The sequence below is a fragment of the Buteo buteo genome, chromosome 18, assembly GCF_964188355.1.
Source record: "Buteo buteo chromosome 18, bButBut1.hap1.1, whole genome shotgun sequence".
Lineage (NCBI taxonomy): Eukaryota > Metazoa > Chordata > Aves > Accipitriformes > Accipitridae > Buteo > Buteo buteo.
Window position 1 is genome coordinate 8,691,944 of NC_134188.1, and position 288,358 is coordinate 8,980,301.

At 38.1% G+C, this 288,358-nt stretch overlaps 5 protein-coding genes across 15 annotated transcripts; 2 read left to right on the forward strand and 3 right to left on the reverse strand.

Moving 5' to 3' along the window:
• The first annotated feature begins 15,411 nt into the window (after positions 1 to 15,411).
• PSPC1 (paraspeckle component 1) lies at positions 15,412 to 81,409 on the forward strand. 9 transcript variants are annotated; one of them, XM_075049961.1, is made up of 9 exons: positions 15,412 to 15,907; positions 17,856 to 18,157; positions 20,823 to 20,918; positions 21,945 to 22,141; positions 27,410 to 27,494; positions 28,482 to 28,590; positions 47,678 to 47,735; positions 51,966 to 52,135; positions 55,476 to 71,690. In XM_075049961.1, the coding sequence occupies exons 1-9, from the start codon at positions 15,533 to 15,535 to the stop codon at positions 55,659 to 55,661; spliced, it is 1,578 nt and encodes a 525-aa protein (XP_074906062.1). In that variant the 5' UTR covers positions 15,412 to 15,532; the 3' UTR covers positions 55,662 to 71,690. The 9 variants fall into 9 exon arrangements, 4 of the variants coding, with proteins under 4 accessions (XP_074906062.1, XP_074906063.1, XP_074906065.1 ...); XR_012653413.1 differs by lacking the exons at positions 47,678 to 47,735; positions 51,966 to 52,135; positions 55,476 to 71,690 and adding exons at positions 75,069 to 75,172; positions 79,438 to 79,578; positions 79,863 to 81,409 and having other exon boundaries at positions 15,420 to 15,907; XR_012653415.1 differs by lacking the exons at positions 47,678 to 47,735; positions 51,966 to 52,135; positions 55,476 to 71,690 and adding exons at positions 75,069 to 75,172; positions 79,863 to 80,026; positions 80,854 to 81,409 and having other exon boundaries at positions 15,420 to 15,907.
• A 1,885-nt stretch (positions 81,410 to 83,294) lies between these two features.
• Positions 83,295 to 111,400, reverse strand: MPHOSPH8 (M-phase phosphoprotein 8). 3 transcript variants are annotated; one of them, XM_075049958.1, is made up of 14 exons: positions 110,405 to 111,303; positions 105,686 to 105,841; positions 103,927 to 104,781; positions 99,815 to 99,911; positions 98,406 to 98,654; positions 97,828 to 97,953; positions 97,653 to 97,741; positions 96,297 to 96,437; positions 95,424 to 95,510; positions 93,366 to 93,520; positions 88,707 to 88,861; positions 87,235 to 87,362; positions 86,461 to 86,544; positions 83,295 to 85,569 (listed from the first exon to the last, which is right to left on the reverse strand). In XM_075049958.1, exons 1-14 carry the CDS (start codon positions 111,032 to 111,034, stop codon positions 85,528 to 85,530), a joined length of 2,994 nt encoding a protein of 997 aa, XP_074906059.1. In that variant the 5' UTR covers positions 111,035 to 111,303; the 3' UTR covers positions 83,295 to 85,527. The 3 variants fall into 3 exon arrangements, with proteins under 3 accessions (XP_074906059.1, XP_074906060.1, XP_074906061.1); XM_075049959.1 differs by lacking the exons at positions 83,295 to 85,569; positions 86,461 to 86,544; positions 87,235 to 87,362; positions 88,707 to 88,861 and adding an exon at positions 88,876 to 89,086 and having other exon boundaries at positions 110,405 to 111,400; XM_075049960.1 differs by lacking the exons at positions 83,295 to 85,569; positions 86,461 to 86,544; positions 87,235 to 87,362; positions 88,707 to 88,861; positions 93,366 to 93,520 and adding an exon at positions 93,539 to 95,228 and having other exon boundaries at positions 110,405 to 111,400.
• Positions 111,401 to 112,785: 1,385 nt separating this feature from the next.
• On the reverse strand, positions 112,786 to 144,365 carry PARP4 (poly(ADP-ribose) polymerase family member 4). Its single transcript, XM_075050584.1, is given in 24 exon segments — positions 112,786 to 113,427; positions 115,537 to 115,669; positions 116,550 to 116,608; positions 116,610 to 116,632; positions 116,634 to 116,652; positions 118,661 to 118,750; positions 121,979 to 122,048; positions 122,287 to 122,481; positions 122,662 to 122,758; positions 124,229 to 124,263; positions 124,806 to 124,968; positions 125,648 to 125,761; positions 125,763 to 125,832; positions 126,832 to 127,020; positions 129,037 to 129,188; positions 130,531 to 130,576; positions 130,578 to 130,675; positions 131,440 to 131,553; positions 132,103 to 132,157; positions 133,290 to 133,439; positions 135,754 to 135,959; positions 138,508 to 138,587; positions 138,590 to 138,639; positions 144,325 to 144,365. Coding segments are annotated over 23 exon segments (2,349 nt in total). The 5' UTR covers positions 138,633 to 138,639; positions 144,325 to 144,365; the 3' UTR covers positions 112,786 to 113,279.
• A 358-nt stretch (positions 144,366 to 144,723) lies between these two features.
• Positions 144,724 to 163,457, forward strand: CPAP (centrosome assembly and centriole elongation protein). The gene is made up of 16 exons (XM_075050418.1): positions 144,724 to 144,758; positions 146,338 to 146,845; positions 148,886 to 149,009; positions 151,254 to 151,398; positions 152,975 to 153,080; positions 153,378 to 155,001; positions 156,491 to 156,623; positions 157,476 to 157,641; positions 158,631 to 158,870; positions 159,490 to 159,589; positions 160,542 to 160,639; positions 161,316 to 161,414; positions 161,524 to 161,664; positions 161,777 to 161,861; positions 161,957 to 162,077; positions 162,689 to 163,457. The coding sequence occupies exons 2-16, from the start codon at positions 146,423 to 146,425 to the stop codon at positions 162,879 to 162,881; spliced, it is 3,798 nt and encodes a 1,265-aa protein (XP_074906519.1). The 5' UTR covers positions 144,724 to 144,758; positions 146,338 to 146,422; the 3' UTR covers positions 162,882 to 163,457.
• Positions 163,458 to 165,497: 2,040 nt separating this feature from the next.
• On the reverse strand, positions 165,498 to 217,207 carry RNF17 (ring finger protein 17). Its single transcript, XM_075050419.1, has 36 exons — positions 216,750 to 217,207; positions 216,001 to 216,083; positions 215,236 to 215,294; positions 214,140 to 214,195; positions 212,625 to 212,724; positions 210,348 to 210,428; positions 208,823 to 208,923; positions 207,846 to 208,017; positions 206,380 to 206,456; positions 203,988 to 204,062; positions 202,530 to 202,803; positions 201,253 to 201,340; positions 198,489 to 198,650; positions 197,398 to 197,587; positions 196,773 to 196,938; positions 195,227 to 195,417; positions 193,973 to 194,108; positions 193,344 to 193,497; positions 192,524 to 192,639; positions 190,305 to 190,425; positions 189,465 to 189,582; positions 185,917 to 186,138; positions 184,806 to 184,956; positions 183,597 to 183,715; positions 182,758 to 182,848; positions 181,804 to 181,919; positions 181,170 to 181,477; positions 179,770 to 179,933; positions 178,837 to 178,956; positions 177,728 to 177,808; positions 176,916 to 177,041; positions 172,079 to 172,189; positions 168,550 to 168,700; positions 167,453 to 167,588; positions 165,950 to 166,139; positions 165,498 to 165,596 (listed from the first exon to the last, which is right to left on the reverse strand). Exons 1-36 carry the CDS (start codon positions 216,824 to 216,826, stop codon positions 165,498 to 165,500), a joined length of 4,782 nt encoding a protein of 1,593 aa, XP_074906520.1. The 5' UTR covers positions 216,827 to 217,207.
• Positions 217,208 to 288,358: the final 71,151 nt, after the last annotated feature.

The following is a 288,358-nucleotide window of genomic DNA, read 5'->3' on the forward strand; positions in this document are numbered from 1 at the left end:
CTAAGGTATTTACATCTTAAGTATGTTCAGTTTAACTTTACACAGTCTTCATGTACTAATTAATATTGGGCTTAAAATGAGTTCCATAAGATCAATCAATATCTGCTGTAAAAATATATTGCAATTATAGTTTTAAATTAAATTATAGAAATTATATAAAAGAAAGTGTGCATATTCACATAATATCTGACTCAGACTTCAGAAAGAAGCAATTAGTTGAGGATTTATATATATATCTACCCAAAACGTTCCACTTAGCTTCCCCACCATACACATGGCTTTTCTCCTCCACTCTCAGAATTAGCTTGTGGCAATCTTAAAAAAAAAGAATAGCATAAAGTTCCCATTAGCTATTTGGATGACTATTTCTAAGGAACATTTAATATATTTCTTTTTTAGACTTTTTAAAAATCAGTTTGTGCTATAATACATTTTTTGAAGATAGCTAATATTTTTTTTATCTATCCCTTACTTCAAAACATCACTCCAAATAGTTTCATTAGCTAAAACCTAATTAAATAGTAAATGTCTAGCACATTGGAATTTCTATTGTCTTTGAAACTTTAGAAATTTGAATAGCTTGTATTATCTTCTACTTTTAACATCACTGTACAAATCATGCAAGTATTTTGACAAGTAAAACTATGAAAACAAGCCCTTCTGTTGGGTCAGATCAGTCAGTGGAACCTAAAAACTGTAGCAGTTGAAAGTCCAGATTGCAAGTACCTTTATTTCTTAAAGCTTGATAATACAGTTTCCTTTAAAAGTTGTTCCGATGAGTTGCACTTTAGAAAACCAGTGTAATTCCAAGAGGAACTATTAAATGACTAATAACAAATTACTTGTATCATCCTTCTACATCTGACTTGCAAGTTGCATTGAATATACCTACAACTGCATCGTGAAAGCTAGTCCAAAACTGCTGTCAAAATCCCATTCCCTGGTGGGGATGGTGCTACATCTGAAGCTGTGCCTGAAGCATTTTCGCCATCCGCCCCAGACCCACCGGGCGTACCCAAGCTGGCCGCCCTGGGCAGCGCTGTTGGCAGGACACCGGCTCACCGGGCACCTGGCCTTACTGCCACATCCACCACCTCGTTTTCAGAGCAACGTACCCCCAGCCACCGAGAGACCAGGTATGACAAGGCAACGATGGACGGGCAAGGATGACTGCAACACCTCTGTTGAGGATACGGTGAATGTTCCCTGTAAGAAAGGTTAAATGGAAAAAGAAACAGTAAAATGACATTATTGTCTTTCCAATGTATTGTCCATTGGAGAAGTGTCTTGTAAGAGTAAAGACACATGGGGGCATCCTGGCCAAGCCACCATTAAGGTAAGTGATGCTCTGATCCATGGGCCTCAGAGAGGATCGATCCCGTCTTGGGAGACAGCACTCGGCCCTGACGTTTCCAGGCACGACCAGACCTATCAGTGTAGAGTCAACTTCTTTACTGTATCTAAAAAGTAGAGAACATACTTCTGAAGATTTCAGTGGTCTCTTCTTGAGTACAAAGTCAGTTATAGGATTGTGTAAATCAACTACTTAGCCTAAAATTTGGAACGGATTGTATCTAAAGCTTCCTATACCATGTATAGCGTTACTCTCCTCACTTCTGTCCCAATATGGAAACAAGGCGGATCTTTCAGATTCCTAGGCCGTTGAAAACCACTGGCACCTCAAGCACCCCACGCCGTCAGTGTTACACCCGGGTCTGTTCTCAGGAGATGACCACTTCCCCGTCCTCCCAAACGCAAAGGTTCACCCGCCGCTGAGGCCGAAGCCGCCGGGCACGCCGTAACCAGCGCCCTCTTCCAAAATGGCGGCCAGTTCACATAGTTCTCAACGGGAGTGAAGCCGCCGTCGCCCTCGGGCCTCCATTTTGGGAGTGGCGGCGGCTCTGTGGCCGGCGGGTGGGCCGGGCCTCCCGGGGCGGCCGGGGCCGGGGCCGGGGCCGTCGGGCGGTGAGCTCGGCACGTCGGGAACAATGGCGCGGGGCTGAGAAACGGCAGGGAAAAGGACATCGGCCGGCCATCTCGGTCCCGTTGGGAAAAATGGGAGGCGCTGGCACGGTGGAAGGGATCAATTATTCATGAGGCTCCTCACGGGCGACTTCATGCGCCAGCCTCTGCTGACAGATAAGCCTCCAGTTACGGGGGGGGGGGGGGGAGTAATAATAAAAAAAGGAATTAGACCATCAGTGCTAAGTAAGTATTTTAAAAGACAACCAATGGTAGCACGTTTACGAAAAAGATGGTAAGAGATTAGCATGAGAAATGTGCGATGCTCTGGAAGGCTATATGGACGTGAAGGAGAGAATTACCACATATATTACAAAAAATGTGTGTGTTTTGTAGCATACACAGACTAACTGCGTGAAAGTAATTCACACTTCGAAAACCAAACTGGCCGCTTACTGCAAGTGCAGCTAGTCTACTGCTGTTTGCGCAGCCCAGCTCCTTCTCCAAGCTCACTCTGCTGCCTACTCTAATACCTCCAATTTTTGTGCTGATTGCAGCATATTTTCATTTCAACACTGTTAATCCTTTTGTCTTTTATGGGAGCATTCACTGCTTTCTGGTGTCGAGAGTACTAGTGTACAGCCCACGCCAGAGGTGATAACTTCAGCCCTCAATGTATTTTGGTATTGTGACCAACTGTCTCCTCATCTTCCAAGCACTCTGTCTTGGGCATCTCCGACTAACAGCAGAAACACAAAGAAGTGAGGGTGATGTTGCCATACTGTTTGATGAAGGCTTTCATCCTTTCAGTGCACTTGCTCTGCAGGTTGGCATGTACTGGTTCCCTGCATTGGTCATGCACCTTCTTTCTTCTTTCTTTCCACACCAGGGCAGATTAGGTTGCATTTGGTTCTCTGTCATTCATGTTCTAGACTTGGCCTTATCTATCTTGGTAAGTGGGCTGAATGTGATGCCGCTGTTCTCCACTTACTTTCCATTTTGTCCCTATTATTGACCTGTATCTACAGCTTCCTCCTACGATTCATATGACAATGCAGCTTGGAAAGATGCCTTTTGCAGCTCATCAATGTAACAAAGTGATGGCTGGACTCACCAAATGCTTAACTGTCTGTAATAATATCAGGTCTTTGTCTCTGATTATAGCAGAGAGTCTCCTTTGCCTTATCTTCAAACATACTCCTCATAGTTCTTTTGCTGTTCTTATTGAAATTAGAGCATCTGTTCTGTAGTCAGTCCACTGATTACCAAATCAAAGCTAATGTTTAGTCCCTGAAAGGATGCATCTTGATGGTTCAAAATTGGCTAACAGCACTCCAGTTCTCTACTTAGCTTGCAGCTGTCCTTATGGCCAATTTTGCCTGTGCTCAAATCCTATTCAGTGCAAAACCATTTCAATTCTGCTGCAATGCGTGGTAGTACCTTACCTGAGTGTGGCCACCAGCCAGGTTTAGGTGACCGAGTCCAGGACCAGATCACATAAATATTCCACCTAGTCATGTGAGACAGCAAAAGTTAAAATAAACACAGGGAGATTATTATTTCTTAATTTCTTTTGAGCCATGACAAATACTGAGAAAGAAAACGTTTTTGCCATAGACAGCTTAGGCAAAAGTCATCAAGTTATTGGTAGCCAAACAAAGCAACCTTCTCTCACCACACCTATACACAAGCTCAGAAATAGCAGTATCCCTTCACACCTGGACCCCAGCCAGCCTATTGTCCCTCCCCACCAAGCTGGCCTCTCCATTTTAGGGCTTCACTGAAGTCTGACATGTCTTAGAAAGTGTGTACACATGTCTGAGGAGGCTGTCCTCACTGCGTTCTGCATCCCATCACACTCAGCATAGTGTGTCAGGATCAGGCTAGTTTGGGAAAAAGTGTGTCTCCAGTGTTCTGGTCACAGTTCTCCCTTGAGTATCCACCAAATAAGTTGATCTGCAAAAAGCTGAATTAGTGACTTTTTGTGACCATGTAGTTCCAGTTTGGTTTGACTGTCTCCAAAGGAATTGGATGCAGGACTTTGGACATTCCAGGAGCCTGGAATGTCACTAGGCTCCAGGTGCTTCTGCATCATCACATTTTTTTCAAACTTCACACTATTTTCCATATACACTAACTGAGGCATTCATCCCTAGCCAGTAGGCACACATCCTTCGCCAGGCTCAGGCACATGCGTATCCCACTGTGCAAACACTGTGGGTTGTTGGTTTTGTGTGTGGGCTGCTTTGTACACTGTACATGGCAAAGTAGGTTGTTGCATGGAGGATACCTCTTTGTGAGACATCAGGTGACCACATGAGCTGATTTGCAGAGTTGTAGTATGGGTATTTGGATTTTTTTTATTTTTTTATTATTCTTTCTAGTCCTGTTCCTACAAGCAGTACATTCAGTCCTTTGCCTGATAAAAAAAATGACCACAATGTCCCAATTTTTCTCAGAATTGGAACACCTAATGAACATCACTTGCTTTGGGGATTTGTCCTGCTCACATTTCTGCCATAGGATAACTGGGATTCTGTGTGTGATAATATGGTATTAATCTTGGGAATTTATACTTGAAGAGTTCCTTTCATTTGAGGATTCAGAGTGCTTAAAAGTTAATTCATATTACATTATATTACCCTTGTGAGGCAAGTAAACATTTCCCCCAGTGCAGAACCTGAGATATTAAGAAGATCAAGACTTTGTAGATTGTATGTCCCATAGAAACCTATATACAGATGGCCTTATTTTTGAAGGTAGTAAGTACTTATGGTTTCCACTGATTTTAGCCTCTAGCTTTTGTCACCTGCTTTTGAAAATACTGACTTAAATAAATTGCCCTGGGTCACAGGGTGTTGCGTTAAATGTGTTCACAGGAAGTATCTGCCTTTGCTTGGTCTGACATTCAAACAGAAACCCTGCTTAAGTTCCCTTTACAGTCTTTAATATTAGGACAAAACAGACCAGAAAAAAAAACCAAAACCAAACCCAAAAACCCAGAAAGGAGCTCATATATGTAGTCTTATCTAGAAGCTGGCAAGATGCGATGTTATGTCTTAAATTTCTATATGAGACAGTACAATTCCTAACAGAGTCTTCATTGCTGGGCAACGAAGCAATCTTGCTATGCTACAGATTTAACCAGTGACTTGCAGTAACTGTCATACAGTGTAAGTAGCACGGTGAGGACCTGTGGGAGCAGCTTATTCTGCCCTGTAACTAATCAGTTCACTGGTGCGGGAAGCACTCAGGGCAACAATTCCCTGCTACTAGGCTTAAATGGGATCCCAACAGAAGTAGGAGCTGGCTGGCTACAGGAGGGTTGTCTTTAAGTGCAAGAGGTTTTCTTTGAGACCAGGCTATCTCTGCAAGGCTTCCTGACCTGCAGGCATGTAGAGCAGTTTATTGTATTTGTTTGTTGAATGAGCTAAACTGCCCTTTCATTTATTTTGGGATTAAAGCTTGCTTGAGAGATTAACTGGGGAGCCTGTGGCCTTCTTTATTCTGGTCTGAAAAGAGATAAGATGGACTATAGGGGACTATTACATGGACTATGACTTTGGGAAAAAAAGTGGGTCTACATTTAATGTTTTCACTAGGCTAAAAGTTTATGGTTAATTTTACTATCGCGATTCCATGTGTTATATTTCTCAGCTTCCTGCCTGCTAGCTGAGCTACCTCCTTGCCAAGATAACTTTACCTTAACCCCAAGAAAAGCTGGGAGCAAGAAATATGTGCTCATGTCTCATTTACTCCAGTTCAGCCTACTATTTTAGCTCAAGTCTACTTTGATGAGCAGTGTACCAGAAAGCTGGCAAGACTCAGAAGAGAGATGGCTGACACAGGGATAGAAAAATTTTAAACTGCAGCAGGATCTGCTAGGCTTCCTCCTCAAATTCCTCAGGTGCTGTTGTTACAGGGACAGACTCTTTGTCATGCTCACATAGATGGATACCTCCAAATTCTGGATATCGAAGGAGATAGTACTTTAAGGAGTGTTTCTTCCCTCCCCTCAGGGAAGATGACGCCTCTAACAGATGCTGTTTGAGACTAGGATGGAATGTGATACCACACTTATTAGCTATCAGTGCTTGCTTAAACAACCCTTCACTTACTCCTCTTCTCCCTCTGCCTTTATTCTTTTAGCTGGATTAGTTCCCCCATCCCGTTCACATGTGGCTGTATAAGCAGCTGAGTAACATATTAAAAAAATAAATGCATTAAGAAATAAGACAGGGACAGTAAGAATTATCAGGGGAAAGAATGGAGCAGAGGCTCTGCAGACCAGTGTAAGTGGTGCTGCTGGGCATAATCACAGTCACAAGACTTAGATTTTGAGAGTTTTGCAAAAATAATAAAAATATACAACATTTTTAAAATCTGATCTATGTGTAGTATAATTTTAGACATACATCTGAATTAACAAATAATGAATAGCAGCTATAGCAGGTTGAAAACAGCTTAATGCCACATTACATAACATGAAATGAAACTTAATTTTCTGATAACAATTTTAATTTAGCAAGTTTGAGATTACACATCTTGCATTATTTTTGCTGATTTTTTTTTTTTCCCACAGTAAAACTGTGCATCTACTACCTACATCTACTTCTTAGACAGGTCAGCACTTTTCTCTTAAATATTTGGCATCAATTACCTGTCAAAGACAGTATGATGAACTAGATGGGCTTTGAGGTTTTTCTATTATGGCAGTTCCTGAATTCCTGTGTGCTACACTACAGACAAACCACATCCTACCTTGAAAATAATTAAATAAAATTGAAAATAAATGTTAAAAACCATGTCAAAACAATGTTTCAATTCACCTAATTTGCTCGTTATGTCATAATTTTGATTAGGTAAAATTTTTAAGTTATTGAATTTTCAGGATGGTAAAATATTTTGACCTGTAGAAAATGCTCAAAGATTATAAATACTATTTCTTGTCTAGCTGTAAGAGTGATTGCTGGATATGAGTGAAATCAAAGAGGTTTAGGTAAAAGTATTAAATAAACTACTGAAAATTGAGTTCACACATTCCTAACTCAGTTTAAACTCCTTCCCTTGCCAAACACAAAATCCAATCCTAGACCTGGAAAGCAAAAATAAGACCACAGAGAAATGGCTCATACTTTTCCATATCATAGCCACTGTCTATTGGAAGAGTTCTTAAATTGTTCAGATTACAGAACATTTTCAGCCCCAGTAGCATTGTGGAAGAGTAAGTCAATTCACAGAGAAATATTCTTATGCCACAATTTGAAAGGAAAATCAAAAGAAGATATTACTGTACAAAGATCAATCATGTAAGAAAAATTTCAGAAGACATTAGCTTAATCACAGAACATACAAATAATCAAATGCAAGAAATATATTTTCCTACAGATTGGAAAAGAGATGGAGTAAAAGACAACCAACCATTGGGCATCTACCACCTCCTACTGGACATCAAGTGAATCGTCCCTCGAAGCCTTTAATAGCCAGACAGTTCTCTCTCTAGTGTTACTGGCTCTTTAGAGTTTCAAATTATCCCATTAAAAGCCTTTCATGGAATAGGTAAATTCTTTCATCTCTTCACAATGGCTGAATATTGAGAAGTTATTTTATAAGTATCTGTACATTTCACTACAGGTATGAGTTAAAACCAGTATTTCACTGCATTTGTTTTAGCAAGATGCTTAGCAGTTAATATCTGATTTGTATAACACTAACTCTTTCACTTATGTATTTCACAGTCAAAATACCTGCTTTAGAGACAGGGTTAAATATGTGCTCTTCTGAATTTTGTCATACTAATAGGTTTGCATGAAAAACATATGGCTACCAAAACTTTATAGGTCACCTTACTTCTAATGGGTGCATGTTTAGGCATTCAACAAAGGGCAGTTTAGCTCATTCAAAAACCAAACTCTTAACAAGTGCTTAGTTATGCAACCCTGTAGGAGATAATGATATATGTAATAAATATTCAAAGCCATGTGCAATTACTTATACAGAACTATTTTTCAAGGATTCTCTGTCTAGATTCTCTTACAAGATTCAAGATTTCAGTATCATAATCTAGAACATTCCAGATACTGGAGCTTTTGGGGGACTGTGTGAACGGCATCTCCTATCAACAGACTTTCAGAGGTCAAGGCTCCATCAGGGAGAGGTAAACTAAAGAAGTTTAGTCTGGGGTTACATCTGAACTAGAATTCGTTACCTTTTACACAGCTTTGGCACCCAGCAACTGTTTCAGATAACACTAATATTGATTATAAAATACAGCATTGTTGTCAAATAATTTTAATACCAAAAAAAATATTTTCTTCATTATCCTCAAATTAAAAAAGCATCACTATGGAGAAGTCAAGTCATAAACAAAGAAACTCCTAGCTATGCTTGAAAGGGAACTTTTCCAGGGTTGTTTCTTCACCTGATGACACTGCCCTGGTTTCCAGGTGACAGCAAGTCATGCTTGTCCACTGCTCTGGCAGGATGTGGTCCTTCTTCAGTGCCCAAGCCATTCAGGTTTCAGCCTCCACTGCTCATTCTGAACCAAAAATGACAGAAGGTAAAGTTCTGTAATGGTTGAAACTGAAGCATATCAACTTTTGTCATTTCACCTTCCCCCTGCTGTTGGCCACTTACATACTGCTTACCTTTGTGTTGAGTCAGGTGCTTGTCAGACCCCTCTTCCAGCTGATTCAATTCACTAACACAGCAGAAAATTGATTCAGTAAAAGAGTGTCAAGTTTTCTGTTGGTTAGTGAGCTAACTGGATCATGGAAGGATCAGCTGAGCATGCAAGCCAGCACAAGGAGGGGGACGCTCTGTGGGCAAGGGTGAGAGGAAAGTAAGGAAGAGAGAAGCAGTAGAGGAAGGGAGTGTTTACTTCCCCATTTTGGTGACAATAAACTATTAGATCAGCTCAGTTGCTAGGGAGCTCATTCAAACTCCAGCTTCCTTCTTGCCTGCTAATGCAGTGAAATCTCTTGCTCAAAATCATTGGGGCAATAGACATGCACTGAAAAGAATTGCTCACTATCCCCCAAAAAAGTCTCCACAAAAAGGAATTGAGATAGCCAATACTTGGAAACCCATTACCTCTGTATCAATGATCTAATTGCCAGGCATGTCTCCTGCTTATCTAACATTTGAGAATTAGATGTTAACAGCATCTTCAGCCTGTCCTATGTTTGCAGCTATTATAAGTTTCACACATTTACTGTGATACTCTCATAATTGTCTTTGGACCAACAGCTGTTTATCACATCTTCTCAGTGCAATGTCACAGCCCTCTCCTACTCTGTGAACCCATGCTCTAGATGTGGCGGGTCAACACTTCCCTACTACCTGTACAGAAATTCACCACGGAGCAGAGGAGAGGTGTTAGCTCTGCATCAGGGTCTGTGCTACTTAACAGGGTTCATCCTCTGCAGTTGGTAGCCTACTCTGCTTCAACTTAGTGCTCTTCCTTTACTCATGTGATCTCAAGAACAAACTCTTCCCACATCATACTGAGGAAGTAAATACCTGATGGGTGTGAGGTTTAGTATTTTTAAGTACCTAGTACTGTATCAATGGCATGGCTCAATTTTGAGTGATTGCCCTGCAAAGGTTGTTTCCATGACCTTAGTGTGTGGTTATTTGGACGGTTGCTGCTGTGTAGAGGCCATAACCACAGACAGACTGGTGGTGGATCCTATTTATGGTGTGCAAAGCACAGGACGAAGAATAGCAGGCGGTTCTGTGGTTTAGTAATGCAGTTTTCATCAGCTCACATCAGGGTTAAAGCGTCAGAGACTGGTTGAAGTTTGTCTGCAGGCCATGTGTCACAGTAGGACTTCAGAGGAAGAGAAAGGCTTCCTGGGGCCAGAGAAAGACAAATACGCCCAGTGGGAAGTGCAAACAGGAAGGCCTCTGGGGCCTGTGGACTATTCTGGTTGGGCTAATTGCCCAGCTTGGTGGCAAATTGCAGCTGCCTGAGTTTGTGTTAAACTGCTCGGAAGAAAATGGCCTGAATAAAACACATCTGTGGCACTGCTTTCTTTCAGGGCTAGCACATCAGCCCTTCTGGGTCTCCCTTAGTCAGTTTAACTGTTCCACACAAACTGCTGCTTCTTCCTAACCTAAGCCCAGGGACTGTCTGTCAGGAAGCTCTACTGCCTGATGTGCTGACAGCACACCGGATGATTGTTTAGAGAGAAATTAAGGGCTGAATGTATTTGGGGAATGCTTCCTTAAGGCTTTAACTTCCTGCTTGCCTTTGTAGTTAACTGTCACCCTTCTACAGAATAGGCAAAGACAGTATGCTGAAAGAAAAATATTCAAAATGAAGTGCATTGTATGCGTTGGTTATATTAGTGGGGAAAGTAGCTGTGGAAAAGTTAGGTAACTTTTGTCAAGCCTAAACGTCCATCTGACAAGTACACTTACAGACAAATATATTTTCATATATTTTTGGTCCTTGTTTCCTTGAGACCAGTGTTGTTTTAAAGAATAACACTGACTTCTCATACTCGGATAATTCTGAAATATGAGTTTTCATTCACATTAAAAAAATCTATTAATATGGCATGCATATAGGTGACTACTAACCATATTAGGTTAGGTTTTACAGCTTATTTTATAAATGTGATTCATATACATGTCTCTCCATGTAAAAACAATGAATGTATCTTGTTGAATTACATTAATATTGAGAACAGAGAAAGAAGCCTTGCCCACCAGGTTTAAAAATAGAAAATCCAAGTCATTCTGTCCATCTGGGACCAGAGAGATAATTTTATTGTAGGTTTTCCATCTTTATTTTCACTTGATTTATTCTATTACAGTTCTAGTGATAATTCCAGTATTTGTCACCAGATGGCACTGCAATGACATGCTCTTGTAAGCACTCTTCATGCTGGAGTAGTAGCATAATGAGGTCATCCTCAGATAATTACAAAGTATGCATCACTTCTTCAGATTGCATTAAGCACTTCCTTCTCCACACCATTATGTTTATACCATCAGGCCTGCTGGCACAGCTATGACAGCTAGTGTTTTTAATATTCTTAGCCAATTTAACTTTGTAAGAAAAGCTCATTAGTGGAGACCAAAACCTACCCTAAGCTTAATTTGTCCAGACGTTGCCATGAGCAATACTGCAGGCAAACGCTGTCTTGAATGGCAAGAGATGAAGAGCAGCAGCAGCTCCCACCTGTGTCAGGTCATGCACAGAGGTGTGCCTCAGTTCCCTGGCCTTGCACTTCTGCATAGGATCCCAACTTCAGGCCATCAACCACTGCCTATTCCATTCCCTCCTTTTTCAGTGCAGAATTTCATGCCGTCCCTTGTTTCTCCTCCTCTCAAAGGGACCATCCCCCTCCATGCGCTAATCTACCTCTCAGTTCTAGTGCTCCCTGATATATTCTGTCATGATCTACTGTAGCTTGAGCTACAAGTACTGATCGTAACTGTGACTCATTGCAGATTCTAGGAAGTAAAAAGAAAGAAACCTGGGTGTCGAGTCGTGTTGAGCAGTAAGCTACAGTTGGCTCTGTTGAGAAGCTGACTTTAGCACTCAGAGCTGTCACCACTGTCGTGCTGTTATTTGAGCAATCACTTTGAAATTGTTCAAGGGTAAATACAAATAGTTTGGGATTTTTATTTGCAGATCAAGATGTGTAGCATTTACAAGTTTGCAGCATAAAAAGCTCTCATGACTTTCTTTTAAAGGTCTGACGCCTCCCTGATTTTAAGCAGGATCCTCATATTTGGTAGGGAAGTCATGCTGCGATACAGAAAATTAAAAGCTAGAACTGTTGATTCTGACTGTGTCTATGGCACATGCCTGGGTGGTGCATGTTTTGGAAATACACCCAAATCTCTTGATAGTGTTAACACTTTGCATATACCAAACGGCACCTTCCTCTGTAGCAGACAAAATGAGAAATACTGGTGATTTTCACAATTCTGCTCCTGTTTTCTGCCACTAAAATGTTCTTTTCCTTAGGGGAATAGTGATTGTACTACAGACAGTGATGCATATGCAGAATATTGTATTTATGCTAATAAATTTAAATATACAACCATTTGCAGGATCATAATCCAAGGCTATACATGAGTCAGAAAAGGGAGTCTGGTAGTACATGTAAAGGCAGTATATTACTAATACAAGAAGTCGTGACCTTTTTAAGGTCTTAAAATAAATTCCAGGCCAAAACAAACTTTTAGTACAAAATTAGGGTTGTCTGTTGTGGCCTTTTGAATGACAAGTTGAATAAATTCAGGCTTCCAAAAAAACCTTCAAGAATTACAGAGTGAAAACAAATTACTATGTGGTCATAACTATTATTCCCCCACTCTTCTGAAATTACTTTCATGTAGTTAAACTGCATTCAAAGTATTAAATATAATAATACCAAACTTATGGAGAGCGGCTGGAATTGTTTAGCAGAACTCCTCCTGTGATACAAGTTGCAATTAGTAAGTCATAAAAATTTAAGTGGATGTTTATAACAAAAGGAAAGCATTGGAGCAAGAACATCAAGGGACCCATTTTTTCTCCTTCCAAAACATTTTTATTGTTAACTGGTGTCAGTTGCAAGGTGTAGCAATCGTCGAGCCACAAAGACTCTGGGCAGTTAGGTAGGAGATGAACTGTCTGGGGTTGTTCTGATGAATGAGTAAAATGTGAAATGATATATTATAAATGAAGGTGAGGAAGTAAGTGAGCATAGCAGGTATAAGGTTCTTTTTGTACGTCACCCTAAAATGTTTGACTATAGGGCATGTGCAAATAGCTCCTGCAGGAGCATAATCATGGACTCAACGACAGATCAATATGATCATAGTTGAAGACCCTTTACTAGAGCATCAGACATCATTTTATACATTGGTTACATCTGTACATGCGCTTAGCTATTTTACTATTGGTTACACACATTATTCACGCGCTGTCCATGCACCTAGTTACACTTAATGATTGGTTATATCAACACTGTACACACGCATAAACATAGGACATAATTGGTTATACTAAAACATGTGAAACTTGTCTCAGTCTAATTGGTCAAGATAAACTGCCGAACTGAGGTTCTTTGTGCCAAGTTCCCTTTATCGTGGAATGCGCACCTGTGTTCTTCTAATTGGCATCTTTCTTTTTTTGTCTTCTTGTTTATTCTGTTCAAGGCCTTCTAAAGGCGTCTGGAATGCTCTTGTGACCATTAGCTAAATATGTGTCCACAAGCTCCTGCTCAACAAAATTTAAAAACAGTGCAAGTATATGCATTATGGTTGTACCATGAGTCTGACCAATGAAGGTAAGCTATGGACGCATGAGCATATTAAATATATATTTCTCTTTTTTAGCAGATATATTAATCATTTTCTTGTTTCTGGAAGTTGGACTGTTATTGATCTATGTTACTGGACTATCAATTACTATTGAAACATTGCTATGGCTAAGGAAAGGTAAGAATAGTATGGAATTTGTAAACACTCCTTGCTTTTCCTGTTGACTTTTTCATAGTACACAGGAAATCATGGTTGTATATTTAAATGTTTGTAGCTTTTATTACTAACTTGATTTGGAAAGCTGTGTCTGAAAACCATGGCAATTTTATTACACAGCATTGGCAATAACTTAACAGGCAGACTACTATTCATCTCCTTTTTCCCCATCTACTGAACTTTCGTATAGTCACATCATTTCTAACATATATTCTACTCCCTTTACATGCTTATCAGTTCTAAAAAGCTATTGGCTTGCTCCAAGTCGGTTCCTTTTTTGTCTTAACACTTGTTATTGAATCCTAAATATATCACAAACCATAGCTCTTTGGACAGTCAAGGTGAATAAGCTTTAGGGATCCCATACTGCTTCTCTAATACCTCCATCACCATCCTACACTGCTTGACTTCCTGCCTTTGCTGTGAGCAGATACCCTTCCTCTACCGTCTGTATTTTCTGATTTTCAGCGGTTTAAGTCTGGGTTCACTTCGATGCCCTGCACCCACAAGTCTGCTTCAGAAACAGGTGGTCTGTTGAAGTAATTCATGCTGTCTGGGAACTCATGTTTTCTCCAGATCCTGGTATGAGCACACATAGGAGGAAAGGGACTGAGATCTTTCTTGTGCTTCAAATGGAAAAACAAGACAGAGGAACTTAAAGTACTCCCCAATAGGCATGGAAATCCCTGAGCAATGGATTCAGGCCTGTTGTAGAATTGACTTTTTCTTGTATCATGCTTTATGTCACTTTTTCAAAAGAACAGTACCTGCCATGCGCTAGCTGAAGTAACTATTAACCACATGAGATTGTCTGGACTTTTTCAGTGCTACAGTTGTATTAATAAAACAAGTAATAGTTATTTTCTCCTTAAGTCTTGCTCTGTTGTCCAGGAGTTCCCCTGCATGATGCAAAGTTACAGGGGCACCTGAAACACTCAGGCTACTATGGTAGTAAGAGCCAAGAACTGATTATCAGGCTTTCTATGAGGCCGCAGGCAGACGGATGAGCTCTTTGTCTGAGAAACCACGCACCAGTTGAATTCCTGGTTGAAGCACACAGATCAAACCAAGCAACTGGGCATCTAGCAGGCAAGGAGGAGAGAAAACCATAGTCTCGTGCTGCGGATGAGAGACACGTAGTCCTAGCTACAGGAAGGGGTGCCCAAGGAAGGAAACGTTTGACTTCACACCTCGCAGAAGAAGTCATCGCCTTTCTAACGAAAGCTGTTGCCCTGTAGGAAATTGCTCCATGAGCAGCACACGTAACAAGGCGCCTCTCCACTCGCGATCTGCCTCCCACATCTGCAACTCGGCGAACGCCCTTCCTGCGCTGCCTGCGGGTCGGCCCTCCCTTCTCGACTCCCGTGCCGCGCCCGGCCATCCCTTCCCCCGGGCTGTTCCCCTGCAGCCGCAGCCTCTCTGGCGTTATGCCTGCCCCGCTCCCCCGCGGCGGCCAGACGCCCCACCAGGGCACCCCGCCTGCCTGCCCTTCCCTCAGGGCAGACCCCAGCAGAGGGTTCTTCCGCCCGGGGACGGGCCGTCGCAGAGCCCGCAGGACCTGAACGCTTCTGAGACCGCTACCCTAACCCAGTATGGTTGCGCTTGGGGCTGCTCTCCGTGCGGGCGGGTCAGCCTTCGAGGGAGCCGAGCCAGCAGGGAGCTTCTGAGCGGCTGATCCTCTCAGGCAGCGCAGCCCGCTGGTACGCATCTGTCTCTGCAGACGCAAAGACCGATCTCTCGCGGTCTGATGCAGGTTCGCTTGTGATGCCGGAGCTGGAAGGGAACAACACCGCCTGACGGAAGCGACCCGCCATGGACGGACTCGGCCGCGCCACGGCCGCGCACGACGACGCATGCGCAGCCCCCCGTCTCTCTCCTCCCACCCCCCCGCGCCCAACACCGAGCAGGAGCAGTGGCGGGGAAGGCGGCGCGGGCGACGGTGGGCGGGGCTTTCCTCAGGGACGTTACAACTCGCCGAGGTTGGCGGCGGCGCCATTTTGAATTGGCTGTGGGTCGGAGGCGGTGGTTGCTGAACCGGGCTCCGCGTCCCCCGAGAAGACCAGCGAGAAAGGAGCGAGTTCTGAATATGGCAGCGAATAGGAACTTGAAGCAAGTACGGATCGAGAATAGCTCCCCGGCGGCGCCGCTGGGCATGGTGGGGGGCGGTGGCGGCAACCTGAAGGGATTGCGGGGCCTAGAGTCGGAGAGTGAGGCAGCGGCGGCCATGGCGCTAGTGCCGAGCAAAGAAGGTGGAGATGAAGAGCAGGAGGTTGGGTTCACCATCGATATAAAAAGCTTTCTCAAACCTGGCGAGAAGAGCTACACGCAGCGCTGCCGGCTGTTCGTGGGGAATCTGCCTACTGATATCACCGAGGAAGATTTCAAGCGCCTCTTCGAGCGCTACGGGGAGCCTAGCGAAGTCTTCATCAATCGGGACCGTGGCTTTGGCTTCATTCGCCTGGTGAGGATTCGCGCGAGTCTCTGTGGCTGCCCCGTAACCCGGGGGCTGCCTTTGCAAGCGGGAGACTACTGTCCCTTGCTGTCCCGTCCCCCCCCCCCCCGCCTTTCCTTGTCCGGCCGGTGTAAAAAAAGACGGCATCTGTTCCTCAATGCTTTCTCCTTGCTGCTAGCGCTGTTCCCTCCGCTTCCTCTTCCTTCTCCCCCCTCCCCCGCCATTTACCTTCACACATCCAAGCCAGAGGCCTGCTTTGTGAGCAGCCTTCGCAGCCCCTCGCGTCTAGGTTCCCGCCTCTCTACGCGGTACTCCGCTGGTTTCAGGGCCCCTCCATCAGTTACCGTTTCTGTGCTGCTACCACGGGTATTCCTGCAGCCTGTTATTTTCAGTGAATGGAAGATGTGGGTGCGCGATCCGCTTTGTTCGTGTCATACCTGTATAAAGACTTTACTTATTTAACTGGGAGAATTTATCGTGCTTTAGGACTAGAAAAAAATCCTTTTTTTATGCAGAAGCGAATTTCAGCCTGTACAGTTCATTATAAGTTTCGTCTATGAAAACACAGTTAATTTTAAAGATTGGACGGGATTGTTTCGAAATACCACTGCTCACACATTGTGAAAAAGAACATGTAATCTCCACATTGCAAAGAAATGGGACCCTGGGTAGTTTAAATTGCTTGCGTCCAGATAAGACTAGATTTTTAGGGATAACACAATATTCGATCAAATATGCTGGAGTTGAGCATGTAAAAAAGGAATCATCTGAAAAGGTTATGATACTGTATTTAAATGTCAATTTAATGTGCAGGATTAGTTTTCGTGACAGCCATATTTAGAATGCACTGATTTATATCATTCTGGGAATAGCTTTAGAGTACTTTGGGTGTCTCTAGTTATGATTTTTCCATATATTTTACTGGTTAGGGTTTTTTTTTTTCTTTTTGGTTGTCATCTTAAAGATAAGTGCTTGTGGCATTCTGCCATACATATTGTACCCTGAGAATCCCCCAGCCTGAAATAGAAATTTTCTGGAGGAAGTGCAATATATTTACATGTCATTACTCAGTTTAGTATGTAATATAGATTAGATATAGCTTTTATCTGACCTTCCCTCTTCCATTATGTTTAGGGGGTATGTTATTTTTTAACAATTTACCTAGTCAGTTGAACCGTGGAAAAAATGGCTATGATCTAAAGAATAATTTCTTTGAATGTAAGGGATTGCAGGTATCAAACTTGGTGAAAATCTCTGAAATGAGGAAAAAGGGTAGTTATTGGTGCAGACTGTTTCATGGATGTGGGTGCAGAAAGCCCATAAATGTGAGAAGAACAAATACATGAGCAAAGAAGGTAATTTCATCATTTGTTGATGAAATTCTAATTGGACATCCATTAAGAGTTCAACAGTGGTAATAAGCAAGTGTGATATTTTCACTTAAAACGAAAACAAAAACCCAAACCAAAATCCAAAACACCTTAGATCCTGTAGTGTAATCTTTGAAAATACTGTTTACTACTGTATGGAGCTAGGGATGCAGAATATAAACATTTGAGTAGGTAAATATAAAGAAGCATCAAGTTTTCAACTCTACTGAAAGCCTTTACAGAGCAGCACAAATGTATCCATCATAATGAGAATTTGTTAAGTCCTCTGATGTGCAACAAAAATTTGCACCTGTGTTGTTTTTTAGAATAAATCATAAGGGATGACAAATGTGTATTTTTTTTCAGTCAGCAGACAGGAACTTTGGTGGTCTTTTTTGGGGTGGGAGGGTGGGGAGGGAAGTTGAATGACCCTGATGCTAATGTGCTCAAGTTGAATGACCCTGATGCTAATGTGCTCAAGTTAAGGAAAAAAACTTTGCTACTTTTTGGTGGAGGGGTGAAGGGGGGGGAGGAACACAAAAGTGATACCTGTTTTTGAAAATAAAATATTTTATATCTTGACAAAGGAATCTAGGACACTGGCTGAAATAGCAAAGGCAGAACTTGATGGTACTATTTTGAAGAGCAGACCACTTCGAATTCGATTTGCTACACATGGAGCTGCCCTAACTGTCAAGAATCTTTCACCTGTGGTTTCTAATGAGCTGCTGGAACAAGCATTCTCTCAGTTTGGGCCAGTGGAAAGAGCTGTTGTTGTAGTAGATGATCGTGGCAGAGCTACAGGAAAAGGTTTCGTAGAGTTTGCAGCAAAACCTCCAGCACGGAAAGCTCTAGAAAGATGCAGTGATGGGGCATTCTTGCTAACAACGTAAGTTCACAGGCTTTTGTTTGAATTTGTGCGAGTATATGTTTCTGATGTGAAAGAAAACTGCATTCATGGGTATTCCCTTGTTCTTATTTTATTTTCAAATTTGAAAGCCATGAGGCAGGAAGTTAAGCTGTTTTACATGAATACCCCAAATACTCCTGATTATTATTTTTTTTTTTTTTGGTGAGGAAACCCATCTTCTTCTGCATACTGTTTATAAGACTTGTAATTACCATATGAGAGTCTGATACCAACATTTTGCTTCTCCTTGTCAATATGTAATATTACTTTTCCTTCTCTATATAGTAGGGCTTTTTCTAGTGAGACTTTATTTTTATTGATTGCACTCTTTCTGATCCTGGTAACAATGTGACAAAATAATATACCTCTGTTTCTTAGCAAAACAGTGCACTACATTGCTGATACTTCTGTAAACTCAGGGAAGTGTTCCTATGTTTATTTCTCTCTCAGAAGTTTTATTTGTGGCTTGAAAGGCCAGAAGTACTTTTTTTTTTAAATGAAGACAGATTCTGCAGGAGTTTGTGGCAACAATCTCTGGAAAACTTTCTATTTCAAGGGCAAGCAAGCTTGCAAATTACAGCACTTTTCTCTTGCATCTTATATTTCTGTTCTTGTTGAAGGAAGTTGTTAACTGCTGTGCTTGAATGCATTCACTAGTGACATTTTCAAATGCTTTCTTAAGGACTGTGTAAAATGATAGATATTCAGGATTTTTTTTTTTTTTTTTTTTGATTCTCATTTGGAAAGATAAGGCTGTGGTTCCACAGCATGAAAGCTTGCTGTCATCATATTGGGGAACTTGCAGGTTTTTTTCTCTTTATGCCCTGGCTGTGCTGTTGATCTTTTATCAGCTTAAGAACTTTTCGATACTTCCATAAGCCACTTCTGATCGTTGAAACAACAGAAAAATATTAATCTGTTTTTGTTGGGTTCATTTTTGGCTGTTTAAGCATGTGAAGGTGCTTGCTGATGTGGGTGTTATGAACATCAGGTCCAGCAGAGGGATAAAGCAGGAGAAAATGTTGCAAGGAGGAGATTGGGGAAAGGGTCTGGAACTCCATTTTCTTGTGATAATCTCATAAACTTTGTGTGCCACTGAACTGACCTGGTAGCTATGTAGTAAATTCAATGTGAATATGCCTTTACTGTTATCGGTGCCAGCAATTTGTTCTTGCTCCCTGGGTTTTCTTGGCATTAGTATTTGAATGTAAGCATGGTCAACCAAACAAGGGAACTAATCTAGTTCAGTGTTACATGAATGCTATTCTTGGCATGGGAGATGTGGCAGGGAAAAAAGCTGGGATATGAGGGAGGGTATTCTGGATAGATTAGCTGGATTGAAATGACCAGCTAACCATGACCTGAGTGAATACAAAGCACTTGATCTTTGTCTTGCTTAGGTGGCTGACGTGTTCCCTAACGCACAGTTGCAAAGATAATTAGCATGAATCTGCTGCCATGATACTTTGACGTTTTGCTTCAGAATCTAAAATTTTATGTTTTTAGCTGAAAACTCTTTGCCTCATCAGAAGACAAATCTTTAAATTCATGGGCTAAATATATCAAAACCAGGCATTTTAAATACTAATTTAGAGATTTAAAATTGTTGTTTTAAATAATAACTTGTTAACACCACAGTTCAGTTGCATTTAAATAACAGAGCTGCCAGCAATTGCCATGCGGAGAACATCAGGAGAAACAGTTGCTGAGTTAGCTGCGCGCTCTGTGACTCCAGCCTTCATCTTTTTCATCTACACTCGATGCCCAAAGTTTTCTTTTTCAGCTGTTGATGTTGTTAAAATATATTGATTTTTTTCTGTGAAAAGATCTGTGAAGTGACATAAAGGTATGGAACACAGTAAATAAGCGCTGGCATTTTGCAAGTAGTGTCTCTAGCTCTTTTCTTACCACTTTAAGGTGTGTATTATAGGCTATGCTCCCAAGACTGATGCAGAGAGCTTTTTACGCAATTCAGGATCCTTATACTGCTATCCTTGGCAGTACTGGCTAATAGTCATCTCTGGTTACTACAGATAATGAGAATTCAAGGAAGGTATTTTCAAAGATGAATTAGGATTCTGATTTGTGAGAGTATGGTTGTTCAAAGAAAGGGTTTTAAATAACTTAAGCAGAAATGTTTTTCTAATTATCACTGGAATATTAATGCCAAATTGTCAAGCTGTTTTCAATTGCAGAGTAACTTTCAAAAGTAACTTTTAATATTCTGTGGAAATATAAATAGGCTGTGTTGTTCTCTTTTGGGTTTGATGCTTTCCCAATATAATCATGGCCCCCGTGTTACCTCACTGATGAAAACAAAAAGGTAGTTCTTTCCTATTTTGTAATTGTTTGTAGATAGGTTTGAGATTTTTTTTTTAATCTTTAAATACTTCATAGGAAACAGAACTACATGAAGTATGTTGTGGTTTCTAGGCAGAATAGTTGGTTTTGTGTATAGAAACAATTATTTTCAAAGGTAATTCTTCAAATTGGGATTCATTGGAATTCTATGATTTAAGAAGAATTTGCAAGACAGGCATTATAGATAACATATGTTAGCTTTCTGGAGTGTTTCCTCAAAATACTAAAAGAACTTTAACTACTTCATTTATGATTTAATTGTTAAATTGAAACTGTCTTCCAGAACACCTCGACCTGTTGTTGTAGAACCAATGGAGCAATTTGATGATGAAGACGGGCTCCCAGAGAAGCTAATGCAAAAAACACAACAGTATCACAAGTAAGTCATGTTCAGCTTTATTTTGTAAAACATGATTTATGTCCTTAGTTAGCTTGGTAAATATATGCTAATTTTTTTTTTGAGTTTGTATAACAGTAAGTAGTGTTTTGTATGTTGTGCTGTTTTGTGTCAAAGGATTGAGTAGGACCTTGCCAAGATTTCCTGATCATAGTAAAATTCAGACTTGACTTGTTGGTTTAACATTCTGTGCATTTACTAAAGTAGGTATATTTCCTGGCCTGCACTGAAATCAGTTAAAACTTGTTGCCAGCCAAGCTATAGTCTTTTTATGGATTAGGGGTGTGGTCTAATCCTGCAGAGATTTGTATACCCACAGATTTTTTGTTCTCTGAATAGACACTTAATTGATTGTAAAGTCAGTGGAGTGTAAGTCTTTGCAGCTTCCATGGTTCAAATAAAACTTTGCACATAACGTGAGAAAGTGAGTCTTGATCATGAGGTGGAAGAGAAGTACCTAATCCGATAATATTAATTATTAATATTGAAATTCGATTGCCATTTAGAAATCACACTGAAGCTAAAATGCTCATTCTGGTAAGGCTGTAGAATACCTCTTTTTAAAAATGTGTCACTGTTATTTACAATATTAGTGTCAGAATGTGAAATACAATGTTGGCACCTTTTAATGTTTAGAGATTGTGGCTAATATTCTGAGCTGTCTAGTAAGCTTTGATATGTATTTAAATAAGTGGTTTTATGAATTGACTGCTTGCTTTAGAAGGCTGAACACAGTTAATCTAGTGTTGTGGCTTAGTATTTTGTACCAATGTAAACATGAATTTTTATCTTAAAATTATATGAATTGAACAGATCCTTATTTGCACAATTTTTCTGATCACTCTTAACAGCTGAATTAAGCTTTGACTGGTTTAGAATGTAGTCATCTGACAGGTTGATTTAAAGTCTGATCTACCCTTGAAGTGATTATTTATAAATTCTTTGGCAGTTACAGCTGTTGATCTAAATGTCTTTTTCTGTACATTTTAACTGTAAAATTTTTATTAGGGAAAGAGAACAGCCACCACGCTTTGCTCAACCTGGAACGTTTGAGTTTGAGTACGCTTCACGGTGGAAGGCTCTTGATGAGATGGAAAAGCAACAGCGTGAACAGGTTGACAGGAACATTAGAGAAGCCAAAGAGAAACTAGAGGCAGAAATGGAAGCAGCTAGACATGAGCATCAGCTAATGCTGATGAGGCAAGGTAAAATCAGATAATCTACTAGTATTAAATTTTTGTCACAGACTTTTTTTGTGTAGCATATTGAGCTGTATGCTAAACATAGAGATTTTGCAGATGCTATTTAATTAAATGCATTGAACTGAGAAAAAGGAAGTAATGTTACTCCTTACACATATTCCTTGATTTGCAGAGATCAATTAAGAAACTGAGAAAGCAGTCATTGTCTAGGTCTGTTTTCTTCACTTCTTAAATTTGTCTAGTGTAAGCAGGTTATGTAAAGAAATTGAATGGTAGCTTCACAGTCATCAGTAAAACTATTTTCCATTTTTGGTGTTGCTTATGGTACTAGATAGGACTAAGTACTGTTTGTGGGCCATGTGCAGGAAAAAATAAAAAATGATAGATAGCTTGTACTTCTTTTGGCTGTTCTGTGCACCTCTGGTATGATTTTAAATGTTCCAGTAGCTAATGTTACTTTTTTTTCCCCTTTGAAACCCAGCTGAGAAGTCTGATGTGTGCATAGTATTGTATGTATGTAACAACTCAAAATAACTCACAGTTGCCATGAATTTCAGTCATTCTTGAAATTTTAAGATCATGTATCCCTCTTTTGTAATTGTTTGGACATCTTGTCTTCTGCTAGTGTTGGGGGGATGGGGAAGTCCTCTTGCAATTGTTTTCAAGCCCTATCTTTAAGAATAGAGCTGGAGTGTTTCTTGAGCAGAGAGGACAGTAGCAGGGCAAATATCTGGTACTTTCTGCTTGTTAGTCTTCTCCCCAAAACATGGTTTTCCCACAATGCTGTGGGCATGCAATCACTGCTTTCTAGTTCAGAACTATTGAACTATTACTTGATTTTAGTTCCCTCTGTATGACTGCTAAATTGCAAGACTTGAGTGGATAAAGTTTAAATATATTGCAGATCTGATGGAAAGGATCTCAAGGTTTGTTGCATGAATGAAACACCAAAGTTTTTTTTTTTTTTTCCAATCTTAATTTAGGGGAGATCATGGCTAGCTAAAAAAATTCTTATCCCTAAGAGTGTTAGATCATAAGACAGTGCAATAACTAGCTTGATAGGCTAAATAAGAGTTCTTTGTCATTTTAAAGGGATTTGAACTTTTTGAGATTCCAAGTAGTGGATGCATTTCAAAACTTAAACCTAGGTAACTCATACAAGCTGTCTGCTGCAATTATTTGGCTTTATTTAATGCTTACTCTTAAAAAAAGGACATTTTTGTTGGTAGTACAACTTCCCTGTGTGAGACTGGTTTATCTTAATTTTTTCTGCTGACTTGAATGACATGTTGAAAATATTTATATTAGCTGGATTAGAGTATTCACTAGGTTGGTGGAATTAAAACACCTAAACGCTTGGGTATCGTAGTCCTTTAAAATTTGTTTTAAAACATTTTCATAACTGGAAAAGAGATCAAAAGGAGCATATTTCATTTTTTACATAGTATTTTTAAATTTACTGCAACTGAAAGTTGTCATTAGGAAAAAGTTTATTTAGCCTGTTTTTTCTAAATAGGCATGCTTGCTTTTAGTGTGAAACTATACTGTTTATATAAGGTCTTGTACTGAAATACACAACATAATAAAATAAAAAACTGTTTTGAAATGCCAGATAGTTATTGCAGCACCTGAAATGACAACTGTCAAGTTGGTTCTTGGTTTATTTTCCAAGCAAAAAATGTTAAAGCATTTGGTTTGCATGTAAGCATAGGTATATCTTACATGTGAGGAATGTGAATGTTAATATGATTAACAACAATGTCTGTAATACACAGTACAACCCCTCTTTTTCAATTAGACACACATTTTAAATTTTGTGTATATGTGTGACTGATATTGGTAAAGATGGTTCAGTGCTGAAAATACAGGTTGACTAAATTTACCATTCACTTAAGTAATTGTTAATATTTGACAGTCCTAATGATCCAGTTCTAGATCTTCTACTCTTTACTTTTTTTAGAATTTATCCATCTGTTGCCTGTACTTGAAGGCAAGGCTAGGGATTACTTTTTCTTTAAATTAGCATGCCTTAATCATGTTTGAAACTGCAACAAGATGACAGTAGCCTGTTTATTAAGATAACAAAGGTCTTGATGGTACAATGTGGGAGAACAGTTTAGGTATGTTTTATGGATATTAGAGTTTCTTTTAAGGACATCGTGAAGGAAAAATATTCCTTTTTTTTTTTGAGTGTCTATTAAGCTCTGCTTTTATATGGAAAAGGAAGGGAATTACTCCTTCCATTAAAGAGCTACTAGAATATGAATGCTTTTGGTGCTAATATTCCAGTGAGGAAACATGCTTTTTGTTAGAGTGGGAGGAGGGTTTTTTTCTTTCCCTATCTGGTTAACAGAGTACTTCTCTTTGGTACCAAATAACTTGGAATTTTGTTCAGCTAATTAGATTTCTGCTTATTCACCTGCAGATGTTTCATTTGTCAAGCTCTAGGGGTTAGTAAACATTCCTTCTGTTTTAATCTTGTCAACTCTGCAGCTTCAATGTGTATGAAAATAAGGTGTTTTTTTCTCTTGTATTTCTTTTCAGACATTAGCTGCTTCTAAATCTTGCTGGTCTGAATAGTGTCTCTGGGTATAAGTTCAGACCATGCCAAGAATATTAATTATGTTAATGAGAGTGCATCACAGGGTTTTTAAGAAAGATGCAGTGAAACTTGACGCATCAGAATGTATTTTTGTACACCTGATGCACAAAACACAGATTTAAAGGTGTATTGAAGTAATTTTTCTGAAATATGAAATACAATATATTAATTTTCAGGAGCTAAAAAGAAGATGGGAAGGCTGAGCTCACTAGAGTCCATATACTCCTGCAGGCGAAGGTTTTATAGAAATTGCTTTATGAGAGCTAGTATGACTTGAACTAAAACATGTTGGCTTAAGTACTCAGGTTTTTGTGGTGTGGTATTAATACTGAAGGTAGACTTCATTCTTTTGACATGTGTAATTTTTCACTTTTAAGTGTCATGTTTTGACAGATTGAGTCAGAAGTAATTTGTAAAGCAGAATATGGGTTTCCATGTGTAAGTAAATTGCCGCGATGTTTCTGATCTATGTATTTGGTGGTATGCTTCAGATTTTTGTAAATATTCTCTCATAATGGTGGTTAAATAGTTTATGAAAATCCTGGAAAACGTGACTGAATTTAACTGAAAGCTTCGTTCTTTATCAGTTACGTGGAAGCTGGGCATTTGTTTTCCATATTTAGAACCTGAAAAATCAGCAGCTAAAACAACTTAAAAATCTTTCAGACTTGATATTCCTGCTTGTAGGATTAACTTCTGAGGTGAGAGTATACTTTCACCTTCTGCCCTCTGCTTTTCAAAAGGTTGAGGCTAAAATGAAGGCCTTGCCCTTTTTTAAGCACAAGAAAGTGCAGAAGCTAATAATAATGCTTTTTTTTTTCACAGCTGCTTTAGTGCAGCTTTTTTCTGTTCAGAGAAAGGGCCTGTGTCCAACATGTGTCAGTCCGGAATTACTATCGCTGCAGATCTTTTAATATGAATGGCTCTGTGCACAGCCTGAACTTGTAGATCTATATTTTCATCTGGCTAGTAAGGCTTTGTGCCAAGGTTCTGCCATTGTCAAATGGTACTGGATCATAAATTGGTATGTTGAACTTTAAAATACTAACAATTTCAGGAAAGGCAATAATCAGAACTGTGCTGTGGAAAAAAAATTAAGAGGACACTGGGAAAAGTAAGACTCTACACCTTAAGAATAAAGGGGAGTAAATGATAAATTTGTAGCAATTAGAGAGAAAGTAGGAAATGCTGTGCCAGTGTATTAACAGAAGAAAAAGGGAATCCTATATAAATTTGGAAGAACAAAGAACTGAAAAGGAAGTCTTTTTCCACAGTGGACAATATTGAGCATAGAATGGGTCAGTTCTTGATCTCGGTAATACCCTGAAACAACCTAAAGGTTAATTAAAAAAAAAAAAGTGCACTTGTACTCTGAAATAATCTAAAAGCTATTTAAAAAAAAAAAAGTATGCTTGTGGTGCTCCCTGAGTATCAGGATAACAGTGGCCAGGTCTTCTATGCTAAGCACAGGTGGAAAGAAGCAGCCCTCAGACTTTGTGATTTGATTGAATCTTCAATGTAATCATATTCTATTGAAGTGTGAAATGTGTTAATTTCGCAGAAGAGATTGGAAAAGCAAGCCTGCAAAATGTGCTTGAGAAAGGAGTTCTAATGTCAATAAGGATGCTGTGAGAATAAGAAAATGATAATCTGCTTTGTTAGAAAAGAAAACAAATACATGATATTTTGCTGGAATGTACTGGTCATTGTAGTTGGGTTTGGACATTAAAAGGTTAAGTTGTAATACATGCTGATGCAAGTTTGAGGAAAGTGATTTGCATAGCTAAAAAGATGCTTTAATTAGTATAGTGCAGAAATGCATAGAGAAATGTGTGGAGTAGTTGAACTAAAGCCTAAAAGGCATATAATAGGTGGTATAGTGGAATGTTCCTCATGGTGTCTATAATGTCATGTGGCCAATATCCTGCAAAGATAGAAAAGGCAAACAACTGCTTTCTAACAAAAGATAGAATTAATATTCATTGAAGAAAACATAAATTTCCAGGCAGCATTCAGTAATGTGACTAGTCAGAAACCAGTACAGCAAAAGTAATTATTAATAGTTGCGCCCTGCATTTTAAGAGCATTTTAAATGCTTTTTAAGAGGATCCATCTGTTCCTTTCTGGTAGTGTTAAAAGATAAGTCATTTGTAAATTGCTATAAGCTGGGTCATGATAAATCTCTGTGGCGGCTTGGATTACATGCACCTGAAGTTCTTATCACTTTTTTCTGATGTATGCCATGCAGTGGTCTGCAATGAGTAGTGCATAGTATAACCCCATATATATTGTACCAGTTTTCTTGCTAGTGTGACTTTAGCAGTAGAAAATTGATAACTTGCCCTAGATGTAAAACCAGGATGCGATTTAAGAGATTTAGAGTTTTTTCTCCTTTTCTTTGTTTGAGGAATTCAGATTTCTGTTTCCATAACCTGCTTCAGAGGCTTTGCCGGTCCTGTACCTTTCCATGTTTCTGTGAGCCATGGATCCAGTGTGGTTTTTTCATGTATTAGACTTAGCTTTATGGGAAGAAACTAGTTCAATGCGTTGAGAAATTTCTTTAAAAATTGAATGTTAGAACTGTAATCTGACAGTAATAGCAATTTTTTTTCTGTTGCCACATTGTTGATTGGTGACTTTTATCTTTATTACATTTTTAATCCTGTTAGATCTCATGCGCCGTCAAGAAGAATTGAGGCGTTTGGAAGAACTTAGAAATCAAGAACTTCAAAAACGCAAGCAGATACAATTGAGGTATTTTGTCTTCTACTGTGCAAAGGTGTGGCATGCAGCTGCTGTAGGCCTGCATGAATTTAGATACTCTAGCTTGTAGAGCTTGCTTTTGATACCAAATAAAAATGTTTCTGCTGCTAAAAAGTTGATTTTTCAAAAGCATAATGTGTGATGTTTCTGTTAATGTTCTTGAACAGAAAAGCAATGGCTTATGCTTATATAAGAGAATGGTTTCAGGTATTTCTTGATTTTTTTCATTTATTTCAGCTTTACTAGTTCTGCTGTAAATTTCTGAGCTTTCTAAATAGTGTAGAAGTGTCAACAATTTTTTTTTTGTTTCATAATTTATTTTAACCTTGTGACAGAAGCACAACTGTAATAGATATGAACGTGCTTCTGAGATTTATGGGCAGGTGATCTGCATGTGGAATAGTAGCATTGCAAATGTATAGTCTGACATGAGATTTTTGGGGATATTTTCACTTGACATTCTGGTATGTTGCAAACAGTTTTTAGTTTAAGATCTGATTCATACAAATACTTGTTTCCATGCATCTGCTAAAACAAGAAAATAAGAGATAGTATGTTGATGGAGTTTATACTTTTATGTTAAATATCACAAGAAATATAGGTGAGAAACAAGAACAAAACACAAACATTTTGCAGAGTTAAAAAAATGAGTGTTTTGGCAGTATTGAAATGTTTTAATACATAGTAACTTGTTAAGAAGTGGAGTATTTTAACCTGCTTACCAATATGTAGCCAGAAGAACAGTTATAGAATGGACTGGTATTGTAATTACCTGTATTCCAGTTTAAAAAAAACAAAACACAAATTTCAATAATATTCAAACCCATCAGGTGGAGTAGATTAGTGCCTTACACCATATATAAAAATAAATAAATAATGACCAGTTTTTTTATATATTTGATCCTATCTCCTGAGACTGAGTACAGGCCCGAACAGATCAAGAGTCTAAGTTGACATAGTTTTTGAAAAATATTCTAGACACGAAGAAGAACATAGACGTCGTGAAGAAGAGATGCTACGCCAGAGGGAACAGGAGGAATTACGACGACAGCAGGAGGGAGGATTTAAGCCAAATTTCATGGACAATGTAAGTAAAATTCTGTGAAGAAAGTCCAAATTGTAAAAGAATTCTTTTTTATTATAATATTTTTACATACTAGCTATTAAGCTGCTGCCGCCTTGTTTCCTGGTTTTCCTTCAGTATTCCATCATTCTCATGAATGGAGTGGTAGAAATTTAATAGTGTAGTTATTCTCTTGTATGATGGCATCACTGTTATTTTTCCTACAAGCTGGTGGTGTAACTCTTCAGTTAAGTGAAGGTGTTCAGATAGTAATTTGCCTTTTTTATTTGGGAAATGAATTTTTCCAATAAAATAAGAGAATTTTTTGGAGTGGGAGGCCAACGGAATAAATTATGTTTCCCTGAGGAGGTACCCTAGTTTGACTGAAGGTTTAAATTTTAAACCAGTTTAGGCTGTTAAGCTTATTTGAATTTCTTGTTTTGATTTATGCTTAACTTACTAGGAATAATACACTTCAGAAACAAAATGGGCAATGTTAACTTCATATGGAGCCTAAAATCACTCTCCCCTTTGACCCTAATGTAAAAGCAGATGAGGAAAACCTCAAAATCTTTACTAAAGGCGACCGAAAGATTATAAAGGTGGAAAAGAAAATTGTCCTCTGCAATAATTTCTACATTATTTATATTAGTAATTTAGGTGTGCTCTGCCTCTGAAGACTCATCCTGCAGGACTAGCAAAACATTGGTATCAGAGGAGTCAGCTTCTAAATTTTCATGATGATCTGTTTTGGTCGAGGGTATGATTTTTTTTTTGTACCAACCAAAGCAGTTAAATGAACGCAACCTGTATTGTGAATGCTTTAGTTTCATGTGAGAAGGATACCTTTTACTGTTACAGCTATTCTTAGTGAGGAAGCAATGAGTAAGTGATCCACACAGTGCTCTTTTACATTATTATAACAACTGTAATCTGCAGGAGGGAATTTTGCTCCCCTTCACAGGTACCACTTGATACATAAATCAAAAATAAACTGCTGGTTTCTCAGCTACTTTCTGATTTTGTGTTTTGTGAAAGAAATACCGATCTTACATTCTATACCATAACATTTTCTGTAGGGCCGAGAAGAATATATTATGTATATTTTGAGACATGCTAGGAGAAGTTAGAAAATAAAAGATTTCCTGTTCTCAGCAGGACATTTTTTTCCCATCCTCTGCCCCTTAGTGTTTTTAATAAAGATGGGGAGGAAGCAAAATTGTTCCTTTGATGTTACTAACAGCTATCAGTTGATTTTGCTGATTGTGCTTTGAGAAACTTTGCAGCAGAAAACAGTCAATCATTTATTTTCATATGTGCTCACACTGTAAAAGAAAACTGCTTTCAGCATGTCTTTTCTTTGGGGTGATGAAGATGAAGAATTCAAAACTCATAATGTCCTTCACTGTGTTCCCACATATCATTAAACATACTTTGTGAAATAGCATATAACAATTGTCTGATGTAATTTAGAAATAGCACTTATCGATTGTGACTTCTGTAGTGCCAAATATGAAATTTAATTTTACCATGATACCTTCACGTAGCTTCTCTTGGGGTAGCCTGATTTTCTGACCCTATAAGCTACATGTCAAAATCCTCCTGTGGCTGATCTGTGAGACCCATGCTACTTGCTGCAGAGAGCTGCAGGAAGGGGAAGCTGGGGAGCCAACCCACAGGCTTGAGATGGCAGTAGCTCTCTGTTTCCATTGCTGTTAGGAGATTGTGGCCTATATCCTACAGCTTGGGGTGCTGGGGAACACTAGGTAATGCTGGCCACAGCAACTTCTACTGGTTTTCTTCTTGGAGCTGTCTTGAGATGTTGTTAGTTAGCCTCTGTGCTTGAATTGCTTGCCCACAGTTTGGTCATCCTCGTGCTTATCTGCATCTTTAAATTCCTAACTCTGTGTGAATAGGAACTGTTCAAGTTAGTGTGCTGGACATGGCAAAAATGTAGTGTAAGAAGGGAAGAGGAGTGGTTCAAATGGAAAGCACTTCAATCACTATATGTGATTTTTGTGACTTTTATACAATGAAATTTTTTTGGGGGGAAAGGTAAAGGTGGAAGAGTGTAGCTTTCCCACTGAGCTGCATTGCTGGAATTTTGTGTTCCTCTGGAACTAATTAATACACTGCAAGAATGTATAGATGTAGCTGTGCAGTGACAACCCTACCAAAAGTCTTATAAGTTATATAAAGGAATATATAGTACAGGTGTTATTTTCTTAATGTCATGTGAAGTTGAAGTGGCATATACAATAATTAAAAAAAAAAAAAGTTTCCTGTAGTATTCAGACTAGTCTTTAGTGTTCTGGTCATGTGTTGACTTAAGTTTTACTTCTATGTCCTTTGAACTTTAAAAGAGGAAGAATTGAAACAAAATTGGAAGTGATGTATTTATTTACTTTCTTTAGCAACTTTTCTAATAAGGGCAGCTCTGTAACCCTAAGCATGGCCTATCATTTTATAGGTGTTCATTATAACTTGTCTTTAGATAATGGTACTTAAGTTGTATAGTGTGAATGGGAATTGAAAAAGCCTTTGCATTTTGCAGCAGAGAAGAATTGTAGACCATTTTAGGAGATTGCAAAATGATACATCAAATCTTTTCTGAATTTAGTAGAATTTCTTATACAACTAATTTTTTTTTAGTTATTCTTACTAATACTTGTTTACAGTGAACAGACACCATCTACTTCTAGTCTCAGATTGCCATTGTACATACACTGAAAAAAGTTACTCCCTGTTTTAAGAGTTTAAAAGTTGCTTCTTGGTAAAAATTGCAATTTATGATACTGGTGGATAGTTTTTACCATATCGGGTCTTGATAAACTCTTCTGGCATAATCCTTATAACATATTGAAGTCTTCTGCCAACCATGTATTTAGAAAGAAAAGAATTGTTTCTAATCCTTGTTTTTGTTTCTTAAAAGCTTTGAAAAGTAAGCTTCCTTCACTTATATCCTATCCCTTTTTACTGTTCAGTATAAAAGGAGGACATAAATGGTAAGTGCAATGACAACCAGAACTGGAACCTCTCATATAAGGCTGCAGCATTAGGCCTTCCTGTTTAAAATTTCTTTCTGTATCTTTTCCCTAACTTGTTAAACTTTGATTTTTTCAGTATAACTACTTTTGAAAAATGTCTTGTAATCAAGTTTAATGCAGTTACCGGTTACTTGGTTTAGTTGCAGATGATAAAAATATTTTCTGTGAGGGGATTTCTCTTCCTGAGGCATTCATGGTCATGTTGTACATTAAAGATTTGGTTGCATTGATTGTTAATCTAATGGGCAGCCTAGTGATGCCTAAACAATTTATTAATCTAGTTATGTGATCTCTAGTAGATAAGTTATTGATCAACACTTTCGTATTAGTTAGGGGTTTTCACTTGCTTTGTAAAAGTCGGTTAGTTGAAATCTGCTGTTCTAGCTCAATATATATGCATTCTAATTTCACAATAGCTTAATCAGGAAACTTGCTTTCCTGTAATATTTGGCTAATTAATTTTTATTTTGCATACGCATTTCTTGCTGAAAGAGGAGCTTGCCAATGGTGTTTGGAAGCAATATTTTATTTTTCAGCAGCACAAATATTTAAAAATAAAATATAGTACTTCTAATGCTAGTAATACATTAATTATTCAAACTGTGCAATGTTTACTATCCAACTGTGAATGACTTACATAGATTTACATTGTTAAAGCTCAGAGCCAAATAATTCAAGTTCCAGGAGCTACTTCTATTCACATTACCAGCTTAGAAGAGTGAAAAGAGAGTGATTTGGATTTAGTGTATTAAAATAGTTTTCCTGTGTCTACAAAAGAGAACAAAATATGTAGGAGTTGTAGTTTTATGGTGCACAGGTTTAATTCTGTAGTAACACTGCAAAATAGTGTCAGGTTGGTATTGTACTTAATGAAACAATAGCTGTGATACTGGCCTGCAGCTTACACATCTTCTTACTGATGGTTTAAAGAGGGAGTTGAGATTTTTGGATGTCGTTGTCCTCTCCCCTTTAAGGAAGCTCCCCCTTTTTCAAGTGTAACTTGCATTTGTAAGGAACTGTTTCTTGTGAGTTAATCAGTTTCAACTTCTGAATGCTTACTGTTTTTTCGTGTAAGACTTTTTATATTACTTGACTTTTTTTAAATCTCGTAGTCTTATCAGGAATTATTTCTAGATGTTTTTTTGCGCTCCTTTAATTTTTCTTACACAGAAGCACTCCTGCTCAAGTATCTTGTGTAAGTATCAGCATAAAGTGACACTTGCTGATGCAGTGGAGATTGCCTCAACAGCAGAGATTGTAGTGGACTTAGATCAAAAGCTGTAAGACAGATGAAAGCAAGGGAGTGAAAAAGTACATTCCCAAACAACGACAAAGTTCATAGGTTCAGGAATGCCAGAAACTTGATTGAAAAAAACTCACATATTTAGCTTTTGTTCTAAGAGTTTTGTCCTTCTTTGGAGCAGTTCATAAATGTAGCTTCCCATTTCTTTATTATTTTGAGCCTACTGAGGTCTATCTTATCCCTCACTTGAACATTCACTTGCAAGTTAAGTAGTAGACATTTTTGAAATGAGGCTATCGGTTAGATTTCCTTGGAATTCAGGAATAGTTTTCAGGAATAATAATTCAGGGATAGTTTTTTGCACTTCCTGGCTCTTAAGTGAATAGAACTGCATTTTTTTTTCTGTCTTCTGATTCCATTACACTCAAGAGCCCCAGTTATGCAAGAAGTTTGAATTTTCACTGAATGCAGAACTGTTTCCTGCCTTATTCAAAACTAAACTAAGGCACATTTCCAATAATAAATAAATAAATAAAAAATTCTAAGGATCTTTAAAATTTGATCTGTTTTCTACTACTACTAAAATTTGGTTATTTTATCTTGACAGCCTAGCGTACTTAATGAAGCTGATGGTGGTGACGTTTTGTGAGGTTGTATGAATAAAGTCTCTGTTTCTTAAACTGCTATAAAGCTAAGCTGCTTTATAAAAGCTCTTTTGTAGAGCTTGGTTGGGAGAGATGAATTGCCTCCTTATTGCAATCCAGCATACATACTTGTCGAAGAAGTAGTTCATGTTTGACACCTTAAAAGCCTTTTAAGGTGAAACTAGCTTGAAGAAAGGCAGATTATTAAATGTAGAACTAAAAAAAAAAAAAAAAACCAACCTGACAAAACATTCTTGCATTCTTGGCAGTGGTTTTACTTCAGTGATCAAGTTCCTTCCTATGCATAAAGCAACATAGGCTAGGCCTTTGAGCAAACAGTGTATAAATATACAGTTTGTGTTTTTGTGGGTGATCTTAGTTTTGGCAGTAGCACTAAATTTTTTTTATTTTTGCAGGATTGCAGTGATATGTATCAGTAGACAGATACTTAAATCTTGCATTTCTTCTGTTCCTCAGTGTTTTAGATACTAAATCTGGTGCTTTAGGTAAGAATAATAATTCCTTAACAGGCCTTAAAATATTCACATTGTATTATTTCAGCCTTTAATTACATTGCCAGATATAAAAACTATTTTAACGGTCATATCTGCTTTTAGTATGAAAAGACATTGCATAAAAATCAATGCAGAACTTCAGCCATCTTTTTGTAGCATATTATGTGTTTGTAGATGTAAACTGAAGCTATTTGTGGAATAATATTTTTTTGTTTGCAAGTATTTATTTCATGACCATTTTAGGATGGCTCGTAATTGACTTTCTAGATTATGTTTTTATGTGTATCAAGGATGCTACTTAAGATAATTTTTCAGTAATGGAGCTAATAATCACTACAATGTTACATTTAATTTATAACTTTATCTTTCAGTGTGTGTGAACTGTGAATATCTAGGGTAATGTGCTAAGTTTTCTTTGTGTTAAGTTATGTTATAGATATTTAGGAGACTAAAATCTTTTACTCTGTTGCCATCATCTTCTAATGTTTGCACGAAGTACTTGAGAACATACTAATATTTACTTCTTGTGAACTTGCAAACAAGTGACTGTTCATAAGTAATTTTTGTCCCTTAATGTGATGTCAAATGTGCATAAATCTCCAGTATGAATTTAGGTGTTGCGGTACTGCTTGTAACCATTCCCAGGTATGTTCTCTTCTAGAGTAATTGACAAGGAATTATTTTGTCCGTGTTCTTTAGTTTATCTGTTTTTGTTTGTAACTTAATTTTCTTTCAGTAAGACTGATTGATCAAGAAACTAAAAGAACACTTTTCAGATGCTTCATATGCAATGGCAGAATGACATCAGTCTTTGTCAGTCTTCATGAGGCATCAGATTTAGCAGATGCTATTTTTGTTTAATTGTTAATGAAAAGACTGCAAATGCATCTGGTGTGTTTGTTTATAGAATACTCCATTTGCATACTTAGCTTCTAGTTCTTGGGGTTTACAGATGAAAATGAAAAAAATTATTAAAGAGCAGATTTAATAAGTCTATATTCAATATTTTTAATATAATTTCTGAAAATTGTTACTGCTCACAAGTTTAAAAAAAATAAAAATCTACTTAACTAAGTTAAGTTCCTCAAATACTGAGTTCTTCAGTTTTTCATCTTCTGACAAGTAAGAACGAAGCTTTTATAAATAATTTAGTGAAAGCCGTTGTTAATGTTAAGTGTTTGGTAAATGCCCTACATATTTTGAAGAAACTAAAATTAATGTTTGCCTTAATAATTTTCATTTTTTCTTCCTCAGCTACTGGAGTTAAATTTGACTTGGAGTTTGTACACGTATTTACCCAGACTAAGAAGAAACTAACTAAGTTTCAGTTGTCTACTTGGTACCTGTTTTGGACTCATCCACCTGTCTAAATGCTGAGATCTTACTTGGTGGCATTGAGACTTGCAGCCAAAATAAGTTCCCCTGCTTAGAAAAGTTTGTCTTTATTCAAAGGGTCTGTCTTTAAAGGAAGAGTAAAATATCCAAGAAGCAATAAGTGAAATTTCTGTAGAAATAGTATTTTTTGATGTGAGGAGACCTGTTAATGGATTTGTTGCTTAGTGTGAGGAAGGCTTATTGATAGATCTGGTTTCTCTCTCAAGAGGCAATGCCTTCTGAGCAGTTTTTTTCTTCAAGTGTGAGCAATAAGCCTCTGACCTTTCGCTTAGTCTCTTAACGTTTTGCTTCAGTAGCTCTCATGAAGTGGAAAATTTTAGTAGTGGTAATGCAGTAACCCAAGACATAGAAATTAACTTGTCTTAGTGAGGTTGCCTGTCTTCTGATACCAGTCTAAATGCTATTTTTTAATTAAAATATTTAGGTTTTTTCTCATGATTATTTCATAAGCCTCCTTTCTGTAGTGTAGGCATCAAGTAGGTTTATCTCATTATCAGAGCTAATGCTTGTTCTGGGTTATTAAATATTCCATGAGGAATATGGAATTTAAGTCTGATATTTCTGTCTTCCATCAAGTCTTTCTTTAGGTTCCATTTCAATTTTCCAGAGATTAGGTGTTATTGTTAGGTGAATTAGCATTTTTAATAAGTAGTGGGTTTTGGAATAAAAGGTGAGATGAGCTTCTGTAGAGCCATTTTATGACTGTTCAGATGGGGAGTTTAATATCTTGGTTAATAGAAGCTAACATTTAAAGAGTCAAATATAGTTAAGGTTTAACATTTAAAGATGTTTTTCCTGAATGCTATCATAGAATCATAGTATGGTTTGGGTTGGAAGGGACCTCTAAAGGTCATCTAGTCCAACCCCCTGCAATGAGCAGGGACATCTTCCACTAGTTCAGGTTGCTCAGAGCCCCGTCCAACCTGACCTTGAATGTTTTCAGAGATGGGGCATCTACCACCTCTCTGGGCAACCTGTTCCAGCGTTTCACCACCCTCATTGTAAAAAATTTCTTCCTTATATGTAGCCTGAATCTACCCTCTTTTAGTTTAAAACCATTACCCCTTGTCCTGCTGCTGCAGGTCCTACTAAAAAGTGTCCCCATTATGATTTCCTACAGTGGCTAATGGCTCACTAATTTAGACTTAGCATTGCGTAAGGTGAAAGAGTATTTGTATTAGTTTTGTTTTTTACACGACATGAAGCACACTGCTTTTACTAGTGGGGCTGAAAGCAGTTTTGTTGATGTACTTGTGACATGTTAGCTGGTAAGTGTCTCTTCTAAATGTATTAATGCAAAAGATCTGAAAAAGACAATATAATGTCAAAATTAGGTTCTTCAGGCTTTGTTTCTCTTCTCTACATAGTGCTGTTTTTTATAATCCTTTTTAAATTTTATTTTCTTATGAGTCTTTGTGTTTGTTCCCCCCCTGTCCTTTCTGAATTATTAAACATGTGTTTATCTGTAGGGGAACTTGCATATCTTTAGGTAAGAACCAGCTATTCTTGTTTATCCCTGTTCATTGTGATGCCCATTGTGTCCCTAACATGATTTTGACCTTTGGGTCTATGGTACATAAATAAAATAGTAGTTTTTGTTAGGTATCTTTTGATGAAAGCAGTCACTGTAGCTTAAGAGTTACTGTGTGTGGACTTGGGTCAGGGGATTTAACTAGAAAGCAATTTTTCTTAATCCATTTGGATTTGTTCAGATGACCAGTTGCTTAAACTTTTGATCAAAATACTAGATTTGCCTGGTACAATATATACTGTTTTCCTCAGTCAGAACTCTGTTTATTCAAATGATAAGTGTCTGTCTTCAATCAAGTCTACCTCATCTTGCTCCTGTTTTACAGTAAATGGCCTCCAGGTTGTATAAAAGTACTAGCTGGAAAGCTATGGAGAGCTGGAAAACAACTGGAGTCTGGTTTCACGTCAGGGAGTTTCATTGATGCTTCTTTGTTCATGTTTTATATTTTTAAGTGCTGGATGTGTGGACAGGCCAGAACTTTGTTGGGCAAATCTTAAACATTGAACTATTCTGATTGTAAGCAACATTCATAACATGTATAACAGACTGCAGATGTTTGTTAGAAGTTTCTTCTACAGGACTTATTTGTAGCAATGAAAAACTTTGGCTTTCAGCTTCCTTTTGTCAAATACTTGCATATTTTAATTACTTGGTAACTCAGATCAGTTATGGGATAGCAACTACAATTGGACTCTCTTTTGTTACAATTTAGCAAATGTAATATCTTCTCGGTGAGGAAAAATTGTTAATACAAAAGTCTGGCAAAGAGTCATATTTAGTGTACTGTCGCTACAACTAGTGCTGCTTTTAAAGTGTTTTAAGTTTATTCTGCAATGTTATATTCGACATTCCAATTAAGAAGTAGTTAGATTTTTACATAAACACTTCATGATAAAGGTTATTCTTGACAGGTTAGTTTTTCTTCTAAGTAAACAGCGATGACTTGCACTTCATCTCATCTTTGATCTTGCAATTGGAGAAAATTGTAGTTTTGGATCAGTCCAATGTTTACTCTGTTTTAATATTTGCCTAGAATTGTTTCCTGTACAAGGAAAACTTAACATTTGGGAAATCTAAAATGCAGCATTGCTTTATAACACCCAATTTTCAGTTAAATATTTTATTATACTTCTGCATGATGGTACAGTTAGTCCAGACTTTGTTACCAGTTAAACAGCCCTTCAGCTCCACACTCACCAGGATGACTTGTGGAGTGAATCTTAAATCATTTGCAACTTGTTCTGTAAAAGTAAGGTATCCTCCATGCTCCCATGGATGTCTGTTTTGATACTTACCTACTCTCATGACATTTCTTTAGCTAAAATAAAACCAGAGTAATTCTAAGCTGCAGCATAAAGTTCTCTAATATACCTCTGAAGATGTGAATATATTGTGAATGTAATGTAATTATATTACATGTATCAACTGTGAACTTGGTGATATGGTAGATACTGCTTTCAGACACTAGTTTTCAGGTAAGTAAACAGTGAAGTGCCTTAAATTGATTACAAATGAAAAACATTTGCATTATGCTCAGCTGTTGAACTGTATTTAATCTATGTTTTGATTTTCATTACTGTAATTCAAAAAATGAAGTTAATAGAAATGGAAGAATTGTTTTTTATATATTGGTTCCATGTATCTAAAGTGGCTCTTAACTCTGGTGGAACCAGATTAATTGACAGAATGTTGTAATGAGGAAGTTGCTATTAAGTGAGTTCATATATAGATATCTTTTTTTTTTTCTCTTTCCCCAAAGGGTTTCTGAATCTGTTAAAGTGGTTACCTTCTTTTAGCACCTTTGTCTTGTGAAAAATTATTTATTTCTGAATTTTACCTTAAAATAGTTGAGAAGCAGAATTTTACTTTCCTTGTGAGTGTTAGTTGTTAGATCAAGGGGAAATTTTGACAGAAACCTCTGTTCCTGTTTGCTTTCAAATGGTCAACAGTGATGGCGATTGAAAAAAAAATAATAAATCTGTCTTTGCAGTTAGACCCTCAGAAAGTGCTTCATCTGTATAGCCATAGACAGTGAAGGGACATGGTAGGATTTTCCTTTACCTGAACAGGTGGTTGAATTAGAGGCATGGAATTAAAATCTTTGGATTTTATTCCTAGCTACTGTTCATTGCAATTTATTTGGGGCCAGATTTTTGCCTTATGTATACATTAATTTTTTGGCTGGTGAATAACATTTTCCACATTGTGAGAAAATGAGGAACCTTTTTAGTCAGTTTTATTCTGTAGATCTTGTATATACAATATTTTACTGTATTACAACAAATGGAAGTGGGAGAGGTGGGAAGAAACATCAGAAATTATATATTAATGCAGTGTTTTAAATGCAGTATTAAAATTCCGAGAAGCAGCAAGTAACTAAAAGACAAAATAATGAAGCAGAAAAGACATAAATCTTGATACATAGCAAAGTTCTATAATCAACAGAGTAGGTTCCACAGTAAATCTTGGATTATTTTAGACTCTTCTTTTTATGTTAACAAGTTAGATTGTTATCTGAATTTTTGGCCTGTAATACAGCATTCTGAAAGTATGAGTTCTGTGTAAAACAAAGCTGCAGTAGCTTATGTGAAAAAAGGTCTTTAAAAAGCACATAAGCTTTTTAAAGAAATATTTATTCGTGCTTTTGTTCAAGTTGCTGACTTTGGATATTTTCTGTAAAAGATTGCAATTTTCAAGTTTAGCATCTAAGGTCACTAGATAAAGACCTTTAGAAAAATCTTTATAGGCATGTAGACTACTTCTGTAGTAGTGATAGCCAGGTTTTAATATCGAAGATGGGTGAATATCTCTGCATCCAAATCAGTGACTGATAAACTGTCTATTCATACAATGCTACCTTTTCTGGCTCAGACAGTAAGTATTCTTTTGTTCACTCATTCTGAGATGAAAACCAGTAATGATTATTCACATTTTTCCCCCACATAATTTTGAATTTCATTTGTGTCTTCTCATTTGTTGCGTTATTCCTGTAGTTCAGAGCAGTGGTTATTTTCTGCTTCTCATGACATAGGCGTGAGAAAATGTCTCCATTGTGTAACAGTTGCAAGTATTTTGGACTGTTTTCTTAATCTAGTTTACTTTCTACCCCAAACTTAAATTTTGACAAAAATAAATTTTTGACAGTATTTTAACAGTTTACTGGGAGTGACTCTTTACTGCAGACAGGTTTCACTCTAAGGTATTAGCCATTTTCAGTTGACTTTTTCTTTGAAAGAACTTCAGCCAGCTCTTAACTTGCCTTCTTGCATCAGTATTTTTCTACCAGATTTTTTTAGTTTTCCCTTTGCTAATTTTGAAGTAGTAGCTGAAACATATTTCCAGACTGGAACAAGCCCAGCGTGCCATATGGAGGTTGATGAATAGCAGGAGTGTTTGGGAGTCTTCCGTGTGGTGAAAAGTAAATTTTCTTTCCTCTTTCAGTGGTGGTGTTTTCATCCACATTTTCTAAAAAGAAAATACATTTTTTGATCCAGTTTTACTTTTTGATTTTGTAAGTACATGCTCATCTTATACAGGGTGTCACAGGTTTGCTTTCTTAGAGGTGGAATTAACTAGAACATTTTGGATTTAAAAAAAATCAAATAAGAGAAAAGAACACCTGAAATGTAAGTAAAATCTGGTACATAACTTAATGGTTCTTCTGCATTATGAAGGAAAGGACATGTGGACTGCTGTGTCTTATAAACAGCAGTCGTATTTGGAAAGTATGAAATACAATTTTTCCTGGCCAGGATGCGAGAACAGCAAGTATATTAAAATACTCAGCTGTGCTTTGACTTAGATTTTGAGGAAAACTTAAAATCTTACAACTCACGTTGAAACTAGTCTTAAGAAAAAAGATTACTTGCAGCAATATCTTTTGAGAATAACGTAATGATTGTTCATTCTTGAATGTTTTCAATACTCGTAATAAGACTTTGCAGCTGCTATAGATGACAGTCTTTTTGAGTGCTAACATGTACAATGAGATTTACATTGTAGTGTTTAGTAAAAATGTGTTGCAATTTCTGGGATCTTTCAGTCTTCTTGATGCTCACAATCGAGGGGCCTCCAGATGGTCTGTGGGCTTAACCTCCTTTAGCCTAGTGGCTGTCTCTTCTGTATTAATATTTTCTTTCAGGGGATCATTAAATGTTGCTGGTTAGTGAGGTGTCCCCTAAATACCTTTGTAATGTGAGTAATATTAGTGCAATTAAACTGCTTTCTTTTCCAAAACTGTCAGTGTAGACCTGACTTAAACATCATGTGGGGATTAATGTGTTAAAAGGAAGTAAACTTTTCTTCAGATTGGTTTTTTGCATCCAGCTGTAGGAGGATGACTTAAAAACCAAAGCATACTGGGAGGATCACAGTTATTTAACACTGTACTCTCCCCCAAAAACCCCAACTTGCATGTTTTGGAAATTAGAAGCTGGTTTTACCTAAAGAAAGGAAGATCTTAAACTGTCTTCCATCTTGTAAAGATCAGAAATGGCTGGTATTAAAATAAAGGTGAATTTGAGAGAATATGTAACTTTCTTTTTGAAAACAGTTTCTTCTAAGTCTGTAAGATAGAAGTGGTGTGTGTGTATGTGTTCTCTCTCACACACAAAACTGCAATCCATTTCTATCTTTTCCAGGGTTAATGTGTGTTAGGTGATGCACTGAGAGGCTTTTCAAAACTTAGTTAATGAAGTTGTATAACAGAATACTATCCTACCCAATTATTTATTAATTTTGTGTAAAATATACTGGTATATGTTGCAAGGTATGTTAAGACTGATGTTTTTAATATGCTGTGGTAGCTGTCCTGCACGTTAAATTTAGTATTTTTTTTAATGACAATACATCTGTGATTTTAAAACATTGTTTGAAGTAAAGTACTTGTTTGTATTTTTAAAGAATAACTTCAGCTTAGACTAGTAAATATTTTTGGCTTGTTTTAACTACATTTGGGTTTTTTTCTGTGGGGCTTGGATGCTGAGGACTACCCTTAGCAACTGAGTGCTCTCCAAAAGATGGAGAAGGAAAATGAGGGAAGGCCCCACAGAAGTTGAAGACCTTTCTTGTTTTTTCCCAAAACAAAAAGCAGAGAACAAAGATGTAGTGCATCTTTGCACATGTAGTGCATGTAGTGAGGTTTTTCCCAAATACATTCCTATACTTCTGCTGTTAATTAGTATTAAGTGGAATTCCCTTTTTTTAATAACTTTGATACTTCCTTTACAATCTTATTGAAATGATGGAAGTACTGAAGAAATACACTGGACTAACAATAAATCTTTTTTCCATAAGGGAAATCAGATTTTTTTTTTTCAACAGCTATAATTACCAGTTACTACCATTAGGAATGTTTTTCCAACTTGTAGCATTTACTGGAATATATGTATCTGCATATATTTCATCCAATGTGTATTCCTGTTTTTACTGATGTGAGAAGTTTTTTAATGTTTGGGTTTTTTTAATGGTGTAACTTAGTGAGTCATCTCCATCCACTCTCTTAATGACTTGAGTCACCGGACAGGAGATTGGCTTTAACTACCTGCTCTAGCCCTGTTAGAATCTTTTTCTCAGAGACCGAGTCCTGTTGACAGCTATTAAACTTAATAAAAATTCTTTTCATTAGACTTCCTCTTTAAAAATAAGGCTGTGTAGTTTTCTGTATACTACATGTTTTATAGCTACATTTACTTTAATTGTTACCTAGTTTAATGTATTTGCTCGTGTAATTTTGTGTGTGGTAAGAGAGCTTACTTTTTTTCTCAGACTCCTGGGTGGGAGCTATCATTCAATTCATAGAATTCTTGAGTAGTTTAGGCTGGAAGAGATCTCTGGGATCATCTAGTATGACGCCCAGCTCGGAGGAGGGGATTAGCTCTGGATTTAGGTTCCAGTGTTCAGGAACACACAGAAATCTTGGATTTTGAAAGACAATCAGTATTTTTCATTTAAAGGTATTTACTATTACTGCATGTGATGGAATAAAATGAACTATTTTGATATATTGTAACTTTCGGATCTTAATTGATGGATAAACCAAAGACGGAAAGGTAACGAGAGATGGGTGGAAGAGAAGGCTTTTATTACTTTAACTTCTTGTTGGCAGCTTAACTTCCAGTGATAGTCACTGGAGTGAAATAGTAGAATATTCTGAGGAAAAGACAAATAATGCACAAAAGTATCCCCCAAATTCTAGTTTTAACTGCCAAACTAGCAATTTTAATCACTTGTATGATATGTCTTTAAAATATAGGCATCTTTCAGTAAATTACAATTTTGTGTAACGTTTAAGGGTCTTATGCCTCCTGGAGAGACGTTTGGAAATAATTTTTCTTCTCTAGAAAGAACTCAATAAACCGCTCTAGCGTAATGAATTCTAGTAAGAGGTAAAGAAATGTCATACCTATTTTGACAAATATGAAGTCTGCTAGAGAATAGAATTCAGTTTGCATGTTAATGAAAACAGGTGAGAATCAACAGCACTGTGAATTACATTTTGCTCTACACACACAACTTAAAATGCTAATTAAGTTACTGATTTTAATGTGCAAATTTATGGGGTGTTCTTTTTGTGATAAGGCATTTTTTTGATGCTGTGTCTTAGTGTTACTGTGGTCACCATTCCTTAGCTGAGAGGTGAGTGAATAGTCCTATGTTAATTAGGAAGTGCATCTCCTGTCCACAAACACTTGAAGAAAACTGTATGATCTCTTATTGTAATATTTCTGTTGATATCTTGCTTTTTGTTCCAAATATTCCATGCTGTATTTTTTCCATACCATAATTTTTTTGGCAGTTTTGTTACCATGAATATTGTGTCAGTTGGAGACAGGATTTTTAATTTTCTTTGGGCTGCTGTAATTGCAAGGCCTGTTTCCAGGGGAAAAAAAAAATAGTGTTGGTTTGTCATTTAAAAAAGCCAAACAGTTTTATTACTACTAGTATTTTTGTTTTCAGTGTGAGAAGGGAATTCCATCTGATATATTTCTCCTGTATCAATTCTTAGGTGTCTTTTCAAAATGGTTAGTTTCATGGTTTTATAGAGTGAATTTAAAAATACCCTAATAATTTTAAAAACAGAAGAATCATCTTGGCAGTTCTCTATATAGTTAGACTCCTGGTATCAGTGGTGATTGAGATGTAAGAATGTTGTGCATGATATACCTCAAATGCTCAAGAAATCATTTCTAATACTTGTAAAAAGGGGAGAATCTATACTATATTAAATATACAGTATACATGTAATCTGAAAACTGAGTGTATTCAATATTTTTTGTAGATCTACTTTTTACAGTTGACATTAAAATGAGTTGGAATTCTGAGGAAATAAAATTTTTAATGCTTTTATCTAAAGTAACTAGCAAATATAATGCTATAGTTGCATCGTAGCATTTTTTCTAAAAGCAGATTACTTGGATGAATCAGACCTTCTTGAGGTTTGTTTGCATTAGTGAGTTCTGAAGTATTTTATAAGAATCCTGCAACAGAAGTAATTTGGAAATCTTTCTTCTGAGTTGTGTAAACAATTATCTTTTTACAATAAGATATCATTCATTCTTTGTTTGCTTTCCTTTGTGTGTTTTTTTTTTAATCTTCCTAAAGATTAAATTACATGTTCTTTGTCTTAAGGCTTCCTTTTCCCCCTGTAATTGCATATCATCCATTTTTCTTGTTCTCTTCCAGTTTAAGTTGTTTTCCCAGGTACCCAGGTGACTTCAGAGGTTCTTAATCAGTTCCCTACATATTTCTGTAGTAAAAGTTTAGCCCTCCTCTCTTGCTGCTCAATTTTAACTCCCTCTTATGGGTAGTTATGGGTGGCTTCAGGGAAGGGGCTGAAGCAGGCTGCTACTCAGCAGAAGAATGGCAGTTGCATAGTGAGGAAAAGAAGCTCTGAGAAGATAATGTAATCATTGTTATGTTCTGCAAAGAGCTTGAGTATCCAAGAACGAAGCTCCCAGGTGGGCTGGAATATCAACCAGCACTGGTTCGGCTACTCTGTCATAACTGCCTGTTGGTATTCCTTTCTCTGTCATATTTTGGGCAAAACCTGTGGAATAGTTGACCTAATTTAACCTGCAGTAACTTGTTTATGCTCACATAGTAAATAGCTGTCTAGAATGTGATTTGTGTGGGATAGGTCTGAATTGTTGTTATCATCTGGACTCCTACAAATACAGGCTTTGGCAAATTATCTAAGTACATGTTTTTATAATTAATATGTTAAGCATTTAATTACATTAATGATATATGCTGTCAGTTAACATTTGAAATTGAGTATTTTCTCTGACAGGGGTTTTATCTTAACTTTGCAAATTCCATGTTAACAGTATAGAATTGCCCCGTGCTGAAAATGGTTTTTTATATGGTAATAATTCAATACCAAAGTTAAAGCTACAAAATGGCAAATAATTACTTCACAGTTTTTGTTATAAAGGTTAGACTAGACTAAAACCAAGTAAAAATTATGAGTTCTACCCCTTCTTTTGTTGTACTTACTGTTAACTGAAGACTGGTAGCATTTCAAGCTGAGAAACTGCTTTATTGCTAGGAGGAAGTGTAGTGTGCTTTTTTAAAAAAAGTGTATGTTATAGCTTGCCAATGCTTCTGTCCTTTGCAAAGAAAATGAGTTAAGTTCTGGTAACTCGTACAGCTTTATAGCTCTGTACTTAACATCCTTATCTAGCTGGTATTGTACTTGGCCCTGCCTTATATGGCACATTTCACATTTAAAAAAAACCCAACACCAACTTGGAGTTGAGCCTGAGATGCATCAAGTAAGTTATGTGCAGTAATTAAAAATCTGGTACTTTCCCTTGTAGCTAAAGAGTCTCTCACAGCTGTTTGTGGCATATCCTGCTTTCACACATGCATATATGCACGCGTGCATGCACGCACAGTCTGATTAATGTAAACTGATAGCCATGGTGTTTTTCTACCATGTTGGGCTAGGGATTGACATTAGGGATAATACACCACTTTTCCTTCTGCTTCTTCATGTCAGGGTTGCGGTGTAAAAGCAGACTGATATCAACAAGGTTGTATGCTGATTTTGTGACTAAGTTGTTTGTATCAGTTTGTTGGTATGTTTGATCCTAATAGGGCTGCTGATTTTACTTAAAATGTCAGCTGACATTACTGTGAAAGATCTGACAAAGTAGTTGCATCTTTTGTTACGCAGTTTTAACATGGGTTCTAGGGTCAGAAGAAGAGGTCCTTCTTAGTGTTCATCAATGGCCTTTCATAGCTGGACCTTAAAACCTGCCTGTGTCTTTTAGTTATGAGGCCTTACCTTTCTTCTCCACACTAAGCCATTTTCTTTTGAAAATAGTGTATAATCTTATGTTAAGTACATTTTCTAGGTTAATATTAGTAAAAACAAAGTTATTGACCAGAGAGCCTTTTGTCATGTATCTTATGACAATTTCCCATACCAGGATATTTTTACAAAACTATTTACTCTGTTCTGTCAGATATTGCTGTCTGCTGCTTTAGGTGTGTGAAGATAGAAGATTTATGTTTGGCATCACAAACATGACTGAAGGAAAAGGAGTTATGTGAAACTGTAAAAATACTATGAATGTATTTTCATTTGATTAATATTTCCATTTAAAGGTTGCTTATAGCAAGACTGATTCAGTTGCCTAGTATATGGAATTGTTTTCAAAAAGTGCATCTGAACTTATACTCTTAAATCATAAGTGGGATGATTTTCAGAATCAGGTAAATTTTTTTGTATATGCTTATTCTCAGTACATATGTGTTCACTTGAGAGTGGAATATACATTAACATTCTTGCAGAAAATGCATGAGAATTTTTGGTATGTTTCATTAGTTTTCATTTTGAACTGTGAATTTGTTTCTATTTCATCTTTTTGATGTAACCTAATACTGAAGTCCCTTGGAATTATCTGTGATAGGTGTACTTTGTTTTCCTGTAAGTGATGATTTTTGCCACTCTGGGTACTATCTTTTGAGTATTGTTTCACAGCAGGCTGTGGTTCACGGTCAGTAATGTCAGAACTCTATTGCTGTGGGATGACTGAGCATCAGTTGAATCTGGATCAATTTGGCATGTTATTTGTTTGTTTAGTATAAATGCATGTTATATAGCTTATGTTGATACCAGATTTTTATGCTGGTTTCAAAAGGATGGTCAGTATCTGAACTAACATATCAGTAGTGTGATATAATTTATCAAAACATGTACCACCACCAAGTTAAAACTATTTGAACAAAGATGAACTGGCAGATTGAGTTTATATACCGTAATATAACACATCAGAGCTTGGTTTCCAGTCAACACAAGCATTTTAGAGTTGTGAAGCTAGATTGACTATTACTGAACCACGGCCTTTAGGCAATACTGTAATAAGACTTCTTTATTTACATTGTAACTGTAAATATGCTTCTTATTAATGAAAAACACTGCATGAAGATGGATTCATTTGCAGTTGATCACATAACTATTTGGGAGCTTTAGACTGCTTCATCTGATAAATGAAACTTGTGATATTTAACCTTTAGCATTATGCAAAAAATGTACAGCATTGCTATATTGAACTTATTCCAATTTGATTTTACAAAAACAGGGGAGTATAGTTAACTTCATTCCTTCTACATTTTTGTAATCAATGGAAACTTTTTAAACTTGAAAATTTTTATTTTCATGGAGTAAATGGGAATGTTGCAAGTTCTAAGAATGCTAGGTTGACCATGAAAACTATGTTTACTTTCAGAGAGAACAGGAAATGAGAATGGGTGATATGGGTCCTCGTGGAGCAATAAACATGGGAGGTAGGGATCTGAAGGAAAAAGGCTTCTGTAATGTAAAATTTCTTTTTCTTTGGGACTGTACATATTACTCAAGCACTACTGATTAGTGACAACTACTGGTAAAAATGAGTAAACAGTATTAGGAAGTAAAAAAAGTCACATATTCTGCTTCCAAACAGCTGGCCTTTTTTTCCCAAGGTGTATCTTGATTTTATTGTTTTGACTACCTGTGGGAGAAAAACATGATGTGCAAGTTAAGAGAAACAAAAAGGCAGGGAAAGGTAATGCTCTAGAAATTATCCGATACAAAAGAGGAATTTTCTATTCAGAAAGTATTTGGCGTTCTTTTGTTGGAGGGACTACCTATTCATAGAAGTTGGGATTATAATTGCGTTCAGTGAAATGATGTAGAGCTTAAAATTGGTAAGTTCTTGTCGATGTATCTGACAAAAGATAAATCAATAATGTGGTTGGTGTTTACTAATTTATTGTAAGTCTGTAATTGCAAATATTCTCAGTTCACTTTTGTGACTTAAAATATTGTCACTGCTAAAAGCTGTTACTGTGAAGTCTAGAAAAGTATGTTCTTAATAATTAGTGCTTGCTTCGTATATTCAGACTTGAAACAGTTTGGAATCTTAATTATCCAGAATATCTGCTTTTAAACAAGACTGAAACTTAGGATATTTCTTTAAAAAACCAAAACTTACTGAACTGTATTAAATGTCAATATGTATCTCTTGGAAGCTTCCTGATGTTCATTTAAAATGAATTAAGAAGATAACTTAAAGAAAAGTTAATACTATTTTTATGTATTTTAAATTTTAAAGTACATACAAAACTGAAGTAAACTTTGTCACTTGACCTTTTGAGTAATGTGAATTTATAGATGCATGAATCTGCTTGGTCCAGATTTTAAAATACATTATTCACCATTTCCTTGCATTCATTCATTGACACACTTACAGTTGCAAAATAGAAATAGGCTTTTTCTTCAGTGAAGATGAAGAGCTTTAAAAATAATTCTGAAGGAGGACATTGTGAAGTTACCTACAAATAAGAAGCTGAAGCATAAATTGTGTCTGAATTTTTTTTCTTACAGTTTTATTTTTGCATATTATTGCAGTCTACTTGAAAATTTCTTTTAATTAGGAGACTTTGTAAATATTGATACTGTTCCAGTTGTCCATATCCACAAGATACACTTTTTATGTACAGACTTTAAATGTGTATTTATAGCAATCAGTTCACAGCCCTTTTCTTGTCAGGTTTTAACACTTAACAGTGATGTTCGTCATAGTCTTGCTTTGTAAGCTTTGTGCTGTGACTTGATTTTAAACTTGATACAAATGCGTTTAGAAATAAATGTGTAGTTGCAAAAGAAGGTACAGTAACAGAAAACTAATATTGTAAAAATGGAAAAATATCTATAGTGAATAGGTAAAGATAGTGTTTGTTTTCACAGTATCTGGATTTTAGGTTAGCTCACTGTAGAGATTTTTTTTTTTCTCCAGCCCATTAACAACCCCACCCCTACAACCAAAATAACCCATCCCCCAAAACCTGCAGTAGACCTTTAAGTAGTAAACCTTTAATTGTTGATCTTACCATTCTTTCTCAACATTTCTGTTGGAATTGTAACTTTAACTGGCCTTCACCTGTGCCATTTGCGACTTTTCATCATGTGGGACAATGGGAAGCTGGAGTATCTTCAGTAATGGGAATACCCATATGATAGCCTTACTAGAAAGCAAGGTACTTTTGTGATGGATTTAATTAGTGTTGGGCTAACTTGTGCAGAACCACTCATTTTTCCATTTTCTGCAGCAAACAAGTTCTGAGAGAATCTATATGCCTCATCACAGTGCATGACTGGATCTGTAATACGAAGTGCAGCTGATAAGTTTTTTAATATAGAAAAAGAAAAGACTTTTTTGGGAACTATCTCTGCATTGATGGGGATTATTGACTATAGCTTGTTGCCAGCTGTGCCAGACCTTGATGTGTGCAGTTCAGATACTTGGAGTGTACTTTTTCAGCCCTCTGGATTGCAGAAAAAGACCTTTTTTTAGTGTCTGTGCATTGTGGCATGAACACTGATGACTGCTTTCCATCTGTTACTGAACCTGGTCCAGTGAATTAACTGCTAACATCAGTGTCCCACCAAAAACAACAGGCAATCAAGTGGTTAGTTTTAGGGTCTGCTTTGGAGCTAGGAGAACCTCTCAGGTACAGCTAAAATGCTGTAGCGGCCTGTTGCTGAAACTGTGCAGGGCCCCACTCTCCCCTTGGATTACACTCCCTAGCTGTCCTCCTGTCAGAGCTGACTGCCTGAAACTGGCTTAGTGATATAGAGGTTTGATAGTATAGGTCACTATACATCACCCTGGAAGCAATATGGGTGCATTTGTGTGAAACAGAGGATAGGAACTTTGTTGCAGTTGAAAGATAAGTGAACACTACCTGCGTGTGGCCAGCTGGCTAAATTTAATTGGGCTGGTAAGCAAGCTGGTAATGGATAATTGAGCATTGACTGCTTTTAGTTAATGGCACTACTACCAGCAGTAAGCACTGCCATCATAATAGTCCTGCAGAGTACTGAAGATAAAGGTTTCTCCTTATATTGGCAGTTCAGACTTCCCCTTTTCATTCTATATTTAGTCACTGAATGGATGACTCTAAAAAACAATTTTAGGGCATATTCAACTGTAATCCTCTTGAATTGTAGCACGATATCCTACCTGCTACGTGAACTGATCATGCTTGTGGGTCGGTAAGAAGCATCCAACTTGCGCATACCTTTGTTTTGGCTTAGTGTCATAGGGAGAGGTCTTGGAGTTTCTCATTAATAAGCTCAAATGAGTTCTGCTTTTCAAAATTACAGGATTTTTCTCTATTGCTTCTAAGAAACTTGTTTAGCACTTTACATGTGCTACTGTGTTGCATGGATTGTTATTGTAAAGCAGCTTGCAGTTGACATAATGTACATGATCAAGCCCACGTCTGCAATTTCAGCAGAGTATCTTGGATGCAGTGGTTTCACTGACTGCTGTGATATGTGTACTCAGGGCAGGTAATGAAGATGCAGTTTTGCATACCTGCAGATAGTCATATTACTGTATCTGTGCTAAATGGCCGCTTAAAATGATGTACATTTATATATTCATTACTAAAGAAGTTACAGTTGTGATGAGAGGTGTGAGGTTGATTTTTGAAATAAAAATAACAAGTTTATCAGTCTAGCAACACGTCATATTTCTTGATATTCTTGTATGTTGTCATGACTTAAAATGTAGGCTAGATTCCAAAGGTATGTCTTCTTCCATTGTCAAAGTTTGGATGCACACTTTTGGCTGAAAAGGGTGGATTATTGTTGGCAGGGGGGAGCGCATCACCACCAGTCTTAAAGTTGATGGTATTTCATAATAGCAGATGTAAATGATAAATATAACTAGACTTTTTTCCTTCTTATAACATGAGAAAATGTTAAGGCAATTTTACCTACCTGTTGAGTATGTTAGTGGGTACTGGCAGAGTGGTGTTTCCTAGCACAATATTATAGTTAAATGATCTCCTCAAAAGAAGTTTTTAAGCTTTTTTTCTACCTCCTACTGTGAGTCAGAATTTTGGAGGAGACTTCTGCCACTTGCAATTCTAACAAAACTTCACTCAGTTTTCTAGTACTTTTACTATAATAAATTACATGAAATGCAAGATTTATTTATGCCAGTTACAAATAATTTATTGTGAAGTTGAGCACCATCTTTAGTATTGCATTTAGATGTTAGACTAATATACTGTAACATTATATACATTTAACATAATACTGGTAGAACAGTTCTTGCAAATGTATATTTAATATGTTATGATCCCTAAAGAGCCAAGTTGCCTTATAGTTGCCAGTTACTGCAAAATCACTTGAGATTTTTGCTAAATTGTGGTATGTATACTGCATATATATGCTATATGAACACTTCAGTTCTTGCACAGAGACCGTACAGCTATCTTTAGCTGTAAATTTCAGGACTTTGAAATACCTGAGGCAGATTATGTAATGCAAAATAATAGGAATTAATGAAAATCTGTTTAAAAGCAGATGATTGAGATAAATGTACAGTCTCAAAGAATATTTTTTTATTTATTTCAAGTTTTGGAAGTCTTGTACATTTGGCTTTTTAAATATTGTAAACTGTTTGTTTATTCTTGTAAAATTCAGATAGGACAGCTCTAAGTATAGATTGTTTTGCGTAGATGCGTTTAGCCCAGCACCTGCTGGTAACCAAGGCCCTCCTCCAATGATGGGTATGAATATGAACAACAGAGGAACTTTACCTGGCCCTGCAATGGGTCCTGGTCCTTCCATGGGACCAGAAGGAGCTGCAAATATGGGAACACCAATGATGCCAGATAATGGAACAGTGGTAACGTATCACAAATTTAATTACTTTGAATAGCTGTCATGCCTCATGGCCCATTTTTGTTACCAAAGATATTTTCACACTGAGTAAGAACATGTTACATGTTTTGAATCTGTTAAAAATAATAGATAAAACTTGTTCATGCAAATAATTTACAACACAGAAGGGAAATCTTTGTTTGATATTACTATGAAAATTCTACTTCCCTTAGTAATGGGGTGAATTCTTTGAGCGGTAACCAGACTTTAAATTGAGGTTAGAATGTACAGCACTTGTGGCAAAACTTTGCATGTATGACCTGTCATGAAAAACTCACTGATAGAAGGAAATCACTTCTGTGAAGTGGCGAAGGAACAACATACCAGAGTAATGTGTAGATTCAGGCATTTGCTAGTTTTTCTTTTGTGAAACTAAATTCTATGTGTTAGCTTGTTGGGGTTTTTGATGAACAGTTAAATGTTGGAAGCTATGTAGTGTGAAGATATCTTTGTGTAAACTATTTAATTTTTAAAAGCAACTTTAGTGTTTTTTGTATTTCCTTTCTAACACTGTTGAAAGCATGAGATTATGACAGTAATTACTCCACTTACAAAATAACTATGCCAATAGCTGTTAGGGATAACTGTCATATCAATACAGGAATAATAATATTGCCCAGTTCCCAAGGGTGGTAGGGAATGTCTGGTATACATCTGGAATTTTTTGTCAAGAGCAGATATGCCATTGGGATGCAGTTAAAACACTAGCCACTTTCTCTCTGTTCTCATAGCCAGTCACTTTTCCTAGCTGTAATGTCTTATGTAGAGAAACAACTATATAATTTTTAATCTGATTTTTACATATTTTTCAGTATTATTCTGTAAATAGATATTTGGGGTGTTCTAGTGGAGGTGTGATAAAAAGGAGTATATAGTATAAACAGCAATTCCATTATAGTTTTACTGGAACACAGAAGCATTTTGTAGCTGTATTGTTTTATATATGTCTTCTCAATGGTATCCATATGTGATTGAGCAATCTATATAATGAAGTTTGGACAAAATCCTTTGTTCCTTAGAGGAGAATGAGATTTTGCTTGAGCACAAAGTACATGATGAGTCTGGTCTTTACCAGTTAGAGGAGAGGATCTCACTTCACATCATGGGAGCTAGCTCATTTTATCAGTTGTATCATTTCTCACAAAGCAGGGGGGATGCTTTTCACAAAATACTGTTTTCAGAGTTGCTTTTGCCGGAGACCACTTTGTTATTGGTCACCTCTGGAAAATTGTCTTGTGATTATATAGACACTAAAAAAGAGGTATAAGGAAAAGAATGTGGTATCATAAATCATGGTATCTATCTCAAACTGTTGTTTTTCTACAAAAAGTCATTCCAGGTATGGAAATTTAGGGAATATAATGACACTGCAAAATGCATGTTTTAAAAAAATTGTTTTCTTCCATTTTTTTCTGCATGCTACTGAAGGACAAATCAGATTTTTTCTCTCCCCCCCTCCCCCCTTCATTTTGGACTTTCAAGGTTTTTAATTTGGGTGTCAGGCCCCTAAAGAAACGCATAGCCTTATTGTATTTTTTGTGTCATTGGAAAGACACTTTAAAGATGCTGTGAGGGCTGTCTACTAAAACACTGTAAGAGTTAATTTCAGTTTCCACTGAAGCAAATGGAGAATATGCTTTATAGACCAGAAATACAGTTTTCATTTTTTAACTTGGATGTTTTTCTGAAGTCTTTTAAGGGAAAGTTGGAGCAATCTTCTTTTTGTTCCATTGCAGTCTTTTGAAACATAGATTAGCTTTGAACATAACATTTTTAAAATAGCATTTTCCCTCCCATACTTTATTGTAATTAGTTAATTACTGCAGTTTTCTTGTTAGCTGGAGGGAGGTGTTGGAAAGGGGACCTGACTCTTTGACCAAAAGTCAAATGGTAAAAATTATCAGAAGTATGTGATAAGCTATTTGTTGAAATTCATATCCATTGCTAACAAGCTGGCATGAGTTAAAGATAATTTTTAACGATTTTTAAGCAGTGCTGCAGATTTTAAGGTACTTTGGGGCAGTAGTAGATCTTATGCAACTGTTGAAGTAACTTTTCTCTTATTCAGTGTCAAGTTTTAAACAATGCACTTGTATACAACCATGATCTAAGTTGCATATATTTTTATCTATATAATGCTGTTTTTAAATAATAGATGTAGGAATTAGCAGACTTTAGAACTGTTGAGCTCTACTACTGTTACTGGAGTTAGACTTTCAGAAGAATTCTTCTCGGATTTGGGCATATAAATAAAGTGCTAGTATTGAATGTTCTTGTTGAACTCTGAATACTTGGCCAGTTAATGTAGATCTCTGTATGGAAGGAATTTCTTCTGAAAGCATAACTGTCCTCAACAGATGAATGATGAGTTATTTCAAGCTCTGATTGTACCATATATCTATGCTTTTAATGGTTTATGTTATGTTAATGCTTTAAATTTCATCATGTGGAGTTCTATTTTTAAATGCTTGCATAAATACTGACCTATAAGTGCTCAGATGCATGTTTTCTGTTTTAGGTCTTAATTGCTATAGCCAAATAAATCTGTGTAAGCACATATACCTTTATTAATATTAGGCACAGAACTAAAGAAAATAAATGTGGAACATTAACTGGATTTTCATCTTCTATTGATATTTTAGATTAAGCTTTAGATATATATCAAGTTTTTTTAAACTAAGCATAGTCCGGTTATGCATTTTGTCACTAGTTGTGTCAGTTTATTTGGACTGGGTTTTAAAAGACTAACTAAAGATTCCTAAAGTGCCATACAAAAGGCTGACTCCAGGTAGTATGGACTGAAATATCCACAGATATGTGGGTGTATAAGTCTTCAGGTTATATTGCTATTAAAAGAATAAGCCTGCAGTCTCTAGAAAGACAAAAGCGCCTTCCCCCCCCCAGTTTGACAGTGTTTCTGTGTCTTAATTTATTTAAGGGAGAAGCATTGTAGTTGGTACGTAAGGCAGAATATGGCTCAGGCATAAAATTGTTTGCTGTCTCTTCTGTTACATAGAGAATATGTATTGCTTCAGATGTGCTCAAAAGGATGCAGTTACATTCAGCACCAGAGTTGGTCTTAATACTTAAGTTTTTAATTTTTAATTTACTTTACAAAGTTGGAGCGTAACGTTAGCACTCTTTAATTTCCAGCTCTTTTTCCATAATAACTAATTGAATTGCTCCTTTCTTCCCTCTATGTGTGATCCTGATTCTGCTGGACTATCTGCTGAACTTCATCACAACATCACTTGTGGTTTTTGTTGTAACTCGCATTTGGCATGTTCCAAATGGACTTGTATTAGCATAATGAGAGATTCCCTCAAGGAGGTCCATCACAGATGGGTTCACCTCTGGTTAGTAGAACGGGCTCTGAAACTCCTCAGCCGCCAATGAGTGGTGTAGGTGCCGTGAGTGGTGGACCTGGTGGCTTTGGTAGAGGAAACCCAGGGGGCAACTTTGAAGGACCTAACAAGCGTCGCAGATACTAAAACTTATTTCATTCCTTACTGTTTAGAAATTCCAGTAAAACTATACAGTGATAATGCCTTTATAATTTTAGCTGTTATCTGGAAACGGTTTTATTGTTATTGTAGTCTTTAAAACAGTTTCTTTTGTAAAACTTTTTTTGTATTCAGTCATAGGCTTTGTAGTATAGAGCAGAAATGATGCGGATCATTATGTAAGGCAATGTGTTTGTGACTCTAGCAAAATATAATGTGTGACTATGCTGTAAAACGTGCAGTTACCTGATTACAATAAAATACAAAAATCACTTGAAAGGATTTTGGGAATGTTATTACTAATACTGGGTGAGAATAATTTTATGCTTAATTATAAGTGGCATCATTTTCATTCTTATGTAGCTTCTACTATGTGTCAAGAAAGTTCCATTCTTAACAGTGAACCTGTTTAGCTAAACTGCATGTTGCAGTACATACTATGAACAATTTATAACACAACTGCTTTTGTTTCGACTTTTGAAGAGCATCAAATTTTATATGAAGTGTTCTCAAGGATACTGTGTCCTTGCATTTCAGTCTCCCTTTGCAAACTTAGTCACAATAGGCTTATCAACAGAGTATATCCGTTATTCAAATTATAGGAAAATTTAACTTGGGGGTGGGGGGGTGAACAACAAGTTTGGAAAAAGAATCTGTATGTATGCTTTATTCATAACAGTATGAATGAATTCATTTAAACTGTACTTCAACAGAAGAAAAATTATTGTGACATATGTGTGTTCTACTGATCGTTAAAGTATCTTGCCATTGCAAGGAAGGAGACATTTGTGCAAGTTGGTTTAAAGCCTTCCACTGTGTAATACATCTTTATAAGTATACATTTCCCCCAATGGTTGGTTTGAATGGAAACAAGTCTGTTATCATTGATTAACTGTTTAATTAGGAGGCAAATACATGTTTTCCAGTTAAAATAATTGTTCACGTAGTAGAGTAATATGCATTTAGAAGGATTGCACATGAGTATTCTTGATAAATGTTTTACAGAATGATGAATTTGCAAAATACCCATTTCCAACACAACTTGGGCTAGATTTGCTGATTGAGTCTTAAGATAAAACTGATGATAAAGCTATTAGGAAGCTTATTATGATTCAGATTTTGTCAATCATGGAAGATGATGGAAAAGACCTATTGGTTCTATTCCTGTAATGGCAAGAAAGTAGGGATATTTTTGGTTACTGTTGCTTTTTTCCTGTGCAAAATACTTGTAAAATATTACTGTTATGTTTTTATTAGTTCACTCACGTTTTCAGAAATAGAAATTACAAGAATTTATCTGCATGAATAGTGATACTAAATTGATTAAAGACTGATTTGAGATAACATGGTGCCCTAATTATATCGAAATGGTATGTACATAGCTCAAAGCATGGGATGCAAGCAGCAGAGAGAGCATGTATGTGTTACTACTTAATATAGTAGTGATGGTCTTGGTGAATTGAATTGTGAGCAAATGGGTAACATTTGTGGCAGTGCTGGCGTTTTGGAAGTACACGTATTTAAATTGCCAATGTTATGGCTTAAGATAGAGATTGTTTTCATGTAATTCAGGAGCTATCACACGTGTAGGTCCTCGCTTGTGACATCTGTAACTGCTAAGCATTTTCCTCTAGACTGTCTTTAATGTTGCCCTTTTTTGCTCGACTTGATACATGCCACACTTCATAGTTTGTAATGCAATAGTGAGTTAGGTTTAAAGTCTAAAATACTCTTTCCCCTACTTGATATATGTATCATGTTAGAACACTCATTCTTCAACAAAAAAAAAAACCAAAAAAAAAAACCTCTGCAGCTGGTTTTACTTAACACACTATTCCTAAAACTCAACATTTGGGAAAACTGCTGTTTTTTCACTAGGTGTGAACTAGTGTTTGCATATAGCAACTACTTAACCTCTCTGCTTTGGTGTACTGCATTCAGTTGAAAAAGCAGTTTACATTGGTGTCTAGTAAGGTGTCTAAATATTAGATTACTTTTGTCTCATCTTTTCTGCCCTTGTCCATGGTGGTTTTTATGGGGATTGAGAAAGTACTAGTGTGAGTTGGTAATTCTAAACTGTAAAGCTGTAAGGGGAACATGTTGTAAATATAACTTGAACTAGATTCAAGAGGTCTCTTCAGTTTTTCAAAGGAAAAGGCAGTGTCATTCAGGCCTCTTGGCTAACTCCTGTATATTTGTTTAGATATGTACACCCTCATCCTTGTAGTATCTTGAGAATGTTTCAGAAGTACATTAAATACACCAAATCTACAAAAAGTACTTCATTCTTTCCTTGCCAGCCTTGTGCTGTTTTAAGTGCATGTTTGTTGCACTGCATTTTTGCTAGCAAGCAGAGGTGTGTATGTATTTGAAAGTTACTGTAGTTTTTCATTAATATTAGTGATTTTCATTCTACAGTTGTGATCTACCCTTCCTGTAAAACTTTGACTTGGATGGCTCTGCTGCATGGTAGCAGTGGATTTATCTGCTGTCCTTATTGCAGAAAAATCATCTATTCTCTTTTTAAATACCCATGAACCAAGCCTTTAAGTCCTAAAAAATAAATACTGAAATGTTGAATTTGGGCACACTTTAAAGATTTCATGAAGAATTCCTTTTGTAGCTTATGACAGACTGCCAAATTCTGCTCTTAATAAAAGCTTTCTTAGGGCTGCCTGGGTGTGTTGATTGTATACAGCTCAACTGTAAAGGCAGTGATTTTCAGTTTGCCATATGTGGTAGTAACTGACTCTAGCTATACAATAAATACATTATTTTGTTAGAAAAGGAATGGTCCCAATTTGTTTCCTAAAAATGGTATGTAGATGCAGCCAAGCAGTTTTTTCTGCTTGAAGGTACTGCCCATGTGCTGGAAGTGATTAATTTTTTTTGTTCCTCATCTGGCTAATCAGTTTATCATTTTTTCTGTGTACACTTGTACTTAAGTTTTTAACCGTCTTTGGTCTGTCTGACTAGAAAGCTCAGTGAAGTCCCAACTCTTTCTGCTATATGCTGTGATAAATAAGCTTGGAAAAGATATGAAATTGACAACTACAATGCACTTTTGGTTGTACTTACTGAGTTTTTACATTATTCCTGAAATTTCAGTCTAAACTGCTTAATTTTCACGAGATACAATTTTAATACTTAAAGATAGAAAAGCTTTACTATTCCACACACCACAAAACACCATCAGAATTCAGCTTGTCTAACTGCATTTGCATTTATCACCTCAGTCATTTGAAGGGGAGCCATTGGGCACTTAAAATAATTCATTTTGTTTGTGAGTTAATTTCTTTGTAGTTCTGTCCAGTGTGCTCATTAGATAAAGCACATTGATATCTTGGGAAACTTGGTGGTGATTCAAATATACTTAACTGTATTTATTTCCGAAGATAAATACAAATTATTATGGACTACCTAGAAAGAAAATTCCTGACCTTAAGTTGCTTTATTTATTCTCCAGATATATTTTATCCAGTTGGACATAAAGGTACGATAAACTGGAGACTCTTATTAGAACAAAAGGTTAAAATGGATGGCAAGAAGACAATATGAACTAAATGTAACATTAATTTTAGCCATAATCCAGTAAGATTTTATAGTATGCATTCTTTGAGGAACATTCTGATGTAAAGTACGCTGTCATATTTTAAAATGTTATACCAAACTTATTTTTTCCCCTTTTCCACTTTTGATTTCAGATTTTTTTAACTTGAAAAATAGAACAATCTGTAATTACAAATTCTTTTGAAAGGTACTAGATACAAATGCATTGACTTTTGTGAAGTACCAATTGCTAAATGGTCACAATCTGCCTTCACATAACTTGGCTCAAAAATGCTGAAATAACCAATCTAAAGGAAGATTCTCAAGTGAAAAACATAACTCCTTAGGCCTTTTGAACGGAGAATAATCTTTGAGGTGAGATGTTCATTCAGCAGTTGAGCTGTGTGCTCTGGCATGAAGCTCATTTTGCTTAAGCATGTTGTGGAAACTAATTTTTTGGCATACTTAATATATTAACTTTTGTATAAGGAGTTGGATCGTAATTCTTCTCTTTTCAGTGAAGGCAAGTCAAAATAAACTGTAATTGAATTATTGATATGGCAGGGAAAGCTAGGTAGCAACTGATGGGGTCATTTTACATTGGACCGCAAATGTGAATTGGTTCTCAGACCCATTCCTGAAACTTCGAATGTTGCATATCGATAGGTGGTTTTACAGAGTATGCATCCAGCATCTCTTGTTAGCTTGTATCAGTCCAAACTTCCCGGATTCTTGAATAGTGAGTGAGTGAGCGTGGCCTATGGAAAATACAGAGGTTGGACATTAATCCTTTAGGTTATTGGCTGTTCAGTGCTAGTTTAGTGGCAAACGTTGGACTGTATCATCCCAAAAGTATTTGTTTTCTTAAGAATCCATTCAATGAAGTGTGAGAACTTAATAGAAAGATTGACTAAAAACTTGAAATACTTAATGTCAGGTATAATTTTTCCCATTGGCTTTTTTTTCCCAAGGCTTTTTCTTGCCTTTCGGGATATACCATAAAATATTCTTAGTCTTTGTAGGTGGTCTCACCAATTTGGTTGCTTCGCTGCTAGGAAGAAATCTGTTTTGTTAATAGTTTTGGGGTTGTCCCCATAAAATATTCTAAAAATATTCTAAAAATCATAGCTGTATGCATTTTAGGGTTGTTTTCACAGTAATCCATGAAACATTGAAATTTATCAAAATTAAGTTGTCTATGTCTAAAATGTAAGTTGTAGAATAGATAAACTAAACATGAAATTTTCATGAAAACAATACTTTTGATTTTAAATGCATGGAAACAAGCCTTCAATGTGTTTGTTTTCAGTGGGATAGATTTAATAGGTCTTTTCCATCTTGAACTTCCTTAAGCTACTGTGAAAATTAATGTAATTTAAATTTGGAGGCATTCCTATTGATGACCTCTGCCTGACTTCTAAAAGCAGTAAGAGATGGGTTTCTTCAGAAAAGCAGTTTAGAACAGCAACTATTTTTTCCTAATTGAAGGAACTATTCAGAAAAGTTTAAGTTCAGAGTTAAGCATAGCATACTTAAAACTAAAACTGTTTTAAAAAACTGCTTTTATGTAATGATTATTTTATACCCAAATCACATTAAAAGAAAAAAAAAATCTTTGTGGGTAAAAGCTTACTGATTTGTGTGTAGTCCCTGAAAGAGAGGGCAAAATGCTCATAATAAGAGGTATGAGATTCAAAAGGAACTTAATGGTGTTACTGCATACATGTGTTGATAAGGTTTTTCCATTTATTTTGGTAAATGGTTTGTCTAGAGCTTCTGTTGTTCCTAGTTGTACTAGTGTTCTTGTATATCTTAATTTCTGTAGAGTAAAGCATAGCTGTTTAATTTGATTGAAGTTACATGCTAACTGTATGCAGGACGTTAAGTGCTTGACTTGAAAGAAGTGCAGTGAGAATAAAGATACTGTTCTTGCCTTTAATTTTTCAGTAAAAAAAATTGCATAGAACCTTGAACAGGAGTAAGTGTGAAGGGTCCTGTATATAAATGAAAAAAAAGATGGGGGAGGGGGGATAAAGTAACACAATAAAAATTGGAGAAATGTGGTTTAATTTTCTATCTACAGCAGACTCACAAAAATAACTTTAGAGCTTGTTATACATGAAAACCACAAACTAATTTTTAATGCGAAAGATGGAAATACCAGTTACATTAATGTCTTGGATTTTTTTAAACTTTTGAGTTTAGTATTGTGCAGATGGCCAAGGAATATCAGAAAAACTGATATGAATTAATGTTCAAAAAAATTTCATATTCATGGGATGTAGGGTGGGGTCACTGCAGTTGGCTATGTTTCTTCTATGTTGTTGTTATGAAATTGTTCTGTAGGACTTGATTTTTGTGGCTGAATACAGCAACTGTATACAGCGTACACACTTCATATCGTAAGTATGAAACAGCTGATCTTAAGATTGTTAGCCTCTCATCAAACCAGTGAGAATCCAGTCTTCCACTTTTATGTCATAGCCAGAGAAGTGCCAGACAGAAGATGGTGTAAAGGAAAATAAAATAGTGAATGTTTATTAGTAATTATGGGATAGGATTAAGGTATTTTCATTAGTTTTTTGCCTTAATTTCACTGTAATAAATTTTTTATTTATGTGAAAGGGAAAGTAATTTTATTCTCACTGAATATTTGAAAGAAAAAACCGAAACAAAACACCCCTGCCAAAGAAACAAAACAAAAAAAACCTAGTTCCTAACCCCCCTCAAGCAAAACAGGTTTTCCCTCTTTAAATAACCACATATACTTAAGCAAGTTGGAAGAGGAAACGTAATAAATCTAAAAACATGTAAAAACCACAAGGCTTTATTGTAATTCTTTTTGCAGCTGTTTGCTCGTGGTGTTTTGGGCATTTTAATGTGTTTCTTTTTTTAAAAGCTCCATTACTGTTCATTATTTGCTGTAAAAGGATTTATTCTGCAGCGCTGTTACTAAGCTTAAATGTTTTTATCTAGTGTAAAATTGCAGGAAAAAACCCTGCATAAACCTATTGCAGTTGAATGCAGTCTTGAACTGCCAGCTGGAAGTGGTCTTTCAAGCTGCTTACAAATGTTTTAAATATTTGTATGCTAATGGGAAATTTGAAGCTTTTGTGTGTGTATTTAAAATAATAATTCATTACATGCATTGCTGCAGATAGGAATAGCCCTTTGCCCTCCTTACTGCTTGGTCCTGCTTCCTACTGGCTTTGTGCCACCCTTGCACCTCTGTGCCCATACAGTGAGCAGGGTAAAAGAAATCTGGTGAAAATTTTTGATTCTGCTCATTTCAGTGTGGAAGGAAAGAACAGCAAGGAGCGGGCAGTAGAGCAAGACTGTTAATAACTGTGTGGGCATAGGTTAGTTTGTGCTGTATCTATCTGCCACATAGAGAATGTAGTTTTTTATGTATGTTCTTATTAAGTGAGTTTGGATGACTTTTCAGTACTTCTAAGAAATATATAGCTTAGAACAAATAGGTAAGAAATATGTTGAGGGCGTTAGATGTCTGAATAGCACGGTTATGTTTTACATTCTTAGTGATAGTTGGCCCAAGAGGGGAAGTATTTGAAGTAATGAAAAAAAAAGTACACTAAAATGTCGAGACAAATTATATGTGAGCTTGATCTGTCTGTTCACTTTCTGCAGTTGCCAAGAAGGTTACATGCAAGCCAGTAAAATATGGAAAATAGTGTTCTTCATGATTTCTCCAGGAAAGATGATATACACAGTTGCTTTAGAGAAGCAAGACTATTCACATGTACTTTTTCTTGGAAGAAAATATGTAAACTGCAATTACAAAGATGGGAAATACTGTCTTTTAAAATGCTAACGTTCTTCATTCTTTGATACAATAGCACTGCCTTGTTCCATATATTATGTTCCACTTTAAGGGACAGAGCATGGGAAAGGTAAGCTGCAGCTCCAGTTTTAATCAACTTCAAAAGCCTTTTCCAGAAGGCACAGAAGGAAAACTTTAATAATGAAACAGTAGTTCATCTTCAGTTTTGTTCCAGTGTGGAACATTGTGCTTCTAGAACTTCCAGCATTGTATCAGTATCAGTTCCACATCTGACATTTTCAGAACCAGAGCTGTGCTAAATAATACAAATAAAGTTTCTGCCTTAGTGTGTGAAGAATGCAGTTATTACATTTCAAAAATTGAATATTCAGAGTTTTGAAAGAAAGTGTATGAAATAATTGTCATATATTGAATTACTGGTTTAAAAGTGAAAATTATGTCATCTTGGCAGATGGGATGGCTGTGCTTTTAGAACCATTTTGGTATATGTGCCAGTTTATTGTTGCCATGTTATGCTTTGTGTAGTTTTTGTAATATCACTTAATGCATGTTCAGCATCATTCTTGCATCACAGTTGTGTACAGTTTCATATTTTATTCACACTGCTGAATGCAAATGTCTGTAGAAGGGGGCTACTAGAGCATGTGTTTAGTATTATGTAACTTGTTCAAGAGGGATTTTCATTGCTAAGCTTGCTTTCTGTTTTGTGTTCACTCTGCATGTTTTGTGCAAAATACACTTTTTCTATTGCATATGGGGAAAAAGTAGCAAGTCATGAAAATGTGTTTATTAGGAAGGTAAATGGAAGTCCTGGATGCCTCTTACTGTTTCTAAAATGACAGCTGGCTCAGGAGAATAAAATCACTTGGTATACTTTCATGCATGATTACATCTAGGTTTTTTTTCCTGCTTATGGCCCACTTTAGTATTAATGTTCAAGATAAAAAAAAATTGAGTTTAGATTCCATAGGTAATCTGGTTTTAATCACAAGCATGTGTACAAGACAGTAAATTAATCACAAATGACTTGATGTTTGCTCTGAATAGTGCTGTAACTCCCCAAGTTGTATTAAACATAAAAAAAAAAATAGTTTGAGTTTCATCATTTTTAAAGTGAAACTTTAAAAAATGTATTGAGTGAGAGTAAGCCAGTCCACTGGGGGTGGGGGAAAGTACAAGTCTGTGGAGAAATGATGCTCTTGTTTTGAGTTGTATTATGTTACTGGGAATGCATTTTTTACTCTTTAAATTGGGACCATTGTGCGAAACTGTTTGTTATAAAGACTTAGTGAGAAATATAATTTGTCTTATTTTACCCAGTTACAAGTATTAATTCATTGTTAGCATCTTAAAAATAGAATTGGTTAGATGAGGCACATGTACTTTACTGGAGATGGTGGCGTGTTAGTATGAATATCAGAAATAGGATAATTCAAGTGATGGTCGTTACTGAAGACTGACATATTGTGCCTTTAAGCCTAGTTGGATAAAAGCTGATCTTGAGCATTATTCTTACTACCTTTGAAATTAATTCTTTCATATATCTTTTTCTTATTCCAGTTAACCCTAAACCTGAATTTCCCAGGTGACTGATATTTTTGGGAAATAAATACTGGTTTTAAAACTGTGTGCCCAGAACCTTGATACTGTATTTGCATTTCTGCTTTATTGCTGTCGTAGTTACAGACGTACTCACAGGTTTGAAAGTGTTCATCTAGATTTTGGGGGAGGGTAAGGGATTGATTATTGTATGTTGCTTAATTCTTGAGGCCTCAGGTGGGAAAACTGGTAATGTAGAATCTTCTTAATATTATTGTTTTAAAAAAAAATTAAAAAATAATCAAAATTGTTTAAAAATCTGGTATCTTCAAAACTGCCCTGTGTCGAGGAAGCTGAATGGTGTATCTTTAAAGAAGGTGGGAAAACTTTATTTTACTAGAGGTCTTATGTATTTATCAAATATTTGAGCTCTAAATCTTTCACTGATCTGGCACTGAGGACATTGTGACTCAACCCTAACCTTCACTTAGTATTATGGTGAAAATTCTGCAACCTTCTGCAAAGCTTTAGAAGTGATGTGAGGATGTAATGTGACATACTAACATTAGGATTGGGCCAAATAATTCATCTTTGAAGATTGTCACTGACCTGCTCTGGGTATCCCTATCCATTCCATTTAGAACTTTGTTTCCTATTCTGTATTCCGGGTTTTCTTTTATTGTAAAAGGCTTTAACTTTCCCTGATGATGTGCAAGATATGAGCTGTATAAAAATTTATTTGGGGGTTGTAATACTAAACTTGATGGAAGTGGGTTAAAGGAAAGAATCAGGTGTCAGATGCACAGTAAAAACAGTCCCTTATATGATTCGGCAAGTCATTATATACCTCTCCGTATGTGTTTTTTTTTTAGTATATGAATATCATGTATATATTTTTAACCTGTTGTGTCTTTAAAAAGAATTTATGGCTCTTCCTAAGAGGGAAAAGAAAGACTTTGTTCTGGATTAATTTAATTTTAAAGTCTCTCTTTTGTGTAAATCAATACACAATAATTGACAGAACACGTAAGAACTTAAAAAAATAGGTACCCTTTCTTGACTCATAGGTGTGTGGAAATACTAATATGGAAAAGTAAAAGTAGATAAGTGCTCTTCATGGATTTACAGACAGGGGAGATAGTAATGTGGAAAAGCATGGAAGATGGGGTTTGACCTCATCTTTCAGTTTTTCTTCTAAGAATTTGGAAGCTACTATAGCTACCAAAAAACCCAAATATGACTCTTGATAAACTTCATCTAAAATTCTTACATGTTGTTTCAGAGTTCTGCTATAAATGAAACTAGTTCAATGTAAACATGCAAATAAAATACATGCTTTAATGGACAAAATAAGTCTGAGTTTCATTAAGATATGGAGAAGAGTAATGTTATTGGAGAGTTGGCTGTATTTTCTCATATTTTTAGGCTTTGTCTACATTAAAGGAACAGAGGTGGAACTTTAATGACATGCAGGGAAAGGCTAAATATACAAGACAAAATTGTGCGGGGAAAGGACTGAAGTTCAAATAGGTATAACTTTACAGTTTTACTTTACCGATCCTTCCAATAGAGGACTTCTGTCGTGAGTTTAGAGAGCTCCTGCTTAAAAACAAATGCTGGCCAAATCTGGTCCTGCTCTTATTTGCAGGAAAATGCCATTATTGCCTTGATTGTGACAAAACGAGAACAGGACTATCGGGATTTAAGTTTATGAAGAACATAATTATCTTGCCACAGTGATAAATCTGAGTAGTTGAACGGCCAGCTGCTGATTGGGTATGTGTACAGCTACGCAACTGTCATAGCCTTCCCAGGACTTTGAATGTGGTAGTGCCTTCGGTTGTTTCAGCAGTTGCTTCACCTGCCTCAGTTAATGAAGTTCCTTTATGGCTACAAGGATGCTTTTCAAAGTCTTCGTCTCCTGCTTAGCAAGTTTCAGTCACACAGTGCCAGCTACTGCAGTTGGGGGTTGAGGGTGGTATAGTCATGGAGTGCTTAAATCTACATTTGCTCTTGCCAGCTACAGTCGTCATTAGCTTACCACCTTTTCAGTCATTGCAGTGCACTTTCCTGCATTATAAATGTGGTATTCTCAATGAGGTATTGACGTGAGCAACTTGAGTAGAAACTTAACAAATATTATATACAAATTTTCAAAAAATACAAACTGGTTACACTGTTACTGTCAATGACACAAATCCTTTGATAATTCAAGGTGTGTTACAGAAAATGAATCTTTTGGATGATTATTTCAGTCTGATTCCCTAGTTTTGCAATAAAGATGCAAAGCCCTGGTTCTATCTCCAGGTGCTGAAGGTTCATCTTTAAACTACTTGGGTGTCTGCATTTATTTTAGTTTACACAGTGGTGTAAACCAGAATGACTCAGAATTCATGTATAAATATACCCTGTCAGAGCATACTCCGCAATCAGATGCTGATCAGTTGTGAGATTTTGCAGAGCTCAGAATGAAAGTAAGTTAACAGAAATAGGTTGTTAAATAAGATGGAAATAAAGTTACGAGAAGTCAAGAACAAGGTTGAGCATAATAGGGGAGCAAACTGTGAGCTCTTTGAAGATGGTCTGTAAAAAGTAGTGGAAGAATTTGATGACAGGTAAATGTTCTGTTAACCTTTCAAAGAAATGGATGCATCAGTATGCAGAACTTCGGTTTGAAATGCGGACTTCATTGGAGAAGCTGCTACTTGCTTATGCGGACTTTCAAGACATAGCAAATAATGCTTGTAGTATGTTAGAATGGATGTTTTTTCCTTATGTACATCTGAAGTCACAAACAGGTAACTGAAGTAACAACTTTTATGTTCTAGTCTGTGTTCATAACCATTTTCTCATTAATGTATTGATATTTACAGATTTGTCACCTGGCATGATTTTGAAAACTTATTTTTAAATGCGTATTTTTAATGTGAGAATTATAGTATGAGCTTGCATCTTGAAATCTCATTGAACCGTGATAAAAAATAGTGCCAACAGTCAGTCTCTTTGATTCAAAATATTTTAGTCTTGAACACGATGCCAACTGTGACTGCCTTTGTATGTGAGATAACAAAAGGAAGTTCCCTGTTTCTTACCATGTGGTCTTTGCTTAGTCCTGTGCAAATGTGGTTTCATCATTAAGGCTTTGTTGTTCTCAAGTGAAGAAAGTTGTAGCCAACTGGAGTGTCTTTTAAGGGGAGGTAGATGGTGGAAGGGTTAATTTTAATAGTATTCCTAACACACACTTGAGATGCCTAATAGTTAAATCCGTTATTCAAACTTGTAATTATTCCTAATATCATGCTTTTTAGTCCTCTTCATTACATGTTAGCAGGTGCTTCCTTAGCTCTATGTATATGAGAGCTGAGGCTTAATGCTTTTTCTAATGTTTGATACTCACTTAGAAAGCTTTTTCACTTTGGGTAGGAACAATAACTGTATCCTACAGGTAGTAGCCACTTCTACTAAAATAAGGAAAGTAAAATGGTACTAGAAAGTTGAGATAAATCTTACTCAGTGCAGCATCAGGAATATGTCCAAATGTGCAAGTGAAGTACAAAAGGCCGAGTTGGAGTCCCAGCTTGCCAGATGATGAAGCTTCTATAACAGTAGCAAGTAGAGAATCTCTGCTGTTCAGTTTTACGCAGTTGAGTTCACCACATGTTCTGCCTTAAAAATTTTCACAGGTTCCTTGGTGGTGTTATGCACAACTTTTAGCCCAGATCTGAATAGTAATCTGCTTAGACTGGGCAAGTGCAGGCTTGGTTTGTTGCAAGGACTAGTTATGCCTTATTGAAACAGATATGTAAATGCCTTCATCTCTACAAAACGCAAGTTTTCATGAGAAATGGTACTTTTATTCAACATTGCTTTGCGGGTTTTTTTCATAAACAGGTAAGTCTTCGTGTCAGTGGACCAATATGTGATAGTCTTTGCAGGACACCCTGCAGTTTATTAATGCTGTTCTGTTGTCTTTGTCTTGAAATACAGATTCCATTTCCTGTGTATTTCAAATCTAATGTAAGATTTTTCTTTTTTCTACCAAATGTGGCTTTATTATGGTGGAAGCTAGAAGTTGGTGTTCTGTATTTTTCATAAAGTAATTGGAGATAAAAATTGTCACCCAGCAGAGTTAGCACAGGAAGGAAATTACTTAACTGCATAATGAATTAATGAATCTTTTGACAGGACCAGAGGCAGTGGGCACAAACTGAAACACAGGAGGCTCTGTCTGAACATCAGGAAACACATTTTTAATGTGAGGGTGACCAAGCACTGGCACAGGTTGCCCAGGGAGGTTGTGGACTCTCCATCCTTGGAGATGTCAGAAGCCGTCTGGACAGGGTCCTGGGCATCGGCTCTGGGTGGCCCTGCTTGAGCAGGGGCTTGGACCAGATGATCTATAGAGGTCCCTTCCAACATTAACCCTTCTGCGATTCTGTCATCTAAATAAAGCTTTGACTTTATTGAACTTCATATGAAGTAACGTTAAAACATTATTACATGCTTAGGTATTTGAATGCTTCCTTACTAGGTTTCATTTCAATATAGATGTACATATTGTTTAGTATTGTTTAATTTTACATTTTCATATGAAGCACTTCAAAGATGAAAACTCTTTGAATCTTGAGCTGTTGCTCTTTGTAAGGACCGTGCGACCACAGCTTGCCCTGCCCTTTCCCCCAGCACAGTGTTATGGCTTCAGAGATTTTAGCCCCACAAAGATAATAAATTCTGCTGTCATTATTTTGGAAGAGGAGGTTAGGACACTGGCCTAACTTGGCACCTGCTGCAAAAATGACAGGTAAGGAATCCTACAGGAGGGAATGGGGAGCATTGTGTGAAGTTGTGTAAAGCAGCATTGCTAACACTTCAGAAGTAAATGTGCTGTGTATCAGCAAATTTCACAATTCCTTAGGAATGCCTTTTTTTTTAAATTGGAGAAAGTTGGATTATGCACAATCCAGGAAGCTTCCCATGAAACTAGATCCCCCCTAGTTTTTGGAAGATCCAAAATATCCTCAAACTAGTGAGGTCATCATGTCTCAACTATATATAAGTATTTTTCTATAATACACAGTTTATGCTGATTTTTCTCTAGTCTTAAAACTGTAAAATCGGACAAAACTGTCTCTTAGGCTTTGCCTGTACACATTTTTGCTACCTTAAATTTTAAAAAATTATTTTGAAATAAAACTAAATCAATGAAACTATGCCTATTTAAATGTCTAAAATTTTCTTAGTGATTCTCTCATCTCAGATGCATAGTTGTAAACTTGTTGCACAGTGTATAATGAAATGGTATCCTGACTTCTGTTAAAAGTAGTAGAGCAATACTGATGGTACTTAATGCTAGCTGTGCTGGTTTAACTGTATCTCGTTTACAACTGATTTTTCTAAACTTGTTTCAAAGTCTGTACATAAGCCATAAATTTCTGTGATCGGTGAACTCACTGAGAATTTCTAGAACCTGACATAAAACATGCTCGTGAAATTTTAACTAACTTCCAGTGCTGAGTGATGCAATTGTTTCAGATGCTTTTCATCTGTCAGGTTTCTTAAGTTTTCTTTGTTAATTGGTGAAGTCATATCTACACATCATTACTTCTAGGTGAAAGAGATCATGAGGGTTAAAGGTTAGTCCCTTGCTCCTTCAACAATTTTGTACTTAGCTGTTCATGATAAGGTAAAGTATCACAAAATGCTTAGGAACTTCACATCCCTGTAAAAGGGCATGTGAGTTCTGAATGGAGAAGATGATACTGTTACTTGGATGCTTTTCCAGGCTGCTTGGCATGAACACAATCATTAAAAGTAGAAATCTGAACATCTGAAGCCATTTCTGCTGCATTAATGACAACATATATAGAAAGCATAATTATGAAAATCACTGTCTGATAAGCCAGCTATTCTGATGCTGCAGATTGCTCAACTTGACATGGGAATGTTAGTGAGCAATGTGTGTGGGGGGGGCGTATTAAAAAATAAGGGTTTGAGTTGCTGTTTCATATAGGGTTAATTTAATGACTTTGTATGACTATGGCCTCACAGTTCACAAAATTTGGCAAAAATTTAATGTATACTATTTATATATTAAAATATAACACTTTAGTTACACTGTGTGACAGAAGCCTGAGTGATGTTAAGAAGTTAAAGACTTCATCCCCTTCTGCTGATCAAGTCCAAACTTGGAAATTATAGGGAATCTTTTTTTACCAAAAAAATGGATCCTTCTTTTGTATTAAATGCATGGTCTTATATCTAGGAACTTAATGACTCGCAAATGAACAATTTTTACTAAATTTACAAAGTACTTATAAATTTCAGTGCCATCAAATTCAGACCTTGCTTAAGCTGCACAGATGAAATCTTTGTCCTTTCTGTTTAAATATTTTCAGACATGCTCATTATTCCCCAAATGTAGAAGAAATACTTTAACTTCTATATGAGTGCAGTTTTGCAATCCAGGCAAAACAAAAATAAATGTCCCATGATTGTAGTATTGTCACTGGTATGGGTTTATTACTAGCTGCTAGTAACTGCCAGTGTTTTTTGTTTTTTGAAATCTGATTCCAGAAGAAGAATATTACTACATTCACATTCCGCATTCTGTCCAAGATGCTAACTTCAGATACCCTTTGCCTTATAAATTGAATGTTGTGAAATAGACGTAAAATGCTTTTAATAGTCATGTCAAGGAAATTGAATGCCTTGCTGGCTCAGTTCAAGTAGTATTTGCCCTTTTGTTTCTAGGAACTTAATTTTCCTTTTGAGCCTTCATTTGGTAGTGTCCATTTTTTTCCCTTAAATACTTGCTTGTAGCTCTCTGCAAGTATATGCTCTTAAGGAGAGAATTTGGGTAACACAAGACTGGGAAAGGTTATGTTGTAGTTTGCTGTAATCACTGGCAACCATGCAGTGACACCCAGGTGATGATTGACTCTCCGATGGTTTTATTGTTACAAATGTGCGCTTTTGTCCTCGACAGGGGCTCCTCATGATTAAGGTGAGGAGGTTTGGCCAGATGAGTAAAAACTAAGGGAAGAATGGGGAGGAAAAGATTGCTTGACCATTTAAAAATGTCTAGCACTGTGTCTTCTGTTAGCAGCCAACATTGTTATCTGTTACCTTTTGATAGGTAAACCTGAACAAATGCAAACATGAACACAGCTCTGCGGATCATCTCGGGTTCCCTTTGGAAACCCCAAATAAATGGCCACAAGGGATTGTGTGTTTTCCTGAGAACAGCTCGGCATTGGAGTTCTTCCTTTCTGTGTGATGGATAGTGGCTCTGCTACTCTCAAAATGATACCTATGCCTGCTGGTGCAAAATGTCGTATGGTCCACTTCAGTGGAAGTCAAAATTTATCCATGCTGCTGTTCTGTGTTGCTAGGTAATTTATAAAGTAGACATAAAATAAAGGGGGTAATGGAGGGAAATACAGGGGGGAAGCTCTTTGTTACAGTAGCCACCAAAAATCCTGTTGATTTAAAAAAAAAAAAAGCAACCTGTTTTGTTAGTCAAGCTAGTGAAGCTGTATAGCATCTGTGTACAAGGTAAATGTAAAACATCCTTCAGTGTTGTAGATTGTCATGGCTGTTTCTGCTTGGTATGCTGCTGTGGCAGCTTGGAGCTTGTCTCGCATAGCAATTCTGTAGTGGAGAGTACTCTGTTATGCTGAATATGTGTTACTTGAGATAGGTTGTGCTGAGGAGCTGGTTTTCAGTTTTCCTTGATAATGGCACAATATACACACAGTATCACTCAGTTTGTGTGTGATGCATCTGTTCTCTTCAGAATAGGCATGTTTATCATGCTGTTAGCCTTTTAGAATATTTCAGATTCATCTTGCTTGACACCATACCCACTTTGAGCTTTAATTTAAAGAAAAGCTTTATCATATGAATGAAGATGATTCAAAGTCTGTTACTTTGAAAATAACTCTTTGCTGTGTTCCTGCTCACTCTTACAAATCTGTGCAGGTCTAACAAAGTAATTACTGTTAATCATAAACAGTAGGGTTTATGTAAGGTAGAGAGGTTGTAATGATCTTAATTTCTTGTAGAGAGAGAATGCTGAAGAAATTAGTGCAGAGGCAGAGACATACTGTTTAAAAACACCCCCACCCCACCCCCCCATAATCACTTTGTAAGTATTTGAGTTATGGTAAATGATTGATTTGTAACACTACCATATGGTCATACTGGCTGGTGTTAGGGGTTATCTTCAAAAACATACCAGCTGGTTTTGGCCACACTTTTGTCACTAGTATCTACTAGTTGCCAAAAATCTGGGTCACCGCTTTCTCTTCAGTAAATCTGGGTGGCCAAGACAGAGAAGGTAATATATACTGGCTGTTGCAGAAACTGGAGAGGCTGTGTTAGGCCTTTGGAGGTCTTAGCCTTGCTGTTTGTAGATAGGGGAAAAAAAGGAAGAAAAGCCTAATTATTATGTTTTTTTATAATATTAAAATACAGACTGAAAGATGTGCAGTTTGTAATTGTAAGCTTCCCTTTAAGATGGGTACATACTTATCAATAGCTGGGTTAGTTTCACCATGTGGAGGTAATGTCCAGGACACTAATATTTGTCCAGATGACAATTCCAGCCTGGTCTCTGGCTGAGAGTCACCACTATGGCCATTATTGCATTTGACCTGCTAAATGATTTTAATACTAGCACTTGCAAAATTATAGCTCTGGTTATAAAGGGTTAGTGGGCTTGTGCTCTGTTATATCTGCTTTAGGAAGAAAGTATCCATCCTGCTGAACGTCTGTGTTACGGAATAGATAACAGAACTTTTGAAATTTGATATATAGCAAGCTGCATCATGGGGCGGGGGGAGATGAAAAGGTGGCAAATGGGAGAATTGATGAATTAGCAGCACTTTTAATAGGATTCAGACGTTAAATTGTGCCAACTTTGAAACTGTATTTACTCTGAGCTGCTAGCCTCAGCCTTTTTTTAGGTGTATCTGATAAGATAAAGGTTAACCTTTATTGTAAATGTTTGTGGTTGTGTGTTGTAATTTGCATGAATGTCACTTCTAAGTTGCTTTTTGGGGCTGTTCCTGAAGTGAAGTTAGCCTGGGAGGTGCAACCTGTGTGTGGCTTTTCAAAGTAATTCTGTAACAAATACTTTGCAGGGTGTGCTAAGTTTTCTGATCATCAAACAGGACCTCAAGGTATTGGTAAATTGTTTTAAGAAGTCTTTATCTGAGAGCATACAGAATTCTTCATCTCATTGGGCTGCTATAATCTGGGGCTTTCCAGGCAGTCTTCCTCTCTACAGACATTTCTTTAGGGTTCCTTGGCTCTGGAACATGGTTCTGTGTCTGCTTCCCCAGCCTGAGTAATGGATTATGTTAAACCTATCAAACACTGAAGTACTCGCATATTATTTTAAATTGGAAGTATTTGTAAAGAAGAGGTGACTTTAATTGGGGATGGGGAAGGAGGGAATGTGTGTGGATGGGTGAGAGCTGTTTTGAAGCCTGAATGGCTGGGGCAGGGAGCTGCTGAATTTTAAACACTTTGGATAATTAGTTTGCGTGTGGACTTTGGAAGAAGACACACAGAGTTCAAGATGGAAACCCTTATTAACATTTTCAGTTATTGTTAGGCCTTTTTGAATATAATTACAATAATTTTAATTATGAATTAATAAATGTAATAGGAATAAAATTATACGCTGACTTGCTATTTGTTCTTCCAACTGCACTTATTGCAAATGCAAGCAGATCTATTGCAGAAGTTTTAAAATTACAAGTCTTAAACTTTTGCATCAATTTCTAATGCTTTTGGTATTAAAATGTATTTTAATGAGATTTGTATGTAGTTCTGTTCTGAGATGTTATTATAAAGTAGGACAACATTTTACTTCAGTTGTATTATTTTCATATACAGCTTTGCCCCTTTTAAGTATCTGTTAAATGTCTGTACCACAGCAGGCTGTGGAACAGGGAGGAGACTGTATTTGTGCTTCTATACCCTCAGTACAACTACAGTGAGAGCAATTAGTTCTCAAGTTTCATTAATAACTGTGTTGTGTGCAGGGATCCTAATGTAGTGGCAATCATATGAGAAGGATGAAATGTCACTTTGGCCACATGCATTGGCAGGCCTAGAAGAAGACAGTGTTGTGTTTGATATGTGTTTTTTAAAAGTCCTCCGGTGAGAAGTGACCTGGGGCTCTTTGGAGCAGAACTGCACTTAATCTACTCCAAGCAGAAGCATGAAAATCTAGGAACTTGTTAATGTTCTTGGAGCAGCTGCTTTTAAACTGCAGAGGTAGTAAAACTAAATTTAAAATCTTTAGAGAAATCTGTGTAGTAATAACTAAGGGGTAAGAATGGGTAGAGACTAAATGAGGGTTTTTTTCCTGGTAATGTGAAGTTTTATTATGATTTATTTCTCTATATTGTAATTATGGGTATATGAAAAGAGAAACTACCGTATTTTCTAGTTTGTTTGAAGCATCAGTTATTTACTGTCTCTTTATTTTTTAGGTTACTATTAAAATCTTAAAATGCAGATGAAGACTGGCTTGTGCAGAATCCTTCTGCTGTCTTATGCATACAAAAGGGAATCCTAAACCAAGTTTTGGTACAAGGTATGTATTAGGATACTTGGCTTTATTCAGCAATTACTGAAATTAAGAGCCCTCTTTTTGTTCACATTTGCCGTTTGATATAGAGTAATTCTGCTTCTACACTTCAGCTAATAGTTGCTTTCAGACAGTGTAATTCGTTGCATAATTCCTGTCATATGTTAATGTTTTTAAAGGACTTGAAGTACATGTCTTGCAGACAGCTCAAAATCCGACTAGCTATAATGTGTCTTACATCCAGAAACCATAGTGCCACATTAACGTGATGCCATGTCTGAGCTACCTGGTGTTGGTACATTGCACTCAGAATCCAGTTTGTATCATCAATATTGTAGTTTCTGATTCTGAACAGTCCTCAGGATTAGCCAGTAGGCTTTGGTCTGGAAGGCTGTGTCCTTGTACTCTGTAAAACCTGGGGCAGAGTTCAGTTTGCGTACACACAGGTTTGTAGTGCCATCTACCCTGGGTGTTGGAAGCATCTCTGTGGGATTGACAGATAAAAAGGTTTTAAAGGGAGATTTATGCAGTTTGGTTCAGTAGTTCTGATAGTTGTGAAATTCCAAAATATCAGTTGCTTTTATAATGTAAAAATAATTTTAAACACCAATGGGATTTGACTGAGATGTGCAAGTTCTGCTGATAAAGCAAGAGGAATTAGGGTTAGTGCTTCTCTGTGTGTGTTTGGTCTAGTAAACGTACTCAGAGCTGTCTCTATAGTTGTGTTAATGGCAAGTAGGGAACTAGACACATAAAGAACAAGATACATTGAGGTATTTATTAATGACATATGAAAGATGTCCCTGTCCATGGCAGGGGGGTTGGACTAGATGGTCTTCAAAGGTCCCTTCCAACCCAAACCATTTTGTGATTCTATAGTAGTAGACTGTATGATTTATTGCTAATTAGAGGGGTCCTTTTAGTGATTTCCAAGTCAGCTGGTAAATTAAGTGTGTGAAGTAAGTAGTAAAACTTCAGAGTTGCATGGAAAGTATAAACATGATGGGATCCTTTGTCATTCTGTAAAAAGCATGGAAGGGCAACATGAGAGGAGAAATCTTTCTGCAGTAATACATCTCAAACTGTACTGTGAGTTACAACTAATACTGAAAAATGGCCCATGTGGTCTTTGATTCCCAAGACTGAAATAATTCAAAGTTTCTACCCAAGACAGACAGAATCCTATTACACTCTCCACAGAAGCTCTGCCTCTACTTTTTTTCCTACCTTTTACTCTCTACCTGCTATGCCTTGATGCATCTTTCACTTAGGTAGCACTGCTTTGTAAAGGATTTTTCCAAAGAAAAGATTTTTTCTGTGCATGCTTCAGATGAAGAGTTGGAGCCCTGCTCCCCTCCCCAGTGCTCAGGTCACCCCCGTAATGTGCTGCATGCCAGACAGTCTGGTAGTTACCCATGCTACTGGAAATTTCTTTCCTGAGCCCTGCAGCGCTAACTCCCATCTCAACTCTGCAGCTGGAATTGGGGCAGGCTTTTCACAGAATCCCAGAATATCTGAGGTTGGAAGAGTGCTGTGGAGATCATAGAATCCAACCCCCTGCTCAAAGCAGGATGTCGGGTAGAGCAGGTTGCCCTGAATTATGTCCGTTTGGGTTTGGTCTCCAAGGAATGGGGACTCCACAACCTCTCCGGGCAACCTGTGCCAGTGCTCAGGCACCCTCACAGTAAAAGTTTCCTGATGTTCACAAGGAACTTCCATGTTCCAGTTTGTGCCCGGTGCCTCTGGTCCTGTCCTTGGGCATCACTGGGAACACTCTGTCTGTCATCTTTATACACTCTCATTAGATGTCTATAAATAGATGATTTTGCCCCATCTTCTCCAGCTGGTACAGTCCCAGCTGTTTCAGCCTTTTATAACACGAAAGATGCTCCAGTCCCTCAGTTGTCTTCCATTCACTGAACTCAATCAAGTATGTCCATGTCTCTTGTACTGGGGAGCCCAGCATGGGACATAGCACTCCAGGTGTCTCACTAGTGCTCAGTAGAGGGGAAGGATCATCTCTCTCCATATGCTGGCAAATTCCTTTGTAGCGCAGTGCAGGATACAATTGGCCTTTTTTGTGGCTAGGTCACATTCTTCCCTCATGGTGGTTCTTGGACTTGGTGTCCACGAGGACCCGCAGGTCCTTACCTGCAAAGCTGCTTTCCAGCCAGCTGGCCTCCAGCCTGTCCTGGTGCCTGGGATTGTTCCTCCCTGGGTGCAGGATTCGGCATTTCCCTCTCTTGAACTTCAGGAGATCCTGTTGGCCCACTTCTCCAGCCTATTGAGGTCCCTCTGGATGGCAGCACCACCCTCTGGTGTATCAGCTGCTCCTCCCAGCTTTGTATCAGCTGCAAACCTGCTGAGGATGCGCTCTGTCCCATCAGCCAGGCCATAAATGAAGATGTTGAAAAGGACTGGCCTCAGTACTGATTCCTGGGGTACTCTGGCCTCCAACTGGACTTTGTGCCATTGATCACAACCTTCTGGGCCTGGCTGTTGAGCCAGTTTTCAGTCCACCTCATTGTCCACTTATTGAGCCTGTACTTTATCTGCTTGTCAATGAACATATTATGGCAGACAGTGTCAAAAGCCTTCCTGAAGTCAAGGTAGACAATATCCACTGTTCTCCCCATACCCCACTGAACTGCTCACCTCATCATAGAGGCTGTCAGTTAGGATCCTTCAGGATTTGCAAACAACCCCTTTGTAAATCCATGCTGACTACTCCTAGTTACCTTCTTGGTCTGGAAATGGTTTCCAGGAGTAGTTGGGCCATCACTTTCCCAGAGCCTGTAGTTCCCTGGGTCCTTCCTGCCCTTCTTGAAGATTGGAGTGACACTTGCTTTCCCCTAGTCCTTGCACACATTTCCCAGTTGCCATGCTCTTTCAGCAAGAGACTGGCCGCGCAGTGCCAGCAGCCAGCTCAGCACTCGTGGCTGCCTCCCACCAGGCCCAACGCGTGTTAACTTCAGTCCAGTTCCCTAGCCTGGACCCTGTTACCTGTTTGATATTGAAAGGGGCACAGAGGGGAGGCGGGGAGAGCTGAGGAGGTGGGAAAACTGATAGGCACCTTGTTTTGTGGCTTTGCCTTGCCCTTTACTAAGGAGTTCCCTGATATTTTCTAGTTGTAGTAAAATAACAATAAAATCGTAATATAATCACACAATAATGTGTAATACACACCAGGCTATGGAAATAAGCAAGCTACAAGCATTTACTCATGAAATGTAAAAAAGACAATACAGTTAAAACTCTTTATCATGAAATGTAAAAAAGACAATACAGTTAAAACTCTTTATCTGAAAAGCAGTAGTAACAGAAAAAACACTTAATTTTTTCAAAGTTTGACTCAAAAGAAATTTTTCTATCCAGCTGACATTTTGCCTTGACCACGTAGCTGTTGGGAATTCAGTCTTGCTTGTCCTTATGTATCAGACTGTCCCTGTGCAAGGAGCCATTTGAGAGTCTTGGCATTTGGCAGGTTTCCCAGACGTCTCAGAATTTTTCTGTCCTCAACTTACAGTTTCCTTCCTGTGAAGGGAAGAGCAGATGGCCAAGGTTCCTTGGAGACACAAATGTTTCTTTGACTGGCTAAATAATGACTCCTTGTCTCAGTGGAGTGATAAAATCCTTTCTTTCTCTTTCCCCATTATTTGTGTTTGTGTGTGCACTTCAGATTGCAGTGTGAACCTGGCTGACAAAGCCTAATGGCCTAATAAGATTGCGTTAAAAATTGAGGGAAGATTAGATAAAAATGTGAGTGGATTGCATTGTACTCGGGGCAGAGTGTGCAATAGCAAACTGTGAAAAAGTTGCAAAAGACTGGGAGAGTGAGCCAAATCAGTCACATAAAAAAAAGTTACACCTGCTTAGTTTGATTTTCCTTAACTTGTTGCTGAGCAGTATTTGTAGAGAAGAGCGTTGGCCTTGGTGTGTCATTGCCTTCCCTTTTTCACCTCTGAGATAAATTTGCATACAGTTCTATTATACCAGAAAGTGCACTGTGCTCCGACTTAATTTGTAGTGAGGTCAAAATGTTCTGTCAGGCTGCCTGCTGCTGGGGTTCCTGAACACTGGTAGAGAATTCCAGGTACCTCTTGGAAGGGCTATCTGGGAAGGCGTTAGCATTTCCCAGCTCTTTATCCAATTGTATTTGCTACTGCATTGCTCTGCAGTTTGCTATTTGAGTCTCCTTGTCTGCTGTATTTTGATTACGGAAGTGCGTTTTCAAGGAAGTTATCACTTAAATGTCTCTTGTATCTCCTCAGCCCGAGTCATACCCATTCTCCATTGTATTTTGGTTTTAATGAATATTGCTGGTGGCTATGCACCCTCAGAACTGAAGGTGGCTTTCTGCTATCATGTGCAAGATGCTGCTCTTCATGTTGGAATGACAAGGACCATCAGGGGTGAGAACAGAATGGTGGTGTCACTCATTAGTGCACTTAACAGTGGTTGTGACTTCTGTGATGAAATCGGTTTCCTTTGTGCTCGGTTACCAGTCTCTTTGTATTATTTTTGTGCTTAACGTGGTTTTTGTGGTTTTTTTTTTCTTTGTTGCTTTCTGTGCTCTTGGGCACAAGAATGATGCTGTTATATAATAAAATAGTAATTAAATCTGTAGCACCCAGCTTAACAGTGGAGAGGGATGGATTGATCACTCTCACTTAGGTTGTATTCTTTCTGCTTGTAGACAGGTCTGCCCCGCAAGACCCGAGGCAATCGGGCTGTTTCAAGTGATGGGAAGGGGACCCGCATGGAGGTGGTGTGTCCCACACCAGCACTCTGGATTCGAAAAGACACATCAGAAGAATCTGAATACACTGTCTGCTTCCGAGGTTCAAGATGCCTTCTCCGGTATGAGAGGAGTTACAGCTTTTGTGATGTTACTGTCTTCATTTTCAGCCTCTGGCAGAGGAGGTGGTACACAGCATTAAGCAAAGTCGAGCGTTTCATAGTAAGGCTGACGTTAGCCAACTTGGATGTGTAACTGAGGTCTTGACTCCCTTTTTATCTAGACTGTACCAGAAGATTTTCTTTCCAGAAATACTAGTGCTGGGAAATGGTGTTGATAAAAGGATTACAGTTTGTATATGCTACAATACAAATCAAGAGTACATGATCATTAAAAGACTGCTCTGTGGTAAAATGATTGGGTTTGGACTAAAAAAAGCCTTTAGAGTTAAATGAAATGAGTAAGGAAGTATTTTCAAGCACTAAAATATGTGACAAAAGATAGGAAAGTGGTGGGCTTTGTATTTAAAGAAAAAACAATAGTGTGGATTGTGTTTAAGTTGCAGTAGTTTAAAACAGCACAGAAGTATTAGTTACCTAGAGAAAATGGTGTAAGCCAGCAACAGCTGAAAAGGACTGGAAGGAAATGTTAACCAATGGGGAGATTAAAGCTGCAGTAAGATTCACTGTCCATGCAGTTAAGTTTGAGTTGGAATTTATGATAAAAATGCCTGCTGTCTTAATGTAGCCCAATAAAAAGATGGAAAACAAAAACCATGAATTAAATTAATAATGAAAAATGATTTTTGATGTGATGCAGTTTTAACATTGGACTGTAACATACCACCTTTTTTTTTTTGTAGGGTTTCTGTATCTGTTATAAAACTGTTTCAGATTAATCAATGAATAACAGGGTGTTTATTTTCTGTTCTATTTTCTGCATTGACAAGGCAGTGAACATGAATCGAGGGCCTGACAGGAACCTCACAGAGTTCAAAAAAGGCAAATGCAATGTCCTACACTGGGTACTGAATTAATGTGATGCAGTTGTGCAGCCTGGGCACAGACTGGTTGTGAAGCACCTTTCCAGAAGCTGATCTGGGAGTCCTGAGGAACAAGTGAAGATGAAGGTGTCCAACCACATTCTGGGCTCCATTAGAAGAGCACAGCTGAGCAGGGACGAGGAAAGCAATCTTTCTTCTCTCACAGAAGCACTGAGCACTGCGGCTGGAGTGCTGTGACCAGTTAGGGGCTCCTGAAGACAAGATGGGAACAAGTCCAGTGGAGGCCAGCATGGTGATCAGGAGGTTAGAGCACAGGAGCCATGGAGATAGGCAGTGGGGCTTGTTCAGTCTGGAAAACAGGAGGTTAAGGGGTAGGAAATCCTACTTCAGCTGTGTTAACAGAAGGGGCTGGAAGCTCATCTTAGTGGTGCACAGTAGTGAGGTAGTGTTGTGTAATTTTCAGTGTATGTAAGTGCTGCATCATACCACTAATAAAAATACTGCAAGTCAGTACTGTCTTGCTGTACTTAATTGGTCTCCCCACACTGTGGAACCATTGGGAGTTCCTGGTAACCCTTTTGTTTCAGGAAGGGTGGGTACAGGGAACCTACTCTGGGGCGTTGTTTGGGATGATGTTCACTGGTGGGTTTAGGGGTCTTGATCCTGCCATTTACAGAAATAACTGTTCCAATATTAAGACAGTAGAGCTGACAGATCCAGGAAAGTAAAGGAAATTTCAAATACTTGCACAGCTCCTGTGCAAACTTTTCCAGACAGGGTATCTCAACCAGCTTGGTAAAGCCTTTTTCAAAAAAATAATAAATACACATATAAGCATAGCCTTTGCAGGCTGGGGCTCTGGCTGTTACTGTTTGGGGCAGGGATAGCAGCTTTTCCCCCATCATATGGATGACTGTGTTCAGTGTAAGATGTGCAACTGCTGTAACAAGCCTTTTTCTTCCCCAAATTCATATTCTTTCCACTTGGCTCTGGAGTCTGCTCCAAGTAACAGCTCCAGGGAACAATATTTCTTGTCAGAAAGTGGGGTTTTGTGATACAGATCAAGATGTCGCCACATGGATAATACTGTCCTCCAGCTCCAGTTGAAAACACTTTTGCTGCTGGCATGTGCCCAAACAGTTGGGATGAATCCACTTCTGGAGTAGGCAGTGGTCTCCCTGGGTATGGTGATGGTGTCTTCAGTTCCCATACACATGGTTTTGGTTATCTTCAAAGCAGAGCTATGCGTGGCATGCACATGACAGCAGCTAGGCAATGTTAAGGTCTGACCCCTCTACTATAAATCAGTCTGTGCCAACAGTAACTAACCACAGGAGTTCCCTACAATTCAGATCATAGAGGAAGTATTACAGAAATTCTCGAAAAAAATTCAGTTGTAGCTATCCTGCATGACAGTTGAGACTCTGCTGTGGAGAAACAGTTGACTTGAAATCAAAAAGAACTATCTTCTGCCTCTTCCCTTCCTCCTGATACTTGAGATGTTTGAGATTCTATTTTTTTAGGAGACCTTCTTTTAACCTTAAGTTTTACTGCTGCCTCAGTCCTGCTCAAACTTGTATTCTGTGCTGCCTTTTATCTGCTTTTAGTATTTTTTTCCTTACTCTGCTCTTTGCCTTTCATTCAAACATTTAAAGACAGCTTCAGAATCTGAAAAGTATCTTCCCCATTTATGTGGGACACAAAAAAGCTGAGGAATTAAGCACTGCTATAGGAATGCATCATGCAGGGTCATCTCAGCTCCCACACTACTGGACTGCCGCTGCTCTGAAAGACTGACCTAAAGGAAAAAGATTTTACACTGGCTGTTTTCCAGTACTGTATGTGAAGGCAAAGGGTGAGAACAGAACTGTAGCAGGTACAGACAGGGAGAACTTTTTAAGGACAGCCCTCACTACTTTGAGGAATCCTAGCTGCCTAAGATGGCACCTGCACTCTGTTTCAATATACAGAAGAGACAGCACAAACAGCTTTCTTCCATCCAGACTGATCAAAATACATCTTGTTTTTGAAAAATGGGTGCCGAAAGCACACAGGACCTGTGATAGTCAGCTGCATCACCCACCAACCTTCAATATTGGTGAAAACCCAGGAACACAGGTACTGATGATGTAGCAGTGGAAGATAATGAATCCAAGCCTTCAGAACAAGTTACTACCACTGCAGGTTATAGTAACTGCAGCTGCTTAGCCTTGCTGACAGCAGCAAGAAGAAACTGAGGAAGTACTTAAAAGGTATTTCTCCACAGTGCCTAAAGAATTGCTTTTTAGTGTAGCTACTTTCTCTTCATCCTTAGTCCACCAATACCTTTTTCTTAGCAATGGGATAAAACCTATATAATAAAATCAGACAAAAACCAGCTTCAAACATCTTTTCATATGCCTTTTATGCATCTTCAGTAGGGATCTGAACTTATATTGCCAACTAAAAGAAAGATGGCTGCAAAATCCATCCCCTCACAAAAGCATCATGAACCCAGATTTTATTCCCATGTCCTGTAGAACTCCTCCCTCTCTCCCAAATGCCTCAAGGAAGAAAAAAACCAAAACAAACCCCCAAATCAACAGCCTTTGACAAACTACTTGCTAAGTCAACTCTTGGAGCATTACTAGACACTTTCAGGTTAGACTGTACAACAGTTCCTAAATAGCATCTCTATTATATGGACTTTTGTTGAAAAACCTTTTGTCCTCACCTTGAACAGCTTGAACATTTACCAGTGACATGCTGTACAGGGCTTATCACACATGCACTATACTGTTACATGTACAATGCAGGAGTAACTGAGGCAGGGGAAGCCACATACATGAAAACTGTCACTCTAACATAAGGAAACATTTATGAATGTCCCCTTTCCTAATGCATCTTCTGGGATTATGCACAGTGACTAAAAAGAAATACAGCTACACAAAGTCCCAAGGGCTGGTAGTGACATACCCAATTCTCAGCCAGTGCTTTTCATGCATTTCAGGTGCTCACGCTTACCAAAATGAGGTATCTAACATATTTCAGAGAGGTGGAGGTACCAAGTCTGTTCAAAATCCAGACTTATTAACATCCCATCAATACTGTTTGCAAAAAGATAGGCAACTATTCAAAATCAAACCAGAAATGAGTATTTTTATGTCGTGTTGCTGTTCTAGTTTTATATAGCTTAATGTGACATTCCACAAAATTGAAATAGTGTGCTTTGTTTACTTAATCTTTTGGCATCTCTTAAATATGAAAGTTTTAAACTTTCAAGAACCCAAAATTAAAAACTGGTTAATTGAACTTTATATTAAAAAGTCACAGTTCTTAACAGGATACTTAATACATCTGCACCATTTTGATGGTGAGTACTCAAATACATCAAGCATTTATCCACAGTAGTTTTGCTAATAATACAGGCACATAGTGGCATGTAAACTACACCTGGCAACCAGAACAGCAAAGGCACAATCTGGGTATTTTTTTTTCCTTTTTTTCCGTTTTTTTCCCCCCACTTTTCAAGATGTTGGTTAATTCACAAAGAAAAATATTCTATACTTCATGCAGAAGTATTACATTTGTATTTTATAGCACAAGACTGTTTGTTACAAAACTGCTGTCATCTGATAAAATGGGTCATTTAAATGAAAAAAAAATAGCAGCTCTTTGCACTGAGGAACTGAATTTCTGAATTAAAGGACAATACATGTTCTCTCATCTTTCAGGTTGAGAAAATCTGAAATCCTCTATGTATCTTTTTGTCTACAAAAAGCATTGCCTGCACATTTAAGGTAGTTACAAGTTTTCTGGTTTGCTATTTTCAGCTTGTATTTATTTTCCCATGTGTCACTTACTTGACTAAGAACTCAAAAGTTAACATGTCTGTAAAACTATCAGTAGCTTCTCTAATACAAAAGTAGTTTTAAAACACTGATGTAACTAGGAATCTGACTGCGATCCTCTATGAATTGAGCCTATTTAGATGTCTGTCTTTGCTCATACCTGCAGACCTAACTGTGTTTCCTCAAAGGGAATCATTCTAAGCACAACTGCTTTCTCATCAGGAGACAGTAGCAGGAACAGTTTCAAACCAGAACACAGCCCTCAGCAACTCAAAGTTAAATCTAATGCAGTGATTTTGAACTGTAATTTCTGCCCACAGCTCCAAGAATATGACAATTCTGCATTTTACATAGAAACATTACAGGTAGAGTAAGTAGAAAATTTTAGTTTACAAATGGAAAAGATCTTTCTATTAAAAAAGACATTTCACATAGTTACCTTAAATAGTTCTTATATGCACCATTCCACATTGTGGAAAAGCTGAGATACGCAGTCTGGACTCCACAAGTTAAAAAAAGAATTGTATGTATTGGCACAAATACTTACATCTACATCTGTACAAAGTAAAAAAAAAAAAAAAAGCTGACAACCCTGTCCCACCATATACCTCTCCCAGCGTATTCAACTGCTCTCCAACACACACTTTCCTATGTGACTGCCAATGAGTGACAGCAAGATGAAAACTTAAGAGTGCCAAAAAGGTCCAAACTGCTTTGTCAGTCTCTAAACAGGAATCAGAAGTATATCCAAAAAAGTATCAGTCCACTCAACATGCTCGCAGCTGTGAGGTCACTGCAACTGCACTCTGTATGCTCCTATTAGCAGCTTTACCTGTAAAAGCAAACGAATGTTTCAGATAAAGATTGTTCACATGTAACTGCTGCGTTAAACACTTCTAATATAAGAACAGCATGAGAAAAGGCATACAATCGCTAGTGACTGAGAAAGAAAAAAAGGAATTTACAATCTGTGTTTAATAAAAATCAGTTTACAGTAGCCCTACTGAAATACAAATGGCTTGTAAAAGGACTCAAGTAGAATACTACTGCATTAGGTGTTGTTTGAACAAGCCCCAAATTTGAATTAGACAGATACATACATATACTTCCATTTGAATACGAGTTCTATTTTTTTCCCTCAAAAAAAAAAGTGCACAATAAAAAAAGTTTTAAATCTGAAGATCTAGAAAATTTACTGGTGTGTCTTCCAAGGATAGAATAAATGCTACCAGAACAGGATCTGTTATTCATCTTGCAACATGTAGTGGGACTATTGCCCAAACCACCTGGAAAATACAACAGACTACACAGACTATTTAAAAGCAGACTACATACCCTAGTAAATACTTCCAAGTTCTCCTAAACATGCATGCAAAAACATCTGTACGCAAAAAATGACTGACACTCCATGTATCTGTTCGTCATCAAATTCACAATACAGATGGGGAAAATTTTAGCTGTAACATTACTTTATCCTGGTGCATGAATTATTCTGACTGCAGCATAAAAACATCTAATTGTGACAGAACTATCGCCTTTGGCAACGTTCCTAAGTTCTAGCAATGTCACAGGATGGAACTGTAACTGATGGGAACCGGGATGAGGAGACAGTGGTTAAGTTCTTAGTTTTACATTTGCAACATACTACTAGAGCATTTAGACTATGGAACAGTTATTGTACAACCAATTAACATGCACATTTAACTTTGAGAACATTTTGTACCTTGGCAGTAGGAGCTTCTGCCAACCGTATAAAAAGCTTGTTAAGGCCTGCAGTAGGGCTGAAGGAATAAATAAAGTGACTGTCCTAAAAGAGAAAAGACAATGGACAAAGTTAATGGCAGGATATGGCTGAAATTCTAAACAATTGGACTAATAGAACATGACACTTTCACTATGCATTTCTGAAAGAAGGTTGTGTGTACTGCAAAGAACCTTTGGTGCAACCACAAAACAAAAGGGCTTGAAAATTGTGTGAAGTGACGCATTTAATAGATTAAAAAAACAAAATAAAAAATTAATCATTAGAAATACGAGGTAGATTGTTAAAACAAGTATTTAAGAACTTACTTCGGTCAAAAATTTGAGAGGCTAGGTGAATTTGAGAAGTGAAACACCTTTAAATTTAGAATTCTTGCCTGCCTGCTCAAACCCTCAGTTCTGAAGACACAGAAGGATTGAGGTTGGAGGGGACCTCTCAGGGTCATCTGGTCCAACCCCCTGCTCAAGCAGGGCCACCTAGAAGCAGGTTGTCCAGCACTATGTCCTTGCCTTTTAAGTCATAAATTTTTATGGAGTCTAGTACACACAAGGTTTGTAGTTCTCTCCATATACAAAGAATAACTAAGTTTCATTTAAAAAAACCCCTATTGTGCTAAAAAAAATGCTTAAATCACAATACTCAAAATCCAAATTAAGGCACTAAGATTTTCCAGGCTGCTCCATAAAGACTTTATAAAGCAGTTTTACAGTCAATCAGTAATATGAAAAGATTTACCAAAAATACAGGGAGCTGGAATTTGTCATTTAAAACCACAGCTTGTACACTGCATGGTCCACAGAGACGAGCAATGACTTCTTTACCAAAGAAATTTGAATGGAAAACAAAGAGAAGAATTCCAGATCCTGAAAGGGACAGTAATTCAGTCACATGAATTTGAAATTACATCCATTAGTTAGAAGAACTACATACACTGAACCTTTGAAGACAGTTAGGTACAAATATATATAAAAATATAAATATTATATAGTATATATTAAACTCCAATAGAGTATCAAAGCAACATGCAGAAATCCCATCTCCCAAGCCAGTGGATCCCAGCACAGAACACAACTGACTTGGTCACTAAGTTAAGGTCTTTTTAGCAGCAGAAATAATTTTATGTGGCTATTGAAAAGGAAAGCAAAATGGATACAGCAATCCTCGGTACGGTTCACCTCTGTGGTTTACGTTTACCTAAAGAGATCTATGGAATGAATCTAGTTTGGGTTGTCTGTTCTCTTGGTAAGGACAGCTGAGCCCAGTCAATTATAGATCTTTATGAACTGCACTGGAATTCAATAAGTAATAATCTTCAAATACCCACAAATGCCTCATTTTAATACAGAAACTTAGATAAGGTTTCTTAATTCTATAAAGGATACCTAATCAAGAACTGGAAGACTTCTATTACAACTCTTAACAACCAGAAAACCAGGCAGACACAACCACTTTCAATCTTAATTTAAGTAGTACTCCACAGTCACATTAATGTTTTATTTCAAAAAAAATCAGTATCAGTGGATATTTCCCTGATATACTCAAAAGGTGAATAAAAATGGCTCAACTAAGCCAAGCATCAGAGATTAGTATCTGGATTCCTGCAAGAATGAAGAAACATTCCCAAGTATCTTGGGAATTTGATTCCCAGCTTTTTCAAAGGGTTTGTGGGCAAAACAGAGTTGATTGATGCTGCCTTCTTTTTTGTAGTATTTCTATCATGATAGTGCTGTGACTATACTTCAGGACTCCAGTGCGTTAGGTACTGTCTACAAAACAAGATGACCCAATAGGGTATTTTCTAAGTATGCTCTTAGATTAAGGTTTTTCCAAACAATTAATTCTAAGGTAAACCACTCCTTTTCTATAACACCTGTCACTAGGCTAATGTAACCCTCACAAAACTAACGTAACCCGTGAACATAAGAAAGAAGCTGTGTATGTGGCAATAAAAAAAGCTCTTAAAAAAAAAGAAAGGATACACACAAACCCCACCCACAACGCATCAAAATATCGCTGCTCTCCCCATGCTCCATAATCAGTGCACCCTTAATGTAGTGTACTGCAATAAGCAATACAGAAATAATTTCGCATAGCAGATACTTTCAAGACATACTTAAAAGGCAGTTTCTCAATGCACTGTTCTACCTTTGGTTTTTTGTATTTTTTTTTAAGAAATAAAAAATCCACCACCACAGCAAACCCCCTACCTTCTGGAACATTTTGTGGGGGTTTATAGTTAAAATCCGTAGAAAAGTCTGGCCCTTCACAGAGACGATGACACGCAATTGGAAAGACTGGCTCCAGTAAAGCAAGACGAGCTTCAAAATAATCCCTGATGGTATCTTCTGCTACTCTTGAGAGCCTGAAAGACCAAACAAGTGAGGCTTATGCTTCACATAGTAAAATTACTTTACCAGAGACACAGACTAGTGAGGGCTGATGCAAAAAAGGATTCCAGATCACCTTTTTAGGTGCCCGATTTTCAGCAGTGAATGCCTTCATCACTAGCATTTATGCACAGATGAACTCCAGGTCCCAATACTTTGTTAATAAAACATTTTATCAGCAATCTGTTTGTGAAATTCATCTATAGGGTTCACAAAAATAAAAATCCGAGACAAATGCACTGCAGCAGATTAAAAAAAAAATTCCAACTAGCCACATATTTTGAAGGCTCTTTATGTAGAAAGACATCCCCAAAACATCAATATGAACCTAGTGGCTGAACAGAAACAGGCAACCACTTCTCCAGCATGGCCGATTTATCAACCTGACTGCAAGTACAATGTAAAAATACACAAATAAGTCACTGTATAATTTTACTGGCAGTACTATTGGAAATATGCAGTTCCCAGTTAAACTCTACTAATAATGCAGTGAAAAAGTAGCCACACTACCATTAAACAGTCAAATTGGGGTTTTTTGTTTGTTTTTTTTGGGCTGGGGAGGTGGAAGAAGCATTTGTTTTAAGCAAGCAGCCTAGCCTTCAAAGAGAGACCACATTAACCAACAGTATTTGGCACCTTTACAAGCAGGTTACTAAGTAATCCTCTTCAGAAAGCCATTTTGACACAAATGGGTTTTAAACGCTTTTACAAGGTAAAGGTCCTGACTCTCTCAACTTTATAGCTTTGTCAGCTATTATTCAGAGCACAATTCCTCTCTGTGCTAGCTGAGATTACCATCTGCGGAATCTAAAACTTAAGTGTTTGATCGGAAAGAAACCACAAGAATTGCCATACCAGAGCAAGCCCAGAAGCCCATCTAGCCTAGCTTCCAGATGCTAGACAAAGCCATATTAAATATGGGAAATTAAACAGTTGTCTTTTTTTGGTACACTCTCCTAGTTTCCAGCAATCTCATTTAGAGGCATCCAAAACTAGAAACTGCAGCCAAATCACACCTCTTCTTAGATGTACTTAATCCCTTCTAAAATCCCATGCATCTGTGACCACAACATTCTGCAACGAGATCTGTAATTCAGTTTTTCTGTGCAAAAATATTCCTCCATTTCAAACCTATCACTAAATCATTTAACAGGATGGCCTGTAGAACCTGCCTCGTGGCTTTGGGTTATTTTCTGTTGTTTCCTGATTTTATTTTAAATCTTGACCTTTTGATCTGTCCCAAGTGACTTATATCACTATCCTACAGAATCTCTATCCTACAGAAGCTACTTCAGATGACCATCATCTTTACTTTCCCTTTTTGCTTCATCTGTTTTTGAAACAAAGTAACTGGAATGGCACATGCCATTTAAGGCATTTGGACACCATGGATTTACATTTTATTTTCAGCTCCACTACTACTATATTATCTTCCTTTTTGATTGACAAGAAGCACTGAACTGGTATTTTCAGGTAATGAGTCTAGAAGCTCCCTCAATTGGCAAGAGCTGTGTTACTCCCTGTATTAATTCACATTACTACAGTGATACCCCATGGACATCACTTTGCATTTATCAATATTTAATTTCAACTGCCCTTTCACTGGCAAAATTACATGTTCGAGATTTTCCAAAACTCATTACTGAGATTAGCCAAAAGTGAGGTGGCAGATTTTGAATAGGAAACAAACTGGAAAAGGCATCAAACAGTGAATGAGTGACAAAGTTTCAATACACTGAACAGCAGGTACCAGATCACTTTTATCTGCGTGCTTGCTGTTGCCTTCAAAATCTTAACTCACAAGCCATGATTTCCTTCTCTCGGGAAGAATCAGCATACTCCATTTATCCACTTCAACTGCCCCTGCTCACTTTAATAAGTTTTCTATCTTTGAAAAATTATTATTAGTTTTTGTGCTTTTAGCACTTTTTTTTTTTCCATTTAGCGTGCTGTAAGAAAACATTCTTTATAGCTTCTATCTGCTCAGTGATCTACACTACCTCAGACAAGCTTTACAGTGCATTAAGAATACTGACATTACAATACTTCCCTCCCAGTATGAAACTGGATCAGAACACGTTAGTTCAGCAAAAATCAGTCTAGTTGGAAGCCAGTCACTACTGGTGTATCCCCAGGGTCAATACTGGGTCCATTCCTGTTTAACATCTTCATGAATGACCTGGATGATGGGGCACAGCGTACCCTCAGCCAGTTTGCAGATGACACTGAACTGGGAGGAATGGCTGATACACCAGAGGGTGGTGCTGGCATCCAGAGGGACCTCAGCAGGCTGGAGAAATGGGCCAACAGGAACCTCATTAAGTTCAACAAAGAGAAGTGCCAAGTCCTGCACCTGGGGAGGAACATGCTGGGAGTCACCCGCTGCAAAGCAGCTTGGCAGAAAAAGACCTGGTGGACAGCAGGCTGAACATGAGCCAGCAATGTGCCCTTGCTGAAAAGGCGGCCAATGGTATCCTAAGCTGCATTAGGCAAAGTATTGCCAGCAGGTCAAGGGAAGGGATCCTTCCCCTCTACTTACCACTGGTGAGACCACACCTGGAGTGCTATGTCCAGTTCCAGGCTCCTTGCTACAAGGGAGACACGGACATACTGGAGAGAGTTCAATGAAGGGCCACAAAGACAATGAAGGGACTGGAGCATCTGACATATGAAGAAAGGCTGAGAAAGGTGGGACAGTTCAGCCTGGAGAAGAGAAGGCTTAGGGGGATCTTATCAATATGTATATATTAATAAACACCTGAAGTGAGGGCGCAAAGAAGACGGAGCCAGGCTCTTCTCACTGGTGCCCAGTGACAGACCAGGGGGCTACAGGCACAAACTGAAACACAGGAGGTTCGCTCAGATCATCAGGAATTGCATTTTTACTGTGAGGGGATGGAGCACTGGCACAGGTTGCCCAGGGAGGTTAAGAGGTCTCCATCCTTAGAGATACTCGGATGCTGTCTAGACACAGTCCTGGGCAACTGGCTCTAGGTGCCCCTGCTTGAGTAGGGGGGTTGGACAAGATGACCTCCAGAGGTCCCTTCCAACCTCAACCTTCTGTGTTGCTGTGATTCTGTAATTTCATAACCGAGTTCCTTTAGAATTCATAGGCAAGTACAACCTTGCGCTGGAAATGTTATTTATTTCTGTTTTACTGGTTTGCACTACAACAGTTTTTACCCAACATTTCACTTTGCAAATGTTCCACAAATTTCTCTGCCTTACAGAAGGACCCCCTTAACCTCCATTGTGACCACTGCTACAATGATCATATGGAAGCGTTTACTTATAGGTCTTAGTTTTCAGACTTAGTATGCTTAAATTTAGTATTTAATAATGTTCTAAAGGAAAGAGCACCCCTAACTATTTAAAATAGAGTAAGAATATTGGTAGTACTACAGCACATATCAGCAACCATTACAAGACAGTTTTTATCAACATAGATTTACAATGTTAGCTGATGGAAAACACAAGAGATCAGAGACAGAAAACAGCCACGGCTTTCTAAACACTAAAACAGTAGAACAGAATGAGCTTGGACTGCAAACTACTTGATAGATTGTCATACATTATATAGATAAATCATTAGGATAAAATCATCATAAAACAATAAAAGGACCTTGCACAGAGACAGTGTTCTTCTAGCACTAGCTATGCATACATGGCAAAATCTCACCTGCTGTAGAAGGTGTGAGACCCTCCTTGAGTCTTCTCCAAGTTTAAGAGGTTGCTGATTATGATTTTTTTAAGAGATTGCTGGTTATGATTTTCTGCCTTGATAGGTTAACTGTCAGTATTCGTCCAAATCGGTATTTAAAAGACTTTGCTCCTTCTCTTTATATTTTGTCTCTATTTAGCATCCATATTCATCAGCTCAGTGTATTTTTACATGACCATATGACATGAACTCTTCACATACTACATAGGCTGCATTGCTCTTTAGTCATTCTGTTGCACAATGAAGATTTTTATTTCCATCATTTACTGGCATGAAAGCTTTACCCCTGGCACTCTCAGCTCACAGCTGATGGTTAAGGGTCCAACAACACCCTAACTACCTGCACTGACTATTTATGGTGGTTTTTTTGGTGTTCTTTTGTTTGTTTCTATTTTTTTAATGCTTTTTAGCAAGGTATTTTATTTGGCATGCCCTAATAAGAGTTTACATTCAACTGTCCAGTGCTTACACACTTTTTAGTTTTCCCAATTGCTGTATTTCTAGTTTAAGGAATCTTTCACTTCTAGTAATTCCTTTTTCCTCCTTTCAATCTTTTTACTCAGTGTTTAAGCAAGTGTCTGCTAGTTCTGTTAGCTCACGTCATTTTCATTTCACATGATTTATTAGTTAGCTTTCTGCCCAAATGAGATGTTTTCTTTCCTGAAATGTCCCCCTCTTCCCCCGACTTAAACCAAAATTATGACATGCCTAGTATCGCAAACGTCACCAGAACAGACTTCAAAGTACAGTTTACTCACGTTTCCAAATGACTCTTGAGCTGCTCATACACCAGTACGTTATTACATTGTTTAGCAAAATGCAGCGCACTGTTCTGATGCTTTGACAAAATGTTACAGTCTGCTCCGCTTTCAATCATAAGCCGCACTATATCAGAATTCCCTCTTTTACAAGCCTGTGCAGAAAGTGAGAAGATGGAAGGATGGACAATGATGACAAATACCCCGTTAGAAGAGAGCATAACATTGGAGTAAGCAGAACTGCAGAAATTAATTAAAATCCAAAATTAGTTACAATTCAGAAAACAAGTTTAGGTATTTGTTCTGCGAATGCTAACACAACTAGAAACTCAGGATCACACTCCATAAATATTTTATCTTTACCCAGGCAACACTACACACCTGATCCCAGAGAAGCAGCAACACTCAGGATTACCAAGTGGACTTAATTAGAAAAAAATAAATAGATAAAACAAACCCCCCAAATTCTGTGAAAACATCCAATCTGCTGGAGTTCAGTAACTGTAAACTTGCAATTGTTTACCTGAATATGTGTTTCTGCAGAAGTATTCAGAATGACTAAATTAACGCTTCAAACTGTCTGTTTCTAGGAATCTCAGTTCAAATGGTAGTTCAGGTGTGCAGTAAATTAACAGAATTTGCCCGAAATTGTTATTTAGCTATGTTAGACAGTTACTGTTATTAATTGCTTAAGCGCCCAAGGCTGCTCACTGTTACTTAACAGCAAGAATTTCAGGGCATGTCAACCAAAGACTTGACCAAAGTACAGGAAAGTCTAAAGAAAGCTTTACTTTGAAGAAAGCAAACACATGCTCTTGGTCGCTTGTTTTCAAATACTTCGACAAATTAGGGAAAGGCACAAGATATGGAAATTTCTATCTTCATGAGGCCTTTCAGAAGTTACCGTCTGAAACTTGTCTCAGCTCCGAACTTTGATTTGTGCTTTCAATCTTCCATAACTAAACCTACCTGTACCTGTCCTCCCTGCAACAAACAACCCATAAAAATCGACCTTTTTTTTTTTTTCTCTTGAAAAGTATGATCGAACTCTTAAGGTTAAATAAAAATGACTCGATAAACACATTTACATGTTCATCCACACATGGCTAGACTTGTTCCAGAAAGTTACTGGAAATTAAGAACCTATTCTTTGTATCTGCACAGCAAAACAAATACCCATAATAAGTGACTGTAGGCTGCCAATTAGTATGTACAGCTGTGTATCAAACAATAATAAAACCTTTAAAAACAATAAAGGTCAAAACTGAGGTTCATGGAGGTAGCCAAATTATGAAGAGAATTTGGACTGAAGTGGCTGAGGAAACAAGTGTGTTACCATTTTCTTTACAGAAAAAAGTGAACTCCCCACACTTGTTAAGCCTTGCAGAGGATAGAAGAGAAACAGTACCACGTTGTCTTGTTCAGAAAAGCTTTTGTAACCTCTTCTGCCAACAAACTGCCTTAAACAGCCTACATACAAATACAGCAAGTTTATCAGGAATGGGAGCTTTGGTGAAATTATTTGATATAAACAAACAAAAAAAATTAAGAGGAGCACAGACTGTTCTAAGGGTCTTAGAATAAAAATAAGTAATTAAAAATTTCCTTTGTGATGGGGGGGGAGTAAAGGTGCAAAACAAGCATTGAGAAGGAGACTGCAAACCAGTTATTTTATTTCCATCCTGCAACGAAACTACAGAAGTCAATCACAGCAACACTCAAGTGCAAGATTCTCCTTTCTGGAATTTTCCTCTTCCTGATGACAACCAGATTATCTCAGTCTTAAGACCACATCTGCATTTCTTTGAGCCAAATAATGGAAGAGGATGATGAGCCACATTTAGCACTGTATGTTGATGGCATCTGCATTTATTGTTTAGATATAACAGTACATTAAAAAAATGGATTAAAACACTGCCTAGAATAACAAAGAATAGCGTTTGTATTTCAGATATAGTACATGTTCCCTAAATCAACTCTACAGATATGCTTTTATGTTTTATTACTTTGCCAAAAGTATTTACTATTATACCATGTCAGGACAAACACTGGATTTACCTTCATTAAAGCAGTTTCACCACTGCTCTGCTGCATGTTCACATATGCCCCAGCTTCCAGAAGAATAGCTACTGTTGTTAGAAAATTCTGGAAAAAACCACAAAAACCACAAGACAAGCAAGTAGAAAATAGTCTGGTTTTGTTTCAGAATATAAAGTGACACTTATTTAAAATCCATCAGTAAAATCCAAAGCACGAGGCATGATACAATTAACAATGTTCTCTCCCATGGCTAATAAAGAGCAATTCAGACTCAGGCAAGTAGATAGCCATGAGTATTTACAATTCTTACTTTTTAAAAATCTTGCAATAGTGAACAGCACAGGAAGAAAACGGTATGTTTGCATTAATCACCAAACTGGAATCAAGCTGCCTTTTGGCCTTGTACCTACCGTACATGGGAAAACACATGAACCAACTTGAACAAGAGTGCATCCATGAAACATCCTCTAACTTACTAGTCCGGTTGGTCTTAGTTTGAGAAGAGCTTGCCTCCATCTCCCAACTCTCAATTAGTAAACCCTGCCTAATCAGAGATTTGGTCTCAAGTTTGGATCCTGTGTAGCCAGAGATCATAACTAGCAATTCTAACACAAGAACTTCAGTCCCTATGACAGAGAAATTCAGAGGTATCCTTTACATCCACTTTCCCTCTAGTTAGCCCTATGATATTCTCCGTTCAAGGCAGGGTTTGTGACCATAATTTATTTACACTACAGTAACCACAGCTGCTGAAATTATGCAGTTAAGGCCACCCTGCTATATCCTGCAAACTACTTTTCAGGCATCATCCAAGGGAAAAAAAATTGTGTACCACTTTTAAACGTAAGTAAAAGAGCCAATAACCACAAATATGACAATAACCAAGCCAACCTTTTCAGCTGCGTGTATCAATGCAGTTGTTCCATTTTTCTGTCTACCATTAACTTTAGCTCCTTTCCTGATTAGGACCCGGAGAAGGTCATCGTGCCCACCAGCAGCAGCAAGCATTACCAGGGTCATTCCACTTGAGTCCTGCAACAAGAATCATTGCCATTAAAAAAAAAATAAAACAAAAAAAAAAACCAACAAAAAAAAACCCCAAAAAACCCAACAAAATAACCCACAAAAATGAAATACTTTAAGATAAATCAAAGTTGCAAGACAAAAATTGCAAGTGCGTCAAGAGGTTTCACAAAAATTCCCCTCCCTGGTAGAAGAATTCACATATACATGGCTGCCAGATACCGATAAACTATCACCTCCTACTTCTCTTGTCCACAGGCCTCACACTCCAGCTCCATAATCTGCAAAACCCGTAACATTCCAAGGACCACAACAAGAAGGAAGTAAAACAGAATGAGCCAGGAAGAAAGGCAGCAAGGTATTTGAGGGTGGGGAAGACAGCAAGACAGTGGAAAAAGAAATCAGCCACCACTAGAGGAAAACCAAAACTGCTCAAGTCAGCTGCTACCATAACGCTGCTTTTGGATTTTATCAGAGTATAAGTATGAAAAGACTTCTGTGAGTGGCCAGTCTCCTCACTCATTCTTGCATTTATCCACCAGACACTATAATTCAAAGAACACATCCTTGCCTCAGTAGTTCATTTGGCATCTTTTCTACTATGCTACAGAAGTCTTAGCATTATGTATAGTTCTCAAAATGCTACATAATAACAACTACACAAGCTCACCAGTGAAAATACTGACGTCAGATTTTAAGCCTCAAAAATGGAACTGTAGTACTATTTAACAGGAAAATAGATCCTTGAAAGAAAAAAACAGTAAGAACACAGCTGATGAAGATCTGGCAGAAAACTAATTATTCATGGAGTGAAGTGGTCCCAGTCTGTCAAACAGAACATTCTTTTTTTTTTTTTTTTTTTTTCCCCACATACAGATGGTTTACATAGTTTAGCCACTTGACCTGATGGGTATCATCATTTCTTACCCCATGTAAAGGTCTAAATTTAATATTCAGTTAAATCCAGTGGGTGAATCTGCTGCAAATCCAGCTACTGGGATGCTTCCATCAAACTGTACTTCTATCAAACTTTATTTTTTCTTTGGAAGAAATGGATAACAAATATTGAAGCCTCAACTTCTGTACTCCCTTTTCTCACTTTGTGCTTTTCTTCCCCAAGGTGAGATAGAAATCTACTAGCGAGAGGGGAAAACTTTTCCAGTAATCCAAATTTGTACTCTTCCCTCCTGCCTCCCTCCAATACTTCTATTGCAGAAAAATTACCTCTTGATCCAGATTATATTCCTCGTTTGAAGAAAGTGCCATCTTTACTGTCATATAATCTCCACTTTTAACAGCATCCCTCAGGAGAGCTAGAAAATAAATTCAATGCAGTTATAGGATATTTCACTTTGAAACGCCAGCTAAGAAATGTGCTTTCCTCCCAGCAACTACTCACTACTTGATATTGGTTCTGTTGACACATGATTCTCATCTTCTCCATCAAGATGCTTCTGAAAGTCTTCTAGTGTCAGCCATTCTAACTGCATGTCCATACCCAAACTCAAGACTTGTTGCTTGCCATCTATCAAGTGTTTGATTTTATGGAAGAAAAAAACAAATAAGTAAAGTAAGTAATAAGTAACTTATAAATTTCCAAACCATTCATTGCTTGCCATTGCTTCAATGATCAGCAGCTTAACATACTACTACTTCTCATTCAAGTAGACTCTGGAAGTCAACATGGAATGGTTCCAAACAATGAAGGCTACATTACAAACGGATATAAAATGCTTTTACTTGAAACAAATTGTTCATTTGTTGTAATAAATTAGGCTGAAGTGATAAGAGATGGTGAACACTCCATTACTGTAATAGCAGAAGCACATGGAAAGGTTATCAGTGAGTTTCAAAAGAAAACATTATTTCAGCCTCCTGCAGAGCCAAGAATTGGAGCACTAAAAGATGCAAGCACGAATGGAGAAAATATTAACTGCCAGTGCTCAACTTCCCCCTGCATTTGTTTCTACTGCTCACCAGAGTTCTCCATTTGACACACATCCACTACTTCTCGATCCCCTTCTGCAGCAATGTAAGTCCATGTGTCTGTTTCATCTCTTACGTTCCTCCTTTCCTTGTATACCTTGCTGTCTTTTGATTTTAATTCTTCTATGAATTTATATTCTAGCGAAGATTCTTCTCTTTTGCAGTTATTCTCAGAATATTCACTTTTTTCTTCTGAAGCTACATTAAACAAGTCAAATGCACTTTTGATGTCCTTAAAGCCTAGAATATTAAGACAGTTACCAAGAGTGACTACTTGAGCCACTAAAGACTATTACGTAACAAAGTTTAAGTGAGTGACCAGAGACCATTTAGAAAAGATCTGTTCTCTTTCTGTAAGTTAATCACTGCTGAAGCGTAGGAGCAAGCTTAACAACATAAACCAAAAATCGCGGCGAGCTAGTTCACCTCCAGCTACCCTGGCAAGTCTGAGTTCTGACTGCTTTCAACATGATACCATCTTCTTTTTAAGAAATGTAGTTTAGAATTATGTGTAAATTACTACTTTGAAAACATGGTTCAGTATCTGTGATGAACAAAGGACACATACTATGTAAGGAACAATAATTAACCATTCTCTTACTATTTTTCTTGAGCATTGCAAACACCTATGCTACTTTCAGTGAAAGATGTTTCTCTAGCAACAGCTATTCAAGGCATCATAGCTCCTCCTATATCCATTCATGATTATCAAAGGTGGAGTTACCTAGTTTTCCTCAGTTCATCCTCATCATAGTAGTGAGGGAATTTATCCTGAATAAAATCATCCAAAATTTCACTGAGATCAAGAGTGGTAACATCAACATTCTATTATACTATTAAGAATAGAAATACAACCTAGGCATTTTTCTTCATATATCAAATCATCCAGTTCTGGTGATATTTTAAGGGTTGTATAATACAACTCATCATTGTGGCTAAAGCAAGAGGCAAGAAGTTTGTCTGATGGGAACCTCTACTAGTTTTTCTAAACATACAAAGTGTGTATTCATAGTATCACCAAAACACTTCTGGAAATAGCCAATAGTTGGATGAATTCCTTTCAAAAAAAATACAAAAAAAAAAAAAAAAAAGACCGTTACATGCCACAGAAGCATAGCTGACAATATTAAATGAAAAACAGCAAAATTTTGACTTGTCTACAAAAACATTAAGAGATTTCTATATACTTCCATGCTTCATACATGAAAGTACACACAGCATTCTCATGAAGCATATATTAACAAAGCCATTAAACAGCAGACTTTTGCTTCCTAAAACAAAAGCAGAAATTCTTGTTTCTGGTATGTGTTACAAAACTATACAATATCCACTCTCGTAAAAATAAGAGGAGAATGTCCTGAAGGGTCTTCCCTTCTCTCTTTTAAGCAGTTAGCACTTACTTTTTAGGCCCTTTTGTTCTTTTCTGCTCTTTTCTTCTTTTTCAGACTCTTTTTTTTGAGATTTTTCTTTTGTTTCAGTTTTCTTTACTTCTTTCTCCTGATATTGAGAACAATGGTCAAATTAAAGTGGTAGGGAAAAAAAGGAAAATAAACCTTTCACCACTCCAATGATAAAATAAAATTACTACTACTGAAACCTGTATATAACAGACTTGTGGACATTCCTAAGAAAAGAATTAAACAGGCAAGTCAGGAGTTAGGTCTGTAAAGGCTTCTTCCGTAAGAGAAGTGGTGTTATTTCCAAAATAAAACAAATTCAATTCAGATTTTTACTGCATTCCAGCCATGCAAGGTGCTTTATGGCATGAGATGCAGATAGGCCAAAACCAGCATTCTGAAGGAAATTCAAATGATGAACTTTTCATTTGTTCCAAATACCAAACCTGAACAGAATGTAATTATTTCAAAGTATTTACCACCTTTGCAGCACCATATTCAAAGCAGTTATGATAGCACTGACTTGAACCTTAACTGAGAAAACTTGAAATTGGTATACAGAAGGTTCCAAGTTTTCCAATTTACACATACAGAAATGCTATGGCAACAGTAATTTGTGAAAAACAGACACTAAGAAAAATCCACCCAAACCCACCGTATCCACACATAAGACTGAGCTTAGCAATATCCAGTATCACAGAAGAAACGTGTGGTAGATGTAGATATATAATCAAATTCACCAAAATAGAATTCAACTGCCTCCACCAAAGGTTGCCTTTCTCCTCCTGTAACCCTCTCTCTCTCCATTCAGCCAGAAAATTCCAAACTGCAGAGTAGGGAGGACAAGACTCCTTGGCATGGCTTTCTATCAGCCCCTGACACTAACCTGGTACATGGCATAGCACTGGCTTTCTGAAAAAACTGCTCCAAAAGAAGTCCCCACAAGAATTACAGATTGAATTTATCATTAAATGCCACCACTTCTTTGGCATAGGGAAAACTTCAATTATAATAGATTAATTTGGTGTATCATAATGTGTTAGCAGAGCTGAGATATTTAATCATCTTTCTCCCCCCCCTCACTCCCCCCAACAAAACCTCAGCTTTTGATCAGTGACATGATTAACTAGTAGCACAGACAGCTGTTAATCCCAGCAGATGCCCGGTATTTAGGAGGAGATCCATAACTCACTAAAGGGACTACCAGGTATTTGCTACACAGAGAGGCTGTTAAAATCAGTAATCCTGAATTCTATTCCAGATTTCCAATACTGATCAGATGCACAATGTACACTGCACATTTATTTTTGGAGGTAAATCAAATGGAAAGAATGGTTCCACATGCAAACTGACTCCAAACAGAGAATGCTGTATTATAAAATTGACATGACAGTGTTCTGTAATCAGAGCTACATAAGGAAAGACAGGTAGCTGAAACATACACTATGATTTTATTTGAAAAGAATAATCTGCTTGGGCCAACAATTTAGTGAAGCCAAAAGACATCCAGAACTCTCCACCAAACCCACTCATGTAGTAAGTCCACAGCTGCTCTAGAGAATAACTAACCAGTTACCAAAAACATTGTTTAAGCCTCCTAGACTAGAAAAAAGCAAAGACCAGAATGCCTGCCTTGCTTCCTTGGTACCTTGGAGCATGACCTTCCATGGAGCACGACTATGAGAAATGCATACAGACAACTTACTGAGAGTGCTGGCTGAAGAGCCATAAGCAAACCAACTTTCATCTGCTGTTGATTTCTTCATGTTTGAGGTGACAGTATTTTTATACTGCTGGTAAATAAAACAGAATTCCAAAGATTTATGTGATTATCATCACTGATGTCTCTCTTATGAATGCTATAGCCTTGAACTACAAGAAAATACTTGAGTAATAAAGGGCCATACCATTTCAGTTAATTAAATAACTTTTTGAAACTGGGCTATGCCTCATAATTATTGCTTAACCTTGTTTACAAGAGCTTTCACCACTAAGCTCCTGCAAAAACACTATTTTGTGTAGCTCTACTCTGAGATTATGCCACGTAATTCTCTACCCCCAAATCAACTTCCTTATGTTTAAGGTGGCCTACTCCATACATATAACAATCTTAAGCAGAGGACCACCACTGAACCTCCAGAAGAAACTTGCTGCCATGGAATTATGGCCTCAGAAGAAGTGGGACATAATCCAGTAATTATCAAGGTGTTTTGGCTGCAATCCTGTTACAAATCAGAAAGGGATTTCTCTGAGCAGCCAAAGTTTTATAACTGCAAACTGTATTAGAACAGCCTGAAGCAGCTGCAAGAAATTATATTCTTAGAAACATTGCTTTATTTTTTCCATTTTTTTTTTCCTTTACCTTTATCATCCTGCTTTTCTTAAAATACTACTGGAATAATAGGGAAAAATAAATATTCCAGTATTTGCTTAGCTCATTTCTTAGAACAGGTACAGCATTTGTAATTAATATGAAACTAAGCAATTTAGAATTCCTGGGGTGCTTATATAACAAGACAAGCCAGCTGCACAATTATCTGGGAGACTGGGGTTTAGAAGTCATTTCAGCATTCCAATTCTCAGGTAGGTGGTAGCATATGTAGGTATAACAGAGTGGCTGGCTTTTGAGAGAGATCAAGCGTGTGGTTTAGCTCAAAAGTGCACTTCATTGTGCAGTGTTGGATGGATAGTTGCTCAAGACTGAATGTCTTACCACACAAGTAGAAAAAAGTCAAACTGAGACAACTGTTGAAGCTGGAGGGAACAAAGCTAAAAATGTATCGTGGTTTAACCCCAGCCAGCAACTAAGACCCACACAGCCGCTCACTCACCTCCCTTACAGTGGGATGGGGGACAGAATCAGAAGGGTAGAAGTGAGAAAACTCATGGGTTGAGATAAAGACAGTTTAACAGGTAAAGCACTCCTTCCCTCAGCTTTACATGCTGAGCACGGCGTCATATGGTGTGGGACATCCCTTGGGTCAGTTGGGGTCAGCTGTCCTGGCTGTGTCCCCTCCCAACTCCTTGGCCCCCCCAGTCTGCTCGCTGGTGGGGTGGGGTGAGAAGCAGCAAAGCCCTTGGCTCTGTGTAAGCACTGCTCAGCAGGAGCGAAAACATCCCTGTGTTATCAACACTGTTTTCAGCACAAATCTGAAATACAGCCCCATACTAGCTACTACAAAGAAAATTAACTCTATCCCAGTCAAAACTGGCACAAAATGACAGCATGCTTTGGAAGAACAGTAAATTGCATTCTAAGTAAGTACACATAGCAAACAGGAGAAATTCAATACTTTCACATTTAAAGACACCCTTCTCTCCTAAAGTGTTCCCTCCTTTATAGTGTTCAGAATCGAGAAATTTTTCAGTCTCTCCTACACATTGTGCAGTGGGCTATTGTGGTTTAACCCCAGCCAGCAACTAAGCACCATGCAGCTGCTCACTCACTTCCCCCTCACCCAGGGGGATGGGGGAGAGAATCAGAAGGAAAAAGGTAAAACTCATGGGTTGAAATAAGAACAGTTCAATAGAACAGAAAGGAAGAAACTAATAATGATAATAATAACAATAATGACAATATTAATAAAAGGATTGGAATATACAAAACAAGTGATGCACAGTGCAACTGCTCACCACTCGTTGACCAATGCCCAGTTAGTTCCCAAGCAGTGATCCACACCCCCAGGTCAACTCACCCCAGTTTATATACTGGTCAAATGGTCTGGAATACCCCTTTGGCCAGTTTGGGTCAGCTGTCCTGACTGTGTCCCCTCCCAACTTCTTGTGAGCCTCCAGCCTTCTTGCTGGCTGGGCATGCGAAGCTGAAAAATCCTTAATATAAACACTGCTTAGCAACAACTGAAAACATCAGCGTGTTATCAACTTTATTCTCATACTGAATCCAAAACACATTGTACCAGCTACTAGAAAGAAAACTAACTCTATCCCAGCCGAAACCAGAACATAAGCCTTTCTTTAGCTTCATACAGCTCATGAACTTTCCAATTTGTATTTTTCTCTTTGCCATCATGAACGGTAGCCTTTTGAGGTATCTGTACCTCAAAGATGTTTGGTTTAATCCCCAGCCCCCACCCCAATGCCTTAACATTGCTTACCTCCCCAATTGAATCAGTGGACTTGAGCCCTCTTTCATCAGCACTCAATTTCAAACCCTTCTGCACTGGTAAAGGAGCAGGTGACACTTTCTCCAACTCTCCTGGTACCATTTTTACTTTTTCTTGACCTTTTTGCTTTTTGTGCATGCTTTTCCTCTCTAAATAGGTGTCTTGAGTTTCCACTTTTCTACCTTCCTCTTTATAATCTTCAGCTTTCTGAGTTTTTTTCTTCTTTCTTTTAACTTTAACATCAATACTATCATCTTCATTACTTGCTGATCCATCAAGATGCCTATCGGCAATGGAATCTTTTTCAGTAATTTCTTGTTCCAATATCTCTTCTCCACTTATTACCTTTTGCTTCTCGTCTTTGTTTTCAGAATTTAAGTCTGAATTTTCATTATCAGTTCCTTGAGAAAATACATCATCTAGAGTACTTGATTCTGAGTCAAACTGAATATCTCCATGCTTCTCCTTCCGTGACTTTTTATTTTCTTTAGAATCCTCTTTAGATTTTATTTTAAAATCTTTAACTTCTCCCTTCTTTTTCTTGATTTCTTTAGTATCTTCTTTCCTTTGCTTCTTTGGGTCCTTTGAATCCTCCTTGGTTTCTGAAGTCCTTTTTTTTGGTTTTGAATCTAAAACCAAAGTATCTGAGGTATTTTCACATTCTGTTCTGGGTTTTTCTTTGAGTTTTGCAGACTTAGACTTCTTCTTCTTCAGATCATCTGGACTTCTATCCTCTCCATCTTTTGACTTCTTCTTTTTCTTCCTTGGTGAAACATCATCTTTCGTTTCACTTTGCCAGTCACTGTCAGATTCTGCTTCAAATACATCATCATTTAGAGATAGTTTCTAAAAGGTAGGGAAAAAAAGAAAAGATTTATTTCACCATTAAACTGTATCACTTTGGTGTAAACTATACAAAAATGGCAATGGTGGTGGTGCTTGGGAGAAGTAAATTTTTAAACACTTTAATCTTTTTATCACTGCAAACATAATTCCTCATTGCCAAATTGTAAAATTTCTAAATGCAATTCTAGCTCACTTACCTAAATTACATTACTAGCTGCTTGGATGAGAATCAGTACATAAACAAGTGAAGTAAACTAATCAGACATCCAACAACTCCAGAAGAGAACCTAAATCTGAACTATTTTACATCAAAACCGATTAACCTGATTTTGTACAATTTACCTATAGGTTTCCCAGAAGTAGGGTACCAGTTTTCGAAAAAGATTCTTACGCTTCATTTTAAAACTGACTGAGCAGTTAAAAAAAAAAAGCCATATGCTGCCTTCTTGCAATTAATTTTTATATATTCCTATCTTACCAAATTTAATGGTTAACAGGCAAAAATACCAATCTGCTGTAGAAAGCAGGAAGGTAAAATGAACAGTGCCCAGCATCACTGACAAGACAATATACATGTGGGTAGGGAAAGGGGGTTGTTTATGTTGTCAAAAGCAAACTAAAATGACCATACATCATTTATATAGTTCCATTAAAAACTGAAATAAAGTTTAGACGGCTTTAGAGCCTACAAGCAAACTTGTCAATTAACAAAAAAAAAAAATCCCTCACCAGAAAGCAGCAACAAGAGTCAGTTTCACATGAAACAAAACACTTTTAGATAGGAGAGATTCTTTAAGTCTTCTTAATTCCATATCTCAAATGTCTTCCCTTCTCCCTCTCCTCATTAGTAGGGCCTAGATAGGGAATATGTCAGCAGTGCAAGATACTGAAAGGTGAAACACACCTGTATGTCTTTTTTAACAGGTTTAGGCTTATTGTCCACAATTTTTTTTCTGAATTCAAGCAGCACTTCTTTGCAGTCTTCCAAATGAACCTCTGGTTCCCAGGTATCATCATCAGAGGTATATCCTTTCCACCGTACTTTGTAGAGAATTTTACCCTGTAAGAAAAAAACCCCAACATTTAATACAATACAGCATAGTATTGCATCATCTACTTAATACCTGGGGATCTTGGTGCATATATCATTTTGTTTATACAGAAATGAATATAATGGGAGTTCAACCCAATGTTGACGTAAGAATTCTCAGAATTATTTCCATCTGCATCACCTACTGAACTAAGTAGGTTGTAAAATATTTCAGTAGTTGGGAGTGGTTTTTTCCAAAATATTTATAATATCTATTCTGTAAAATCTGTAATATTTCTTCTATAAAAATGTCAAGCTTGAATTGCTTCTCTTTGCTGAAGAAGTTGATATAAAACCATAAGATTTATAATGCATTAACACCATTCACCTAGTTTTATACTGGAATTTATAACTCATGTTAGATTTGTAATCAATGCCATTTTTGATAAACTGAAATACCAACAATTAGAAAAAAAAAACCAACCCAAAACACACAACCCACGAATGAGATGAAGTCAAACCTAGACAAAATCTAAGTGTGTGCATCTCAGTGGAGTTAGTTACAAAGATTTTAAGAGAGTACACACAAAAGCCCTAGACCAACTGTTTCAACAGTATTTAACTTCACTGTAGTATGAAATTGCACCTTTTAGTCTCTACCTTGTTTTTTCACTAGATTAGAAAGTTTTTTACCATTAATTAAAAACCCCCAAAAAACCAAACCCAAAACCCAAACCAACACAAAAGCTTTCCACCAAATGATCTCTTGCCTTTCTCCTAAATAGTCTGAATCCTTATGTTTCTCAAGATGGACTCCTTTTCTTGCTGAGAGGCAAGGCTTATTAGCTTGGAATCAGCATGTTGCTGATATAGCCATACAAGTGGCAACTCAGGGCCTTCTGCTCCTAGCTTAACTGAAAAGCAGAGACATGTCCAATGAAATCAATGCAGTCACCCTTACAGATTAAACCTGCAGTCTCTTTTAACAGATGTATGACAAAAGGTACCACCAAACTTCAGAAAATCCATTGTCCACATAAAAAAAGCAAATAATGAATGCGAGGCAGCATAGCCATTCCTGAACTTAAAAAAAGAACTATTAGCAAATGTACGAAGGAAAGCACCTTTGCAGAAGCAAAATAATAGTATCTCTTTCTTTCAGAAATAGATTGATAATGCTCTGAAAGATCCTACACTGCTCAACAAGCCTGGAGAAGGAAAGCTTCAAAAGAACTGCCACATGACACTTACTATTAAATGTATTTAAATCCATAAATTTACATTTTTGCCTGAGTACCATTAACCTTTGACCAAGTGTATATATATGCCATTAAACTTTAGCAATCAACTCTACTTACAATCTTCCGTATTTTGCTTCATTGACATATAAATAAATAGCCTATATTCAGATACATTAGTGTTAATACTTCTCCTCTTATAATTTAGCTTAACCATATACTCGATTTAGGAATTAGTTTTCAAAATCATGTTCACATGTCTCTCTTTCCTTCTTCTAATGGGGTTACACATGAAATAAATGACTAGTAACTTCTTACTACAGTCACAGAATAATTTAGGTCATAAGGGATCTCCAGAACTAAGTAGTAAAATGCCCTGCTCAAAGCAGGACCAACTAGATCAGGCTGCTCAGAAATCTGTGCAGTCAAGTGTACCTATTCAGATTTCCCTGCATGCCAGCTTGTGTTCACTGCCTCTCTCATCCTTTCACTGTGCGCCTCTGAGAAGGATCTGACTCTGTCCTCTCTACATCCTCCCATTAAGCAGATATACATACCCCTATGATTTGATTCTTCTCTTCTTATGGCAGAGCAAACCCAGCTCCCTAAAATGTTTCCATAACCCTTCACTCCAGTATGTCCACGTGTCTTCTGTCCTGGAGAGCTCAGAACTTGACACCATACTCCAGATGCATCTCAGCAGCGCTCAGAAGAGAGGAAGAAGCATCTCCCTTGATCTGCTGGCTACACTCTTGGATGCTGTTGGCCACCTTTGCTGCAAGAACTGCTGACTCATGTTCAACTTCCTTGTCTGTGGGGACTCCCAGCTCCTTTCCCACAAATCTGCTTCCTAGCCAGCTGGCCTCTCACCTGTCTGGTGGTACAGGGTTATGCCATTTCAGATGCAGGAGTTCAGCTAGCTGCATAGTTACAGCCCTGTAACTCGGGTACAAAATGAGTTAGAATTCCTTTTTTAATTAATTGAAAAAGTTGGATAAAATAAAGTCTAATGCATATGTAAGACTATTTGGCTGTCGAATGACTCTACATCCAGTACATGGAAAGTGATAAAAAAAATGCAGTGTAAGTGAAGACAGGAGATTGAGCATCATACTGAAGATACATACACAGCCTCACACTCATCTGTTGACATTATTTTACTCAACATTGTTATTTCTTTCCTCTGTATCACTTACAAATAATAGAACAGTTCCAAGCATTTTTATACTGCTGTAGCCTCTACAAGAACTATTGATGGGCTAGAACCAACTCCTGTGGAAAGGGGTATCACCATGTCATTAAAGAGCAGAGTTAAGGTTACCCATTTCCACTGGGAAATGTCATGATTTGCATTGGAGCCTCTTGTTCTAGTATAATTGTAGTGCAGTATGAAAGGCTTTCTAGATATATTGAGAGGAAACATTTCCAAATTTTTATTGCTTGCTCTCTTAAGTTGGACATGTTAATGTTTTGTTTATCAGCAGGTCTAACTCCCCAGCCCAATCCCATCCCAGGAGTGCTGCCTCTCATGCTACCACTACTACCAGCTCCAGCAACATCAAGAGTGTGAATGAAAAGAGCTTCTCTGTGCAGTGCTCTCCAGGTCTCCCACTTCTGCAACTGTGATACAGGAACACACCAACTGGCCTTATGCTGTGCTGGACAGTGCTGGCTTGCTGTATCTGCTTCGACTTTGTATCAGACTTGGAAATCCGCAAGCTGGGAACCACTAGTCTAAAGCAGACTACATAAAAGACTCCACTGAATGTAACACACAGCTTTTTCCAGCCATTCTGGAAGTTAGGACTGGGTGCAAGTATCTGTCTTGCCCTGTATTTCTGAAGCACAGGAGCACAATCCCAGTCGAAGAGCTTGAAAGGTGAAAGGTGACCTGACACAACTGGAGCCCATGCTACAAAGCTACAACCAACACATACTGGGTAAGGCAAACACATACAGTAAAGCTAATTGCACTGACCCAGCCTAGAAACATCAAGTGCATACAGCTCAGAACCTGCTGCAGAATGGGCTGCTCAGAGGAGAATCATAGAAAGAGGGGGCATACCACACCAGCACATGCCAATGACATTTTTAAGACATGGTACTTGATGTATTCTGGTACTCTTTAGAAGTATGTGCAATGGTATGACCCCCTTCCGCCCCACCATCAGTATACAGATTTTAGGTTCCATCACTGGTGGGGGTGGGGTGTCCTCTTGGTTTTAAGCCTGACTTATTATTTTGGCCAACACTTAATACAGGCAAAGCTATAATACTGTATTACCTCGAAAGCAAAACATTCTTAAGCCATCAAGATATTACAGCCAAAATACAACCTAAGCACGATAGCATCACAAATATCTAAGAAATTCTTGATCTGAAGGTTCTCTAGCCTAAGGGTTTGAAAACCCTGATGTTTTACACTGAACAGGCAGAATTCTATACTATCCTGTACCTGACTGAAGCCTAAAATAAAACCCATAAATTAGTTAAAATAAACAATTTTCAGACACAAAATAATTTAAAAAAAAAAAGTTGTGTTAATTATTCTTTGTAGTTGAGGTTTAGGAAATTTTCGAACTTCAACCAGTCTAGACTGCTTTCAAAGAAGGGAAAGTATGCTATTTCTGTCTAAACAAAGCAAAGATCACTACAGCTAGTCATTTTAATTGGCAGAGGTCTCTCTTACATTAAGGGGTCTTCACAGATTTTATATGCCAGTAAACAGTCTCACTAAACATACCTTGAAACCACCTCCAAGTTTTCATTATATTCAATCCTGCCCATTTCTGCACTCAAAACACTACTGCAGTCCAGCCATAAGAGCAGAGTAGTTTAACAATGCAGAAAAAAAAACGTTAGTAGAGATACTCCAGACTTAGTCCCTTTAGCCAAAGCTGAAAGATACAAAAAGCTTCCTTGCAAAATTAGGCACAACGGGTTTTAAACGGCAATAATAACGGATCTACTATGTTTGCATGCCTCTCGCCCAAGTATAAAAGAATCGCGCAGGAAAATCCGCCTCGACAGCAGCCTCTGCCTGTGCAGCCTGCACAGCCTGCGCGCACAGAAAGCGAGGGAAGAGCAGGAGGCGACCCAGCGCTCTCAGGCCCGCCCCGCCGCCGCCGCGCCGTTCACCGCCGCTCCCGACTGCCGTTCTGCCGCGCACCTCCTCGGGGAGCGGGGCGAAACCCGACCCCAGGGCAGCCGCCGGCCCCAGTCAGGGGGCGGCCGGGCTGCCCGCCAGCCGCCCCGCCGCCACACGGCGCGGCAGCCTCCCCGAAGGACCCGCCGCCGCCGCCCGGGGAGCCCCGCCGCAGCTCCAGGAGGGCGGCGGGGGGCGCCGCGCACTCACCCCCTCGGTCTTCACGTCAAGGATCTTCTCCACCTCGAACACGTCCTCCTCCTCCTCCTCGCTCTCGCCATCGCCTGCTGCTGCCGCCGCCGCCGCCGCCGCGCACGCCGCCTTGCCAGCCCCGCTGCCGTCTTCTTCCCCGTCCTCCTCGTCCTCTGCCGCGGCCGCCGTCTCCTCCTCTTCCTCCGCCCCCTCCAGCCTGGCCGCCGCCGCCTCAGCCCCGCTCCCGGCCGCCACCGCCGCCGCCATTTTGGGCCGAATTTCAAACGACAACGGTGAAATGCGGCTGCGACATCCACCGCCGGGCGAAGAGGCAGCGAGGCGGAGGCCGCAGCCAATCGGCGCCCCGCCAGCCCATGACGCACGGGGGCGGGGCCCCGAGCCCTCAGGCCTTCGTGCCCTCGTGCCCTCCGCGCGGCGGCCCGCGGCAGCCAATGGGAGGGGGCGGCGGCGGCGGCAGCAGCAGCAGCAGCAGCAGCAGCAGCAGCAGCAGCAGCAGGAGGCCGTGGCGGGGGGGCGGCCGGAGGCGTCCCGTCCCGTCCCGTCCCGTCCCGTCCCGTCGCCGGGCTCCCCCTGTGAAGGCGGCGGGTCCCCCGGCCGGCTTCTCCGCCGGCCCGATGCCCGCCGCATGAACCGGGCGGCGGAAGGGGGGAGCCCGGTGCCGTCCCGCCGCGGCCGCCCTCCGGCGCTGGCCGTCGCGGGTGTCGGCGCTACGGCTGCCGGGAGCCCCGGTCCCGTCGGCGAGGGGCGAGCGCCGGCTGACCGCTGGAGCTGCCGGTCCGCACGCAGGCCCGGGGGCCCCTTCCTCGAAAGTGTGACCGACGCCCCGCGTAAGGTGTCGGTGCCTGGCGCAGTAGCCCTTCTCCGGGGAAGGGCGGTGGTGACCGGTGACCGGGGGCACCCGAAGGCGCCTTCAGACGCCGTTGACCTTTCCGCGGAAGGTGCGGTGCCCGGGTGGGCCTGGCTTGTCCAGGTAAAAGGACAGAAGTGTGCTGAGTGCCCCGGTACAAAGGTGTTAGTCTTTGCCCTTGGCCGGATGAGGTTTTGGGGAAACGCACAAGAAAGATGTACACGGACACCTTGGGATGCGGTCCTGCTGGGGAATGGGGGTTTTCACTAGGAAAAAGAATCTTTTTAAATTTTGTAGTATTTTGCATGTTAATATAATTGCCTATAGGCAAGCACAGCTCTGTGCAGGAGAAAAAAAACCCAGCAATCTCTTAAGAAAAAGCAAATAAACCACACCCTATTTGCTTATTCAGCTGCCTTTGTTAGAGCCGGAGTGTTAATGTATTGTATCTCAGCAACAGTTCCTTAAAGAGCACATATCATGCAAATGAAACTCAGGCTTTAGCCTGCATGTATGCTTTCCATACATACCCATATGGGATGTATTGTTGCAACAGTGGAAACACCCAACTATTTGAATAATTCGGTGAAGGAAAAAAAATAAATTTCTTTTATTCATATTTTTGCCAGCACTTACTTTCTAAGGTAACTCTAGTACTATACAAAGAATTAACAGCAGATTTAGAAGCTAGTTCATCATTGTCTACATTAAACAGTTCTTCTAGTTATTAAGAAACCCGTATCCTACCTTTTCTTAAATAGAAAGTGTAGTGCAAATCCTTCCTTTGTATTTTTACTAAAAAGAGCCAGTATCTTAAACATGTGAAAACAAGGACTCAGAGCACCTTAGAAACAGAAGGACCTCAGGATATCCCTTTTAGCAACCTCCTCTACAAGATCAAGCGTATCTACTCCGTCCTTGGCAGATGTTTGCTTAAATTCTCATGAAAACATCTATGCAAGAGATTCCACAGTTTTCCTTAGTAACCTCTTACAACACTTCTCTATTACTGCTAGGGAGCATTCTCCGTTTGCTAGGGCAGTGTAACGCAGTACCTGTGGTGGCTGTGGAATCTATCTCCTGCTTCTGAATATTTCCAATGTTTGGACAAACAAGTGTAGAGTATGTTCTGTACACAGTTGATCCCGCCTCAGTGCAAGCAATTGTACAAAGTGTCTTAACTACATTTCCTCAGATCACAAAGTACCAAAGTGTGATTCTGTGCAGCTCCTTGATTTAGAAGAGGTAGTGTGTTCATTCAAACACCTGTGAAAAGCCCATTAAATTAAACTAAATCGCTTTTAGTCTGGTTTTGTTATTAGGCTTCAGTGTTTGGTCTGGTCTAAAATAAAACTAATCAGTTAGTTTTTCATCAGAATAAAATCAGAATACAGAGTAACAGCAGGAAAAAAAAAAAGAGCTCATTCCTCCTAAGAAAACTGACCTCTGTATTCACAAATTGACGTATGACCGATAAGAAAAGCAGTGCAGGAGAAAAATAACTATTCTGCTGTTTGCGTTACAAGGCACGCTGTAGGAATTACAAAACTATCCAATTGAAAACACTGATATGAAGATATTTATTAGTTCTTTGTTTGTCACATTCTTGCGTCTGTCAAAACATCTCCTGCCATATTTAACTGAATTGCTACATTTTGCTTTCTTTACTGTGCCATTGAAGAAGTATATAAGGTTTTAGAAGAAATCAAAACAAAGATATTATAAAAGTCCTTTATAATGTGCAATGAACCAAAGAGATTAATGTAAAAAATGAAATATTAAGGTATTTTAAACAGTTACAGGTAAGTAAAATACTAGATACATGTAAAAACAAGACTTACTAACTTAAAGACCCTTTATTTCCCTACCTTTAAGTCTGTGTCTGTAAGAATTATTATTCAGTAATAATATAAGATCAAATGTCCTCAATTTAAACATTTTATGTAAAACTGCAAGGAAAGCTAACTCTGCTATTAACTGAAAGAATTATGTGATTAAATATTTTAAGTAGAAAGAGAATTCATGTTAGATAAACTTGATACACGGTATCTTCCTGGTAGCAGAACTGCAGTCTTTCCCAAGTTCAAGTCAATAGCAAATAGATGGAAATCGCCTCTCAACTCTTCTTACCCACTCTATTGCTCTCTTGATCAACTCAAAAGCCCAATGAACACTGTATGTAGAAATGAAGTTTTTTTATAATAAAATCTTGTGAATCCACCAAAGGAGCAAAAAAAAAAAATATTTTCTTGTAATGATAATTATTTGAAATTTTTTTTTGGTCCTGGTATTCCTGCTTGTAGGAATAACTTCTGAGGTGAGAGTATACTTTCACCTTCTGCCCTCTGCTTTTCAAAAGGTTGAGGCTAAAATGAAGACCTTGCCCCTTTTTAAGCACAAGAAAGTGCAGAAGCTAATAATAATGCTTGAGGGGGGTTTTTTTCACAGCTGCTTTAGTGCAGCTTTTTTCTATTCAGAGAAAGGGCCTATGTCCAAAATGTGTCAGTCCAGAATTACTGTCACTGCAGATCTTTTAATATGAATGGCTCTGTGCACAGCCTGAACTTGTAGATCTATATTTTCATCTGGCTCATAAGGCTTTGTGCCAACATTCTATCATTGTCAAATGGTAGTGGATCATAAATTGGTATGTTGAACTTTAAAATACTAACAATTTCAGGAAAGGCAATAATCAGAACTGTGCTGTGGAAAAAAATTAAGAGGACACTGGGAAAAGTAAGATTCTACACCTTAAGAATAAAGGGGAGTAAATGATAAATTTGTAGCAATTAGAGAGAAAGTAGGAAATGCTGTGCCAGTATATTAACAGAAGAAAAAGGGAATGCTACATAAATTTGGAAGAACAAAGAACTGAAAAGGAAATCTTTTTCCACAGTGGACAATATTGAGCATAGAATGGCTCAGTTCTTGATCTCGGTAATACCCTGAAACAACCTAAAGGTTAATAAAAAAAAGAGTGCACTTGTACTCTGAAATAATCTATGGTACGATGATCCAGCCTGTATAAAATATCATCTGATGCAGAAAACTTCATCATCTGAGCTGCCCTATCTTTTTAGAATCTTTCATAATCATTTCTTGCATTTATTTGTACTATTCCAATCACCACAGTGAAGTACTATGCATTTCATAAAGGCAAGCTTGATGACTCCTTTGTACACTCACATATGTTAGAATTGCTTTCATCCAGTAGTCAATGCAATTTTATTTGTATTTCTGACTATAGTAGCCAAAATTATACAACCAATTTTTCCCTCTGTCAGGGAGTTTCGAAAGAGGGAGGCAGATTTCCAGGGCTCTCCTGACTGTTCCTTTATCCTGATCCTACATGCCCTGTAAAGTATGAAGTGTGTAAATCTTCCCATTTTGGCACGAGGAGTCTGTTGGTGGCTGGGGCAATCCAGATTCACTGGAGGCCTATTCCTTCATACTTCTTTTAAAGATCTTTGCCTTTCCTCTATACCAAAAAACTTGCCAGCTGATAATTGTTAACTTGACCCCCAAAGAAAAGGAATTTCCAGATGTAGGGACCCTATATTCAAAAGATAATAGAGTGCTGGGACTTACAGAAGTGAGGGGGGCAGGGTTCAAAATGAGCCAGCACCAGCATTCCCCACAGCTAAAGGAAAGGGTGGAAGTTGTGCTCTGAAGAATCATCTGCTCTAATAATTTCAAAAGTCTTGTCCAGAATATTTTATGGTGTATGCCTGTGAAGAAGACCAAGCCATAAATATAACCCTAAAAAAGGGTGCAGTCCAACAGGCACAAGTTACATGAAGGAAAAGTCCAACAGAATTTTTGTCCTAATTTCTAAAATAAGTGGTATTAAACACTGGAAAAGGTTGCCCTCAAAAAAGTTGAGGTTGGCAAATATCCATCCTTAAAGATATTTAAAACTCAGCTGGGCAAGATTCTGAACAACTTATCCAACATCTGAGTTGGCCCTGCTTTAAGGAAGAGATGACCTCCAGAGGTCATATCCAACCTGAATTATTCAATGATTCTAATAAGAAGTATAAAATATCTTTTACTACTTTCTATACTTCTCAATTTTTGTATCATATTTTGCAAAGTAGTCCTTCCTCCATCCATCCTCTTAAAGAAACCAGTTGCCAACAACATGATTAATACCTTCCATTCCCTTTTCTACAGCCATATCTCATAGTATAGTTATTGACTCTCCATAATGAATTTAATCTTCTGTATTTTGAGAAAGTTTATATTGCTACATTAAATTATAAAATTTTATTTAAAAGCACACCTTGAATTAGATGAATCATCCAGTTTCATCAGTGTTTTGAAAACCATCCCTTTCAGTTCCTTTGTGCAGCATATGGACTGTAGCACAAGAAGAGTAGCAATCAACTGCAGTAGCTTTTCTTTTACATTTGGACCTAAGGAAGAAGAAAAGGGAAGCGGTATTACTATTTAAATGATTTCTTGACAACAGAAAAGGTACTTTCTGCAAAGTACTCCATATCACTCTAAATCATCAATTGTCCTAATGCCATTTAATTGTTTCTCCATAAAATCACTACTATTGAGACTATTCACATTAGTGATTTGACAAACATGCTCCTGGCTTTCAAACTTAAACTTGGTAATGCTTTGTTGGGATTTCTGCGGTTTGTGTTTGCTTGGATTCTAATCTACTTTGATTTTAATACATGTAATAATGGGAAACTTGTAGGATTTTTGTCTTTTGATGAAGCATTGCACCCTCTAATAATTTAGAAAGAAGGAATTGCCTTTTTTTCCCCCCAGGTTTTCTGGTCTGCTGCCAACAAACAGCACTGATTGACAGAGTCAAACAGCAAAGTGTGTATAGGTGCAGTGCATACTGAATGCTGCAGACAGTGTATGTGTGTAAGAGTTACATAAATATTATTCATATTATTTGAAATGTGAAAAGCAGAAGTGATCTCTGCCTCTCTCCTATGAGAGACTTTTCTTCCCCTTTTTTCTTTAGTAGATATTAATATGGCAGATACAATAATTGAGATAAAAGAACCTGTATTGCTACTCCAACTATCTCACATCCTCCACATATTTTGCCAGGAGATGTGCTTAGCAATCAGGACACTATATTGTGAGAGAAGTTGAGAAGAAAATACATTATTAAAATCAGGCACTTTTGAAAACTCCAAGTTAAGAGATCCATTTAAATTCTGAGCATATCTTATTGAGAGTTCCACTGGACATATAGAGTAGTAACACTTACAGATAGGAAACATAATACAATGTACTGCTTTTTAATGACAGAAAAGTATTTACCAAGTGACTGAATGCCTTTTCTAATAAGGAAATTATTAATCAAATGATCAACATCGTGTCAAGATTTTTCCTAACTGTGGACTAGAGATTCCAAGAGCCATCCGATGGATATGGGTAAGCCAAAGATTCAGGACACTGGAAATGTATTTGGCAAGAATAAAATAGACATAGGATTACTTTAAATATTTTTTAAAAAGCTTACACAAACCCAAACCCTGAAATCTACATAATCAATTTAGGTGATTCAAATATTAAACTTCAGAAACCTTTGATACACCATCAAATGTCTGTAATTGACCTGGAATGTTGTAGTTAGCCTACCTTGTAAAAAACCCTTAAACAGTAAGAACAAAGTCATTTTGAAATCACTCCCATATTAAGTATGCACAATGACAACACTAGCCTTTTCAAATTTATTTCAAATTCCTTCTGAAAATTATTTTTTAAAGGTGCTAAAAAATAAGCATTCCTCTTACTCAAAAGAAACAATAAAGGATCCGTCTCCTCTGCTGAGAATGCAAAGTCTCTATAAAATTATTAAGTTCACTATATACGTTGTTAAATGCAGTATTAACAAAACCAATCCTATTTTATCTGACCTTCCCTGCCAAAAATTAGACAAGTCTCATGATTAAAATTATCTGCCAAATGGTTTGCTACCCTCAGGTCAGATGGAAGACAGGCTTTCGACAGGATGTTCAAGTACTTACTCTTCAATATTAAATACTTCCGAAACTCTTCCTGTCCTTGCAGCTTTATGTCTTAGAAAACTGTAACTGTAGACACAAATTTATAACCATTTGTTTAAGGTGATTTAGAAGATAATATATGATTTAAAATGGATGTTTAGATAGTAATTATCCAAATTATGTAAAAAGTGAAAATCTGTAGAATATTAAATTTAATTAGTGTAAAAAACTGTGAGAAACTTTCCTTTTTAAAATTCAACAATTGGCAACTCTGCTGAAAAAGAAGAAAACTTGAACCGCAGTTCAGGAGTTAATTCCCACAAGAGTCAATCACAAGTCTACTACTCTAATCCCCACTGTATTCATGTGGGATATGGTAATGGTTCAATGTTTAGAAATAAAAGTGTCCTGTCAAAAATATAGGAAAAATACGTATCTCTTCTTAATGCTGAGGTTTGCTATACTTCACTACTTTCACATACAAACTTCATACATAAAGTTAATTACACACAGAATGAAGCAATGATTTAAAAAAATAGCAAGAAAGAGTCATGAGGATGCACAAAGGAACATGAAGCTGGGGCACCCGAAAGACTTACTTAATCTAGTGTATAGGGTGTACTCCCAGCAAAAGGTAGTTCAACATACCACCATGCTGAATGGTCAATCTCTGCCAATAAAAATAAATGACAGAAGTCTCCACTGAGTGCATCCCACGGTGGCTTCTTTACTTGGATCATGTAATACTCTTGAAAACCTCCTTCTGTTTATTACTTACAGATATTGACTGTGTGATCCACAATCTGATTGTTGATCACAACCTCACCCCTTAAGTTGGTAAACTCACCAAAATGACTACGGATAACAGGGACTTCTCCCACCACAAGGGACATACCAAAACCAACAAAGCTAAACACTACCTGCTCTGACTCCTACCTGCAGGATTCTGGGACAGTACGGTTTCATCCAGTTTCCCTAGTAATTGGTCTGACTGTCCAGGGGAAGTTCCTGCTGTAACATCTCTCAGTCCAATCCTCTAAAACCCAACTACTTTTTATTTTCTTGCATAATGTGCATTATTTGCATATATTTCTTGCACTCAGCTTCCCTGATATGTTTTCATACTTGTCTCAGGAAGTCCCCAAGCTGCAAACTGATGGAGGCTGTGAAAAGGTTCTGGAGGTGTATTACTACATGTTGGCCCTGATTTTATGCTGTTCCTTACATATCCATTGCTGAGTTCCCGTGAAAGCAATAAAACATAGCATGACTGATGTCATCATACACTTGTAAAATCTGTTTATAGAGATTTTATAAATGTATTTTACTTTATCTCAGGACAGGATTAAAGTAAAAATATTTTTTCCTTCTACCTACATTTTATTTTTAAGTAATGCATGAAGAGACTATAGGTACTGTACCTGATTTTGGAGCGCAAAAATTTCTTTCCAGTTTACAGAAGTCAACTCAATTCTCTGTTGAATCTTTTCTTTCTCTGTTGTTACAAAGCACCTTGATTGTTCCTGGAGAGCTTAATGTTCACTAAGAATCTTACCACCATGACCCATACAACCACTACATCATGATACAAAGTAACTGCATTTAAAAGTTTAAAAAACACTCCTCTTTTTTTAAAAAGAAACCTTTTTCTGTTGAAAAAGGTTCAGGTTCATTCTCTTCCACTTAAGAAAGCATTTGCACAAACATCAGCTACAGCTGGAGTTCCTGTTTAGCAAAATTACAAGGAATGAAGTAATTCCAGAGTTAGTGAGACATTTTTTCTTTTTAATCAAAAATGTATGTCTTCTTGTATTATGCACATTATCATTATACTATCATTTGCACATTCAAAATGAAAATAAAAATGTATTATTTAAAACAAAAATTTCTTGCCCTGTTCTACCTCACCCTGGGCAAATCCAGAGTAAAATTTGACTCTGGAGATGTTATCACCACTTGTTGGCTCTGATTTTATACTGTTTCTTAAGCATGATGGATTGCCCATGAAAGGAACAAAAAATACCATGAGTTTGATGTCATCATGCTCTTTATAAAATCAGTTTATAAAGCAAAGAAAACAAAATAATTTACAAAATGTTTATCTCAGGGCAGGGCTGAAGATAATTTTTCCTTCTACTCATATCTTTTTTTTAGGTAATGCATGAATAGTGGATGGGTACTGGCTGGGTGTCGGTCGGCGGGTGGTGAGCAATTGCACTGCACATCATTTGTACATTCCAATCCTTTTATTACTACTGTTGTCATTTTATTAGTGTTAGAATTATCATTATTAATTTCTTCTTTTCTGTTCTCTTAAACCATTCTTATCTCAACCCACGAGTTTTACTTCTTTTCCCGATTTTCTCCCCCATCCCACTGGATGGGGGGAAGGGAGTGAGCGGCTGCGTGGTGCTTAGTTGCTGGCTGGAGTTAAACCATGACAGTACTGCACCTGATTTTGGAGCTCAGGAATTTCATTCCTATTTACAGAACTGAATGGAAGACTTTGCTGACTGTTAGCTTTTTGGTTTAGATCTGCTGACTGATCATTTTGCTGGGTGTCCTTTTATCGTTAAGAGGTGAGAAACAGCAAGTAACCATCCCTATTCCCCTTTTCTTCTGTTTATCCTGGGAAAGAAATTACTGTGTAAGGATTCAACAGAAGCAAAAAAAATCAGGATGAGTCCTCTCCTTGTACAGCAGGTCTTCCATATATCTGACCATCTTTGTTTTCTGTCTCTCTAGCTCCTCTCTTTAAGATGGAGTGACCACAAATGCCTACAGTATTCAAGATGCCATAGCAATACAGATTTATACAGCTGCCTAAGTGTTTACCTTTTTGACTGCTGCTGAACACTGGGCTACCATTTACACTGTCTCCAGCATCTCTTTTCTGGGTGAAGCCCAACATTATACAGGTATAGTTAGTGTTGTTTTCTGCTTTGTGTTACTCTGCATTGATCATCATTTGCATCTTACCATCACTTTTTCAAGACATCCATTACATTAGTATCTTATGCATTATGCTAGCATCAAGGAGCTTTAGTTACAGATGAGAAGCCTACTTCTGGCACTGACAAGATATGGTACTAATCAAAACCTACTGTTCTAAGTGCGGTGGTGCATTTTCCCCCTCTCCGGGCTGATCTGCGAATTCAGGGAGTCTCACTAGGCCTTAGCATAAGTGCAAGGAGTTAGGCAGTTAAGCGTCCCTTGACTATACCAGGAACTCTTTCATGGCTAAGACAGGGAGCTGCACTCACCATACCAAGGACTCCTGTTGCCTGGTGGAGGCTGGGGACAGGAGTAGGGATAATTAGTCATTTCCTGTCAACCTTGGGACATATCTCAGTCCTCTCCTGACAGCCTTGGAGCATCCTGTATCTAAATCTTAAGTCATTTTCTGACAGCCTTGGAACCTTCCTTATCTGAATCATAACTCATGTGAAAGTGTACCAGTGCTACTGGAATCCCAGTACTTTGCTGATGAATAAAGCCAGTAATCATCTCGTGAACCTATAAGCAGCACAAAGTGAGACCCTTTGAGCCCTCCTGAACTGCAGTGGGCTGCGACCAGCATCTCTCTCTGAGTGGGACGCCTCTCAGAGCTAAGTTTGCAAAGATCGGAGGTCTGTCACTGAAAGCCAACGAGACTTGGGCTGATACTCTTCAATCCTTGAGGCTTGACCCTTCACCCATTGAGAAAGATGCTGAAGCATTTGATGTGAATATTTTCACTGAACTCGATTAACAGATATACCGCTTTGATTTGTGTATATGTATATCTCTTAGTGTCTTTGTGCATGTGTGTGTACTACCTTGAATATTCTATAGCAAGTATATTACAAATATTGCTTTTCAAATCCACACATAAGTCACTGTCATGAACATTATTCAACTGTGAATGAATCTCAGGCTGCTATTCTACTCATAATCCCATAATGTTCACCAAGTCCGGGACTAGGAGTTGATCCAGCTGCGCCTAGACTCCGGACAGGAGCTTAGAAAGCAAGGGGGTCTTCTCTGAACCTCGTGACGCAACGGGAGGGTTTCCCTTACCTTTTCCCACATTTTCTTTTACCCTGTTATGTTTTTGGTCTCTATATACATAGGTTTAGTTTGATTCTGATTTCATTTTCCTGTGTGCATTTTATCCATGTACTAAGTAATAGAGTGAACCTTGCCAAAGAATTCTGTGAAGTTGCACTTTTATAAATTCCCATTAAATCATTTTTGCTAATACCCTTGAAGGTGACTGTTTAAGCAGTCCAAACCACTCCATTCGCGACACTAAGTAGTCTACATCTGATCTTTTGGTGCCAAAAGCATTTTCCTTTTCACTGGAAGTCCTTTGGGCTAAGTGCTGCCTTACTGCAGATTTCCAGAAGGAAGTCCATCATTTCCTCTCCTTCTGCTGTGAGCAGGCAATGAGAGGTATGAAATTCCAAAAGATAAATTTAGGGGGAAACACTGAAAAATGTCCTAACACTGATAGCTACTCAGCTTCAAAATACCAACTTAAGCAATCGCTTAAAACCAAACTGGAATTAATATTCAGATGTGGCTGTGCTTGTTACTAGGGAAAACAGACTTCAAATAGACTAAATTACAGAAAAATCTTAGAAGCTGGCCTAAAGAAAAAAGAATAAAAGAGGAAAAGTTGCATAACATAGTTTTGCAATGATAAGCATCCCATACAAAGAAGTATTCTCTAGAATACAACAAAACTGATTTACTTACTGTAATAACTCCTTCAGTGATGCCAAATCATTTGTGATGTTCATTGAAAAAGAAGAAAATTCTGTGAAATCTGTGAATAAAGATTGATATTAAGAGCATTAAAATATTAAGCATGTAGCAACAACATGGAAACACAAGTTTAAGTTTTATGATTGGAATATCGGAGTAGAAGTATTCCATACTGCTACATGTTCCTGGTTGCAGTTCAGTGTATTATGCTGGTTTGATAATAATGATGTGCATAAAATTAAGCCATGACAAGAAGGTAAAAGGTGGCTCTCAGGTAAAAAGGAAACAGAGAAACTCACTTGTGCCAAATTTGACCACATTCACTCTTTGTCTGAAACAAAATAGTTCCAAAACATGTAAAGCAATCTGCTTTGCTTGGTGTAGAGCTGAACCTGCCATAGAATTCAAGCAATCTAATAAAATAATAATTTTACTGGACAGCTGCTCTTCTTCAAATGCTTTTTCAAGCTCTGGTTGGAATACAAGCATACAAGCTTATAGAGGGACAAACAAAATCATCAGTGCAGTGGACAAATACTATTTCATTAGAAGTGTACCCAAGCACCTTCATTTTTCTTATTATGGAATGAGAGCAGAAGCCATATTTTGAAGTTTTAACAAATATATGTCATTTACTCTTAATGCCTGAAAAGTGCAACTTCCCTGTCCTTTACCTGTATGCCAGGTCTCACACAAAAAACTGAAAAAAGAATTTTGTGGTTTCATGTTCTTATCTAATTCACTCTTCTGCAAACAGCACTGGATTCTCGTCTACAAGTTACAAAAAAAATAAAAAAAAAAATCACAGGTATCATCTTTTACAATCATCACTGCCACCATCAGTTTGTGAGAAGTACTAGAATTAAAAAAATATGTAAACCTGATACCATCCTTGCTATGAACAGAAATGCTGTAAAAAACAAAGGCTTTCAAAAGTGGAACAGTGAAATCCTTGAAGAAGTGAAGTGTTTACTATAGGCAAGGAAAGGTTTGCAGTTGGGAAACACAAATAGGAATCTCTTTCTTTCTCCTTTCCTTGGGGGAATATCAGTATTATTGCAGTAATCAGAAAGAAATCCCTAAACTACTACATTTAAACTAAGCAACTCTGATTAAAAGGAAGAAAAAAAAAAAAAAGACCTCATTGTCAGAAAGACAACAACCTTATCTGTCATTTCACTTATTTTAATCAATTTCAGTATTGGATTGACAGATTGGTAACACCAAGACTTTACATTTCACCTCTGCAGCGTTTTATCTTATTTAAGAAAAAAAAAAAAAGGAGCTGAAAATAACTAAAAGTGCCAGGGACTTCATAAAAAAATGTGGGAGAATGAAACAGCTTCTAGTAACTTGGAATCACATACTTTAAGACACACTCTTAAGTTTTAAATGTATTTCTCAGGCAAGGATTTACTGTGGGTGAAAGTAAAAGGGGTTGAACAGATCTTTCCTTTCCTAGCTAACCTTTTATTAATGTTTTCCAGTGGTGATAATGAGCTCTTCATGACATAGCCACAGCTGGATTCTGTTTCTGGCTGACTCAGAGTGCTAGAAGTGCTAACTATGTCTTTTTCACTTATTAGTGAAAAAGAAAAGATTCAAATGTCTTTGAGAATAATTACTGCAGCAGTAATAACTACGATAGAATGCAAAATCTTCTAGGAAGGCCAGATGCCTTAAAAAACACTGTCAGAGTCTATAAATATTTGTAAGTTGTAAATACAGCCCTACAAATTTAATGGTTTAAAATTTTACTTATTTTTAATTAGTATATGTATTAAGTATATATATACTATAAGTATATATATATAAGTATACATATATATATTAAGTGCAGTGATATTGAAAAAAAATTAAGATCATAGTCTCATTAAGTTTTGTGACTTGGGAATTTATTTATAATCCTTAATAACAGAAACATTTCTGAAACAAAAGGAAGTATTTAGTGAAGAAAACAAGTGTAATAATTAAGTTATTCCCCTTTGATATTACCTATCTAAGGATAGTAACAGATTAGAGTGAAAGGTGAAATTAAACTAGTTTCTTGATAATGCAACTTACCATCAAGTATTCCATATAAATAGAAAAATGTTAAATGTAAATGTTTTAACTTAATCATTTAAGACATTGATAAAATAAAGCAAATAAAAATATTAATGAAACCAACTTACTTTTTCTGTGGTTTTACTTGTTAACACAAATCTTTTTTATTGTATCTGTCCTGAAGAAGAGTTTTACCAGATTTGAAAGATTTGCATTTGGTAATTCATAGCCTAAACAAAGATTTTATGGAAGATTAAAAAGATACTGTTTGAAATATACATTTGGGAAGGATGATTGAAATTAATCCTATATCAACGGCTCATGTTTATTTATGCAATTCAGAACATAAAATTAACACTCAGTTTCTGTTATGAATACTTGTGTTGCACTGCTGAGCTATAGGCTGTCTGTCTAAGGGATCACGACTTCATGATAGTTCTTTAAGGTCTTACAAGGTCTTTGTTTAGAACCTTGCATTTGAATTATTTAAAGGCCATCTGATGATTTATGCAAAAGCGCTTCCTTTGCTTCTCTTGAAACACACTGTGACAGGAGGAGTTGCAACTGCCATTGGTAATTATGCCTATAGGAAATTTGTTAAACAAATGCTACACAAACGCCACATGGTAATCACTAATTGATAACATCTGCAAATAAACTACAAATTATTTTTTATTATGTTATCTTCATACAAGTATTCTAAAAAGGGTTCTGATATGTATTTAGAAAACTCTGGAAGCAAGTCAATATACAAACAGAAAACATTTCTTACTCTCATCCTGTAAATGACAGTGCGACTCTGGCTTATTGCTATCTTGCTCCACTTACACCTCATCTGCAGGCTGAAATGTTTTTTTTCGATCTTCAGCAAGGCAAAACTTAGCAACATACCTAATTTTAACCTGACAGGTTTTATACACAACATATTCATCACCCTGGTAGAAACAAAGAAAGGTATTTTACAATAAAAACAAGGCCGTAGATAATATCATGCAAATTGATTAAGAGGTGAACCTAAATGAGACATGATTTTTGAAAAATAATAGAATCTGAAAGCTTTTATTTTCACTCCCCTAATCTCTCTGTATCATTACCACTTGTATCTCTTCTCACTTTGTATTCTCCACACTCCTTGTATTTCCTCTTCTCTGTAAAGCACAATCATTCCTCAAAATAACTAAGAACAAAAGAAGTAAAAAAACCTGGTGGATATCTAGACAACAACTGTATCTGCTAGTGTGCCACTACAGCTATCATCCCTGCCTTACAGTACCAACCTATAAGGACATGGATTTTTATCAGCTGGATTCATTTACAAAACAATGAACCTTCCACAGTATAACCTTCAATTATAATCAAATATAACATTTACATCTTTCTTTTAAGAATTATTTTCTTGCAAGAATTCTTTACAAATAGCAGCTTAGAGGCTTAGAAGTTTTTTATATGTGCTTTACAGGCTGCGAGAGAGACAGAAGTGATTTTACAGATTACTGTCTAGTGATTTAGTGTCTGAATTGAAATGCGGGTTACATTCATTCTGTTACCTATCAGTGGCATAATAAATCAAAAACTTGTTGCCTTTTCAAGTGCCCAATACTGCAGGATCAGTACCTCAAAGTCTGAAAAGATGTCTGCTATTTTACGGTCTCCACGCACACTGTCATAACCTGATGGTGCATTATTTAATGAATAATCTTGTTCATACAAATCTGAGCAGGATCCAAGGTGCCACATCACAAACTGCCAGGAGCCGGGTTCCATCCATTTCACTGGGTGAAGAATACTTAATACTGCTGCTATATGTAAAGAAAGATCATGCACATTTTATTAGAAATTATATTAATGTAAATGTCGTAGGAGTTTAAGGATACTCAAGCACTTCTGAACAGATGGGCAGGAAAAACAGGTCACACAATGAATGAAGTACCTTGCTCGCTGTCACCCCCAGCCCCATCCACCTGCCCTTACAGCTGGGTGCGAGGGCTGCATGTGTGTCCACACTCAGCACACCTCATCGGCAATGCCCCCAGCAGGCTGAGAATTTCCCAGCTAGCTTCTGCAAAGATGAGGCAGTGGACTGACTTGCAGCAGAGTAACTGAACTCCTGACTGACTGAACTCCTAGCGAGCTTAAAAATGAAGGAACTAAGTAACACAGGAGCTGAGGGGGAGCTACAGGGGAGATACTTGGAGATTCCCCTAGGCAGGCCAGCTGTGCTTAGACCAACTGGAAGATGTTATTTGTTTAGACATGCTGACTAACTTCTTGCACGAACAATCCAGGCAGTCCCGGGAACTCCCCCAAGCAGTTTGTGCTGTAGATGTAGGAACATACCAAGCTGTACATACATTGGTAATTTTAAACAGTCTCTAGAAACTGTTCCTGCATATGCAGGAAAGCAAAGGGTACACAGACCAGTCTCTGCATATAGTTAAAATAGCTTAGATATATTTTGTATATAGTTTAAGATAATCAATAGAAACAGATTATGTATATGCTGGAGTAGTTGCTAGGGTCAGCTGGATGATAACAACAGTTCCATGATTCTCCACTGATCCAGCTGAAGATGCCATCACAACAATGATTGCAATGGAACCTCCTGTCACCATCTGGACAGCAACTGGTCTTCCTGTCCAAAACACTGAATTCCTCCCATGGGTGTTACTCTATTCATAAGATTCCAATAAATTATTTTTTTAAACTAACAGCCTGTGACTACCTGTGCAAAGTATTCTGTCAATTTACCTAGTGAGCATGTTCAAAACTGGTGTAGCACAGTGCAGTTCAGGGCTTACCAGCAATCTGGAAAAGTGACCTGACATAGGTCCTGTTTTCTAGGTAACAGCTTTTTGGAAACTTTATAGTCTGTTTCAGTTTTGTGATGTATAACTTGGTAGAATTCCATCATCATCTCTTGTAGTGCCACCTCGCCAGCTCCCTCATCCAGTGAATTCTTTACTTGGAGTAAAATACCTTCTGCTTTGCTCACATTTAAAAGTGATTATTAAACTGAATGCTGTTGCAAAATTGCAGAAAGAGCACAAAGTGATAAATACTGAAAATGAATAATTTAATTCCACACTGAAATAAAACTTTAACTCTTGTTAGTGCAATATCCACAAAATATTTTCTTGCAGTTAGGATGTGAAAGCAGTATTTAGAAGTTGGATATTATTCTGCCCTTATACTGGGCTACTTGCAAAGTACCTCAAGCAGAGCTAAGAGACAGTAAAATAACCTCCCTGAAATAAAATGGAATATGAATCAAATTGGAAGACAGCGTTCCTTAACATCTTGTCGATTCATATTGTCAGCATTAATGCATTGATGAAATAACAGGAAGTAGAGGATAATCAATTTCTTACTCAATGTCTAAGTTCACTAGTTCATCCTAAAATACATAAAGCAAAGTAGAATTCCTATTTATAAAGTGCAACCTACAAATGAAATGAAAGTAATGATTCATTTTAGACGGTTTGTCCAGATAGACAGGATATTCCTTCTCAATTGGAAATTTTTCACAGAATACTCTATATTATTTTGTCTTCTCAAGGCAGGAGGAAAAAGGCAAAATACTTTTTAATTTACATGAACCACAGGCAACAGCTAGTAAAATGTTGACATTAGAGGCTGCATAGCAATGTCTTATTGCAGTTCAATATTGATCCAAGACTGGTCTCTGTCTCACAAATGCCTTTGGGGAAAAAAATGGAGGGTTAGTCTAACTGAACAGCAACCCACTTCTTCATTATTGTGTTTCAAAAATCCAGAGGTTTTTTTTCCCTTTCAATACAAATGCTATTTCTCTTGCAAACTAATTATAAATGGGAAGAGTTAGTAAAAACTGTTTTATCATATTCTTACAGATCGATGCATTGAGGTACAGAATCTTTTAGGTCTATGGTTCAGCTCTTGCAAAAGCTACCAAGGACTGAAAATTATTTATCAAATTTCACCTACTTGAAATATGTTAGGAATCTTAATACCCAAACAACTGCACCTCATTAAAAGCATTTACCACAAACAGCATTTCCTTATGTCTTTACTGATTTATGCAATGCACTCACTACTGTCTCTGAGTACACATATAACAATATTACTAAAGTACTACTTACTCACCAGAACCTACATAAATGTGCATTATTTCCACATCAAAAAGGAAATATTCTTCTACCATACATCAGTTGAATAGCATCAAAAGTGAATTTCACATAATAAGATTGGGGCAAAGTAATTCCAGAATTGGGACCTTCTACTGGCAAAGTTCTTCCAATTTAAAACCAACATAAACCTCAGGTAATTTTGCCTTCAGTGACAACAGAGATGAACAAAACTCTCGTCTTAAAGAGTCATTTTGTTGGCTGTTTGTTAAGTTATATGAATTTAAATTACATGAATAATCATTACTCTCTTAAATGTCTAGGGAGCAAAGCAAAAGAATTGAAGTATGTGGGAAAGTGGGGTTAAATGAGCCATAGACTTAACAAAGGGGTGGATAGGCAGTTACTCTTAATAACAGCTGGAATACCCAAAGGCCTTCAAGAGTAGTTGTATGTTCATTACAGGTGTCATCTGATAATGGAGACAGGGACTGTAATTAAAACTATTTTTCCATTACAAGAGAATGGCTGACTGACAAGAGAGTGGCTGGCTATGGTTAAAATATACTGGCAGGAGACAGTAACCTGCTATTATGCACTGCCTTCTATGACTATCTTTATATGTAACTTGACTTATCTCATGAAAGGGATCCTCCCGCAAGAATTGTGTAAATTGCTATGAAATGGAAAAGACAGCCATCTGTCCTAGGGTGTAGAGCATGTTTTTAGTGTCATGATTTAAAAGCAAAATTTGAGATAAAAATTTCTGAAGCATGGATTTGTTGAAGTGCAGGACTATCAAAAGTGTAATTACCAATCCCAATCTGAAACCCGACATATGTGTTGGCTGGGAAAAAATGACTTCTAACAGCATTTATGTATTCATCCTCACAGAGTAACAAAAATTAACTTACATCATTTAGGCTTATGTTGTTTACTGATTCAAGTGGTAAACTATCCCGGTGCCCAACAGCTCCTGCCCAGATCAATTCCACAAAATCACTAACTTCCTGACATACAGCACTTGAATGGATGGCTTCTTCTAGAAGTAACTGCAGTAATATAAACACAATTCAGTGAAAAGACAAAGATGCAAGTCACGGCAGTGAAGTTCTTACACGGATAATTAAACTTTCCTATTCCCATAAACAACACAGTGCGCAATGCTCATTCATGTTTAGCATAATTTCTTCAGCCCTGTCAAACTGAGGGAAGGTTTGCTTTTTTAAATTCTTTCCAGTGGAAAGCACGGCAGGCTGGATGGCCATGATCTCTCTTGAAAACTGAGACACAAAGTCTTGGAGAAGACAGAAGTTGATTTGCTTGATATCTTTATCAGTACATTGTACTATCAGGTACATGGACATGATAGTCTGCAGACCCCAGCCATTTCCTTTTTTGCACAGCTGGTAAAAGAACAGATGGTTCAAAATGGCCAGTGTTTTATCACATCTCTAACAGATGACAGTAGATCTTTAGTTCAGAAAGCTCTGGTGGGAAAGACATTACTCCTGCAAAAATAAAAAAAATGGGAGCAGCAAAGCTACAGGAGAATAGAGAGGCCACGAAAATCAGTGCAATTTGTAGATCAAAAAGAGTTGTGAAAACAGATATTCTCATGTTCTTCTGAAGCATTTACTTAAACATTTTCTCACTGTTCTACAACTCCAGAAGCTGCCATTAGACTTGATGTGATTAAACAATTCTCACACAAGTTTGGACATTCTACATTATTAGTTTATATGGCATCAACCACACAGCTTCTGAGATCACTAGAGGACATATGTGGGCCTTTCAACATTGCTGGATATAATCTATGTGCCAGTTGTGCCCTATTATAATAGAAGCTAACCATGGTGGAAGAGAGAAGTAGATAAAGTAAGTAAGAACGTAAGTAGGAAAAAAAAAATTGTCACACTACAACCATTTTAAAAAGCAGTAAAACATTGTCTGAAGAGTACTTTAGGGAGCAGAATCCAACTGTTACTGCCATTGAGGGGAGTCCCATTACTGATTCCAATATGATCTACATCAAGCCTGTGACATCTGCATAGCGTGCAGAATAATGACAATCGAAGTCATACATCACACAATGCTGTTTGCTATATTAGCACATCACTTTTTAGATATCACATTAGCTGATAATGCATCTACTGAGAAAAATCCCCAAAACTATAATGAATGTGACTACATTTGCTTTTAATGTGTTTAAGTACTGGGGACATTTACTCAATATTCTGAAAAAAATAATTTCAAAACATTCATATATAAACAGTCTCCCTTAACCTATGGCTGTATTATTATAATCTAGACAATGTTTACCACATTCAGAAAATTAGAAACTAAAATAAATCATTAAGGATAGGAAAGTGTAAACACGCATGTTGTACAAGCCTTTTCCAATTTTGTAGAAGCTACAAATTCTGCTTCTGGTGGAAAACTCTCTGAGCAGGAAATCCTGGCTCTTCAAGTCTGCAATAAAAGACTTGTACTTTTCTCTTATTTCTTCAGCAGTATTAGTTACAAACTGTTTATTATTCTGTAAATTGAAAGAGTAAAGTTAGTCAAAGAAACTATGTAGAGACTTAAAGAATCAATTTTACTAGACACTGCTCTAACAGCTGACAATCCACACAATTTCTGGGTTGTGATTTAAGAGGCTCCCAGCAAGCCAGTGCTTTCATGAGGGTTCATGGGACACGAAGAACAAGCACAGGGCTCCATATACAAACCCCACAGTGACAAGATAGGTTCATCTGAATGTGTGCTGGGATAACTTGTTCTATCAATTGAACTACTTAAAATTCATCCCTGATACAGCTCCTTTGACTTGAATCTAATGTTGTTACACTGACACAGACTGCAACTGCTATACCAGAGTGCGTATATAACTTGCATACTGAGAAAAACTTTTAAGCTGCCCTCCAGACAAGCTTTTCTCTCTCAATAGTATGTCCAGAATATCACTTACTATAGCATTTCAGCATTTCAACATGTCATTACACACTTTAGATATTGCCAGGAAAACATATGTGAGTATGAGGCACGTGCATCCACGCCCATGCTGTGTTGCTGCCAAGTCCCAAAACAGTTCTTTTGAGCAAGCTGTAAGCAGACACACAGAGTAGAGGAGCCAATTATAAATCAAACTTTTTATGATAAAGATTAACAGAATGACCTCCTATTATCTATATCTAAGGATTAGCCTTCAAGTAAGAATGAAAAGCATCTGAAGCTCTCTGGAACAGGTATATTCAACATGCATAAAGAAACAAACAGGTAATGTCAATGAGTAGTTCATACCTTTGTTACATTTGATGCACTGAAGCGTGCACATAGTCAAAACGGAAACTTGTAATGCTCTTGGGAACACTGTAATTCAATAACTACAAAATCTTTGCTTTCTTTGGAATTAACCTAAATGGAGAGATAAACAGACTCCCTACCCCCAATTTATTGCTTACATACGTTTCATTCACATGATACTGCACCAAGTACTTCCCCTTGTCCTACTTATTTTTTCAGCCCATTTAGAACCACACACTATGGCTGGCTAAGAAGCAGAATTATTCATTATTTGTATCATAGTAACAAGCAGAAGCTCCTCTCAGGGCTCCCCTGTACTGATTGCTGTACATTTCCATAATCTTTGTGTTTTGCAAGATTTTGAATAAAAAAGTTGAAAATTTAAATTAGATTTAACACATAACAGCCATGGTAATGTAGATCTTGTCAGAAGCAAACATATTATTCTACTGCAATACTTTGGTGAGAATGCTACAGCGATATAGAAAAGTTTTTATTTGGGTGGAATTAGGCTGCACTGAAAGCCAGAAAGCATTAAAGTACTTTTCAATACTCCTCTTTGCATTGGAGTACATGATAACATAGAAGACTTACTGCTGATGTGTATAAAACTAAACATTTTATTCATCTACTGATCCTCCTACATTCTCTCACAATAACAGAAAGGCTTATTTTTTCAAGGACACCGTATTTTGCAACTTCAAAATCTTGGGGGGAAAAAAGGAGTATCTTGATCATTTTCACTGTAAAATCTGGAATGGAATCAAAGTAATTAAAAATCACATATGCCCAGTAAATGGTGTACTGTAATAGGCTGCAACATTATACTAAAGTAAAAACTAATATAAGAAGATATGTCTATTTTTCAGCAGCAAAATAACAACAACAAAAAAGTTTTGAGACATGAAATCCCACCCAACAAGCTGCTGCACTAACAGGCCAGAATGTCTAGTGTGAACCTGAAGATGAAGACTAGATTTCAATCTTCATTCTTCAGAACAACTATGGAAGCAACACAGGAAATGTATTTTCATTGCCTAGTTACATGTTAATTTTTTAATAGCTTGGTCAGCTACCTGTGCTGTCTGAAGCTAATTCCTCCCTCCTCCTATTACATTAGGATACATACGCGTAGTCATATCCTTCAGCACCAGGACTTTTAGACCCAGTGTAACTTCTAGTACATTCCCACAAAGTAACTAAATACTTACCCTATCACTGAACACCAGTCTCTAAAAGTGAAAGTTGCATTTTGTTAACAGATTTAAGATTGTTGGAGCTGGTTTTGTTCCTTTAACTCAATAATTAGAAACAGTTATAATAATACTGTGTCCTTATCAACTAAGAACGGTCTCAGTTACCTTGATTTTCAGCTTCCCCAAGAATTTTCATGGGTGAAAAAAAATGCTCAGCACTTCTAAAAACAATGAATCAGACTGGATTACAAAAAACTGTGTGAACCAAGAAAAGAAAAAAGTTGTGATAATAAACAGAGCTCCAATCAGAAAATCATAAAGCATGAGCCATACTGATGCTTGCTGAGTTGGTAGAAGCTTTGCACGTATTAGGGAGCTGGACTGAAGGTGTACACTGAGATGGAAAAATGTAAAAATAAATTTCCACAGATGGATCTGAAGGTATAAGGAAAAAAAAAAGCAGTTATAAATTCATACACACAGAATGCAGAAAATGAAGAAAGAATAATTTTATCTTGCACTACATTATTAAGATAACGAGAGCCATCTCCAGAAGTCACTGAAACAGACTGGGAAGTATGTGTGCGTGTGGGTGTTGTCCCCCTCCCAATTTACAGAAATATCAACACACATGTATCAAAATATATCTTTAATTTAATTTTATTTATTTTAATTTTATTTAATTTATCCACTTTGGACTCAATTCTTCTCTCACTGTCTTCAATAACAGGAAGGTTGGAATTGTTTGCATTTTTCTTTGTGGCATTTTTATTTTCAGCAGATGAGAGGTCTTCCACATCGGCAACCAAAACATTTATTTACTTGGTATATCTGGTTTCTCTAATTTAACTTATGGATAGTTAATAAAAACAATACTATCACTTAATATCCATAAATATTTTACAGGTTGAAACAAGTTAACAGCTTCTAAGGTCACATTCTAGTCAGCCATATAACTGGCAGGATAGGGAGTCAAGTATTGAAGGGCAACTGCCCCAGCTGCCTCACTGCTAGCCTCCCTGGCTATACCAGAGCTTATTCCCTCCATGCACTTCGCCACCTCTGACTTCTGTGACAGGAAGGGGAAAAAGAATTAGGGCACGTAGATGAGAGCTGCACTAGGCCACTTGACCACAGAGCTCAAGAGCTATTCCTCCATGACTCACATATTGGTTTTGAGGGTTTTTGGTTGGTTTGCCTTTTTTTTTTTTTTTTTTAAAGTTGTATAGACATAGTGTATGAATGCAGTTTTACTTTTAGCTTAAAACTATTTAGGATTGCTACTGAATGGGTCTACCCAGCTTCAGCCATGCATGCTCATGGCCTCTGCTGTGCAAAACCAGATTTGTTTAACAGACTCAATGATGCAGCAAATGTACGAATGCATTGGTCCTGATTCTTATTCTTATATATAGTTCTGAAAATTGTACTGATTCATGACATGAGAATGTTCATAAAATAAAATGTATTACGTCAAAAGTAATTACTTTTAAAAATATTTAAAGGAAAGACTAGCACCCAGCAAAATCCAAGAGATGTAAAAGTAAAAAGAAATAAAAAACGTAGTTACTAGGAAGAAAAAAAGATAATTAAAACAGTAATAACTTTCAGAATGGTAATTTTTTTGCTGACTATACACATTAAATAGAGTTATCCTTCTCATCTCTTTTGCACATTATTTGGCTTGTCTCACAGCATTAAAATGAACATTTGTCTATTTTCCTTCTACACAGAGTTATAATAATTTGCATCTGAACCATACTAAGTATTGGAATGCTTGAAGTTCTTCTATTTTAATGAAGTTGCATAATATTTCTAGCCCATGTTAACCTGTTCTCTAGCTATCTTATTTTCTCATATTTTTACTTCAAAACAGAACACTTCCTCATACAAAGGCATTGAAAACCCACTGCATTCTGTTGAAATTAACTAAAACTTCTAAGTTACTGTCATTTTTTTCAGTGGAGTCAAATAAAGAGTCATCAGAGTAGCTTTTTTGTTATTTTTAGTATTTTATCCACATTTCCAACTTGAAGTCTTATTTGAAGTTTCATTAAAATAAAACAAACAAACAAACAAATCAATGGAAAGACTCCACAGAATGGAACTAGTATTTCTTTTAAAAAAACATAATCTAATTTTTTTATCAACTTTATTGCCAGTTTCCATGGTTGCTGATTTCTTAAAAGCTGATTCTAAGTATTCAGCTTCTAAAACTTTCTTCCCCAAAGTACCTGACAGAAGAATAAAGTATGTCAAATATAACTACCCTGTCTGTCTGGCTATAAGGGACAGGTGCGCAGACATTTGTCTTAAACATTTCTTGGTACCAAGGAAACCACAAGACTGTAAAACACAAGCACCAGCCTACAGAGCAGAGCCCTGCAGTCAGCTTGCACCACAACAATGATGCCCACAGCCTGGCACAATCTCTCACAATCCCTGTGGCACAGGCGCAAAAAAAGTTTGGCTGGTAGTCACAGCACTTAATGGGGGCACCCGCCAGCCGACGACCCCCTAAGCATGCACAGTGGACTGGAGACACCACACGATCGTCACGTGGGTCTCTGTTGCCTTGACTACTTAAGTTGGAACTGTGTGGAGATTTTGGGGACTTGGACTGTATAAAAGGACACCATCAGGAGCTAGGGTAGGAGACCCCTCACCACCAAGACACCAACAATCAAGAGGACCAACAGGATGCTGCTGGATCCTAGGGTGGTGATATCTTCTGTCTCTGTCTCTCTTCTCCTCTTTATCTTGCTCTTCCTTCTCTTTGCAGCATCTTATCTTGCTCTTCTGTTCCTTTGCCGCATCTACCTCACTTCATGTGCATAGTTTGATGTTGTAGTCATCTGAATAGTCCATCCATAGAGTTAAAGTCTGATGTTGAATCATTTTGTAAAGTCGGGTAAACTTCTCCCCTTTCCCTTTGGTTTTGTGACTCACCTGGCAGACAGCAATATCTAGAGTTCTCGCATGATCGTATAGGCTTTGATCATATAGGCTTTGTTAATGTTTGTGCTCAACAAACAATTTGACTGGTCGTTTGGCGTTGTTTCACCTTAATTTACTCCGAGGGGGTTTCAAGCTTTACATGACCTTCCACACCACCTGCTGATCAGGTCGTGACACTGTCCTTTGGTCAGAAGCATCACCTTGTGATTTATTAACCTTATATGCATCAATCTGTAAAAGTTCCCCCTTTTCAACTGATTTCCAAATGAAATCTGCACATAAAACAGGGAGCTGATACTTCTGAATATTTTTTAGATCATGACAGCAGAGGACATCAGCAGTATTCACAAGAACATGTGTAGTCTGAAAGGCAGGTTACAATTACAGTTGCTATGCAAACGTAACTACAATATTAATCCAAATACTGTTTTTTTGCAATTAATACCGGTACAATCCTAGAGTCCAAAGGACACATTTAAAAATAGACAACGTTTTTGGACAAGATTTTAATTGAAACATCTAATTTAGAAACATGGTACCTCTGCACTTCATCCATAAACAGCAGAGAGCAGGACTCTCTCAGATGACAGTTCAGCTCAACTAAAACATGGTTATGTTCAGAGTGTATCCACTTTTCTACAGCAACTACAAAGATGTGAAAGTGACCAGGTGCCAAACATTCTGTAGAACTTTTAGCAGCACACAGGAGGTCCAATAATGGGCCATGTTCTGTTGTGGCCAACATGGTACAAACCCAAAGCTATTTGGGGTAAGATTGTAAAAAAAAAAACAACAACCGAAACCAAAACCCTGGGCAGAATGCTGAATAATCATACTATGCTTTAGTAGACTTACAAAGAATCACACATTGTTTTACTGGAATCATATATGCGCTGAAAGTTAAAACTTTCTGTGTAGTTAGGACAACATAAAAACATTTAGAGAAGTCAAGTCAAATAAAATATAGCCATAACTAAGAGACAGAGGATTTTAAGGCTATTACATCAGAATGAAATTAGATCTACTTTACTTGGAAACAAGATGATGAATGCATGTACTTTTATTTGTCACATATGACAAAAGTACTGCTTTAAAAAAAAAGAGCTCTTCCCTGATACAGCAGCACTAAACCCAGCTCTGTTCTGAGGTTCCTATTTGGAGATAGAGACACTTTTTAATCATAACATAATTTCTGAAGTTTGGGTAAGATTTACCCTGAACAGGTTGGCCACTTGTTAGCTGTTCTCTGCATCCCAGAGCTCAAAAAATTTAGGTATCTCTCTTCCCACTGTATTTATAAAGATGATTGAAAAAACAGATTTCAATTAATACATATTTGTACTGCATTAACTCTAGTTCACTTGCTATTTTCAATAATTAAATTTTTTAGCAAAGTTTTTTTTAAAGCTTATTGTTTTTAATGAGCCAATTTCCTTAACTTTTTCCCCAAATCATATCTGGAGATCAGCAGTTTGTGTGTCAACACACCTTGGAAGATCCTGAATTTACAGCACAAAGAAATCTGTCACATTTTTTGAGTACTCTTGCTAGACCTTGGTATGTTATTCTTCAATTCTTCACTTTCTCTCCTAAACAGATGTGCAGAGTCAGAGTCACCAGGAAACCGCTGCGCCCTGAAGAAGAGATAATGTACCTACAATATTCCTTTCCTTCACACATTCCTTTCTTTTTCCTTCAATGTCAACACCTTATGTTATGCACAATTTAAACTGCAGACTCTTGAGGACGACGTATACAATTTTTGCTGTTTGTAAAATGACAATCACCTATGGGAGCTATATATAACAGTAGGATTTAAAGTAACTCGCCCAATGTTGTATTAGGAAATGTCACACAAGAGTGAGAGGGGGAAATTGATGCATTTAATCATACTACTCTAAAAATTAAAAAACTGTATATAGAGAAACAAATAAAATTAAATCATAATAGAAGGCACTACTTTCTCCCTAAGGTGGATTAGAATTAAGCACTCTCATGTGACAATATTTATGAGCTTGCCATAATTGCTAGCTATGGGGAGGAGGAAATAAATGTCACTTTCAAGTGGCAGGAGTAACAATGTATTATGCCTTCCCTATTAAGTTAGATAATGTTAGATAATTCCCTGTCACTAGCATGTGAATATCGTTAAGGCATTAGCATGTTCCTTGGCACACTTCAAGCTCCTGCCAGCTCACATCTTCCCAGTTTCCAGGCATGGTTTGGGAGACAGAACATCACCATGACCATTCCCATTAGGCAGTTTGGATATGAACACTCAATCCTGAGGACCAACAGGGTTCCCTAGTATAAGTGTGGGCCAAGCCATGCCAGTGGGCCACAGTCCCTGCAAGCATTCCTAGGCATGTCATGTACCAGTATAGATGCAGCCCACTGATATCATTGCTGTGCATATCATGCAAACAGGCTCCTTGATTTATCCATGCTGCGTGTTCAACATATATTAAAAATAAAAAGCTGTATTTAAATAAAAAAAACTGCAATGTCACAGACTTGTAAATTTACAACCATCGCTTCCTCACTCTGTAATCAAATGCTTGCATTAGCAATAACATAACCAAAACCTAATTCAGTGATGTATTTTCACATTCAGAGTTTCCCCTCTGTGATGTTGAGAGAAGAAAAACAGCATGGCAGGTTTATCCAGGAAAAAAACGTCCCCGGTTCTTCCGTGGAGGTAGAATATTGCTCTTAATTTTTTATGTGACATTTCCGTACTACAGAGCCAGATGCATTAAAAATGTAAACTGAGTATTTATATTTAAATACTGAACAGAGACATAATCTCTACAGTTCCTATTTCTCTACATGAGACAAGATTAACACTCTACAACACTTGCACCACTTGATATCTTCCCACTGAGATCTCAGAAATAAATCTGGAACTTACCTTGTGATTAAGCACAAAATTAACTACTCCACCATTTTCTTTTATGGACACTTTCAGCCTGCTCTTCCCCTGAATGGTAAGTATTTCACTTTAATAAAGAACACACGATTTGCAAAGATTGCCATTGCCCTCCTCTTAAAAGAGAAAAGAATTTTTTTTTTTTGGCTGAGAAAACTTTTATTTTTCTATCCACCTAAGTAGTCTCTCACCAAATATATTCTTTGCAACCCTAGGACATTCCAAAACAAATCCCATTTTATTAGCATGGTAATCAAACCCACCCAGAACATCTCTTAATCAGTTTTATTCATTTTTTTTTAAATTATGTGGAAAATTTAGTGTGGCCTGCATTTTCAGTAAGGTCTGAAACCAAGACCTTAGTTTGGTCTTTGAGCTAAGTACCAAACTCTTTTCTTGATCTCTTGCTGCTAATACCCACTGTTAGTAATGTGGAATTATCTTAATTTAGACTGGAACAACCTCTCTTTTAGTTCCTCTTTCACACCACACCATTATAAAATGACTCTTTTTCAAAAATGTAAACTGCTTTTCATGTTTCCGCTCACTGATTTATAATTTGTAAATATTTAAAAAAAAAATAATCCCACAACATTTAAAAAGAACTTTGGAAAACTGATCCAGATTAACCCCAACACAGCAAACACCACCCCCCAGCAACAACAACAACAACAAAACCCCCAAAACCAAGAGGCTAGTTTTAATCCAGATCTGTTTCTGATTGAATTCACCCTCTGGTCTATGGAAAAGACTTACAAGAAGGAGTAGTGTAGCAGTGGAAGTGATGGAGAGGTATTGGAGAGATGGAAGTAGGGGGATTGCATCTCTTCTCAGCAGTGTCAAGCTAAATTGTCTGTAAAACAACCTGAATGAAAATCGGCTGCGTGGCATTCATGATAAACTATGCTAAGATATGAGAGGCTGGGAAAGTTTTATTTAAACAGGAGTAGAATTTATGACAACCAAATATAAAGATAGCATCTGGTTTAAGTGATTAAAATGTATCAACAATGTATATTTGTTTGCCTGCATGCCTATGAATGTAAAGTTATTTTAAAATAACTGATGAGAATGATAATTATAGTGTAAATGAGAACACTATACAGAGCACTGAGCTCTTTATATAGCACAGGAGTTCCTCAGCATGCCACTGGCTCTCTAGGGTTTCAGAGCCCTTCAGTGGTAAATGAGTGTTAAGTGTGAGCTAGAAGGCCTTATGACTGAGTGGGCTCAGACAGAAGCCAAAATCAATGCCCCCACTAAGCTTATTTGAAACATAGCACCCAGTTTAGTTTTCTCTGAAAAACATTCAGAGGGTAAACCTCAAAACACTTTGAGAACTTAATCAACATAAGGCAGCTCTTGACAACCAAAAGCTTAAAATTGCATCGTTGCTCCAAGCCACGCTGCTAATGCAGACACACACTTAACTCTACAGTAACTAGCATGAAGAGAACGTATGCTCATAAAACAAAATATTCAGGTCATAAATTCTTTTTACCAGTGACTCTTTGGATCCCAGTATACCATGTTCACATCTCATCCCAAGGGTTATTATCAGTGTCACTGGTAAAGACATTGGTTTTACTCTATTTGTATTTCTGGAAAAGCTACTTGATGTAAATTTTCCACAGTGACTTAAGGCCAAATAATTTTATTTGTGAGATAACTGGACAAAACTGACACTCTAGAATACTTGGCCTCTCCAAATTCAGCCTGGACTGAAAGGATGAGGCAGAACAAATAAGAAATTGCTTGTTTGAAAGTAAAGATAATGTGAAAGGAAAGCAGTTCTTGTGTTAGCCAAAAATCTCTAATGATATTAAGTGCCCTCTCTCTTGGGGAGGCCATTCAGAGCAAAAATGACCTTTCTCCAACTTAATGAGAACTCCCACATAGACTGCAAATTCTGATTAAGTTTCTATCCTCCTAGTTCTATAAATAAACACCACCTACAATAAAGACTGCAAAAAGGAAAGCAGATGCTGTTTGAACTACTTGTGTTCATTTACCAATACACATTTTTCTGCACTATGTACGTGCAAATGAGGAAACACTTATTAGAACAGTTTCTTTACTAGTGTCTTAAGTCTAAAACCAAAGAACTTAATTACCCAGTAGCTTCTTGTCATGGTTTAACCCCAGCCAGCAACTAAGCACCACGCAGCCGCTCACTCACTGCCCCCCATCCAGTGGGATGGGGGAGAAAATCGGGAAAAGAAGTAAAACTCGTGGGTTGAGATAAGAACGGTTTAATAGAATAGAAAAGAAGAAACTAATAATGATAATGATAACACTAATAAAATGACAACAGTAGTAAAAAAAGGATTGGAATGTACAAATGATGCGCAGTGCAATTGCTCACCACCCACCGATCGATGCCCAGTTAGTCCCCAAGCGGCGATCCCCCCACCCCCTCTCCCCACAGTTTATATACTGGACATGACATCACATGGTATGGAATACCCCGTTGGCCACTTGGGGTCAGCTGCCCTGGCTCTGTCCTGTGCCAACTTCTCGTGCCCCTCCAGCTTTCTCGCTGGCTGGGCATGAGAAACTGAAAAATCCTTGACTTTAGTCTAAACACTACTTAGCAACAACTGAAAACATCAGTGTTATCAACATTCTTCACATATTGAACTCAAAACATAGCACTGTACCAGCTACTAGGAAGACAGTTAACTCTATCTCAGCTGAAACCAGGACACTTCTTCTGGTGTAAAAATTAGTATTGGTCAAATTGCACCAAAGCCTTTACAAGGTCAACAAAACTTTTACATCAACCCTGCAGAAAGATTCCACTGTAGTGTGGAGAGAGAATAAACCAAGAGACAGTAACAATACAGAGGAAATGTTTAAATGGCACTGACAACAGCACTTCACAATCTAATATAAGATTATTGTTTGATTAATTTATCAAGGACCCAAGTCTAGAGCAGATTATTAGGATAAGGTTTCAGATAAAAAAACCCCAACCAAACAAAACACATTAGCCTGAGGTAATTTTAGGGTGAGATTTAGAGTATGTTCCCTATACTACATTTAAGGAATGTGTTTATTTTCTTACTCTATGACCTATTTCATTTTCAATGTATGTAAGTAAAGTTGTTCCTTGGTGCAGTAAAAAAGGAATCCGATGGCCAGCTACTGTGGAATAACTTTAATTAGCTAAAAAATAAAAAGTAGTTAGTCAAGGAGACAATACCATAATCCATTTGCATTTGGGATTTAATGAAAACCTGGAAAATCAACATTATCAAATGCAATTTTATACATGTCTGTATAATTTTATCTCAGAAAGGCAATCTGTAGGAAGGGCCCAAATCATCTACTGCACTATACACCTGATAGAACTGGCAGCTCCGTAATGGTAATACGTGCATTTAGGTCAGGCAGACAGCAGATCAAAGGGCACGAGGTCATTATATACCTATATTTTGTGGCTTTTGGTTCTGCTTTTTATGGCATTAGCAGTGCTTTTGGCACAAAAGTATTCTGCTCACACAAAAAAACAACTCTCCATGTTTTAACTAAGAGGTTTTCACAAGATTCTGTTACGATGCAGCCTTGTTATAACTTGACTCTGTGGGAAACTGTACCTTTAAGAAGCTCTACTTTGTTGTATAAAGTCTTATTTTAAGCTGCTTTAATCAACTTTATTTTGAATCTTGTCACAAACAAGATAGATTAATTTGAGGCATATATAAGGGCAAACATGCCAGGGCCAAAGGCTTCCTTTAATAACCATAATATAGATCTGGGCACTGCCTCCCTCTATGCTAGAGCTCTGTGTGCACTAGTTTTCTTCAATGTATTCTCTAAAGCAGATTCTGGATACTGCTGAAGTATAACCAGAAGTTGTCTTCTCAGGAAATAATGAACTGTATTTGCACAGCCAAAACAAAAAGTTTATTAGAAGGCAACAAAATACATATAGCCAATTCCAAGCATCAGCCCTGCCTATACACCCGTATCTCATGTGGAAAATACCAGAAGCAACTGAAATTGGTAGCTACATGTGGTGCAGAACTCCACAAAAGTATTTTATATTACATTTGCTTATGAAAATCAAGCTGCTAAGAACTGAGAAAAAAATTACTTTGAGAACTGATCTGTAGGTCAGCCAGCAAGCAGAAAGGAATGCATAAACTTGAGGGATTCACTTCCTCTGAGTCTGTCTGCAAAGACCACCCCCATTCCCTGTTCCCAGCATGAAACGCATTACATGACTCCTGATCCCACTCCTCTCTTTAGATTTTGAGGGAGCCAAATCCTTTACGCTCACCTGCTCAGGCAGCTGCCCTCCCTGAAAGATCTTCCTGCTTCCCCAACAGCATGGGGTACAACTGGAAAGCCTGGGCATTGTAGGTAGGAAGGGCTAGGACACACTCATACCTCCCTGTAAAATTCCTGAAGGGACAGCAACAAAGTCAAATAAATAAACCAAGCAAAGTGCAGTCTACTGCACAATAAGGGGCAGTAACCCTTGCTGCATTTGGAAGGAGGATGAAATTGTCACTGTTAAAGCACAAGTGAACTTTGAACCTGACAGAAAGCAGGAAATTGAGTCAAAACCTGTTCGAAGTCTGTCACCAGCAGCTTTTCTCTCCCTTGAGTGAAGATGATTTTATTCTCTTTCATTGTTGATGAATGCTACCACTGAATAGTAGCCTCTTTTCTTCTATTTCCCTAGAGAACCAAACTTCCCAAGAATTTTAGCAGTGTTTGGCTTTACACTTTTTGAATAGCAAAATTTCCAAATTCAAAATCACAACAGAAAAATATTGTATTTAATCTGTGTGTTGAGAATTAATTAACTACTGATAAACACTTTTATAACTGGAATACTGTGTTCTTGCAGCACCATATAAGTTATGCAAAGTGGAACTGCTGACAATTATCACTGGTTTAATTCTTACAATTTTAGTTTATGTTGGTGGAGATCCACAAGGCCCCAGTAACCGCAAAAGGATTTCACAGAAGCACATGACCTTGTACTTCATGATCAAACCACAAATTCAACACTATTGTTAGCAATGGATTATATTTTTAGCACAGAGAGGGAGCCAAAAATACATTTTTATTGTCCAACAATAGACCATGAATAATCTGTAGTCCAGTAGGGCCTTCAGTGTGCAGGTAAACTGAAAACAAACCTCTACTGTATTTTCCTACTAAAGATGTCAAAGGGACTGAATGCGATGCTGTGCTTTAAAAAAGCACGAGTACAAAACCTTGTATTTTCCAGCACAGTAGCTTATCACTGTTAATGCAGAATCCTGTCTGAGGACAATCATGTACACAATATATGCATAACTGGCAAAACCAAAGTGCAGGAAATACGATTGAAAGTTTAGCAGAAAGAGCTCTGTGGAACTATAGAAAGTAACAGCAGAAATGAAAACTGATAGTAGGCAACCACAAGGGCTGCCCTGGGTTTATACAACCTGGAGCTCAGTTTTGTACCTGTCCACAACAGCTAGAAAAACAGGTCACAGCCTACGACATACCACAAGTTTTTGGATTGTGATGCTCTGCCACTTACTGGAGTTTAGAGGAAAACACTAATTTCGCTCAGTAAGATAGAGCATGCCTAAAGCACAAGATGTCAGAAAGCCAGGGGATGCTTTTTGCCAATTGATCTTCCCGTTCCTCCCTTACTGCAGCTACTTAAAAATTAAAAGGGTGTAAGTAACCGCAATAAAAGCACACTAAAAGTCCAAAGCCTCACGCCTGCAGAAAACGCCACACCCCGAAAGGCTTGCGGACGGCTCATTAGACAGAAATCTCCTCACACACCGTGCCGGGGCAGCCGCTGAGGAACGCTCCGCGGATACGGCCTCCTGCCTCTTCAGGAGCGGCACTGCCGAAGAGAAACCCCGTCTCCCAAAAGGGCCACCGGCGGCGACGAGGGGAGGACCCGTGAGCCGCCTCCGCCTGCGGGCCGCCCTGAGGAGCGAGGGGCAGGCCCGCCTGCCTGAAAGGATCCCCGCCGCCTCTTCCCGCCCCGGGCAGGAACCGGGGCAGCGGCGGCTGCGGGCGCGCTACTTCACGGCTGATGCCCATCAACGGCCTCTTCGCCGCTGAGGCTCTTGGGAGCTGTAGTTCGAGGGCGGAAACGCCTCCACGCAGCTGGGCGGGGAAGGCGGCGGCTTGGGACTACAACTCCCAGCATGCTCGGCGCAGGGGCGGTGCCCAGCCTGTGGCGCCGGGAGGCTGTGCGATGGCGGCAGGTTTGTAATAGAAGGAGAGGGGTGGCGGACAGAGCGGAGCGTTGCTGCAGGAGCGGCCTGAGGAGCGGTGCCGGTGCAGCCACCCCGGTACCTATGGGGTCGGAGCTGTGGCGGTGCGGGTGCTTCGGGGTCGGGGGAGCGGCGGGCGCTGGCGGCGCCCTCGGTGAGCCCTCGGTGAGCCCTCTGTGAGGGAGCTGCGGTGCCGCGGGCTGGGGCGGTGTCCGTGTCCGTGTCCGTGTCCGTGTCCGTGTCCGTGTCCGAAGGAAGGCGCCGGGCCTGGCCCCTCGGTTCGTCTGAGGAACGTGGCTGTGCTTGTCTCCCCACCGGCGACCTTTGGGGGGGATCCCTTCGTCCCTCCTCGCCTTCCCGGGGCGGGTCAGCTTCAGCACTGCCAGCTCTTTTGGTCGGCATGAAGGTGCCGCTGCCCGTAAACTTTAGGGGAAGCTTTAAACTGGCAGGCTGCCTCGAAAGGGTCTCTGAAAGGTGATGGGAAAAATAGCGTCTGAACTCTGTAGGCTTGAATTTGCTTGTGCAGGAATCTGTACCTCCCTGGGAAACTTCCAGCGGTGTCTCAAAACAGAAGGCAGTTGAAAAACATCTTTCTAAGGGAATTTCACTGTTTCTCCTAGTCACAGTTTCAAACTTTGGTTGAAAGCATAAGCCCTTTTACAGCGGGAAAATTAAGCGAGAGCTGGCATGAACTGATCTCTTGGGAATGAGGAAGCTTTAAGAAGTTATTTCCTGGTCAGCAGGACTGTTGAGCCTGCTGTGGTTGTCTGTCCATTGTCCGCTGGCCCCGTCTTTCCTCTCTATTCCCTGTGACACACCATAGGCACGGGCTGAGAGTTAATTGCCCGGGGACGAGTTTGAGGTAGCAGGGCTGAGTGGTCAGGCTCTTGCTGCCACATCGTCATGGGCAGTTGTTTGTCTCTTTTTCTTCTGAAGCGAGGAAATCACTTTGGGTCTCCTATGTACCTGAATTCACTCATGTTTTATGAGTATTGTAGGAATTTGGTTATCACTAAAGCTTTTGCAGTCTCCAAACTTTTTGGGCGGATGGATTTAAAAAAAGAAGCTGACTGGGAGGAAGAAGCTAATAGGCAGCATGGTTGTAGAGTTTCCATGAGAAACTAAGACAGACATGAAAACAATAAGTGCTGCATTGAAATATGTGCAGTAAAATGTTTGTATTTAGATGGATGTATTTGAAACTTTGCATTAATGTGAAGGTCCTGTGTGGGAAGTCTCTCAACTCCTCAAATCACTCTCTTCTTTTGTTGTAGGCACTTAAAATTCTGAATCCCTCTCTGTACTACTGAAGAGACTATTATACACAGTTTTATAATATTTGAGATAATATTAACTGTACTCAAATAAATAATAAGATTAAAAGTTGGATTATGTTGATTTCCTGCACAATGTTTGTTACTCACTGTCCAAATTGTTTCTGTTGCCAAGGGAAAAGTAGATTGTGACTTATTTTTGTAAATGCACTAGGTTGGTTATAAGAGAGTAACTTTCTTTTACTGGGCATCTGTTATTGTAGATTTCTTATTTTGTTTATCTGCTTAATTTCTAGGTGGTAAAAGTAGGTAACCATCCATACAAAATACCTGGAACTTTGAAAGTTTTACTGTCTTGACGCTATGTAACATAATATTGTTATGTTAATGCTACATCAGCAAATAAATTGGAATACAATTTACAAGATGCCAACTGTTGAAGATCCAAGTGGTGAACAAAACTTCATTGCTCATTGGATGTCTGATAGTTCCCGTGCAGGAGTCTTATTAGATCCTAGTTTTACTGGTTTGAAAATCAACAAAGAAAATTTGTTATCTGGACCTGAAAACATCACAGCTTTCCCTGCTGAAGCATTGCATCTTTCAGACAGCTGTTCTGTAAGTGATGACTCCTTGTGTGAAGAGCCTGGCAGCTCTTGTACACTTCAGCAATATGCCACTGAAACATCTTTTCCAGCAGCAGCATGTAACGTAGAAACATCTAAAACAGACTTCGTCCGTGGTGAGGTGGATGGTCAGAATAAATCCGATCACAGTGATCCACTCTTACAAAAGCTTGAACAGGTAAAAGTCCTAGAATTCCTTGATGTGCATCCATTAAGATTTATTTTGTTCCTGCATATGATTTGTCATACCTGGAAGTAAGCAAACTCTTTGCAATGTATAGAACACAGCAAGCTTAAAGAGCGAGTCCTAAGTCACATTTACGAATGCATAGAAGTTGGTGTCCTCCTCATGATGTGCAGTTATTGAGAGTCTAACTTCCATTGTTTCCAGCTGGCACAGGTTCAAGTTTAAAATGAAATTGCGTTCAGTGGCAGTGTACTTGTTCTCAAAATCTTTTACCTGGAAAGGTGCACACAGTTTTACAACGTTCCGTTGTTTCTTCACTTGAAGCTGTGGAAATGGGGTGCTAGTCATTACAGTGGTAGTACTTCACCACAGATATTCACAGCATGGTGAACATGTATGTTCTTGTATCTATAGCAATATCTTCTGTTAATTCTCAAAGTAGGTATGTACACCCATATACCTGGTTCTGTTCAGATGAAGAGAGATGTTAGTGTTGAATGTGATGAAGTATCCAAGACATCAGGACAAAAAGGCCTGGAATTACATGCTGTGATGTTATTAATTGTTTTTTTCCAATGCAAGCATGTCAGTTAATCCACTGTAATTGGCTATACGTTTGCTTGTAGCTCTTCCCAATTACTAGATATAAATTGTGATAGCTGAAGTGTTCAGCAGCACTTTAATAGATCTTGTTCTTGAGGATTAAGAACTCACCTCCTTGTCCACTCTGCTAGCAGCTGCCTCAGCACAAATGTCTATGTCTCTTCACTCAAGTGGAGAGAAGGAGAGAGTGCATGTGTGTCTTTAGAGTAGAATTTCACAACTTATCTGGTGCTGTAAAAGTTTTTGCCTGTATTTTACATGATAGGAAAATATTTATTCACTTTTTCAGTATTGTCAGTAGTATCAAACAGTGGTTAAATGACAGATATTAGCTGCTTTAATGGTATCTTAAGAGGAATTATTAAGTGTCCTGTCTTAGAAAGTTACTGACAGTCTAATATATTAAAAAAAAATAAATCTGATGCTTGTAGAGGCAAATGTAGTTTTGGATGTATGAGATTTTTTTCAGTTTGGTTTTCTGAAGATATCATTATTAGAACAGGTAGAATTATGATTTCTTCAATAAATTAAATGAAGGAGTTGGAGATGAGACTTAGGTGATCTTTAGATCTTCATCATTAGTTCACAGCTTCTACTTGCATAGTGCCTTACTTCTGCTTTCACTAGAATTTTAAGGGACTACAAGGGAAATTCAGGGGATTTTTTTTTCTTACCTGTTGGATGACAGACATGGTCCAGTTGTTGGATCTGTGGAAGGATTTCATCAGGCCTCCTGTCTTTCCTTTGGAGGAGCTGGAACTAGCACATATGCTTGTGTTGGAGATACAGACAGACATGGAGGCTCACCACCCACTGCTGTGGTTTGGTAGGGTACAGAATGCCCTGCCTTCATATGGCCCTCGAGGCTGGTCTTGAGGCAGGGCCAGGGACTCCTGCTACACAAGGAAATACAGACGGGATTACTGAATTTAATCAGTATCTTAATTCTTTTTTTTTCAGGCAGCTTCATGAGTCTTGATGTTCTCCGATTCTCTTTTTCCCTTCTCTTGGTCCTTTGTATCAGTACTGTTCACTGAGATCTTGGGGGGGAGGAACCCAAAACAACCCCACACTTTTTGTAAAACTTTAATTATTATGAAGTATTTCACGTTTTAATAAAACCACGGCATAGTAGAAGTTAACATTAGAAGAGCAGAATTTGAATGTTTTTCCTATGCAGTAAAAATGAGTGTTCTGATTCCTGTTGTTTGCAGATTGGTCAATTAAAGACTAGTGGAACTGTTAATTGGGCAAACTAGAAATAGCATGTGTATTCATAGACAGAAAAATTCTTAATTTCCTTCATTTTACACTTACTTAATGGAACACCTTGAAAACAAGAAGTCCCTATTGTCTTGATGACACTAATCCTGTGGTACATTCAAAGTAAACCTAGCCTCTAATACATTTATTTTTTTGTTTGAAAAGCTGAAGGAATTGCAACAACAGAAACAGGAACAGCTAAAGAAACAACAGATGGAGCAACTTCAAAGGCTAATGGAAGAGCAGCAGAAGCTACTTAGCATGGTATCTGGCCAGACAGCAGTTTTTGGTAAGTTGAGAAAGAAAGCATACGATCTATTTTGTGTAAACTGAAGAAGTTAATCTCCTTTTCCAGTTAAAATCTGAAAGTGTATTCAGCGTTCTTCACCTTAAGACTACTTGACTGGTCAGAGATAAATGCTGGATTGCTTCAGTACCTGAAAGTTGAGTGCTACTGTAGAAGGCATACTACCCTGTTTTTATAAAATGCCAACTGTAATTGTAACTTGATCAATATGCACTATGATGGGAGCCCTTGTTTCAAAGAACATATTTTAAATATAAGACAGTGTAAAACAAACAGTTGCTTTCCTTTCTGATTAGCTGTTTCTCACAATGCTTTCGATTGCTTTAAGCTGTCAGCGCATCCAAATGAAGCGGTCCCTCCTTGTTTGTGCTCACGCAGCACAAATCTGTTCAGGTGATGAACTGAACTAGACTAGGGAGCTGATCTGTATTTAAAAACAAACACTTGTAAGCTGTTATCAGTTTTCCAGCTTGTTTGCTAAGTGCAAAGAGAGGGGACAGTGCTGGGCTGGAAAAAGCTTGTAGAGTTGAGCAGGGTTTTTTTTCCTACTGTTGGCAGTATCAGTCCAACCTCACACTTTCTTTCACTCTGCCTACCTCAGAAAATGAATTTTGGGCTTAGCTTTAGGAGAACAAAATCCAGATTGCCTAATCACTTATTCTTCATCAGTAACATAAGGATGGAGGCTGGGTGATCAGTGTTGCCCTTCAGTGCAATTTCTTTTCTCCTGTGGAACAGTGGTGTTGTAATACAAATACAATGACACAGCCACTTTTTTCTATTAATTTCAAGGCTATACGCTAATGGCTGAAAGTCAAAAGCTAAGACCTGGGCATTCAGTGGGCTTAACAACTTTACACCAATTGCTATCATCTGGGTATCAGAATATTTTTGAAGACAGAGCTTGTGCTCCGATTGTTTCTCCACATACACAAGATAGTAATTTTTTACAAAAGTTAAACAACAAAGAATGCACCTTATCTTTGAAGAACAGTCTTTCAGGAGTGTGTGCCTGTGAGAAACAAGGTCTGGCTGTGCCTCTGAAAATGCAGAATTGTTTGAAAAACGAGGAAGACATATATTACTGGTTAGTCATTTATAGAAAGATAACTTGGTGTGTGTGGGTTTTTTTGCCCTTGTAGTTACTGAGTATAATTTTCTACTACTTTTTGTGAAGATTTTATACAAGCGTTGGTTTACTTGATTTGTTGGTTGATTTACTGACAGCTTACAGGCCTCAGAGTGTTCCCATTGATGTCCATGTAAGTTTTGTTAGAAGCAGCATGAGACCAAAGTCAAGTTCTTCTGTCTGTATGAAATGCTTGTCTGTTTTAGGAAAAAAAAATAAATCATTACTGCTAAAGCTTATATATGATAAAGACTGGGAAAATAGCAAATGACAGATATCGGTTAGCTGAATTGTTTGGGTTGAACTGTACCCACATTTTCATGTGGCAAATGGAAAATAACAATCTATCCAGGGACACAGAATGTCTTCAGACCAGCTCTGTCATGAGGATTAGTAACTGAAATGGAACTAGGAATCGGGATGTGTTGACAAGGTCCCACCATATGACTAAAAATTTTTTGTACATCAGAAGCAATGCACTGGAGTTCTTTATCTTTCCTACTCTTCTCAGTTTTACTATTGGCACCAGCATGAATACTCTGCTGCTATGACTGAAATAGTGGGTTTGGTTTGAATCTAGCAATTTAATAAAGTTAAACCTTATTAATCTGTACAGGTTTTAGGGAAGAGGTATGAGATTGCATTTCATCATACTTCATACCAGCTTTAAAGCTTTTAATCAGACAGCTTGGTTTAAGAGGATGTGAAAAGATAAATTGATCTTAACTTATATATATGTACATGGGAAACAGAAGCTTGATAAGAGAGTTCTTCAGTACAGCAGACATCCAAATGTGTTTAGTTATTTTATTTTGAAGCCATAAATTAACAATAGCAAAGAAGATGAACAATCAGAATGGGTTATTTAAGGTCTGTGGAAAATTTTTAATGCATAATTGGATGTTCCTTTAAAAAGAAAGCTCAAATTCCACTAAGAATTAATTTGGGGAAATCTTAGGGCTATTTTATGTAGGAATTCAGACTACATTACCATGAAGCTCCCTTCTGGTTTTAATCTGACCTGAATGCTGCTTAAAGTATGAGCTGAAAACTGATTTGTTGTTGGGAAGGAAAAAAAATTTCTATTAATTTCATAGGAAAAAACATGTTGTGTCCGGAACAAAAGATGGAAATATTAATGGAGAGTGAAGATAATCACATTGATCCTTTATGTGTGGAAAGTGCAGATCTCTCTGAAAATTCCAGCAGACGAAAACATTTGTGGACTAATACAGAGGAAAGGTAATTCAGGCAATTACTATGCAGTTTTTGTCAAATAACATGAGTTTGGTTGAAATCCAAGTCCTGACTGAAAGAGTGATATTCTCAATTTGTGTAGCTTTCTCAACCAAGGATCCCATTTTGCTAGGTACTGTGGAGACCTGTAGTAGGAGAGGCTCTGGCTTGAAATTGCTTATGCTGTGAAAGATGTGATATGTATTGGCTGAAGAGGTGTGTGCAACCTGGGGTAATGGCAGTTTAGAAGCACTTTTTAGTATGGCTTAGTATATAAGCAGGTACAATTACTGTTTCCAATTTGATTTATTACAACCTCCTATCCACTGTTACGTGGTGAAAGTAGCAATGTGAAGGAGGAGCGTAAGGCTTAGTTTATTAAGCCTTTAGTTTATTATCAGGAGTTATGTTTGTTTAAATGTCTACCTATGGCTAAGAAGTAATAATAGTGCTTGTGGTAGAAGCCTTCTCATGTATGGTAAAAGCTTTGTTTATGGAGTTGATAGAATAAAAGTAGTGGTTGGCATTGTTTTAAAGCTCTGCCTTGCCTGCCAGGTCATCACAAAACCAAGAAATACTTATTCCAGGCTGTGGTGGGTTGAGCCCAGCCAGCAACTAAGCACCCACCCAGTGTCTTGCTCACTCTGTCCCCCAGAGCAGAATGGGAGAGGGTATCAGAGGAGCAAACTCAAGAAAACTTGTGGGTTGAGATAAAAACAGTTTAGTAAGCAAAGGAAAGAGGGGAAAAAACCCCAAGTGATGCAAAGGCAGTCACCCTCTACCTCCCGCAAGCAGACCGATGCCTACTTGGTCTCTGAGCAACAGCTACTTTTGGAAGACCAAGCCCCCAGTTTTTATTGCTGAACATGATGTTATAGGGTATGGAATATCCCTTTGGTCAGTTTGGGTCAGCTGTTCTGGCTGTGTCCCCTCTCAGTGTCTTACCCACCCCTAGCCTACTTGCTGGGGGCTGGGAGCAGTGTGAAAAAAACAAAGAAAAGCTTTGATGCTGTGCAAGCAGTGTTGAGTAATAGCTAAAACATTGGTGTGTTATCAACACTGTTGTAGTCACAAATCAAAACACAGCACCATATGGACTGCTAGGAAGAAAGCTTACTCAATCCCAGCCAGACCCAGTGCTCCTGTGAAGGAGGAGGAGTATCAAAGGGGGAGATAAGGAACACAATCTCAGTAGCATTACTGAGTGGGAAGATGATACTGTAGAAATTGGCAGTATGACTAAAATATGAGTGAAAGTTTGGTGATCTGGGCAGAAGAAAGTGTCACTGAGAAAACCAATGAAAGAAGAAATGGCAAAACCTACATACAGTATTTTTTAAATATGTATATTAACTATAGCAGGGATTTGATAAACCATTTCTCAAAAGATAAACAGCTAGTGTTACAATGCATTTCTCAGATTAACTTTGACGCTTAATGACTAAAGTACCTCATAATGTGTCCTATTTTATGTAATTACACCTTAGGTCTTTGAATAGCAGTGACGTTAAACACAGTTATTTTATATAGAAATGTAAGACTTGAATTTTTTTAATTATTATTTTTTTTTAAATTACACTAGACCTATTAAAGCTGCAATTCAGGAGAAGAAACAGACATTTGAAGAATTCCTGGAAGAACAGATACAACTAGAAGAGCAGCGTCTGGAGCAAACCAAGAAGTTGCAGGTTATTTATTTATTTTTTAACTTTATTGTTCTTTTTATATTGTGCCAAGATGTGATAGGTGCTTTAAAAATATACAAGTAAGATTCTAGCATCAAAAGCTAACACTGAATGCAATATTCACATTCTTAAAAATAAAAAAATAATCCCCAAATATTTCACTTAAGATGTCTTTAGAAATCCAGTAGAAATGTACTATATAAATTCCTACTTGTATGTGGGGTTTATTTGAAGAAATCTTCAAACTGTGTAAGACGCTCTTTAACCTTTTGTGTTTTACTTTTCCTTACCCCTTTTCAGGCGACAAACGGATCGGCCATTCAAAAACCAGTGATCAAACGACCCTTCCTGAAAAGAGGAGAGGGCTTAACAAGATTCACTAATGCCAAATCTAAAATTACAAAACTTGGAGAAAATGCCCTAAAACTTCAACAAAGGGCTTCAGATGACAGAAATATTATTAAAGTGGACAGATCACAAATACAGAAGAAAACTGTGCCTGCTGGCAATGAACTCATTTCTGAGAACACTTTTGCACCATGCAAAAAATATAACTACCCTGATAAACCAAAACATTGTCTTATTCAGAAGACCCTGGTACTTGGGAATCACAATGGAAAAAATATCTTGCCATTAGAAACAAGAATTGAACCAGGAAAAAATCATGATGGACAGATGAGAGATTCTTTCCCATTAGAAATTAGCAACAAAATAGAAAATAAAGAGAACATAGTAGAATTTGCTAAGTCTAACACTGTCAAAATCGGAAACAAATTACCTGGCACAGAAAATCCTCAGTTGTCTCATGAACTGGCCAGAGCCTTTTCTAATTCTAAATGTGCTGTAGGTCACCCTGTAAAAGATTCAGAACTGTCTTTTGAAGTTTCATTTCAGAATAAGCTGGAAAACTGGGAAAAAGAAAAAGAAAAAGAGAATCTAGAATTAGATGAATTTTTGTTTCTAGAACAAGCTGCAGATGAAATATCTTTCTCAAGTAATTCCTCATTTGTGCAAAGGATCTTAGATCAAGATCAGCAAACTTTAAAAGGCCGTAGAATGTCTTCTACCCCTATCAAGGCAAAACAGCAGCAAGTAAAGATGCTGGCTGTTGAACTTATAAATAAGAAAAATAAAAAGGCAGACTGTATGACACAGGGCAATATAAATGATAGAGCAGTTATGCATACAGTCTCAAATTCAGGGACATCTTTTAGAATGAAGGATCCATTGAATAAAACAGACAGTGTAGTATTTTCAGCTTCTTCCATGACAGCAGCTCCTGCTTTAAAAAGTAATCAATGGATTGTAAATGAAGTTAAGGGTGAGGGCAATGGTGATACTACTACAGATTCTGAGAGTGAATTTGAGACTACATTAAAGCATGAAGATGAAGATGCTAAGACATCCTTTATGAGCCATAGAGAAAGCGATCCAGAATTTTTTGATTATGGAAGTTCTGTTACAGACAACAGCAAAGAAGGCAAAAATGGAGATGCTGACCTTGGCTTCTCAGACAAAGGTTGCAGTATACTGTCAAAGCAAAAGATTAGAAAACCCTCAGACCATCACAGAAGCATGTCTTGTATAAGTAGGAGTAAGTTTGAGTTTGATGATGAAAGAACATGGAGCGATCTTGATGAAAATTATGTTAACAGTGATTTACCTGAAAAATACACTAAAATACCTTTACAGACGGACTTTTCCAGTAAGAATGTTACAACTGTCCCAGATAAAGCAATAAAGAGAAAAGTTGCCTCAAAGAGGGGAGATGAAATGTCCAAAGAGTCTGCAGTGGACGGTGATTCAAATAGACCTCCTGTATCAAACCTGATGATGAAACTGTTTCCTTCACTGAAACCGAAACAGAAGGCAGGCTGCCATTCAGAGCATGAAATCAAATCAAATGAGGAACAGGAGCCAGGAGGTGAGAAAACAGCAAATGGTAGGAAAAGTTGAAGACGACATACATTAAAAGTCTTTCCTTCTAACACTTAAGCTGCAACCTGACATTACACCAAAGGGTGTAAGCACAGACTTCTGCTGCAGGGAATGGCCCTATTCTCACCTTTCATCTCCTCTCATGGTTGTATGTCTAATGTCAGATCTAACAATTATGCAGGTTGCAGAATGAGTAGGATCAGTGAAAACTTAATCCATTTTTTTGTAATATTTTTTCCTGGAGGCTAGTTTTCTGTCAGACCAGCTCATTGAACTAACTTGACCAGGAGCTGCTTGATCACTGTTTCCAAATCAAGGAGAGTATCAAAGGCACGCCGAAAATGAAGTGGTACCTCCCTTTCCACTACAGTGTGCATTTACACCCCAGCAGGGTAATGCTATGCGCTGTTAGGTTAGCTTGCTCCTCATAAAATATAAGGAGGCAGCAGCCCTGTCTGTATTTTCTCACAGTAATATAGTATCTAGAAAATTCATGTGGAATATGGGAAACAATGGCTTCATTTTTCTACTTTGCCCAAGTTGATTTCAATCATATGGTTATAGTCTGGGGAAGCCTCTAAAAGCTCCTGTTGAAGCTGTTGCATTTGTGTGACATCATTAAAAATGCGTGAAAACATAGTGGCATAGCCTAGCATTTAAAGCTCTTCTCTGTAAGGTGGTGAGATTTTGGTTTCAAACTCTGCTCCAATGAATGTTTAGGATTTTGTTTAGGTTTTTATAAGAGGTTCATATAAAAGCTGGTACTTCTGCTTATTGGTTTGTGGAAAGTTGATTTTTGTAGGGTTGTCTAAAGATGCCTGCTAGATGTTGTTTGCAGGAAGAGGGGTAGAATTGTGGGTTTGTTGCCTTTTTTTTTTTTTTTTTTTTTTTTAACTGAATCTCAGAGCATTTAAGGGTGAATGAGGCAACTACCTACACTGCAACATCAGTATTTAGGCTCTTCGGTTGCATACTCAGAAGCAGACTATTAAAACCCTGGGAGTGTTAAGTAGTGACTGAACAGGAAACTGGGATGGCAAAAAAGCCCACAAATCCTATTATCAGCCCCTGCAATAGATTTCACATCAGTGATGGGTGTGAGCAGACTTTGTGAATAAAACTTGGAAAAACTTACAACCATAAACACTTCTGTTTGATGCTTGGCCCTTATACCCTCATTTAATTTCTCTAGCTTGACGTGAAGTCCTTCACATTCCAGTTCCTAATATATATTTAGTTCTATGAAGATGATAGATTTTACTCAAGTACCTCAGATATTGAGTATTAGTGCAGAGTGTTTTAAAATGTCACTTCTCTGTTATTTGAATAGTAGAAATATTTTGCAATACTACTACTGTCTCTATAATAGTATCACTTGATTTTTTAAATTTTTTTTTTAACTGGTGTGTGATAATTGTTTACTTCAGTCACATGGATGCAGCTTAGATAACTTCCATCTGGCTGTTCTTTGACAGGAAACACTGTTCCATCCCAGGTACTAAGAGAGAGACTCACTGAATTGGAAACTGAAATAGAGAGATTCAGAGCTGAAAACACAACTCTAACTAAACTCCGTGAAGAAAGAGAGCATGCCTTGGCAAATATCAGGTAATTTTTTATTGAAACATTTTGGTGCATTCACTTACATAGTATGTTCCAGACTATCATAGTGTCCAGTTACCAAAAGCACGTGTAAATAACTGCTGTGTTTCAGTTACAGTGGAGACATAGGTCAAGAAACTGGTTGTTGCTCTATGTATATATCAAACTGTAATTATTACTCACACACAAGTTGTAATATTAAGAACCTCTGCTAGTTTAATATGATATCCTTAAAGGTTATACTTGGGAGAATTTGTATACTTTTGTTCTGAATAATAACACAGTCCTAAACTGTTCTTGCAAAACTGATCTTCATGCTAACATCAGGATTGACGCTCTTCCTTTGGATTGGATGTTTGTGTGTACAAACTGAGAATATTTTCATTTGAACTAGGGCACTTATAAGTGACATGTAGAGCAGAATAATTATCTCTTGTGACTTAAATGTGGCACACCTATTTGTACCAAAGTCACTTCTGTTTTGTTTGGAAACAGCTTTGTGTTGTTGGCTCATGTTTAATTTGTGAACTCCTGCTGTTAGATTCTTCTCCCCAGTACTTTTGGGGGAATGGTGTTCTGCTGCTTTGAAGAATGTTGGAAGATTTTAGCCAAAGCCTACTTAAATTCAGGATAACTTTTGCGACTAGAAGATATAAAACCAGAAATTGTTGGACTTCAAACACTGTGTGACAACTCTTACTCCTTAAATAAGTAATAATACCATTTTAGGCAAGTCTTCCTGGGGTTAATAGATGCTGGATTGGAATCAATGACCTCAAAATTCAGTCTTCATTTTCTTCCTTAAAATCCAGATTTGAAGTAGTTTTGGGCTAAAACAATTTTGTTCAATAATTATAGGAAAGAAATTGCAGACTTTCAACAGCAGAAAGCCCACGAACTGGCTGAAATAGAAGAATATAAAAAAAAGGAAATGAAAAAACTGCAAAAGGAGCGTAAAGTTTTTGAAAAATATACCACAGAAGCTAGAGCAATTCCAGATAAAAAAGAACGTGATGAAATTCAGGTATAAAAATATATTATTCTTCTAGTCCACACAGGAACACATAAATACATTTAAAGGCAGTTGAGAACTAAATTCTAAATTAATTGAAAAGTTGCAAGTGATTTCAACATGGGAACTGTTAGTACACATGGCCTAAATGAAGAAGGAACTACAGTCTTCACAATGTTTGATAGTTTTAAGACAAAAAAACCTTGATAAGCAAATATTTTTGTCACATTTCCATACTAAAAACTGCTCATGACTGGTAGAATGATCTTCAACTTTGATTAAAAAAACTACTGTAGTTAATATTAAGTAATATTTTTATTAATGGTAGTGGATCAAAATGCAAACTAGAACTGTACTTGAGTTTTATTCTGTCTATAACTGTTGTACAGTATATGTAGTAATCTACAATTTTTGAAGTTACATTTTGTTATTACTTGTAGGTCTTTAGGTATCAGATATAAGAAACAAGATCTGTTTGTTCCTTTGTTGTCATGAGATGTACAGACAAGTCGTATTAAACATCATACATGGATTTCCTTCCTCCTTCCCTATAAATTTTCCTTACTTCAACAGATTGAAGTAACATTTGCTAAACTGGCTAGGCAGATTCGCATGTGTTGTATGCGATTGTGTCCTCCCTATTTTCCTGTGCCAAGATTTTTGAAGGGTCCTCTCAAGGGTAGCCTTAAAGATTTCGTGTTTCTGTTTCAAGTGTATTTGTGCTGGCCAATCTATGAAGTGTAAAGGATGCCAAGAGGGCAGTAAAGATGGTTTTTGTGATTGAAGTTGAGCTTATAAAGTTGGTAGTCTAAAGTAAATAATACCTATTTCAGGGAAGAAAATTTCTCCTACCTTTCACCTTCTGCCCCGTTAAGTGGATCTTATTTTTTTTCCACTCTTGTGCTTTTTTGAGTGTGCTTATATTTCTATTAGAACATTAAAATCTTTTAATATATTAAAAAATGAAAGCTCTTTGATTTATAAGCATGCATTTTTCTAAGGCTTTAAAACAGCAGATTGCAGAATTACAGGAAGATTTAAAGAGAAAAGAGGCAAAATGGTCAACCACCCATCGACGCCTGAAAGATCAAATAGAAGCTTTAGTAAATGAGAATATGGAGCTAAAAGAGGAAGTCAGAATTATGGAGAGGTTTCGTCTAGAAGCCTGGAAGAAAGTAGAAGCTGCTGGAAGCAAGAGGAAAATAGAAAATTCTGGGATGACTCAAAAAAGAGCAGAATCTGTAAGTTATTAATCTTGGTGTTTTAAATTCATCTGTGAATACTTTTGAGTTTTGGATCATAAACTTGGAATCCAATAGCTACAACTTAGGTGTTTACTTTTAATTTACTTATCTTGCGACTCCACTAGTGGTGACAGACACAGAATTCTGTTAATGTCATATTCTCTCCAAATGTGGATGTTCACAATGTACAGCATCCTTTCAGTTGAGGAACTCATCTTAGAAATTCAAAATGATGCAATTGTAAGAGAAAAATTGTAGATGGGATCTAACCTGTGAACCTCTGCACCTTAAGGATAAGCCAGGCAAACCAGGCAGTTCACCATTGCCTAAAGCCATTATATTTAGTTTTGAAACTGTAACTGTTATTCTGGATTGCTTGCACCAAATTAACATTCTGCAGTTGTTAGTAGTGAGGCAGCAGACAGAGGAAGAGTTCCAAAGTGTAGCTGGGGCTATATCACACAAGCCATTCTGCTGACTAAGTCTTAAAAATGTATAGTTTGTAAAGAAAGCTTCCAGTAAATTTCATGTCGTATGGTGTATAAATCTTGTAGCCGCTGTATGAACATTTATGAATAAATGTCATGTAAACCACAAATAACTTATGTTCTTTTAGTGTCTACCAAATAGAGGCCCAAAAAGTCAGACTGCATCTCCACTTCTTCCAGTACAGAAGTGCAGCAAGATAAATGGCAAAAGTTATTCACAGGCAAAAGGTATGTTTGTCTAATCAGGGAATTCTGTTTACTCTTTAAAAGAAAATGAATGTGGATTTTTGCTTGTTTTAAAAAGAATGCATCACCACCTCAAAAGCAGCTAGACAATAGTTGTAATGGACTTGAGCCTATGGACAAATACCTCACAGGGTAAGATGCTGGAGAAAGCTGCGATGAGACCATTCTCAGAGCAAATATGCTTCTGGTCATGTTTGGTGGTCTGGAGCATCCCAGAAGCTGTGTTCTGCAATCCAAAATGGCTTTCATCGTTGATATTCTCCAAGCTGCAGACATTGATGACTGTGTTGATAGCATCAGAACTGCTGTGTCTCTTCAGAACCTTCTGTCCTCAAGATCTGTAATCATATGGGCAATGCCATAGCAGGTGGTCCTTGTTCACAGTTAGGAGCAAATGCTGTTGGCAGCTATACCCCTTCCTAATGAATAATCACATACGGAAAGTAAGTGGAGGGTACTTTTTTGACACCTCTAACAGCTCAAGCAACCATCATGTTATCTGTCAGAGGAGTATGTTCTAGATTTGAAGCCACTGCTGGTTTTACTTGGTAATCCTTCTGGTATGCAAGGAGAGACATGGGAAAAGTCTGCCAATCAGTTCCTGTTAAAAGGTTATATTAGTCTTCCTTTATTCATTATAAGGCATAACTAATAATATTGTCTAGATACTGAGGAGGGGAAAAAATCCTTTGTAAATCTACAGAGAAGATAGAGGAAAGTGCAGCGATTCTTCAGTTACAGCTTCTTGCTGACACATGAAGCAATGACGTATGTGAGGGAGCTGGCTTGTGCTGATTCTTTTCCTAAATGTACTTTCAGTTTTAACTGCACTTAAGAAATCTAGGTGTCCTGTACAGCTTGACCTCATATATAACACTTAAACTGTACTTTAATTTCACTGTCCAAATTAACTGTATTACATCTATCTGAGTAGGAAAGCTTTCTGGAACACCTGCATCAGGACCTGCTAGTGACAGAAGCAACTCTGAGACAATGACAGCACTAGAAGATTATTCTAGGACTTTTATGGTAGTAAGTCCTGTATCTTGATTTGATTTTTAAGGGGCAGGAAAAAGCCTAAAGTAAAACAATATTTTCTTGTACTTAAATGAGTATCTGGAGGGTGACTGGTGAAGCTGTTGACTCACCTTCTTATGCTGCAATTTTATTGTCATACCAGAAAATGGTTTTACCTGTGTCTAGTAGTTGCAACATTCTTTGGCCAAGAAAAGAAAATAAAATAATAATCTCCTGCTCCCTTGAATTTTGCAAAATGTTCTACCTTCTGAGAGAGAGGGGGAAAAAGATGGATGTTTATGAGCTCCATGTAGGGCAACTGTGCAAGAATCTTGTAAATAGTTGAATGAATTCTTACAGTAATTGCTGTCAGTAGCATTCAAGCTTTATGAACTTCATCGTTTCATACCTTGATATGGATGACTTAAGGTAGTTGAGCACCATGCTACAATACACTACTGAATTCCACTTTAGTCCAGACTACAGCTGACCACAGGCAACCAATTATTGCTGAGTTTCAGTCTGTCTTACCACTTGAATTATACTGGGAGTTGCATAAAACCCAGATTGTGTTTATGCCTTCCTTCCCAATGCTCATTTCCTGAAACACCTGTCAGCCTAGGAAAAAAAACCCAACATGTAAAAAGCCAAAGCTCGATTTGAGTTTATGCTTAGATTATTGTCATTTCAGGAAACCTCTTCTAATGAAGCTCATGTGTCCCTACCATCTGGACCTGCATATACGGACAGTGAAGAGATACAGAGAGAAACTGCTTATCCTGATGGAAAGGTAAAATGAGAGGTTGGCACTCTGAAATTCCACAGGACAGCTGTTGGAACAGAGGAATGAGTATGTGAGTGTGGTGGCTCAATACTGACCTCTGTAATGTATTCATTAGGTTGAAAAGGTTTTAAAAAATGGCTGTCACCTCATATTTTTCCCCAATGGGACATGGAAAAAAGTGAGTTCTGATGGGAAGACTGTAACTATAACCTTCTTCAATGGGGATGTGAAGCAGGTTATGCCTGATCAAACAGTGGTATGTATCCTACATCTTTTGCATTTTTCTGTACTTATTTATGTGCATGTGTACATACATACACATAAAAAATTTCTCACTAGTTAAGTTAAATCTGAACTGTTCTCTGCAGATTTATTATTATGCTGATGCTAAGACTACACATACTACATACTCTGATGGCTTAGAGGTCTTGCAGTTTTCAAATGGACAAATAGGTAAAGAAATCACCTAACCCAACGAACCCTCAAAATTGCTGCCCATATATACCTGTATTTATGTAATAAGCATATTGTCTCAAAATACATTTCAGAGAAGCATTACCCTGATGGTAAGAAAGAAATTACCTTCCCTGATCAAACGATTAAAAATTTATTTACGGATGGGCAAGAAGAAAGTATCTTTCCAGATGGTACTATTGTTCGTATTCAGCGGTAAGCTTTACCTTTTCAGGTACCCTAGTTTGTTGAGGGGAAAGGAGCAGTTAGGGCTCACTGACAGAGGCAGTATATGGTGACAAATCTATTTTTAGAAGTTTACATTTGAATATATTGTACTGTGACCATATATTTACAGCTGAAATTTTTTTTTCCTTGTAGCTTGGAGGAGACATAAAGATTGAATGCCTGTGTGTGTTTTCTCATACCCTAACCTGAGAGATTTTTCCGATTTGTGCATAATTCTAGAGAATGTGTGAAAACCTAGCTGGTGTAGCAAGCAGGTCTGATTGACAGCTGATAACTGATAGTGCTCAAACCATTGTTTTAAACTTTTCTTGGACTGTTGCAGCAATAGATTTAGTGCAGAGAAAGTGCAGTTGAGGTAAAGAAATCATGTCAGTTTTGCAGAAACAGGTTTTTGAGTACCAACCAGCTGGAATGCTATTTAACAAAACAGACTATTCACAAATATTGTATTTTTTTAAGTTCTTCCTTTGTTTAGGCTTGCATATTTAATGTTTTTTTCTGAGACTAAGCTTAAGCCTATGTATAGTCCTTACAATGATTTAAAAAAAAATATACTTAAATACATTTATTTACTGCAGAGATGGAAGCAAAACTATAGAGTTTAATAATGGCCAGAGAGAACTACACACATCACAGTTCAAGAGACGGGAGTATCCAGATGGTACTGTCAAGACTGTGTACATGAATGGACAGCAGGAAACAAAGTATGTCTCTGGGAGAGTAAGAGTAAAGGACAAGGATGGTAATATTATCATGGACACTAAGTTGTAGATAATGTCAAAACTGTTGGAAGTGTTGGCATGTCAGCAAAAATAATGTACATTCCTGTAAACAAGAAGAGAAACCGCTTTAAGCTTATTGTGTAGATACTGTTTATAGTTTTCCTGAAATAAATTTATTTTTCAGTGGGCATTAATACATCAGAGCTTTTTCTTATTTTTTTTCCCATTTCTACTTTTTAAGCAGCAGTTTATTGATTCAGTATTCTGCCATGTGTAGTTTAAAGGGTGTGTTTTGTTTTCTGTTTTTTTAAATCCTCAGCTGTCAGTGAATCTTCATTGAACAGCTGCAGACTACCTTATTTTAGACATCTAAGAAAAAAGATTCTTCAGTCCAAGGTAAAAAGCTGTGCTGTTGGAACCCCCTGCTGTGGTGAAATACAGCAGAAGGCCAGATTTAATAGTCTGGATATCAGTTTACTTATTGCTTAACAATAAACAAATGGCAGTATTCCTTTTCAGTTAGCCTTAGGCTATTCTTCTTCCCTCATAATCTTATTTTTTTTTCTTCATCTCACAGTTAGGAGGCAACAGCATTAGCAGACCCCAGTCTGTTCTGTAAACTGATCTTCTGTATTCATCAGGCTAGGGCAGGTGAGACTGGGACAGGTTAACACTCCAAGCTACTTAGAAATGTGGGAGGAAACACTAGAAATCAAAAAAGGTCATCTCATCCAATTCTTCCACCTAACAGGCATTTTTAAGCTGACTTGTCTTTTAAAATTCTGCAGTACCTACAAGTAAAGTGGTACTGCTAGCACGTCTGCTCTCTCTTCATTGTAGTGGATGCTGAAAAATTTGTTTCATTCTTTTGCACAGTAGAAGATACTTTATTATTCCCTTTGTCCCCTGCCCCTTTCTCCTCAGTGAAAGCAAGCTCTGTAGTTAGTTACTATGCCTGTGCCCTATTTTACTCAAGGGGTAAATCAACTTGTAGTAGTGGGAACTATGCTCACTGACAACTAGAAGTTGCTTGGTGGGGTGATTGCCAAGATTGCCTAATCTTAAACAGCAGCTCTTAGGTAACTCAAGGCTAAGCCCCTTTCATGATGACTGATAAATAAGTTTGTTTTTTAAATGAAAATAAGGAAAGAAACACATTTTGAAAACAGCACATGACAGCTCTATAGGGTATTTGCAACAGCATATGGCCCATGTCTTGTAAACTGTGAAAGGATCCTTCCACTGGTAGTATAGACAGGCAAGTTAGCCTTGCAGCATACCTGAGCAACACTACTGAGGGTAAGTTTTGTACATGTACTTTCACATGATCTTGATGGAAGAGACATATATAAGGTTATGTGTGTAGTATGGACACAAACTGAAACACAGGAGCCTCCCTCTGAACACCAAGAAACACTTTTTTACTGTGAGGGTGACTGAGTACTGGAACAGGTTGCCTGGAGAGCTTGTGGAGTCTTCATTGTGTGTGTGTTTTCCTTGATAATCTACAAAGGGTTTGAGCTTTAAATGTAAAGGATATACTAAGCTAGTACAATAGGGACATCCAAAGAAACCTTACATACTAAAGCAGTAAAGGAAAACAAGCTTTCAGATGCATGCTGAGCAAGCTCTTCTTTATTCCAACACTTTCAAATGAACAGTGCAGCTCCAGGAGTAGGAAGGAGGTGCAAGGGCACCCAAAATGCATCTATCTCATCATGACTGAAAACAGAAAACACAGCAGCAATGCAAACATATTCCAGAACAAAGACAGAACCACTCCCCCACCCCCAACTCTTCACCCGATTCCAGACTCTGGTACTGGAGAATTCTGTCACCAAATATGCCTGAAACATAAACAAGAGTTACATCACAGTAATGAAACTATAGTCTTCTAACAAGATAGATAGAGGAACAAGTGTGCCCAGCATCAGCTTTTCATCTATTTCTTTATATATTCATTCCATCTGCTCTTAACAAAAGGGTATCACAGAACAATACTTAAGGCTCCAAGGTCAAGAGATTGAGATGTGAATACAGTTTCACTATTTCAAGATTCAATAATGTTGGGAACGTTATCTATAAACATTGATTAGAAGACTGCTTGTTAAATGGGAGGGAAAATGACTACTTAACATAGAGTTGGCCAGGAAATTAGAAAATCTAAGTCTCCAGTATTCTCTGTAGACTGTAAAGCTTTCCATTTAAAATATTCCATGTTTGACTAGATCTGTGGACATCCATATGTTATGGATCTGTCTGAGAACAACTGGTACAGAACATTGAGATCAAATGCTGAAAAAGAAGAAAAACAATTTTGATTGTTTGGGCAGGGTACAATGCCTCACATCAAGTTACCTTCAGTTAACTAGCAGCAAAAGCTCTTTCTGTTTTATTGCCTTAGGGCTCTTTTTTTCAGTACCTGTTAGCTCTTAAAGCTACACTATGGGCTTCAGTAATGTGTACGTAAAGAAATTCAAATACTTTAACAGCATTTTATTCTATTAAGAGTGGAAGTATATGGACAGAAGGGATATTTTCTTAAAAAATAAATTCTAGTTGTCAACATTAACTGTCAGAGTTTAGACTTTGCTTAAAACTTCTGAAATCATACCTTTGCAATGGTATGAATGTGTAGTTCATATTCACCGTACTTACATGTCACTCACTCATCCAAATCTGCAAGTCCCATTTCTATCAGTTTCATATGAATGAGATTTTTGTCATCTTCATACAAAGAAATAGTGACCTCTGGTGAAAGAGCCTGAAAATCAGAAGTTCACAGTTTTGACAGAACATTTCAATCTCAAGCTAACCAATAGTGAAAGTTATTTTACTGGCTATACTCACTGCCTAAATGGAACTGTGAATACACAAAGAGTATCTGTGTTTAAGTAAAGGAAAGTGGGTTTAGAGTAACAGGAATGCTCAGAAACTTCTCGTTTGCTGGATTAAGAAGAATGCCACATGATTTTCTCTCTTTACCTTCATGGTAAATGGTTCACAATTTTAAATTATGAGGATTCACAGTAAAACAAATACTCAGAAATTAGAGTGCTAGTAAGAATTTTAGGCTGAGCAAGAACTAGAAAAAAAAAAGAAAAAAGTGTTTCTCACAAGTATGGAAGCAGAGAGCTGTTTTCCTTCAGTGCACTCCATCATAGCCCACAATGCTTCCACGCTCCATTCTGGGCAATAAGGAATTCTTTTCACATTTCTGTCATATAAAGCAGGTTTAAATCCAGCCAACAGAGCTCGTACTGCCTGAACAGGATACTTCAGCAGATGATAAGGTATGTGACGCAATCTAAAACAAAAATGAAAAATGTTTGCCTGCAACAATTCACCTGTCAAGCTGAACTGTCAGCTTAATGCTTCATGCAGTAGTGGAAACTGGGATCAGAGTCCCTGCCATACAATAACATGCTGGTGTCAGACTGAACATTTCATCGTGCAGGGCTAGGCTCTCTGAAGGACTTCAGCACAGTAACTATCAAGAAGCAGGCCAGTATCATACAGACCCCTCAAACCCACCAGGCACACTAGCTCCCCATTACAGTGCTTGGGGAAGAGCCTCAAGTGCCTAAACCAGATTTGAGCACAGGAATGCAAGCGCAAGTCGTCACAATGCAGGCTCCAAATCTGGTGCGCTTGGAAAATGACATAGGCCTTTGTGGTCCAAAGTGCTTCACACCTGGACATGCTCTAGCCACACTATTGGAAATAGGTACCTTAGTTTTCTATTATCATCTCCCCATTCTTCTGTCTTTCTATCCCAGAAGCAAGGGAATAGGGAAGCAGAGCAGGAAGTGCAACCCTGAAATAAAACACACTCTCTCCCATGATCCAATAGTCCACAAAGCAGGGGATCTGTTCAAATCCCCATTTTGCCTCATCTTCAGCAAGGCTCTGTAGATTCCCCAATGAGCTCAAGAGCAAGTCAATGCAATTAAACAGTATATATATGAAATGAAAGTGCTTCAAGAGAGAAAATTCAGGCAAACTTAGGGGACCCTAAAAGCCTGGGGTGTTTGAGACATTTAGCTGACATCTGTGTGTCAGCACAGGAGCAGTTCCTAGCAGCTCAGCACCAGGCGGAAGAGGGATTTGAACTTCCATTTTCCACACAAGCAGAGCAGGGTGTGCCCCACTCAGATACTCCCTTATCTTATTCCCCAGCTGTCTTCTGTGCAGATGGCAGTTGCACAGGATCAGAGGATTTGTTTGCACACCTGGAGGGCTCAGTCCCTATTTTGTGTAAGCTTCTTGGGTGCAAAAGCAGCTTATAAGCCTGAGCCTACTTCACAGGTCAAGTAACCTGAAGACGATGGAGAAATCTGTTATTGTAATAACGGGCTTCTCAGGAAAACCTGAGAAAGAAGCAGGTGCACAACCCCATGCCCTGCGGACAGAAATTATTTAACCAGCCAACCAACTTTCTCTCCAACTGAAATCTAATGCTGAATTATTATAAATAATATTATCTACAGTTACATAAAAATAAGTAATAATAAATGTAAAAATACATACACTTATTTATAAGTACATACTTGATAATATAAGTGTATACATACATACAGACATAGACATTTTCCATGCATTTTTTTGTTATGTATTTACCTGCTTGTTGGGACAACTGAAAAACTACCATAGTCAACAAACTGAACCAGGATCCTAATAGGGTCAAATTCTTCAATGGAGAGGAGCTTTGCTCTATACCATAAACCATCCTGGTATTCTACAAGGCAAGGCATTTCTGTAAAAAGAAAAAAAAACAACCACAAAACACCCCAAAATATACTCACAGCGCAGTACAAACTAACTGAACTTGAAAATCCATTTTGCTTTGTGACTGAGATTAAGTTTTTTCTTCCTTCTCTAATTCATGCTATTATTTTGTTCTATGCATCCTCCAGTTCTCTCTGAATTTCAATTCACAATCATTAGTATGCAAGTTAAGTCACATAGCAATGATGAGAATTAACAGAAAATTGCTTGGTAAAGATAGTGATCCAAACTGTTTAACATTTAAACTTTTCAACTTTGACTCATTTGCACATTTCAGTTAGTGAACAGACTGCTCTCTGAGAACAGACAACAGTCTGGAGGACAGAAGGCAAATGCTGCCTAAAACCTCAACCAGAATTTTACTAGTTGGTAGAACCAAGTACTAGCACTAACTGGTTTCTTCACAAAGTTTTAGACCCACACACTGTATGTTATTTTAGGCCCAAAAGCTGTAGACAAGAGAATTAAAGCCCATCTTTTGCCTAAATGGAGAAATCCAAAATTAAAGTGAAGTGATGCTCTTCAGGGTTCACATAATTTCTAAGTCCTGGTAACATGATTTTCTGTACAGAACTTGTGTCTTTTGAATATTTAATAGCAAGATTTTCACAGTTACATCTTCAGTGACAGTCACCTTAAGGGAAAAGTTTTATTACTGCCATATGCAATCTAAACTCAGTTCATCAACTTTAACAGGCATCAGAAGTCTGAGTTCTTTCCATCATTTTCCAGTGGAGCAAAATGACACAGAAGTCTCAATTGCATGATTATAGGGTATCATACGATTATAGTGTAGTGTTAACTCCTTACTCTCCAAAAGTTTTATTTAAAGATATATAGAAATATAATTACTCCTATTCCTCAAAAAGAATTTCAGGCTTTTTGTACATCCACATGAAACAACAGGGAAAATAAACACACTAATATACCTGTTTGGAAGTGTGTTAGAAAAGGAAGAGACTCCACACTTTTATTGCACCACTTCAGGGCTTCATCAAGGCTCTCCGAGTCACAGTTGGCATCTCCCGCTGTGGCAGACTGCTTTGTAAGGTTCTTAGAAGGATCAAGGCAAATATAAACCTACTCAAAGAAAATGCTCTCATATTACAATTTTTGCAGATGACTTAGAACCTTCAAATTCCATCAGTGATCGAGGATTATTAGATTACTTGTTCCCATCTTTGAAAGGTTCAGCATATCCTTGTTCCCCTTTCTTCTTTCCTCAATTTATGAGTAATTTCATATTTGCACAATTTTTTTTCCAAAAACAGAAGAGAGTCATGATTTATTAATGTTAAAAAGTAAGAATGAAAGGAACGCATGTACTAGAGAATGTACCCATGTAAGATTTCACAGCTGCGTCTTATTAGAATTCCTTCCTCCTACTTGGTAAATAATCTCACTTCATAATATCAAACCAAGGATTAATTTTAAAGTTAATGAAAGAAAAGCTTTTGAAATGGTGTTTTGTTTGCTATGCAAAGACATTCCATTCACCTAATTTATAACTGGGTCATCAGTATAATGCTGTAGGTTAAGGAAATGAAAGTTTAAACAACATACATAGATTGTAATTTACCTATGCAAGTTTCTAAATGACATGCCTTTTTTTAAAAAAAAAAAACAAAGCTATTTCAGAACATTACAATACTTTAGTGGCAGTCCAAACAAATTAATGAGTAGGTTATTATTTTTTCTAAACTCAACATTATAATGCACTAGCCAGGGAAGAAAATTAATTTTCATTTTCTAATTTGTACACAATATAATCAAGCCATAATTCCATCATGCAACTGCTACTTAAATCTATAGGAGTCCAGAGCAGGATCTAGTATTTACAATTATACAGCATGATCGAAAGCAGGAGTTCAAATCATTTGCACAAAAGGAACCAAAAAATACTTATTATAATGGTTCTCCTGTAAGAGAAGAAGCAGAATACATAATTTAAGAAAAGCCCTTTTCTAAGACACCAAACACTTCCATATTGCATTTAGTCAAAACAGTTCTATATTATAGAATATTAGAATCATAGAATCAATTAGGCTGAAAAAGACCTTTAAGATCATTGAGTCCAACCATAAACCTAACAGTGCCAAGTCCACCGCTAAACAATGTCCCTAAGCACCATGTCTACACATCTTTCACATACCTCCAGGGATGGTGACTCAACCACTTCCCTGGGCAGCCTGTTCCAATGCTTGACAACCCTTTCGGTAAAGAAATTTCTCCCAATATCCAATCTAAACCTCCTGCGGTGCAACGTGAGGCTGTTGCCTCTCATCCTATCACTTGTTACTTGGGAGAAGAGACAGACCCCCACCTTGCTAAAACCTCTTTTCAGGTAGTTGTAAGAGAGCAATAAGGTCTCCCCTCAGCCTCCTTTTCTCCAGGCTAAACAACCCCAGTTCCCTCAGCCACTCCTCATAAGACTTGTGCTCTAGACCCTTCACCAGCTTGGTTGCCCTTCTCTGGACATGCTCCAGCACCTCAATGTCTTTCCTGTAGCGAGGGGCCCAAAACTGAACACAGGACTCGAGGTGCGGCCTCACCAGTGCTGAGTACAGGGGGACAACCACCTCCCTGCTCCTGCTGGCCACACTATTTCTGATACAAGCCAGGATGCCATTGGCCTTCTTGGCCACCTGGGCACACTGCTGGGTCATATTCAGGCAGCTGTTGACCAACACCCCCAGGTCCTTTTCTGCCAGGCAGCTTTCCAGCCACTCTTCCCCAAGCTTGTAGTTCTGCATGGGGTTGTTGTGACCCAAGTGCAGGACCTGGCACTTGGCCTTGTTGAACCTCATACAGTTGGCCTTGGCCCATGGATCCAGCCTGTCCAGATCCCTCTGTAGAGCCTTCCTACCCTCAAGCAGACCAACACTCCTGCCCAACTTGGTGTCATCTGCACACTTGCTGAGGGTGTACTCGATCCCCTTGTCCAGATCATTGATAAAGATATTAAACAGAACTGGCCCCAATACTGAGCCCTGGGGAACACCACTTGGGACTGGCCACCAACTGGATTTAACTCCATTCACCACCAGTCTTTGGGCCCGGCCATCCAGCCAGTTTTTTACCCAGTGAAGCATACACCTGTCCAAGCCATGAGCAGCCAGTTTCTCCATGAGAATGCTCTGGGAAATGGTGTCAAAGGCTTTACTGAAGTCCAGGTAGACAACATGCACAGCCTTTCCCTCATCCACAAAGTGGGTCACCTTGTCATAGAAGGAGATCAGGTTAGTCAAGCAGAACCTGCCTTTCATAAACCTATGCTGACTGGGCCTGATCTCCTCATTGTCCTGTACGTGCCATGTGATGGCACTCAGGATGGTCTGCTCCATAACCTTCCCCAGCACCAAGGTCAGACCGACAGGCCTGTAGTTCCCCAGATTCTCCTTCTGGCCCTTCTTGTATATGGGCCCCACATTTGCTAACCTCCAGCCAACTGGGACCTCCCCAGTTAGCCTGGACAGCAGCCAGGACTGATGATAAATGAAGGTGGCTGGGTTAAGCACTTCTGCCAGCTCCCTCAGTACCCTTGGATGGATCCCATAGACCTGTGTGTGTCTAAGTGGTGTAGCAGGTCGCTAGCCATTTCCCCTTGGATTATGGGTGCTTCATTCTGCTCCTTGTCCCTGTTTTCCAGCTCAGCAGGCTGGGTACCCAGAGGACAACTGGTCTTACTGTTAAAGGCTGAGGAAAAGAAGGCATTAAGTACCTCAGCCTTTTCCTCATCCTTTGTCACTGTGTTTCCCCCTGCCTCCAATAAAGGATGGAGATTCTCTTCAGCCTTCTTTTTGTTGCTAATGTATTTATAGAAACATTTTTTGTTTTCTTAGAAGATGTTAGATTTTGTAACACAATCAGTTTCTCACCACTTCCTGTTCTCCCATTTCATCATTTGACATTCAAAGTCCACATAGGAATCTTATTTGATCAATGAACATTACATTCCACCTTTTGCCCAGGAGACTACTAGAGGGAAGCTGTGTGGGTTTACACAAAAATCAATGATCAATCATCAACCAAAGACAGTAAAACACAACTGTAACAGCCAGAAAATATTCACGTTACTATACAACGTTCCAGTAATTTAATTTTTGGAGAATAAAGAAGAGCTATATCATTATTGTTCTGCCAAGTTAAAATCCAATTACCTATTTTCTTATTATACAAGGTTTAGTACCAGACTGCAGTATTGTAATTCTTAAAATTCATTTTTCAGGAAAATGGTCAGTATTTATTTCTCTGCCCCCACCCAAGAGGATATTTAAAGTCAGAGTTCATTCAGATAGTTGAACTGCACAACCACCTGGGTCAATAACTCAGTAACATTTTGCAACCTTACTAATACTTTTTTATGTTATCTAAAATCATCAGCCATGATTTTCTTTTCACCAGCATGATGGGACTGCAGCATTTCCTGTCTACAACATGTATGTTTACAAAACGTACCTCCTTAGGGGACACCAAATGGGTAACTCTGACAGGAAAGGTATCTCCTGGAACAGGTAGCGGTGGCAACTCGTATGAAGACAAAACAGCAACATCTCCTTCAAGTAGCTCCTAGACCGAGACAGACTTTGGTCAAGCATCGTATTTAGTAACAAAGTAGAAACTAGCTTTGGTACAATTTCTGGTTCAAAGGAGTTATCTAATAATGTAAACAGTGTGTCCTTGATGAAAAAAGTATTAATCAACATTTCCTTTCAATACTTATTAGGTTTTTAAAAAAGCTTTAACTAAAAGATAGTTAATTAACACTTTTAAAATATAAAGATTGTATCTTTGAAATGGTTCTAACATACTGACTTGCTAATTTGATTGCTGATAATTGAAAAAATGCATTAAATATGGAATTCCCTTTAAAGAGAAAAAAATATTTAGAAAGAAAAACTAAACCAGTAGCAATTAAATGGCACAGATTAACCAGAATGCCATGCCCAAGGGTACTGCTGTTTGCCAGAGCAAGTCATCCCTTAAGAGAAAGGCAAAGGATAATTTAACTCCTTTGCCACCAGAATTATCACTCCTTCAAAAAGATAACAGATTTTGCACAGTACAGATACATACTGCCTCAGTAGCACAGCATGCTCCAGTGTGTCTTCTTCCAGAACCATGTATTTTACAGGTTTTCTACATGCCATTAACTCTTTTAGTTCATGACAAAATAAACCTTGGTGCACTAAATTATACCTTTATAAGGTATAGCACATAGCTCAGCTGGATCATAGGTCATGAATACAGCTCCTATTCTCTCTTGTACTTTAATATGACACATAACAATAAGTACAATTTCTCTAAAATACATTTTATTTTTACACATCTACTTGATGAACAGTTTTTACTATGCTCAGAACAAAAAGAAAAGTGGAAGCAACCAGATATATACGACTGCAAAATAAAACAATAAATTCTGACCCTTTCTTCCCCCTGCATGATCTGACATAGGATACAGTACAAAAACCCATTGTGTTCCTCAGAGCTAACTAGGAAAGAACAGCTTTTCCATTGAAAGTATGTGCTCCTAAGATTAAAAAAAAAATTAAAAAAAAATTATCTCAATAAATACTAGTAAGGAAAGGATGTCTAACTGTATCATAGATACATACAAACTAAATGCCAGATTTCTGCAAAACAATCAGGAACATTGTGACAGGCCACCTCACTACACCTGGCTCTAAAGATTCAACTTAAATTCCAGCTTATTCCCAGATAAGCACTGCACGTAGCTCAGCTGGGTATCTCAAGTCAGCTCTTGCGCGTGTCTCTGAAAGAAAAACTGCATTCACTTTTTTGTTGTTAATGTTAACAGACTTTTCTTATTCTCAGTGGATAGGTTACTGCTAAATCTACCACACTTAGGCACAGACAGTCCAGTTGTAAATACTGATACTAAAAAGATGTTCTACTAAGACATCTTTAGGAGTTACCTATTTCAAACAGTTGCCCCTCATCCCTTCTGCCTTTGTGTCTATTCTTTAAAAATCTAAAAATGGCTTACATTCCTTATTACATCTGTAAAGCCATAGCAGAAATTATGTGTTTTTAATATATAGTATACATCACATAATACCCTATACTTAATAGGGCAACACAAGAGTGCTTTTCAGCATGAAGAATTTAATCCAGACTAAGTAAATGGTAGGCTGCAGTGCAGTGTGTTATGCTGTACTTCCTTCTCTACCACATGCAAAGCTTTGTTAATGAATGGTCTACATAAGCCCACCCAGTAGTGTGAGACACTAAAGACATCTGTAGGATGATGAAGACCAAAGTGATAGTCTGGCAAGTCTCAGATTCTGTATTTCCCTGAAACAGACAGGGTATCTTAGACTTTACTCTCATATGGACAAAAGGAAAGCAGAAAGGGCTTTCTATCTAGGTGTTTTCAGAATGCTTTTCCACTAGTCTTGTGGTAAACATCAGTGACAGAACAGGTCTTCTTGGTGTCAGAGATGGTGGGACTTACGACCCACACAGCTGGCCTTCAACCCACATGGCTGGCCTTCAACCCACATGGCTGGCCTTCAACGTATGCCCAAAGTCATTTGACGCTCCAATCCTTCAGCCAGGCTTGTCCTGATAAATTCCTAACAAGGTAACAACAGCTTAGGGTATCTGGCAGGTCTTTGAGTCATACAGATCACTCGTTTTAGAGGAAATTAACTGCCTATTTAGAAGTGGGGAATAGGGACACAAGGAGTAAGCCTTCCTGCAAGTTGGAAGTGCCAAACCACATAGCAATCTCAGTGCTAGAATTTGTAATGATGCAGCACTGCAACACCAACTGCAGTATCTGCTCTCATCTATCACAGAAGTCCACGCAGAATGTGAAGAGGAGGAATTAGTCCTTTGTACACTGCTACTTCTGCCTAAAGATTTCTCTCTCTGTCTGAAAAGACACTGATCTCTCTCTAGAATTGCCCTGGTGATGCTCAAAGTGTTCAGATGACTACAGGTCAGTAACATCAAAAATGGCTTTGCATGAAGTCTTTTCAGCATTGTCTTTGCTGTGATTCAGAAGGCAGGTGCTAACTGAATGAATATGGCTACTATGTCAACAGCAGTTTGAAGTACATCTCTCCTCTGACCTAAACTAATAGAGTATTCCAAAAAACCAGCATTGGCATTTCCAGGGATGGATTAAGACGGAATTGTCTGGTCAAGTGTTTGCTCAGATTATAAGCTTAAAATCTGCAGACTTCAAGTACCTCACTGTAAAGGGGCTGATATGCAATGCAGTTAAATATAAAAATAGTCTGTTTAAGGAATTTTGAACTGATTTTGGTTCAGATGGTTGGAACTGGCTTGTAGTCAACTGCTGTAGAAAAAGTAATTCTAAAAATTTTTGTTCGATAAGCCTGAGCTCAGAATGAAGAGATTAAAAACTTGTCTGTCAAATAAAGCAAGGTCATAGTCCCCCATGCCTGAATATATGAGCACAAGGCAGCACCTGGCTGCCTCGGTTCTGACTCACGGTGGTAGAGAAACAAACAAAACCAACCAACCAAATCCCATCTCCCCAAAAGCCAAATAAAAAATACCACAGTATAATGGTCTTGTATATATAGATAATATATGTGCATATACGTGTATACACACGAACACACATATATATGTACACATACACCTAGAATGAGATTCACTGCTCTAAGTTTATCACGCTTGGGGTTCTGGTGTATTCTCCAATATCCTACTGCCAGGGAATTTTCTGGCTAATGCCTAAGCTATGATTGTCATATGATAACAAAGACAAGTTCCTAAACTCACTTGTGCAGCTCAACAGAAGTGCCTCTCAAAGACAATAATAAACTCTGCAGCAAGTGGGATCTGCATAAGCAGCTTATTACCACTATTAACAGAAATACAACGCTCACAGAACAGAATATAGTCCTTACCAGCTTACTTACCTGAGAACACAGATCTGAAGCAATGAAATAGTTACAAAACTATAAAATAGTAAAACATATAATGATTATACTTTATATAATAATAGTATCCTTTAGTCAACGCAGTGTATGACTTGCGAGGATTGCTGCTTAGTCTCTACAGCTAAACCCCGAACTGATTATGTTTGAACGTTCTCAGAGCTGCATGCTTCCCACTTCTGCTATTCCCGAGGTTCTGCTACTGGAACCAGCTCGAGCTCTGGACACCTTGCTCCTTTTCTGGTCCACAAATGAACACCTCCAATACTAATTTTCTTACAAATTGTTCTGAACCACTTATTCCTGGAACGGATCTGCTTAATGCTATACTCCTTGTGGAAAGCATTCCAGGCTTTCTGAATGCTTCTTGCTTATAACCCTCTTCCACAACTTTATTTTTGTTTTCCAAATTTCATTTTTGTTTTAGTGGTACAATGTCATTTCAAGATCCATATTTAGTTTGCTGGAAGTTGTGTGTCATGCGCTGACTTTATGAAAATGCAACAAGACACTGATTTACAATTAGGTTTTCCATGGTTACTCAGTTCTAATACACACAGAGATTTTTCTAACTGCATCACAGGCCCACGAGCATACATGCCAAGACTTACATCAGCAGTGACAGCAGCGTACTCTGTATTCTAAAATTCTTTTCTGAAGCAAAGACTCATATTGGAAAGAAAAATACATCGGTAGGCTTAAACAGAATTAAGAGAAAAATGCAACAACAAAGCCTTAGTTATTTAAATAAAACTGATCCTCAGATTTCAAGAAAAAAAATATACTGAGAAATTACTTATCTACTTTTTTTGTGTTAAGACAATGAAGTTTGGTGAAAATTTCAATCCTCCTCTAAAGAACACCAGATGAGTATCTCAGACACTAGGAATGAAGAACCTAGGTAATTCCCTTAGAAATCACTAGGTTTATGTTGAAATACTTGATTCAATTTACTTTTGAATATCTCCATCCATGGATATATTTCTATGATTAACTAATCTCTTCAAGTGATAAAAATATTACCCTATTCCTATCCTTTTAAGTTTTAGATGTACACAAAACCTAATTGGACTTTAAACAGAAATGCAAAAATCTCTTTTCAGCAAGTAGTCCAAGAACAAACTCTTTGCAATTCACTATTCCAGACAATCTTATCAACACATGGTATCTACCCTTCTTATGCTACAGAGCTGTGTACGTAGTCTTACTGCTGTTTACATCACAAAACTGTACAGAAATATAAAAAGAAATAACAAATCATCAAAGGTCACAACAAGCAACTGAGTAATCTTTTTTAATGTCAGAATTACAACCGTAGAAGACAAAGACACAGACACGCACACACAAAAAAAAAATCTCACCAGCATTGCTATGTCCTGACAATCTTCAGCAACACAGTACTTCTGGTATGCCATGAAGGAAGAAAGTGACATTCCACCAAAATACAGGTTGATGGACAGTTTGCCCCATGGGTTATCTGGTAATTCCTTACAGAAGACAAAATAAGATTATAACAGTAATAGCGTGACTGAGGTTTTAGAAATAGTGATCAGGAAATTCAAATCTGTCATTCCTATATGCACCATACTCATTCATCAAAGATACAAAACTAGTAAGGATGGCTATTAACATCAGTTATGACACAAATGGGAATATATCCATCTCTGGAATGGCAGCACTGACTACTCAGTCTAACACTGAAACATTATCCCATGTTTGCTCATTCAATCATAAACCCTTCTCTTTCACAATTTATCATTAGAAATTAAACTATCTGAAATTGCAGGTTTTCAGACAATACAGATTATGTGTTTCCCTATAATGTTCATATATTAATTTAAGCTTGGCCATACTTAATTATGCTAAATTTTAATCACTTGAAATTGAATTTAGAAGAGTTTATGCTGTTGGTAGGTAGGTTGCTTGTCAGAATGACAACAGAGAATACAAACAGGATCAAAAAATATTAATAACTCTAAAGGACACATTTAAGGCCTGAAAACTGTAATAAAGCTAACATCACAGGAGAAATAACTTTGGGTTTTGATTTTGTTTTGTCTAAGAAATACATTTACTGCTATATTCCTTTACCTATTTTTCTTAATGTAAGTTAAAATAAAAAAAGAGAACAAAAAGTAAGCCTCATTCCACATCTATGAATAAATTAAGCTACCTGAACATGTATTTCAACCTCTTCATTTTTAAGTAGCTCTTGAAGGCAATCTACTGCATCCTGCTGCCAAAAATTTCCAATCTATTTGGTAAAAAACAAGAAATCCCCACACATTATGATGCTGACAAGTAATACTCTTACTATTCTTAACACAGTAAGAAGAAAATACATGCCTATCATTGAAAAACTTATTTGAAAACATACATCATTAGTTTCATTTATCTACAACAGTTTAAACATTATCTGCTATTTGGTACACTAGAACTTACTGTGTGACAAAGCCGAACAGCAATTTTCAGGTCTTGAAGTGCCTTAGAAAGAGATGCTGCTTGCCAGGTCTAACCTTTACTGTATACATAATGTATGTGTGCATAATCACCCGAAGCATAACCCAAAGACACAGAATTACATTCAAAGATAACTTAACAGACAACAGAAAATACAGGATACTTTAAATACTTTTTTATTCCCTGCAATATCTGTTTTCCTCCTAACTCGTAAGTTTATAAGCCTTTCTTAATCTATCAGTTGAACTGCTTCCAGCAATAAAAAGGTTTTCTTTAAAAATAAGTTTAAAAGTAAGCTAGTCATTTCAGTAATTCACATTTACTAAATGCACCATTCAAATTTGAGTAAGATGGGATGGCATGTGAAGATGTTATTGATGTACCAATTACTTACTAAGAAAAACCCCTAAAACAATTCACTTGTATTAGTTTAGCATAACAGATTGTTTCCTACACAGCTAAGTTCAGAACGACAGAAACACTTCTGCAAGACTTGAAGACTTACAATTTTCTGGCCATTTTGCATTAAGAAATCCAGGCCCTACTTCTTGTTGCTGCTATTGCAAAACAAACTACCACTTCAGAGTGTCATCCTGCCAACTACTGCAGTGTCCTGTCTCACAAAGATTTATTCCAGTAACAGCTCTTTTGAAGCATGGTCACTTCATAAAGCAATCTGGCAGTTCCCGATAAAAGCCTGCCTTGTGAAACAATCCTCATCAGCAGGAAAAAATACCAGCAACTAGTCTCAACCTTTGTATGACTAAACAGTGTATCAATTTGAGTAACTACTAAAATGTCTTAAAATTTACCATTACTCACTGGTACTGTCTTGTAGAGCTGACATGGTATGCAAAATGGAGGAATACCAGTATACAATGTAGTTGGATACAGATGACACTGAGGAATCCTCTCTATGCAACCGTGGTCTATATACTGTACCTATATGAAAAGAAAAGCTTTCCTGAAATAATTTGTGGTTTTTAAGTCATTTAATAATGGAAAGCTTTCATTTACAGCATTCATTTTTCTGGAAGAAAAAATAATCATTTGCTTATAAGAGGGTGATGTGACAAAGTGGAAATGAAGGAAAGAATTAAAAAACTGGTATGGTAGATTGGAAGTTCAGTTTCCCAACTTGCAAGAGATCTTACCTTTTGTGCAATAACCTTACAGTAGTTTAAAATGGAAAGAAATAAAAAATTTGTGAACTAGGATAGTATCACACTTGCAAATCTACATTCAAAAAGCATCAGCAGACTCAAGACTTTAGATAAGATTAACTGCTAATTAGAAAAAGTAGCTGTATACCTGCGCAGCAGAAAGAATTTAAAAACAAAGACAGCCACTACTTCTTGGGTGGGGACAGGGTGGGGAGAAGCTAAACCTAAGAATTTTCAAAGCATTCCACATATGGGAACAACAAGAAAAGAAGAAAAACCTAAAAGGGATTACTTGCAGGTGATCAAGGGTAGCTTTTTACTTAACAACATTTATCATCACCAGGAAAACTATGGGAAAAATTGTGACAACTGAAAAAAGTAGATAGAATTCGTCTTTAAAATAAATGTAAAAATCAGGACAGTTATCACACTTCTAAGCAGAATGAGCATCTGGATAGTCAGGTCAGGTGAACGAAAAAAGGTGTGATCATAAATTTATTTTAGAGGATTAGATTATTTGCCCCCCCCCTCCCCCCCCTTAACATACATGTGCACATACATGTTCCTGCCCCCCCCCCCCAATCAAACCTACCTGGAGAGTACTACCACCAAGTTCCACAACTTTACCACGATACCACACGGTATCTGATCCTCTTACAACACAGGCTTCTCCCTTTTTCCAGCAGTAGGGTTCCAGAAGACCAAGGCATTTAAAGTTACTTTGTATTTCAGTCATCAATTTGTTTAGTTCAGTTTCTGGGGGAGGAATAAAAAAAAACCAAAAAAATTTCAAAATAGTCTGTAACATATTAGTGCAAATTATTTCTCTAAAAACCAGCAGATTCAGATGAAGACATGTATAAACATAAAATACATGTGCTGCTCCAAAAAATATTTTCCAACATTGATACAGTATGTATATTCAACACCTAGTATATGCAAACAAGTTACTACTTAGAACAAAAAGTAAACTGCATTTCCAATTGTGAAGCCATTAGTAATTCTGGATTCTAATCGCAGAGAAAAAGTGTCTATAAATTTTGCAACTGACACCTTGGCAGCACTAATACAAGAGCCTCTCCGTGAACAGGACAACAGATTCCCAGACAGTGGTAGGACACCATGCAACAACACAAAACAGGTGTCCAGAAGACTCTCTTCTGCTATGGGTAAAGTCTACAGCAAAACTGCATTAAGAATACAGTCTTGGGCGAGTGGGGTTACTGTCCTTTGAACTTCAAATTTTGATGATATGATCTAATAGTTAAATGTACTTGTGGAGTAAAAAAAAAAAAAAAAAAAAGAATTAGCATTCTCATATGGAAACATTTCTCTAAAGCACAATGTATTATCATGGTAGTGAAGACTGACACTGCATCTGTATCTCTTTCAAACAGTACAAACAGAAAATATTAAGAGATACAGAATCTATCACAGTACAAATAATAAGCCCAAGGAAAGTGGGTACTGAGCTCACATTGAAGGAGAAAAACTCAGTAATACTTGAGAACCAGGCTAACTTCTGAGAATCTTTAGGAATGTATCTTCATTATTAGTAAAATGTATCACAGTCTCAACATTATAAAATAAAGCACTTGCTGCTTTACCCAATACTGCCTAGAGAACAGAGGCAAGTAAGCTGCCTGCCCAAGGGCTTGGGGTTTTTTGGTTTCTGGGAAGGGTAGAAGGACAGGAGAGCCAATTTTGATGGGTTTAAGGAGAATACACCACCTCCTGGGATGTGGGTTTCCTTTGCCAGAGCTGCAGGACCTCTCCCCACCTCTACAGAGCAAGGGGTGCAGGGGCACGCACCCCTCACTCCCCGTGCCAAAGGCCTCAGCACCTCCTAACAGCAATCCTCCCCAACAGGAATATTCCAGAACTGTGTTCTGATACAGAACATGTATACTAGAACACATATCTGATATGTTCTCATACACCAAAGCCATCAGATTCATAGACATAAATGTATTTTCTTCTATGTAATCTTACCAAAAGATTTTGGTATTATATAAATAGTTCCATCATGTCCAACGCAACTTACTACAGCTTGAAAAATTTTTGCTTCAGGTATAACAGGGGTTTTATATACTTCGCCCATTCCTGAATAAAGCAACGACTTATATGTTTTGCATAATTTCTGTTCACTCTCTGAAACAGTGATGTTTTCCTCTGGAGCAGTGCTGTTTCTTGCACATGCAGTTCTGGAATTGCAACCATCCACTTGTGTGTCCTCTTGCTCTAAATGTACTTTAAGATGTTCCTTGGAGACCGAGTAAGGCACATCAGCTTTATCAGTTCTAGCAGATTCAATCAAATCATATCAACACATTAACTGACAAAGAACTTGAAAAGTGCAAAAGAATAAAATAATAGACGTAAAAAACCAAACACACAATGATGGCAAATGCTTGTTAAAATACTGTTAATATCTCATCTACCAACTTAGATAACTGAAATGTGCAATGGATACAATTAATAATGTTATACTCAAATAAGTTCACTAAAAATGGAGTTCTGTTGTTACATATGCTGTAGAGGACAATCCAAATTTTTGTTTTACTTATTAGCTTATCACTATGTCAATACTAGAGCCTGAAAGAATATAAAAGAAAAGTATCCAAACCTTCTCTTTCTAAAAGCCAAACCCTTTTTAATAAGGTGTTCTGAAATATCAATCAATTGTCCTGTTTCATCTTTGCAAAGAATTTTCACAGGCAATGCACAAGCCACAACACTTCCCTGGAAAAAACAAGAGCACACTGAACAACAGATTACAATATGCATTTCCTCTAAACTACAGGCATGTTTTTCATTTTATTGGTACTGACTGCAAACCAGACATCATTGAACAACTGATGCCCACATTAGAAGACACAAAATTTATTTAATCTATGTCATAGTTCCCATCATTTTACCATCTCTTCTACACATGACATTAAAAAAGCAGTAACAGAATAAAACCTTGCTTCCTCCCTTAGTTGTTTCATTAGAATGAACTGCCAAATGCTTGTTTTCCTCCAGCAGGAGCTCTAAACCCACTCATAAATACCTTTGCTCATAGTGCTTTTATTTCCAGACACACTGTAAAACTTCACTGGCAGCTGCCAACAGACACTGAACAAATGAAACCCTTGTAATAATTCAGGTTTTTTTACCGGTGGAAGAAATCAATTACTAATGATGTCTGTATAGCATTGGACTTGTTTTCAGGTTCTGAGACTTGAAAACTAATATAGTAGCTGCTGAAATCATTCTCATCAAGAACATGAGCATCTTGCTCATCTGTCCATAAGAGTTGTCAGCATCCAGTGATCCCAAAGATATAAATATTATTCTTCAATAACTAAATGTATCTAAGACTGTGTTCTTTCCACACTGGGTAGCCAAACTGCTCTAATGCTCCAGTGAGTAACGAAAGTAAAGCAAAAAAAAGAAAAAGCATCTTTTCCCCTACAGCAAAGAGCTATCTAGTTAAGTTCCACTCAGGACCTTCTGAAGAGTGAAAATATTCAGAAAAAAATTAAATTAACAGACAACTTGAGAGATTTTACCAATACCCCTGCTTTTGATTACAAACCTGTATGATTATTTTTACTTGTGCACCGGTTAGGTAATAGGATAAACATTCACACACTGTTGCTGTCCATTGCGTGCTTCCACCTGTTGGTCTAACATAGAACAAATTATAATCTCCTTTAGTACAAGAGAAGTTGGCATCTCCTGAGCTTAACCACAAACCCCCCCTTTACTGAGATTTTTATTTATTTATTTTTTTTTTAAACTGCCTGAGCCATCAGGGAAAAAAGACAATCTACATTACAGTCAACAGTAAAAAGAAATTGTTATCCATCTCTGAATCTATGTGACAGGAAGAATCCAAAAATATAACCCCAAAACTTCAACATGAGGAGGATCATGAGTCCCAGAAGCATGACGCCTGTGTTAACAGAACAAAGGAAAGTCCGTACTTCATCTGCAAATTAGGCTTTTTATATTCATTCAGGGAATGGGTATTACAAACAGAATTCTTTTTTCTTCACAGTATAGACAACACACAAACAAATCCATGGGAGAATACCCCGGTTCTCTCTTTTCTACAGTCTAGAAAAGAGAGACCTCCTGTACATTTTAATGAGATACGATTCATCTCAAGAAAAAACTCTATCATCTGTCCAGTATTTTATAGTTCATCCTATAAATGTTCTTTCTTTCTATAGCATGGTTTCTGCTTTACTGGCATGTAGCATAACCCTTAGAAAAAAAACCCTTTATAAAATAAATTACAGCTGGCATCCCATTTCTTCTTTATTCAAAAAGCAAACCACATCCAAATCTTAGATCATCAGTGCTAACACAGGAAAATATTAAGTCATTATTAGTTTCTAATACTGCTGCTCAGTATAAGGGAATGGCTACCTGATATCGGCCAAAGAACATTCTATTGCTAATGTCCTAATTATCTTCAAATTTTCCTCTAGCTTCCTTAGACAGCTGATATCCATTGTTTTTTCAGCTCCAGAATCATAAAGTATCACCTGTTACAGACAAGAAACACAATGAAAAGAAAAAAACCCTCTCTTAGTGTATCTGTAACAAATGATAATTCAAAGCATGCCTGAATAGGTAAACAAAATTCGAACAAACATTACCAGCATTCAATGAACGGCCTTTGCACTGAAGTACTTCATCACCCAACAAAAATGACTACCACAATGTACCCAGAGGACAAACACAAAAAATGTGTTCAAAGGGGGTTAAAACAACTTTACAGACACTGTTACTACAATAAGAAAATTTCTTTTCCCATGCTTCACTTATGTTGGTGTATTTAAATTTGTAAACCTAGAAACACTGAAATAGCTCCCCTCCACCTGTTGCTTTTTATTCTGACATGGTTCAATAGCTCTTTGAGGGCCCTTAGCCTTAGAAAGCAGATGATGCAAACCAGAAGTATGCGAAGTCCCACTTCTGCCTCCTACTAACAAGACCCACAGGCATAATCTGATAATGGTGGAGAGAACCAACGGCAATCCAGTCCTGGATTATCTGTATGATTAAAAAGCCACTCTTACTTTTGAGGCAAGTAGTTATCTATTCACAAAATGCCTCTTCTGATGCTCCTTATTCTTTTCAAATGAGCACAAGACACATATTTAATGCAGCACTGTGTGAGAAGTTACTGTGGAAAATGTTACACCTACATGGCACAGTGCATCATCATCAGTTTAGGGTTCAAGCAACAGCATGACTACATGTGTTCCTGTGGTGTGCACTCAGCTCAACTGGCTCCATCTTTTAGCAAGGATCATTAAGTTTGAATTAATGTGACCCTCAGGTTCCCACAGCTTCTGGAATCTAAGCTAAACTGTAGTGTAAACATACACAAAGTCAAACTCATGAGCCTTCTTCAACTACTAGGTTCCCTGCTAAAGGCATCTGAGCTTTGATGAGACTAATCTTATTTGCAGCAATGTACAATGTAACTTACTTTGGACAAAAGCGAAAGGCTGTATGAGAAAATATTAACACAGAAGTAAGAATCAAAGATTTCACATTATTTTAATCAATGAATGCTTACAATCTTTAGAAATGAAAGTATAAACCCTGTTATGATAAGAGGTTTACCTCTGCAGTCGTTTCAGAGACAATCCTGCTTATTCGACCTCTTTGCCACTGTTTCAAATCATGTACATAAACAGCACAGTGCATACTACTTTCCCACTTCACGGACTGTGGCTGGGATTCTTTGTAGATGGTAGCCATCCTCTCCTGTAAACTAACATTCAAAACAACACTTTTCTAGTGGTAAAATTTTACCCAGTGAATAAAGGGCTTATTTAGTCAATCACTGCTTAACTAGCACCCAGTAAAGTTTTAGTAAGTGTCTGACATAGTATTGTAGTTTTTCATGATATGTTAGAAATACATGAAATGGAGCTTCAAAACACATAATCTGATTAAAATTCTATAGAACTATCATGTTTTCTTAAACAATGGAGTTAATCTGAGTGATACTGACCATTCTGTATAGCACTATTAGATGCACTATTTTGTCTTGACAACTTGAGACTGTGGTACTCATTTAGTGTCATGACTAATTCAAAGGGACTCTAGGTAGCTACATGCAAGTAGGTAAAAAGATGAAAGAAAGGAATAACAAGAGTCAGAAAACAAGCAGGTCTTGCACTAAGCAATGACATTTCCATTTAATGGTCTTCAAACAGTAGTCACTATTACCTAAATGTTACCTAAATATCTACCAAAGGAAGGTTGATACACTAACGTGTAGAAATTGCCTTCAAATCCTAACAGCATATTAGAATCATGTTGAAAGAAATAACTTGAAGTTTTATGACTTAGGACACCAGTATTATTTAACAAGATTCCTAATGAAGGAATGGGGAGGAGAAAAGAAAGAGCAAAAAGATTTAATCTTTCTGAACAGTGTTGCATTTATCAGGCCCCAATACTACATTAAAACTGATTTGAAATAGAGTTACATCATGTACTTAATTTGGAATCAAAAATATTTAATAAACCACAACATAGTGCCAATCTGTCTTTTGTTCCTATACTTTCCTCAACAAAGCAAGATAAGCCAACAGCATTCAAAACGAGTACCCAGTGCCAAATGCAACCCTTATCACGGTTTCTTCTAACTATACTTCACCAGTTTGTAATAAGAATGCCTTAACTTGAAAAAAGTTCTTCGAATTTTCCTTTTTCAGAAAAGTACCTTTTCAGTATACTTTCTGATGACAGCCATTGTATAAAAATTTTACTAGGAGACACAACATGACTAATTCTCGCTTGTAGCTCTTTCTTAGAAAGTGATCTGAAATCTCCTTCATCCACAGGTTCCATGCCTATAGGATTTAAAGCTTCTGAGGTTTCAGGAATTTCTTCTAGAGGAACATCCCATATTTCATTGGGCTTTATAGCAGTACTTTCAGTGTACCTGTAAAGAGCATAAAATAACTAGAATGGAGAGTTTAAACACATTTGAAACAAAGTGAAAAAGAGCTTAATGATAAAACTTCAACATGACAGGAATCATTCAACATGAATAGAGTGAATAAAGAGTAACTCAGAAACGCAGAAAAAAATCCCAACAAAAGACAAAAACTTTTCTAAATGCTACTTCTGAAACACTCATGATAGTAACATTTTTATTCTCCTTCAGAAGGTATCCTTGCACATTCTAGTGTCAAATGAAAGCACTATGCAATATAGGCTGCCAGCAGAAAAGCAATCCTGACACAAACAGGCTGCTGAACATTGATGTTTGTGTCTGCCTTAAAAAATGTCAAATTACTACTATCATGCTTCTGGAAAGCAATGTTGCCTCTGAGTAAAAGCTGCAACATGCAACTTCTGAAAGGAATATTTACACATCATAGAAGTAAAGAATGTTGACATTAGTGAAACATCTACCTCTATCATTCTCTGAGGATATAAATACAACACAACCAGTGCTACCACTTTCTTAAGTACAGTACTGAATGAAGTATAGCCACGCTAATACCTTTATGAGAACTTGTTTAAGTTGTGCTCTACTGGATAGAATAAAGACCAACAACAATCAGGAGTTGGCTGGTATGTATTTTGAGCCACAACCCAGCTTACTATGAGTCTGCATGAATTGTGCCAACTAGAAATGTAAGATTGCGGCTTGAAGAAACATCTGCTAATGCAAAAGAACTGGTTTCTTGCAAACAGCACTGACTAAAGGAGATGGCAAGGCTGAGTTTAACTGCTAGCCATTTCTGGGCCTCCAGGCAGAAACCCTTTCCTGTTTTCAGAGATCTACCACCCGTCTTTTCCGTCATGGGAAGGAAAAAAACCGCTCTGTTAAGAGAGAAAATTCCATAGTGTTTAAGTGTTGAATCATCCACTACATACTGCTACACAATTATTTATGCAAACCTCCCTGATGCAGGTCTTTGGAAACTGCTTGGTTAAACAGCTAACTTGTAGAACCAGGAAAAAAATGAACACCACAGCTTACAAATACACTTACCTTGCATACAACTAGTCTGAACTATGAAATGGACAGAGGCAATCCAACACAGAGAGTTGTCCCAAGTGAAATACATGTTACATGTCTTACAACCACCTCTCTAGTAACTCCAGTATAGCATTATCATTGCAGATCCATCAGAAAAACAAATCCATTTGGAATGAACTTCAGACTCCCCAAGGTTTCTTGCTGGAATTCTGTATGGACTACTTCCTACTCCAATGCAAGAGTAAGGTTACAGATGTTTGCTTGTCAGCAAGCTGGATTCAATGAAGCACTGTGCTCTCCTGCTTATATTGCCTTATACTAGTTTAGAGCTGGCCTGGGTATTCCTCAACAGCATTAAACATGAAACAGTAATCCCAAATGTGATTCTAAATGACATAAAGGCATTTTAAATTATTCACCGGTCTCTTGCCTTTTTGCAGACATCCATCTTCACAAATGTGAAATTCAGTGAGAAAGTGTGTTAAATGAACTCTGAAGAGCTAGGGACCTATGCACACAGGAAAACAAAGCCAGCCAAAAACCCCCAAGTCCACACAAAACAACTCCCTTGCCCCACCCCACCAGTGGAAACATCAGTCCAACTAAAAGACATGGAGCACTGGGTGTAAATGGCAAGGTGTTGGTGGGTGGGGAGAGGGGCTGCAGGGGTGACCTCTGAGAGAAGAGGCCAGGTGCTGTACCATGGCAGACACAGCCCATTTCAGCGCTCTCTGCAACAGACCCTCCAAAGGACATGGCCGAGCCTTTCGCTGAAGCTGGTGGCACCTCTAATTTAATGAAGGGCAGAAAACACCAAGGAGAGAGAGGAGGGAACAGAGGAGAAATAAAATAGGGAACACCAAAGTCAGAAGAGTAGAAGGTATTTTGTGGGGGGAAAAGGCACACTCCTGAAGGGACTGAAGCCTGTGGAGGGCCCACACTGGAGCACAGGAAGAAAAGAGCAAGAAGGAAGGAGGAGCAGGGAGAAATTACTGTGTCCTGACCCCAACCCACTGCACTGCTCACTGCCTCACTGAAGGCACTGAAGTCACCTGAGTGTAGGAGGGGGAGGAGAGGTGCTTGGAGTAAACTTGAGCCTGAGAAAGGGGAAGGGTAGGTACCATAAATTTTTGCTCTTATGTAGCAATGCCTGAAGCATTAATAAAATATTTATGCTTATTAGTAATAAATTAAGTTAAATTAAGTCTGTTTTGCTCGCAGCAGTACTTGCTAAGCAATTTCCCTGTATTTATTTTGACCCATGAGTTTTCTTGCTTGTTTCTTCTATTCACTCCCCAGTCCACCTAAAGAAGGGGGAGTGAGTGACCAACCAAAAAATCCACTGTAGTAAGTTATCAGTGTTACACAGCAACTTATACTGTAGTAATATTCCCACTTGTTTGCAGGCTGCAAGCAGGCATCTAAGTATAGCTGTAACACAACAAAATACACTAGTGAGAGTGACGAAACAATTCAGCTCTTCAGGTTTAAATAAAGCTGTTTGACTTCACAAAAAATCTCACTAAAAATTGTGACCAGTACAAGAAAAGCGTTACTATGATTTAGTCGTATTTCTGAGCTATGAGATGAAAATCCACTCACTTGCTTCCTCCTGAAAAAAGCAAATTCAGCAATTCCCTTTAGGAAGCAAAACTTTCTATATAACAATCTTTTTACTTTCATCAGTATTCAAAAATTATTTATGAAAGAGTAATTATTAATTTTCATGAATACATCCCATGGATTATCTTTTTAAAAAGCCAACAAATTAAATGAAGCAGTGTTATCTCCTTATCAGCCTCATCTTCCCTCACGGCTTCCCAACTCTTCTGTCTATCGCTGTCATAGCTGGTTATCCGAGTATTTGCTTTCTAGTAACAGACCTTCCAAAGAGATGACTTACCTCAGGTGCAGGTTAAACACACAAAAGTAGTACTTCTTTTCTTACTAAAAGGGAACAGGAACCTTAACGATAACCAGTTTGGGGAAGATTTAGCACTTAAGCACACTACAAGTATGATGCAAAACATTTATCTCCAACTTCTGAATCAATTACAATTTCAATACATTGTTAGTCAAGATTTAGTTTGAGAATTCAACTATGCCAAACTGCAGAGTTACACTCTGTAACTTACGTCAGTTGATGAATGTGATTTTTAATGAATTTATCACCAATGTGGTAAGTTCCAGCCACTGGAGGTGAATATTAAAGCCAGTAATTCTGTTACACAAATGCAGTATTTCCAAATACTTTAAGTTATGCACAAGGTATTTACCCAGGTGTGTAGGATGCTAGGTCTTCTTTAACCAGCTGGCAGTTAATACTAAAGCTTCTTCCATGAACAGCAGAGGAGTCAAAGAGTTCAACAGATAAGATGTTATTATCTAAAATTTCTGTGAATGAATAATATAAACATAATTAGTGCCAACCAATGACAGTATAAAGACTATTTATGGTTTTGGAGGCATGGCAAATGGTACTAAAAGACAGAATTTTGTAAAATTATACTTGATTTATAAAATAATTGATTCTGAACATCAACAATATGTAGAGGCTTAGCTTTGCACATATCTATAAAGTTAACTTTAAATACAAAGTGTTTTTGTACAAAGAAACCAACTGATACATGTAATTTCATTTTTTAGATGGGTTCCAAACCACCATTCCACAGGGGTTGAAAAATAACCAGCTGTATATTAACAGTAAATGGTATTAAGAAAAATCCTACTAAGGCATGTATGCATTATCTGAATTTCCCTCCCTGCCCCAATGTTTTAGAGCAGCAGCAATCACACTCCCCGATACTCATAAAATCGGGAAGAGTCAAGGATAGCTAGTACTGTTGGAAACAAGCCCATTTTAATAAACCAGGATACTTGTATCACTTAATGCTGGTGTGGTCCCTAAGAGAAGACATAAACAGAGCTTTTGTCAGAAGTTCTATCTGTTAGGTCTCCTCCAATCAGTTCATATTTAGATACTCTCACTCCGGGCTACCTGTTGCAAGTATGAACATAAGCATTTCAAATAAATACCATTTAAAATAAGAACGTGCATGTTTCTACATTTGAGTCAATTCAACAATATTTAAAGTAATACACTCTTGATAACTTACCAACAACTGAACACAGCATAAGTTTATCTTCAGTCATTTCTTCAAATCTCTCCTTGGCTTCTCTGTTCCACTCATTTGCCCCTTTATAAGGCTCAATGCAAGCCAGCCTGCACCTGATTGCCTAAAGAATAACTCAAATTATGTATCTACCATTACATAGCAACACCATCTCATTACAGCCAAATCACAGCCTCTGTGTCGCACTCATGCAGGACAGCAAGACAGCATGACTTTGGCTTCTGGTTCCACATTACCATTATTTGAACTGATTTAAGATGATCCCCGCCCACCCTGCTGGCAGCTGAGGAGGAATGTCAAATTCAGATATATTCTTGCCGAAATAGAGCTGACTTCTCCTTGCTTCCCTTTATGGTTAGGCATAAAACTGGTGCAGAGATCAGGAAAGATTACTGCAGAGAGGTGATAAAGAAAGCCTTCATCCTGGTTTGCTTATGATGTAATTACTCAGACTCAAAGCATCTAAGATTAACATGACTATACCATTGTAGAAGTCTGAAGGACCACAGTAACTATGTCACAAAAATTCCTGACAGATTTTTGAAAGGTATTAATTAGAAGACATAAAAAAAGAGACACACAGGAAATCAGACAAGATGAAGTACGTTGATTAAAAGAATTTTTGTTTAGCATCTTTATTGCAAACTTTGGTGGCTACACTATGCCTCAATTTTAAATTAACTGTAATGTTATTGTTTCCCTCTTGTTTATTGCACCAAAAGGAAGAAGAGTAACACAAGTGACTGAAAAGGGAGAGAAAGGAAATAAAGACAATAGAAATAAGAATGTTTTGTGCAGATATTCTTAGGATAAAGGCAGTCAGGAATATGAAAATAAGGCTGACTGACAGGTTAATAATTAGAAGAAAGGGCTGTGGATGACAAAGCCAACACTACATTAAGTACTGCTTATTCCAGTCTTGGCCAAGATTTCTGCACTACCCAAGTCCTCTAAAATGCCTGCGAACTGTATTAACTGGCTGAAAAAAGTCCAACTTCTCTTGTAACAGCCTAATTCAAATCTCTTAAACAACCAACTTACATTTGAGGCAATGCAATATAGGATCATGTGTGAAGACTTAGCAATGCTTTCATGCAACAGGATAGAGCTGCACAAGCAACCTCATTTCTGATACTCTTACCTTCTGAATGCTCTATTTTGCAATCTTGTGTTCATTCATGTTTCAAAGAGTTTTAAATCCTTAACATTTTTTTGTAAATACAAAAGATTTGAAACCATAGCAACACATAAGCAGACTCAAGTCTGCTGATCTTTCTATTACTTGCATTAAAACTAATAGCAAGAGGAACTTGTTACTTCTTACGCAAACTTCAACTGTAAACACCTTGCAAGAGTGTTTCACCATAACCTATACACGGTATAAGAATGCTGAAATTTGAGAATAACTGATGGGTTCAGCTTTTTTTTAGACCATTCTCTAGTGGTCATATACCCACCTGTATTGGTAACTCTTTAGCCCCTTCTCCATTAAGTTCAAAATGAGCAGGCATAGTAGTATGTGCTCAAGAGCTGACAAATTAACAGGCAATCAGTTGGAATAATGGGATAACACACATCAAAAATCCCAACACCATTATTCATTAGCCGCTCTGATCTGAAGCATTAAGACATTGCGACTGCAAGAACATTTTGCCATTTTCAGAATGTTTCCTCTCCCTTGCTGTCAAAAAAGGCTCAATTGTTTTGGCTGAAACCTTCCCCTGAAACATCTGCTCAAAATATAAACAATTAAATCCTACTTTCAGTAGAAGATGCTGGACAACCTTAGTTACAACACTCACTACTTCTGGTGCCTACAATTGGTTAAAAAAACCCCTATCAATATATGAAGTTTTAAAGTTCAGCATTAATTATGGTTGGAAAATAAAAGAATGTAAAAATTAATTTGGCTTACTATGGAGTAGAAGAAGGTACCTGAATTAAACACACACACAATGTATATACACCTCCTCACCGGAAGGTAACATTAGATTTCATTTAAAACTAAATGATATAAAAAAAAAAATTTAAGAGTTTTCAATGTGCACCCAAAACATATTTAATAAGTCACATCATAAACCCATGTGAAAAGGAACTTGCTTAACATTTTGTTTACTTCAGAATGCTAACAACCCTCTCCCCTTCCAACCATTGAGATTCTATTAATTTTGACTATTTAATCCAGGCAAGCACTAATTTACCTTTTCTGGAAAGCTCAGAAGCTCCTTTTTTACTCTGCATATGTCTTTAAGACTTAAGTTAGCAACATTGCCAAAGTCAACATATTTTACTGTAACTTCCTGACAGCTTGGCAGCCCTTCAAGAAAAACAACCCAAGTTATTAAAACAAAAAATGAGTACCTGATACAGGTTAAAGCACCAGAATTTCAGAGCAAAATACACATTTATACCATATAATCATAAAATATCACATTTTCAAATGTTCTATAACCCAATTCAAAAACCATATTCTTTAAGAGCCAGCTCTTTCAGGTTCCTGAAATGAGAGAGTAAGTATTTTGGTCCCCCTTCCATCTAATCACTTTATGAGACACTGGCACGTTAAATACGTGCCAAGTAGACATGTAAGCATAGAGGCACGCCACACTGCCCATGCAGGCAACACAGGGGTGAGCACAAGTACACCCCTCATCCCGTGTGGAATTACTATGGAGATTAACCCACACTAGTTACACTCAGAGGTTGGCTATAATAGACAACTCTGTAGTTCAAACTGTAATAGTAAGTGAAACATTATTTTAAATAATGATATAATGAAATTTCCATAATATATAGAAAAATAAGTATACCGCTTCTATTTAAAAATGTATAAAACACTCCATTAATAGCAAAAGAATATAACATGAATTAGTACTACTGACTTTAGAACCTACCTGTTAGTATAAGGGTGCCTAGTAAAAATAATGACTGTTTGTTACCATTCATAGCCAGTGTGTGACTGAGCTGGTACCACATCTGATTTTGCAACCTAGCATTAGAGTGAAAGAACCAATACTTCACCTATAATCTGTGCTCTGTACCAATTCCCATCCTCCTGTTTTGCAATACAGGCTTGGCCTTCAACTGGGCAGATGATTTCCAAGTTTCTCCCATACTCATGTTTATATACCTCCTGAATTTTCTTGGTAAGAGCTAAAGAATCCAGGCTATCTCTCTAAAGTAAGAAAAACAAAACATACATACAGACCAGATGGTTTTTTTTTCTTCTTCTTTAAAATGGTATTTTTTCTCTTTTAAGGGACATTTTTTTCTAGTGTACTTCCTAGTTTTCCACCTGAAATTATACAGTGGTTATGAATAGATAAAGTGAATTGAAGTGCCTAACAACTGTTAAATATTGCCATGTTCAATCTCCACTCAAAACAGTAAAGCACTACACACCCACACAGGAATTAATCATGTAACAAAACTGACAAAAAAATGTTAACTTTCTGGAATTGTAAAAATTCTTGGAATTAATCTAGGATTGTAGGAATTAATCTCATCTATTAATTCTAGGAATCCTAAAACTGGTAACAAGTGACAGAAGTTAATAGAAATTGTACCTTATTTAATGTGGACTACAGGTAGCTCAACGTTAAAATGTTTGTTCCGAGTTTTATTTAAATAGACCTTATTTCTAAACTTACCAACTGGAGATAGAAATCACTTGGACTATTAACATGACAGACAACGACAGAGACTTCTCTTTCTTGTGGAATCTTAGGTGGACTATACTGCAAGATGGTGTTATTTTCTAACTGACTGGGAAGCTGTGATCTAAACCTAAGGTAAACAAAATGAAATTTTGAATACATTCTGTCAAAATTAACTGAGAAGGAACCCTTTTATATTCAAATGTCAAGTTTCTCATAAAAACTGCAAAATGGTCTTATAAAAATAACTTGATTCATGTTTGTATGAATAGCTTGAACTTTCCTTCTTGCATTTGGTGCAGACAGTTTTCTCTAATGCTTCTCCCCTCACAAAGTAATATATGAAGAATGATATACGGCAGCTGGCTCCTAAAAAGATTTTGTTATTTGGGATGCAGTAGCATACATTTAAATTGTCAAAAAAAAGTAAAAGGCTAGAATCCACTACATAGATAAAACCATTTTCTTTAGATTTCCTTAGCCTCACTTATGAGAAAAAGCAATTACCTGAGGAATAGATGCAGCAAAAAAATTACCTCCCACTGTTCTCACCACCATAACTAGTTATGCTCAAATATAAACAAAAACCTTTCTCTGTGTGCAGCAAGATAAACTGTAATTTCTTACAGATTTGCATGCTGTACCCCTGTACCCAAACACCAAAATGCTCATCTTGTTCTCTATCTCCTGTCTCTTCCACTGGTCCCTCCTCTGTCCTAATGCCAAAATCAAGCTCCCCCTTATACCCTATCATTGTTTCTCTTATTCATTGTGCTATAATGAAGCTCCCCCTTATACCCTATCATTGTTTCTCTTATTCACTGTGCTATATGCACCATGTTACACGGCTGGTTCAGATGTGCTGACTTCCTGTCACTGCCTACCAGCCAAATCAAAACAGATACAAGGCTTGATTTCTGTATGTTTTTTTGTACATGGTAAGACACTAAGAGCTTCTCTTTTCACCCTCTTGTTATTCAAACTTGTACAGAAACTTAAATTTTGTCATTTTCAAAAATAAAGTTCATTACCTAAATAAAGGCCTGACTAGTACTGAGCATGCCACACTGCTTTTGGTGAAAAGGTGAAGGTGAAAAAAGGAAATTAACAGATATTTCTGAATATTAATACATCACACATTAATATATCAAACACTGCAAAAACAACTTGCTTTGTAAACTTCACTTTATAAGTATTATGACATTACCATTTATGGCATAAGAGCATAAACTAAAGGAAAACACGTACCTTGCCAAGTCTAAAAAAACTAATGCATCCTTGAGAGACACTGGCATGTTATTGCTTATTTTATTAAAAGGATGTTTTTTCAAATCCACAATGAGAACACCATCCTCTTCTCTAAATATGGTCATTAAAACAACTTTATTATTTACCATTCCTAAAAATTTTGTCTTTGTTTCCTCTCCCCAACCTTCACTCTGTGTTAGGAAGAAAGAAGAAGTTAGTGAAGATGTCAGATAATGGTAAAACAAAAAAAAAAGTAATTAAATATAAGATAAAATAAAAGCAAGGAAGGGAGCACAGATGCATCTGAACAGATGAAATAGTGAACACAATGTTAGACTGTCTAGTCCATAGCCATCACAGCACTGAACAGTATTCTTCTATGATGGATTTAGAAGTGTTTTTAACTGTATAAAACTGAGTCAGATCAAAGGACTACAGTTTCCACCATGTTTCTTTTAAAGATGCAAGATTTTATCCTCTCTGATTGTTCTGATAGATAACCAGAATTGTCATACACTGTTTAATCTCATGACTTACATTTCTGCTCTCCCAATTCATTTGAAAGTTTGTTCTTATCATGTCTTCATAAAAACATACAAATACAGTTTGATCGATTTACACATTCCTCCTCTCCACATCATCCTTCTTGACATTTTACCTACCTTGAAAAAGCCTGTCTGAATTTATTTCTCTTATGTCAAGTTAATGTGTTTCTCATTTGATACTGCAAATCTGTGCTTTTTAGGTGTGAAAAAAATGAAAGCACATATAAGGAAGACATTTTACCCACACCTGTGAAAATTGTTCCAGATTGTTCCTATTTAAAGTTATTTCAGACAACATCAGACTGGTAAAAAAACCCCAAACCAACCAGCAGTTATACTGTCAGAAATGCACAGCTGCACTGGACATAGTTCATTCCCATGTGAAAGTGGCAAAAATAAAGAACCTAATAAATAAGTGAATATTGAAGAAAATAATGCTGCAATATATGCCCTTTTTCTAAGGGAATAAAGGCTGACAGTACTTTATTTGTTGTTATACTGAAAGATAATAAATAACACTTTTCAATATGTGGCAGAAAAATTTAAGGAACAAAGCCAATCCCTGAAAAGATTCTCTTAAAAATTCTGAAGCCATTTCTTCTCTGGATGATTTTTGAAATTTACTACTTGCATAAAGTTATCAGACAGCCATGAAATAAGAGTATCAGTTCTGTAATTTGTTTTTAAATTTGACAAAAGAACATGCTTAGAGTAAGAGTAGTGAGATTTAAGCCTGAAATATGTATCTGCAAACCCAGAGGCTTTTTAAGACAGACTGCTATAAGCTTGTTTCCTTTCCAATGAAAGCAATGCAACCCATCTTTTTAGAAGAGATAACTTTTTTTTTTTTTTTTTAAATAAAATATACCCTGTACTCCTCTCAAGTTTCCTTCTGTTTATACTGGAATAAGATCATTGTAAATTATGTACTGAAGTTCTTTTATATAAATCTTAGGAAGAAAAAAAAATGTACTGAAATAGTACAAACAGCTTCTACTTACTGCATTTTTGGGAACAACATCTTTCAATGAACACTGTACTGCTAAAGGAGGAACAGCTGTGAGTTCTGCCTCGATGTGCTCATCAGGCTTCCTTACAAACAAACAAATGTCGTCTGTTTCAATAGTTTGCACAGTAGCAAGTTCAGGCCTTTCAACAGGAACATATCTATTGTCAACGGGAATAAAAACAGTACTAGCTCAAAAGAAAAGCAAAAAAACCAAACCCCAACACCAAAGAAACCCTCAAAACCAAACCCCACACTTAAAAGTAATGGTGATTATTGCAATAATTGGCATAATGTCACATCACTGAAACAAAACTAGAAGGTCTCAATGAAATAATTTTTTTTTTTTTTTTTAAACATTGAGGACTCCCGTGTTCTCTTTTGCAATGCAAGTCCAAGTGAAACATTTTAACGTGTGAAGGCTTGTACACTTGTGTACTTACATACACTGCCACTTTTCTTGTTGGAAATATGCACATACAGAATATTAGTGTCATTTGGATATCTGGTTATCTGTTTGTGTGAAGCTGACAGAGGACTTGTTTCTTAGTAGAGATCCTCTTGAGTAAGAACAGTCAAGGACAACAATTGCACACAAAAATCTCTCTCTGTAAACATACCCTGAGAAAATTAGAACTATGGAGCTCCCAAAATCAATCAGGAATACTTCCAGCAGTGCAATATCACAAACTTTGCATCTTACTGGACCACGAGGCTTCCTCTCATTTGTACTTTTTAGTGGAATTAGTTCAGTGATAGTTCCACGGCACCACATCCCAGTTTCTTTATTCTTAATAAAAGTTCTAGCACCTATACAGAAGCAAATAAAAAAAAAAGGAAGACTAAAATTCAGTATTTATAGATATTTCACATTGGAAGTGTTATTACAGTTCTGCATTATGTTCCATTGTTGCCTATCTTCTACACAGGTAGTAAAAGTGCTACTGCTAAAATAAAGACACAAAGACATTAAAAACCTTGTTGCGATAGCCACCAGAAGTTTTCTCCCCACATTCATTTACATAATGTCTGTAAGGCTAGGAGGTGTCTGGCTTGTATTAAGAAGTAGTTTCTGGCAAACTTTCTATACCTCTTAGTAAAGTGGCAAAAAAACATTGAAGTTGAGGGCTATTACATATTTTTTATCAGTTTTCTAAACACCTTCCAGAAGTGAGTAACATTGTCAACACGTGGGGTAGAAAGTAATTTTAACGATTTAGCAATGTATTATTGTCTTTCATTTTTACTTCTAGAATGGTTTTTATCCAGTTAGTGAACTTTAAAAAAATCATCTATCCACTTGAAGGGAATGTTGCTTGCATTATTTCTTGAAGTAATGGAAGAACTAGGCTCATCGTTAAAATCAGTATACTGAAAAAACTGTCAGTTAACAATTACCACTTCATGCTGGAAAACACTAAGTTTACAGCCAGGTGTTTCAACTGCTGGTTACTCTAAGCACTCAATTTGTTGAAGTTGTGAAGAACTTTTTTACTTCTATCATTTTTGTTTATATGCTTTAATAAAAGTCTACTTTACTGAACAATGTCTATGTACAATGTTTCCCAAAAACCATTAACTGTAGGTCCCAGAACATATAAGGACAGCTTACTATGTAAAGAGGGGTGGGGGAAAGAATATTAGATTAAGGAAGACATACTGCAAGAGAGTATTTTAAGCTAACGTAGACCTTTAGAAATTAATAATTTACCTAGTTCCAAAACATCTGAAGGGAAGAGATGCGAACTCTTTTTACAACAAAAGTTTTTCAATTTCTTCTCCAAAACCCCTGCTTCTTTCTTCTGTGAGTATCTCCGAACATAGAAGTGGCATGGATTTATAACATGGCTTACAAACACTAGTTCTGTCGAACCTGAGTAAGACATAAAACAGATTATTAAACACTCTCCAAGTGACTCCAACAGATATTACTAGACATGTGACTGGGTTTATGTTGCATTAATCATGATAACATTACCTCAAATAGCTTTTAATCTGACAAGTCTACTCACACTTGTTTCAAACTAGTTACCATGTTCGCTTTCTGATTAAATCCACTCCTTTGAACTACCTCCCTTACGCTACCCTGCAAAACAAAAGGCTGTCTTGCTGCTTACAAATTGGTAGCCTGAATTTAAGTAGGTAATTCAGAGTTTGCATTCCCTCTATTTAACAAGAGAAACAGGAAGCTTCTAGAAAGCAAATTAGAGAGATTAAGACTCCTACTTTTAAGAACAGGTATGCTAAGCACTTTTGTATAGTTATTCAGTGATAATACATAAAGATCAAGCAATGACCTGAAGCTAGCCAAGAGATGACCCTTTATAAGACAGTACTTCTGACTAAGCATCCAAATCCTTTGTACTGCAGGTACCTCCATTGATTTGGGATCCAAAATGCAGGTTTCTCTTTCCGAAGCTACTCACTGAAGGCGGTGAATGGGTCAGAAGGTGTTAGAAGCCCAGCAACTCAACTCCTACACAAGTATTTTACACCAAAAAACGTCCTGCAGGAGTAGATAGCATGATCCAGATCCAATGCCTCCTGCGTGACTGACCAGGGGACAGCAAACAGAGAGATTTGCAGCATCCCAGAGCACTGCCATCTCTGAACTACAACTGATGGTGGGCAAGAGATGATACAAAGAATCTGGCATTTGAAACATTCTGAGCATGTACACAGGACTGTGCTTGGAAGTTTAGGAAATGCACTGTCCAGAACAGATGCAAGATTACTCGTGGGCATTTCCAGTGGAAAAGATGGTATCTGAGTAAAAAGTCTGAATGACTCGAAACTTTTCACCTATAGGTACACTAACGCTTCTGGATTACCCCTGGTCACCATCTCCAATAATGTGATGAGTCAGCTAGCCTATCTTAAGTAGAGCAGGAAAAGCACATATTAACAGCTGCTTCACTACATCAGTGGAGGCTGATACCTCCAGCCAAAAACAGTAACAGGAGCTGGGCCAGTTCTGGATCACTAAAGCCAGATGGATCCAGAAGAGATGTCTTTAAATGGTTTGATTATGTTCCTTAAACTAAATGCAAACAAAAAAATCCCAACAAACCATGGCCAACTGAAAAGGATTTGAAAAATTTATCAAATATTATTCATCTGATAACTAACCCTACTAGCAAGAGAGAATGAAAACCTCATTATATCAAACTTCAAATTCTGCTTCCCATAATCCTAAAAGATCCAGTGTTGCACAAAATACTTATTTTAGCATATTACTGATAAAAACAATCACACCAGGTAACTGTGATCATTTCACCTCTTGAGATGTTGTTCTTCTAGTGTATATGTGAGAGATACTCAAACTTATGTGCCTGGTAAGGCTCAAACATCACACAACTGTAATAGCTGTGAGGTGTTTCTCTTCTCTCCATGCAAATTCTTGGATATCTAATAAAGGGTGAGCACACACTACACTAACTTCAGTATGAGCATTAGAAGAATTTCTCTACTAACTACTTAATTCCACAGAATTTGTTATGGACTTAAACTGCTCAAAACCCCTAAAGCTTTGTCAAGTCTCATTAAGAGCAGCCAGTGAATTCAGAAGTTATTGGACAGGAAATTGTCAGGGGAAGGTGCATTTATATGACTCTGAAGTTAAAAAAACCCAACCAAACAACAAAAATGCAATTTCCTTAATTGTTTTCCTTTTCTAATACTATTTTGTGTCCTAGATTAAGGCACATCTTTTTGCAGCAGTGCTTCTTCCTCTGTCAACTTCTTAGGTTAGTTTCTTTCTTTCCCAATACTGTGACTTTTACTCTACATTACCATCTACACTCAACAATGAACAAAGCTCAAAGCACTGCACAAACTGTGCCTACAGAATTTCTGAAGTAACTTATTTCCTCAAACTACTCTCTGTTTTGTACATTTATCTGTTCACTCACAATTTAGAAAACCAAACATAGATAGAGGGAGAACAAGACAACAGTTCAAAATTCAGTATATAAACTACTAAGAAATGGGTCTCACTGTTCACAGCAAGCACTGCAATCATTATGTCAAGTATCTGCCAGGTGTTGAAAAACACTGCCAACACTGAGTTTCTGAAAGCTGCTTGGGACTTCCTGTATTGCATCTTCCAACTACATGGTTTTATGGCAAATCTAAAAGACGGTATAGTCTTTACATTAGTGAGGAGAGCAGGCCAGGGAGTGTTTTTGCAGAGCAAAACTGCTGGTACTAAGAATGACATCTGCACTGTAAGCACCTCTCAAACTAGTTTTAACTGGAAGGAAATCAATTCATGTGCCCCAAGTCTGCTCTTACATGTGAGCAAATACATACTAACTAGGGATGGTCAGATCTGCTTCCTAGTACCTTCCTGACCGAACTGGAATGCTAACGTACGTGTCCAACTGTCCAACAAATTCCTGTGTCTGCTCTCACTGCTGAGAGGATGGGTCCCTGCTAGTGAACTAAACCATTTACCAGATAGGAAAGACACTAACCAGCTTTGTGTTGAAGAGGTGTTTCCTTCTTGAAGAGTTTCTTCCTCTGTTCATCAGCATGATATTCTGTGGGAAACTCTGTTTGTTTATTGTTTTGGGAGAAAAGTTTAGTGAATTAGGTTACTTAAGTATTCATATGTATGTAGTAAAGCAGCAAACACAGTAAAGAGAAATTACATGTATTGTAAGAATACTGCAAAGGCAAAACCTCCCATATCTGATATGACTGTAACAAAGGCACACACAGTGAACATGTGCACATGGCCAGCCCACATGCTAATTCCAATATTATAAAACTATCATTAAAATTCTTAAGATTCAAGACATGCAAAATTCATGTAACACTGCAGTTTGAAGGGATTTTGTTCTGACAAGTTTTGTGAAGTCCACGGGGATTCTGTAATATGCTATTTTAGACGGTTGTGCCCAAGCTCTGAAATTTACTTCACCTTGATCACAGCTATATGCTACCACAATTACTCTCGCATACCACTCCTACCCTCGCCCTCATCCTCCCCAAGCATTACTAATCATAGGGAATTTCTAGATATGTTGTGGACACAGAACACTGAAGTTAAGCATCTTAATTATACCGGGGGATGCGTCTATCTATTCCCCCCCTATTATCTAACTGGAATTTCCATGTTCCAACTTGTTCCTAACACCTTCAGCCCTACCCCTGAGTTCCTCCTGGCACTGGCTTGGTAGGCTCTGCTGGACTCACTCCAGTATGACAGTGACTTTCAGTACTGCAGGGTCCAAAGGTAGACACAGTACTCCAGACTCAGCCTCACATGAGCCTACCAAAGGGGAAGGATCACTTCCTGGACCTGTTAGCTACACTCTTACTACTACAGTCCAGGGAAAACCTGACAAGCTAAGGAACCTAATAGTTACTGCCAGTTAACATAGGACAATACCCTGGCAGAAGATTCAGGAAGCCAAGGGACCTGCCAGAAAAGCACTCTCCAGGAGCCAATGTCAGAAACTCTGAGGGGGACCATAGTAACTAAGAATTAAAGAAAATCATCCAGGCAGACACAGGAACTTATGACTCCTCTTTGAGAGGACTTATAAGAAAGTTTTCACTAAGCTAAGCTGAAGGAGGACAAAAAAGAAACAATGCTAGCTCAAAGGAAGATAAAACGAAATACGAATTCTTTAATGATGTCTTTATGAGCTAAGTGTAACTACAAACACACAGTATAATACAGAATATAAATAATATCATACTTGACAACAGAACACTGAAAGCATCAGGTATTAAGAAACTTACTTTCCAGGTCATCTTCAAATATTTCTTCTATTATGACATCAGGGCTGGATGGAGATTTGGGTAGCGCAGGAATACTCTGATGATGTATCATAGGAAGCGTTTCTTGTACTTGAGTATTTTTCACTTCTTTGTGAACACCTAGTTTATTTTCAAGAGCCTTTATTTTACTTTCTCTGCTAAGTACTGGAAAAATATTCTCTACAGATGATTGAGTATAGCAGCCTGGTTTTTCTTCTTTGTCATCAAGGATAAGACTGTGTTGTACATTATCTTCACTACATTTGGGAAAACATTTATTTGGAGACAAATTAATACAATCCAGTCTGTTTTCAGAAAAGGACAAGTCAAAGCAAAGGTTTTATTAAGAACATATCACTGTGTTAAGAAAACACCTCATAAGAGCTTACTGAAATAAACTGTGTTATGTTTTTGAGTACCAAGACAACAAAAACAGTAACATGATTTCTGAAGTCTAAGAAGGATTGGCATAGAAATGGCACATATTCTTAGGCACAGCTCAGCACAAGAGCTACCTCTGCTTAAATGGTCAGAGACCACAAGTACAAATACAAACTATTTGAAAAAAATGTTAATAATGTGATAGATAGTTCACCTTAAAAGCAAAAGGCATGTCAGATGCTTTTGTACTAACAGTTACTCTTCACTGTAATCTGGAGGATTTTAAAATATTACAGTATGCAGTAAGCCTTTTTTAACATAACCAGTGCTAACTATGACAGCCATAACAGCAACTCTACTCTATTTTCTCAAGTTCTTGTCAAAGACTGCAAGGAAAAATAAATAAAGAGGACTAATAAAATAAGAAAAATTGTAATTTTTAAAACAAGTTTTTTTCTGGTTCAAGTTCATTTTAAGTGATTTCTTTTGGCATTTGATGCAATCAGTATTTAGACTGTGAATTAGAAATACTACAAATTTCAGTATTTGCTGTTGATTTTAGATTTATTTACACTTATATGAAGTAATTTTCATATGCTGAAATGATAAACATCTCTATAACGTGTACTATGAACATGTAGACGTGGTGCTTAGGGACACGGTTTAGTGGTGGACATGGCAGTGTTATGTTTATGATTGGACTCTATAATCTTAAAGGTCTTTTCCAACCTAAATGATTCTACGATTGTATCATTAAATGCCAGCCAAAGCCGAAAAGCACACAGCATAAAAAAATCTTGATAACTTGAGCGATACACTGAAATATAGTTGGGCAAAACACAAGTAAAACTGAAATGTCACAACTGAAACACTAACCAGATTAATTGGAATGCTGATTGAAATACCAGCATCTGAAGTTTTGCTTTGTTTCCTTATACTCTTAGAAACCCCTAAGCATATACAGATTTTCTTTTTATTTATTTAATCTCCAATAAATACTTAACCATTAGAAGAACAGGTAAGTTACTGTATCTAATCTCTTTATTAAAAAAATACTTACGGCCCTGCTGTTCCCCATTCAATCTTGCCCAAATTTTTTAACAAAGATGTAATCTCATCAGTGTTTAGGAAAAATCTCGAGAGAAGAGAAGAAATATTACAGAAGGTAACACAAATACCTAAATCACTCTTGGCAGTCTTAAGATTTATGACATATTTCAGCACAATATTCATAGAAGGGCAAAATAAGAGATTAATTACCTACTCCAGTTTCATTCTTCCACTCCCATTAACAACGGATTTGGTTTCTCATATCTTCACATTCATACTTAAAAACTCTCTTGCCTTTTGCTTTCTCTCTCATGCAGAGTACTCCAATACTCACTTAATGAGTTTTCACACCCACACCCAGTTTAGCTCAATAAATTATTCTGCACAGAGAGAAAGAATTCTCCAACAGTCCTGAAGAACAAAACCATAACTGAAGTCCAAAATGTATGCTCTTTTTGTTTATTGCTACACTAATAAACAGCTGTTTCCTTTACTGATGAAAGCTAGCAAAATCTTTTAAGTACTTTTACAGTTAGGCTAACGGAACTGTAAATACAACTTCATTCAATCAAATCCTTTGCTTTGCTGTCCAGTTATAATGAACCATTTGTGAAAACTGAAGTGTAAGCAGTCCATCTTTTATTCTCCCCACCCCTTCAGGAATGTTATCTACTCTTCGTTGTACAGTATTTTATATCTACAGAATGTGCCTCAACTCCTATGCACCACCTAGTTGTGATTTTTTCACCTTTGGTGTTATTTTGGAGTGGCGCCAGCACAGGAGGCCTTTATACTCATCCTTCATCAGATTTTTTCCCCTCTTTTGTTCAAGTTCTTGAAAGGTCTTCCAATGCAAACAAATTTGATTTTGTCATGGTTTAGCTTTCTTCTAGGTTGGGAGGTTGCCATTGTGCATCTAACTAGGCTTCTCTGAAATTCTCATTCACTGCTGACATTATCTTCAAATTAGGCCCTACCCACCAAGTCACCGAGTTAACTAAAAGATGATTTTAAATATTGCTCTATGCATATTCTAATGACTCAACATACAACAGGAGGAGTCATAATTTTTGTCAAGCATTGGAACAGGCTGCCCAGGGAAGTGGTTGAATCACCATTCCTGGAGGCATTTGTCTAAGAGAGTTGGAGCCATTTATCCTGGAGAAGAGAACGCTCCAGGGAGACCTTATTGCAGCCTTTGATACTTAAAAGGGGGCTTATAAGAAAGGTGGGGACAGACTTTTTAACAGGGCCTGTAACAATAGGACAAGTGGTAATGGTTTTAAACTAAAAGAGGGTAGATTCAGACTAGATACAAGAAATTTTTTACAATGAGGGTGGTGAAACACTAGAATAGGTTGCCCAGAGAGGTGGTAGATGCCCCATCCCTGGAAGCAGTCAAGGCCAGGTTGGATAGAGCTCTGAGCAACCTGATCTAGTTGAAGATGTCCCCGCTCATTGCAGGGGTTGAACTAGATGACCTTTAGAGGTCCCTTCCAACCCAAACCATTCCATGATTCTGTGATTTAAAAGACACAAAGACACAGTGCTTAGAGACATGGTGTAGTGGTGGACTTGGTAGCGTTAGGTTAACAGTTGGACTCAACGATCTTAAGGGTATTTTCCAACCTAAATAATTCTATGATAATTTTTCACGCTTTGCATGCAAGTAATCAACTTTGAGCTTCATTCCTCTGTGCCAGTCAGAATCTGATGGCACACAACCACTCTATCCCCCAGACTATTTCCATGTCTTGAAATATAATGGGATCCCCAATATGTTCCAACCTAACACCATCTTTGTTCTGTCCCTCCTTCATCGCTCCTGAATGTGGCCTTTATACACTAGGATAACAGTACTCCGACCAGCCTTATGACCAAGCTGCACAGGGTCAGCTGTACCACAGCCACGACACATTTTCTTGCTCATTTCTGGCACTGAAATTGTATTTGTCAACTTCAAGGAGGGCAACATGGTAATTTGGATTTCCCACGAATTTCCTCTTAGACTTCAGTGCCCCAAAAAGCATTTAAGCCTTTCCTGAAGGTAAGAAACAGATTCATTTTTTAAAAAATAAGCTATTATTTCACCAACTTATTTTTACTTACAAGGGAAGGAGAGGAAGCTTAAAAAGTGGCAGAAGCCTGTCAAGAATTTTCTAAATGCATATATATTTGTTTACATAGCAGCAAATTGTATGTGCTTTCTCCCTGATCCGCAGATGAAGGCTACTGTGCAGTTAGTGATGAGTTTGTATACATCTGAACTAGTAGTTTTTCTGTAAAATGCAAATGAAGCAGCTCGATTTCTGCTGTTTAACTGTTAAATGAACAGATTTTGTAATTAAGATAACCAGTGCACCCATTTACCTCCCAATATACCTCCCACTCCAGTCATTTACCTTGGAGATATTTTTTCCTTCAAACTATTCACTCTTGAGAGCTCAGCCTCAACTGGCAACTTTAAATTATAAATAACCTGAAATTAAGAAGTACAGTCTTAGCTTCTATTATACAAAAAGCAGATCATACAGGCACCTATTGTCTACAGCATGACAAAGCCAGAGTATGACATCTTTAATTTTACAGAAAAAAACCTGAGAGCTTACTCATTAACGGCCAATAGCCAATTCTCAATTATGCCTTCTTACATTGGTAAGACCTAATGGTTGGGGATTTTTTAACGTTAGCATGTAAACAGATGCAGGAGCCAGATTTTCCTTTTATATGAACAGCTACCAGAAGGTGACTTCTAAGTAAGAAGGTAGGCCTATGGGAGGACAGTGGTGGATGCCAGCTCCCGAAAGTCATACTGGGCAAGGTGGAGGCAAGTGACAGAAAAAAGGAGGGATCAGACTTATTTTTCTGGGTCAGATGAGACAGACTAAGTTTGTTCACACAGAAAGTGACATCTGGATGCAGGGAACACGACAGTCTAAAAATCACACTACTTCAAAGAATGATGAGACCAATTATTAATTATTTTTCTCAATACAAGGACTACAAAGGCTCCAAATGAAATTACTGGGTAGCGCATTTAGAAAGAACAGAGAGCGCTATTTTACGTACAACTCACTTTAAATATTAAAACGTGGAACTCGCTGCCACTGTGTATGAATACACACATATAAGGTACGTATGTACACACACAGCCACAAGCATTATGAAGACATTCAAGGAAGCGTTACACAAGCTTATGACAGAATGAGGTAATGTTTAGTCAGTGTAACAACCCTCATGTATCCTACCAATTATAAAATCCTTAACCTTCAACTTCCTCTACTCACTAAATGCCCAGGTTCTTAGATTCTTCCTCCAAGCATCTTCTCCTCTCTGTTGTCAGAGACAGGAGATTTCACAGGATGGACCTGATACAGCCAGCAGATAGTGTGGGTTTCTAGGAACAGCAGATATGATGGGGAGGAAGAATGGAAGTAAAGGCCTGGGACCAAGAGGATCAGGGGAGCATGGCTATTAATTCTGGAGTAGTTCAGTGAGAAGCTTGGGAGAGCTCTGGAATGGGAAAAGCTGAAGAGGCTTCTGAAGTGCTGAAAACACTGCCCTTTCACTGATCTGTGAAAACTGTGTCGCAGTTTTCCTGTCCTCCCCCTCCATTTGCTGTTTCAGATAGCAAGCTCTTCAAGGCAAGAATCATCTTTTTTTGTTTCACATCAGTTGCCAGATCCTAATTTGTGACCAAGACCAAATATAAACTCTGTGTGTGCATGTGTAGAGGTGGGGTAAGAATACATTACTGAAAAAATCTCAATATTAAAGTCAGCAAACTGAAAGACGGATCACAGAAATTTTCAATCCAAATTTGAATATATTCATTAAAAATTACTTCACAGTGCAAGAATTTAACTACCTGAGCGAGATCACAATAGGTTCTTACAGAAGGTGTAATCTTTAATTCCTTTGCAATCCTAATGGCACCAATCAAGCACTTTTTCTTCTCTTCAATGACTTCCTTAGCTTTTGCAATACCAGCACTGTAGCTGTTGATGGTCTTCACTAATTCTGCACACAATTTCCTTTTCCTGTATTAAAAACATTACTTTTCAGAATTTAATAAGCACTCAGCCATACAGATTCCAATTTCAACTATAACACACAACTGCCAGTTATACCTCAATATAAAGTGGATACATCTCACACAGAAATGTTATTTTCCTCTAACAGTGAAAAGCATGGAAAGCCCACTTAATGATCGGAGGAACCACAAAAGTTAAGAGTTCACACTGAAAAGCCACTTTGTTTGGAGAAACATTTTTTAATTGAATGTTTAAAGCACTCTTCCATTCAAGCCTCCTGATTTTTCCATACGCATCCAACTGAAAACTAAACAGTTGGATTTTATAATTCAGTCTATGAAGATATCAGATCCCCCTCTCAGGGCCTCTTCTGGAATCTTAAGCTTTCACACCCCCCCTAAACCTGAAGATATAAGTATTTTTGTAAATAAAGTGTCCTTGGGCTTCTATCAGCTTGAAAATCTGCAGAAAGTCAAAAAGTTATTCTTGCTGTTAAACTGATCATCCACTAATGGCAGTATCAAAAAACCCTCAAAACTGAGATATTTCAGAAAACTAACATAATTAAGACTAAGTTTTTTCTTTTTTTAAAGAGCAGAGGCTGCATAAGCTACTGTTTTCCAACCATGCAAACCAGCTCCAAAATGTCACTATGAAAGGGCAAAAATATTGCACAAAAATTAGAGACAGGTATTATGAAATACTGCTACAAGGAAGACTGAAATTTTATTTCCAATTCTTTTATCTGAATTAGAAACAACTTCTTGATAAAAATAACTCACCCCCACCATCCTACAAACCAGATTACTACCTTGAGAGGAGAGAAGTAATAAGTTCATCAAACATTTTATCTGCAGTTTCTCCAACTTTGTCTCCTTCCTGCTTCACTTTCAATTCCAAGTATTCCAGCATCTGTTTCATTCAGTATTGAATAAACATGCATTTATTATTTCATTATTCTCACATTATTTTTTTTTCTAATTCAGAACAGAACAGAAGCAATGAACAGTAAGACAGTGATCAATACACCAGCAGGACTGACGCTTAAACCAATTATAGCTGATTAATCCCTTTGATTTCTCTAACTTTAATCAGCTCACGCTATCTGGATCCTCACACCAACTAAGTCTTTAGGTCTACTGAGGCAAGAAACACACAGATCTTGGGCACACTGCCTCACCTTCCTTACTTGACATTCTAATACAGCACCATACACAGGTAATTAGCATGCTAAGATTTCTACTGTTTTTTTAAACTCATTGTGAGCATAAAGGAAAAAAAAAAAAAGATTCTTCCTCTGGCTAAGCATTGGTTTTGTTGCTATAGTTACATTTAATGAAGAGACTATGGAAAAAAAAAATCTCAGTAATGCAACACTGCTTTGGCAATTCTCAGTCTTTGTTGAAAAGCTGTTGGAAGACCACAGTTGCATGCATGAGTTATTATATTAGAGCTGCTGTAATGGTAGGTTTTTACAAGATGCTGTTAGTATACGAATTAGGTATTTAACGTGACTTTGCTTAACTGACAGAGTGGCCACTGCAAAAAAACAAGTTAGAAAGGGAATGGAAAGCAGGTTCTAAGGACACTTCATGCCACACTTACTAGAATGAATTTGCTTTAAGTTTTTTGATCATTAAACACTTCTATGCCTGGGTATCTTAGAATACACATAAAATGTAAATAAATGGCACAGACAGAACTGCAAGCTTTTCCACAGCACATTTAATAAGAGTTACAGTTTAAATAAAATAATTATCATTGATGAAGTTTGTAGGTTACTCAGTAAAACCTATTAACAGCATTATCCAGATTTTAGGATTCTTCCTGTATTTTATATTATGCATAAAAATGCATTACTTGATTTATATGTTTTGCATAGTGTCTGTTAAAATCATTACTTCTGTTGCCCATACCATTTTTTTCCAGCTTTAAATCCAGAAAGAGGCATGTGAAAACTAGAAAGTTAGCATAGTTGCTAAAGCAAAAAGAAATGCTGAATTTTGCCCTGATCCAAGGAAACACAAGCTTAGTACTTAAAGACTGGCTTATATATGGTTCTGCTAAATATATGGATTGACCTATTAACTTTAAATTATGCATAGGGTTATGTACTCCCTTCCTGTAGTCTGTAAACTCCAGACTAAAGCCTGGAGTTTGAACAGCTGTGTATTCACAGCAATAGCACAAACAGTTGAAGGATAAAAGAGATGTCAAAACCAAGGCAGTAAAAGCATGTTTAAATAGCTTGCTAATGGGCAACTACTCATAACAAAAAGCTTCAATCAACGATAGGATTTAATATTTCATGATTTATTTAACTTATTTTCACCTACCTCATCTGCATTATGTAAGTGGCTTAGATTACAAATAGCTACACACAAAGCTTCATCAATATCGTCCATAGTTTTGCTGTCCTGGGGAAAGATTTGCCAATGAACATAAAGTTGCTTGTATGACTAGAAGACAAGATGAGCTATATTCATCTGCTGTGTTGACAAAGAAGCACTTGATGTGGGTGACTGATGATCTGTGTAAGGCTCTGAGCAGCTCTATAGCTGCAAACAGAGCCAAAATACTTAGCTCACCTGAATTACATGAGAACGTTTACATTGTAATATTTCTGAAACATGGATTCTAAATTTTTTTGTTTGTTAAATACATGCAATTTATTTGCACACACCATACACAAAAAACAAATGAAAAGATAGTACATGAAGGAAAAGCAAAATAAAGTTACTTATAGAGAGTAAAGAAAACATGCAAGATTGAAGAATGGGAATACTACAGCCTAGAAAAAAGTAAAATATTTAGGAATATCATTTGGGGAAAACTAACAAAAATAAAAAAATGTAATAAACTCTCTGTATTATGCTGATACAAGAAAAGACAATAAAATACTTGCATATGAATTGGCACAGAAGCAAATCTACATACAGAAGTGTCTCATTTTTGTCACTGGCACTACTAAATCTAGTGTTAAAAGTACCGGTTAGAGTGCTGATATTTTGCTAAAAGCAAAATGAGATCATCATCAGCTGGGAATGCCCCCAAAAGTCAGGGATGGTGCTGTCTAAGTCTGTCACTATTAGGCAATCAGTTCACCATTCCAAAAGGCAACTTAACTAACATGCAAACACCTCCAATTTCTAAAGGGTTCCTCACGAGTGTTAACAAACACAAACTACAGAGAAATTAAAGCCTTGAGTTCAAACACCTGAAATAGTTCTGCCTCTGACCACACACTGGTGAAAGTGTCTGCAAGTGCTGCTCACAATCTGGGAGAAATTACACACACATCATTATAGAGTTTATTGAAGATATTGTCACCTTCATCTCTAGAACAACTTTCCAATTAATGTATCTGAGTATCTCCGACTAATTAAGTCTCCATCCTAGGAGCAGAAAAAGTGAAGAAAACCCTCCTCCTATTATGACTTTAACTGTGTCAGGAATACTTCCTATGACAACTATTCCTACTCTATTTTAAGCAGCTGCAAGGAGACATAATAGGTAAAAATGTCATGGAATTACACTGCTCCCTCTCTACTTCATGGTTCTCATTATGACCAATGACTCAGTAATAAAAATCCTTCCAAAACTCAAAGGACATGGGTATACTCATTCAGTGATGTAAGAAATGATACTGCCAAAGATCTAGTAATCACCAACCACAAAATAAAGGAGTCTGACAAAAACATAAGAAACAAAAGTAAGTAGCAGTTAGGCTAGGATCTCAATAAATGAGGGTTTTCACGTAAGCTCGTTCTCAACAACTTTCTCCAAAAAAAGAAAATATTACGTCAACAGAAGAGCTGACTACCATCAAAATATTAGTTATGACCTCAAACTCAAGATACTTCAAAAGATAACCTCAGGCTATTTCCTTTAATACTTTGTCAACAGTAATACATTGACATTTAAAGTAACATGACGCATCTTTATGACTTTATATTTCCAAACTTTAACAGGCACTATAATAAAACTACCTAAGACGCCAAGACAGACATTTGCAAGTTATGATTCTTTCAAGGTAACTGTACAGGACAATCTCCATAGAAGAAAATGGGACTGGCACAGGATGTATCATTCATTTCCATTTTATTCTGTCATTTTAAAATATCCACAACATTAGTTCACCCAGCCTAAAACTCCACAAACCTCATTCAGAAAGACCAAGTTAGAAAACTTAATAGAATGTTTCAAGAGAGGTCCATTTGTCCAACAACCTTGTTGCCCTGAATGACTACTTTAAGGATGTGTTCCATGAGCCTTGCAGCCGTCTTGAATTTAAAAAGAAATAAAAAAGCCCCAAACCTAAATATTGTGAAGCCTTGGGTGTCTTTTCAGAAAAGCTAAATTCAAAATACATTGTTTCATAGCCATCTGAATACACTAGCCCTCCTCAGCTATGATCTGGTTGGGTTTGAGCTGCATTCATTTTGTCAACTTATTTTATTAACACTGTAGCTGCACATCAATTCTAGGATAAGATAGAATAATAGCATGTAACTATTAAGGCTGAAGGTTTTTGTGTTTTAAGAAGTGCAGTATTAATTATGCATATACAAAAGTAATGAGTGAGAATATAAGAAAATTCAATATTAACACACCATATCTGCTGACGGAGCTAAAGCTGGTTTATCCCTCAGCCCACCATTTGAATACACTGCGTGCTGAACATTTTTCTCTTCAGTATTGTGACTGAAGGGCCTGCAAAACAAAGCTTTAAGGAAAAAACCTGCACATTTAAATAAAATATCAAACTTCCCACAAATACTTTAGACACAATTTGAGTATTTCAAAATCTGTCATTAAATACATACACACACCTTCTGAAACAGAATTCACACTGTGATATACTACAGATACCCAATTTTTCAAAAATTTTCCTTTCTACTAGCATCATCTTATAACTAATCTTTAGTAACTATTTTTCATCTGACAATTTTGGCAAGGCTTAACAAAACCTTAGTAGGTGATAGTGATTTTTATCCTCAGTGAGAGTAACATGCATGACTACTACTAACATGCCAGGATTCATTTTTCATTTGTTGCCCAAATATTTTCTTTTAGATATCCCATCAGATATTGATTAGGCTGTTACAATCTTTAGAATACGTGACAGATACCATCTACTGGCAACATCCTAGGAAGGCTCTTATATTCATGCTCTTATAAGGCTGCATGGTTACCTATATCTGCTCTTCTGCAAAACACACATGGAGGTAAACAGCTGTCAAGAGTCTCACAAAACCAGTCTGCATAAACCAGCCGAACTACAGGACGGAAGCACTGTGTTGCTTTTCCTGTGCTCAGCTGGTTGTTTCTTACAGACTGTGAGAGGACTTGGAGAACGCTACTGCAGAGACCAACAGCCATACATGAAATCTTGAGTTCCTATTTTACTTTGGACAAGGTCAGCCATTCACATTATGTGCACCAATCTCAGAAGATAAATTTCCTATACCTCCCTTACAGAACAGATCAGTATAGAACAGATCCATAAGAATTATCTGGGCCTGTTTGCATTTGCATCAACACAAATCTCCGCAGTAATGGCAGTGGGGGGAAAGACACCCACGTTAAGACTTCCTTCAAGTTCACATAGGCTAGACAAATAAACAAGTGAATGTAATTTAGATATGACAATACCACTGAACATTGCTGGCATCTAATCTTTATGGCTGTGACTGGTTATCTAAGCAGAAGGTGCAATGGGAGCAACAGGGGGGTGGGAGGAAGGAGGCGCTTCAATGATACAGTCCTTCCTACCACAGCCTGGCATTTCAGCAGTTCTCTACTCTCCCTCTGAACCCCTATCAGGAAGCTACCACAGTGCTTAAAACATTCAGTTCCAAACATTTTCAAGCCAAACCAAACTGTTTTTTTGTTGCCTTTCAATGAAATGTTATTTGTACTCAAGTGTCAACAAGTTGTGTTCCCACAGTACTAGACACCCATACCGAGAACACAAGTTAAGTTTAAAGAACACATTAACAAAAAAACCAAAACAAAACAAAAAAACAAACAAAAAAATCAGCCCAAGAAAAACGAGCTCGGTCAAGTCCACTCCCACTCTGGCATCCAAACACATAAAAACCCCAGTTGAATTAATAAAGGTTTACCTTGCTAGCCTTTGTGAGTTGCCACAGCACAACCCAAGTTTAAAATCAGTTTTGGTCTAAATTCATAGGGGAAAAATAAAGCAAGTTCAAATACAGGGTTAAATCCAAGTCCCAGCAAAAAATGCTCTATAAGCCTCTTTTCACCTTCAGTACCCCTCCCCCCCATTTCAATGAGACCAAGCTTCAAAGGAAGTGCTGTTGAATTGAGCCACAAGAGGTGTAAGAACACAGCTTCCAAGCCAAAGCTCTGTAGCCATCAGTGTATCCTTGTGGCAAATGGTTAAGTGTTCTTAGTAAAAGGAACAATGATTCCTTGTTTGCTTTTAGTATTTTTCCCACGATTATGTGAAACTTCTAACAAACTGCATTACTGAACCTGATGACAACTTATTTTTTCAATAAAGTTTAATGGCAGGGCTTAATTCCAAAGATTTGACTTATTTGTATTTTGCAATAAAGGCTAAATCTGAATTTCACAACAGAAAAAACCAGAATGGCCACACCCTATCTTTTGCATAAATTAAAATTAAAAAAAAAAGCGCTTAATAGTTGTCCAAAAATGTAGATGTGTGAAACAAATGGCATTAGCACGTCATTAACACAGAAAAGATTCATTAACAGACCATTTTTTAAGAAATGCAGAAACAGAAATACATTCATAACTTATGCAATACCATGCAAAATGGAAGTTGCTTTCTAAAAAAAAAATCTTTTAAGTCCTTTTATTTGGGAGCTGACAGGGAGATTCTTTTTTTTCCCCCCCAAAAATGTACATACGCACCAGTTGCTCCCTTACACATTATGTGCAGGTGAGGGTGGAATGGAGCTGGCAATGTGGGGAACTAATGAGGTAAAAACAAACCTTCCCTAAAAGCAGACTTTGGACATCAGATGTGCACTACGTAGGTACAATGCATAATGAGAAATGCTAGCAAAGACTTGCTGGGGAGCAGGTGGTTATAAAGTGCAGGCCCTTACCTCAGAGAGGACCTCAGCTTGCTTTAATCACTTTCAATGAAAATTCAAAAGATCCTGTAATATTACTATTCAGGCCACCAGAGTGACTACAGAACAAAAAAGTTTTAGATCAACTTACTTCTGTAGAAGAGAAACCAAAAAAATCAGTGCCTTCATCCTTCACATCATCATGCAATGCTGTAAGAGCAAGCATAGGAAACACTTGACACTGAATGTTGTTAACTGTAGGGCATCTTAATCAATGAGAGGAACAGAAATATATGATCACGGGAGCAGTCTTCTAGATAGTATTCATCAAGTCAACAGGAATTTGCACATTGATTTTTGTAATGACAGAATTTGAAAGCTAGAAGTCCAGATAAATAGAGATGGAAGTTAACTGGGAATTAGAAAAACTTATTGCATTTAATGATTAGGGTATTATATGCATGCTTAGCTTATTATGTTGCTGCTACATTCAGGACATGATAAACACATGAAAGGTAAGGCAAAAAGATGCAAAAGAAAACATGCATTCAAAATGTTTGCCTATAGTACAGGAAAAAAAATTGTTTCATAAAGCATCCATAAACACTATGTACTAAACACAATTTTGCAACTCTTGGAAAAAAGATACTCAAGCAGAAAATCCCAGAAAAATGAGATTTCTTTTAAAACAAACTTTTGAGTAGTTTTGTCAACAAAAACAGCAGGAGGGGAAGAGAAAGGTATTGATTGTTCTTGCAAAGTACTGGAAATGTAGTAAATAAACAATGCATTAATCAAATCTGGCAGCCCATCTATTGTCTTTAACAGACCACATAAAATATAAATTAACAGTGAATACTACACCACAAAATTGCTAGAAATAAAAGTCAAGATCCAAAAGCCTTACCTTTCATACTCAGAGCTTTTGATATATGACACAAATCACTGTTTCTCTGATTTGGTTCCGCAAAATCCTCTTTTAGTATCTCAAGACATTGCCTTCAGAAGTAAAAGTAAAGTTTTAAGATCCTTAGAGATATCAACCAAATACAAATTCTGACTTGCAGCTCTCTTAAAACTAGGCTTACCACTTTTTACCAAATGACATTATGTAGAAGAAGGTGCAGTTAATAAAACACACACCACACACAAAAATTTTGTTATCCTCTTTTAACTGGAGGAAAAGCAATTTACCTCTGTGATACTGAATTCGTCATCCACAAAGGTGGTACTAGAGCTTTTAGGTATGCAGAACCAGCATTTAAGTTAACTAGAACCAACATTAATAAATTGTTATATAATCAGTCTTCATCATATTCATTCTATAGTTATTTAACTAAAAATACATTGAATAGACAAACGGTGATTTATTTACTTATATAATATACATGCAGACCAATACAAGATATTGGTAGTCTAATAACTCAGTATTTGACAGCATCCCAAGAAGCATTTAAAATTTCTCTTTCCCTGAACCTAGTCCAAATGCTAAAACTTTCCACAAACTGCGTATTTGACACACATACATAACACATAAAAATGGACTCACTTGCAACACTGTAGAACACAAACATTATTTTCTACATTTCCTCAATACTATTTCCTGATAATTATATTGTCAGAACTTAAAATAAAGCCACTAGAGTAATGTGAACATTCACATACCTTAGAGCTTTCATTTTTCTTCTCTTAAGCTCTTCATTACTGTCATCCACCAAGGAGAACTCTTTGTTTCTACTCATGATGGTGTCTGACTTTAAAAAAAAAAAAAAAAAAGACAAATTCTCTACAACATACACATTTCATTGCTTGAGCAAACACTACAGAGTGTGAATCACTTGGCAGAGTAAAATGAAAAAGATACACACAAAATTAACAAAAACCATACACCTATTTTTTCCTTGGAAAACAAATCTTTTAAATGCAACAAACCGCTGGCCTGTTTTGTACTAGATACAAAACTAGGTACTCCACTAGATACACTACTCCACCCCTAACCTTACCACTACCAGACACAGCAGGAGACATCACTACTGGTCGTCAAACCTCCTTCCTGATCATATAACCTCAATAGATTACTCCTCTTTTCTGCAGTATTTCAATACTGTAGTTTCACACCCTGTTTGCAATCCACCACGTATACTGACCCCGACTCCCTTCCTTAATGCCTGCTACCATTTGTTTTCCCTTCTGTATTTGCTTATACGCAGCATCTACACCTCCCCCACGGTTTTTTTGTTGTTGTTTTTTTGGGGGTTTTACTACTCGACGAGAGAGGTGCTCTTTCCTCCCAGCCAGCGCCCAGAGCACCACTGCTGCTGCAGGTGCCGCAAGGCCGCCGGTAAAGAGGCCGGAGCAGGGACATACCGAGACCGCCGGCGACAGGACTCCCCTCAGCTCGAAGTAAGGACCACGACGGCCCCCCCACCGCCGGCAGCCTCCCGCGATCTCTGCGCGCCAAAACCGCTACACCAATCACGGAGCGCTTCGTCGGCCCTTCTTCCCATCGCAGCCAATCACGGCGAGGCGGGAGGGTGGTGGTTGCTATGGCCCGTGCGGGCAGCTTTCGCCGCCATGTTGCTGTCCTGAGGCGCGGCTGGGCTGGGCTGGGCTGGGCTGGGCTGGTTGGCCAGGCGCTGCCAGGCGCGATCCTTCCCTGCATCTGCTGGGAGACCGGAGGTCCTTTTTTGAAGAGAGGGTGTTTCTTGGGCTAGAAGCCATTGAGCCCATGCTTCGGGGTGACCTTATTCTACATGGATTGTCATTATTTGCAGAACAAGGCGGAGATGTTTTTGCAGTGTTTTACCACTCCTGTTTTGGCTGTGATAAATGTAGCATGATAATCTCTAGATTTCTGTTTAAATCATGTCTAGTAAGATATAGTTAAATTTTAAAATTAAAAATACAGTGATTTTCCCCTGCAGCTTTTAGACACTTGCCAAATCATGAACTAGGCCAGCTTTCCAAGAGGCAAGTTTCCTAACAAAACCTAGGTTATTCATATTTTTGCACAGTTCACACTGTAAAGCTAGGTTCTACCCCACACCTTTCATTTTAAATGTACCAAGTGTTAGGCTGGGGTTTTGACTTGGGTAATAAGGCAGAGTTTGAAAGATCACACATAAATACCAGTTGTCTTTTCTGTCAGATTCTCCAATGAAGTTAAAATCTCAGGAGTTTTCTCAACTTGTATTTAGCTTTGGAAATTGCTTCCTCAATTTCAAAGGTGAGGAAAAGCTTTTGCAGCCAAAATTTTGTCTTTATCTTCCATGTTCTGTGTTAATTCCCACTTAAAAATTAACTCTTATTACTTAACATAGTGAATAACAGCTGAGGGGTAAAATGTAGGGTGGGTGATGGCAGAGCTGTTGTGGATGTAGCAGAGAAAGGCAAGTGATAGGAAGGATTGCCTTGGTTAAAGGTCTGAATGCAATTTTAAACCAGCAGTGTACAGGATTGTCTAAAAAGTAGCCTAACTAGCTCTTTGATGAGAAGCCTAATTAAGCCTAATTAGCTCTTTGGTGGGAAGACAGCAAATCCTTGCTTATAATTCAACTTGAGCTCCATTTAATAACTAAGTGAACAATAGCAACAAATGCTCATTATCATTTTCTGCTTGTGAATTTGTCAAAATTAATAAAAATATAGCAGCACATTCTGTTCTCTCTGCCTTTGCAAAGACTTATAAAAGATATACATACATGTTATGTTATATATCATGCATACATTACGTTTGTTTGTAGCTCTGTCAGCCTATACATGAAAGAATAAATAAACATACACTGCACCTCTTCAGTTTTGCACTCATACCACTCTGAAAATCTGAAGACAAAACCGGCAACTTGGTTCATTATTTCTGAAAAGAAAACAGTAATTTTCCAGAAAAGAAGGAATACCTTCTGTCTGTGCTATTAGCTATTCACAGAACATTACTGTTGTTTTTTAATTTTATACGACAGTATTTAAAATGCAGGCAAAGTAAAAGTCAGTGTTTCTAATGTGGGTAACCACGAGATGGCAGCATGGATTAACCCTGGGTGGACTCACTCCTCCGCTAGTACTTGCACAAGTGTGATCTCAACCACTTCTCTAGCTTTATCTGTGGTTGAAAGTACACTGTGTTGGAAAGATAATACTGAAGAGACTGTTGTCTTTGGTGCGAACAATGTAGTTAAAAATCATAGTCAAATGCAGGTTGAAAACACATATATATTGTCTAGATCATCTTTCCAGCCAGTTGTTATTTCTTCAAATTCACCCTCCTTTTTCATCGTCTGTATCTTGCCCTTTCTGAGCAAGATTTTTTGCTTTCAAAATTTAATGACTAAATGCACTAAACCTGGCTAGTGTTTGGGGTTTGTTTTGGCTTGGGTTTTTTGTTTGGTTGGTTGGTTTGTTTTGTTTTGTTTTCCATTTAGATGATAAATTCTGCGAATTTATATCTCAGTTATTTGGTATGTAATCGCTATCAGCTTTTTCCTGTAGTGTGGCCATGTGATTACATTACATTTTCCTCTGTTACGTGAAGGGCTGCACGTGAGTTTGGAGAAGGAAGCAGACCTGTTATATTACTGCAGACAGGGCCGAATGCAATGATTCAGAAAAGTTAGTAGATAGGGGATGTGCAGGTGTATTGGAAGTATGATTTCATCAATGAAATGCTAATTACGTAGCATTAACAACTGAATTATCTGGTTTCTAAGATTTACATGAGTTAGACAAGTAATCTCAAAACATTGTGGTGGTCTCACAGAGAGACACTGATACCTGAGGGAAATGCTGTACTTAACTCCTCACCCACATTTTCTGGCTCATAGTATTTATAATTATCTTTCTGAAGTATCTGAGATTTAGGTCACTTATACTATGAAAGGGATTAGACTTTGCAAGTTCGTCGGGTTTTTTGTTAGACGGGGTGTACGTGTTAGCGATTTCTAGAATTACCCAATGTGCATAATTTCTGCTCTAACTCTACAGTAGGTATTTTCTTCAGTGAAGTTGCTATCATTATAAATAGTTAATTTTTACAACTGCAGTATCTGGCAACAGTCATTCGAGTAAAAGTTATTGTTTACTCACCTTCAGTTAATGTGTTGCTTTTATCACTGTGCCTAAAATGACTTTTTATGACCAGTTAAGGTTGATCTAAACCTGTGCTGTTGCTGAAAAAGTAGGTCTTGCATTTTTCTGGTCACAGGTGTGTGTTCACCCTTCCCCTGTGTTACCACTAGTGTTTCTGGAGCCATACAGTCAGCAGGATCTGTAAGTTGCTGTTGGGTAACCATTTAGTTCCCTCGTAATCATACCAAGAGCCTTGCATCCTTGCATTTAACAATGCAGTCAGTGGCTGTTCTTACATGTGCTTGTACTCATAGTAGTGGTTATTGGGTGCTTATATTTAGTAGCTATTATTTATCTAATTTTCTACAAATGAAATTAATTGCAAAGTATGGCAGATACTTCTTTTCTCATCCACCCTGTTGGTTTAAAGCAACAAACTATCTGTAAATGTAATGGTGGACACTTTAGTCGTATGTTCTTCTGTGGCATTGGTGTTGAACTTACTACTTTCTTTTCTCTCCAGAATCTTTTTTCTGTCTGAAGCACAGTGCAAGACATTTGCTGAATCTGTCTTTAGATATATTAATAGTAAAAATATGACATGAAAATTCATAGGTATAAAAGCATTTAATTTACAATGTTATTGTGATTTTTAAGTTTCAAACTTTCATCCTTTAAAATTCATCTTACAGGCTTTTTACTGTGAGCATAACACAGTACTTTTTGTTTAAATTCTGTCTTTTTTTAGTGTGTAGGGAAATAGCAGCCAGAGTTTGGATTGTGAGTTAGCCTTGTCCATTGTGCTCAGCTGCTGTATCTGGGAGCCTGACAGAGGTGCGGCTGTTGCAGCTCTATCTCTCTAGGTCCAGCCAGTAGCGAAGCTGAGCATGTATTCCCAATTTTAGTTTACTATTGAAAAGACTACAATGCACCTTGATCACATAGTATAAATAGGGATATCTGGAAATAAAAACTTATTAAACAAGCAGAAGATCTTTTTCTGACTTCAGCTTTCAACCTCTGAAACTCAGTATGTCTGTAGCAAGGCACGGATTTGGGGCCCCAATGCAGAAATGAGTATCAAAGGGAGAGACTGTGGTATCCTCTGGGATCTGACTGAAGGCTCTGTGTAGGCACTGAAGTTTAGTTTGAGGGGTCTTTCAACTATATTTGTGTGTATGGAGATGTATAGGATGTTGAAATCTTTCTGAAATGCATGTTGCAGATCAGCCAGTTAGGCTCATTGAACATGAAATTCTGTCTCTAGGCAAATGAAGCTTTCTCTTTTGTTCTTAAAATCTTTAAGAAATTTGGTTTCACAGCAAAAATTCCATCTGAAATTCTTCATGAAATATTCTTTCTAGTCCAAATTTTTGGAGCATAGATTATTGTTTAGTTAGTACAAGGGGGAAAAAAGTCTAGGTCTTTAGGGTCTAAACGCATAGCTGAGAGGAACATCCTGGTGAGCAGGCTTGTTATTTGTTTTTATCCAATAATATAATGTAACTTTAAGCTCATCCTTTATTGCTTAGGTGATTTTAAAACAGCTTCAAAAATACGAAAGGTACATGGAGCCTTCAGGAGACTTTGTTAGAGCCTAAGGAATAACATGGGAACCCAACACTGACAAATGCTCAGCAATGCTTTTTGGAGGCAAATATTTCAACTGCATACATGCTTGTGTAGTCCAGAATTACTATGAACTCTCCAGGAAAAAAAGAGAATGGGTCTCTGTGCCGCTACTTTCAGAAACTAAATGTGATGATAGACTATATTAATAGTGATTCCATAGTCTGTAGAAGATAATCTTGCAGAAGATAGTATAATACACTGTGCTGCAAAGGCTGTGTGTAGTTTTGACTGCCATATTTCTGCTCATGCATAGAAAGAACAACTCCAGCTATGTTTTATGGAGCTTGTCTGCAAGATGGTGAAGATGTGGTAACCTGGGCAACTACACTCCCTGGTAAACTTTACAGTGTGCACTGAGCCTTGCAGTGTTGTCTTTTCATGTATTACTGTCTGAACTAACTGGGTCCAAGGTAGTTATACGCATATTGGAACTGCATCCCTTGCTGTAGTATGTTTATTATTCAGAAACAAAGATGAAAATTATTTGCCAGTCACAAATGGAGGCAAAGGCTTAGGAAAAGCATAACCACTCTGGAAAACAGGCAGTCTCTTCTTGTATCTATAGAGATTACATATGGAAAACATGCTGAAGAGAGATTTGGCTCATGACCTACATTGAAACTTTCTAAGCAAAGGCTGTGGGTAGTCAGGCGGCCTCACCTGAAATGGACAGAGAAGACATTTCTTCTCTCAGTTCTCCTTTGGGGTCTTTCTAAGTCAACAGCTATGCACTGTAGGCCATGATGGATGCTGAGATAAATGCAGTGATCTGGTCCTATGATAAAGAGAACTCCCAACAAACCGTCTTCTTTTGTGAAGATCCAAATTTATTAGAAGATTTGTCAGAATCACCTATGCGAGATGAAAGTGAAAAGATCAGCAGTATTCTTTCAGTGCCTGTACATGAAGTTTCAGCAGTTCAAGATGCAAATATGCAGTGAGATTCTCCTCACAACAGATTGTTGGAAACACGATTTACCACGTGTGTCTGTATAAGCCTCTCAGCATCCCATTGGGCTGCTCAGCTTTGGCATCCCTTACTAGACCTCTCTGTAGGATAAAACCACTAGCTTCTTTGTCTATTATAACCAATATATAGAAACTAGTTGATTTCTTAAGAAGGCATTTAGAGGATTTACTAGTTAGAATTCTTCATAATGCATTGAAAATGCGTATTGATGAAGGGAGAGTATGGATTATTCCTATGGTTAATAAGGCTTTGTCTGATGGTTATGAGCTTGGATATTGGAACTGATGAAATGACAGTTTAGTACTGTAATCCTCTGCTAACTCCTTGTATGACCTTGAGCTAGTTAGTTGATTGGTCATCAATTCCCCTTGTCTATTTTGGTTGTTTTGTGATGTTTTGTCCAAAACTGTAGACAAAGGAGTTGGACAGCTATTAAGAGTTGTAATACCTATGAGAAATATCACATACTATTGGTTCTGAATTCTATTGTTTTACTGATAAAAGTGATGTTTAAAACAAACAGGTGTATCACCCCATGGCACACCCATTCCAATCCCTGGCATTGTAATTACTATGAAATTAATACTGCCTATTTTAGGAAAGATATCTAAGTATTTTACTAGAAGGTACTCTATGTCTTAAGGTTTTTGTGTTATTAATGCATAAAGAAGAAGGAATGGAATCAATGACAAAGGAGAATCTGAATTTAAAGAGACTGCTAAGCAAGTGGGGCACATTCTCAGGACTGTGAGTATTTTACTTTCAAATCTATCACTCTCTACACGAGGTATAATATTAAAAATCCAAGAAACACAACGTTCGTGGTCCCAGAGCAAGCTGTGATTGTATGCCTCTTGTACCTACTGTTCCCAGAAATTATCTCTGTATTCATTTTTTTGGGTGCACATCTGCTATTTGAGAAAATGTAAAGTGTTGCTGCTAGGTATACAGCACATGAGAATTAATACACAGAGAGCTTTTGTTGAATAAATATATATATATATATTAAAATCTGTATTTTAAGTTTCACTTCCTTTCAAAATACAAGAAAATATCATGAACAGAGAGGGTTTTTGTTTACCTTGGCTGGTATAGGTGGCTGCTTCATCTTTCATGTACTTATCTGTCTTTCTGAAATAATAATTGAAATATGTGGTTAATAACTTTTATTGGTGAAAAAGCTATTTTTCAGTACATTCATATATTGCTGAGCATAAAATTGATGTTGATAATCACATATAAGGGAAAATGACTCCAAATCACTTACAGGAGCATACACTTTTGTTCTTTGCATTTGAAGGTAGAGATAAAAATCACTGTGAATGATTAGAAATATGCAGATATTTCTGTAGGAAAAAATTTACATGGGCTATAACCCTTAGGATGGATGTCGCTGAAGAATGGATTATAGGATAGAGTTTTCTGTAGGAACATGGAGAGGCATGGTTGTTCATTCCTTCTAAGTAACATAAAAACCAGAAGGCACCTGATGAAATGATAAAATGACAGACTTAAATTAAGCAAGAAGTATTTTTGAAAACAATCCATAATTTAACAATAAATATTACTTCCTACAGAATTATAAATGTATTAAAATATGATCAGTCAGTGTTATGGTCCATGAATTAGACCAGAAGAACTGTTAAAAAGGATGATGCACACGTGATCTATTATAGCTCTGTTAGTCTCTCAGTGCTCATGGCAAGAAAGTCTAGTAAGGGAAGCACCATTCCACGCAGGCCTATTTTTATATGTTTGCTCTAAGCATCCACTTATGGCCACAGTAAGAGATAAGGCCACTTTTCTCAAATTGTCTCTTGGTATAGACCAGTATATTTTTGCTTTTATTTCCATTCTAATAGATTCTGACCCCAAGAATCTAATACAGGTCTAATACAAAGTTAATATTGTAGAGTAATACTGTGATATAGTGCCTGTCTTTTTAGAGAACTAAATTCAACCATGGCACAAGATTATTCAGTATACATACAATAAAATTTGTACACACATATACTTATTTCAGGTGTGTGATTAGTTTTTCATACACGGTTTAGATCCATTTATGATACCAGTGACTAAGTTACGTGTCATCTATTTGATAGCGTCACTAAAATACATTTTGAGTTTTAGTGTATTCCCTGGTTGGGTAAACATCCCAATTAACATTTCAGCTGATACATTAACTTTAGCAAAGATGACACTGTTTGAGTTGAGAATGGGAAAAACGTTCTTTCACTTGAAGATACAATCCTTCCAATACAGGCTGACGGCTTGCTGATGGAATGCCATAGAGAAACATGAGGAAGAGTTAAAGCACAGGCTTACATTTCCTATGATAGGTGTTCTGGCACCTTATTTAATTCAGACAAGAGCTTGTTTGTGAATACTTATAATGTGTCTCAAGTTTGTAGCATTTCAGAGAATATATAATGAAAATTTATGACATGTATTAATCAAGGAACAAAAAACTCAAGCATTTTCCCGTGTCTGTCTTCTGTGAAGGAAGGGCTTTGCTGAATTTTCTCTCCATGTTGCTTTCTCCATTTCTTCAGTCACACTTGTCGGGCTGAAATAACACGTGGAAGCTCTTCCCTCTAAATCACATATATTCCAGGAATCACTGGAGTTCTAAATGGAAAATGTGAAACCTGTTCTTATAAACTGAACAACATACACAGCCAGATTGGAGCGGTAGAGCAGTGGCTGGAACAAGGAGAAAAACAAATCCAAACTTTTCAAGCAGACTTCAGTTAAAAGAATGGAAAATACTAGGATAGAATCAGAAATGCTAGAAATTCCTCAGAGTATATTTCCATGTATTTACAAAGGGGAGCTCAGTTGCATTCCAGGCAAAGTTCATCCCTGGCCAGTTGTTTTCAGTCTTTCCAAGCAGGTCATAGGTCCAAGAGTCCTGGACACATGTTTAGAAACCCAAATCAAGTTGTTCTTATCCTGGAGTTGCTAATGAGTCCAGGAAAGAGCATACAGATTGGTTTGAAAGTGTATGTTGTTTTTTTTTTTTTTTTTGTCAAGCACTTTAAAAAACCCATCCTTCTCAGATGGGGTTCTGTATGGAGTTTGCAGTTGAGGAATGTCATTAAGACTGGTTCAGCAGCTTCTGGATGTGGACTTGAAGGGAGTTTACTTGAGAATGTAGAAGAAAAGAGCTGTGGCATTTGTGAAAGTGTAGGTGGGAAGAAAGGACTTCAGGAGAGAAAGCTTGATAAAAAGTATATTCATCCCTGCCCAAAATACTCTGCTTAAAATTTTACCTGGTTTTATTCACCTTGTTTTTTGTTTTCTGCTGATGTAGCAGTAGAAGCTCTCCTTAGGACTGATAAGAACCCCCAAGTTTTAGTAATTCTTGTGGCTAATAAATGCATTTGTATTTTCCACGTTTCCTATAGTATTAGTAAAAGATACAGCTTCAAAAGGAGTTCCAAAGCTTATACAGTATACTATTAAGCTGTGTTGCTCTCTGTTATAACAGTTATCTTGGTAAGGCTAGGAAGAAATGAAGATGGCAAAACAGCGGTATAGTTTTGCTGGATTCTTCCTGGAAGACTCTCAAAGACATCACAAGAAAAGGTTTGAAAACATGTGTCTGGCTAACTTACTCTTCTCCCTCCTGCCACCCAGCTGACACGCGCTAAAGAAAGTCAGGACCAGAAGAATTCTGAGAAGACATGACCATGCAGAATAATGTTTTCCAGATGGGGCTGGTTCCCCACAAACACTCCATGAGTGCAGTTTCAGCCCTTGTTTAGCCCTACTTGTGAATAAGCTGACAAGAATGACATGGGACCCAGAGAAGTGGAGAATACCAGCTCTCTGCTACTTGTGATGAGGAACTATCACATCTGCAAGCATAATAGGCATTTGCTGTGTCACCTCAAGGGTCAGTTTATAAGCATATGGATTCCTAGAACTTTGCAACCTGGACATGATTCATTTGACCACCCTTTTATAATTAGTGAAGAGGTACAGGCACTTTTAGAATACCAGTCTTTGCATTCTCAAAGAGATGTTTAAAGCAAAACAGACAAATCACACTTAAAAGTGCCTATTTTTCTGCACTGACCATAAAGGGAACTTAGAGAGACGTAGCTGAGATCGGGACATCTACATTACAACCTTTCGCTGAGATGAATTCTACCCAAATGATTCTGCTCTCTAATAATGTGTCGGGAAGAACTGTCTTGTCTCTTCTCTCCAACCTGTACAAGTTCTCTTGCATTCTCTCCATGCACATGCCATGCCACGTACTGGGTTTGGGATTTATTAATGCTTTCAAGCACGACTGAGAGAAGACTGAAGTACAATTGTTTACTACAAGTGAAACTTTGAAGAAGTGTGCAGAAGTGCCAAGGGTGCCTGAAATCTCAGTCCCTAGGAAAAAAGCAATGGTTTCATTTTATGCTCATCCAGCAAATGACTTTTCAAAGTCAAATTAATTCAACCCAAATGGTAAAATAATCTGACCACAGGGAACATGCTCATAGGGTATCTTTCTTTTAGCAGAGTAGCTAAAATTACATTTTTCATGCTGTGGTGTTAAAGACACCATCCCTGTACTACTGAAGTCATGTGTTTTTATCCACTCTGATGGCAGGCTTCAGAATTGTTGATCTGGTATGAAAATTTACTGAACATTATTTTTTGAAAGATTCACATAATATCTTGCTTTTTAAAAAATAAACCAGATTGTGATGTTATTACTGGTTTCTCTCCATCCGGTTTAAAAACTAGGGTCTACACTGTAAATTTATTTGCAAATTGCTGTAAATTGAATTAATATAACTGCAGTTCTGGAGGCATTCAATTAAATTAATAACATTAACTGAAATTACATGTCAGCCTTTTGCCAGGTTTTGCAAAGATGGTACAAATTAGTTCAGTCAGTTTGTCTTTTACTTATTTTCTTTGCTTTTTTGTTTTGTCGTAATTTCTGTTTGTAATTATTACTGCAATTAATTGATTAAGGTTTACAACAAACAATTAATAAAAAGCCATTGACAAGAATAGCTTGTTTGTGTTTTTCTAATATGATATAGCATTTGCTTTCTGATGATTCAAGTGGCAGGTTATTTAAACATTTCTATTTCTGATCCTTCGAAGGCTTTTGTCTCTTGTCTGTTAAGTATTTTGTGGGGGAAAACATGATCATCAAGTCGGCAATCTGCCTAGGATTTCAGAATGGCATGAAAATAAATAATTACACATTATGAAAACATTTAGGATATTACATTGCAATCATTTCATATCACTGGCAGACGCATTTCAGGAAGAAAAACAACATTACATAAAGTCTAGTGGTACAGTAAACAAGGGGATTTAAAGACTGATGGATATTGCTGTCTGTTCTCTTCCTAGGATAAAGTATCAACTGTAATACTTCAAAATTAGGTTTTCTTTTTTTTTTTTTTTTGTCCACAACAGAGAAATCTGCAGGTGGCTGATAATAAATAAGACGACTTTTGGCTGTCTGTAATAGCCCTTATTGGAAAGAGTAAACTAGAGGGAACGGAGGACCTAATTTCATAGAAGGATTTCCCTCCAAGATCACCTGAATTTGTAAACACCTTACCTCGATCACCTACCTAATCATTAGGAGGAACAGAGCTACTCAGTTCCAGGTTCCAGGCCTGAATAGTACAGTGTCTTTGTAATATTCATAATTCCCTTCAGAACCCAAATGTAGCTGATATTCCCCTTTATTTATTGCTTTTATCCTTGCTCTGACTATAATGCTAGTATTCATCTGAGTTTCTGCTCAGAGGTGAAGTTTGACTTATATGCTCTATCAAAGGAGGAAGTGAAAATGATCATTAAAAGACGAGGTGACCTAATTTAATGTAATTAATCTACTGTGGTAAAAATAGCTCAGACATGTCTGGTTTTCAGAAGTGCTACACTTTCAGAAGGCTAGTAGAAGACAGTGGCATTAGCATTTTCATAAAACAATTCCTATGCCTACATGCATGTGGGAACAGAAGCTTCTGACAGCTCCTGTGGAGCTATATATGTATCTATACTTATAAATATTTATCTTGCCTTCTGATCTCATAAACTGGATCTACTTAATAAACAAAGCAACTTGAAGACCTTTTTAAACAAAGTTCAGGAGATGTTGTTACATCCTTGGTTTTTGTCAGCTCTTGTGCTTGAAACCCTTGAAGTAAGGAATGCCACTTCCACGCATCTTCTAGTGTGAACCTGCTTTTGTATCAAAGGAGCCCCCTTGGCTTCTCCCATTTGGGAAACTACATGATCACTGCATACTGCTGAATGAGTGATGCAGGGACTGTGATTCACATTGCTCTTAGCCTGGATTAGTGGGAGTTTGGGCCAGAGAAAGTCGAGCAACTGAACACATTTTGTCTTTGAAAGAAACAGAGAAACTGTCTCATCAGTAAGGAGTGATGCAAAAAGCAGGCTATTCATAATGAGAAGTTGTCTGCACTAATTTGTGACAAACACGTGAGGACATACAGGTTTTATTTACAGGGATGGTTCTTGCTGGCTTTATCTTCAACAATAACATAGAAGATAATAGATATTATACACTATGTTCATGCAAGGTGATACAGTTAGAGTTCCTTCAAAGAAAGGCAGGAAGTCTTCAGGGTTGGGTATTTAATGGTGCTACAGGTTTCTGGGAAAGACAGATGCTTTGCTGTATAGAAGTAACACATCCTCTCCTGCCTTTGCCACATCTCCTCTGTGACTGCTAACCCCCCTGTTCTCTGAGTGGTAGCCTTTTTCAGATGTTGTTAGGAGAGAAGGTCACATCCCAAGACCATTAGTGTCACTTTCTTCCATCAGACATTGCATTGTGGATGTCCTCAGCTAAGATGTAAACTGGGGCTGTATATGTTCTATGAAAGGATTTTGTAATTATGTAGTTTAGAAGTCACCAAGTAAATGGGAGTCCATAATGGTATGTTATTGTGAACAAGTGTCATCTGAAAGATACTTGGTGTACTTTTTCTGTTTGACAGGCCTCACTGCTCTATTATGTCAGTTTTGGGGAAGCACATCAAGAAAAAGGTGAACTGGTTGGATAGTCCCAGGGAAAGCAGCCAGACTTGTCAGGGGACAGGAAAGCACAGCCAGTGAAATGAAAATTAAAGGAACATGAATAACAGTGAGATGGGTTATCTTGGTATATATAAAAGGTATCAAAAAGGAAGAAGTCAGTAGACTGCTGTCCATGGTCACTGATAAGGGACAGAAGTTCCTTCTGGGAGCTTTAGCTGAACAAAGTTTGGACTTTAGCTGAAGCAAAGACTAGTTAGGTTAAATACTATGGAAAAGCATTCAAATGTTAATGAGGGATAAGCACTTAATGAGATAATTGATATTTGAAACTACTGCACACCTTAAGAATATATTAAAAAAACTTCTCTCAGGAACATTATTTGACCCTGGCTTAGGGTAAGGTGTTGGACCATGACCGTATAATGTTCCTTCTCTACCTATTGCATAGATTTTATGGTAACTACCTACAATATTGACCTTGAAAAGGTAAAAACTCAGAGCACCAGTTTATAAGAGTAGCTGTACTGGTTTTGGCTGGGGTAGAGTTAAATTTCTTCACAGTAGCTAGTATGGGGCTAAGTTTTGGATTTGTGCTGAAAACAGTGTTGATAACACAGGGATGTTTTCATTACTGCTGAGCAGTGCTTACACAGAGCCAAGGACTTTGTTGCTTCTCACTGCACCCCACCAGCGAGCAGGCCTGGGGGGGGCACAAGGAGTTTGGGAGGGGACACAGCTGGGACAGCTGACCCCAACTGACCCAAGGGATATTCCACACCATATGACATCATGCTCAGCAATAAAACTAGGGGGGGGCTGGCAGGGGGCCACTGCTCAGGGCCTGGCTGGGCATCAGTCAGTTGGTGGTGAGCAATTGTTTTCATTTGCATCACTTGTCTTTCTTGGGTTTTATTTTTCTCTCTCTTTGTTTTTTTTTTTTTTCCTCTTTTCCTTACATTTTGGATGTAATAATAATTTTTTAAATTATTAAACTGTTTTTACCTCAACCCACGAGTTTCCTCACTCACTCTTTCAATTCTCTCCCCCATCGCACCAGCAGGGAGGAGTGAGCGAGCATCTGTGTGGTGCTTAGTTGCCAGCTGGGGTTAAACCACAATAGCAGCCTTACCGGATCAGACCAAAGTCTGAACTAAGCCGCTAAATCAGCATGAACAAGTACCTCTCTGGAGTGCCTGTATGCTAGTGCATGCCACATGGGGAGCAAACGAGGAGTTACAGGTCTACATGTAGCTGCAGGGTTAGAATCTCACTGTGATCACAGCAGTGTGGTAGGATAGCTGCAGTGGATTGGAAACACAAGCTGGGAAGACAAGGAGGGGGAGTACAAGAATGTGATGGACATACTGGAATGAGTCCACGAAGGGCCATGGAGATGATAAAGGGCTTGAATCATCTTCCATATGAGGAGAGGCTTAGAGAGCTGGGACTGTTTATCCTGGAGAAGACTCAGGGGTTCCTTATAAACCTTATCAGTATTTATAAATACCTGATGGGAGGGACTAAAGAAGAGGGAGCCAAATGCTTCTCAGTGGTATCCAATGACAGGACAAGAGGCAATGCACACAAATGGAAAAATGGGGAATTCTATTTCAACATAAGAAAAAGCTTTCTTACTGTAAAGATGGTCAAACACTGGAAAAGGTTGCCCAGAGAGACTGTAGAGTCTCCCTCCTTGAAGATATTCAAAACCTAGCTGTGAACAACCTATTCTAGGTAACCCTGCTTTGAGCAGTGATGTTGGAGCAGATGGTCTCCAGAGGTCCCTTCCACCCTTAGTGAATCTGGGATTCTATCAAGTAGTGGTAAATAGTGGATGCATAGAGAAACAGTAGAGGTACAGATTGCTCCTTCTCCTGGCTTGTCCTTCTAGCTTCTGGAGTTAGTAGGTTAAATATTAATCATGTTTAACAGTCATTGATAGATCTTCTCTGCATAAATATGCTTAACTATTTTAAAACTATTTATGCATATAATTTCTCTGGCATGTCGTGGTAATGAATGCCACAATATGATTAGGCATAACATAGTTCATGTGGCCAGGACTACAATATCAGGCCAGTGAATTCCCCAAAGCACAAAGCTCTTAAGCCATTGATATCGGTAGGAAGGTTGCATGGGGATCAGAGGGAGAATGGGACTTTCTGTGGTAACTGAACACTTAGGTCCTTATGATATATTCGGTGCTTTTTGTTTATATTTGCAAATCACTAAGAAAATCTGGTCTGCTCTAGGCTCCTGCTGTATTTTGTTCATTTTTATCTCTGCTCCTTCTTTCCCTTTCCTGTCTTCGAAAGGCTTCTGTCTTGGTTTTGTAACATTTTCCTCCATGGTGCAACTCTCAACTCCTAATGGAGCTATTTTCACTCCAGTGCCTACCCTATCTGAACCACTAATATGACTGCTTCTTGATGAGATAGTTTTGATTCCAGATGACTTTCATGTGCTTTAAAGCAGATAGTCCAGCAAAGGAGGACTTGGGTAGATAACGTTGGATGAACTTGCCTCAGGCTTGTAAGGGTCTCTGCAAGCATGAGAGGCTAACATGTAAAAAAAGGTGACAGGTGGATGTCTAGAGATCTTTATATATATGTATCTATGGCTATGTAAATTTATTGTGCCATCTCACACATTTGAAAGCCTTTCTGTAAAGCCGTGCGAATTTAAAGCCACTGAATACAGTGCGAAGATTAATATTAGAATATGTTTATGCTTTGACAACACCATCTAATTCATATATTGAGTTACAATCTTAGAAAACTACTCTTTAAGCTTTCCTCAAACCACACAAAATGAATGACTAATGAATTTTCAATAATGTAAAAAATAAATTGTGCTTTAAGAATGCTTGAAATGCCATTTAAATTACTAAAGCTGTTTTTTTTCTTCTATGGTTACTATCACTACCAAAAATAACAAAGCTTTGTAACTGGTCCTGAACCTGGTTAAGGATTAACTTGAGTTATATTGGATGCAATCCATATTGTTTTTTAAAATGAGTTACCATTATGAACTTAATTTCTTGCTTTTCTCTGGAACATTATAATGTTAGACTACTTAAAATATACAAATGTTATGGCATTTCTCAAAGAACATTTTTGGGCAAATGTTTCCTAGGTACTGTTTTGTTTTGGTTTGGTTTTTTATCTTAATGAATTAGGAAGTACTCCAGCTCTTTTTGTGTAATTTTCAAATTACTTGAATTTTAGAAAAAAATTTAGAAACATAAAAAACAAAGGTGTGAAATAGAGCAAGACAGAGAAACGATGCTAGAAAGGCTGGATTCTGAATAAGTTCAATTCGTTATGTGGAAGGTGCACGGCTGGCTGTGGAAGTTAAATCTACTCAGTTGGCCTTTAGCTCAGGCACAGTTCTTTAACCACAGCTCTTATGGGCCTGTGTGGTTCAGGCCATTTTGCTCTGTATGAAATTGTAGGTTTCCCTGCCTGTCCCCACACGATATTGTCTCAGCTGGCTGTTTATGGTGCCACGAGTTGGGCTGCAGGTGTGGTACCCGACCTGCTTTACCTCCCTCCTTCTTACTTCCAGATCTGCTAGTTCTACTCACTTTGAGGCCAATGGAAAGAAAGGCAGAAGGGCCTGTCCATGTGAGAAAGTTACTCTAGAGTCAGATGGAGCATGTGTTTCAAAGACTGCACTTCAACATTAATACAGTTCACTCATGAAATTAAAATGTCCATAGAGGTAGCTTTGGAGAAAGAGGTTTAAATAGCATAAGCTACAAAATCAGAGGAACTGGGATTAGGAAAATTTCCTGTGAAAATCTTTCCCTGCATTGCACTGACAAGGGAGTGAGGTACCTACACAACAGCCCAAACCAATGCAGAGGTGGTAACCCAATGTCCTGCTGAGCCACAGAGCGTTAAGGGCATTACCTCCACAGACCTTTCTGCTCCCCCTGCCCCTTCGTGAGTCTGCTGAGCTGTAAATTAGAAAGACGAAGAATGTGCAGGGGGCACAGCTTTCCATGTGTGACGGAGTTCAAGCAGACGGGTATTTCCAGCACAAGGGACATGGGAGGGCTGGAGTAACTACCCTGCTGTGTCTATGTGGAGAAGGTCAGAAAGCATCTCTCAGCATCTCCACCGAGACAGCCTTCCCCGCGGGAGCTCTGCTGCTTGGACTGAGCACGAAGGCTGGCCTGCTGTGCTGGAGAGAAGGTCCGACAACCCGCTAGCACCCGCTGTCAGAGCTGATAGGGCTCACACGGTGTGCCCTTCTAGTTCAGGACGGTGCACTGCACACCCTAAGAGTACCGCTGTGCACAAGGCCCTGGAGAGGACCCCTGTGAAGAGAAGACTTTTTAGGCTAACTGGGAGGTAGAATAGGTTAGGAGGGACCAGCACTGAGAATTAACCCACTTTTTTTTTTCTTTAACAGCTTTATTTTAAAAGACTGTGAAAAGAAGGCATTCCACTGAACCTCTGTGGAGAAACAAATGTCAGAAGCTTTTGAACAATTGCCCTTTTGACAGCCTTTCCTCTGGGAGCTGGTTTAAACACTGTTATGTTGCTGTACGCTACAGCGGAGGGCTTACAGCACTCAGCTCATTGCAGGAGAGGGAACCAAGGTGCAAGGAGATAGAGTTTTATATATGCATTCTCTCACTTATAAATATACATAAAAAATTAAGCAGCTAGGAAAATAAAATCTAATCTAAACTTCAACCTGGATTTTTCATTTAAAAAACAGGAAGAAGAAAATTACCTTTACTGTGACAATATCAAGCATGCAAGGGTGGACTGCATAAGGAGAAGACCGCTGTTATTGCCCCAAAGTTTTGGATTAATTTTTCTTGTTTTACTAAAAGATTTCCTATATTTTATTCTCTATGATATCTTTTGTCATCTTACATAACTCATGTGAAACTGTTTTATTCATGGTAAAAAATGAACACAGGGCTGAGAGAAGGTTCAGGAAGAAAAGTAAACAAACAGAAGATTCAGTATAAATCCTTGTAATATCAGGCAGGCAACATTAAGTGGTAACTGTAGAAGTATAAAGAAATCAATTCCTAATGGAGTAGCATACTTTTTACTGTCTGAAGGTGAAAAAGTTCTCGAAACACTGGGTCTGCCAGAGGCTACCAGCCACTCAGGAACTAACAATTGCTCTTTAGAAAAGTGTGCAATGCACAAAGATATACAAAATATTGTCAGATCAAGGCTGTAGCGAAGACAATCCACTGGGAGTAGATTCTTGTCCTACTGATGTAAAATTGCCTCTCTGTAAGCCAGCAGGAGATTTTCCTCCAGCAGTTCAACTGTAGCTGTCCCCAGCAGATTTGTGAAGAGCATTGGATTCGTGTGCATAGTTATAGTAGCCTTCTCAGTGGGCTACTATCTGTGGTCTCACTACACTTGGAATCTTAATATGTAACATTTTGAAAGCATTCCCCATACACTTGAAAATTTAGAACAAAATCTTTTATCAAAATGATAAATTTGGTAATGAGCTGGTTGAGTGTCAGTATCCACAATGAAGGCAGTCTAACAAATGAGTTTTACTGAATGCATACACACCTGCGCAAAGCTAAGCAATGATATGTAATCATGTTAGCAAGAGCTCACTGTTAGCTGTGCAGTGGTCAAACACTGAACTGGATCTGCAGTTTTGCTATTTGGTATGAGAGATTGTTCCTCCCAGGGTGCTGGGGAACAGGTATCTTAAAAATGATGAGAGAGATGAACAGTGTGGGAAATAGAAAATGCATGAGGAAAACAGATAATCTTTATGCAGAGCTATTCTCTTCATCATTTAAAATGTTTAAAAAACTGTGGTTGGAAGGCATTGTATGTTCCTGTCTCTTCTTTTTACTAACAAGAGATGAAGAAGGTGTTTCTGAAGAGGGTGCTAGAACTGTATGAGGATACATACCTGCCAGTGATCCAAACACTTCAAAATAATACCATTAAGATCTAAATGGCTAATACCTTAGGAAATTATTTATTAAAGAATTTTTATAAATATTGTATTTATCAGTTCTTTGCATTTTTATTTCTGTGCTCTTCACTGTATATTGAATTACAGATATCAGTAACTTAATCTTTTTAAAGAAAAGAATTTTAAAGTCAAAGATTATGATATTATACAAGATAAAGAACAGGTAATGCTTACATCTTGATATCATGCTAATATAAGGCATCATCTATCAGAACTACCATTTGTTCCAAGCAGAACTAATTTGAATGGACCAGGCTCACTGTACATGAGAAATGTGCTTTATTTAAGGAAGCAAGGAGATGTTACTGCCCACAGTTCTTGCTTTTCTGGTGGTGATATCTCAGTGTACCCGAACTCTGATATCTGTGCATCCTGCTGAGCTGTGTCCAGCCATTGGATAGGTGAGGTTTTGTATCAGACCAGGATTAACCTTGTTGGAATATATTATTATTATTATTAGTTTCATTGCCTTGTCTGAAAAATAGATGTTTTCTTCTTACTCGTTCTCTGTACATAATGTGACTACTAATATTCTATTGCTGGTGGTTAACATCAACAGAGAAAACACGTTTGAGCAGTTGCATGTGGGAAACACACTTACAATGTGTGATTTTCTTTAAATGTGAAAAGCCACTGGCTTTGGGAGAGGAGTCAGCTGGAAATCAAACTGTCCCAGATGTGTTCTAGGTCAACACATTTAACCATAATACTATGATTTTGAAATTTCTTGCAATAATTTTTATGTCTTTTAACTTTTGTTACCAGTTATGGTGGCCATGATTTAAACATGCGCTGAATTAAAGCTGCTAGTTATTTATGAAAAAAATCACTCTTACTATTCTTCACTGTCTTTTGTGCTAGCTGTTAATTGCCATGAGTGTTAATAGCCTTTAGACCTGCATCTAGTTTTGCTTTAAAGACTGTAAATTAAAGAAAACTCATCACATTTATAAGAAAGTTGTTAAATTCCTTGTTAACTGTTTCCACCTATTTTTAGGTCAAAGTCTCCAGTTTCCATATCTACATATTGAATTTCATAATATCTTTCCTCTGCTAGCTTAATGATCCATCTGCTAGCTTAAAGATCCATTTACTTTCAGAAATTTCTCTGCTGTGTAGATACCTAGAGACTGATCAAGCTCTGTGTTCGCCTTCCATTAGAGAAACTGCGTAGACTGTGCTTTTAATTCTTCAGTAACAAAGCTGTATCTGGATGTGCCACTGTTGTTTGAGTAGCATTCCAAACCTTTGCCTGTGTGACGTGAGGACCGGACAAAATGCTATGTACCAAATGATTACTACTTCACCACTTCTACTGTATAGTGTCTGTTAATGCACTGTAAGGTTGCGTTTTTGCTCTCAGCTAAAATTAAATCACTCTCGCCTCATATTCAGTTGGTTACCCTGTCACACCCTTGTCATTCTCTCTGCTTTCTAAAGTAAAGTTTCTCATCTGCCAAATTACACAAATTTGTTTTTTCACTCAAGTTTGCAGATGCATGTTTGTCAAAGCTATGTATGTGTATATGTATATATTTATGTATGTATTTGTTTAATTATACCTTTGAAAAGGTACTTAAAGGAAAAATATCATTATGAGAGTATGGGGGGAATCAAGCAGAGTTCTAAAATATAAGTGCTCCCTTATTATTCCTTCTTCTTGTACTACAGGTTCTGACTCTAGTAATGTGATGTGCCAAAGACAGACAGAGATAAGGAGCCAGAGATTGTGTTAGCTTCACTAAGAGGTTTTGCATGTGTACCAAAAAGTAATGTGACAGATGGTTTTAGCAGTATAGCTCCTCTAACTGTCCATATGACCATATCTGTCTGATATTTTCAACCAAGTATTCTGAGCAAAAAGGCTAAAGTTTCTGGATTGATTGTGCTGAAGGGTATGCATCAATATTTTGGGGGTTGATTCTTTCTTTTCAGTTTGCTCTTTATTTTCTGCTTACCAGTTTGTAAATGTCCTTCTGCAAGTCTAGTTCAAATTTTCAAGGTCATTTACAGAGGTACCAAACACCAGGGAAAATGTCAGTTTTGGTTTACATCTGAGAAAAGCCCCAGACGCTGTACTGTCTGAAATATTGGAGAACGGCTGAGTTGATTTCTTCCTAAAATATAATCATCTTTACAACTGTTACAATGTCCAAGATACCCTACTTAGGGAAATGTTCCCCACAGAAATTCAGAAATCATGATTGGGTCCATCCCTCTGCTGTATTCCTTTTTTTTTTTTTTTTTTTAAATTTAAATTTTATTTTATGATTCTGTTAACGTAAGTGAAGTCAAACTGGTATAAAACTGATGTGAGGGAATGGAAGACTGGATCCCCTCCGAGTGCACTGATGTATTGTGACTGGAGTACTGACATTTAGAGAAGATAATATAACTATGAAAATGTCATGTTCATTATCAAGATCTGAATGTCATCATCCTGTTGACCTCAGAGTTCTGTAAAGATTGGCAATTAAAAAAAAGCTGTTGTGTTTTCCTTCCCCATTTGTCTTCTGAGCTGAGTTTCTGCTGCTTTGGGAACAGCACTGACATTTATTTGAGAACTCAGTGGCAGGCACAAAATCACATCCTGAAAACAAACATATAGAAACTTGTTGAGACATGCTGGCAGCTAGATACTTTCAACTGTGCTGCTTTTCAGATCTCCGTAGGCAAACGTTTTGTAGGAAACGGGTGTCATGGAAAAGATGTGAGCAATATGGATAATACTGACTTCTTGATGCTCATGAAATTCTTGACTTCTGATAGATTCTGCTCTGAGCCGAGGCAGGAGTGAATGTGAGAAAGATGATGGGTTCTTATATGGTAGCTTGTCTGGCAAGTGACTGACTTGCAGAACCTCTAGAAAAAACAGCTGTATTGCAAATGCTAATGCAGTCTGTGACCTTTGCATAATAAGAACATTGATAATGGATTTTCCAATGGTGCACTCATTAATAAAGCGTAGGGAATGGCGCTGGTACGATGGGTGTGAGGCAGATAGAATTAGTATCTTTAATCATTTCTTCTTGATGACTGAACTGCTTCACACACATTTATCTTGGAGTCATGGGCTGGAACTATACATCTGACCTCTACAACCTCATTAATATCCAAGTAAAGATTAATATGCTTTTCAAGATGCTGCTAGACACCTTTCTACCTGGCCTGATGTCTGAGAGGCCACAGGTGCTGAATTCTAACACAGATAGGATATACTTATTAGGGTATCCAGTTTCCTGTGAGAATGAAGGGTTATGCCTTACAGAGTGTTTTCTAGAGTTCAGTCCACTTTTAGAAGTCACTGGCAAAAAAGTCCACTTAGAGCAGGATGTGAATTAATTAATTTTCATTGAAGTGTTCTGCCAACGATCTGCTAATTTGTACTGAATCTTCCCAACAAGAAGCAGAATATTGACTCTCTGTTCACCTGGCAAGGAAGCCACTCTGCTGCTGGCAACAGTGCTGGCATGCTTACCAGTAAAAAGGTAAAACATGCTCCTACAGGAATGTGGGAGACTTAGGCAGGACTTAGAAGAATTAGCGGCATATTAGTACTGTATATACTGTGTACAACAGAATCCTTCCTTGGCTGAGTTAACCTGGAGGGCAACATTGGGCCATGCAAGGTTCGAGAAGGGTCCAAAAAATAAGGCAATAAAAGAAGGAAACACATTCTGCGATCATCATGCACAATTATCCTTCATTTAGATGAGAATGAGGCCATCGCTAGAGGCATTGTAAATCCCACTGGTATCATAGAAATAGCCCAAGAAAGTAAATATTAATCTGTAAAGCACTGAAGAGACCATTTATTCCAACTACATGAGAAAGCTGAACTCAGCCACACTGCTTTTGTTAAAAGACATTTGATGCTGATTTTGAAATGTGGATCTGAGATCCTTGGTAGAGAGTTCTCTGATCTCATAGTCACTTAATTTCTTACTTCAGTACAAACTTATTTTGCTTACTCTTTAGTGGTACAAGGCTTTACAATCACTCAGATGTTTCATGGAAGAGGTTAGTTTTAGACTGAAAATAAGTTCAGGAGTGGATTGAGTAATTATCTGCGGCTGGGGATGTTGATAGGGATCTCTTTGTTGACAATGTGGAAAGATGTAATTATTACTTTTGGAATTAGTTTAGATACTGTCAATTTGTTGCCAGTGTGGCATATACAGTATGTTTTAATGAAATAAATGTTGCCATGGACACGTATTAAAATTATGTATTACCTGTCAATCCTCTAAAAACTGAAATGCAGTCTGCAATGAGGAAAATGTTCCAAAGTAAAGAACAAATAACTGCACAAGGGATTTCAGATGTGTGGAATCTACTCTGAATTTCTCCAGGTAGCACCTATTACTTCAGTTTCATGTTTTGATTACCTATAAGAGAGAGAAGTAAGGCTGTGGAAAACCTGTATTTTTTTGAAATAAAACTGTCAAAAAGTCAAAAGAGTAAAATGATGATCAGGAGGCCTGTTTTCTACTACCCATGTCGGTTATGTTCTCCCATGGTCCCATTCCCTGAGGATCCACAGTGCCTTGCTCTGGGAGTGTACTTGGGAACATCAGGAGCTCTTTACTTTGAACACCAGATCCAAACACCCAGGCTTACCCTTCAGCCCATGTATACACCCCTCACCCAGTGTGTAGGCATGGCACATCCCCTTGCTCTGATACCGTAGTGGGATATCTGAGGTGGAGTTGCCACATGGCCCAAATGTGCCTAGCGACTAGCCACATCAGGGTCCAGAGTGGTCCCGGGACGTTTGGATAGCCTTTGCCAGTACTGTGCGTATTTAGATGAAGTAGTTTGGTCTTTCAGCTTCTACTGTATATAGTTATACTGTATACCTCCTCTCGTCACTGGTAACAATACTAAACCTTAAATGCCCTGTCCTGGGTCCATTTACATTCACATTTGGGTTTCTGTGTTGGAGGGAGAGAAAAAGCCCGGCCTGGGTGTTCTTCAGACCAACACCTTAAAGAGTTGGGAACTCATATTACTCCTGCGACGGTGTTCTCGAGGGGAGGGGAACTAATAAGGTTTTTTTGGGCTCCTAGTCTTCAGAAAAAAAATACCAAGTCCCTCCAAACCAGAGACTTTGTACCTCCAAAGCCAGCTACCTATAGGTGCAGTCCTGAGAGGGCTTTGGGACTCGCATCTTGCAGGCAGTGCTTGGGCAATGGTGGCAGCCAGGAAGAGGCCCAGACTCCTCGTGGAAGATTTGGGGGTGCTGTTTCATGCTGAAGTTTTGAATTTATAGGGTGCTGGCCTTCCTTTTTCTGTCTCAGTTGGCTGAGTTGCCAGGGTAGACACTCCCCTGGCAAGATTTCGGCAAGCACCTTTTTGGTCATATCTGTGCTTTATGAAGTCTATCAGAGGATCCTGAAGGGTCTGAGGTGGAGGATGGCAGCCTTCCCTCCATGAGGCGGCCTTTGCAAGGGGACTGACAGATGTGTCTAAAAGCTGAAAGAGAAGATCATGAAGTCAAGAAAACCAGCTGGCCATTTAAATTTTTTATGTACATACTGCTGGTACCCGCACTTTCCTTCTGTCATTAAACTAGTAAACTGTTAAACTATTTAAATTCTCCCTAGCATGACTGTCAGGACATAAACCAGTCCCCCCTCCAGTACAACTTTCAGGCCACAGCATTTCTCACAGATGTCCTCAAATAAGTATGTAGCACCAACCGATTCTCCAACATGTCTTCCATGAAGACTTCCCTGAAGTGCTTAGGGAAGTACAAGCTGGAAGGCTCTCTTAACCCTACCAGCAGACTCCCTTCTCCCTGGAGAAAGTCAATTGCTGTCAACTTCACCTGAAAGCACTGGCCTCTGCAGCACCTCTGGGGGTCCTCTCTGTCCTTACGCTTCTCTGAAACATGGAGATACGGTATTGGGAGCATCTTCTTGTCTAGTTAGGGTCCTGGCCTGTACAATGCATGTATATGAATCAGATTTTTGTACGCTTATTCGGTGGTAAAGGGGGGGATGTATCTATCACCCCCTATTCTTGCATCTTTTGCTTAAATTTTACTTGTGGCATCCCAAAGTGTCAAATTAAGATATTGCTTTGCATTAGAGAGAAATGAGACAAAATGATACAGTTCATTATGAAACATTGTAACTGTATTTAGGAGAAATCACACCGCTCAGAATGAGACCACCTGATTATTTGTGAAATAATAGAAGATACTGTGTTCCAGGGGACTGAGTGGATATAATGATCAAATTGCAGCTCTGGTACATATTGCACTGAAAAACACTTGCTCTTACTTCATTTTTTTCCTAAAGCAATGCGAGTTCTTCCTCCACTTGCATCTACAGGCCTCTGGCTTCTTGTCAAGGAGGGCCATTCCCTTTTATTCAAAAGGGAATTTTGCCTAACTTAAGATTGCAATTTTAGGGTGGGTGTTTGTAATTCTCACAGATGTCTTTACCACGCACAGGGATTGGAAATTACAGTGACACAACCTCTGGGAAATGACATGAGCTATATTAACCATAGAAAAATGTCTCTTAGGAATTAGACAGTAGAAAAAAACCCAGTGAGAAACTGTATTCTCAGGAGCAAATGTGAACTGGCATAAAAACAAATAGTGTCATGCATCTTCCTTTCTAAATTCTACTATTTCGTTTGTTCAAGCTTGTGTATACCAAAAAAGCTCTGCTAGAGAGCTTTGTGGATTTGCGATAAGACTGAAATCATTATCTCACCAGTCACCGGAAGCATTCCTGTCACACTGCTTACTGGATTTGAAGTATAATGTTGCAATAGTAGGAAGAATGAATTTTCTTAGACATAGAAACTGTAAGATATGAAAGAATAAAAGTAATATTCATTGGATCATAGTAGGCCCATGAAGCCCTGCTAACCCTAAGAGGGGTCAACAGCAGATGCTTAGGTAAGAATGTAAGAAATGAGCAGCGGTTAGTGATGCTTTTCCCTACCACTTTGGTATGGAGAAGTAAGAATTTGCTGCAGTATTGAAGATGTAGTTGCCTGTACAGTGACCTGTGATACTTTTTTGTCTGCCGGTACTTTCAAAAGAATGTTTTTTATTTCTTACAATGTTATCAAGTTATTTCATGGAATTACCCCATGGCCTCATTCCTGAGTGGCAATTGCCAGCTCAGAGCCCAGCATCATAAACAGGCAATTATGATTTTCCTCCTCTGAATCATTTTAGATTTACCTGTACCAAACTTGATCTGTCATTTTTTCTCTCAGCCACTTAGTGATAAGATCCTTCTGCATTTCTGCAGTTGGCTGGCATCTCTATTACCTTGCACAGCTTGGTATTGTTAACAAACTCTGACAATCCTTATGCATATTATCTATCTCTTTATAGATACAGTGAACAGTGTGGCCCCAGGCAGAGCTTCATAGTGACCTCCCACAACATAAAAGCTGAGTAAATATTCTTACCCTTTGTTTTCTAGCCATGTAGCCATGTAAGGCCCTTTCCTCTTGTCCATTTTAGTTTGCTTCTTTAAGAGTGTCTCACAGTAAGCCCTGCCAGATGCGTGTTGGAAATGAAAGTAGATTATATCAAATGCATCTTCTTTGTCCACACGGTTTTTAAAAGTATAAACAGAGAATTCCAGCAGATTTATGACGCTTGACCTCTGTGAAGGCTGTGTTGATCCTCCCCACTTTGTACCTGCTAATTCTATTCTTTAGAATAGTTGCTACCAATTTCCCCAGTGCAGATGTTGAGGTTATTTTCTTATAGTTCCTCAAATCTCTTTTGAATGTCTTTGTAAAAACTGTTGCCACTTTTCTGTTCGTGAGGCAGTTTTAAGGGATTTAGTGGTTTGGCTTTTTTATCCTTGAGAATACCTTTAGAAATCATGAGTTCCTACCATCTTGTCCTGTCCAGTTGTTACCACTCTTTCTTCTTTTCACTCCACAACTACTTCTATTGACACCTTGAGTTGAGACAGATCTTCCATGTGCTTACCATAAAAAATTGTTCTGATGGGTACCAGCATATTGTCTTCTTTTTTTCCCCCACAGCAAATGCAGTTACGAAATACACTTAGTTTTTCTGCTATGGCTTCATTTGTTTCTGAGCCTTTCTGGTTTAGCTTCATGATCTATTGTCTCTGCAGGGTCTCTGATATATTTCTTGCTCTTACTGTGTTTGAAAATTTATGATGTTTTTATTCCTTACCATGTTTCAGTTCCAGTTATTTGGCTGCTTCTCTCTACTTACCTGAACTCTGACAAAATATTGCAGCTATCATCACAAGAACTGTTTTTTGTGGAAATGTCTGGATTTGATTCTTTTCTCATTTACAACAGGTCAAGCGAAGAACAACACTAAAATAAGTAGAGTTAATCAGTGATCTTTTCAAAGGCAAAGGAGAGTTACAAACCTTGAATTTGCCAGAGTATTTTTGTGGCCTCTAGATCCAAGAATCCCACATATGTTGGTCTAGCAACCCTAGGATGTGGTCCTACCTCAGTCTCTAATAAAGAAATAATAATACATAAAATTTCAACCTAATGCCCTTTTTGATCCCCATTCAGAGCGTAACAAATGTCTGACATATGTTCAAGGCTACAGTACAAGACTCGCGTCTCTAAGACTTTGTACCCAAATACTTACTTGCCCCTCCCGCCCCTGAAGCCAAGTGAGGGGACCATGCACCCTTTGGCAAAGAAACTATGATCCGAATACTCACTTGTACCAATCAGAGTCCAATCATTTCTGTTGTTCTAGACACACAATTTTGTGAAAAAACTGCTCTTTAGCTTTTGAGTGTCTTGTTTTTCACCAAGATCATCCAGATGACTTTCAAAATATGAATTACAAAATTATTAGGGCCATTTGAAATTTTAGGCTTCTAATTCTTGCTTTCAGCTAGAGGAATATTGGAAAGAATAATATTACTGAAAACAACATGAACATATCCCGATACATCACATAATGTATGTAGCGAAATGTCTTCCTATTCTTCAGGCAATACCAGCATTTCAGGCTTTCCCTTTGTATGGCCCATCCATGAGCATGATACTGAACTGGCTAATCTAGTTTGAAAGGCTGAGGCACCCATTCTCTGTTTATAAGATTTTACTGCAAGCCCAGCAGTTGAACAGAGTATGTTAAATTCAAAATACCAAACCGGAAAGATTTGAGGAACCTTTTTGTTCCCTGTCTCACCTTTCAGACCTTTGGCACTATTCCATCTATTCTGGATCACGGATGAAACAATTTAAATGAGGAAAATGTGAGAATATAATATATGCTGTGTGGATATAAACAGAATTCAGAAAGAAAATTTATGAAACTTCTCAGACTCTATCACTTGCAAAATTTACAATTAGTGAGGCAAAACGAGCAAAATCATACCTCTTTTGCAAAGAGTAAAAGCAGATTGCTTTTGAGCAGACTTGTTTCCCAGATCATTTCAGATGAGTGACAGTGAGCTCTGATGTTTGAACTACAGTGAAGGAAATAAAAAGAAATCCTCTCCCCCCTCCAATTTTTTAAACTAATTTGGGAAAATTTTCTGCCTCCGCACTATAGAAAGAAAGTGGGTGTAAGTGAGAGATAAGCAGAGGATACCTGTCATATGGCTTTATTAAAATGTGATATCATAATATCAATTTGTAGGAACAATAATTGTCATACAGAATTGTACTAATGTGGTATCTGCTTATAAGATATATTGCCTTTGATTAAATTCTTCAGAACTGCATGCCTATGAAAGATGCAGAAGGTGATGTATTTAATCTCCGCCCCAAGGAGATGCATCTTTGCTGCTTTGCATGTGTGTTTTGGAGGTACATTATCTCAGCCGTATACTGGAGTATATATAGGAGTCTGGCTTTGTTCCCACTTTCTTCTCTGGCTCTTCTTCACCAAAACACAATGGAGACCTTTCTTGTTTCCTTTATTTAGCTGACAAGTACAAGAATATCTCCTTCCCTGAAGGAATCTGGTTGTGACCTTGGGCTGTGTAGCTTGCTGGAGTCTTCTCTTTATGCAGCAGAAGTCCCATTAGATTTTCTCACTAACAAGAAGAACCGTTAAATCAGAAGTACTGAGAACAGTTGGGATGCTGTTCATGACGGGTGAGTAGGTTCCCACTATGAAAAAGAAAGGTCCCATTACTAGTGTAGCTCCACACTGGGACCTTGTTTAGAAATGCTGGAGAAATAACTGCAGACCCACAGTGTTTTATTAACTTCGGCAAAGAGGGAAGGGCTACAGCTTTCCTTTCTCTGAGAGTCAGCCATATAATACACAACAGTCAACACTTCTCTGAAGTAAGCAACAACTGAGATACATATAACAAGGGTCATCCTAAATGCTCACATGATATGAAGAAATGTGTTGTGGGAATGAGAACTGTTAGGTTACAGAATCACTTCTGAAAGGAAGCAGGAGGAACACAGACCTGCAACACTGACAATTGGCAGGCTGTAAAATGTACTGAAACTGTAAATAAAAAAATGTGAATACAGTCATGTAGTTATAAGGAGGCAGACTTCGTTGCCCACTTAGTGTTCTTCCTCTCTGACTTCAGTGATTCTTGCCTAAGTTATTACATTTCCTGTTATTCATGACCTCAGGATTCTTTCAGAAACTGAAAATAGGTCACGTCAAGACAGAGGATGGGGAGAAATTGATGGCAATATGAGGACAAGATTTTTTTTTAAAAGTGGGTAAAGCTTGCTCCAGTCTCATTCGACTGTTAGCAGATGGCAATGCACTCCCATTCTTGGCAAATTATTTTAGCAGGCTCTCTGAGCAAATGCATACAGGGGCGGAAGTTATGATGCAGTTCTAAAGTAGAAAAATAACTTATAACTCAAGCTTTATATACTTTGAGCTATTATGAGCAGCTGTGAAAACACATATTTATTTTAACATTTGCCTTAGCTTCAAAATTTGTAATTGGAATGAGAAATCACAGGGTGTTCCCTTTCTATTTCCTTTTTTAAGAATTTGTGTGCAGGGCTTCTTTACACCTGTGGATTCCAGAGCTATAAGTAATGCAATAAAAGTCTAATCCAAATCTCACTGAAATTGGCAAGTGGCTTTCCACTGGCTTTATGGGGCTCTCTGATGGACCTTCTCTAGCTTTGGATCAAGCCAGATGCTTTACTGTTTTCACATCTACATGAAAAACTTTGCCTATTCTGAGGGTCTTGTTTGGAAGCTGAGGCAAGACTTATCTCACTTTCAGGCTCTGACATGCCTGAGAAAGTTCCACATCTGCAACTTTGCTGATTTGCAACTCTGTTTACCGGGGTTTAAACTAAAGCAGAAATGACAGCATGAGTGGCCTAATGTCTGGCCTGAAGTGGTTTTTAGGAAGATGCTGAGCTCTTGGGCTGTGCTACTCTGAGCATGCACCGAAACACAGGGTACCAAGAGAACGTGGCGTCCCATCCATCCAACTGGGGAGTTTTGGCAGTGATGATAGACTAAAGCCTTCTGACCTGGTTCTTGGATTGGAGACATAAACTTCCTCTGTGATCCCAGTGTGAACACTTCTCCATCTTGCTATTTTTGTATTTGCCTCATAAAGTCTGCCATCTACTTTACCCCCTTTGTTTGGCAACTGAATGGAAGAGTTGTTTTAAAATCCAAAGTGGGACTGTAGAGTGTTTCATGGCCAGGTATAACAGGAATAGCTCATTCTTAACTCATGAAAGCCAATAGATGGGTCTGTTTGGAAACACTTGCTGTTGTGGGAGCGATTGACCCTTCTGGTGGTATGGGGTTTCCCACTGAGTGCTCAACAACTGTAGGCTTCACTCAGTTTTTCTGGTCCTTTTCATGGGTAGGAAGATCTCTCTTTTAAAGAGAAACACACTGTGTGGTATCCATGACTATGAGATGCTAATCTCTGTAATTATAAACCACTATGTACATTTTTGCCACTCAATAGGAGAGAGTTTATATTGCTTACCAATGCTGCTGAGATTAAATCTTCTCTGTACAGTGGCTCTAAGGGACTCTGAGGAGGGTTGATTATATCCACACTGTGCTTACTTTAAGCTCATTAAGTTACAATTAAAATGATATCTGTGAAGCTTATTGAAAAATTAAATTGCTTTTAAGGTTGCTAACTAAGTTTTGCTTTGTAGGATATAGTATCTGCTTTGAAGAAATCATGTGTTTTAAAACCATTGAAAATTAGTGTGATAACACATAGTGCTATTCTTTTCTTCAGTAGTAATGAGTTAGCTTCATATGCATCAAAAGGACTGGGTTTTTGCATATATGTTATATTGTGAAGGTCACCTAGTCCACTCTGTTACTTCAGTTCTATTTCAGAGGAAGTCTAGAATGAGAGAGTAACCTTTTCATGGAGAAGTTCTTTCTCCAGCACTATTTGTGGTGTGCTGAATTCCTGCCTGGTCTGATTGTACCTATACTGAAGATTCAAGTTTTCCTTGAGGCTTCATAGAGGTCTTTGATAGATCAGAATTAGTTTGTATCTTCTTAGGAATAAGATAGGTATAAAAAATGGAGAAAGGTTTAAGCTGGAAAAGCAAGCACTTGTATTTAGTAAAAAAATGGGGTACTTGCCTATTATTTTCTTTAAAACTCTTTCATTCAATTTACAGACTAGAGGCAAAATGAATTGAATTAAGGTTGACCATGCACTCTGAATTCTGAAATGTTCTGTCTTTCAGTCATAATTTAGGTCACAATTTTAGGCACCTTGGTTTCAGAGAATAGGGGGGTAGGGGCCCGGATTACAGTTCTTGCCTATACCTTGCCCATGTAGAGTTCCCACTTGCTTTGAGAGGGGTGAGACAGGAACCAAAGGGGTCTTCTCCCGCAGAGAAGTGCCTTCATGTTGGTTAAGACTTCCGCACTTTATAGGATGACCCCATGACTCGGGAGGGGTAGAGATTGTCTCCACCATGGATTTTTCTCTGGCCTGATCTTAAACACAGGATCTGTGAATTCAAGGTTGGGGGAGGGGCTTACATGTCAGTTCTTCTCGTTCTTCAGTAGTGGTCTAATTTCTTTGTCTGTTTGTTCAAAAAAAGCCCCACAACTTCTTGATTTGCTGTCTTCTTCACTCACTCCCTTCATTGCTCTCCTCTCTCCCCCTATCAGCGTCTGTCCCCAAGTGAGGGTGTTGGAATGAGTGGAAGCTGGCAGCCATGAAGATGGCCTGAACGAGGCACCTACACAGGCGTCTGCCGGTCTACATGGCCTTTTGTATGACTGACTCCTGGTCTCTTCTTGTCTCGTGTTTGGAAAGGCCAAGTTATGCAGGGTGGTGCCTAGGATTCTTACAAAATCAATGGTAAAATGAAACGTCTCACTTAACTGCCTATAATCCATCTTAGAATATGTCTTGACTCTCTATTTAGTGTATGGAAAGCCTTATCCTGTGGTGGCAACTTTTGTGGGGTCTGAAGACCAACATTAAAAAAATCAACTTTCGTATGAGTAGAGGTGCTCCTGTGACTTGCTGGTAATATTGGGACTTAATGCGATGTCTGCTGTTGCAGATCTGTGAACTTGCATAATCCTGTACCTGTATGTGGCTGCTTTGAGAGTTACATGTGTCACCCTCATTTATTTTGTAAGACATTTTCTTGTATTGCATTTTATGTAATTCTGAAATGAGAACAACTTTTTGGAGAAATACGTTGATTCAAAAAATTTCACATTGTCAGTGGTAAAAATTTAATGTGCAAGAATTTCTAGGCTCTTAGGATTTAATTTTTGATGTTGACATGTGGTGTTTCACATTGAAGAGTTTTTAATTGTTCTCCTATATCAATCCTATATAATTTTTATAAATTGAATTCAGCTAACAATTAATCTTCTCCATCTGTACATTTTTTATAGCCAAATGGACATAATTCTGCATTTATAATACTTGAAATTTAGCTTTATCAGGATTCATGATGAACTGAATCATTCTAATGTTTTTTCTAGTGGTGGTTTTTTTTTTTGGAATAAAAAAAAATGATTAAACTTGTCATGAAATAATGAAATTTAAAAAATTACTTAATACCTCCATGTTCCATAATTACTGTTAGCACTGTTGTGAAAATGCTCTCTTCTTACCAAAGTAGCTTCGGTAATACAAAATATTTTAATTTTTCAAATGTCATCCTTGAAAATAGTTTCTCTTGAAGCTCGAACATACTTTGCACATTTTTTTCATGATCTTGAAATAGATATTTTAGTGTTCTGAGATCAAGATTAAAATTAGCAAAACACATGAAGTCCGTGGGCTAGTGTTGATAACACAGTTATGGATAAGTCTGGCCAATGGAGCCTAGCCATAATGTTACCTCTTCCAAAGTCTGAATAAACACTTGCATATGACTAAGTTGTCCCATACTTTTTTTCATCAATATCACCAAATACTATGAACTCCCTTTTCCAGAATTATCTTGAACTAGTGATTTTCAGTGCTTGCAAAACTATTCCCTTTATATTTTTGTTACAATTTTCACTTTTTTGTTATTGTATTATAATTTTTGGTCTTACATGTTTTGTTTTTGTCTGAACTATTTCATGTGTGGCAGTGAAATGCCACATGAATGCCCAGTTATTTTTTCATATGGGTAAGAGTCCACAAGTATCTCGGATTTGGTTCAACATTTGGTAGGAAATATGTGGGTTTTGATCTAACTAGATCAATTTCAAGCATTAAGTTCACAAACATGTTTGATTTTATTGTTCGTCGAGCTTAGTTACTCTTTTAATACAATACGATACAGATATTTAACTGTATTTGTCAATATTGTCTCAGAACCCTTTCATCTAAACAAACTGAAAACTATTTCTCTTTGCCCAAATTATCTTTCAGTAGATTTGTAATATTATATCTATCTGAGTGGCCTCATTCTTTTTTAGCTGTGTCCTGCTGCATATTTTGATGCATTCAATACTTTAAAACCTAAATCTTCAAGAATGACATAGCATAAGACAATATAGTTTCTTTTATGCAGTCCTTGTCAGATAGGAGCTTTCCATGTTGAACAATAGAACATGCCACCTAATAATTTATTAAATAGTAAAATTGGGTTTAGTCCTTGTTGATGTGCATCCCATTAAAGTGGATTAGGAGCTTTGGAGAGAATTACAAGTTAATTAAAAAAATAAACTCATCCTTCTTCTCAAAATACCGTAATATCACAGTACTTCAGTCAAACATGTTATTTCCTAAGCATGCTGCTAAAGTAATAAGAATTCTTCTTTCTTCCACTTTGAAAACCAATTTTTTCTGATGCCTTTCAAAATGGTGTTTAACAATAAACATTCTACAAAATCTTTTCTTTTTAATTATGCTTTGCTCTTTCATTCAATCACTGTGTCCTTGAGTATCCATCATTTCTGAAAACATCTACTGGGTCTTGGTTTTACTTTTTTACCTCTATGCTTCACCACTATGAAGACAAAGAACTTAAGGGTCATGGTGTACATATGTAACACTTCACAATTTTTAACCTTTTTTTTTAGGCACTTTTAACTGCATTAATCAATTTACTTTTCCAGAATTTAAATAATAGTATCAGTTGTATCAAGAGAGTCAATCAGCTTGCTTCTGAAGCAGGATGCAAGTGAGGCTTGGCACTAACTCCCCCACAGAATTAGCCTCTGGGTTATGCTATTCCACCAGAGTCTTCATTCCTTCTCTTCAAAAAGTTTGCATGTAGGGAAGCTTTGTATGGGTGTGTTATGAAGTAAATCTTTCTATAATAAGAAGTGCTGTAGACATGACTACTGGTGCCCAGCCAAATCTCTCTCAGTGCCAGTGGTGCTGGCATTTCATTACTACTGGCCTAGACATCTGCTGCAGGGGGTGAGAGTCCTTGGGCTTTTGTAGCCCTGAAGTGATGTGTCTGAAGGAGATGTACAGAAGCTGCTGTGCTCTCTCCAGTTTCTTCCACTGCTATCCGTCTCGTATTCTTTATAGCCCATTTGGTTCTTGGTTTCCATTTCATATCTGGTGATGTTCATTCCATCTTTTGAACACTTCTCATCTCTATGCCACTTTAGATGTCGTTCTAGGTCTACAGTCCTCTTGCCCAACCATCTTTACCTCTCTCAGAATAAACTCTCCAGATCATTTAAGAAAAGCAATCCTAACAACCACTGTATTTTTTATTTGTTGATCTTCACAAAACTAAAGTCTTCAAGTAAGTATAAAGAGATAAAGCAGAATGCAAATCAATACAGATTGAGCAAATGATAGTTCTTGGAATTAAATATATGGTACTGATCTTGCAAATAATTATCCTACAAGTTTTTTGGGCGTTACTTTGGTGTAATTCTAGCTAAATTCCCCTACTTTAAATAGTGAATGATGTAAATCTAACTAACTAGCATCAGGAATTCCACAGAGCTGATGTCAGCAGGGGACTTTCAGTAATTTCAGAGGGGAGATATTTGTAAGCTGAAAAAACATTTTTATTATGTTTATTACTAGGATTAAGATAAATAGACCTATTATCCCAAAGCCTTTTAAAAAATGTAGTTGCACAGTATTAAGACCAAACTGAAGGGAACTTCTGTGAAGTAAGAGAAACTCCAAATGCATTCTTGTCCAAAGACAAATTTGACTCTGATACCTAAAGCGCAACTCCCTTGGACTGTTTTCTCTGACAGCAGAAGACCATTTTTTATTCTTACACCTTAAAGTACACAGATGGCCTGTGTCAATGCAATCACCTTTCTTGCTTAACAGAGAAGAGAACAGATGATAGAAGTTAAATTAGAAATGTGAAAGTGCTAAGAAAGAAAGTGCTAGAGGGAGATTTGCTCATTTCTCTCACCTCCAAGTCTGCAGTAGCCTCCGTGTACAAAATGTGGAGGCCTGTGGTCTGCAGGATCCCAACGGGGTGACTGCTGGAGCGGCTGGAGGCTGTGAAAAGGCAGGCTGGAAGGCACTGACTTCAAAGAGACCTTTATATGTCAAACAGGAAGAAGAGGATAGTCTTCAAAAGTGAAGTAATAGAAATGAAAAAAAAAAGGGCAACAATACAAAGCACAGGACCCTGTAGTTAGGAAATAATAGACAAGCATCTTCCGCAGTAATGTAGGAATTCATCACTAAGAAAGACCTGACCAGAAAGAAAAAGCTGAGTTATTAAGAGCTGGATGTAATTAGCAGCAATCATGGGACCAGTATGAGCAACACCTGTGTTACAGCCGTGAAATACATAAATATGTTCCCATGATGAACAAGGCAAGATGTTTCCATTGGATATAATCTCATCAACAAGTGCTCCCCTGGAGTGTTGTGTTCTGCTCTGGCTGTGAGTGCTCAAGGAAGAGTTAATCGCAGAGGAGCATATATAGGGAAGGGTTGTTTGCACGATGGAGGGAATAAAGAGGATCTTCACTGAGAGAAATAAAACCAGCTTGGTTTCTTCTAGTGAACTGAAGTTAGCAAGTGGACATTATTGCTCTCTATGTGGAGGTGGCAGAAAGGAGAGGAGAGGAGGAAATGAAAGAGCGACATAAATGCTGGAGAAGAAACAGGATTATTTAAAGAGTATTGGCAATTTTGGCACAAGACCTAGTCTTGTCTTGAAAATTCTCAGTCACACAGACAAAATATTATTTTGCTGGAAAGAGAGTCCTTCAGGCAGTAATTCAGTTTTGCAGTAATGGCAGAGTAGATGCCAGAGAAGAGCAGGAAAGGATGGGCACCGGGAGACCTCAGGGGAGGTGCTGGGGTGCTGTGGTGGGTCAGGGGGAGGCTGGGAAGGTGAAGGAGGGCTGGCCACTTCTTGTGGGGCTGTGGGAGGGAGCGCTAAAAAAAGTATTAGGGAAAGCTTTTGGTCAGATAATAGGCCAGTGTCTCTCTAGAGGGCACTGGTTGAGTTGGACAGCTGGGAGGGCTAGTCATAGCTTGAGAGAGAACTTCGGATGTGGGTAAAGTGATGGGAGACATCAATTTCTGTGTGCTGTGGAAGGCTTTGTATGTAGATCGGGAGTTTTTTGCTGTTTTCCTCCTGTGCTTTTCAGGAGAAAGGAAAACCTTAGCCCACCTCACTAGCAAGGTTCAACAGACCCTCCCCTACCTCTTCAGCTGCCTACCTACTCCTATCTTGCTGTAAGAATACATTTAAGTGGCAAATGAGAAGAATATTTTTTGCCACCATGGAAAGGAGGCTCTGGAACAAGAACAGTGCAGACAAAATACCTAACAAATTTAAAGGTGAAACTTGTTCACTTCATGAAGCTCTTTATGGAACATTTACTGCAGAGCAAGGCAAGACCCAGTGACCCTGGACATCTTTTCTAGTCCTGTATTTCTATGAAAAAAATACTCTTAAGTTCTGCCTCCTGTTGCCTTAAATAAATGTTTTATGCTCAAAGAAACAGGACAATAAAAGCACTGCTAATGTCTATACACATCAGTGGTGTCTACAGAAAAATCACAAGGCATGGGCAGCCAAAGACGTGCCCTGGAAATTAAAGTGCTTTTATGAGAATATCTGACCCACTTTGTGACCCTCTCTTCTAACTTGCTTTACTACAGATCTGACTTGTAGCATACTGGACCCCTTCTCTTTAAGTTTAAGCAGCAATAGAGGAACAAAACACAATAAGGTGATGCTACCTTGAGCTAGGTTTTCTGTTCATACTGTAGCAAAGGATTGAAGGGCCAGCCTTCACCAAATCACTTTTGCTTTTCACCAGATCACTCCAAAATATCCCTATGATTTTATTCCCTTTCAGATGAAGAGATGTTGAAAAAAGCCCATTTAAATTCAAATCTCTGTAATTTTCATTACACAAAAACTATGAATTGCTGAGAATGCAGGGTGATTTTGTCCATGAAGGTAAATACTAACAGCATGAAACTGAACAACAACTATCAGTCAAGTCTGTCATCTTTATCTGCATTGTTAAAGAGAATGTTTTTTGTCAGAAAGAAGGCTTTGGCTGAGTGGTCATGATTAAAGCTTTTGACATCTGTTCTGATGAATAGCTACCCTGAATTTTCAAGAGACAGCTCTTTTCTCCTGTCAGACATAATTCTTCCAGAAACAACAAATATGCTTTGAGTATATATTGTGGAGGGAGGTCAGCTGTGATGTGAAATAGCAAATTCTGCTAATGCTGGACTTGTCTTCCCTTTCTCATGCCAAAAATAGAGGTTTATCATCTGCAACCTTCAGAAAAGACTCTTAGAAAGACGCTTTCAGGTTGTTTTCATGAGGAGGCCTTCTTCCATTCCCCAGTAAGATCTCCCACCCCATTTAAAGTACCTGCCCAAGTGTAGATTAAACATCTTTTAAGATAGAAGAGGAAAAGCTGCAATGGGTGTTGAAGCATTCAATGCTTCCTAAGCCAAAAAGCTTTCCACAAGCCAATTGGTGTTGGCAAGGAGTGCAGCCTCCACCCCAAAGCTATTCCTTGCACAGTTAAATAAGCTGTTGGACTCTTTTCCAGGCAGCATATAAGGTTTCACTTAGAAAGAGAAAATCAAGGTCAATCCATCAAGACCATGAGCAATCTATAATGGATTTTGTGGCAGGGAGATGGGCTGGGTGGTTACAGTGCAGTACCCCAACCCACAAACTTTGCACAGCTGAGGTCAACAGAATTGTTTTATTTTGCTTTTTTAAAATGGAGAGGGAGGATAAAGGTCATGCAGAAATCCCAGCTCTTCCTACTTGTTTATGAATGCAATCAATAGATCTGCTTTAAATTAAGGAACCAGTTCTTCCTTTCTGCTGTCAAGGATTAATGTCAGCATTAATGAGGCCAAGCTTCTCTTTGGAAGAGAAAGTCTCTCCCAGATCAACAACTGAGATGTGAATCAAACCCATGACTACTTTGAACTCCAGTGACATTCTTTACCTTTCTTTCTCTGAACACCGAAAAAAACCAATCTGATTATGTGCTGCACATCAAGGAACGCATATTCGGATGCAAATAGAGATGTTGTGTGGCTCGCATGAGACTGGTTTTCAAAAGGGTAGGGCATCCATAGCACAGATTCAGGTCAATGTGAAACAATAATGCTCAACACCTCTGAAGAAACCAAGGCCAAGTTATTTTAAACTGAGCTTCTCTCTACATGAATGAAGTTCATGAAAACTAGTGGTTAGTTTGAAAATGGGTATGCCCATGCACATTTCACAAATTGTGATTCTCCCATGTGCACATTGACCCTAATAAAGTGTTTGAAATGCCAGAAGCAATTTAGTCTGTCTAGCATTGTAGCAGTTCTTTCTCTGCTGTCTTCTTTATTTTCTCTCTGTCTGCCATGGGCATGATTTTTAATCATTCCTCATGAGAAAAATACAAGCATGAGGGGAGTGCCATGAAGGTATTTTTGCTTTCAAGTTTTCTTTGTACATATTAGCAGGGGACATACTGAGTTGCTGTTTAAGCATACAGGTCAGCATATCATGTGTATATACTCAGATTGACAACTGCCAGCCCTGCACAGGATTTTTCTGCTAAACAGTAGAGATTAAATTTCGCTAAAGGAAAAATTACAGCATACAACATAAGTAGCATCCAGCATCAAGGACTGATACATGAAGATTAGCCTTTGGAAGGGAAAGCCAACCAGCTTGTTCTGTTTTCTCACATTGCAAGGAGCACAGCAAAAGGGTGGAGGTAGGTACTCTCCTGTCCTGCAAAAAGTGTTTAGATTAAGTGGGAACAAGTAAACAAGCCCGGGAGAGTAGCTTGTGCTGCTATATGACAGGGTCCACTGTTGTCTGTGGGTAGACAGTAAAAGCAAAAAGATACCTGTTTGTTTGAGTAGTGGCAGAAGTGCTAAAATACAGCCATGAAAACATCCTTTACCTTCCTGGACAGCAAAGACTATTGCAAAGAGCTTCCTATTATGTGACACCAGATCTTCTCATAAACCTTGCTCTCAATCTGTGCTCTTCTCTGTGATCATGAGAAATTAGTGTGGAGCGCTACAGGAGTCACAGCTGCAGGCCAGTGATGTGTACTGATTTTTCATACTCTGGGAACTCATCTGCACCTGAAGTTCAGCCACTGGGACGGCTGTCCTGGTGCAAAGTCTTGGTGCTGACACAACTTGCGGTACAGCTATACAAGTCATTCAGTGCTGGCGTGGACCACGCTTACCTGAGAGAATTGCATTGGCACAGTTACACCAGTGGCAGATGTGCCTCCAGACAAGAGGCGGGTTAAAGACACAAATGACCTCCATTTGTAGAGCTGCCAGCTTTGAAAAACTGGGTTTTGTGCTGGCTGGGACATCTGCAGTGCGTGCTTCCTGCACATTGCACATTAATACCCCATCAGACAGCATTAGCCTCTTCATCTTAACAAATGTAGGTATCTGTGGTTATGATGAAGCAATCATGTGGCAAAGCCGGTGTCGTGTGTCCCCACTCCTGCTCCCCACCGATTCTGCGATGCCCGATGAACCGTACCCCCATCTCAGCTGGCAGCCTCCCAGGCACTGGGTGCCCTGCTTTCTGGGGCCGTGGCTGCTCTCACATAATTCTGCATAGGCATCTTTATCTGGCACAGTGTGCTGTGAAGCTCATTTTACATTAACTTGCACCACACTCCCTCAACTGGCAGCACAGTAAGACAAAGAAACATATGGGCCTTTATCGTTGTCATTGCTGTAATGATGATTACTTAGGGAAAAAGAGAAGATAGTTAAGAGCAAAATCTAAATGACAACGTTCTTATATTAACACGCCATTCTAATCAAGTAATCTGGTTTAAATAATTACATTATGATTACTCAGAAGGTATTCATTTTAAGATCCAGAAATCTAAATTTATGTAAAGCCAAAGCCCTGTAGCATCTGTGTTATTACTGCAATGCATATGTCATTGTCTGGACTAGATATGGGAAGACTTTTTCTAGAACATTTGCTTTGCAGTGAAAGTAGATTTCTTTACCATGTATAAATAGCGTAAATCGATCCCTTCTTCTACATTAAGAATTTTCCTTTCTTCTTTTGAGATTTCAAAGACAGATGTATTTAAATGTCTATGGTAAATTTCTCTAATTTATTCCATATTAAAAGGGAGACAGGAACAACTTCTATATAAATGTGCAACAGTTAATTATAATCAATATTTTGCCTAATGTACCAATATCTATGTAAATCATAGTGATTAGCTAAAGAATTTTCTTTTTATGCTTAAATGATATGTAACACTGCACAATAGCTGAATAAATCTAATTTAGTGTTGCTCTGCTGTTTTTGAAATACCTACTTACTAGCAGTTTGTCATGCATTTCTAATGACAGTCATAGTAAATTTAGACTGTTTTGTTCTGTTACTGTATCATCTAATTAGTTTAAGCATACAGCAAAGAACAGAACTCACAGTTAGTAGTAGACTCAAAATGCAATTCTGGGTTCACAGCTGCATAATTAATTTCGGTTTTTGCTGCAAAAATGCACGTATAGTTCATCTGCCTCTATTAGTTTATGTTAGATGGATTATTTGAAAAGTTGTTTCCTTTTAATTTTGCTGTGCTTCATCTGAAACCTTGTTCTCAAGTATGTCCAGCCAGTTTGATTTGCTGAGAGCTTCAGGGCAGCCCTCATTCCCAGCAAAATACCTTTCAAGAAGTGTTTGGTATGATACAAGGTCAGACCATAGGTTTAGGGTTCCTGCTAAGCTTACATGAACCTTTCCCCTCACTTGTATGCAGAGGGTCTTCCCTAGCTGTTGTCCTTCTGACTGTGGTTCTCTGTAGTGCCTGCCTCCAAGAATACCTGCATCTATTTGCCTCTTCAGTCTCCAGTTCTTTGATGGTCTTTTTTACTTCTCTCAGACTCTGCTGTTTTTCCCTGTAGCTGTGTATTTACTTCTGTAAAGCCTTTTGGACACAATTTACATATAAAATGTTAGACGAAATAAGACCACATTGCATGAAGTTTGGGCTTACTCTGCATCCACAGCTGGTAGTAATAGAAAAACTGAAACATTATCAAGTTGATTGTGATACTGCTTGAATAAAGAGCTGTGATTTCATATAGAGTCTCTCTTTTTTTTTTTTTTTTTTTTAATAGAAAACTCCAACATGTCTTTCTGTGCAATTTCATTAAAAAAGCACATGCTTCAGTTTTGTTTGGCAGGAAACAATGGGCACTAACAGCCCAGTGACCAGCATTTGGCAAGTACCCTGTCCAGAACACGTATTTGCTGGGTAAACAAGCTATACGGAGTTAGGAAACTGCTGATCTGATGGTGCAAAGGCTGTGAATATCTTCTCATGTAGAAAGCATGTGGTGCCTTTCTCATAAACCCTACAGGTAGAGTATGTGTCATTCTTTAATGCTGCTATGGGGAAAATTGCAAAATGGAAAAAATACTAATAAGCTTTTCCAGACAGCAGTATAAAAACATTATTGCTTCTGCTACCATGTCTGCTATTTATTATATCTCCTGTTACCCAAGCATGGCTTAACTCTATCATAAGTTTCCTTCAGTTCAGTTCTGTTCGAAGTGCCTAGGACAGAAATATGGAGAAGGTCTTCTGCTGAAGGTAGCTTAAGAGTATACCTCATTTTCATAATTTTGTATTAAAATGCTAGGGGGGGTTTGAGGCAGTTTATCTGGTTCTGAGATTTGCAACTAATTTTTTTAGTTTAATTCTAATTCCTGTATTTGCTATTCCTCCAGTTTTGACATCAGCTATCTAGAAAGGAAGAGAAGGCCACAAAACATCAAGACATGGACACACTTTTAAAGTCATAGTTTAGCTAAACCGTTAGGCTCAAGTTTTTTGTTGGTGTGACAACAGGGGATGCCATTATGTATGCTGTGAGCCAGCAGTGCTAAATGCTCTGGAGGACAGTTTCTCAATGCTCAGTCAAGGGTACGTCAGTGACTGTAAGGGAAAAGGCACGTTCCCTGGGAAGTCACACTGAAAACCATTGCAGAAGAAGGACTGATGCCCAGAAGGTGCCCAGTGAGGGGTTCAAGAGGAAGTAGAGGCCCCCAGGTGGTCCGTAGGCTGGATCCAGCCTGCAGGAGGAACCATCCCCAACGCCAGAAGCCTGCAGCCTCCTGCCAGCTTTCCCAGTAGCCCCTCAGCCACATCTTCTGTAGTACCTGGAAGTATAGTCACTACATGATGTGCCCTGCTGCATGGTAGGTCCACATGCACATCCATGTTAAGGGCTGCGAACATATTACAACTGTAAATAGTGGCCTAACTGGGCTAATGATTGCTCCCATAACAAGACACTGACCCAGACCAGTAGTATCCAGAGAAGGGGCATCAGTTTGCTGAAAACTATATGAATCAAATTAATTGTTGGGGAAAGTCAGTGAAATCCTATAAAGACATTTTGGATTCACACCAAGGAATTAAGCTTGAATTGTGTTTTTTTATCACTGGGAGAAGGATTTGCTTGACAGGTATTGGAATGGGAACAGCTAAACAGGGGCTAAGTATATGGTAACTGGGTACTGGTTCGGAAGTCAAGGTTAAAAATCAGAGCTACCATTATGCCATGCAAGAGACTTGTAAAGTGAACAGCCTAAGAGACAGGATACAATTTTCTGATATGTACTCTTCTGCTAAGTGGACTCTTCCTCCAGAAGAAAGTGTTGTGAAGGCTCTGAGAAGTCAAAGTCTAGTACCATGTAGCTCCCTGGGAGGGAGGAAGTTGTTGCTCACACTTCACAGAATGAACAAAAGCATACTGGCTGAAATGAATAGGGTCACTAAGGAAGGATTTCTGCATTTGCCTGTAGGTGTTAAAGTCCTGTAATCTGCGAGAGCAATGGTTGCAGCCTGCAAAGAGAATCCACCTGCTTCGGACTCTCTCTGTTACACACTAGTAGAAACGATATCCTGAGCAAGGTTTGTATATTTTTCTCCCCTCTGGTATCAGTGAATACATCATTACAAAAACTGCCTGGAATCCTTTTCCCCAGATTTATGGTGATTTGCTTTTCCCAAGGATGTGCTGATGTTATCTGTATTTGGCATTAATGATTTTGAATTGAGTCATTACTGAGTCTGAGAGCTGGCTTATCTGCATGGTGCTGGCTTGCTTGCTCTTAAACTTAATGGGTTGCTGGGTTGGATTTTGAGAGAGTTTTGAGAGGAGAGAACAGCTTCTGGGAAATCTAATCCTTGATCTATCCCAGCATAGATGAATTCCTGCCATTTCTAACAACCTTCTTCCCTTCGTGGCTTGAAATCTGTGTGCTCCTAGGCTGGTCAGTTGCCTCCTGTTGTCTCCTGCTTGCAGTGGTTCCATAATCCCCTGAGATAGCAATCAGATGGTGTAGTGATGGCATGTCTAATACAGAGGGGGTAGATGTTGATATCTAGCAGTCTATTAATTACAGAGTTAAGGGTGAAAAGAAAGATAGCTTTTATGTGCTGAGGGAGAAGGAAATTAAACTGCAAACAATGTGTGGCATCTGTGTCCATACACATAAAGGAAGCTGGAAGCAAGTGATGACCCACCACTGAGCAGTCTGAATTAGTCCTACTTCAGCTGAAATGGTAAAAAGCTTTAAAGAGACATTGTTAAGGTTGAAGATGAAAATGCCTCCCTTCATCCTACTTCTTGGCAGAAATACCTGGGTTAGAGAGGGAGCTAAGTGAGGCTGTCTGTGTCTGTGAAGTCCAGACAATTCTCCTACTCACCCCTCAGGGATGCCAGTTACAAGCCTCTTTGGGCTGGGACCCTGCTAATGTTGGGCAGACTCTTTGCCATTTTTTTGGTTTCTTTTCTTAGAAAAATTAAGCTTGTTTATATAGCTTTTCTTTCCCACACTATGCACCCTGTCTGACTAAATGCTGAAGGACTTTCTCTTAACCTGCATGTGGACTGTCATAAAAACCTAGCACTTTAGAGAAACAAAAGAAAAAGCGACCTTGAGAGTCTGTTTAGATCATCTTTCCTCCCTCAGCCAGGATTGTGTCTATATATTTCATGATTCCTAATTATCCAACATTTTCTCTGATTGTAGAGACCCCACAGTATTCTCAGCTGTCCTCTTCCAGTGTCCCACTATGCCCATAAGTATGAAGTTTCTTCCAGCCTGCTCTTTTCTGTATTCCCAGTGATAACTGTTTCTTCATGTACAGTGCCCAAAACTGGACATGGTGCTCCAATCAAGGTTTCACCAAACCTATTGATATATAGCAAGTTACAGTTCTTGTGACTTGCAAGATACTTCCTTACTTAGACTTGCTAGTAGGATTTTTCTCTTTTCTATGGCAACATGATTTTTTTCATTCAACTGCACCTTGACCTCAGAAGGTGGTGCCATCCACCTCCCTGTTTCTTTCCCTGTATTTATGCCATTGATTATTCTAGGTAGAGTATAGCACCCTGAACTTGTTCATCTTGAGCTGCAGTCTCATTTTTCCAGCTTTTTACTGTTGTTTTGAATCCTAATCCTGTTTTCCAACCCATGTGCAGTCCTTCCTAGTTCTGTGCAGGATTTAATAGGCACATTCTCTCCTGGATATCCAAATTGTTTCTAAAATACCAAACAGAACCGAATAACTGAAATAACCATGCAGAAAATCACTTCAAATGTTCTCAGTGTCAAGGAGGAAAGATTCATAGCTATGCCCTGGGAATCTTTATGCAACAACATTCACGTAGACCATGTTCTCTCAGTTACTTATGGGAATGTCACGACAGATTGGAAAAGGCTTTTTGGAAGTCAAGATAGAAGGACAGCAGTTATTTCTTCCTTATTCACAATGCCTGTTACACTACAGTAGAAGGAAGTTAAAAGAATATAATTATGATAATAATAATCAAATTATTTTTGACTTGTTGTGGTGTGTGAAGCTTAATATATTTGAACCAACTCAGTAAGAAGGTGCAAGTGCTTTTGCAGAAATTAGCAACAACAGGGTTCAAGAAAAAAAAATAGTAAAATATGTAAATAATCATAACCTTCCTTTAAATGGACAATTTGTTATTGATTATTCTTTCTTAAAATCCTACATGATATGCAGTGAAAGCTGTGGCATTACCAATTGGTTGAGTTAATTTTTCTGTGGCCTTGAATGGTTTAGGAGTTGAGTACAACCTTCATTTTGACTAGACACCAGGCATGGCAAGCTGACTCGCTGACAAAAGTGGTATGATGATGCCTGCAGAACTGGTTGTTGCCCCTAATGGAGGAAACCAGACTGACTTCCTCCAACATACACCATCAGAGGCCTTTCCTCTTCAGCTCAGTTGTGTACATCCCCTCAGCCTGTCTTTACATGCATGGGTCCAGCTGTGGGTTTTTTTTTTCCGAAGGCTTGGGATTTTTTTGAGGATGTGGCCCTGCTTTTATAAATCCTTCTGCTTTTCTGATGAATGACATCTGTGCTCTTGTACAGCATAGCACTGTCTGTTCCTTGGATTCAGGCAGCCACCATGACAGAAGAGTGGAGCAGAGGACAATGCATAGACTTTTTTGGGCCAGATTAAGATAGCTAATTAAAGTTTCATCTTCTGCTTTACTGTGTGCATGTGAGAGGTTCCTTCAGGGAGCTGGAAGTCCCATGGGCATTGCTTGGGATTCAGCTGCTCATGTGCTCTCCTTGCTGTGCTCCATCAAGAGTTCAAGGGCTGTGAGTTGTGGCAGGCCTTCCAGGAGTGCTTTGCTCTCCTTGCTTTCCATGAAACTAGAGCTGCCCATCTTGTTCTCTCCATTGGTAAAAAATTTCCTTTGGTAAGAAAGAGAGACATCCCTGTTCTTATTGTCCGTCCCCTTTCCATGCAGTGGCGGTCAAACCTTTACATCTATAAGGAAGCAATCCTAGCGCACACATCCAGCTCTGAAGATGGCAAAGCCACCAGCAAGTAGAACTTGCCCACAGCCATGTTCCCAGACAGTGGGGTGCTGGCAAAAAAGACATTGAGGCTGGTACAACCAGGGGGTCTGATGGACTTGTGGGAGGAGAAGGAAGCCAGGCATCCTTCATGGTGCAAAATTGCTTTTCCCTTGTGTGACTCGGCTGACTCTCTCTTGGAAAAGGCTGGCATACTTAGACAATGTGGGTGGCAGTCCCACCCTTTGTGCAAGAATTTGTTATTTGGGAAAATGGAATTATGTATGTCATGGGTTATTTTTAGCCATTTGAAAATGCCAGAGGTTCCTCAAACTATTTGAGCTCCTGTGTCTCACTTTCTTGGAAATTACTTTGTATTTCTTAGGAAAAAAGATGTTGAATTTTTAGATGTTGGTTATGGAGTCTTACATGGTATTAAGAGCATCTTATGTTTTTACAGAAACCCTTAAATCAAAATTCATGGTTGAACAGCCTAAACCTGTGGCAACCTAATGTGTTTTGTTTCCCTTTTGTCTAGTCTCAGTCTAGACTCAGTATGATCCCATATATTAGTCATACTTCTAGGTTTCCATAAAATACATAGTTAATTTCCATGTTTGTTTGGAATATAATTTCCAATGTTTGAAAAAAACTACACACTTATATGCTTTCTTTGCATTTCAGATTGAAAAGAACATTTCATTCCTCTGTGGGTTAGTGATTTGCTAATACTCAGTCAAACACTGGAGTTATATTTAGCTGATTCTGTGAAGTGTTCAGCACATGATGCCTCCAACTGGCTAACCCCAAGGGATATTTTCAAAGCTAGGAAGTCCTGACAGTGGCACCGTGGCAGGCAGGTTGAGAAATCTTTCTTGAGTTGAAGATTAAGAAATCCTTGTGAGGGGAAGGATTTGAATCCAAATAACTCTGAGTTTGGCCTGAGATCTAAAAACTAGCTCTTCCTCTGTGGAAGCAATCTGAGAACATAATAGAAATAAGATCTCCATTCATTTGATCGCAAAGCCTATGAAAAACACTAAAGAGAGTATGGAGGAACACACTGAGCTGCCTGTCCAAACTGCGCTGTGTGTATTTTCATGAAGTATTCTCATGCTTCTGTAAATATCAGTGTAAGTGATGATCCCAAATTTCTACTTCTATAAAAGTTTCCTTCCTTCTTTCTCTGTGAGAATCAGAACTCATGTGGCCCCTAAGCAGATTAACAACTTTGCAATAACATATATACCAGGACCCTCATTTGAGTTCCTGGTAGCCTTGCAGAGCACTGGGAGCTGGAACAGGATTTCCAAAGAAGACATGAAGGATGTGTGCTTTAGGACCTTTTCTGAGTTATAGATACATGTTACATGGGCCCTTATGGGAAATTTACTGATCTGCATTCTTCAAAAAATGTTATGAGTAGGGAGAAACTTTCATATGGGGACAGATCATAGAGACACATGACCACTTTCTGCATCATTTTGCTATGCATAATTTCATTTAGCATCAAAGAAGAGGCATTACCTGCAAGACAGAATGCATTTTGGCCCAATATTTGTAGTTTTAGGAAAATATTAAGAGGAGATACAAGAATGACAAACTTGTAAACTAAAGGGCAGCAATGGTTGAACACCTATGCACTACAGAACTGCTGGCTGATGGAAGAGACTGAGCTGTGGGCCACCCTGCCATCTGGTGTACAGGTGTAGGAGGCTGTCCTACCACACTTCCCCCAGCGCTGGCGTGGGAGGCTAAAAAGTCCATGCTTACTCCATTGCACCTCATCCCACTCTGAGAGCGTGGGGAGCTCTATGGAGGATTACATGGTCTCTGGCCTTGCCAGCTGTGCTTCATCACCCTGGCAGGCAGGGACTGGAGATGGTCTTCATGTGGACTGGGCTGTTCTAGGTCCTGCACTTCTAAAACTGGAGACCACATCTTGCCCAGCATGTTGGTTTTCTCAGACTCATCTGCTTTGCACCTTTGTAGCGTAAGTGAAACACTCTGCAAAATACCCATCTGTAACCCAAGTTACAGAAACAGAAATCGTAGCACAAGGGAAAATGGCAGATGGATATGCTTTGGGTAAATGAATACTCATCTGTGCTTAAAATGGATTAAATACATTTTCTGTTATCACAGCTACCTTGGCTGCTGGAGTAATACCGAATATTGATTCTGTCTAGTTACAACAACTTATCTGACTACTTTTTGTATTATAAAGTGATCTCATCAGGTGTTAGGTGAAACCAAATGCTAAAGCTCATACCATGGTTAGAGGTCAGTGTCAGCAAATGGAGAACTAGGGCAAGGAGACAGGTTGGGCATCCCTACAGAAACATGCAAGACCAGCAATTTCTGTGCAGCTTTCTATGCCTCTGCCTCTCTCCCCTCATCTGGCACAGGATGAATCTGTGCAATGTGGAGTTGCTCGTGGGAAAAGGGCAGTGTCCTGACTCCTCATGACACACCAGTGTGATATTAATAGCAGGAAAGGGGATGTGAGGTCAAAGATGAGGAGGAAGAAATACAATCATTGTCTTCCATACCAGTATGTCTGGTCCCTTGCAATGGGTGTAAACTAACACGCTACTGTGAACCTGCCGTTAAATTGGCTGGGTTTGCCCTCTGTGCCTTCACAAGGTATTTGCAAGTTGCTTATGCTGTTTCTGCCAGTGAGCTGATGTATTTGTTCTGGTAAAAGCTTTTTTTTAAAAAAATTGTAATTAGAATACATAAAACACTGTTACATGTTAATCCCAAAGGAATGAATTTAAAGACAATGTTATTGTGTTAGAGCCAAGTACTTCGATTGAACTGGTATACTCAGCTCTTCAAAGAGAGTCACTCTGAGTATGGCTTTGTTTGCAGGAAGGTTGGTGTTCTGCCATGACCTTGGGTACAGGGAGGGTCAGTCATAAGCGTAAAAAGATTTATCTGTTTCTATAATCCGTCTTCCTTGTTTAGCTGTTAAGGTCACTGCAGATGGATGACTGTGCTATGGGCCTCAACAGAAAGAAATACTTCTGAGACAAGGTAACAAAAAATAGACAAAAGGTGAGAATAATAGCAAATATAAGTAATTATAGGGAATGACAGGACACAACTTTTTATCCGCGTTTAATTTCCCACTGACATTATATCAGCTATTTCTTTTGCTTTCTGCCATATCTATCTTTTTGAAGCAGGCAAAACTTTCAGAAGTAATTGAAATTAAGAAGTTTGGAAAGCTGGAAAACAAGCTGCTTTTGACTTGCTTTCCTATGTCCACATGCCTGTCTAGAAAGTAGCAGCAGTTGGACAGACAGAGACATTTTGTTAAACAGAAACAAAAAAAGTAAGACTTGCCTTTGGAGGAGTGGAAACAAACTCCCCTCATGGACTTCAGAGTTGCAAATGCCAAGCATGTTTATTTTGATGTGATTAATGGCACATTCTGTCAATTTGCTACATGAACTGGTCAAGAATTGGCAAGTGATAAAATGTTATTCGGTGGCTTATCAGAGCCACTGCCAAAACATATGACTGTTAATGCAAGGCAACCCTTGAGATAAGTAACTAAGTGGCTGTTCGTGCTGCTTGGGGAGGACTCAAGCATTTCTCCCTCATCAACTTTGACTTTTCAGAATAAGCTGCTGGCGTGGTCCTCACTGAGGCCTCGCTCAAGCTACAATGGCAGCGCTCTGCAGGATGATCTCTGCCCCTTTCCAGATGCTTTGTTAGAATTATCTGGGATAAGGAAACTGCCTGAGCACTGGCTGTCACTGCTACTGTCCTGCCAGCCTTGCTAAATGCTGATCTGTACCATGGCAACAGTAATGTTGTCTCTATTGCTTTCAAGCTTTTCATAGTCTTGCTGCGCTTTCTTTTGATTTTCTGACACATGCTGTCACTTAGTAATAATAAAGCTGTCAATGGTATCAACAACTGATCTTTTAATACAGCATCAAGAAGTCTGACAAGAGCAAAGGGGATGCCAGATTTCTAGTGGCAGGTTAATTTATTCAAAGTACTCTGAAAACTATTTCCGTTCCTGTTACATGCAGATGATGCCCAGCAAGGCAAGATGGGATGCAGGATGTGGAAGGATTCAATGTGCGCGGGAATTCTGTTAAGTAAATGATTTAGCTACAAGCCAAGCTAATAGCTAAAAGCTGTTTGCTAAATATGTTCAGGCAGAGCCTGTAGGAACAAGTTGGAACTACTATTTATTTGAATAGGCTGTGAATCAAATTTTCAATTCCCAATCCATACTCCTAGGTGGTCTTAGCAAATAGATAAGCTGTTTCAGAAGAGCCCAGCTCAGCGGCAGGCTTTCCCAGGAAGACTCATTTCCAGAGCATGCTGGGTGCCACTTTGTGCTGAAGCATTGCTTGTTTTAAGGAATTTTTTCAGATCTGCTACAAGCAGATCTGTTAGTAAGCAATCCCCAGGAAACAGTTCACTGGAGACAATTATTTTGCTTCAGTACATTAGAACTGTAGCTGTAATTTTTGATGCATTTGTTTTGTTTTGTTTTGTTTTGTTTTGTTTTTAAGTTATCAGTGATTTTAAGTCTGTCTTGTGTTCAGCAAACACGTACAGCACCTAGTTTACAGAGGGGAGAGTCTGTTGCTTTCTGAAAGGGAAGCATCTTTAGATATCTTAAAAATGAGACATTCAAATCCACTAGTCACTTAAAATATCTAGAAAAGCATGCTAATGAGTTGCCACACAATTTGAAAACATTTTATATATCATTTGAATATTAACAGGGTTTTTTTCCTGGGACTGGATTGCAATCATCAGAAAAATAAAGTAGTTATCTGTAACTTGTGGAGGAAAACCTGAGTAGCCCTCATTGATATTTTAACATCCCTTTGCTGAGTTTTCTTTGTCACCAAGGAAGGCAAACACAGTGGACAGCAATGGTTTTCAACTGAAGTGAAAGGCAAAACATAGATTACATTCTGAAATACAGTAAATTTTGTTTATTTCTGTAATTTTTTTTAGAGTCAAGAGGGTACAAGAGAGCAAGAATAATATGGAAAATGAGGCCATCCACAAGCAAACTGGATGAGTTAAAAAAAAAAAAGTTAGTAATCTTTATGCTTCAATGCATAGGCCAGTGACAGGCTGTAGGAAGACTGAATATTTCATCATACCATTTCTTCTGAAGCATCAGGTAATTAATTGAATTGGACTGATTTGTTCCACTGTGTCAATCTCTATGTTCATGTGACAGATAAAGACTTTGCATAGCAAATCACGCATTTAAAAATCAACCTGATGATTTGAAATAAATTATTTTCACCTTTTAGTCTCTTCTACCCTCTTGTGACTCTCTGAATACCGTCCTAAACAATGTCAAGCATTGCCCAGGATTTTCTCCATCACCTAGTCATTCCAAGATATGTTTCGGTGTCTCGGCTAAGGTCAGCTGCAGGATGTACCGTGTCTCAGAGCATGACAGGAGATCAGGTGCTGCAGCAGCGCTGGTGAATCTGGCTTCAACTCTGCTCACCCTGACCTTTCTTTATGCTGTATCTTAACAAAGCAGAATGACTGCTTGTTTCTGATTCCTCGTAGTGCCTTTTGACATTCAGAGGGCCGTGGGTAGGGTATGCAGCAGCAGAGCTCAGGCTGTGCTGTCTGACCCTGTACACTTCTCAGTATGCTTTTCCCATCTACCCACTTCATCGTGTACCGTTCGTTACACATGTCCTAGCTTTTATCCTACCAAATCCTGCCTGACATTGTTTTGCATGCCTGCTGGCAGGGACATGGTTATTTTTGTTCCGTTTACAACAGTGAACAATTCTGCCTTTGATTATGTTGTTTTTTGAGGATATTCACAATTAATTTCTCTTTCACTGTAGGTATTCCTTGGGCTGAAAGCTGAGTTTAGTCCTTAGTTCAAGGAGAAGATGCAGATCCATGCCTTTGTCTCCTCTTCTACCAGAGGAAATACTCCAGCTGGTAATGCACCTTCTCCAGGAGGCCTGACATCAGTTTACTCCTCTGAGCACATTAATTCAGTTTTAGAGGACCAGCATTCTTCCTGGTCTGACAAACCTTTTATTTCACAAATCCTATAACTTCTGACTGGTCACAATATAGTACTGCAAGCTGACAGCTTCTTCTCTGCACCCTTTCTGGTTCTGTTGTCAAAAACTTACCATGTGCAATCCATGGGACCATATAAATGCTTTTCCCATGAAAAAGAGTTACAGAGGAGTTAAAAAAATTTCCAAAACCACCACAAGCTCAGATTTCCAAAGGTGGTTTACAAATATATAATCTAAGTCTTCCTGAAAGGTCTATAAAGGTCTCAGACCTCTAAATGTCAAGGACTTTGGCATAAGGGAACATGACCAGACAGGTCTTTTGCTATTAGCAATATTTTTTGCTTTGTGGTTAGCCATATTTTTATTCTAAAAACTGATAGATGGCAGTGCCTGAGGAAGAACAAGTCCTCTGAACAAAAATGAAGATCACCGAGGTCCCGTAGTTAAATAATCATGGAAGGCAGTAATATTGGTCAATTAAATAAAGTGTTAAAGGGTTTGTATTGGTAGATATTGCAAATTTAACACCAGTACTGTGTTGTTCAAAGCACACATATTAAAACCTACTAAATTCAGCAATAATTCCCAAGACCATAATATGACAGATAGGAATTATCATGAAGTTGTGCTGACCTGTTTGGGTTCTCCTGATGATATCAAGAGACTGTGACAAGATAAGCCTTTCAAAAGAGATGGAGAGTAGCAGACAGAGGTGGGGCTTCTGGGAATTAGGATTTAATTTGTTTCTTCAAGATCAGACTTCAGTGCCATATATGAGCTAAGTGCTATTAAAAAAAGTAATCTCTAATTACAGTAACTTATTAAACTTTAATGAAAAATTATGCTTTATTTAACTGCTCCTATGAAGTTTATACTACATTCATTCAAAGTAATTCTCCTATCTTCTCCTTGATCTGGGAAAAGATCTCTCCAAAATAGCAGGATAGTTAATCTGAAAGAGAGATGATCAAAGCATTCTTTTTAATTGCTTTAAATGGACATGAGAGAACAATGATTTCTGTTCCTTCTCTTCCTTATTCTTTTAATCTGTCATTTTAAGGATTTTTGTACACTGTTTTCCAGCTGATATGAGCCTGCAAATCCAGTTCATAATTATATTAATTGCTGGCAATCATTATAAGGAGAATACACTTCTGTATTGCACACATACTGTTGGGTTCATCTCCAGTATCATCTAGCCATCTGAAAGGTATGATAGAGTTTAAGCTAGTCATCAAGGCTTCCTCATTCCGTGTTCTGAAGAGAGGTGGGCACCTCCAAGAGTGAATCATCCCATTGTGAGACAGGTCTTTGATTTTACCTGGTCTCATTTTTTCTTTAGTTTTCCACAAAAGGTGATGGCATTTCAGCAAAAGTATCGGGTCGACTGGTTCAGGAGAGCTCCCACTTCAAAATGCAGGAGGCTGTGGTAGGATCATGGACCCCAGTTTCCTTGGATCCCAAATCAGCGTCTGCCTTTGGAACAAGAGGGATGAACTGTTGGCAAAGTAAACAGATTTCTAGGTGGTTTCCACTGGAACACAACTGAAATCCAGCCATCTTTGGGGATGTTTTCATTTCAACAGACTGACAAAATCTGAAGAAAATTGTTCCACCAGGACTTCTTTAATGTTGTCATGGTTTAACCCCAGCCAGCAACTAAGAACCACACAGATGCTCACTCACTTCCCTCCCACCCAGTGGGATGGGGGAGAGAATCGGAAGGAATAAGGTAAAACTCGTGGGTTGAGGTAAGAACAGTTTAATATGACAGAAAGGAAGAAACTAGTAATGATGATAATAACAATAACAAAATGACAATACTAATAAAAGGATTGGAATATACAAAACAAGTGATGCACAATGCAATTGCTCACCACTTGCTGACCGATGCCCAGTTAGTTCCTAAGCAGCGATCCCCCCCAGGCCAGCTCCCCCCAGTTTATATATTGGGCATGATGTCACATGGTATGGAATATTCCTTTGGCCAGTTTGGGTCAGATGTCCTGGCTGTGTCCCCTCCCAACTTCTTGTGCCCCTCCAACCTTCTTCCTGGCTGGGCATGAGAAGCTGAAAAATCCTTGACTTAGTATAAACACCACTTAGCAACAACTGAAAACATCAGTGTGTTATCAACATTCTGCTCATGCTGAACCCAAAACACAGCACTATACCAGCTACTAGGAAGAAAATTAACTCTATTCCAGCCGAAACCAGGACAAATGTGTAGCTTTAAAGACATGAATAGGTTTGAATTCAGGTTTGGATTAATCTTCCAGCTTTGTGGCTGTGAGACTGGACTCGTAACATCACCTTTGTGTTTTCTTGGTCCTTCTGTTCTTTACCTCTGTTGTCCTCATTGGTGACCTCCTCAGCTGTGCTTGCATGAGGTACCGTCACATTAAAAACAGTAATAATAGGTGTTTACTAAGCCAGTCTGCTGCTACATTGTATCATTTGTTATGCAGGCTGATAAATACTTCTCCATTTCATGCTTAATGAAGTATTCATTTAAAATAGACTTCAGTATAATTCAATACATTATTTCTTCATCAAAGAAAAGCTATCTTTTTTATCCTATCAGCATTAATGTTGTCTGAATACTTAATCTAAAGTTGCTTTTCCTACAGTAACATGTGCATTTGCATGAGCAACATTACAATACCTAGTGATCATTATGCATCCTCTGTAAATTGAAAATATAGCCAAATCCTAAAGGACAATAGGTGCTGATGAGGTAAGTGGAACTGTATCTATCTATTAACTGCAGACAAAGAATTAGCCTGGTGGCCAGCTGGCTGGAAAGCATCTTGGCAGAGAACCCAAATGGACATGGACCTGAGCAACCTGTGGTAGGTCACCCTGTTTTGAGCAGGGACTTGGACTAGGTGATCTACCAACGGCCCTTCCAACCTCAGCTATTCTGTGATTCTGTGATTATTAGGCTCTCATCCACTAGAAATACAGTAGAAAAATGGTATATAGCATTATTATATGGTTATTATGTTCACCTCTGGATGTTTTACCTAAACTTAGGCATAAGAATCCTAAAGTATCTGCCCACCTTGGTTTTAGTTCAGTAAGAGCCATAACAGAATACTTTTCAGAAGTTTTTATCTGGAGTTTTTTCTGCAGGCTAAGGCTCAATAACAACCTAAAACGGAGAGACAGAAGAAATGAAGCCCAATTATTTTTTGTAGTTAATATTGTCTGCTCCCATTAAGCCTGTGAAGCAAATAAAAGCTTGATTAGAGATGGAATTCCCCTACTACAGGAGATGCCGTTAAACATAACCTCTAACTGTAAGAACTGATGCCAGTGTTAGCACAGTGCCTTGGAGATAATAATTATTATGATTTTTTTTTCTTATATTTCACTTGCCTTGTACATGATTGCTTCACTAAAATAGGCTAATTGTGTCTTCTCATACATGGGTCTCACTGCTTTCTCCCACTACTTCACCTTGGAATAATTTCACTGCTAATATGGATTCACTCTTACTTTGTACTACATATACAAAAGGAAAGATAGGCCTCCTCTCTGAACATCAAGCAATACTCATGAAACTGTTGTTCCCTTCAGCTTCAAGAGATATTTAATTTCTCTTCAGGAGTCAAAAACCTGTGCTTTTTTCCATATGTGCAGCTCTCACTGCAATGATGGGTCTTTCAGTCACATAAAACTTAGCCCAAGGTGCATTCTGCCACCAGGAGACGACATGTCTTTTCATTTTCACAGGAACATGCAGCCTGTTGCAAGATGAAATACTTCTGAGACTTTGTTTGAATGAAGCAAGGATATATTTTGAATTCTGTTCAGCACTGGACTTAGCATTTCTTATATACCATTTAGGCTCTCAAATAAACTTAAAGAATGAGTAGGTTTTGCATCACTTTGGGCACAAGGGTGAATTTCATGCAGTCTGACTGTCCTCCAACTCAGCTTTGTCTCTGGATCATTTCTGTGCACAAGCAGAAGTGATTTCTCTTCATGCCTTTATGAGAATCCTGCCTGTTAATAGCATTATTTGCCTCATAGGTAAGGATGTGCCCTTTTGTCACCGACTTTGTTCACGTTCCTTTAATGCTCTATTTGTGTAAAAATACATGTATGTATCTGCATATATACTTTGTAACTTCAAAATTGCAAGACAGACCCATAGATCTGTTGCAAAGTAAAGGAACTAATATTGCTAGTAATTTCTGTAGTCTGATCCAACCCCTTTCTCTGTGAAAGTGTCTCTGCCCTCTCAGAGAGCCCTGTGGGCAGCAGGGACTTTGTGCAGACACATGAAGCTGTCTGATGCCTCCGTATCTTTGCTTGCTGGAACTACTGGCAATGCAGCAAACCTGGTGATCAGGGTAGATAGATTATCGGTTGCTTAATCTTGCCTCCACTGAAGCCAGAACCAAAATTTATTTCAATATGAATGATTTTTCCTTTACCTGTGTTTCTGCCTATGGACCCACACAGACTGTTCAGGTTTACCCAGGCAAATGCCCTGACATCAACAATATATAAATTAAAGCCAGAAAGAGCCATCCTCTAGTCCAACCTTTTCATACCACAAGTCATAGGATTTTGCTGACTACATATATGTCTGATCTAGAGCAACATTTTTGGAAAAGCAATCAATCCCAATTTTCAAATACGCATAGAGGAGGACTCCACTGTAAGCCCTAGGGAGCCATTCCTATGGGTAATTGCTCATGCATTTAACTTCAACTTCCACCTATTGAATCCTCATTACCTGTGGGGTTTTTCAGCATAATGAAAAAAGTAGAAGGAACTGTCAAAGAACCCCATTATGACATTTTCTGAGGTATTAAAAAATGATGATCAAATCTCTCTAAAATATCCTTCTTGGAAAATTGAGAGATTATGCTTTTATCAATTTGGCAGCTTTTAGTCCACAGAATACATACCATGTTGATATTGTGTGGTTATATTTTGTTTAAAATGTCATGCAGTCTTAAGTCAACTTGCTTACATAAGTCTGCTGTTATTACATCAACACTAGTCTTTTTATCATCCAAATATATAGTCCCGTGAAAAAATTTCATTCAGCTGTTTCACCAAATCTGTTTTCTATAAATCCACATTGGTATTCAAAGATTGCATTGACTTCTGTCATTCTGTATTAACTAAGCGTATATCACATGCATTCTTATTTTTCCGGGCATCAATGTCAAGCTAACAAGCTTGCAAGTCCACAGGTCACACTAGCTCAACACTATTTCTCTGAATGTCAAGAACTTTTAAAAGACCTTAGGCCTTTCAGTGTCCACATTTCTTAAGGACTGAATCAAAAACCTTAGCATGAATGATCCAGAAAACTTCTGGGCTGGCTTCTTCAAACTCCTACGTGCAGTTTAGGCAGATATGCTTAAATAAATATTGAATAACTTCTGATTGACATTGTCATTTGTTGCTCTGTTGAAAAGAAAGTATTTTGTCATAATTTGATATCAATACATATTTTTACCCAAAGAATAATGGAAACATTTATTGAACACTTTTTGTAATTGCCCAAGACCAACATATCTATACAGTACAGGAATTTAATTCTTTTTAAAGTTTGTGTTATACCTGAGATGCTTAAAACCCAGCATATTATTTATAAGTCATGCAAGTGGCTCATGGAAGTGCCTTTGTGGCTTTGCCTTCCTTTTTGATTTTCTTAAATTTCTGTTTTTTAATGTGAATATGCTTATTTGCATTGCTACCATTATCCGTGCTTTACTTTCTCTTTAAGCCAGGCTGATTTGCTAATGAGCCAGGCCTTATTTTTCATTAGGGCATTGGCCATTTGAGTGCCTACGGAAGTGTTCTAAACTCTTCTCAATGGTCATTCATGTCTTTCTACTTAAATTCATTCTCATAACCAATTTAGTGCATAAGAATCTTTGGCTTTGTGGAACCAGCCCTCTGAAGATGCCAAGTTTAGTGGTCAAGACATTTGCCATGTGAACTGTAATCAATGCACAAGCACTTTTTCTGGAGCAGCCAGTCCAACTGGAGCAACCTTTTCTATAATCAGCTTTACTTTCTGTGTCAAGATGAAGCCTAATATAGATTTTTTCCACATTTTCTGTGAGTTAGGAAAGTGAGATACATATTTTTAGAAATTTTAGGCATCACTTAGTACTGGCAGCATGAAAAATTGAGTGCATGTCACTCAAATCAAGGGACTATCAGAACTCTTTTATTCCCACTGTATGAATTATTATATTTTTTAGGGAGCTGCTATGTAGCAGATATCAGCTATTGTTCTCTTATATATGCTTTATGTAGTAGAATATTAATTTCTAATTGAAAATTGCTCCTGAGCCATCCCAGCTACAAGGACAAGTAGTGCCATTTTTTGACACAAAGGGTGGAATTTATGTGACCAAATATAATATTGACCCTGTAGGTGCTTGCATCTGCTCTAGTTACCGTCATCTCACCTCCTTTGTAGCCAGCAAACAGGCACATTCATGCCACAGTCTCTTCATCCTAAATCTAAAGTGGGTGAGGGGAATCATGTCGTAGAAGCAGCTGTGTCTCTGCCCTTGGCCACTGAAGGAGCTGAATTCGGCAGAGAGGAATTTCACCTAGAGCATCATTCCCTGTTTGGAGAGCTCAGCCCATCCTACCAAACCATGGCAGGTTTTTGTTTACTATGCAGGTGCTTACCACGGAATATTTTAATGTACATACATATACACTGGTATAACTGAGCCGTACCAGAAGGCATTTTTGCTGCTTTAACTTTACCGAGATAGCTGAAGCACCAGCTTCTGCACATGCACTGAAGATTTGGCAAGTCGTACTGCAGAACATGATGAAGTCCAGGCTTCTCCCAACACTATAACTAACTACATCAGCATGGCCTTTATTTACTGGAGTTTTAGTTACTAGAGTTTTAGGCTGTGTCTTCACTGCTAAATAAGATGAGCTTTTGCTTTAGAAGACATTAATGAACAAGGACAGTCTACCATCATACAGGTGAACTGTCAGCCCCTACCCTTCTTTCTGGGAAAAGGACTGTTTTTAACTAGAATTAATTAACTAACTCTATCTGAAATTTCTGTGAAGAGAAGTCAGTTTGCAGTTTTTATTGGCTAATCAGGTTGAGACAGTTAGCCTCTTCTAATTATCTTCCATGGTAAAGATAATTGTTTCATTAGCAGAGGGTCCCTGTGTGCAGCTGGTTTGCAGAGCAGAGGACTGGGTGGGATGTGTCTGCTTTCTCCACTAGCAAGTGACAAGATGTCACTGTCATCAGGAAAAATGTACATTACCATAAACACTGTGGATGTAAGGTGTCAGCAATCTGTATTACTGATACAGAATCCTTTCAGATTAACAGATAGGTGATCACTCATTTCCATGGGCTTTACAGTCAACAGTTGATGAGCATTGCAGGGTTTGAAAGGCCCCCAAAATCTGTATCTTGACTTCCTATTATTAAGAGGTTTTGAGTGAGTTTCTCTTCTCTGTATCTGAGTAAATCTCAGAGACACACAGTACGTTTCACACAATGCTCCATTTCGTGTGATTAAAAACTGTGCTTTTTTTCATACCCATTACTTTCCTTCTGCTGAATTGGCTATCCAAAGGTACAAGGCTGTGTTTTTACTTCCTGAGTCACTCCAGCCTTTCCTTTGCTCAAAGGGCATTTTCTTTTCCTAATCCCTTTGTGCATGGTGCTCTTCAATGCATTGCATGCTTATCTGTAGTGTTCAAGCTTCAAAGCACACAAGTCTCGTGAAAAAGCCCTGCTGTTAATTGTTAAAAACAAAGTTATGGTTAATCTTAATATTTCAGCTTCCCATGTAGGCTGTTACCAGACAATAAAATCCCTCTTGTTCCTTTCACCTACTCTGATAAAGTGGGCTTTCTTGTAACACCCAGAGCAGTAAATGGGTTAGACTTGCCTTCCAAAATCCGCAGCACTGTAGGTGGATTCTTTCTAAAGACTTTGATCTTTGTGGAGCAGCACTATGAGATGGTACAGTCTGTTCCTTACAGACTATTTGAGTTAATAAATAATTCAAGAAGAGCTCAGGGCCTACAGCTATACCAACTTTCCATATCCCATTGAAATCATTGGGGCTTCTGGCTGAAGGAAAGTTTGCTTCCTTTGGCAGGCCATGGTGGCTTTGAATTGATGAAGGGTTGCCTCCTCTGGACAAAATTTCTCCATACCCCCTGCCATGCTCCTAGTCTCAATTTCCAGATGGCTTCTCCTGATCTGGATCCTTGTACTATGTTCCTCATACACTGCGCAGTAATTGCTGCCTTATTTTTTTTCCTTCTCTCCATCTCCTTCTTGCTCCATAATCCAAATTTCTCTGCTGGAGCCCTTGCTGCGATGGTCAGGCAGATACCTGCCTCTCCTTGCCTTGTGCAAGGAGCCTGACTCATAAGGGAGCTGGGAGAGCCATGGTGTGTGCCTGCAATGCAGAGATGGTGTCGAGGGGGGGACAAGACGGGGCTGAAGCAGATGACACATCTAAGCTGTGAGCATGTAACTTATAAGATTGGACCCAGAAGGTAAATGTTGCACTCAGCAACTGTGTATGCACTGAAGAAAAGCATGGCACTGTGCAGTGCAGGAAAATCCAAAGAGGGCAAATCCTTCATTTCTCTGCTTGCTTGTATCTACTAAATTGTACTGGTGGGGAATGACAGAGCTTGATGTACAGAAATTAGTAACTGGGGTGTTTCTGAGAACAGAATTACATGGCCGATCCAGCCATTTTGTCAATAAAGAAAGTTTTTTTTTACTGGCTTTCATGGTCAGTTTAACAGCAACTGCTAGCATTGTCTCAAGAAACCTGCGAAGATTGAATCACAAATTTGCTGTTGATGAGTAATAACTTACTAATGCCTAGTTCTTACACAGTTTTGTTTCTTCTTAGGTTGAAAGTGCTTTACAGAAATGGTCACTTAAATCCATTTACAGAGAAGAAGTCCAAGACACAGGGGAGTGAAGTGAGTTTTGCTGAGCCCCCAAGCTGTCCCAGAGGAAACCCACATCTCTAGGCTCTCAGCCCAGCATCCTGCTCACATCGCTCTCCCTTGCAGCGCATCTTTCTTTACCTGGCAATCTTAGCAGACCTTTTTACATTTTCTTGTACATTACCATAAATACCGGGTTTTTCTTAGCTTTTCTTTGCTGTTGCCTGTGCTGCTTTGGAGTTCAATTAAAATGGAGTTGAAAGTGACTTCCTGCGGCTTTCTAGATCGTTGTCATCACCTCCCTGCCTTCCCAAACAGAGAACTGAAGGAAATGGCTTTAGATGTCCTATTCTTAGCAGCTATTGAAAAATGTCAGGAACACCACTGAGCTGTCTATGATAACAAGCTTCTTACACCAGCCCACACATGGAGAAAAAGTTCAGTACTGTGATTTCTGTAAGGGTATAGCTGTTTAAGCAAATACCTCAGCTGGTATGAAACTAACCTGGCCTGTGCAAAATGACATTTAACAAAGGTAACAGCTGCAACTATAACTGTGGTAATATTTCAGCTGAAAGCCTTCTTTTCCTAGAATTCAAGGCTGATGCATCTGGACAGATAAATTAATAACCTCTGTTAACATAAACAAAGAACCTATTCTTAATGCAGGTGTATTTGTATTTTACCAGTACTTGGATTTTAAAAATTTGACAGCATGTCATAAATATAACATTAACACTCACGCCATTGCCACTGACATAGGCAAGGCATAGTAAGAAAAGCAATTTGTTTTCTTAATGAATTCACTTTTCATAGAATCGTAGAATCATACAATGGTTTGGGTTGGAAGGGACCTTAAAGATCACCTAGTCCAACCCCCCTGCCATGGGCAGGGACACCTTCCACTAGACCAGGTTGCTCAAAGCCCCATCCAACCTGGCCTTGGCCACTTCCAGGGATGGGGCATCCACAACCTCTGTGCGCAACCTGTTCCAGTGCCTCACCACCCTCACAGGGAAGAACTTCTTCCTTACATCTAATCTAAATCTACCCTCTTTCAGTTTTAAGTCATTACGCCTTTTCCTATCACTACATGCCCTTGTAAAAAGTCCCTCTCCAGCTCTCTCGTAAGCCCCCTTTAGGTACTGGAAGGCTGCTATAAGGATAGAGCTCTCCTGTTGTGATTAGTGCATTACAGTTTAAGATAGGAAGTGAAAATAAGGAGATTGTAGGTGTACGTAGGGAGGATCTGAGCTGCATAATTACACTGATTTGAGCTTGAAATCAGCCAAACAGCCTTGCCTTGCCTTCTTTGCTATGCCATGCTACACTAATTTCTCGATAGCACAGCACCTTCTAGGAGTGAATTCTTTGACATGACTAATACATAATATGCTTTTTCTGTTCCTTTCAGTTGAAGAAGATTTTCCAGGTGGTGGTTTAATTTTGAATGTCTAAAGAAGATATATCAATATGCATGGGTCTGGCACTTTCAGAGGGGACAGAGTCAGAGAAATGTGCTCTGCCCTGGGAGGAGCAGGCAGAGAGGCTGGGGACTGTCTTTAGTTTCAATGCAAGGGCACCTCAATGTTTCGTGCTGCCTCCTGAGGAAGTTTGGTTTTATTTTTTTCCCTGTACAGAGAAGTTTTTATTCTTACCTTAGTAAGTTTTATTGTGCTGCAGACATGAAGTGTCAGCCAGAGACTTCATCTAGAAGTAGGTGCAGGATGCAGTGTGCCTTAGAGACCTGTCTGGGATCTTGATTTCAGATTTATTACTCAGGGGAAGCCTAGGAGAGGCAGTGTGGGAGAGTGAGGGTAGTTTGATTTGTTTCTTAGAGCTCGAGTGGCTGAGGATATCTGAGACATGAAACTTGTGTGCTAACTGGAATCTTCCAAGTCCTGAAAGAGTCACATCCAATGTATTGTTGGATATGCCCAATTAACAATATTGCTAATATTGTTACTATCGCAGTCCAACAAGCAGGTAACAAAGCTGTGGAAGCCAATGGCCAGACCATAGCTTGCAGGGAATGGAATCTTCTAACCAACCACGGAAAATCAAGTGATTTGGGGCCTCTGATGCTTTCTTGTTTTTAGAAAGTCAAATTTTCATTTCTTGGAGCACAATATGATCATACTGAGTTTCTGGAAAATTGAGAGAGGAATACTTTTTAACTTTAGCAAGGAATTTACTATTGATATCAAATGGTTTTTCACCATAGAAACTGGAAAAATGTGAACTGGATGGAACAAAAAAATGAACAATCATCCTTATATTTCGTCATGAAAATATTTTAAGTGTATCAGATAACCTTGCTACTTGGATGGAGGTAAACAACTGCTTAAAAGAAGTGTTAGAAACCACAAATCCAGAACAGCAGCCATGCCATTCTTCTTGGTACAAGTACTACATTTGCGGTGCTTGGTAGGACTGGAGAATTTGGCACAGACTGTGTATCTGCAAGAGCGTACTTGGAAACATACTGCAGAGAGCAAAGTGTCAAGCAGCACACTTCAGCTCACTTTAAAGGCTTCAAATTTCAAATTACTGCAGTGAGTTGAAACCTCAGAGCTGAAAATACTGTGCAGAATTGTTTCCTCTGAAAGATGAAAGGCAACATTCAGGTTTGGGAAATTTCTTGAATTAGCTTAAGTAGTTTTGAAAGCTGAAATGATGAAACTCCAAAAGGCTCTGCAGCAGTTAGATCAAATTCAGTCTTCTTGATAAAAGTCAGTATCTAATTTTCACTCAGAGGGACAGACAGTAGAAATGGAAATGTTTTGCTATGGTGTATTAATCTATCAGATTGTCTTCTTGTCTGTAGCAGAGTTTTCTAAGTGCTTTTGTCCAACCATATAGTCAGTGCTACAAGAGAAAGATCTTCCATAAGTTTCTCTGACATGCTATTGCAGTGTAATGAGCTTTCCAATTAGTTAATACTTGCTAATATTCAGGGTCCATTTTTCTTTCCAAATCCATATGGTGATAATCCTAGCTTTAAGACCTACAACCCAAGCTCACTGAGAACTTCAGGGCTATTAATAGAGCTGGTCAAAATGTCTGTGGGGCTTTTTCTCACTGTGGTGTTTGTCTTTGTTCTGAGCTTGGAACTGCAGAAATTCTGAGCATACCTTATTATATGCAACATAAAATAAAATATTAAATTCATTTTGTATTGTTTTGAAACATTTTTTGTCTGTAAATGACATGGTTTTCCCTTCATGTTTTAATGAAACAGTGCCATACTCTGAGAAAAAACAATAAGCACTGTGTAATATCAAGAGGTGCAACTGTTTTCAGTATTGATATCTTGGAGCATTTTCCTCTATATTGAAAATATTTGATCATAGCACAAGATATGGTGCTAAATGAATAAGATTTCATGAACAAATTTGGTTTCTTCAAAACAGTTTTTTTTTCTGGGAGAGGGCTGTCCCACAAGGTTTTGACCAGAACTTGTCACAACCAGAATTAGTATTCAGATCTCTCCACCAAGCAAAGCAAGTGTAACCGGGCAGGCCAGAGAAACTTTATCCAGCTTTCTTCAGCAGAAACTGTGAATTTGAAGACACTTTAGAAGCACTATTTCTGCACACATTTTTCTATCTGTAGCTCTGAATCTGTAGGTAATCATAGCAGAAAATTGAAGCTAGCTCTGATTCCTCTCTGACTTACACTGCTGTTAATCAGTAATAACTTCACTGAAATCAATGCAGGTATAAACAGAAGTGATTGGTGAAGTGAGGTCTGGGTCCTTAAAGCCAGAAGCTGAGTTAACTTACAAGGGTGCAATAATGTCCTGAGCAATGAATTAGCAAAGAAGGTAGACCATGGCTTTGTGTGATGAAGGACACACAGGTCTGGTATCTACCTCTGTGAAAGGCTGCTGGGGATGATGGAGGTGTAAGAATCAATTTCAGCTGAAATGAAAATTCTGTTACATTGGATTTCTATAATTTATATATTCTAGCATGTGTATATAAATATATAATATCTTCTTCTCAGATATCTTCTGTTACGTTGCAAGCACATAGTTCATCCCTTTTTACTAAATTCCAGTAGGGTAATCAATCTGCTGACATTGTCTCTAGAGTGTCTGATTACAATAAAAACCTGTTTGGTCCAGATGGGGGACCAAAGGGGAATCATTTCCAGTTCAGCAGCTAACATATTAGTCAGCGTTTTAAAATCCATGACGAAATATGGGATGGGCAGAATGAATACCACCTATCTTACATCTTTGCTTTCTGCTGTCTGAGAGATACCCACTGATGATCAGTGTAGCAGCTCAGGATCTGTATAATCTGTCTATGAAGTGAGAGAAACAGCATCAGCATTCAAGTACTGATACACGATCTTTAAAGATTTTAAAAATTGCAAAGAAAATAATCAGTATCTGGAGACATCCTCACTGGCTTAATAATATTTCTGTAGTTATGCTCATATTAAAGGGAGAAGGGAATATTCACAGTCATTCCTGTGAGAAGAGAACCAAATCTGCCTCCCACTGCATTCAGTGACATTTTCACAACAGATGTCAGTAAGACCAGGATTGATACCCATAGTCATCTGTATGGAAAACATCTACCTGTGAGGCCAGATTGAAGTAGTGTGTAATAAATTCCCTAAGTCCCCTTTTAATTAATGAGTCCAACGTTCATATGGAGATAATTGCATGCAACACATTATTTGTATTCCATTAAATTAGACTGAGCCATTTTCATCTGAGAACAGGTTCCAAACATCTGCTTCTAGAAAGCATTATTATTGCTTGTTTGTACAGGACTAACCATGTGCCAGCTGCTTTACCAGCAGATAGGAGCCAGGTCCTGGCTCCAAAAAGTTTGCAAGCTAAATAGCCTGCTTGAGAACTAAGGGGGATTAAGGTGAATGAAAGACAGCAGTGCCGTTGAGACAGAGAGTTTCCCTTGATTCCATCAGATCTCTGATTTTTGCAGTGATAGTAAAAACCACTCATTTGTTGAATATATGCTACCCCTAGACAGGCTGAAGAATGCCAGGAGTATCCCTATCCAAATTTAGCCACTTGAAGGAGAATCTAAGCACGTTTGGCCTCCTCTAATCACTGGAGAGAGACAGGCACTTCCAGGGGACGATCCATCCTATCCTGAAATAGAAGAGGAAGGATAAGTTCAGGGTCCTTCTCTAGTCTTCTCTCACCATTACCATAGCGGGATCCTAACGTCCAGCTTAGACTAGAGGCCTAACCTTCATACAGCTGGAGTTGGAGAAAACAAGTCCTATCCCGAAACCTCACCCTGTGAGCAGTCCTCTTGCTCGGTCCGGTCACTGCTGTGTGTGCTTGGCATGACTCCACTACTCCAAATCGGAGGCTGGAAGAGATCCTGTTGGGAATGGCCAGCAGATCCCATGTTGCGGCACACACCACTTGTACTGATGAGACTTCGTTCACTGGCTCCACGCATGCTCTGCACGGTCCTGCCACGCTCAGCCTGGCCAGAGAGGGGGGTCCTGGAGAGGGGATCATTTTGCATTGCGCTTCCAGCAGTATGGATCTGTGGAGCCTCCTGTGTCTCTGTGGGCAGCTGTCTCTGACACATCTAGTGTGTGAGCTTCTCCTTGAGCATGAACATGCAGTGGAGGTGTGCCTCTGGCACCCACCGGCACCTGCATGGAGGAAGCACAGCTCTTGCTTCACCATGACATATGGCAGAAAATATCACGCGGTGAGAACATTAGAATAAACACACCAGGGACAAAACAGATATGAAAGAAACATGTGGGAGTACAGCCATACTCCACTGTGAAAGAGGATTTTGGATGGAACACAGAACAGGCACCCAAATCAAAAACATATGGGAAGCATAGACTGAGAAAGCAGGTAGCCACTCCTGCAGGATCTGAGCCTGGAGAAGGCTCTCACTGGAGCCAGGTGGACCTTATGGTTGTGTTGTGAACAGGCAACGTGATGTATAGTCCATCTACTTGGGTTCGGGTGCTGATGGCATGCATTTTTGTCAGGTTTGTAGATGACCACAAATTGGGGGACCTGTTGATTCACTGGTGTGTAGGGGTGTAATTCAGAGGGACCTAGGCAGGCTGCAGGAATAGGCCGACAGAAACCTTGTGAAATTCAGCAAGAACTAGTGCCGAGTCCTGCCCCATTGCTGGAAGAGCCCTGTGCAACAACACAGGCTGGGACCGACTGCCTGGGGAGCAGCTCTGTGGGGAAGGCCCTGGGGGTCCCGGTGGGCAGTGAGAGGGACATGGGCCCGCAGCGAGTCCTGGCAGCAGCGATGGCCAACAGCGCAAACACTGTTAGGGGAAGCCTGTGTTCTGCCACCCCAGCTTTCTCCCTGAGGAGATGCAGTTACCTGTTGAGGCTCATTCCTCTGTAACACCACAGCTGGTGAGAGGGAAATTAAACATCTCATATAAAAGTTTGCTAATCCTGTATTTCTAAATATGCTGACCACCACACTAGGGAAGCTCAGAGACATGACATGACCCAGGTTAAGGGCGATCATGAAAATTTGCTGTTATTAGCCCATCAACACATCCCCTGCACAGACTGTGGCCGCCTGTAGCTCCTCTTCTGCAGATTGTCATGAGACACGCTGGCCAGGGCAATGCTCTTGTGTGCTTGATTAACTGTATCATACACCTTTCTACCAGGGCACCTTTCTGCTGAGAGGACAATTTCCCTCCTATATCCTCAGCTTCTATATCCATGTCTGTAGGAAGCCTGAAGAAGGAGATTTGACCTTCAAGGTTTACTGCTATGCAAGGAATATACACACTTTTTTGTAAAGTGTGAAAAGCCAGGGGGGCTTGAAGTTCCTTTTCTGGAACAGCTCAGTAGTATTTTGCTGCATTTAATTCAAATACAAAAGACCATTTTTCTCACATCTTGGCTGACATACACTTTGGCAGTTTTCTTAGAGTCTGTTGCTAGAACACAGGGCAAATATCAAACAGGTAACTGTAGGACAAGAACAGTGGAGGACCAGCACACTGTTTTTCGAAGTCTAGTTTTCTGCCAAGGACCAGTAATGTTCCTGTCTGAAGTCAGCATGATCATGGGGCTAATGGCAGAAGTAGCTGTACATTAGCGGCAGAAAGCATTTTTGAGTGGGAGCTCAAAACCAGGCTGCAGTTCAACTTAACATCCAGAGAGAGCCTACAGATCTGGCTGAGAAAGCCCTTTAATTCCTGGGTCCATTTAGCCCTTACTCTCTCACACAAATTCTAGATGTTGCTTTTTTTCTGTAGGTAATACCTGGAGGTGGGCAACGTCCTGGCTCATGTGAAGAGGGGTCAGCAGTTGTACATTGCCACTGTGTTCCATAGCAGGACACATAAGCCAGGCCAGGCATTGCTAATGGAGGAAAGAAAAGTTACATAGTTTACAGAGAAGAAATTTAGTTCTTTCTAAATTCTTTATCCTGAAAACTATGGAAATCGATACCGCTACTTTGGCACAAAAAGATGCAAACCCAGTGTGTTATGAAGAGTAGCTATGACAACTGTTAGGGTGATGGTGAGTGAAGGCAATTCTCCCATCATGCTGGATGATACTGTCTAATTATTTTTTGTATACCCTTTCTCCATCAGTTGTATTTTTTTTCTACTAATAGATTCTAATATCTTTGGCTCTTTGTTCTGTTTTCTACAGAGCCCAGCTGAGCACATCACTAGTGCTCCAACATCCTAGGATGAACTGGTGATTACAAATTTTGCTGCTGTAACTCAGAATATCATCTCATATCTGTACACATGTTCTGTGAAGATTTACACAACAAGGTCTACTGTTCCTGAGGTTTTTTTTTCAAGGAACAGTGCTTCAGCATTTCCCCTGAAATGAAAATTTGCCAAAATTTCTGTTCAGGGACTATTAAGATATTTTATTTCAATAGCATCACTTTGATTCATTTTTGTCTGCCTTTAATATTGTCATTAAATATTAAACACAGTGCAGCTTATTTAACCTTAAATGCTATGTACTGTATAACCCATTGTTAGCTCACTGTTTTATTACAGTAAACAATCAAACTGAAATGCATCAAAACAATGCACTTGGAAGAAAAAAGTCACAATGGTCACACTGGAGAGTTTGCTTTTGGCTAAACAAAACCTGCAGCCATTTTTCTGTTGAAAGACTTCATGGAAATGGACATATTTTATTGAAATGTCCCACTTCCAGGTACAGCTTTCAGCAGAAACCAATCTAAAACCAATAAAAAATATTTTGAGCAGCTTCTTATGAAATATTAGAGGACCTTGCTGTCATGTACACTAGCAACCTGGGTTAAAAAGACAGGTGCTACCTACTGTTGAAAAGGTCCAGCCTTATACAGAACTGAAATAAGAGACACATACATTGTCCTAACAGTGAGGGGTTTGTCTAGTCCCATGATGGGAGATGGTCTTCCGAGTTAGGCAGTGAAATGCTGACAAAGCGCTGTGCACAGTGACAAACAACAGGTTCATAGTCCTGATCAGTAGCTTCTGATCCAAAATCCATCTTCTTTGTTCTGCTCTGTTCCAGAGGCAAACTTAAACCCTACCTGGACTGGCACAGAAATTAAATGAGAAGAGATATTTTAAAATATTCCAGCCTAGACTTAAATAAAATGTAAGGCATCAAGTGGAATAAAGAGCACTGGAGAAATCAAATTGAACTCCTGCTTGAAGGCAAAACACATTTGCCAGCTCAGGCTGGGGCTGAGCTTTTCTCCCTGTGACACAGCTTTGCAGAGCAGTCCAGGTGCATCACATGGCATGTTTTTACTCCTCCTGATGCCAGAAGCAGGCAGCTGAACCAGATGAACTCCTGGTCTTTTTTGGTAGTGCATTTTCCATATGAGCTTGTAATTTGAAAAACAATGCCTTGTCTCTTTAAGGCTTGGTAGTAAACAAAATAATTTGCAGTTCGTGATGTACTTCTGTATTTTTTCAAAAGGGTATTTTTTGCCAAAATTATAGATGTAGAGATGCTAACAACTCTGTCTTTGTGACTATAATAGATCTATGATTAAGAAGTTGCTAAATTGTTTTAATGTTTATTTATGCTTTCTGTCAATCACCTCTGGTCTGCATTTTCAGCCCATTCTTGTCTATGTTCAAGCTAATCCTAGGTGACCTAATTTGCACACACAACTTCAGTTATTATCAATAGCCTTTCTATGGCCACATAAATTTAATTCTATACCTTTGTAAATAATTGTTCATGGTGGAAGTTGTTTGGTGAAATTTTGAATCAGACTGGACAGTAAATTTTATTTCTGGCCATAATTCAATGAAGCACTTCATATGTAGCTGGCATTTCATCAGATATTGCTGACCTTCTGTCCTTTGTGCAGGTTCTTGTAGCTGTTGCTCTGCTGAATTATTCTGGATTTCTGCTGCCACACAAACATAGACTTAAAATTGAATTACTCTCTCAATCCTCTTCACTTCTTACACCCTGTAATGGGGCACCAAGTCAGCCACAGCTTTGAAGTGAATTTGCATAGGCATTTTCCATAAGGTAAGCACTGCTTAAAAACCAGCTAGGACTTACCAACTCAAATGACTGGCTGATGTCCCCATATGCAGGTTTCCTTTCATTTTCTTCCACTTACACATTTCTCTCTTTTTTCCAGTGTTTTCCCCTTAACTCTGCAAGTTTACCAGATGCTAAAAGCCTAGCCCCCTCCTCCTCCTCAGCTTCCAGCCACAGCAGGGCTATAGTCAGGTTATCCACAGCTGCTCGCTCACTTACCTGTGGAAAATGCATGGGACTCCGCTTACCTGCTGACTGACAGGAAGATTTTCAGAGTAGGATCCATTGTATGTCAAGTGCAATAAAACA

Bases quoted from the DNA above. Each gene is read 5' to 3' on its own strand.
- RNF17 (XM_075050419.1), bottom strand. From the start codon at position 216,826: ATGAGTAGAAACAAAGAGTTCTCCTTGGTGGATGACAGTAATGAAGAG. The intron at 215,295-216,000 runs GTATGAAAGGTA...TTGCTCTTACAG, and splicing joins TCATATATCAAAAGCTCTGA to CATTGCATGATGATGTGAAG. The intron at 196,939-197,397 runs GTATGTTTACAG...CGTTGACAATAG, and splicing joins ATAGTTCTAATTTTCTCAGG to ATATGTTCCTGTTGAAAGGC.
- CPAP (XM_075050418.1), top strand. From the start codon at position 146,423: ATGTTAATGCTACATCAGCAAATAAATTGGAATACAATTTACAAGATG. The intron at 146,846-148,885 runs GTAAAAGTCCTA...TTGTTTGAAAAG, and splicing joins TCTTACAAAAGCTTGAACAG to CTGAAGGAATTGCAACAACA. The intron at 157,642-158,630 runs GTATAAAAATAT...CATTTTTCTAAG, and splicing joins AAGAACGTGATGAAATTCAG to GCTTTAAAACAGCAGATTGC.
- MPHOSPH8 (XM_075049958.1), bottom strand. From the start codon at position 111,034: ATGCGGCGGGCATCGGGCCGGCGGAGAAGCCGGCCGGGGGACCCGCCG. The intron at 105,842-110,404 runs GTGAGTGCGCGG...TTTTTCTTACAG, and splicing joins TTGACGTGAAGACCGAGGGG to GGTAAAATTCTCTACAAAGT. The intron at 88,862-93,365 runs GTGAGTAAACTG...TTGGTCTTTCAG, and splicing joins CTCAAGAGTCATTTGGAAAC to GCTCTCAAGAGTAGCAGAAG.
- PSPC1 (XM_075049961.1), top strand. From the start codon at position 15,533: ATGGCAGCGAATAGGAACTTGAAGCAAGTACGGATCGAGAATAGCTCC. The intron at 20,919-21,944 runs GTAAGTCATGTT...AATTTTTATTAG, and splicing joins AAAACACAACAGTATCACAA to GGAAAGAGAACAGCCACCAC. The intron at 27,495-28,481 runs GTATTTTGTCTT...AAAATATTCTAG, and splicing joins CGCAAGCAGATACAATTGAG to ACACGAAGAAGAACATAGAC.